This window comes from Rhinichthys klamathensis, unplaced genomic scaffold, assembly GCF_029890125.1.
Source record: "Rhinichthys klamathensis goyatoka isolate OS25496 unplaced genomic scaffold, OSU_Roscu_1.1 h1tg000388l_1, whole genome shotgun sequence".
Lineage (NCBI taxonomy): Eukaryota > Metazoa > Chordata > Actinopteri > Cypriniformes > Leuciscidae > Rhinichthys > Rhinichthys klamathensis.
The window spans coordinates 1-250,949 of record NW_026606892.1 but is presented as its reverse complement, the minus strand read 5'-3'; the positions used below and the strand labels follow the sequence as shown (position 1 = coordinate 250,949).

The window sequence follows — 250,949 nt, the reverse complement described above, 5'->3', positions numbered from 1 at the left end:
GTAAATGATACTCAAAAATTCCGTTCACATATGAAATTTACTTAAATTGGTCCTGTTTCCTTTACACATCACATCTCTCTTATTTAATCTCATCTCATCTTTTGGACATGGCAGGACATGGCACAAGAACTAAAGCTCTTTGAGAATAACACTGAAGATTTATTCTATCTTCTTCCAGCCTCTGATCTGCTGCTGAACAGGAAGGAGAGAAGAAGGCACAGCTTGAACAGGAACTTTGTGGGTGATTACCTGGGTATGGATGACCGGCCTGAGCTCAGGCAGTTTGTGGGCAAGAGGGAGAAGATTGATTTTGCAGACAAAGTCAATAAATTTGACAGGCGGTTTAAGGTGAGCATACCAAATTTAGCTACCCGAGTATCAGTGACTATTTTTAGCACATGACGTGTAGCATTTATATGTATGTATGGGTGTTTTTATCTGTTCAGAGCATCAAGAGAGACCTGATCCTCACCCCTAGATCTGTCTACCTGATTGGAAGAGAAAAGGTGAAGCAAGGGGCAGAGAAAGGGCTTGTGAAAGAGGTCCTGAAGCGCAAAGTTGACGTAGAGAAGATTTTGGCTGTTTCTTTCAGGTACGTCACCACACAAACTCAGTCAGTTCAATTAATGTAATGGCAAGCTACAACCAACCTTAGCACTCGAGGGAATCTGACACACACACAAGAATTGTATTTTATTCAGCCACAAGGAGCCAAAAGAGCTGCAGCTTCCCTCCCATAATGCCTTGGATAACCATCTGCTGAATTATAGGCGTAGAGACATCAAAGGTCCAGTTTAAATGTTAGAGCCTTCGTCTGCCCTGCGTTACTTAACACATGTTGAATCGAGAGGGTCTGGATATACAAAGCTTCAGTCTTTTAAAAAACATTTATAGTTTTTTTTAGTGTTCCCTGGAAATGATCAAACATTCAGAACTCTCTCAAAGAAACCTAAAGATCTTACAAATAAGGGCCAAGAAAGCGGTACCAGCAGCACCCCACAACCTTACATACTTTGCTTTTGTGAGTGGGGGGTTGTCAATAATGTGAACCAGGTGTTGCTTGGAAGGGAGAGTATACCTTGTAAAAAACTCATTAGAAAAGACTTAAGTTTATTGGGTGAAGCAGGGCATCTCTGCATGTGTCCCAGACACGAAAACTCCCAACAGCCCCCGTACCACTTGCGTTTTTTGTGACCCGACAACCTTTGTGTCTTTGGAAACCCCTAAAAGTGCCTCCCTCAACACGTGTTACCTGAACTGAAAGGCTGTGCTCATGTTGAATGATCGAACAAATGTGGATATTTCAGGTCTTGAAAAGACATTTGTCTCTCCTACAGCACAATGCAGGATGACTTCATGATCCTGCACGAGGACGAGTATGACAGCCTGCTGGAGTGTGTATTCAAGACTGAGTTCATCAGTTTACTGGCACGCAGATACGAAGAGAGAACGCAAAAGAAACTACCTCTCAAATTTAGCACCACGTAAGTTGAAATATCTTTCACATGGCATAGCAAAGGCATGACTTTTTAATGAATACAAATTAAACAGAATAATACAAGATACATTTTTTTAGTATCTGTATTTAAGTGTCCATATACTGTTTTGATTTTGAACAGTATGTCTGTTGTTTTTATAATTTATTTTATAATTTCATTTAATTTATTTGATCAACATTTGGTAAAAAATTTGGGGTCAGTAAGATTTGTTTTTATGTTTCTGAAAAAAGCCTCTTACGCTCACCAAGACTATTATTATTTGATCAAAAATACTGTAAAAACATTAATAATGTGAAATATTATTACAATTTAAAATATATATTTTTTATTTTTAAATGTAATTTATTCCTGTGATAGCAATGATTTTTTCAGAAATCATTCTAATTCTGATTTGGTGCTCAAGAAAAATGTATTATTATTATTATTATCATCAATGTTTTTGTGAAACATTTTATACTTTTTGTTTGTGATTATTTGATGAATAGAAAGTTCAAAAGAACAGCATTTATTTGAAACAGAAATCTTTTGCAACATTATAGAATCACTTTTGTCTTTGACACTTTTTTTGTCACTTTAATGCAATTTAATGCATCCTTAATCCATTTCTTGCTAAATATCTTACTGTCCTCAAACTTTTGAATGGTAATGTACATACCTAACAAATTTCTTTTTGTGAAATTATTTGTTATTATGTTTCAGTTGTCTTTATATTTTATTATATTGTTATATTTTCAAATAAATATTTTTTATATATATTTTTTTTAATAAATGGCAATTGCTTTTTATGATCTAATGCATGCAATGACATTCAAGCTTTTTATCCAGTTATGTTTTGCGGCCACTGTATGTTAATGATTGACCGTGATTTGGACCCGCAGGCTAGAAATGAAACTAAAGAAAGATGGATGGGGACCCTGGAATGCTGGAGGATCCAGACAGGTGCAGTTCATCCAAGGTCAAGGGGACGTAGCAGTGCTGCGACCCTCAAACAAAATGCTGCAGGTCAGCATTGGACCGGGTTTGTCCAAAAACTCACGTGAGTGCTGATGACTCGTATTGTGTTTTATTCACAATATCATTTAATATAATGTTATTTGTTATCCATGCAAGATCTCATACACACAAATTCAACCCTCATTCAGGTCCTACTAAGCAGGGCGTCACTCAAAGCCGCCCCAACACATCCAGGACACACCACCACACCCCAACACGAGTCGCACCTGGCCCTCCAGGTACGTTTTCCCATTCAACTAGTACTATTATCAACTATCCTAATCTTCCATTTGTTTTTGTCAGTAAGCATGTGTGTTTCCCGGCAGTTGCTCACCAAAATGGAGGGCTGAAGAATGCAAATCACACTGCCAATCAGAGGAACTCGCAACATCACAGCAATCAGAGGCCGACATCAGGAAACACGGCCCGTCCGTTCCTGCCTACTAATGTCAGTCAGCTCAAGGACAGAGGCAGCAGACAGGCACCCCAGCAACCCAACATGGATTTCCTCAAAGTACCAGACCAAGGGGCTGCAGGGTGAGAGGACACAGTACACACATTTCAAAATATATGGCTAACAACTATCTCATTACTGAAGATGGTTAACATTTATCTAATTGTTAGATGCATAGCTGAAGCTCATCTACCAGACATTATCCATGCAAACAAAATAGTGAGCTATGTTTGAATGTAACATGCATGTATCTCTTTACCGTAGCAGAAATCATCAACCATCTGGCAATGGAGGAATGTGAGTCTGAGCATGTGTGTAGTTTCTGTTAGGTGGCAGTGGTTGTGGTTCATTTGACTAGTGATAGATCAACACAAGAGATGCCCAACTTCAAATCCACCCTTGCATTCTTTCTCATTCTTGTTTTGGATTTCTGGTTCCTTACATTAAACTATCACATTTTATTGATTAAAATTTCATTTACAATACTGTTCAAAAGTTTGGAATTGGTAAGACTTCGGTAAGAAGTCACTTATGTTAACCAAGGCTGCCTTTATTTGATCAAAAATGCAGTACAAATAGTAATATTGTGAAATATTACTACACTTTTCTGTTTTAATATGTTTTAAAAAGTATTTAATTTCTGCAATGGCAAAGCTGAAGCTTCAGTGTCACATGAGCCTTCACAGATCATTCTAATATGCTGGTTTGGTGCTCAAAAAACATTGCTTATTATTATTAATGCTGAAATAAGTTAAGTTAAATTTTTTGGTGGAAATCCTGAGAAAAGAACAGGATATTTGAAATATAATTTCTTTGTAACATTACAGTCTTTACTGTAACTTTTGATCAATTTAATGCATCCTTTCTGAATAAAATAATTAATTTGTTATTTAAAAGTATTAACGCTAATTCACACCACACAAACAAACACCAACAAACAAGTTGGCCATTGGATTTAGAATTTTATGAAAAATAAACTGTCATGTTCACACTGCCCCTACAGACACCAACAAACGCTGATTGAACACGTTCAGTCGGGTGAAAACAAACCCCGACCAACCCCGACAGGGAAACGCACTGATCCGACAAAACCCAAGCATTTATCTGTGTGGTGTGAATTGTCCTTTACATCTGACAGACCCCAAACTTTTGAACAATAGTGCGTTACCGAATGGAGATCAGATTGTGAATAGCTAGTCATATGAAAGAGGATTTTCTTTCTTCTTTAACTTCAGCAAGGTTAAGGACTCTGGATTGGGCATTTTCTAAAAATTTCTCGGTTGTAGTCATGATGAGGGTCGACTCAGACACATCATGAAGACTGAAGGGCTAACAAATGGCCCTTCGTTGTAACAACTGAAAAAAAAAATCTTCTGAGGTGGAGGATCAACTGAATGAAGTCTATTTGGGAAATGTAGACTAGTTCAGACTGACAGTGCCACAATGGATAAATGTGAATCTGTCGCCACCTAGTAGGGAACACATGAACTAACACCACAAAATCAGACAGCTAACCCTCTCACAGCAGCTATCTGGTACTTCAAGATCCTAGTTGACTTCACACTTACCTTCACTTGTAGAAGCATGTTCCCATGGTTGCTGCAATGTTAGAAACGTCACCTGCAATTCCATCAGTTAATGTCGACTGTGTTTTTTTCCAAGGGCCCACAGACAGTCCACCAACAGGCCTTCTCCAGGAGGTGGTCGGCCCAAACCGGCCCCCAAGCCGAAGCCCCAAGTGCCTCAATGTAAAGCCCTTTATGCATACGACGCCCAAGACACAGATGAGCTCAGTTTCAATGCAGATGACATCATTGACATCATTAAGGAAGGTGAGAGCGTGCAAAATGCTTATTTATGAAAATGAAATTCTTAATGTTTCGTGAATCCAGTCCCTGTTTGTAAAGGTTTCATGAATATTGCTGGCATTTTACATATAGGGCCTTTCTGAATCTTTTTTTAAAGATACGTTGTGGGTCTTGTTTTTTTAGTGGCAAAATGTTGTCATTTTGATATTTATGCTTTATTTATTTGTCTAGACGCCTCTGGGTGGTGGACAGGGAGACTGAGAGGTAAACAAGGTCTTTTCCCAAACAACTATGTGACAAAGATCTAACCTCTTCTGCTGTTGATGAGGCGACCAGAACCTCAGCAAACTTGTTCCAAGAAGGATAAGGACAAAGAAAGGAGGGGAAATGGAGATAATGAAGGAACGAGCGAGGTGTGCTGCTGTGGCTGAACTCCTCATAAGCTTTGCGTTGTGTTGCCACGGACATTTGAGGCCATGCGGGCAGACGCCGACCGGACATGAAAGTTTTCTCCAGGGCGCTGAATACTGAGCTCTCCCTGTGAGCACTGATCAAAACTATTTATTGTATTTATATTACAGCATTCTACAGTTTATTTCTGATGTGGTTTGTTCATCTTTCATTGATATTTAAGGTGATCTTAATTCACTTAGAGATGAAGTAGCCATTTTATGTGGGAACAGGCTTTTTTATTTTGCTTTTGAAATGGATAGATTTTATATGTAAATTAAGGGGCTTGGCTTTAGAGTCACCTGCTGTTTGTGATTTATATATTTTTTTTCCAATCTCTTGAAGTCATGTCCGAATCAATGGTTTTAGTGGGAAATGTTTTGCTGCTAAGGAACGTTTTACCATGTTATTGCCTTTCATATTGTAGTTAAGAGAAACCCAAATGTTTAAACTGCACTACAGCTCTTGAAAACCATGGATTGTACTATGCTTTTGATGTTACGTTCATAATCTTATAACAATGCTGAATGTATCATTGTTCAAAAGATTCCAACAGTTTAAATTTAAACTGCAGTGGGATTTCCATGCATTATTTGGAAAACCCACACTCACCACATATGTCACTGTATAGATACGAAGCACTTTATGAGGACAATATCATATAAATGTACTGGTCAGGTCATCGACACCAATCGTCAAGGTGCTAGCCAGTGAAGAGATGAATCAGGGGCTGGATCTACTAAAATTTCTTAAAGGGATAGTTTGCCCAAAAATGAAAATTGTGTCATCTTTTACTCACCTTCAAGTTGTTCCAAACCTGTATGAATACATTTTTTGCTGAACACAAAATATGTTTTGAAGAATGTCAGTAACCATTGACTTCCATAGTATGTTTTTCCATACTATGGAAGTCGACTTCTCAAGATAAATTCTTAGATGTAAGAATGTACCCAAGATCAGTTCCCATATATTTTACTGAGAACATTTGTTTTTTTCTTAAGAATAAAGTGACAGATATTGGTGTTTGGTGTCTGTGTACTATCCTACTGATGCAACAAATACATTGGTAAATCTTTTTTACATTACATTCAGTAATTAGTTCAGACAAATCATTAGAAATGTTATTTCCATCTGAAACTTTATTTGCAGCATTTGTAGGATTTACATTGACAAACATTTTCAAGGACGAGAGTTCTGTTTAACAAAAGTATTTGGGAGATATACAATATAAAACTTTTGAAAAATGGGAGAAAAAGGATAATGTTTCATGAATACTATACAGCCCATGTAAATTGAAATGTAAAATGGAAGCAAATATTTAATTCTATTTTAGAGACACATTGTGGGCGAGTTCAATGGAACGATTAAGCAAGAGGCATAATTGATTTAATAAATGCCCACTGGATCAAAGACAATAGGTTTTGATCACTAACTGCATAACCCACAATTTTGTGCAGCACATCTGGAGCCAAACATTTTCACTAGCAAATGTACTTGGTACCAAGATTAATGGGACAACTGAAAACACACAACATTGTGTAGCTTAGTGTAATAGATCAACACCTCACCTAAATATTTCATGGCACAAATTTGTAAAATAGAATTATTCATGAATAAAAGATATTGCACAAGTGCAATATTCCTGACAGCAGTTGCATCATTTGCGTTTTGAGTCCGAACACATTCAACTTCAAGATTAACCTTTACCCCAATCCTATGACAGCATTAACAAGTCAGAAAATGGCATTAAATCTTTGGATTTTAATGATTTCAGCACCAATTTGCCCACTAAGAGGTAAAGCAAATATAGCTACAAACAGTTCATAAACTAAAACTCAATTTAAAAAAAAAAAAAAAAAAAAAAAAAAAAAAAGTAAAAAGTATAAACATTTATTAATACAGACAATCCAAAAGTATGTACATCGGTTTAAAAAGCAGCAGTCCATCTCTCAAAATGGCTGACACAAAATAAAGTGCAAGTGTTAGCGTTCATTCCCACATAAAAATCCTCAGGAGCTGGACAGCAGAGGAGCAGCCAGATCCTTCACAAGTGACGACTTCAACTGAGGAAGGAGGCTGATCTTCATGAGCCTACTGCTGGAGTATTTCTTTTTCACAGTCTGTAAGAGATGGACAACATCAGCCTAGAATTCAGTACGAGTAAACCCATGCTTTCGGACCTTTTTTGCAAGTCGCTTTGAATCAGAATCGGCCAAATGCATAAGTGTAAATGTAACATCTAATAGAAAAGTGCTTACCACATGCTTTGAGAGTCCTTCATTGACTGTAACCACATTTTTGGCAATATGCTGCATGATAGGCTTCAGGTGGGCCTCATCATAGGTGGAGTAGTGTTGTTGGGTTGGTGACTGGAGCAGCAGGGGAAAAGAAAATAATTTATAAAAGTGTGTGGGGGTGTGTATGGCAGAGAAGGAAAAAAGAAAAGGATTACCCATTTTTGGCCATCAAGCACAAGTTGAGAGAGGCACAGAGCAGCAGCTGCAGTCTCAGAAGGCTTATAGTGGACCATGTCATAGTCAAGTAGTGTCAGTTCAAGGAAATATTTTGCCAGCGTATGCTTCTCAGCATCCGCCTAGAAAGCAGTTTTAAAAATGGAAAGACTTAACATCTGAAGCTTAGGGGAAAAAAAATAAATGAAAAAAACCCTGCCAAACCACAGTGATTATAAAAACCTGTACTTGCATTGCCAGCCTTTGAAGCTCTCCGCAAAAAGTGCAAGGGCAGAGGACGTCCAAGTTCAAAGTTCAGCTCGCTGAGAATCAACATCTCCATCTCTCTGATCTGGGCTTTCGTAAAGGCATCGTCAGCGATGTAGGCAAAGTCCCCAACCAGCGGCACATACATTTCCTCATATTTACAAGCAACCAGCATTGCAGTAACCCCCACTAGCTGGAGCTTCTTACGGGTCACAGGCTGAACCTGAAAGGGAAAGAAAAAGGGGTTTAACAATTCCATACTTATGTAGATTTCAGATCATAAATAACATCTGTTACAAGGTTTTAAAATCAATTTAATTAAGTCATTCAGACATTAAATTCACCAAGTCATCACCCAGAAAGTATATCAGCATTTTACAGCGAACTCAGGTACGGCATTCAAGAAAACAACTGGCTGTAAAGGTCACCTGGAGAAAGCGATCAAGGACGGCCACAGTCATGTACAAGGTTTCCTGCAGGAGCTGAAATCTTGAGTGCACCTGAATCAGCCAGTCAACCAGGAGAGCACGCATTCGTCCATTGATATCATAACCACGCATATAACGGGGACGAACCGACTGCTGAACCTGCAATGAGAGCACAGAAGATGTAGGAGGAACGAAATGTGGAAAAGAAAAGTACTGTAAACAGACAAGCCGCATGTACCTCAAGGCTTTGCAGATACGCATAGATGTCCTTTACATATTCAGGACACAGCTGAGGCATGTCAGCATCCCCCTCGTCGATGTCTTCGACTGGAAAGAGGGTGTTGGAAAAGGCTTGACACAGTTCCTCTTCCTTCATGCTCACGTCAGCTTGAGCAGAGGGGGGCAACGCTGGGGCAGGCTGAGGGACATCATGCTGTACCTGGGCACGTTTGGGTTGCACAACAGCTGGCTGGACAGTCGGTTTAACAGAAAGCAAAGGTTGAACCTTCTGAAAAGAAAAGAACAAAGAGGAATGTGTGGCATCACGCTGTTGCTCAAACGCACAAGTTGCACAGTGGTAAATAGACACGCACCTTGGTCTGAACTGGTTTGTGGGAAAAGTTGGAAAGTTCGCCAAACACGGCCCTCCTTGCTGCACCGTTTCCAGGACCGCCTTTGCCACCGATAAAAATAGGGTTGTTTGCATTGCGCTGTATGGGGAAAGGAAGTAAGAACTAAAACCATGCTCATACAAGCTATTTCAACACGACTCTTAGCTATTTAACGTTAAGCTAACAAACATGAAGCTGCTTTGACGCTAGCAAGCCTTTTATCAGACAAATACAAACGCATATTTCTGCATTTAATACTCACCAATGCGTGCATTTCCATGACGAATAGGCTTTTCGAGAGGTCTTGCTTAAATGAAATGTAAAATAAATATTAAAACAGGCCGTTTAGCTTCGCTTAATGTTCCTTGTCCAACTCAAAACAAACCGTACAGCACAAAGGCCTTCTGGTGATTCAAATACTGCTCCGTGCTGTCTGATTGGCCAGTGCCTCACGGAATACTCGACTTCGATTGGTTGAAAAGGGAAGGGACGCTTTTCAATCATCCCTCATCATCTCCGGTTTCACATTTAGCTCTGTAAAACCGTAAAACACGACGTCGACAACATTGAACTGAACTCATTTAAAAGTTGTTCGACTGATTCCCTTAGTAATTGTTAGTTGAGTAGTCATGTAGTTAGTATGGTGTTGATAATAGTGTCTGCTGCTGATCAAGGACCTTTAATTTTTAAAGACGGGGCATTTTTTAAAATGAAATATTTTGAATATAAAGCCATTGCTTGCCACTGAATAAAGCAAAACAGTGAGTTTTGGGGATTTAAACCCGCATTCTGTTGCTGTGCGAATGTGGCCTTAGAAAACTCGTGCAAAATAAAATTGTAAGACTCCATGTCTGTTTATAATGAATATAGGGTTTTCTAGTTTTTTTGAGGGGTACAAATTGTGAGTAAATGTTATTTTTTAAATCCTCTTTCAATAACTCAAAAACTTATGGAAAAGCCATTGGGTCTTTGAATTGGAGACCAAAGGTTTAGAACCTCTGTAATAAAACACAATAAAAGCAACATTCATGCTTGTCATTCGTGTAATGAGGAAGCACACCTGAAATAGGGATTCGTTCATGAACAAATCGTGTAGTAATTCAATCATTCTTGTTCATTTCCATGTTCTGACCATAGACTGTAAAACAGCTTCTATTTTTTTTTTATAGTCTATGCTTCTGACCCTATGGTTCTGAATCATGTTTCCTTCACTTAACTCCATTTTGAATAAAGTGACTGCTGTACATGAGAATAAATAATATTAAAAGAGTTTTTTATCATAGAGGTCTTGAATCAGCCTGAAGGGGTTGTATTCGCTATAACAACCGCCTCGCTCTACATTATCCCACTTATTACATGGCTACCTACCAAATAAATCAATAATTTGACACAAAATATTGATTTAAAAAGGAGTTTATTGATTTAAAGGAGTTTATCCTCCAGAGTGAACAGAACTGTGTCCATGGCAACGCTCTGTTTTTCATGGCAACGGTGTGTTATCAAGAAATAATAACACAGACCGCGGCGCATTAATACAAGTGCATAACTCATTCTAAAATGTTGACTGTTGAGTGAGTTCAGAACAAACCAAAATATTGACTTGCCGCCACCTAGCGTAACTTGATGAGGGGCTCAAAAGATTCGAGACAATACACCATATTCGGTGGGTTGATAGGATAGGTTGATAGCGGTTGATAGTAGACTATGGGATTTTTTATTTTTTACATAAAACCATTCCCCATTTTGTGGGGGTTTGTCGCCTTTGACTTTCTCAAAAACAAACAAACAAACAAACATAATCGAAATTGGTACCTCGTAGACCAATCATTAAAAACGGTAATATTGCTTTTTACCAGAGAGTTGTGATTAAGGCCAATTCTGTGTTGTGTTGTTTCTATATTTTTATATTTAAATAACGAAAACCTCATAAAAACATACAAGCTTATTTTGCACCTTCAGTTTATGTGTAACGTAACGCTGACACATTCTGCCACTAGAGAGCATGAGGCTACCAACTCCCCAATACAACACAGTATCATATTGGTCAGCATTCATAAACTGCACTAAAATATCTGTATAACGTTAGATTCAAGAGTCGGTAGTCAACCACTACGATCATTAAGAGTTATTCACAATATATTATCATTTTCGGCAAGCCTTTAGGCGATGTTGTTGTCCCGGAGAGTCGTCAAGGATGCGAGAATGTCGTAAAATGTCGAAATGCTCGCTCGCGCGCGTGTGTGTGCGTAGCAGTAGGGCTGTTCACATACACACACATAGCAGCGCTCTAATGGACGCCGCGAATAGGCAGGAATGGGGACTCGCACCCGAGGGCAAACGGGGAGGAATTCGAAACATATATGCCCGCTAAATTAAATGTTCTCTCTGTACGATTAGCTCGCCGTGACGTTAAACGTGTGATACTGTAACTCGCGTGCGTATTCTCATACATTTAAAGCGTAATCGTCGAAATATCCGTCAGTTAGCGGGGAGGCTAAAGCGCTGGGCCTCTCTCTCTATCTCCCTCCCTCTCCGGGTTTATTTGACTGTCAGTTTCACACAAGCCTCTGCTGACGTTCACTCGCTTCCCTAATACTTTTCTACTTCTGTCGACGAAAATTGTACACTGGAAAAGGGGTTAAGTCCAAGAGGGATAGTTTTCCGACGTGTAAAGAGGTAAGTGTCTCTGTTTATAGTTGTTTTAATGGTAAATTTCAATTGGTATGAGCTATTGTTTGACTAACTGGAGAGGCTAATAGCCCGCCGCTAGCAGTTTCAGTAGAGAGTGTGTTTGTCCCAGCACATCCAGGCCCAATGGGCTACTGATACACAACATTATCTGTCACTTTTTGTTTAAACGTGTCTTAGATGTCTGTTTTAGGATGTGTTTTATAATCTGTATTGCTGTCACCTGATGTGTCGAAGGAAGTGAGAACAACAACATCAACATGCCATCGGTGCCTTTATTTTTCTGTTGTTTATCAAACCCTCGTTGCCTTTGTGTTATGATTTATTGAATTGTTATTGAATCGCCGTTGTTATTTGATTGGAAATGGAGAAGCTGGTTTCATCTGGTCATTTTGAGACGGAATTGGTCAGCAGCTCGTGTTTTCTTGAACAGCCAGCTGGATCAGATTCCAGTCTTTGCATTTACAATAACGTGTTTAATGTGCCCCCCTCTGGGAGCATGACATATGTGCTGTTGACTCCCATAAAGCAGTTACATCTGAAAAGAGATTATTAATGCCACCATGGCTCAAACTACTCCTCAGTGATTTGTTCAAAGAATCTTCTCTTTCACGGTGCACTTCCATAATCTGTTTTGAAAAACAAAAGCAAAAGCAAGATGCAGTGTTACTACTTTTGCTCCCAATTGCAGTAATCTTAATATTCCATACATACATGCAAATGCTATTCCTGTCATTTGTCTTAATGGCTCATTAAAATATAATATCTGCCTCTATAAACTAAGGATTCATTTGTATGTATTAATATATAATAAAGTGTTTCTGCTTTCCAACATAAGACATCATGCTTGGTGAAAGAACTAGTGTTTTCTTTAAGACCTGTTAATGTAATCTGTGGTTGATCTCTCAATATTTACTAATGTTCTTTTCCAGCTACATTTACATTTATTCATTTAGCAGACACACTTTAATCCAAAGCGACTAACCAATGAGAACAATAGAAGCAGTTAAACTAACAATAGGACAACAATATTGCAAGTGCTATGACCCTTCCCAGTTTAATCTAACGCAGTACGAGTACTTTTATTGTATAAAGATAATAGATATAGAATAGAAGATAAAATGTTAGTATTAATGGATCAAGTGTTGCTGAAAAAGATGCGTCTTCAGCCGTTTCTTGAAAATGGCCACGGACTCTGGTTGAGTTGGCAGGTCATTCCACCAGCAGGGAACAGACCAGAAAAAGGTCAGAGAAAGCGATTTTGTGCCTCTTTGAGATGGCACCACAAGACGGCGTTCACTTAGAGTGCAAGTTTCTGGATGCACATAAGTCAGAAGTAATGAGTTTAGGTAAAAGGGAGCAGAGCCAGTGGTTGTTCTGTTGGCGAAAGTCAGTGACTTGAATTTGATGCGAGCGGCAACTGGCAACCAGTGCAATTTTGTGAGGAGAGGATTGACATGCTCTCTTCGGCTTGTTAAAGACCACTCTGGCTGCAGCATTTTGGATCAGTTGTATAGGTTTGACAGTGCAAGCTGGAAGACCAGCCAGGAGAGCTTTACAATAGTCCAGTCTGGATAGAACAAGCGCTTGGACAAGGAGTTGTGTAGCATGCTCTGATAAGAAGGGCCTGATCCTCCTAATGTTGTACAAGGAAAATCTGCATGACCGGGCAGTTCTAGCAATGTGGTCTGTGAAGTTCAATTGATCATCAATTACAACTCCAAGGTAGTGTTGCACGGTGCACCGATACTTCAAAGGTATCGCGATTCTCAGAAATTAAAAACGTCACAATTCCTAAATTTATTCGTATCGATACTTTTATGAATGACCGCGTTCCAGATTTGTAAGAGACGTATTTCATGTTGGTGTGTGCAACGCACGCTTCCAGTGCCTCCCTATGGATGTCTGTGATTTTTCTCCTCACGCACGCAGCAAAGAAGCTGCAGCTGTCATGAGACAAACACTACAGCAAGATGGCTGCATGTGCGAGCAAAAGTGATACTGTGGCCGCCGGTCAGTAGTGGAGTGGCAATCCGGAGAGTCGGGACTTTTCCCGGTGGGCCGGTAGTGTTTCGAGGCCGCGAGGGCCGGTCTGATAGTTATACATTGCAAGTTCTTAGGAACACCATCCGGCGGCCTGGTGTGTGGCCGCTGCCCGCTGGTCAAACTGTGCAGAATAGAGAGTCTCCGCAATGGCGATAGATTGAAGCGCGCGTCCGAGTGAAGATGGTGCGCGAGCCGCAAAAGACACTGTATCCATGCTGATAGCAGCGACAAAGAGCGCTCCGCTTGATTTAAAAAACAACAGATTTTAGCGCTAGATCTCTTATTTAATAGTGAAGTAAATGAATGCTCTGCTAGTTAACTAGAGATGTTTTATTTATTTTTGTATTAGGTGTACAACTTTCCCCCCAACTTTCATACATAACATTAATAATTTGCAAGCTGCTAAAATGATCTATAGGCTATATGATTATAATCAGAGCATGTGCATGTTTGTCAGTGATTTAATTATATTAGGTTATTACAGCATTTAAAGAGCACAGACCTACGCAAAGGAGGTGCATGTGAAACGCCTTGTAAGAAATACTTTTCCTTTTCAGGAAAAGTATCGAAATCGCAATTCTTGACTTGGTATCGAAACAATAATTTTGGTATCGTGACAACACTACTCCAAGGTTCCTGCCTGACCTTGATGGATGACAAACCTAGCTGAATGGAGAAGTTGTGCTGTAGTGTTGGGTTGGCCGGGAGTCCGGGACTACAAGCAACTGTTTTCGCAAGGTTTAGTTGAAGGTGGTGGTCCTTCATCCAGCCAGAAATGTCTGTCAGGTAGGCTGAGATGCGAGCAGCAACCGTCGGATCATCAGGCTGGAATGAGAGGTAGAGTTGTGTCATCAGCATAGCTGTGATAGGAAAAGCCATGTTTCAGAATCACAGATCATAGTGATGTTATGTAGATGGAGAAGAGAAGTGGTCCAAGCACTGAGCCCTGAGGCACCCCAGTAGCTAGATGTTGGGTCTTAGACAACTCACCCCTCCACCCCCCGCCCAACCAAAGCGCACACAAATAGCCGCCTCTTGTGTGTCAGAGTTTCGCAGCTTATTATACATAAACATTAAAATACACACACAGTTATGTCAAAATGTCCATCTTGGCAAATATTTGCGTCGGTTATGTGAATGTGAACAACGTGTAACAGCATATTGTCTCCGTCCAGGTGTTAGTGACAGCAGCCTTTAAAACCTGCTACTGTCTACTATTGGCTGCCTGTATTAATACTTATAATCAAACAACAAAAGAAAAGCTTTAATAAGGATAAATCTATATTTAACTTATACAGTTATGACTATGCAGAGTTATTTTATATTTGATTTATGTGGTATTTTTACTTATACTACTGTTAGACCTAACTGAAAAAAATATACAGCATTGATTGATTCATTTGTAATATCTTTATTCTACTGTATTTATTTATGCTACTGCTTTGTGTTTATCCATTCTTGTTTTATTACTGACTATTGCAACAAATTACCTCATAAAAACACAAATACATTGAGTGAGCAAACATTTTGGTGAGAATTGTAATTTCTATTTTAAAAATATGTATAAAAATAAGTTAATGTTTAAGTATTATTGTTGTTGTTTTTTTACCGTGGTATTTACTTTGGTATCGAATATCCTGTACTTTTTTTTTTGTGAACATATTTTTATTTTGTTTTACAATACATGTACAATACAGGATTTTCATAAAAAGAAAGAAAACACACCCTCCCTACCCCAACAACAAGAGAGCCATAAAGGTATATTCACACCCATTAAAAAAATATATATATATTCAAAATAATAATAAAAAAATAAATATAAATATATATATCACATTATTAGGATTACTCAAGAGTCATTCCATTCTGTTCTAGAAAATGAAGGAGTCCCAGATCCTGTAAAATATGTGCTTTTTTTGTTTAAGTCATTGCTATACAAGACAATTCTTTGATCCATCCTGTACTTTTGGTGGTATTGTGACATCCTGATTTCACGCAAAACAAAACTCAAGTGCCAAATGCTAATGGCTATTATGGCATTGCCGGTTAATACGAGCCTGCACATTTTCAGGACTCACAATCGCATTCAGCGACAGTAAAAAAAAATGGTGATGTTCATATCATAACATCGGGAAGTTTTATCACAAATTTGCCTATTACTGAACTTACAATACAATACTATCATGAAAATTTAAGGCAAAATAGAGGAGAGGTATCTTTTTATCATTAGAACTTTATTATTATTAAAATATTATTATTATTATTATCGGGAGCTACAAATTTCCCCTCATCGCATTATATACATTATATTCAACATTTATATCTGAAATGATGATCATATAATCTGAAACGACGTGAGGGTGAGTAAATGATGACAGAATTTACATTTTTGGGTGAATTATACCATACAATAAGCAGAGCCTTGGATAAAACTAACTCTATATCGTGAATCATATAATTTACATCAACAATATCTCGATATGATGTATCGTTACACCCTTATCCAGTGTGGTTCATTCATTCAGCGCAGGTTTGTAGAGAAATGCAGTTGTGAGTCCTGTCAGTTCGGTTCTAAAGTGCGATTGTCACGCTAGTAAAAAAACAAAACGCTGTATAAACGCAACCATATTAGCCATTAGCCTCTGCTCTAGAGTTCTAGTGTAGAACATGACAGGGGATTAGGGATGAACATAAACAGTCTAATTGATTACATCAACGTATCGTTCCAGCCCTAAATTATCCATATAAAACTGTCATTTACAGACAAAGCATTATGAAATCGTTTGCTGCATGCTGTTAGATCCAATACAGTTGGCTGCTTCATCTTTCTACAAAAATTTCTTTGCAAACTCTATTACGCTGTGCCTCACTGACAAAACAAAATGCTCCAAACAAACATGCATTTCTCCAACGCGATCCGGGATGCCATTAAAATAAACCAACCACTTGTTTCTTATACTGGGATCCTTTTGAAGTCTCTAAATAAACGCAAACGTGCTTAAATTGAATGCGTCCCTTAAGCGACTGAATGTCAGTGGTTTATGGTGCGATGATTATAGGGCCCTATGATTTCCGCGATCACGGAATCGCGGACGGAATTACGGAATTGGCAAATTAACGCGGAATCTAGTGTTAACGCGGAATTTCGTGGAATTTTACATATTTGGATTGAAATTCTGTTTTTGTGTGGGAGAAGACCGTATGTCTGGTGAAAATGCAGACCGGGGGACCTCCCGTCATTTCAGCTCCAATGACGGCATCAAAACAATGAAGAGCAGCTCCCACGGCTCTGCTTTCCTCGGCGAAAAAGTTAAGAAACTCGACGCTATAAGCCCTCAGTACCGAGCCGAGCAGTTCGCACGTGACTTTTATGCAGTGTTTCCCACACATAGACTAATTCGCGGCCACAAAATCAACTCCGGCCGCCACATATTGCGTTTCGTTTATTTTTCATACGCTATTTAAATCACGCATCGTATTCTTTCCGTTGTATTTCCTTTCCCCGCTCTCCCTCCATCTCTCTCACTCACGCGTCTCTCTCACATACACACACACACACAAACACACCGCGTCTGCGCCTGACTGGACAAAAGCGAAGCAAACTCCGCGAGCGACACTGGGCGAGAGAGAGACAGAGTATGACTTTTATTTAAACTTTAAACTAATATAATTTATTTTACTGGACAGTTTAAAGCTCATAACCATATTTTGTTGTTACTTGAAGAGTTTAGTGTCATGTTGCATCATGCAGTATTTGTCCTGAAAAGGCTACTGAGTAAATGTCTATAATTTAAGGTCATTCCTATTTTATTTGTATACATTTTAACCATTAACTTTAAAAGCACACTCTTTTTATGACTAAAATAACAGTAAAGGGTAAAAAAAAATGAATTCCCAAAAATTAAAATGGAAAAAACGGAATTTGGGAAAAAATAAAACGGATTTCATAGGGCCCTATGATTAGGGTTGGGAATCGTAAGAAATTGTCCAATTCTAGTCAACGCCGCCGCTGCACACGGGAATTGTCACAGATCGCTCGAATAATAGCTTGACTCTGGCGCAAGTAGGCAGTTATAGCGTTGTAAAATGCAGAATTCACTTGTACAACAGCTGCTAGCAAAGATATACGCCATGACTGATGACACCCAATCATAGAGCCGAGCGTGAGCCTCTACTACTTCATCGTTTCTAAAGTTCTCCGTTTTGACCCGTCTACACTAAAACGCCCTCCGGAGATTCAAAACGAAAAACGGGTCGGCAGCGTTTCTAAACTTCTCCGTTTTTGCCGTTTTAGTGTGGACGGGAGGTGCAAACGTAGCAAAAGGTCTCCGTTTTTAAACGAAAACGCAGTAGTGTGGACGGGGCCTAAGTTTCATATACTTATATTGGCAACTGCTCTCTCTGGGTCAACGACAGCGCAAATAGATTTGAATGTTCCGGTGTGAAGTTTTTGTCATTTAGGAATAAAATCGCGTGGGTGTTTGAATCGAGATCGAGATCTTTTAAAGATTAATCGTGCAGCTCTACTGTCTTTATACTCTCTCTCTCTTTTCAGTGCATTCTTTACTATTTTAATATGAGGTGAGACGTCGCTATTAAAGTATAAGCTCCCAGCACTTCGCCCACACATCGCACCAAAACCGTTTTCGGAACCAAAATTTCGCACGGTTCTGGTATTTTTCAAAATCACTAACGGTTCTGGATAAGAACCGATTTTCGGTTCCCAACCCTAGCGATGATGTAAAACTATTCATCCATGTCTTGCTCTGGGTCATATGCAAATGCATTTACCAGTGTGACATCACAAATTCCGCAATATCTAAACAAGCTGTTTTTTGGAGCTTGATTAAATAAATGTTTGACGTCTTATACAGAAATGAACAACGAATCCTCTGTTTTTATATTTGTTGTTGTCTAAGATTTTATGTATTTTACTATATTTCATTATATTTTAGTTATGTTCCATTACAGTATCTAGGTATAGGGTTGTGCCACTGCAGATTAGTGTATTCAAAATTAATCTTTTTAGTTGAATGTGTTGCTAAAAAAATACAGTTAGCATAAACACCCCCAATTCATACTTGAAAAAGCAGAACATCAATGTCTTCGGTGACGGTACCATAGACAACTGCATAATATAATATCTGATGATAATTTATATATTATGTATAATATTTATATATTACTATTAATTGCGTATTGACTACAAAAACCTTCTTTCACCTTAACAGTCAGTTACTGTCTTTTTGTGCCTTTGAACCTTGATTTGTGTGGTGTATTTGTAGTGATATTTACAGTTATTCTCTTACGTTTGGGCTGTGTGTCATGCTATTGCTAATGGCGGAGCTTCTCAACATAGATATACACAGCGATCCCTGGGGAAGGAATTAAAACAGCCCCCTAAAATCCCCTATCTTCTGAAATCTGTATCCACCTTGGCGTCAAGAGGCACTGCCACAATATGGGGCCCTCTGGGGCCGCTTCATATGGAGGTGCTGTGGTGCACTTTGTTGCATGGCACAGCGGTACATCACAGGTTGACAGGATCAGCCTCAGAGGAGCCTGGGAGAGCAGTCTAGCTCAGGGACAACGGTGAACACAGTTTGAGCTCTTATTTCTTGATGGAGTGAAGAGTGAAAATTGTGCTAAGAAACGTAATAAATAATAATTTAATAAATCAGTTTAGTCATGCGATAGAAGCCCTACTTTTTATGTGGTGCAAGTCTGGGTTCCTCATCTTGTTTTATCTGAGTCTTGCAGTAACAATAATATTTACAGCAGGGATACATTTTAAAACCATTTTTTTGTGTTTTCTGATTATAAATAAAAATGTTTCTCAATGTTCCCCCTTTTTTATTATAAATTCACAGCTTTATAGGCATATGTTTTCTGAGGTTATAGACTATGGGTCTATGGGTTGTGAGAGGGTTTCTCTTGGTTTGCTTTTGTGAAACTGGATATTGCTCAATGTCAGTGGGTCATAATAAAAGTTAGTGGTCTTGATAGCATAACAATATTACTATAGTTACAGTAAAACATTTTGACTGGAGTTACTGGGCACTTGACTTCGTTTACTTTTATGAAAGACATTTTGTAGGGGATTTGTTCTTTTGAAATCTTTTTGGTTTTCACCTTTCTGATACAACAACAGTTTCTAATTTATATTAAACTGTAAACTGTTATGTTAAACTGCTTTCAGTGAGTTTGGGGCAAAATCTAGATGTTTCTTGAGCACCAAATCAGCATATTAATGATTTCTGAGGGAACATGTGACACTGAAGACATGAGTAATGATGCGGATTTCAGAGATAAATTACATTTTAAAATAGAAAACGGTTACTTATTTTACATAGTAATAATATTTCACAATATTACTGTTCTTGCTGTATTTTTATCAAATAAATGCAGCCTAAACTGCAAACGTTTTAATGGTAGTGTATACAGACCATTATTTATATATTCATTTATGATACCAATAATAACACAATGGTGTTAGTATTTCTACGATGTATCGAGATGCGGACGTGGACAATTGACCCTTCGCTAAGCCACGCCCGAAGACCGCCACTGGCCAATCGTGTCTTAGCAACCGTAACTAGGCGCGGGAGGTCTGGCAAGCTTTCGAGCGAGGAGCGTTGTGCGTAAGCGTATGGATTGTGCAAATCTGATACCCGGTATCCTAAAGTTTGGAATTGTTTTCCTTCCCGAAAAATCTAAAAGCCAAGGGGAGAAATAATGGGCGTGAATCAAGCAGTGTGGGAGACCCCGTTCACAACTATGTCGACAGGATAAACAAAAACACCTATTGCTTGGAAGTTGGAAATAATGACGGTTCTTTGTTCATAATGCATATATTTTAACGTAAAATAAGACGATTAAAGACAAGACGGAGGCTCACTGACATACTTTAAAAGCATTTTGTTAATCAACGGCCTACTACCCCTGACTGAGTATTGTTAACTTTACACTAACCCTAACTCCCGGTGTTAGTGTTATTCCACAAGATTTATGGATAAATCTGGATAAACTGTTTGATTTATAATTATTAGATTATTTTCACATTTCACTTACCCTGCTGTGCACGAACATAGCTGTTCCTCAATTTGTGTGTTTCCCATGTGAATGATCAGCGTATGAGGCGGTTGCTGTTTGGGCTGGGACTATAGGCTTTAGCTTAAATTTTTATGAAATTATTCTCTAATCGGTTGCATATTTTGTCGTGGATATATATCCCTCGAATGCATACTGCAGTCCCTTTTGTCTTGCTCTCTCAGATTTTCACATGTTCGCCAAAAAAATTACTAATTATCTCATTGGGAATGTCTGACACCGGTGCATACACACTGTAATAGACGTGCCAGGCGCGAAAGCTTGACAGGCGTAGCAACAGTAACTAGGGAGGGCGGGGCTTAGCGAAGGGTCAATTCTGCATCGATGCAGTAATATACCATAATTGATTATAGCCGTTATAGCCTACTGACGTTTCTCTGGCTTCATTTGCCGCATATGCGCTTCTCACTAGCGTAAAATGACGGAGGGAGGCAAAACACTAAAGCGAGTATTTAAACATTACAGCGTGTGCGTGCTTGCGACTCGCGAGTGTGTGTATCATGCATGCGAGCGTGTGCGCTGTTTTAACTTAGTACACTACTTGACAGTTTTGTGCGCTTTTAATATTTTACTAGTGTTTATTAGTTCCAAATGCTCAGCTTCTGTCATCTGCTGTGTTCAGACTTAGTTTTGTTTGATTACATTCAGGAAGTGTTCTTTCTTGAAGCAGATAAAATAAAAAGGGAGTTCATATATCTGACTACTTGCATTCATTGACGAAAATGTAGCCATGTGCAGTAATATAGCAACCCATCGTGATGTATTGTGATCGAATTGTTGACTTGATAATCGAAATTAATCGTGAGACCAGTGACGATTCACACCCCTAAATGGTGTATATAGTGATACATGAAAACAGTCTTATTCTATAGTCCTTTAATTGTAAGGGGCAGTACGTTTTGCAGGGCAATCCTTTCTTTGTAAGTTTTGTTTCTAATTTGTATGTTAGGTCGATGTGCTGTCCTAAAGCACACACAAACTGTGGTGATATTAACTCCTGAATGTTTCATCTTTAAATTGCTGAATAGAGGAGAGTAACTATTTGACACTGTTACCAGAGACAGAGAAGTTGACTCAAATAGAGAGACTATATGCCTTATGAAACAGATAGCTGCTTTCATAATTTACAGGTATAAGGGAACTCAGGGCCTTGCCGTGGCTTCTGTGAAGGCGTTTGGGGCATGGTGCCGAAATGTTAATTAGGAATGGCTGAAGAAATGTTAGCGCATAATGGGATTCTGGTGAATGGAAGAGTGATCAGAACACAGCGAGATTTTGATTAAAGAGGGAAAGATGGTTGTGAGATGAGAATAAAAGAGGTAATGAATAAAATGGCTGAATTGTTAGATTTTCATAATGAGAGGAGGTTCGAGGCTTTGTGGACGTTGGTAATGATTGTGAAAATTATGGGCAGTGATGGATAAATACCTATTATGCAAGCAAGCAGGAACCTAATTTGAGAGGGATTTAATTAGGTTGCTTCAGCCCAAATAACTGCATTATATAAGGATCAAGATGAAGAGGCTCTTCATATACACCTGTATTGAACACCATTTAATGCAAAACAACAAACAGCTGTCTGCTATTAGGCGTCACATTGTGTGAAAGATGTGGACTGCTCTTTTCCTATGCTATTATCATAAGAATAATGGAAAACTATAGGTGAGGGTGGGAAATAATGACCCCTAGCAGCATTATCCTGTGCATGGTAGATTTATGCGTTTAGTCTTTTGCAGGAGTTAAGTCGTTCCTGAAACGTGTACGGTTGCTCATTTCTGTCTATGGAGTGTAAGAGATGACCTTTCTTTAGTCACCATTTCCTTTCTTTTATTAGAGCGTGAACAAGAACTGCCTGGATAACAGCCAGAAATGGCTTCCAGGGTATCCGCGGGTCCTTAAAAAGTCTTAAAAAGTCTTAAATTAGATTTTAAAAATTTATGGCCTTAAAAAGTCTTAAAAAGTCTTATTTTGACTTATGAAAGGTCTTAAATTTTCAATGGCAATTTGAGTTAGACATATCTAAATGTTTTCCAAATTAAAACTTTCTAATTAGCGTACTTTTTTATTTACTATTCGTTCTTTGTGGATTTGCTCGTTCACGTGACATTTCGCGTCACATTCGCGCCAGCATTACGTCTGTCTCCTGCACGCGAAACAGCAGGAGAGGAGAAGAAAGCTGGTTAATTTCAGTTCAATTGTAAGTTCATTCTTTATGTGCGTAGTGGTGTGCGATGTGTATTGTCTATTATGATATTGTAATCATTGTTTTACTTTAACGTTAACTATGTACGAGGGCGCACTGCGAGCTGACATCGCATTTGTCTCTCATGCTTGCTTTCACTGCGTGATGTGTCAGTGCAGTTATAGGTATTTTCCCTAATAGACGTATAAAGTTTTTGTATTTTATATAATATATGTTGTTATCATACAATATTACATCAGCAAGAGGGCTGTTTTCCCGTGCACAATAGCAAATATGATATTTATTTTATATAATAGTTAAATTAACATTGTTACATTTTATAAACAATATTGTCAATATTGTTTGTTTTCCCTTTATTTCGCTGACGAGAATTTCAAAATGAAACCGTAGCAGAGTGTCAATGCAAAAGACAGCGATGATTTCTTGACTGAAATCCGCGTTTTGAACGAATCATTTTAACGATTCAATGAACAATCACTTGCAGTTCCTGAATGAATCAGCCGTTTGAACAAATCGTTTGAATGAATGACTCCCTGAGACAGTGACTTGCCGCCACCTACTGGCGGGTTTAGTTTCACATTTAAAGTACCCTGTAATTAAAATGTTACAATTAGAAATCAGTTCATATTTAAATATTGAATTAAGAATTGAAAGAATTGAATATATCATAGCTTTATTTATGCAATTGTAAATGGAGTATAAATATATTAATGCCAGTTCTGATGCTGCGATTAATGATTTAATATAACTGGTAACAGTGGTATTGTGTTATTATTCTAATATAATTTAATTTGAATGTTAGAATTTGACATAAAAGGTGATGCATACCTCTAAGTAAAAAAAAAAAAAAAAAAAGTCCATATATGGGTGAAAATGCCCCTGGAACTCAATTTAAGGTTGCAAATATTGCCCTTTAATAAAAAAATGTTAATTCCTTTCACTGCTGTGAACTGACCACTGCATAGAATATGAAAAATATGAATATCTTCGTGAGTCAGCTGTCAACAACAGGCCTAAACCAGCCATGGTACCAGTACACAAACACAATCAGTAAAATATCATCTAATTATCATCAACAAAACTTTGAAAATATTGAGACATTTTTTTTCAATATTGCGCACCCCTAATGTAAGGTATTAATTTTGATTTCTTCAGGTCTTAAAAAGGTCTTAAAAAGTCTTAAATTTGACTTTAAAAAGTGTGCAGATACCCTGGCTTCTAAAACAATGTTTAAGTCTAAGTCAGAGCTAGGTTTTGAATTGGAAACGTAGTGGACTGCTTGTTGTCCCATATGTACTTCTCTTGTTATGATGTAGGTAGCAGCCACGGCTCATCTGTAAGGGCAGGTGGGGCAGTGCCCCACCAAATATTCCTCCAAAACATAGACCTGCTCCAAATAAACTGAATCAATAATAAATTGTAAATGTGTTCAGAATTCTGAAACAAATATTTTTCGGATTTTCTAGACTATTTTAAGTTGTAAAGTGAGCAGGATGAATGAAAATTTAGCATATGGCTTCGCAGGCATGTATCATGATAGGAAGCAGGGCAGAGGGTGCCTGAGCCCTCCCCAGCTCTACAGCGCTCCACAATTTTCCAGTGTAAATCTGTGGTGGAAAATGGAACTGCAATGCACTCTAATTGACCGTTTGCAAAGACCCGCCCCCTTTAGTTACTTTTACTATGTCCGACAAGCCACGCCGCTCTCACGCCACACATTATCACGCAGTGAAAAATATTGCGGAGCAAAGAGGACACTGACAACATGCCGTCAGACAGGACATGGCAGGTTACTTTTCATATGAAACAGTCTCAACTTTCAAATTGTGTAATTAAAAAAAAAAAGGAATTTAAACAATAAATACCGTTTTGTGGCTTTTTAATGTCGCTGTAGCGCCTCTGTTAAAGCTGCTCGTGAACCCATCATCTCTTCCTTCTAGTTAATTTATAGCATCAAGTAAACATGAATAAACATCAGAAGAAATGTTGTTTCAACCACAGAAAGAAACACCGTTTTTCAAATTCAAATCCACTGACATTAATCTACTAACTCTCCTGACTGCTTGGTCGGACAAAATGGCGGATGGCTGAATATGATTGGTCAGATCGTTTGTCAATCAAATTTCCAGCGAAAGGGGAATTGAGCGCCATAATCTGCCCCACTTATTTTCTCGTTACCTTAAAGGGGTGCTTCAGAATTTTGGACATCGGGCCTCCTTTCCAAGTTAGCCTTAGTGTTATTTATCAGTGGAGACATGTTTCAAAAATTTTCATCCAGTCGTTCCAGTTGCATAGTTCGCCGGTGCTAGGCTAGCGCGAGTCAACGGTAACTGCTAGCCTGCCATTAAAAACAGTTTACTTTTACCCACTCCACAGTACACCAAAAGCAAATAAATTATAACGCCAGACTATCGATGTAAATGTCTGTTGAGAGAATAATGTTAAAAATCAAACCACTCTTGCATCTCAATGATCGCAATACATTTACAGGAACTAGTTTCTCAGCAGCGGCGGAATTTTACTTTGCTCCGGTTAGTAGTACTGTGCCGAAAAGTAAACACAGAACCGAAGCGCACTACAGTCGGGACTACCTGCACTACCTCTCTCTACCTCTCTCTCTCACTACCTCTCTCGGTTGCCTAGGTAACTACATGTCACTCCGCCGGTGCTGTAGACTGTGCTAATAAATACAGGGAACAAAGTATAACTATTGCAATGCAATGAAAGGGTAGTTTGATTTCTAACATTATTCTCTCAACAGACATTTACATCGATAGTCTGTCGTTATAATTTATGTTTATAAATTGTACTGTGTACTGTGGAGTGGGTAAAACTGTTTTTAATGGCAGGCTAGCATATACCGTTGACTCGCGCTAGCCTAGCACCGGCGAACTATGCAACTGGAATGACTGGATGAAAATTTTTGAAAACTGTCTCCACTGATAAATAACACTATGGCTAACTTGGAAATGAGGCCCGATGTCCAAAATTCTGAACCCCCCCATTTAAGTAAACTTTTCTCCAGAGTCAGACCAAGATGATATAAATCCGCTTTAGCTATTTCTATATTAGTCTGCATTAGGTCAGTAACTAGTTGTGTAACATGTGGAGTAGTGTATCAAATTAATGAAAGTATAAATCCTTCCATTTAAATGTGCTCGTGTGAGTAGTTCTGTTGTGTTTGTTTCATGTTTGAGAATAGACATTTTCTTTTCCTCACTGGAATTCCTCCACACCTTGTGATATTTTAAAAAAACATTTTGAGGCAAAGGCAATTCTAAATTCTGTGCCTGTCGTAATGTGTACTTAAAGCCTGGAGCGCCACCCTCAGGCTAAATTACACAACCTCTGCCAAAAGTGTTCTGCGTGTGTTCAACGATTACAATATAAAGCTTGCAAAATGTTTATAATAAACTGGCACTAAGACTCAGAATTCTGTCATCATTTACTCACCCTCAAGTTGTTTCAAACCTGTATGAGTTTCTTTCTTCTGCTGAACACAAAGGAAGATATTTTGAAGAACGATTGGAACCAAACAGTTGTTTGGCACCATTGACTTCCATAGTAGAAAAAAAATGCTATGGAAGTCAATGGTGCCAAAGTTCCAATGGTTCTTCAAAATATCTTCCTTTGTGTTCAGCAGGTTTCATACAGGTTTGCAACAACTTGAGGGTGAGTAAATGATGACAGAATTTTCATTTTTGGGTGGAGTATCCCTTTAACCTTTGAAATCCGAAACGGGGGGTGTTACTAAGTTATCACGTTATTTAACAACCACTTGCTTAACCAACACAAAATAGGTATTGTTTTAAAACTTAGAAGCTTGGATTTACTGTGAATATAAGGAATATGTACCTATAACAAGTAACCTAATAAAACCTAATTAAAACCTGTTCTAATAACCTCTTAACAAGTAGTTTTAAAATTTGCTGACATATTAGAAGTGCTCTATTTTCATAGTGTGAAAAAACAGCTGTTTTTCATGAAAATGTGATCTGTAAAATCATCGAATTTAACAGATATTGTCATATATCATTGAAAAGGTCTCAACAAGCAGAATACAAGCATATTTGTTTCAGTTAGACCGAACCATACCAAGTATTTGTATGAAAAAGTCCCGGCGACACGTGAAAACGGTATACATATGATGCTTTTGACCCACTTGTTTTTTTTGTTTTTTTTTTGTTTTTTTTTACTTCACAGAACAGTAAATCGTAGTAGATCACATATCTTTATTTAGAGCAGGTGCTCTTTTACGAGCCCAAACACAACGTAAGACAATGCGTAGATCACTGAGTGATATGACATGCTGCTTAGCTAAAGCTGTAGGACTTCTGGGATCCGACAGCGTCGCGATCATGACGCAGTGTTTTCCAACGTCATGTGGAAAACTGGATCTCTGGTGTGGGTGGGTGGGTGTAGTGGGAAGGGACAATTTGTACAGACCAATTAGACACTGTTTTACATCTGGACCACTGGTTTGGTTTCGCTCAGATCATTGACAGGTCTTGATTCATGCACCACAGCTGAAACAGTGCTGGAAGATCATCACTCATCAACCAGGGTCTTATTACTTGTTTAGCCGTTAGCACCTCAAAACTCTGGCCAATATCTAATTATTTTCATGTTATGGCAGATAACCAAGTGGCCATGGCCAATATTCAAATTCTATATTGTTTAGTAGTGTAAATCGTGTCAGTAAAATTTATTTTAAAGAGATTATTATTGTAAATTTGTAAGGGATGTATTAAATTGATCCATCCAATGTGACAAACTTTTACATTTACAAAGGGTTCTGTGTCAGAATACTGATTTTGGAATTGCTATTTATCAAAGAATCCTGAGAAAAATGCATCATGGTTTCCAAAAAATATTAAGCAGATCAAATGTTTTCAACATTGATAAATATAAGATATGTTTCTTGAGCACCAAATCAGCATATTAGAATCATTTCTTAAGAGTCATGTGACACTGAAGACTGGAGTAGACTGCTGAAAATTCAGCTTTGACATCAGAGAAAAAAATTACATTTCAAAATATATTAACAACATAGTAAACAGTTTAAGGGGCAGATTTACTAACAGCTTACGTCAGCGCTAACCCTCTTTTGGCATGAAAAAGTACTGTCAGGATTTACTAAAGAAAGACATGAAGTGAAAAATTAGTGCTGAAAAGGTGTAGGCCGTTATTTTTGCGGCTGACCTTATTGCATATGCATTTGAAGGAGTTCTTAAATTTGCGCGTTGTCTGTAGATCACATGCAGAACTTTCCACTCACATCTACGCTCTCTTACACTAATTTGCCCTGTTTAGTAAATCTGGCCCTAAATTTGTAATAATATTTGTTATATATCTATATATATATATGTTTGTGTATGTCTTGATTTAATAATTTGTTTGTCTTCTGGGGACAATATTCTCATTCTGTGCATATGTTTTATATTTTCCAGTTGTAGGATTGCTGGATCTCCAATGGAACCTTAGGATTCAGCGTATTGAGCCTTGGTGGCACTTCGTTGTGGGTTAGTCGCAATGAAGAGTGAGATTCCGTCTGATGCACGACGTAAGCAGGAGCCCCTGAAGGGGCCTCTGGCTAACCCCGAACCAATGGAGACAGCTAAGAGCTTCCCTGCTGAGATGGAGGTGATTGGCAAGGCAGGAAGTGATTTCCCTTCTCCGCTGTGTGCCGAGACCAGGCACCGGCCTTCACGAGATGCTGGAGGTCGCAGAGACTGTGACAGAGTCTTGTCGGGACGCAAAAAGCGCAAGAGCCAGCAGCCTGGGCCGTCGTATTGTTCTCTGAAGGAAGCGCCAGTGAGTGAGGCAGCCCTTACTCCGCCCCGCCACAGGCCCTTGCTGCTAGAGACACGTAGCGAGGACGAGAGGAACCCAGAGTCCTCATTGAGTGACTGTGCCTCTTCGCCCTCCTCCAGCCTTCGGTTTGGTGACTCGGACACTCTTAGCTCAGAGGAGGACGGCGGGCTGATGACAGTGAGGCAGCAGCTCAAGGCTCCTGGTTCGGCCTCCACCGGCAGTGCAGTGGGCGGCACGGCAGTAGGCATGAGGCCACTGCTCGCCCGGACTCGTGCCAGCAGGTCGCATAAATGGGCTCGACTTGAGCCAGAAAGCAATCATGTGAAACGTCCATGTCTCAGCTCACGCAGGCCGTTGCACAGAAAGCGGTTTGTAAAGGGTGGGGCGGGAGGCGGGGCCCAGCGGACTCCAAAGCAGAAGGAGCGATTACTGCTGCAGAGGAAGAAGCGAGAGGTGATCGCACGGAAGAAGTACGCCCTCTTGCACAGTACCAGCAGCTCCAGTGAGGAGCTGACCTCTGACTCCTCCTCCCCTTCCTCCACTGAGGCAGAGGATGAGCTGTACGTGGATGTTAGCAGCAGTAGCAGCCAAGCCAGCAATGCGGCTGTGGCCTCAGGTAAATCGCTTTTTACCTTAACCCTAACATCATTACAAACTGTTTTTAAAGGAAGTTGTAGGAAGGGCACAAAGAGCACATGGTTAGTTCATATTGTGACTGAATGAGAACATTGGCTTCTCTTCTTTTCCTGTTGAGTCTGAATATAATTTTTTGTATTTATTTAAAGAAACGCCTTTAGGTAAATACTTTTCATATTTACACAATTCACCACAGATCCACCACAGGTGTTTGGCAGGTGAACAGGTTGAAGCTGTGTAGTAAAACACTGCTGGAACACTGTATTGAACAATCAGCATCCAGGATTGAGATTTTTTCAATATATGAATAAATATAGTGAAAGTTTGGGGTCAGTAAGATTTCATCAAAGAATCTTAAAAAAAAAAAAGGTTTTCAACATTGATAATAATAAAATTGTTTCTTGAGCACTAAATCACCACATTAGAATGATTTCTACAGGATCTTGTGAAACTGAAGCAACTGAAAATTCAGCTTTGCCACCACAAGAATATATTACATTTTAAAATGGATTTTTGTTCAAATAAATGCAGCCTTGGTGAGCATAAGAGAGAATATTTGTATATTCTCTTTGCTTAAAGTTGATGTTTTATGAGGACTTTTTTTGTATGCTGTCTCTGAAAACACAAATGGCAGATCTATTTCCTTTTAATCTTTTGGATTCTACTTAGTTGTTCTTGATTGTATTGTTTTTATTCAAGTTGAGTTGTATATTGCTGATCTGAGCAAGTCTCGTTCCTTTAGTCGCACTTAAGATTGTGTGGCAACTGGCAAATTATATAAACACAGTGGGGGGAAAATAGCTACATTCTATAAAAAAAACATGTAAATAGTTAAAAATTTACTGTACTTATTTTCCCATTTTATCAGGCAAACATTTTGTTGTTTACTAATGAAAAAAATGAATGCGCTCTTGTTCACAAGTCTAGTTGTTTACTTTTATAGGCTAGTTCTTATAAAGCCATGGCTCTTTATTGGTCATTACTGTGCATATTTGAATGCAATTATTATGTTATGGCCATAACTTCTGTTTTTGAGGTATGGCTATAGAGGATAAAATGGAAAAGTGCATCAACAAGCTGTTCTGTGCTTGTTACATGCCGCAGAATGTTTGAGTTTCCTGTTGAGCAACAGCAAGTCTTCACCTAACACTCTGCCACTGCTCTCTCTACCGTACCAAGAAAGATTAGCTAAACCTTTCACATTCCTCTCACAGAGATCTAAACCACCCGATTGAACATACACACATCATACCCATAAAACCGCTAAAATGTGTTAAATATCTTCTGCAGCTAAGCATGCATCAGAGGAGAACATGCTATACATAACTAGTGGCCTAGTGCTTCCTCTCTCTCTCTCTCTCTCTCTCTCTCTCTCTCTCTCTCTCTCTCTCTCTCTCTCTCTCTCTCTCTCTCTCTCTCTCTCTCTCTCTCTCTCTCTCTCTCTCTCTCTCTCTCTCTCTCTCTCTCTCTCTCTCTCTCTCTCTCTCTCTCTCTCTCTCTCTCTCTCTCTCTCTCCTCACTCCTCCCCCATGCCAGTATGTTTACAGATGTACATGTGAGTGGTTTGCCACTCAAAAATACTCAATAAATACTGGTAGCAGTCTAAAAAGGCAGATAAATTGGTTGAGATGGATCCCTTATGGTTAGAAATATCTGGGGGTTTTAAAAGGCCTTCCAGGCCTGGATAAGACATAGAAGTTAGCCGAAATGTATTAATATTATATTTTATTATGTTGTTAATGATTGTAGATATTTCTAGTTATGCTTGGCTCCTAAGTATTTTGTTGACTAAAGCCCTATTCGCACTGGATTAGTATTATCTGAATTTCGTGTGGAGTATTCGCACAGGATAAGCGAAGCCTGTGATTTTTACTCGAATTTACGGACTTATCTCCCGGATATGTCAATAGGCTATTGCTTGGAAACTGTCTTGTCGTTATAGGTCTAGCTGTAATATATGATATAACATTTCAGAAGAATGTTCCTTACCGCATGCTGCTATACATGTCATTCATCTTCAACTAATCATTCTTTTTGTTTTTGCTCTTCTGATGGTTTTCTGCTTTCTCTTTCTGCAAATTGTATAGTTGTATGGTGTATAGCGATATGACCCAGCACCCAAAATACTATCAAAACACTCCAACGCAGCCTCCATTCTTCGCGAAATATGGATAAAAAAGCGCAAAGAAAACAAAAACCTTGAAAAAATTAAATTATATACGACCCCGCCAAATCACAGAGATGCCGATTCGCACGGGACTAATATTATCACAGGACCTCGGTGTTCGGCGAAATATGGTAGGTCATTTGCGGGGGAATTTTACTTTACAAATTACAGACTAGAGGTCGACCGATATGGGTTTTTTCAGGCCGATGCCGATCTTTTGAAATCCGGGTCGGCCGATGGCCGATTAATGCTGCCGATTTATTTTGGCCGATATGTGCTTGTTTTTAACCTCTATTTGAAAGATAAAATGTAACAGAAATAATAATTACTTAACATAGACAAAATTTCTCAAAAACATTTATTGAACACTTGAACAATGAACAATCTGCACTTGTAGACTTAAATTCAAAATGTATAATGTCAGTGCATTGTAAGTAATACAAGGCTAAAAACATTTCTATCCTCTTCCCAAAAACTGTCCTGAAACATGGGCTGTATTTTTGGTTTGTTTGTTTTGTTTGTTGACGGACAAAGCCAAATGAACATAACCTAATTATCACAAAAAGGGGAAAAAAAATTATTTAATATTTTTTTATATATAAGGTTTATTATATTTTATTTTATTTAACTTATAACAATAACGTATTTCACTAGTAAATTGCTGTTGAACGACAAAAACCACCAGATGGGAAAATGATATTTTACAAAAACTTTAAATGCCCACAACGCACCGTCCATCTGTTGTTCTTCAGACAACGGCATCCCGCTGTTGGACCTTTTAGTCTACAGTGAAATACAGTCACACTTTACACTGTTTGGCCAGCATTTTAACCATGTTTAATCCAGCTACTAACTAACGGTATGATCAAATTCGCTGCTGACTAGCGTCAGGTGCAGCAAAGCGATGTTTCTGTTATTCTAACGTGCGTTTTCTGAGCATCCAAGAGAAGCACTGGCATAACAGTAGCACCGAACTGAACCACAAAAATCCGTGTTGATATTCGGTGCGGTAGATAATAGGGCTGAAACGATTCATCGAGTTACTCGATTTACTCGATTACAAAAATGCCTCGAGGCAAAAACTCTGCCTCGAAGCCTCGTTAAATTCCTATGACGCGCACTATACGCGCAGGGATCTATACTATAGCGCGTGATACAATTTGAATTTAGTTGGCGCGATGGCGGGGAGTAAAGATGTCCATAAACGGCAGAGAATGTCAAAAGTTTGGGATCATTACATACTTAAAAAGGAAGAGAACAAGGTGCAATGTGTCTACTGCAAAGTAGACCTGGCATACCACAACAGTACGACTTCAATGATTCAGCATCTGAACCGAAAACATCCACTCCATGCTGTCTCACCAAGCGTCGCTGAAACAAGGTAACCTAATGGTGTTGTCACACGAACTCGAATAGAGCGTCAAATACGCGTCTATCGCGTCTAGTTAGACGCTTGAACATTCGCTCGAGTTCAAATTTTTCAACTTGCGCGGAAGACGTTCGCGGCAAACACGTAGCCCAATTCGAGTCATTCGCGACGCCCGGCGCGAATGATGCGTCTATTCGCGTCTTTGCTTTGACTTTGTATGTAATCTACTCGCGCAAATAATTAAATTTGCGTTCGGTGTGTGAATCACTTCACACCCACACACGCATGCACCCTCGTCTCTCTCACGCGCCAGTCAGATCAATTGCGGCAATGTATCACATATGCTTAAACTTTTATGTAGCCACGCAACAATAATTTCAGCATGCCTTCACTGTATACACCGGGACGTGATGGAGGAACAAGTATTGTATTGCAGTCTTTGCGAGACCTTGTTTGTATGTCACGTCTTCCAAATAGTTACAGACAACAACAAAAAATGAAATTCCCCAGCCTGCTTCTCCAAATCCACTCGTACTTTTTGGGAAGACATTTTAATCGGCTACCAAAGTAATTGAGCATAGAACATTGTTGGCACTTATACTAAATGGGTAAAAATTGCAATAAATAGGCTTAGTTTTGGAGCCAAATGTTGAAGTTGGAATAAATACCAGTTTTTTTTTTTGTTTTTTTGTTTTTTTTTTAAATAAAAGCCAAATGCTTGATAATTTTACAGCCACATCATTTTCGTTATGCATTATTTGTTTTGGTTGTTTAAAAACACAAACAATTTTTTTTATCCGATTACTCGATTAATCGATCGATTAAGTGCTAGATTAATCGATTACAAAAAGAATCGATAGCTGCAGCCCTAGTAGATAACGATCGTTAAGGTTCCAGTGGGCACCGGGTCTGTCTGTAGCTACCCGCTAGCAAAGCAAAGCCAGTCTGTCACTAGCCTATAGTGCGTTGGTCTCTTTTTTTATTAACGTTACTTATTTCTCTGCATTGAGTGACAACCCTCTCAAATATAAGCCACACAAACAGAACAAATAAAATTCTCAGATTCACTCTGTAATTGCAAAATTATTGCTTACTTATTGTGACATGATCGCAACTCTTCTACTGTGATAATGCAACTTCAACTACGATCCAAAGTAGCCGAATGTCATGTCGCTTATTCAGGTTTTTTCAGTAACATATCAAAAGTTTTTAATTAAATATAAAGGAGTTATAAGAATTGAATCCTTATCGTTTTCTCCAAAGCACTTAGTTAGCTCCTACCTTAGGCACTGTATGAGGTCTGCTCACTCGGCTGGAAAATGACTCAAGCGGCAGCGCGCGTCAAACACGTGTTCCACGACAACACTAGGCTGCCCACAGATGCGCCTGCCTAATAATCGGCTTGATATACTTGGATATTGGCCGATGCCGATTATGTAAAAAAATGCAAAAAATCGGCCGATTAATCGGTCGACCTCTATTACAGACATGGCCAATTCACACGTGATTAAGATCAGGCAACCTCCGCAATTATTACAATTAACTAGGTCACCAGGTAATACTTATGCCGTGCAAATAGTTTGTACTTTTTGATTACAATCTCTATAAAAGTATTTTTTTTAAATCCTTATTCAATAATCTCTTAAAATCTTGAGATCTTTAAGACATCAGAATATCAGTTTTCATGTTGTTTGAGTTGGCACACTAAACCTAATAAAGAGTTATCGGGTCAGAAAGCAGAGATTTTCTTTGGAAATGACTGAGTGGATGAGATCAGAGCATCTCTCCAGCACCCCAGAGGTTTCCATGGGTCATGTCTTACTGCTTGTTCTGCAGGAGGAAACCTGTTGTTACATCACTTCTAAGGGTGTAACAGTACACAACAATGACTATTCCATTTGTACATCAGTTTTGAAGTCACGATTCATTATGCTTTTGGTATAGCAGTGGGGAAAACAAAACTATCTCTTTCTTTTTTATATAAAATGCATGGGTAATGAGTTAGTTTGACTTTGAATCACTTAATAAAGCACGTGCCATGTTTAGGACAAATTTGATCAGAGCCCTTTTCCTGCAGCAGCTCTCTCTGTCGTCCTCTATTTTCTATTTTTTTTAGATGCGTTAGCAACAATGTGCATTAATATAAACGGTATTATAGTCTATCTGACAGGAAACGATAAAAAAAACGATTTAAAAAAGGAGCAGGTAACATTTTGTCAGCGCCTCTAGTAAATTACATGTTATTTTGTTTGTTAGTTTGTTTAGTTCAGAATCGTGGGAGAATTGCGACCTCTATTTGAAACAAAAAAAAATAATTCTTGAAAAAAAATAACAGAATCGTTCGGCTCTACGGCTAAACATGACATTATAACAAAGAACGCATTTATGATAGCACATTTCCACAGGATTGCAGAATTGTAACTATGAGTGGTAGATTACGTTTAAACATACTATATATGGCTGCGCGTTTACTGCTGTAAGTTGAAGTTATGTTTGGTAGCGTGATCAATTCTTGTGGGCAGCGTGGGGAACGGGGCAAGAGCCGAGGTGCTAAGCAGCAGCACTCTGTGGGAGAGCCGACCTTAACAACACACCCCAGAGGATGATGATGAATCTCCCGAGCCAAGAGCTTCTGCCTCAGTGCACAAACATGCCTAACACCGATAGTACAGCACAACAACCTTACAATGCTGAAGGAGAGTTGTTTGAACATATTGTATATTGTGCAATTGGTGCACATGCTGACTTGTCACAGTGCTCTTGAGAGAAGCAAAAGTTTGATTCTGACTCGTGTTTAAAAAAAAAAATTTAAATTAAAAAAATGATGGTGGAAGCAGGCGGATATAATGAACCTTAATTAAGTCTTTTTTCATCTTTTACTGTAAACTGTGTGTGGATCACGTCACTACAGTAATGGTTCAAATGTCTCTTTCATGCATTTCTGGATGTGATTTTCTGTAGAAAATCTAGCTTGAGTAGAAGTTGTTTGTCAGTCGCACTGAGACATGTACCAGCTATGTTTGTGAGCTTTATTTTGAAACACACCCTGGGCCTCTTGACACCAAATCCAGGCAGAGCTCGAGTTAAAGAAGGAATGAGAAGTTGAGCAGGAGAGCCAATCAGAAGAGCGATAAATGATTGTACTACAAAAGCCTGTGTCGGCACACTGCAAAGCACATCTTTGACTGACCTACATTTAGTTTCTCCGGCGCACACACAAGCACGCCTGCCTGAAGCATTGGTTGGCTCCACTGCTGCACCAAACCATCATCAATTAAACAGCTGTAGCTACTGAGGCTGATATTGCTTCTGCTCTAGATTAATGAGTGTCCTAGTGTTGCTTTCAGAAGACTTGGGGAGCTCAGATAACACTACAAAAGTACAGATCGAGGCAGAATATGACCACCAATCTCTTTGATGGTAGTGTGTATATGTGCTTCTCGTCAAAAACCTGCAGGGATTTTGCTAGATATATTTAGAAATATGCTAAATGTATATTGGTTATACTTCAAAAATAAACATTTTACCAGAGGAGCCTTTCACTGATTCTAGTTCTGGAGGTTTTTGTGACATCAAACATCATCTTATGTGAGGTTTAAAGATTTTCAGTGACCGCAATTTCCAAGCAATAAGATATGGGCATCACTTTATGCTGTGTTGGTAATATGTTGATTTTGTTTTTACTACCTGTATGAAGTTTGATGCTTTTGAGAGGATGGGCCAAAAATGACAACAGAGATAGACCGGCTACCAGTCAATTACTGCCTGATTGTTGCATGTAAAGTTTGCATTTGCAGTGCTTAACAACACCATTGATCAAAGGGCTCAGTCAATGCTTTGGCAAGATAACAAAGCTTTACTACATGGTAAAAACAAAGTTCAAAGTCCAACTTAAAGAAATTGTAAAAAGTGCACAAAACCTGTGTTTTGTTTGGGCAGTAATTGTGGCATCCGTGAAATGAGCAGATTGTGTATTATGGTCCAGTGTGTATTGTAGAGGCAAAATAAATAAGGATATTAACTAAGTAAATAGGGATTTTTGCGTAGGGCATCGAAATGGCCCTGCCTGCCCTGGAGTCAAAAAGTTTGAGAACCACTGCTTTAAGCATCATGACTTTCAAAAAGTGTATTCTTTTTTTATTATTTTTGTTTTCAAACACTGTCTTGCAGTCTTAGTTTTGCAATTCTCTTTGGTGATATTAGTAACTCCATGCTAAACAACTATGAATCATCCAATACAGATTTAGCATGTGCACTGCAGTAGCTAACTTGCATTGTTGCATCAAATTATTTCATTTATTTTTATTTTACATAAAAGCATTTTGAATTACCATTGTGCATGAAATGTGCTATATAAAGAAACTTGCCTTGGGTAAATGTATACTACTGGAAATAAAATGGGTAGTTTATTGATTGTTACATCTCTTCATCTTCCTGTTCAGTGTACATAATATTTGCTCTGTACAATTAGATTTAAGTGCACTGTTGCTTGAATGTTAGCATTAATGAGCTTATCCATGTTTTCTATTAGGTGTCCTGGATGAGGACGTGGTTGTGATCGAAGCGACTCCTGCACCTGCAGTGCCTGCCAGTGAGGAGATCAACGTCACCTCCACGGACAGTGAAGTGGAGATCGTAACTGTTGGAGATGCCTTCAGGTGAGATTTCTCAAGCCATTGCAGCTGGATTTGAGCAAGTACTGTAATATTTGCAGAGAACAGCTGTTAAACTTTTGGTGAAGCAGATATAAATATGTTCTTCATATGCCATTATTTGAAACTCATCTGAACTGCACTGAGGTTCATGGCTGTTTACAGTTCTCTGAAATCCCCAGTGAGGAGCTGTTGGTACCCCAGTCCAGATGGGAGGGCACATCTGGGTTTAGACATGAAGCTGGCAGTCTCCAGTGTTATGAAGGCATTCCACTAAGCTTCCAGCTGTTATTGTGTACTTTGAGGATGATCCCCATATCAGAGAGAACGCCCTCTCTTCTTTTCCTCTTTCTGTGTACAAAAATCAAACAAGGTTCTCTTAGTTCCCTGAATTTTTTTTTTGTCTTATGACATGCAGGATGTTCTCACATTCTTGTGAAAGGAGTTTAGTACACTGCCTCTGCTTGAGTGCTGTAATTTTCCATTGAATTCACAGAAGAGTAGAAACTTTGCTTGTAGATAAAAATTGTTTAATCTTGCTACATGGCGTATCCATTTAATAAACTCTAAAGCCTCTGGTATTTTGACTTGGTTTGCCCAAACTATGTCAGACGGAGCTCTCGGCATGCCTTCCCTTTGAAATCTGATAGCTCTAAACTCAAATTTTTTTTTTAACTGCGCCACCTCTTCCCATTGCTTGATTTGGTTTTGGTGTCCCACATCACTCCTAATTGTTATTGAGGCGTCTGTTCCTGAGCCGATAATCATTTCTTGATTCTATTACTTTTTTAACAGCTGCCAGAAATAGTACCGGACGCCACCACACGCCTGCCAGCAAAGTCATTCAGTCAAGCCTGTCGAATACAGAACTTTCGTCATTGTGGGCTGTGCGTTGGAGGTTGATCGTGGTGGTGTTTTCTTTTTCAGGGCCTGAATCGTTGAGACTTTAGAGTTGGATGAGTAATTCCTCAGGCTGTTTATTCACTGGTACATGTTTGCATGTTTTATCCCAAAGTTTTCACTAAAGTCCATAAACCTCTGTGACAGCATGAATGACAGACAGCAAACACAAGTTTTCACAATCAAGTCAAGCCTGGAGGAATGTTTATTTAACATGCATACAAACATACCGTAAGTCATTTTATGGTTGTAATGCGTGCTGGCCTTCTTAGTGGACGTTCAGGATGTGCTGGTTATAGGAAAGCAGGCGGGCCTGTCAGGGATTTACTGGCTGTGTTCAAAATAACATACTACTATAGAGTGCAACGGTGCCTGTCCACTTTTTCTGAGGCCTTTGTTCCGGAAGTTTTTTTCCCATAGGGATTTTTAAGTATTAAAAGGTTAGTCATCATGTGTTCTTTTTCCCATACTATTTTAAAATAATATTTAACAATCTTAAGTAAACAAAATTTGAATTTCTTTTGTATTTTAACGCTGCAGTCCTCAGTTTTCCCTCTTTGTCGCCATCTCTGTTCGAAATCTGCAATTGCAGTTATTTGCAGAATTATCAAATTATCAAGTTGTGCCTCAGCACGGCACAGAGCAGATGAATCCAATGTTTGAAGAGAATGTGTAGCTGTCAGTCACCGCGCCGGTGTGGATACTGGCATTCAGAATCACAGATTATTCTTTTTGGAGGTATGACCAACATAACAATCTTCACCGGAAAATGTCATCTGAACAAGTAACATCCACTTTTGTTCTTCTAATCAACTAAGGGGAAAAAATCATTGCAGTAAATCGCGCTGATTAAATCTAACAAACGCTTATCATATCATGTAAAACCGTGCAAATTGTACTTTGTTCTCAAATTGTTAATGTTCAACATCAGCATTGCGTGACTACATTTAAATTCCCTTCCGATATTTATCCTTGTTTCCGCATGGGTCCGGTTGCAGTCTCTTTTTTTCTGTAGCCACTCCGAAGTCTCCATTTAACAGCGGGTGAATCTGTTGTCACTGGTGATTGTCGTTTGAACCTTTCTGGATCCGCCATCAAATTGATAAGTTTAATTATATCAAGTGCTGTGAGAAAAAGGCTATAAATCTCCACCTCCAACATCCTCACACGCAATATAGCCTACTAGCCGAGACTCCTTCTTTATGTGTACAGATGTGACGTAATGACGCAAAGACATGCTCGAATTTCCTGCGGAAATCCACCAGTACCACGGGAATTAAAAACATTATTACAAGCTTTAAGACAAGCAGATCGTTTTGAACACTGGCTGGTTATGTATTTGCTCAATTTATTTTGGATAATTTTAACCCAAAAAAGCTACGGACTGCAGCTTTAAATTTTTCAATTCAAATTTTTCACAATCTGCTCAGTTACTAGGATTTTCATGCACAACCATTTCTAGGGTTTACAAAGAATGGTGTGAAAAGTGAAAAACATCCAGTATGCGGGAGTCCTGTGGGCGAAAATGCCTTGTTGATGCTAGAGGTCAGAGGAGAATGGGCCGACTGATTCAAGCTGATAGAAGAGGACATTTGACTGAAATATCCACTCGTTACAACCGAGGTATGCAGCAAAGCATTTGTGAAGCCACAACACGCACAACCTTGAGGCGGATGGGCTACAACAGCAGAAGACCCCACCGGGTACCACTCATCTCCACTACAAATAGGAAAAAGAGGCTACAATTTGCAAGAGCTCACCAAAATTGGACAGTTGAAGACTGGAAAAATGTTGCCTGGTCTGATGAGTCTCGATTTCTGTTGAGACATTCAGATGGTAGAGTCAGAATTTGGCGTAAACAGAATGAGAACATGGATCCATCATGCCTTGTTACCACTGTGCAGGCTGGTGGTGGTGGTGTAATGGTGTGGGGGATGTTTTCTTGGCACACTTTAGGCCCCTTAGTGCCAATTGGGCATCGTTTAAATGCTACGGCCTACCTGAGCATTGTTTTTGACCATGTCCATTCCGTTATGGCCACCATGTACCCATCCTCTGATGGCTGAGTTCACTGTACTAAAATGGCCCCCACAGTCACCAGATCTCAACCCCAATAGAGCATCTTTGGGATGTGGTGGAACGGGAGCTTCGTGCCCTAGATGTGCATCCCACAAATCTCCATCAACTGCAAGATGCTATCCTATCAATATGGGCCAACATTTCTAAATAATGCTTTCAGCACCTTTTTGAATCAATGCCACGTAGAGGGGGTCAAACACAGTATTAGTATGGTGTTCCTAATAATTCTTTAGGTGAGTGTGTGTATATACAGTCAGGTCCATAAATATTGGGACATCGACACAATTCTAATCTTTTTGGCTCTATACACCACCACAATGGATTTGAAATGAAACGAACAAGATGTGCTTTAACTGCAGACTTTCAGCTTTAATTTGAGGGTATTTACATCCAAATCAGGTGAACGGTGTAGGAATTACAACAGTTTGTATATGTGCCTCCCACTTTTTAAGGGACCAAAAGTAATGGGACAGATTAACAATCATAAATCAAACTTTCACTTTTTAATACTTGGTTGCAAATCCTTTGCAGTCAATTACAGCCTGAAGTCTGGAACGCATAGACATCACCAGACGCTGGGTTTCATCCCTGGTGATGCTCTGCCAGGCCTCTACTGCAACTGTCTTCAGTTCCTGCTTGTTCTTGGGGCATTTTCCCTTCAGTTTTGTCTTCAGCAAATGAAATGCATGCTCAATCGGATTCAGGTCAGGTGATTGACTTGGCCATTGCATAACATTCCATCTGTTGGGTCATTGTCCATCTGCACTGTGAAGCGCCGTCCAATGAGTTCTGAAGCATTTGGCTGAATATGAGCAGATAATATTGCCCGAAACACTTCAGAATTCATCCTGCTGCTTTTGTCAGCAGTCACATCATCAATAAATACAAGAGAACCAATTCCATTGGCAGCCATACATGCCCACGCCATGACACTATCACCACGCTTCACTGATGAGGTGATATGCTTTGGATCATGAGCAGTTCCTTTCCTTCTCCATACTCTTCTCTTCCCATCACTCTGGTACAAGTTGATCTTTGTCTCATCTGTCCATAGGATGTTGTTCCAGAACTGTGAAGGCTTTTTTAGATGTTGTTTGGCAAACTTTAATCTGGCTTTCCTGTTTTTGAGGCTCACCAATGGTTTACATCTTGTGGTGAACCCTCTTTATTCACTCTGGTGAAGTCTTCCCTTGATTGTTGACTTTGACACACAAACACCTACCTCCTGGAGAGTGTTCTTGATCTGGCCAACTGTTGTGAAGGGTGTTTTCTTCACCAGGGGAAGAATTCTTCGGTCATCCACCACAGTTGATTTCCGTGGCCTTCCGGGTCTTTTGGTGTTGCTGAGCTCACCGGTGCGTTCTTTATTTTTAAGAATGTTCCAAACAGTTGATTTGGCCACACCTAATATTTTTGCTATCTCTCTGATGGGTTTTTGTTTTTTTAGCCTAATGATTGCTTGCTTCACTGATAGTGACAGCTCTTTTAAGAACGCCAGAGGAGAACTGGCCCCGACTGAGCCTGGGATCTCCCAAGGTTTTTTTTTCTCCATTAGGTCATCTGATGGAGTTTTAGGACACCATCGGGTCACTTGGAGTTTTTCGGTTCCTTGCCACTGTTGCCTTTGGCTTGCTCAGTTGGGGATATTCAAATTAAATGACCCATCATACCACTGATCAGCTCAACCAAACTTGGATGTCTTTTTCCAGTAATAAACAAACACTGTTAAGTTGTTTTGATTGATACTGTGAAGCAACTTTGATACAATCTGTATTGTGAAAAGCGCTATATAAATATATTTGACTTGACTTGACTCTTTGGATCTCATATTGAGAGTTGACAACAACAGATTCCAAATGCAAATAGCACACTTGAAATGAACTCTGGACCTTTTATCTGCTCCTTGTAAATGGGATAATGAGGGAATAACACACACCTGGCTATGGAACAGCTGAGCAGCCAATTGTCCCATTACTTTTGGTCCCTTAAAAAGTGGGAGGCACGTATACAAACTGTTGTAATTCCTACACCGTTCACCTGATTTGGATGTAAATACCCTCAAATTAAAGTTGAAAGTCTGCAGTTAAAGCACACCTTGTTCGTTTCATTTCAAATCCATTGTGGTGGTGTATAGAGCCAAAAAGATTAGAATTGTGTCGATGTCCCAATATTTATGGACCTGACTGTATATATATTAGTGCTGCACGATTAATCGTATCGCAATCGTAATCGCAATGTCAAACCTATGCGATTATATAACGCAAAATGCCGCGATTTTATATGAAATAAACAAATTAGGGCTATTAATGCAGCATCTCTTCTTTTTTGTCATCCTTTGACTAGTGTTACATGATCCCGCTCTTCGTGCAAATGCCTTAAAACCATTTTGCACGACAAGAAGTCAAAAGAGAGCGCGCTGCCTGTGAATGTCCTGAATGTGACTCACAGAAAAACGCGCGCCAGTATAATGCGCATGGCCAGAATACAGTTCTCTTTCGAGCTTGAACGAACAATAACACACACAATTATGCCAAAATGTCGTTTTGTCGATTATCTTCATAACATAAGAACAGTCTTATGATGGACGAAAAGAGTTGCGCTTGTGAGAGAATGAGGCGCGTGTGAGATCCGCGTCTCGGCAACGGCTGCTCTTAAAGGGCCAGCAGCGAATAAAGCGTTCCGTCAGTAAAGTTAATCAAAGAACAAAGGGAACAGAAAATTACTCACTGCTCTTGACTAAAGAAGTTTTGTAGCTTTAGTAAGGATTAGTCTATATATAATTTATAATTCATGCAGCGCAGACTGTTTGATAACTTTATTCAATTTCTGTATATAAATCTGTATATAAATCCTCAATCCTACCTGTTAAGACAGGAAGGGCACAGGTAAATATGGCATTTATTATGGGTTTATGTGAGGATTGTTTGAAGTTCACTTAATTTAAAAGCTGTTATTTATTTTTTAAGCCTAATAAATATTTTAAAAGTTGATAGATTTCAATTGTATTGATGGAATCACTGTAATGTTGGATGGCTATAATTAACGTTTAAAATGTGGGGGGTGTCGTCATTTTTATCCAGACATCAGTGGTTTATTTATCATTATAGGTGTTATCAATCATTTAGTTGTTGTTGCTAGTTTGAGTTGAGAAATACACATTAATTAATACACAGAATGATCACTAATCTGTGTGTGCATTTTACTTTAGAACCAAAAGTTGACTCATGAAACCATTTGTTTATTATATCGCAATCGCATATCGCAATCGCAATATTGACCTCATTAATCGCAATATGACATTTTCCTTAAATCGTGCAGCCCTAATATATATATATATATATATATATATATATATATATATATATATAGAAAAAGCTCGCTCTGCTACGCACCATTATGAATGCACGTGCGGATGCGCGCATTTTACTCTCGTCTTTTAATTGGCGATTTAAAAGCCCCCGCCGGTGATACCAGTATTACCGGTGTTGTCACATGCCGATTAACCGGAGGGAAAATATCCTCACCGTCACATCCCTACCCAAAAGGTTGGTTCACTTAAGACATAACCACCAAGACTGACATTTTAAGATAATTATGTGTGTATTTGTCCTTTCAAGCGCAATGATCCTCGAAAGAGAACACAATTTGGTACTTGCGCGCTTACAGATGGCAAGCGTGTGCACAGAAATCCACAGAAAGTCTGACACCGGTCAGTATGCCAGTACCGAATTGAGTTCTCTTTTGCGGTATACTGTGCTGACATAACGTGAACCTGTGTCTTCCTGAAAACAATCCATTACAAGTTTAAAGTAGGTATATAAATTCAATTAGATAAATTTTTGTGAGACCTTTTAGTTTGTGTGATTTATTTTGCAGTGATATGACGAATTATGCAGGATTGCCCAAAAATTCGACATTTTGTTGCTTTTTGCGTTGTATTTAGCAATAGCGGAATCGCGAAAATCTGGAAGGACTGTTACATACTACTCTTTTCACATACAGTTTTTCGCCTACTATACAGTAGGGAAGTAGGCATATTCAGACACCGCAAATGTCAAAATAAAATCCTTCAGAGCATGTCATAAGTGATCTTTACCATAGATTTATCCTGCAGTGTACAGTGTATAAGTATGCGGTTAGCAGTATACTAGTATTCTATTCTGAACGTAACCAAAGTGTGAGAATCGTGTAACTACATTGGTTAAGTCACATGACAGGGATGCCAGTGCTCCCTCTGTCCCTACAGGTGATGTGTGTGGTTTTCATGCCCCGCCTGCCGGCCATGTGCTTGTGTTTGGGTGTTGAAGCGCATCCTGCCGGAGAACCTTGAGAAAGTCTGACTTGCCTGCTGATTTTACTGTCTAGGTATTAGGTTAGCCAATTATACAGTGAGCAGTTTTATTAATATATATATATATATATATATATATATATATATATATATATATATATATATATATATATATATATATATATATATATATATATATAAATTTTTTTTTTTTTTTTTTTTTTTTCTCTTGCAATTTTTTTTTTCTCTGCATCAGATTCAGTAAGATCAGCTCACTCATGTATTTTCCTAAAGGTCATGAGGACTATTATCTCTGATCAAACAGCACTGAAATCCAGCTGGAATCATGTGGTCGTGCCATTATATGGCTTTAGTGTGGAGAGTGAGCATGGGAGAGACAGATATTGTGCAGGAATGTAGGCTAGTGTGTTTGTGACTGAATGCTGATCGGCTGACTGTATATCTGCTGTGCACTGTGCTGTGGTTTGGATTGAACTTTAGTGAAGGGGGAGGGAGAGGCTTTACAGCTCAGGAAAACATCACGTGGCCAAGGTCAGAGGAAAATGGGGGTCTTTTGTGAGTGCACGTTTGACCAGGGTGAATGTGTAGTTTGTATTCACTCTTATCTGCACTTGTTGTTTGAGATATAATGCAAATTATCAAATGCATAATCATTTAGAAAAGATTTTTTAATTTACAATGAATTATTTTAATATGGCAGATTCTCTGATTGTTCTATGGGACAGCTTCTCACTTTATCTTCCCTTCTGCTATTATGTTTTTTTTTATTACACATTATATTAATGTGTAATATAAGTAAGTACTAAATTCACTTAGCATTTAAAATGATTTTAGTTTTAACAGTTTTATGTATTAATATGTTTGTTTTTTAAATGTTTTTTTAAAATGTATTTAGACAAAATCGTATAGAATTGTAATTGGCATCTACTAGGCATGACTAGATTCACAGGGGTTGTTCATAAAGTAGGGCCCTATGATTACCGCGATGTGGAAAACACGAAAGTAACTGCGGAATCCAGCTTTGGGACATACTATCACGTCATACAATTGCGTCTTTAACGGTTGCTCTCTGTCGCTTAGTTACACGCATTCTGTCACGCAAACTGGCCTGTCAATCATCTTGTCAAAGATAAAATCCTCCACATTTCATTTAATTATCCTACTGTATCGGAGAGAAATGCAGTATCACGTTGATCTGCAGTCTTTCATACAGAGAACTCTCCTCATATTAATGCATAATGATGCATTTAAACTAAAAGTTAATGGCCAAACGAATATTTATAAAAGTCCACATTGTTATTGCAGACGAAATATAACACGGATAACATTAAATTAAAAAAATTCTATCAGGTTAAACTTTGATTAGTCATTCAAACCTTTATCTAAACCTCTCACCATCGGCCGCGCATATCCGCCATGTTTTGTAGTTTTTTAACACTTTTTACTCGTGTTTGTAGTTCCTCCTCCAAAGCGCCATGGGTTGTGGGCAATATTAGCCTTTAGAGTGTGCACGGATCCACACTTTGAAAATCCACCGGAAATAGTAGATCATCCGGGGACTTCTGGCATTCTCTTTTCAACATACTATGCTTTGGGACCAGTGTTGGGAAAGTTCATTTTCTACATGAACTAGTTCAAAGTTCAGTTCACACATTTTAAAATGAACTAGTTCAGTTCATAGTTCATACTTCAAAAAATGAACTAGTTCATAGTTCTTTTTTTCCATATGTTGCTGCGAGCTTTTATTTTTATTATTATTGCCACAGCCCATATACAACCACAGACAGCAATTATTTTATCGACGGGCAAAGTTTGCACAGAAATGTAAGATTTTTCCCATCCTCACCGACCTTGTCATAAAACTCGTTTAAATGATCATATGACGCCTCCTCGCTCGCTGCTTTGTTGACTACATTTGACTACATCCTGCTTTTTGTTTTGATGATGCATGCGGCGGCCGCGGTGGGACACTGGTGGCTGGTGTTGCCAGATTGAGTTTTTTTCGCTACATATTAAGGCCTGTTTACTTATGTTTTAGCCGGGTTTTCGCCTGGAAGGCTCTATAGAAATCTGGCACCCTATTGAACGAAGTTAAACCAGATAATGTCTAATTGAAGAGAATTGGCACTGTCTGGTTACTTCCGGTTACTGGACTGGCTGCAGTAACACGTCTCTGTCCATGCGGGGGTGCTCGCAGGCGAGTGCAAAATGAATGGGAATCTATGGGGTTTCACCCCCAGAAATCCACTTTTCTCAGGATGTAATTTGGAAGTTGCATTCAAAAGGGAGGGCTAAGATAATACACTCAGCTGAAAATTGCATTTTTAAGATCACTTATCTGTTCTAAAAATCCATTCAAAAATATGACGTCACATAATAGCAGAATGCTAGCGTGTTCCGGCCAACAACGGCCTAACCTGTAAGAAATCGAAAGGACATAAGTACTCGTTCATTCGACTTTTGGCCTATAATCTATATTGAACTTGTGGAATCAACAATAAAATATATGTTGATTCAACGACAAGCAGGAGAAAGAGATACATTTAGCCGTTTAGCTCCATAGACTCCCATTCATTCTGCACTCGCCCGCGATCACCTCCAGTGGAATTCTAATGGAACTGCAACCAAGATGATACACAATGGGGCTAATAGGAAGTGCCAAGGCTCTCCGTTAGACGGGCTCTGGTTAAACTGAGAGAGCGTGCGTTCACAGACACCAGAATGAACGCGTTCACAGTAACGTTCATCAGGCAGTAATTCAGTACGTTCAGTTCACGTTCGCCCAAAATATGAACGAGTTCATGAACTATCGTTCATTGAACGCGTTCAGGCACAACACTGTTTGGGACACACTTAGGCTGCTTCCCAATTCACCTACATATACTACGCCCTAAAAGTATGTACTCTTTTTGTGAAGAAAAAGTACATACTTTTGAGTGTGTAGCAAAAGAGTAGGCAAGCTTGGGGACATACTACTTCGTCATCTTTAACGGACAGATCTGTCACGTGCATCCTGTCACCGTAAACTGCCCTGTCAATCATCTCGTCACAGTTAAAATCCTCCATTCAATCTAATATAATTTCTTACCATTTCGGAGAGAAATGTAGCACGTTCATCTGCCAGTCGTGGGTCTTTCATGCGGACGTAACATTCTCCTTTGCAATTTGAATGTAATGATGCATTTAAAAGTTGGCTAAACGTATCTTTACAAAAGTTCCCAATGCTGCTGCAGATGCAATAAAATGTAGCCAACATTGAATAAATAAATTTGTCTGGTTAGATACTGATAATTAATCACTCAAACCCCTTTATCTAAACCTCTCTACACAACTGCCGGACTCGCGCGTCCTCCATGTCTGTAGTTTTTTTTACGCTTTTTACTCATGTTTGTAGTAGGGGTGTGCACGAATATTCGAATTTTCGAATATTCGATCTGTAATTATTATTCGAAAAATAAAATACTATTCGAATTTTACTACGTTGCTTTGCTGGCAGCAAATGCAGTGAATCCATGATAAATCCCAAGCACTGTGGCGTTGTGGAGTGTGTTAACAAGTTGTGTGTATTTGATCACGTAATGTTGTTGTCTGCCTCGCGAAGTTTGTAATTACTTGAAAATGATCTTACTAAATGGAATTACTTTTGATCAAATTAATTAATTAATCTGAGTTATAATATCATCACCACAATGAGAAATCACATGAAATCCAATCAGTCGACTGAGGAAAGACAGCTGTCCATCACTGCATCATGACTGCAGGTAAGCGCAGCTGGACCCCACGTGATCCGAAATGATAACTTATCTAATAGCAAAATGATTTTGAGACATATACTTCCTTTAAGTTTCGTTGAGGGAGACAGGTTTAAGAACAGAAAACGCATCGTGCTGTTAGAAACTTAGATAACCGTTATCTTTGTGTCTCTGAAACGTCTGTCAGCAAAGCGCCTTTTCTCACTCGAGCATAAATTGCTGGCGGCGTGTGGATATTATTGTTTTTCTCAACATAAACGTCAAACAATATAAACCCGGTAATCATATGCTGACTCGAGTGTGTACGTTCTGTACGATATCTGGTGCAATCTGCTTTATTAGGCGTTTTTTTCCGTTCGCGCTGCTTGAGCATGCTTTTATTAATGCTTTTGTTTTTTATATTTTTTGTTTACACATAGGCCTACTGTTTAATGTTGTCAATTAAAAGAGAACTTTAACATATATTGTAAGCTTGTTGTGTATATTGCCTAATTGTAAGCTTGTTCAGAAATGGTGACAAAAACGTAAAATTAAACTTAAAGGGGTCATATAATGCCATTTTTGTACAAGTTAATATGAATGTTTAGGGTCTAAATGAAAACTTTGTAATATACTTTTATTAAAAATTCTCATTAGTGTTTTAAGAAAACACTAATTTTACCTGGTCAAAAACAGCTCTGTTTTCAGCATGCCATTTCAGTGCATATGCCTTTAAATGATCATGAGCTTCGCTCACTCCACCCCTCTGTTCTGCGGGCGTTTAGACACAACGCACGTGGAGTGTTGCCTTGACAACAGTTGAGGGTATATTTTGGAGAGAGAATGGCAGCGGGAGTCTCTGAGGACACATCTGTGCAACCGTATCAGTTTGAACCGGAGTCGCACCCGGAACAAGATGACGGCCGCTAAGAAGTTCGACAATTAGGGCTCGAACAGGACGTTTCTGAATGGTTGGTTAACATAATGTCACTTTTAACTATTTTTGTATGTACTGGCAGGGTCGAGTAGTGAGATACGAACGCTATGTGTTTACTGATGTATAGGTTAGTTCATTGACAGATTGACGTTACAACTAATGGTCATGAAAAACTTTTTTCGCGATTTGCAAAGATTAATATAAAGGTTAATAAAACTTTACACTTACTTCTTCTGGAGGTGCAGAGGGAACATAAATAGTTGCTATTGATTCTTTTTTTCAGGAGCAGCTTCTTAGCAAAACCAGCTCATACTGACCCTCGTTTATAAAGCAGTCTGCTGATAAATGATTCGCACAAACATGAAAGCATTGACGTTGTTCGTGGGGAATATTTCCTTCGAAAACAAAACTCTTCAGCGGTTTGGATTTATGAACATCAAAATGACAATAATGGCGGACTATGATGACGGCTCGCTTAGGGCGAGGGTGTGTTGAAACGCTGCTGTCAATCAACAATCGTGGGAGGGGCGTCCGTTTTATTGATGTCACAAAAACGAACGGCTCAATTTGAGGCAGGGGAAACCATATAAGGAGATTAAACCAAAAACACTGGATGCATTTTTATAATTATATGATGGTTGTGTACAGGCACTGCCAACACACATTTCAGTACAATCAACTTGTAAAAGTGCATGTACCATTATATGACCCCTTTAAAAAATAACGTCTTTTTCGTTAAACGTCATTTAAATAAACGAATATTCGTATATTCGATTTTTATGATCCCGAATATTCAAATGCAATATTTTTGAAAAATGCTCATCCCTAGTTTGTAGTTCTAACCGAATCCTCGTCCAACGCGCGATGGGTTGTGGGCAATATCAGCCGTTAGAGATTCTGACCGGATATAGTAGACCATCCGGGTATCTTTGGAACACTCATTTCAACATACTACGATTTGGGACGTACTAATTCTATTTTTTTTAATACTACTTAGGACGGATAATATGCGAATTGGGATGCAGCATTAGTTTAATCTCACGCACTGTTTAGGATGGATTGTATGCACATTGAGACGCAGGGAGAAACTCAAAGGTCTTCACGGCAACCCGTCAAAATAAAAGTTTGGGTTATCTTGAAGAAATTACGACATAATTATATTACTGTTGAACAGTAGAATTTAGCTATATCTCAATGCAATAATAATACTAACACTAATAATAATAACTTTATTTTTTAAGGAATAATCAAAAAATGTCTTCCATGTTTTAATTTTAACGTAAAGCTCTTTTGTGCAGCACTTTGCTTGACAAAAAAGGTATATTCATTTAATGATTAAAAGACTAATTCATGTTTTATGCCTTCATTTGATTGTCAGAAATATTAAAATACACAATTATTGATTCTTAAATCATTGATTCTTAAAATTTAATTAAACCATTAAAAAGGAATACAGAAATCTTATAACAGAAAACAGAATTTGGTAAACAAAATGGAATTTGGAAAAAATAAAACGGTCAAAACCATGTGGATGGATCTAGATGAACTAGTCAACCTTACAAATCAAATAGTCGGTTGGTGGATGACTAGTCGACCATCCATATCCATCTCTGTAAACTATTTTTAGAAGGCTTAGCTATTTAATATTATTTTTTTTCAGATAATCATAGTGTAGGGCAACAGGCTTCATTTTACTTTCTAGTATTTTTCTCTCTCTCTTACCCTCCTCACCCATAATCTTCTTTCTTGCTTTCCTTCTTCTGTTTTCCCCTGCCCTAGTCTAAACTCATGCCTATGGAAAGGATTTCCAGAAACTAGATGTGTGTTATGTAGCGAGAGTGGTCTCATTTAATCTTTCCCATCTCCCTGAGGTGCCTTGACTTGCAGCAGAATGCTGAGTCTGTTTCTCAGCTGGAGGAGGGGCTCTGGGTGTCTAAGGTCAGCTGGATGAGCAACGAAGCTCTTCCACTCAAAGATCCTTTGTTTATAGTGCATATGGAGAATGGCGAGGGAAACTATGAGTGTAAGAAATTGCATAGATTGACAGACTGTTAATTCCTGTTGGGTTGGGTGGAGCTCACAATATGCACAAGCAGCGGTGGCTATTTGTATGTTGTTTGCATTATGCATTTAAATAGGAAATTTGTATGTTTGCATTATGTATTTTAATTGTTGTTCTTGTTGTCATCGTCATCTTGTCAGCTGAAAATGTTTCTTTATCCCTGGAAAGCGAGATGCTATCCGATGGTTGTGCATGGTCACTTGCTTGGCTAGAAAGCAACTCCAACGACTCTTTCACCCCTCCCCCATCTCATCACAGCACATTGTCTTTAAATGCAGAAGCTTGCAAAACTCGGCAGACGTCTTCCCACACACACAGGCATCCTGAGGCATTTGACACATTTTGCATGGACTTCTGTCGTTTTGCATAAAGAAATGTCTGGCTGGCTATTAAGAAAGCCCAGTGAAGAAATGTCAAGACTCCCTTTCAAATTCTGCACAGGGCCCCTCATCTGACCTTTACGCCACCTTCAGGAACACGCTAGTGTTGATCCTGCCCACTGTAAGAGGGTAAGATGTACAGGAAGAATAATTCCGACAATACGTTTGCAAACAAGGCACTGTGGAGTGTGAACAAAGATCTAAAATTCCTCAAGTTCCAAAATAATCCTACCTCCCCCCTTCCCTATCAGTTCCTGTCGTCCTAACCATAGACTCAAAATGCCACGCTGGTGTAATTTACAAAATAATCCCAGACCTGCTTGTGGGTAATTAGAGGAAGGTCTCAGGTGATTTTTCTGGCTCAGCCTGTGATCCTGCCAATTAAAGAACAGTGTCACACACAGCCTCGGGTATTCCCAGCACCCATGCCTGATTTGACACTCTCAAAGCTTCCTCAAGAACTTGGGGCCTTGGGTATTTTGGGCATGATTTTATATATATATACATATATATATATATATATATATATATATATATATATATATATTAGTGCTGTCAAACGATTAAAATATTTAATCGCGATTAATCGCATTAATGTCATAGTTAACTCGCGATTAATCACAATTAATCGCACATTTTTATCTATTCTAAATGTCTCTTGATTTCTTTTTGTCCCATTTATTTTTTTTCTCATTTTATTGCTCTTATCAACATGGAAAAGTGGATCGGCTTGCTTTGTGCAAATGTTTTTTTATTGAAAACAACATTGGCATATACTGTGTTCAATTTCACACTAACATTCTCACTTGGAGCAAATAATCTCTCACACAATGTAACACTGTCCATCAATAAAAGGGTGAAAGAAATACTGACGATTGACGAGGGGGCGGAGAATTCGCATCAGCTGTGTGTGTGCGCTTGGCCATCAAGTGGTATTTCAGACTGGACGTGCTGCGATGATGATAGCTCAGTTCACAACGACAAAACACACAGATCACTTTGGTCTTGTCAATGGAACCATTTGGCAACTTTTTAAAAGTAAACTTTCCATTCAGAATCTTATTGGCATCCATTTCGGCGTCTCGCGCTCGTCATCCACTCAAAACGGCTCGCAAGCCCAAACAAGTGTGTGCGGCGTGCCTGTTATTTTGTTTCCGGTCTAGCTAGATCCGCTTGCGCTTTGGTCGACGAAGCAACAAAACGTCCTCGCGCAGCGCAAGCCATTAAAATGAATGGGTTTCATAGCGCAGCGCCGCGCATGCCGCATCCTGTTGCAAAACCATGTGAAAAAAACTACAAAGTTTGCTAGGCCAAAAAGACCGTTTATCGCGCGATAAAAAAATTAACGCCGTTAAAATGGGTTTGCGTTAACGCCGTTAATAACGCGTTTAACTGACAGCCCTAATATATACAAAGAATATATATATATGTGTGTAATTTTTATTTTTACAATTTTTCTTTCTTTACTATCGATAGTTCTGTATATGAAATATAGTTGGATGAGCCTTGTTCGAAGCCTCTGTAGAATAGCATGTATTTTAAAACACGTGACCCCACATAATGTTGACTAGAATGTCACGGGTTGCTATCTCTTAAAGTGCCCCTATTATGCTTTTTCAGATATTACCTTTCATGCAGTGTGTAATATAGCTGTGAATGTAAAGTTTCAAAGATCAAAATGCACAAAGTTATTGTCTCCCAAAAGAAAGAATCGATTCTGAACTGCCGAAACGAGTCGTCAGTAATTCCAGTCTTCCAGTAATTCCAGTATCTCCAGTAATTCCGTAACATGCATACGTACCAATGTAACAAATTTACATAATACCCAGCTGTGGTCTTCAATGGCTGCTTGTGAACAACGTTTACTTTGACCTAGTGTTGTCAAAAATATCGATATTTCGAAAAATATCGATACTGAAATATCTGAACGGTACCAATACTAATTTCCCCAAGTATCGATACTAGCCGAGCGGTCACTTTCACTTCTCTTCAAAGGCGCGTTGACAAACACCACACGTGACCCACTCGTTTCATTCGCTCTGGTTAAATAGCAAAAGTGAAGTGAATGGAAAGATTGCGAGGGTGGCGCCCCCGTGACCGGCTTTGGTTGATTGATAAAGAACACCGCAATCGGGCATGTCGGAGAATAGCGCGCACACGCATAAAAAACACACCGCGAGCAGGCATGTCGGAGAATACGCGGACACGCGCTTCACACTGTGAACGTGCTGCGGGCACCCAAAAGATTGTTTGACTATCAATAATCCCTAACATCACTCATTTTTTTAAATTATTTTATAGGTGAAAACAGACTTAAGGAACAGGCTCCAGGGGTACCATTTAGCAGCATATATGCTCAGCATCAGGGGTGTTTGTTGTTTGGACAGACCTGCCCCCACTGCTAAAAAAATCCTAAAAGAAACACTGTAACTCGGGGGAAAAACACGCGTGATGAAAAGTTGCGAGTCTATGGTCAACCTCCTCTAACTTGGCTACAGCCATTCAAAAGATAACATGGCAACTGCAGATGCAGGAGACCCATCGACAGAACTTGAACCTCCTCCTCTTTCATCGAAGTCGCAGATGTGTAAGTTTTTTGGATTTCCAATGAGTTATGTTGACAACGTTCGCGCTTCAAAAAAGCCACAGTTTACTTTGCAGGCATCCCAAGTCTCGCAGAAGTTCCGGGAGTCTCCCGCATATTTATAGCGGCTCTGATGCCTGCAAATTAGTTAAAATCTCCCGGAATCTAGAGTGAGCAAGCAAGAGCGCGCATGCGAGACAGAAAATACTGTGCTCCAAACTGTATAGCGCGCGCACGGCAGAGAGGGAGAGACCTTGCGTATGTGCCTCATGAAGCGCATGTAAGACAGAGCATCCTGATTGGGCTGTTTCGGCTTTAAAAAAAATAAATGTAAAAATCAAGAATCGAATCGAACTGTGACCTTAGAATCGAAAATTTAATCGAATCGAGGATTTGGCGAATCGTGACACCCCTACTTCGGATGTTTTCTGTAATAGTTTTTGCTCTGAATACTGATGCTGAGAATTCATCATTTAATCTGATCTGCTCCCCTAAATGTTTTTAAATCAGTAGCAAAATAACTTCTTTTTTTTTCTTTCTGTATTTTGTTGTATGCAGACAGTCAGTTATTTAATTGTGAAAATGTGAGATGACTAGCTCTGTCAGAACGTAAATATAGACATGCACACATTGAAGCCAGAAAAGGTGCTTACAAGCAGAAGAAAATTGGGGTAATGGGTGAAATCTATGTGTGCTGAATTGATTTTGCTTACACTGCTTATGTACTTTACCATATATAAAAATACTGTTTTGTGACCTATATATTGACGGTTTATTAAGCATAATCAGTGTAAGATTGTGCATGTAAACGGACTCACTGAGGTGTTCTCAAGGAAACTGAATATTCTGGAGTCACTCCCCTGGTCTCAAGAGAATCCCTCAGCCCTCCAAGCCTGTTGGTAATCATTTTGTTTTGATGTTTTAATGATGCAATCTGTGGTTAACAGGCTCACCAGTGTTGGGTTGGGAGGCAGGGGGCTTCCCTACTCTCCAGACACAGGGGCTTGGGGCCGCTAAATCCCAGACTGGAGAACAACTCTATTCCCAGACACACACTGCTTTGCGGCAACCAGGGCCGCTGCGCCCCTGCTATGGAATCAAATCCTCACAGAGGGGTAGAATTCCAAGAGTGATTACAGAATTCCAGAATAACTTATTTGGAATTTTGGAAAACCGCCATGTTGTTTAAACTCTTCAGAGGAAACTAAACTCTCCACACCATTTAACAGTAAAAAAAAAAAACCTCACTGCTAAACATCACAATTTTTATGTTATATACTGCATTACTAATTTTTACAATTCATGTGAGGTTCTGGTAACTCTCAAAGACTACAATATAAGCTTTTTGTCATCCGTATATTTAGATCTTTGATTAGTCTTTGACCGGAGCTGGTCGACCGGAGCTGGTCAGTTTTGTGCTCTGCGTGACCCAAATGGTGCATTCTTTTATTAAAAGTAAAAAATTAATTTAAAGCTGCCTTTGCTTAAATTCCTGTTGCTCAAAAAGTAGAGCACGGCACTAGCAACACCAGGGTCATGGTTTCGATTAGTTTGAAAAATCACACCCGGTTTCAAATACGGTTGCGGTTACTGAACATAATCTGAAGTTATGAACAAGCCTGTTTTTTATTTGTGAGAGAGCAGGATTAGCATTAAAGGATTAGTTCACCTCAAAATGAAAATTTCCTGAAAATGTATATACTTTTTAACCACAATTGTTCGTCTTGTGCTGGTCTGCGACGCGCCAGGGATTACGTCATCACGTTGGAAACGTCACACGTCATGTCATGTAAGTTATTTGTCTGTGTACTCCGGTTAAAGGCAGGGAAGGGCGAAAAATTCCATAATTTTTCTCCCGTTTTCTCCTCCAACTTCAAAATAGTCTGACATCTTTATTTTAATTTATTATTATTATTAAAAAAAAAATAATCGTGACGTTTCCAACGTGATGACGTAATCCCTGGCGGGTCGCAGACCAGCACAAGACGAACAATTGTGGTTAAAAAGTATATAAATGTTAAAAAAAAAATTCCGAAAATGGCCGATCGTTTCGCTAGATAAGACCCTATTCCTCAGCTGGGAACGTGCAGAGCCGTTTGAAGCACTTCAAAGCCCTTTGAAACTACATTGATTTGGACTTCAAAACGTTGGTTGCAATTGAAGTCCATTGTGTGGAGAAAAATCCTGAAATGTTTTCCTCAAACTTAATTTCTTTTCCACTGAAGAAAGAAAGACATGAACATCTTGGATGGCATTGGGGTGAGTAAATTATCAGGAAATTTTCATTTTGAGGTGAACTAATCCTTTAAGCAGAGTAAGTGGAAAAACGCAGCTGTCTTTGTGGTAGAATCGTGCGTGTCATGGTATTCAAATTAGTGCTGTAATACCTGTGATGTGACTAATGAAAGTTAATGACATCAGCCCTTGACAGAGGGCTTGCATTTCAGGGGCCTCATTTATAACCGTTGCGTACGCACAAAACAGCATCTGCACGCAAACTCTGACCCATGCGTACGAACGGTTTGATGAAGTAAAACCGTAAATCTTCATTATGAGTCCTAATCATAAATGCAGTGCATGTTCACAATAACAGTTTAAATAAATAAAAGAATGATTTAAACTGTTTTACTTCTGATATAAACATTTAGATTAAATATGTCATTCTCATTAATGGAGTTAAACACTTAAACTACATGAAATCATTACTGAGAAGTTACAACATTTTTTATATTCAATAAATAGAAATATTTGTTGTGGATGCAATGCTTTTGAACACTTTTCCTCTCGCATGCTGTGTTTTAATGTTTTAACTACAGAGATCATTTCTTATCATGATAATAGCAGATTGTCTTAGAAAATAGTTTTGTGCAAATAATGCACAACAAGGTCTATCTGTTTCCATGAAAAATATAAATAAATTAAAAATACTATTTGGCCAGTGGAAAAGATTGAGAAAAACTTTCTCTGAAATGTATTTTACACTATTTGATTTATTTATTCAAAAAACAAGGCAGGGATAGGCTACTAAATATTTTTTGTAATGTGACGGCACATCCGTATTTCATATTGTCCTAATGTCTTGTACCGTTAAACATGTTATCACGTGGATGAATAATCATATGCAAATATGCAGATGAGGATATGCATAGTAAAACTAGGCGTTGTTAGCTTCATATGGTTATTTCGGGGAGGAGACGCATTTGCACACAATCTTCTGCTTAACTGGGATTTATAAAGTGAATTCTGCGCCGGTTCTGGCGTACGCACGGTTTTATAAGTCTGAAGTTATTTTGTTTTGCGTACGCCATTTTTGGCTTTCGGGCGCACGTACACTTTTAGTCAGGATCCTACGCACAGTTTTATAAATGAGACCCCTGATCTTCCTGCACACAAGCCCCTCCCCTTTCCACTATGCACAAGCTCTTCCCCTCCCTTCACACGGTTTACACCAGGGAGCTCAGGCTTTCAGGAGTGGCCCTCGTCTGGATTCTTGCTCAAGCAAATTACATTTTTATTGATGCATTCTCCTCAAAGGTCTTGGATCATGTGGCAGGTTTAGCCTATTGTTTATCTGTTGATTGCATGGTTTGTGTCAGGTTATGGTGTGAAAGATTTTTTTTTTTCTGTGGATGACACCAGTCGTGGTTTTATGTATGTGTGAAATACGTGTATATTATGTTCTCATGAATCATCTTATAGGTTTAGTGTGTGTGTGTGTGAAGAGCTTTAGCTTTCATGTCAACTGGCTCTTATTTACGTTCCAGCTAATCAAGTTGCTGCTATAATGGCCTGTTGCAGCTCACTAGAAACAACAAAAGTCCACTCCTGCAGTACATTTGCTCTGTCCTCAAACAGTCGTTCACTTTTACCAGTCACATCACTGGTGGCTAGATTGAGTTTTGCCATTGTTTTTAAATTGTTAATATGGACTGTCCTCTTGTGTGTTGTGCAGGCCGCGTTCGGTAGGGAGCCATGGCAGGATGCACTGGGGGCCCAGCTGTTCCCAGAGCCGAGCTCAAGAGGGACGTGGCCGTCATCGTCTGTCCACAGTCATCCAGCCACTCAGACAGAGCGCTGGAGAGGTGGTGGACCTCACCGTGGACGAGGACGGTGAGGAGACCTTTTCTATTCATTTTCATGATATGCAGGCAATTAGAAAAATTTGATACAGTGGCCACTTAATACAAATTTGTTCCCATGACTTAATTGTTTAGGAATTTATTCCCTTGTTTTGGTAAATCGTGGACACATTATACTAATTTTTGTTTTAGTTTAGTTATTTTGTTGCCACTTTAATTAAATTCAGGGAACAAATTTGTGTAATGTGCTTTACTTAAAATGTGGGAATAAATTAATAATTGACTGAACGAATTCTTCATGACAACAATATCTTGTTTTTCCCCCCTGCATGTCAGGTGTGGAGTTCTGTATGAATCCACCAATATTAAAATTCTGGCTGATATGATAAACCGAGAATTGCAATGTTATGCCAATGTACTATATTAAACTGTTATTTTATCTAAAAAAGTAAAAAAATTAAACACTAAACACTAAAATCAGTTTTTTTAAGAATGCTACAGGTGAATATGCATCACAACATTATAATGTCCAAAATGAAAAATCTATATTTTGAGATTATATTTAACAGTGTTTTTTTATTAATTATTAGATTTTAAGTGAGTGCTATGTGATCTTAAAGGGACAATGTGTAGGAATTTCTCCCATCTAGCGGTGAAAATGTATTTTGCATTAAAACGAATTGTGCTCTCCAGCGCCTCGCTTTTTCAAATGCGCGTTGCATCTACGGTAGCCATTATGTACCAAAAAGCTATGACAGGATGTCTTCTAATGGCACTTCGTCGAGTGTTCCTTCGGGTGAACAGGTTTGTTATTTCAAACAAACAGCAACTTGACACAACGAACAAACGAATGTTACAGTATGAATTACTGACTGTGAAAAACATGAACAATTGTAATTAGTAGTTATGCCTTCTTTATTCGTTATATTTTCTGAAGTACGTGCATTGTTAGATATCATCATCAACTTTTAACTATAAATGTTCATCTGTCTATATAATAAAGTACACAACCAAACAATGAAAAAAAGCTTGTAATTAAGACTGTAACATTGACTTACCTGTCGACAAGAAAGCAGGACTTCAGCGTCTCTTTTGAAATCTTTCTCCTGCATTAGCTCTATCCACCTGGAAAAAGCTATCCCGACATTAACTCGTGTTTTTTGTAATCTCCGGTCACGTTTCCTTTTACGATCTATTTTGGACTTTTCTGGCGACGAGGATTTGCAATGCAGCTTTTTAAACTTGCCGGGGCAGTGACAAGCGCCTCTCACTGCTCTGCTCCTCCGCTTCTGCTGCTTTCAGTTACGTCACGCTGGCTCTGAACGAAAACGCGTTGGCCTAGTACTTTTTGTCCCTCTCTGCTATTATAGTTTTTCAAGATGGCGGAACTACATGGAAGCCTCCGTGGACCTACCCGTCCCATGTATATAAAGATAATAAATGCTTCGTTTACAAGGATAAGTCAGATAATTGGCAGAGGTATTTGTACACCATTGAGGACATATTTATGAATAAAAATATTGATTTTAAATAAAAAAAAATACATAAAGTACACTGTCCCTTTAAAGGAACTAAATGTAAAAAATAATGCACATGGTCATGTACAATTAATTATCCAATATAGACTGATATCGATAACTTAAACGCCTAATATTGGCAGATAACCAATATGGTACCAATGTATTGTGCATTCCTAATATTCTCCTTTGTGCCTTCTCTGTATCATTACCTCTCTCTTAGTTTGTGCTACTTCAGTCATTATACTATACAATTTAAAAGCTTTAGATATAGAAGAGTAAGAGTCTATGGATCCATGTGTTTTTCATGATCACTGGCTGCATCCAGCTTTGAAAACCACCATCCATTCAGATTATCACCAGAGGCAGTTGAAAGGAGAAAGCAACAGGAATATAATATCCTCTCATTTTAGAACATAAAAAGGCCTTTCGAATGTTGTTCTGGTCATGACCACTTCTCTTGTAAAATTCAAATGCTCTATATACTGTACATGAGCTGCAACTGCAACTTTTAAAACAGCAGGTATGCGTTGCGTAACCAAAACAAATAAAAACAATGTGCTGTCCACTTTTGCTGAGCTCTGAAATCAAGGGAGAGATTATTGTGCGTGTCAGCCATTTTTAAAAATGTAACAGGTTTGATGAGTATTTGATGAGCGACTCGGTGCTGTAGTGATGGTCTTCAGGTCTGTAGCATAAAGGAGGGAATGAGACTTGGATCACCCAGTTCAAAACTGCGTGGGTTTGGGAAATATTAGATGTCACATCTAATCTACTCATCTTTCACTGTGAGCGGTCCTCCCTCCCTCTCTGTTTCTCTGTGTGTGAGGGGGAGGAGGAAAGAATCTGGTAGATTCGGGTAGTGTTGTTCAGCGCTGTGGATTGCAGCTCGACTGTGTGTTTGGGCCCGTTCATAATGATTAATCTATATAGTTTCAGCTTGCATAGCAGCATAAATAGCCTCTGCAGCTGCACAGCATTCTCTCACAGACTGATGGACACCAAAAGCATCCCTTTTATTGTGTGTGTAATTGAGTTTAATTCTGATTTCATTTGCAGGCACCTTAATGAAGTCTGTCTGTTATGCAATCAGCCATCGGCTCCATAGACTCAGAGAGAACTACAATATGAACCAATTAAACTGCCATTCTGAATAAGGAAATACATCTTTGTAGTGTTATCTCATTAATCTGTGATATGCTCCCAAATCTCAAGGTTTGTCAAAGGAAAACTGGTTTACATTGTTTCGCTTGATTTACTGTCATAAAGTGTCTCTTTGTTTGTCTCTTTTTTTCCGGGGGTCTGTAGCTGGTGGGGTGGTAAAAGAGCAGGCCGAGATATGATTGCATTTGCATTTCTTTTGATGGAGTGAGAAATTAATTTGCAAGAAAAAGCAGATGGATTACTCGCAATGGAATGTTAATGAGTAACTATCCTCATGGGCCACTTCGTGAATAAAGTCTGTAAGTGTGAAAATGCACACGTACGCTGACACTGATGTTCTAGAGCTGGAGAAAACCATCTGTTCTCAGTTGCAAGGAAAACTCTTATTAAAACCCTTGTAATTATTATTAAAGGTGTACTTAAATGGGATTTTGGGTACTAGCTTAGTGAGAATTTGTCAAAAGTATGGAATCACAGATTTTACAATTCTGGCTGATACGTACTGATTATTAATTTTCTTTAATCATTTAAAATAAAACACACAAAAAACTGAAATCAGTCATTTTAAATGCTACATGCAAATTCAGGTACCTCCACATTATGCCATCAGAGGAATTATTTACATTTCAAAATATATTAAAATACAAAAACAGAATTTTATACTGTAATATTTCACAATATTACTGTATTTTTTATAAAAAAAATGCAGCCTTGGTGAGCATTAAAGATTTTTCAAGAACATTCTAAAAAATCTTACCAACCCCTAACTTTTTAATGGTTGTGAACATTTTGAGATTAGCTAAGGATGACAGCCTTATTAAATCATTTTAAATCATCATTTATTAAAAATGAACTTTAAGTGATTGTTTGATGACGACGACTGTAATCTGAAAGTAAAAATATGGGAAATAAACATAAACAATTAAATATCTATTACTGATCAATACCGATAAATAAAAATGTGTTTGTTTGTCTTTGTTTATGCTGTTCCATCTTCAGATCTCTCAGTCGTGCCAACCACTTCTAACAGCACACACCCACAGCTGGTCAGTTCTTCTTCCTCTTCCCATAATGCCTGTACCTCAGAATCGCCACAGGAGGGTCCTGGTCCCTCCAGTAGCTGCTCAGCGGCCGCCCCTGATAGCACACTGGCTGCTCAGAGCCACAGTGGAGTGCCAGGACCCAGCACCACCAACACCACTGCCAACGAAGGTAAACTATCAAGAAGCTGCTATCTAATAATTGACAGTGACATTGATTACTGGTATGTTTGAATTGATTTTTAATTCATGTGTTCTTTTGCTCCAATCAGATGACAGCAGAAGAAGCTTGTCGGGTGAGAACGGAGGTGTGGCGATGCCTAGGTTGCCCTCTTGTTGCCCCCAGCACTCCCCTTGCAGCGGGCCATCTTCAGGGCACCTCTCCCTGGGGCACACCCACTCAGGGTGCCTGCAGGGTGGGGCAACGCAACAATCCGGCCCCCCGCAATCTGGCTCCCAGCACTCCCACGGTCACCCGCACCACTTCCACCATCACCACCATGCCACCCCGGTCCCTTCTTCCTTAGCCTTCCCAGAGTCCAGCTGCCCTCTGGAAAGGCCCACTGCCATGCCTGCACCCTGTGGAGGGGTGAGCAGCAGCAACCAGTACCACGACCAGGTACCTTCATACCTGCATGTCAGCTTCTTGAGAACCTTGTATGTCAATGTAGGAGAAAGCGAGGATATTATAAGCTTCTGTAGCAGTTGATACCGGAACCCATAATTCTAGTTCTTAGTTCCTTGGCTTCTATGTTAATTGTGTGTGTGCATGAATTAAACTCTTTTTGCTTCATAAATTTAGGGGGAAAAATGTTTTGCTTCATAAATTGAGGGGGGAATAATCAATATAACAAGATGACTGTGCAAAGCATAATGTCCGTATTATTGACAAAACCCGTCTGTTTTTCATTTTACACATGGTTTTCATTTAACAGCATATATTTTTGTTTGGAATTATTTAAGATTCTTCCTTCATGAAATACTAAATCACCCTTCATGTTTTGACGATGAAAAGGCAAATGCACCTTTATGAAAAAGGTATTTTTCTGAAGCTGAGCTTTTCCACAGAGGAGTTTGTTTGAGGCCTTCCTCTCAGTCTTGTTGAATAATTCACACTGAACTAATTGTATTGGCTGCTGAATTCTATTATTTACCAGCATAGAGAAGTGTTGTGTGTGCATGAGTATGTTTAAGTTTTTGAGTGTCATTGTTTTTGTTGCTTTGCTTATGCCGTAACACTGTCTCAATGCATGCTTGGCTATCATGATGTTTAGCATGAAAAGAGCTTCTATGCTGAATGCATTCAGCGAAAGACTGTGGCCTTTGATGGGGGCACTGAGCAGTAATCGCCGTTAGCTAGTCATCAGATATGCGCAGACTGGAGGCGCTAGCGAAGCGAGGTTATGTCAGGCATGCTTTATACATCAAAGTGTGTAAAGGATTAGATTTGGGGTGAATACCCTCATTTCGAGAGAAATTTAATACTGTTTTGGTTTTTATCCATATCTATGTAATTTCTTTGGCTAGTGACATTTTTAAAAGATATGGACCTGATTTGTGCATTTGTATGTGTTATGTGGAAGATATTATTTTGAGATATGCAGCTCATATTTAGTGGTACTTGCTATTACGATTGCTAGTTCTTCAACAAACCCCTTAACCCTACATATTAAACTTTAGGTAGGTGAATGAGAGAATACAAAAAATGATAAGCGAGACAAATCTCATGTGATCTGAGCATCTACATGTCTGCTGCAGACTTAACTTTGCATACTTTAAAGGTGTTGTAAGAGATGTTAGTCATTCTGGAGCTTCTTAACTTTTTCCACAACCCTGTCCTTCAAAGATATTTCGGTACTGTTGTTGTAATCAGAGGTGGAGCAGAAGAGCAGTAGCACATCATTTCAGTGTTGTCAAAGTTGTGACAAGCAGGATAAACTGACAACTGCTTATGAAGCTAAATATTGTGCTTAACTTTAATAGTCCTTTTCAACTAACAGTCACATTGCAACCCATATATGACGTGTGTTATTTCCCAGGTAATATGGAGTGCAACCCTAATAAAATATCGCTTATAGCACATTTCAGTAAATTGTCAATTGTAGTGTTGTCATGTCAGACAGTAGTTTAGTTTATGTAAATAAAGAAGCAAATGCTGAACTCTTAACCATTTCAGGATTTGTCAGCTATCGTTTATTGTCCTCTAGTGCTATTTTATCAACATTTCATCAGAACAGCTAAAATAGCTGAAAACGATCAATATTTCCTTCAGTCTGGCACAAGCAGTTGGCAGCGCATCATGATTTCATATGGAGATAAAACAATGCCCCTGAAACTTAAATGACATAATATATAGTAAAATAAAAACAATCTGTAATAAAATATGCAAAGTCAAATCTGTAGCAGGTTGGCCACATGTTCAAATGTAAAATTCATCTCTTGACTTGCTTGTTTTTGCATCTACTATTAGTTTCTATTAAAAATCAGTTCTTGCAACCACCCTGAACACCCTTCGCAACCCCAAAGCAACACATTTGTATTTTCCTTCCGATTCAGTTTACCAGCCATACGCTTATGGGACAGATGTTTTTGTTCTAATGTATCACAGTTGTCACTGAATTAACTGCTGGTTTCTGTCTTCCCTCTCTGTCTCAGCAGACTCTGCCGGTGGATCTCAGTAGCAGTGCAGTGCGTAGCAGTGGATCCGGCAGCACAGGGTTCCACGGCACATCTGCCTTCGACCCCTGCTGTCCAGGCTCCGCCTCCCGGCCACCTGCTTTCGTTTCCCAGGCTGCACCTGGACCCAGCCAGCAGACTGTGGCCGACTCGTTCAGCTCAGCCATAGTGGCCCAGCCTCAGCCCCAACCTCCTCAGCTCTCTTCCTGCAGGCACTACATGCATCCCCCCTGTACGCACTTTTACCGTAATATTTTAATCATATCAATTCAATATTAATGATCCAATGCTGATTTAGGGGTGAAATGGTTCTGGTTTCATCTCCTGTATAACAGTTCTTCTGAAAACTAAAATTTGAATTATAATTTAAATTTATATATTTTATTAGACAGTAAAATGTATATATAATTTAAGTGTGCTGCATTTTGGTGAACCATATAGCTTAATGGATTTAAAAGTTTTACTTAATACATTTTACAATTATATTTAAAAAATAAAAATTACAGCATTCAGATAAATAATGGTTGATCACAGTGTTCAAATTTTTATTGTATTGACTGCAAATAATCTAATCGTTACACCCCTAATACCAATGTACCAAAGTATTTACCGAATCTATAGGAGACTGCAGGACAATGATACAACCTGGACGTGGAGAAATTCAAACCGTTGCACCCCAAATTTATTGGATGTTCTAAATAGAAGGCAATAAACTAAAAATCGATGGGAGATGATGCTTGTGTGTTTTGTTGTGTGTGTGTGAATGAGAATGTGAAGATTCTGCGATGCTGGCGCCTGTGCTTTATGGTAATTAGATGAAACACCTGATGTTTAATGTGTTAAGTGCTGCAGGTAGTGTGCCCAGCAGTCCCACTTAATTGCCGATTCTGCTCACAATAGCGTTGTGTGGAATATAAATGAGCGTGGCAGGGCTCCCTGGTGGGCCTGAATTTAGTGGAGTAATTGCCACTCACAGCTCACTGGAGCACCTGTTTGCACACTCTCTTGTTCTCTCTCTATATTTATCTCCTGTATCTCGCGGTCATTCTTTTTCTTTGTTTTTCCTTACTTTCTCCCTCATTCCCTTCTGTCTGTCAAATCCTTAGCAAACAGTACAGCTCGTTCGCTCCAGGGTAATCACACTTGCACAGGCCATATCCAGGCCATCGTGAAGTTCCCATGAAACTCTTCCATCCTCTTAATAGTTACCGTCAACACCGTTCATTATTTTTGATTTATTTTTTAACACAGACATTTATGCCATATTTGTATCATCCAGGAAGAAAAGAACAGGAAAAGGAGATTACGTTCTGCCATTTATACTAACGTTTATGCTTTTTCTCTACCAGATGGTCCTCTGCCACGCCCCCTGCACCACCAGTCCTCCTCCTCTTGTCCTCACTCCCACGGCAATGCCCCTCCCCCTCAACAGCCGCCTCCGCAGGGTGATTATGTCATCCCACACCCCGTCCTCCCCTTCCACACCCCCCTGCCTTCTCACGGGCCGGGCCACTCGGTGCCCCCTGCTCCTCCCCCCTCCCTGCCTGCCCACCATCTACCAGGCTCCAGTGCCCCTCTGTCTCAGCATCTTCCCCCTGAGCACCAGGCACTGCAGCACCTGCCCGTTCTGGGCCCAAACCCTGTCCAGAGGCTCCACCAGCACGACATACTGCAGAGGATGGAGGTTCAGAGACGCAGAATGATGCAGCACCCGACGTGAGTCGCTGTGTGATTCCTGTTTTGTGATATTTGTTTTACTTTATTTATTTATTTTACTCAATTGTTTCATTATGAAGCCGTTTTGTAGTGCACTATGGTTCAAAAGTTTGAGTTCAGCAAGATTTTTTAATATTTTTGTCTCTTCTGCACACCAAAGCTACATTTTATTTGATCAAAAATAAACCTATTTTCTACCTATTTTATTACATTTTAAATGCAATTTATTTATTCCCGTGATGGCAAAGATGAATTTCCAGCAATTTAGTGTTCACATAGTCACATGATCCTTCAGAAATCATTCTAATATGCTGATTTGGTGCTCAAGAAACATTTCTTAGTATTAATGTTGAAAACAGGTGTGCTGCTTAATATTTTTGTGGAACCAATGATGTGTTCTTTTGTTCAGGATTCTTGGATGAATAGAAAGTTAAAAGAGAACAGTGTTTATTTAAAATAGATAACTTTACTGTCACTTTTTATCAATTGAATGTGTCCTTACTGAATAAAAGTATTAATTTCTTTTAAAACCCCAAACTTTGAACGGTAGTTTACCATTACAGTTGATGTTTGTTTGTTTGTTTTTGTCATACCACCCACCTCTAATCTCAAAGCCTTGTGTAACTAAAATAATCTAAAACTTTAAATAAGGTGCTTTGCTAATGTCTTGCAAATGGTTTCCTGCTTTAGTCTTTTTATGTAACAAATTGTATTCCTCCTTCCTTAAGGCGAGCACATGAGAGACCCCCGCCACATCCCCATAGAATGCATCCTAACTACGGTCACGGGCATCACATTCACGTCCCACAAACTATGTCATCGCACCCTCGCCAGGCTGACCAGAGGACCACATGGTAGAGTATTTTAAAAAAGTAGAATGTTTCTCTGAATTAATGTTTCAGATGGTTTGGAGCCATTAGTTCCCTCAGGAGTTTCCAGGATTTATGATTAAAATAAGGTCTTTTTAAATTTTTACATTTTCTTATTATGTTTGAGATATGAAACAGGAACTTATGTTGTGGAACAACATAACTGAAAACAGCTTATTTAAAAACCCATTAGATATTCCTGAGGGAGTTAATGGTGAATAAGCTTTCCTGATTGGCCTTCAAATTGACATGACTGAATATCTCTGTAATATCATGATTAGGGCTGCACGATAGGCCTATATCGTTTTAGCAGCCGCGATAGTCACATCACAGGATGTACGATGTCAAGTATTGGGATCGTAGTTGATCTGGACCAAGCACCACAGCATCACTATATTGGATACGTTTATTCTGTATTAAAGTGACAGCAGCCCAATATTCCTGCTGCTGCTGTCTGTCATTAATGTTAATCAAACAACAATAGACAAAGAAAATATCACTTTTATAGCTTTAACAAAGATTAATTACATTTACTTTATAAATTGAAGACAATGCAGTGTAATTTTACACTTGATTATAACATATCTGTCACACTTACCCAAAAAAAACAAAGTACTGTTCATTTCATTTGTATCTTTGTTCTATTGTATTTATCTATGCTTCTAATGTTTATTAATTTCTATGCAGATTCACTCCCCTACAAAATCACCATAATCATTCTAGAATGATTAATTCTTTCCAAATAGAGCTATTCAAGTCATCTGGTGACATTTTATTTTCATATCGCTATGTATATTGCCGAAAAACAAAATATCTCAATGTTCGTTTTTTCCAATATCGTGCAGCCCTAACCATGATCTGTTAGTCATGATGTTGGTTTCAAACAATATATTGTTCACTGATTTAGCCTGCCGGTTGTTGGTCTTCTTGCCGTTTTAGGGAGCTGGGTATTGAAGCTGGTGTTACTGTAGCTCCCTACCCTTCAGGACACCTGCACCCGCATCTGCCTCACTATCACCCTCCACCCAGACTGCACCATTTCCCCATCCAGCTGATGGTGAGTCCTTACTCCCCTCCATCAGCTGAAATGTTTGCGTACATTAGCATGAATAAAAAGCCCTGATTTGCTCTCAGGTATGGCACAGATTAATGGCGGCAGCCTCAAGCCGTGTATCCGCAGCATCTGTTATTACAGGGGGATTTGTACGGGTGCATGAATTATGCATCACAAGTTATAATGGAAGCTCATTAGACATTTCAAGTGTGAAATTTGAATTTGATTTATTTGAAAGACTAAAATTACTTTTGAATCATATGGAGTGACATGCACGCACAGATGTGTGAAAAATTCCTTTCATTAATATCAGGGCCCAAATTGCAGGTGTTTTTTACAAAAATAGTTAGTGACCTTTCTGTCTGTTTTCCCATTAGGTGCCATCACTAATTTCATGTTTTTGTTTCCTTCAGCACACTGGCTCAATGCCTGAGGTGACATATCCACATATTCGCTACATCTCCTCCAGAATGACTTTTGGCCGCACATATGAGGTAAGATCTGGAACATGTACCAATATCATTGGTGATCTAAAGTTTCTTCCTTTCTAGAACAAACACATTCCTTGAAGAATGCGTAAGAAAAATAAAGTATTTGGTATATGTATGGTGTTCGTTTGTGTCCTGGTAAACCCTACATTATGCGGACAAAAATGTCCCCACAAAGATGGCAATATCCGAAATCCTTGTCCTTATGGGGACATTTTTTAGTCCCCATGAGGAAAACAGCTTCTAAATCATACTAAGTGTTGTTTTTTGAAAATGGGTAGGGTTAGTGTAAGGGGATAGAATATACAGTTTGTACAGTATAGAATCATTGTCAATGGAAAGTCTCCATAAAACATGAAAACATTGTGTGTGCGTGTTGCTGCTGTAGCTTTAAGAAACGCCCCCTTTCTGTGTAAAAAGCTCTGAGCGTTTTTTGGCTACGCCGTGAGTTTGAATCATTTTTAACTCGGCCATCCTTCAATAACAACCTTTTTGCACAGCCTGCATTACATTTTGATAGATTTACATCCACAATCCATTCTACATCGACTGTTAAAAATGAAGATAAAATTTAAAATAAACTCCCTTCTAAAAGTGGGATTCTTAAGTTAGAAATGTAGACCATCCGCTGCTACACACACAAGGTTCACAGACTTTCTCATTAGTGGGAATTGGTTATTGTTAGTTCTTAACCATAACACACCCTTAAACCAATACACTTACAAAAACACGCACTTACAAAAACTTTTCTTCTCTGTTTCTTCTCTAGCTTGCTTCCTAAATAAACATGGCATTGTATATTACGAATATTTTTGTCTCTTTGACAAATTGCTTTTGCTCTCTTGTAAGCTTTGGATAAAAGCATCTGCTGAATGCATAAATGTAGATGTTCCGATGTTTAACCTCACCGTGATGAAGAATTCCTCATGATGTGACCCGTTTAAAATCAGTAATGTAACCAGTAGTGTGTTTTAACAGGATCTGCTGCATTTAGAAGAGCGACTGGGGACTGTGAACCGAGGGGCCTCTCAGGGAACCATAGAGAGGTGCACCTACCCACACAAATACAAAAAGGTGAGAACACTTCCACTTACAAACATTAGTGTTTTATGTGAGGTGGTCAAAATAACGTCCCGTTTGGTGATAATGGACAGACAGTCTGCAAAAAGACTCGGAGGATATAATATAGGGGCTTCCTGTTAGACACACACACCCAAAAAAAAAAAAAACTCCACCAGGAGCCTAATATCAGACCTTTTGTGTCATCAGATGCATCACAAATCCTCACCCAGTCCTTTTATTTCCAAAAGCTGCATAGTGTAGACCTTTGAAATGTCACTGATATGTAGGAAAAGGTTCCATGGAGATGACAGAATGCATTACATTTCTGAATAACAGTAATCTAAAATCCTGCCGCCCTAATACAGAAGGTGGTGGAGAGAGACACTGAGGAACAGTTAGCACCTGAAGCATGGGCATCTGTTGGGAAAAATATGCACTCAACCTCAAACTCGGTGAGAAAAAATGTGAACAAATAGTTTGGGGAAACATGTTTTAGCTCACATATTGTGTAGATGTTAACGGGGGCAGGAATAGTAAAAAAAAATGGCGTAGTCAATCTAGTTGAGGAGCACATTGACAACAAATGTGTGCCTGTGTTTATTAAAAAAATGAAATGTGCCTTGTCTGAAGTTTAGGTTTTGTTTCTGCTTGACCTGTTGTTTATGATCAGCACACTGTTCATAACAAAAAAAGATGGTTGCTATATGTTTATGTAACATGTTATGCTGCTCTTTGTGGTTATTTTTTTTGTATCGCCAGCATTAACTGCAGCAATTATTAAAATAAAGCAATTAAAAACATTCATATAAACTATTTGCATATGTTTTTTGGGGAAAGAAGACACAGAAAGAGCTAATATGTGTGCTAGTGTTGCTCACCAGTTCATGAGAATTGGGGTGCAGTGATACTACTCATAATGGTTATGCTTTTTTTCCTCATGCACAGAGAAAGCTGCATGGTAAGCAAGAGGAAGAGGAGGAGGCAGAGGAAGACACGGAGGAGAAATGCACCATCTGTCTGTCTATACTGGAAGAAGGGGAGGATGTCAGGTAAACGCTTACAACAGTGGATTTGAGATTGTAGTATGCTTCACATGATTCTTGCTTTTTTTCTAAACAGTTGTAGAGAATGGGGCTCTTTACTCTTATGTAATTTATTAAATGATTTGTTTTATATGTGTGCGTACGTGTATTAGGGGTTGAACGACTTGAGATTTTTTAAAGTGGACATTTATGTGATGAAAGTCGAGTCAACGTCAACTAGTCGCTGAATGCGTTACTCATTGACGAACAAATAAGCCTGAACTTCGAGCTGAGACTCGAACACGGATTGCTCTTTTATGTGAATACGTTAGTGATTTCTTCTATATGAATACGTTAGTGAGAGAGCGTTTGCGTGTGAATTAATTCTACCTGGCAGCGTCTCTCTACTAATAGTGAAGTTATGGGTTTTAGTTACTAAGAAATATATGATTAAACTTTTCAGTTTCTACGCTATTTTATTGATAAATCACAGAACAGTTTTGACAATACAGCCCATGTATAGGTCATGACCAGCGACCAGAGGTGTAAAGTCCAGGTTCAGAAAGTAAAAGTCATTCAGCGTTTTGTTCCAATCACCTTTTTTTTTTAGTTTTTTTTTTTTCTCCCCTTTTACACTTGTCAAACCATGAATATAGCACAAGTAGCTGGCATGGTGCTAAATTATAAACAAACAAACATATTTTATTCTTTATTTTATTTATTTATCATTATCTCAGTCGATTACCATGAATACTTTCTTTCTCTCTTTATATTCTCTGCTGCCCTCTGGAGCTGTAACATATGAATTACTATGTGTTTGTTCTATTTTATAGTTGTCAATCCTTTTTTTTTCTTTTTTTTTTCAGCTAATATTAAAAGTCGATTTCATTGTATAGAATGTTATTTTTATAGTCATCTGATTATATTCATCCACCTATCTTTTTTTTCTTCTTTTTTTGCAGGCGCCTTCCATGTATGCATCTCTTCCATCAACTGTGTGTAGACCAATGGCTCCTCACTAACAAGAAATGCCCCATCTGCAGAGTGGACATCGAAGCTCAGTTATCTTCAGAGAGTTGATGCTATTTTTCTCGCAACCCTTTTGTTGGACATTTATTTGTTGTTTTCCTTTTCATTTTTGTCAGCAACGCATTCAACCAAAGATGGCATGAAATACCTGCGCAACTATGGGGAAAAAAGAAAAACAACAATCCACAAAAAAAAAAGCATCAAGCCTAGCGTGCCAGCTATCATGTAGTACCAGTACAGCTAGAAAAAACATCTTCATTAAGGGTTTTGAATTGTATTGTATTTATAAAGGGTTTATGTAGCTTTTGTTTTCATAAGTGTCATTGTATTTTATTTTTGCATGGTTCCTTGCAATGCATTTCTTTGCACATATAATGAAATAGGCCTCAGAAGGCCTAAGAACTTGCAGGCGAGGATTGCTGCTCTAGTAAAGAAGCATTTTTACATACCTGATGCCTTGCTTTACTGGAACAGAATGTCAACCTCCATTTTAAAACATTGCAGGACTCAATTTTATGATCAGTATATTGATTAGTTTTATGTTTTAGACAATGTGATCTATCTGAAATAGATTTTTTTAAGTGAATCAAGACATTCCTTAATTAGGAAACAAGATCATGGTTAAGAGATCAGCTGCTGTAACAGTGTTCACCCTCACGCCAATTCACTCTCAACACAGGAAACTGGGCTGGAGTCCATTCCGTTTCACTTCAGCTCATTAACAGTGCTAACTGAATTCAGGAAGCTGGTTTAACAAATGCTCCATGTACATTTAAGTTTTAATTTATATGCATTAGATCCTGAACTGATGGATTTGAAATGAATTCAGCTCCAGCCCTGATGAGAACCAACTGCACACTTCACCGCCATTCACACGGTTGCGTTCCATCAGTCCCCTCTCAGCACCTCAATCTGACGTCACATGTAACGCACTTCACCTAATGTATTTTCAAAGAGAAGAGAAAGAGAAAACAAATGAATGTCACCTCTCTGTATTCTGATTGTTGTTGTTTTTTTTATAGTATAATGAAGTTGGATTTTTGATTGGGCAATGGGGAAAGTGTCATTTCTCAGAGAAGCTCGATATGTTGACTAGGTTCTGTGAGGATTACAGGCCTGAAAAAACAGCCACCGCAAGTGTGAAGTGCTGGGAAATAGATTATTTATTATTTCATCAGGGTCTCCTAGCCTGCTTCATTTTTCTCTCTCAACAACCTAGAAACTGACTCTTGTTATCTGATTATTTCTTCACAAATATTATCATTAACATGCATTTGTTCAGAAACTGTGCAGCATTTTTATTATTTTTCTTCTTTTTTTTGCTGCTGTGAAATCCTAACACTAAATATTAATCTCAACTAGCTATCTTGCATATACTTGCACATGAGAGACAGACAGACGACGACAGGAGTTTTGTGAGAATGAGAGTGTGCTGAGGCCGTGTATTTCCACTCTGATTGCCGAGTTTCGAGGAAAAACTGTAATAATTTTGAATGGAGTGTTGGAATGCAGTACTTAATGGCAGGCGCCCATGCATTCATAGACTTAATGGCCCCAGGATGATATTCCATGGGATTTATATTAGTTTTAAAATAATGAAATTAATAAAGTTAGGTAACTCTTTTATGTGTCCGGTTTTGTGCCTCCTTGAATCCGACACCCTTTTAAAGAATTTAACCATGCGGACTAGTTTCCATCAATACCATGGTTATTTTATTCTCACTAAAATAAAGCAGTAAAGTTCGTATTGGGTACTATAGTCATTACCTCATTACAAATGTCTTGTATACTGTACAAATTTGTTTCAGATTCTCTTATTTACAGCAGTTAGGGGCAGTCGTGGCCTAATGGTTATAAAGGTTGCGGGATAATATAGGTGGGGCAGTGATTGAACAGATGAACAGCGTTCTCTTCTACCCTCGATACCCACGACTGAGGGGACAATTGCTGCCCAGATGTGTGTGTTCACTACTACTCACTGCTCCTAATGTGTGTGCACTATCTTGGAAGGGTGAAATGCAGAGGACAAATTAAGAGTATGGGTTACCATACTTGACCTTCTCGTCACTTTACAAATAAAAGGTACAACGCAATAACAATGGCAGCACTGGGACTGAGAAAAATGTTTATGGTAGACTGTACTACACAGCTTTGGACATATTGATAGTTGGTCACTATTATATAAAAAAAAAAATACAAATTGGGATATTAAACTTATTTTAGTAATATTTTATCTTATAAACCTGCTTGTTAAAAAATTAACCTTTAGTACTAGTCAAGAAAAAGTATATTGCGGCCTGGAATAAATGTAAAAATTCTTAAACTATTTTAAAAACTTGATATTTGTTTTAATAAATTGAACATTAATTATATTGTAGACATGTGCCGATAGGCTACGTAAAAATTATCATGCGCAATATTGTTATTGCAATTATTATTCGTGGCCACTTGAAAATACCGTGAATAATTCCTTATTACAAATTATTTCGATTTTTAGAATGCATTTTATGAATACTTTTCCATCAACGGCTTCAAATGTAACACTGGCTGTCTGCCTGACAACAGACATTTACATCGATAGTCTGGCGTTATAATTTATTTGCTTTTGGTGTACTGTGGAGTGGGTAAAACTGTTTTTAATGGCAGGCTAGCAGTAACCGTTGACTCGCGCTAGCCTAGCACTGGCGAACTATGCAACTGGAACGACTGGATGGAAATTTTTTAAATTTTCGAAAACTGTCTCCACTGATAAATAACTCTAAGGCTAACTTGGAAATGAGGCCCGATGTCCAAAATATATTCAGGGTACAGTAAGTGCATGAATTCGATGTGTTAAATTATTTATATGCGGCTCAAGAAGTTCGCAAAGATAAGATATTCCTTCCGCAGAAAATCTTTATCTTTCATACACTATCAGAAAAGGCAAGGGGATTTTGTCCGGCTAAAAACTCTTTCTCTACGATGTGCTCGTCTAACAATTTGCGCTGAGATGTCCACAGGATTTGAAAGAAAATGTAAAGCCATTGCAACAAACACTGGGAATTAGTTACGTCACCTATATGTTTCTTTGCTCACAGCTGATTGGTCAAACTTCAGTCTGAGATCTCGAATCCAGAACTTAACCTGCCCCGGAGCAGGTTAGCCGTGCAGCGTAAGATACCATGGCAACGAACACCGATTAAAGCCGAGCTACTTTCATAGTACCTAAAACCCAGGGTTGGCAGAAACTAAGCTGAAACATAGCTGGCTAGCCACCTAAACCGGCTTCATGGGCCCGTGATCTAACTTTTTCTTGGCTTTCTCTGCCACAACAATTGTGTTATACAAACACACAGTTACAGCAGCCAATGAAAATTTAATGTAAAATCTACAGGGACCAAGAGCCCAACTAAAGCAAACACTGATCACCACAATGGTGACACTTCAAATGAAACAAATATCTAAATATCTAATAATCTAAATATCTAAACTTCTGCTAATTCTCACTAAGATCATCTGACAGCAATAGTCAAAGTAATTCTGTCTAAATGAGACCATAAATGATGTTGAAAATATGTCCACAATGGCCACATTTGAACTAGTTTTTAACCTTGTACGAAGGTTCGATGAAAGTCTATCGGTTCAGTTAAGTCTGTATCAGTTACAGGGAAGCAATTCCATTGATTTGTTTGGACATTACTATTTCACATAGATTTTATCTGATTCAGTTGTGTTGTCACAACACAAGGAGCTTACATAGATTCAACAAATTCCATTAATGTTAATAAAAAATTATGTGCTTGTGTGGAACCACTGTCCATAATTAAATTGAGTAAGTTTAAAGAGTCATTCTTTTTGAGTGACAGGTTAAGTTAATTAAATGCAATACAATAGTGTTTTGGTGGTAAAAGAAATATATGTGTGTTACTTTAACAAAACATACTTGGGTAAAAATAACAGAGCCACAAAACCATTTTTTGAGTGTATTAAAGGAGCATGTGCTCTGCATGCAAGCACTGATGGATGCAAGACATGGGCTATGTTTGCAGTGTAACATTCTTGCTCATGTTCATGTCTCCTGCACTTCAAGAAATCTGTTAAATGATGTAGAACTTTATTCAGGAAATTCCTAATAAACTTTACTAAAGCAAGATGCATCTTTTAACCTGTTAAGCTGCAACCCCATTTTTGAAAAATCCCCAGATATAGCATACCCAAACTGAAACAGATACAGTTCATGAACCCTTTGTACTAAAAGCACAAGTAAGATCTCATTTGAAAGCTGACACCTGGAAGTTTATTGTAAATATAGAATTAATTATTGTCATAATGAAAAAAAATAGTTATAAATAACTTCAAAGTTTTGTAAAGTTATTATACATTTATTTTTATGAAACATCTTCATGAAAATAAAATTGAAGTTATCATTGTAGCAATCTATAAATGCACTGCAGCTAAAGCCACATGTCTAACCATGTTATATTTAAAATCTGAAGATGATAAGTCTAAAACTCTGTATTTAGTTCAATGTTTTTCAAGATCATGTCATATGACTTTATTTTGATTACTCTAAAATGCAAACTGGTGTTTATTGTCATCTTATAAGCATCTATTCAGTCTATTGCCTCTATTGTTTTGTGATGCAAAAACGAGCCCCATTCAGTCTCAGTCTCCCCTGCACATATTCACACCTCTCCAGTCTGGTTATTGCTCTAAATATGCTTTTCTTTTGTCTGCATTATAATCACTAACGACTAGCAATTCACACTGTTTCAATCGCTCATTTCTTTTATAAAAGTTCTCACTTCACAGTGAAACTGTATCAAATGCCCTTTTTGAAAAAAGAAACATTTCAGTAAGCATTCTTATTTAGAAAAAATCATAAAAATGACAGCGAAGTTAGGTAACGTTAGCAGCCTAGCAGGTGCACAGAGCTAGCTAGCATGTTAGCTTAGCACACCATCAATACACGACAATTTATGATATTAAAATCATGTTTTTACTCTAAACTTACTTTATAGTGCAAGTCGAGTGTTTTAAATAACTTTCTGTGATCTGATTTGGCTTCAGATAAAAAAATCTGATAGAAAATATATTATTTTATTGTATTCTGCACATTGTGAAAGTCTATATATCGATTAGCATTACATTATACATATAATCTATTATTATGAAAATACCTGACATGGCTCGAAGAACACAGGTAAATCAAATATCATTGCAATCATGTTTATTGTCTTCAAAACATCTTTATCTGCACTTTACAGCGATCTCTCTGATAGCTTTGTTGTGCCAGGACTTCCTGAATGTCACATGATTATGGCTCTTCTTCATGTGATCCATATATGGACTTTACTGAACAAACAGCGCCCTCAGACTGTCAGTATGAATTGAAAACACAGTACATCACAGTATACAGCGCTCATAATGATTACATCGACGCATTTGGGTATACATTCAATAAATATTATTCCTGTCTATAGAAATCTGATGTAAACCTATGAGAATCTATCAATATTTCTCCAAATCTGCACATGTTTGAGCTAAAAGCCCTGAGGGACGTTGTTTTGTCAAGCGCTGTCATGACGATCGCACGGGAGTTTTTTTCTGAATGAGAGCAGCTGACGCTCATAATTCATATTTAAGGTAACGACTCGTTTTTTAATTTCATAACTCCTGACACAAATTAAGACATAACTGTCACTATAAGTTTCTCAGAATACAATAGTGGTCAAATACTGAAACTTGAGTCTTATATCTTTTTAATTATGTATAGTTTGTCAAGTTAATAACATTAAATATGATAGTAACTTTGAACTATAAAAAAAAAAAAAAACGCTTCAGAGCGCCCACGCACTGGTGAAGCTTAACAGGTTGTAGAATGTAGAATGTAGAAAAAACAGATGCTTTATTCAAACAAACAGTTTAATAACTTTTTAATGTATCTAATTACAGTGAGTAACAAATCAAACGCAAATAAGCACGCAAAACAAAGGAACAGAGAAATAAGGTAGATGCACCATTGTTTGAAACATGCAAAACTAAAATGGGCGTTTACCAATCAGTGGCCAATTTCAAACTACAATAAATGTTTTTCAACCATTTTTCAACAGACTTGCTAAAATCATGAAGGCCCACCCCTAAACCAAGCCCCCAGTGGATTAGAGCAAATCGGGTAAAGCGGTTGAAAATGCCCACTAATTGAGAAACAGCCACTAGTGTTCTGCAGAGATACATCATGCCTGAATGATCTTGTGCTCATCAACTACAAATCACTGTTAGTTCAATGTCACTGTCTCCACCCATGTGTGCTGTTGTCTTTCATCAAAATGTCAATGCTGATCCAACACACTTTAAACATTGAAATGTCAATCTCAACCAAAATTTGACTCTTGTGTATAAGATTCTATACACGGCCTGGACCCTCCTTATTTATTGTTTTTTATTTGCAATCGCCCCGTAACTTCAGTAAAATCTACCAGAATAGCATCCATTTTTGATTGTAATATACCTTTCTGTCGTTCAAAATGTTTTTTTTTGTTGTTTTTTTCTACCCTGCCAGGGGACTGCAGATGTAAAATAGCCTATGGCTAACTCTGGTACAATGCATCAAATGGCAACATTTATGTTATAGATTGTACATGGTCCCTATAAATAAAATAAATAAAAAAATAAAAAATAAAAAAAACGATGGTTTGGATCAAAACTCAACATTGTATCAATGTCACCATGCTATCTGGGTTAGTCCCAGAGTCCCTGACTAAAATGCAAGTTTGAGCTGTTGTAATTGAAAGCAACTTGCACTGACTAATCTTAAAATATGTCAGTGTCATTGTTTTGTCTCAAGAGATGCACACCAGTGTTTTTTTAGGGCACGTTTATGGGTCATTCCTGGGATTCGGTAATATTTCAACTTGGATTTCTGTTTTTTTTAAACTACATATAAATAATTTTACCCCACATCATTAGGCACATATCAAACATCCAAAAAATCATATTTTCCCACCTCAGGCATTAAAGACATTCATTTCACTTTTTGTCAGATTTAAACATTTATTAAACTTTTATTCTCAACCCTAAAATGGACAAAATGGACTTGGTTTAAAAAGGATTTTACACAAAACTTGCTATAAAACAAACATGTAGCCTACCTACTGCTCATGTGTCCCTCATAACATTTTAATAACTACAAATGTAACATTTATGTAGTTTTCACATTTTTTTGGGACTGAAGTTAAAAATACACAAATTGTATGTCTGTGATCTCTTTATTTTTGTAATAAATATTTTAACTAAAACCACAATTGTATTGTGTTAGTCCTTAACATCTCAGGTGGTAATCAGCAAGAAATACTTTCATTTTCAATTGTCTTCCTATTTTTTCCCAAAATGTTAATGGACAAGGTTAAGAATAGTGTGATGGGGAGGGTTGTAGACTGTAACCGGTTTGAAGGGAGGCATTTTTTTCTTTCTCATATTGTGCCCTTCTTTCTGGATCAACATATCTGCATGCACAACAAAGTCTTTCTGCTACTGATGTGGCTGCCATTTCTGACATAGGATGCTCGTCAGTGTTTAAGTGGACACATTACATCAAATATTCTATTTATAACAAAATTATGAGTTGTCATGATTTTGGTAAACTATATCTTCACTGAAACCATGACTATTTTATATTTTTTTTAATGAAAAGTATCCATAAATTAAGTGAAAAACTCGACTCTGTCACAAGTTTTCAACCCCGAACCAATGAGAAATTTCCAGATATGTGACAGGGTCTGCTCCTCTAGTGTAGGAGAGTAGACCATTGGCAGCAATGAAATAAGTACATTGTATATAATTATGGATTAAAATAATAATTTTCCATATTAATTTTTATGTGAGGTTGAGTTGTTAAGCTTGACAGTACACACCCTTGACTATAATAGGCCTAAAAATATTACTAAAAAGTATGATACTGTTTACCATTTTATGCAACACTGTTAAAAAGACCTGAATGATGTCATTTCTGGTAAATTATGTCACATATGGCCGGGTGGAGTCTAAATTTTTAAAGGCGGAGAATAGTTGACGTGATGGGGTTGAGTTCAGATTGAGTTCAGAGGGACATCACTTTATAGTCTGTTTTTAGCATTTTTTAGAAAATATTTTTCACAAGAAAGTAACACAAATAAAATTTAAATAGGCCTACTTACAACATTGCAAAACATGTTTTGACACTGTGCACATTTTGTTAAGTATTTTCTAAGTAGGCCTACAAATTCAGTGAAGTAGGCTACCTCAGGGACATGACAAAATGCTTAGTGTACAATAGAAATAAGACATTATTTTATGAAAACAAAAATTATTTAAATGCAATAATTTTTTATTCATTATAATGGACATAGGCCTACCAAAGTAGGCCTACTGTGAAAAGCTTTTAATATTTCATTTTGGTGAACCACCACTTTAAAAAGTCTGGGGGACTGAAATATTACCGAATCCCAGGATTGACCATTATAAAAGCTACTTAAATGCCCTAGTTGAACTAAGGTCCAAATCCTGGCTTAATCTAAACCCTGTCTGTGAAACCGGGCCTTCATTTTTTTTTTACATAAACATCCCTTAAATATGCCATTATCTGACCGAGTTCTTCTGTGCTCTAAATCACTCAAATCATTTCGATAATCTCTGTTCAGTTTTTGCTAAATATTAACGTTAGTTGTTTTCATGCCTTTTGCGAGACACTGCAATTTTCAGTGACACTGTTGTAAACATAACTAAAACCTTACCGCCCGTAAAATATGTAACGTTAATAAAATCTTAGAGAAATGTGTCATTTTTATTATCATGATGACATGGATAGGAAATCGTCAACAAGGGGTATATGGTTGGATGTCCTGTGGTGCTCGTTGAGTGTGTCGCTGTCGCGCTCGCGCACACACACACAGATCCAGTTACACTGGTAAAATGGCGTCGGTGGCCATTTCAGCGGAGACTAAGAAGATTACAGATTTACGCGTTGTAGACCTGAAATCTGAACTCAAAAGACGAAATCTGGATATTACTGGGGTAAAAAATACACTCATCGCAAGACTGAAGCAGGTAATTTTAATTTAAATGTGTAAATTACGGTGACGTGTTGGCAAACGCTCGCGATCTAGCTTGATGGCTAGTGAGTTAGCATAACGCTAGCAATTTTTATTCCAAACATGTTTGTATTCCCAGCGTTTTTTAATGTCTTTACTAACAACACAAATGTAATGCCCGTATTTCGTTTGGGTGAAAACTTGAATTTGTGTGAAATATTTATTAGCATTTTTAGCAATGAATCTGTAAATTAAGGATGTATTAAGGAGGCTAAATTATATTAGCGAATGCTGCTGCACGCGCTCAGATCAGTTGCTTCAACTTTAAACAAATTCACCATCTCTATTTACAGTCTTTGTGTGAATTTATTTACAGTTGAAGTGTCAAATGTAATGTTGTGTGTAACAATATACATAAATATGTGTTACTGTAGATATAAATTAGTAAGGTTTGTGAGATGCAAAACAGCATAGCACCTGGTCGTTGTTTTATTATAGTTCATCGTGTAGAACTATTAGTTATGTGCAGTGTAACTTAGTCCAATTTTATTTAACCAAAAATTATGTATTTTGCTGCTCAAACCTTCTGCATGCCGTGTGTTTAAGACCCGGACCTTCATAATTCGCATTTTCACATCATTCTGCAACACAATTACAGTGTGATTAGAATGGTCGTTGACTAGAAATTCCCATTCTCAATGTTTGAAATTGAATGGTCTGGTATTTTTGTGTGCAGGCGATAGAGGATGAAGGTGGTGATCCAGACAGCATTGAGCTCACCATGTCAGCTGACACACCCACGAGAAAACATGGCAAATCTAAAGGTAAATCTTCACTATCTGAACTCAACTTCTTTAACTAACTTTAATAAGTTGATCAAATGGCTTTATTGCACATCCTCAGGAAAGAAGACAGACCTGGATGCTGATACCACCATGGAAGAGGAATCCTTGTCTAAGGTACGAAAAGTGTTGAAACTAATAAATTATTAATATATTGGTATGAATTTTGGGTACATTTTTATAAAAGCATTTATAATCTAAGATTAATGATTTAGCGTTTTGAACAAATCATTTGAGTCAAAGATTGTGACCAATTCATAAATAACTGCCTCATTCTTTAATGAATCGGCCGTTTGAATGAATGACTCAACTCACTCATTAAGACGTCACTTGCCGCCAGATACTGGCAGCTAAGTTTCATGTTTAAAAGTCAAATAATTTTTTACCCAACATAATATTTGTATATTCCAAAAATATTTTAAACATAAAAAAATAGAAAATAATAATATATCATAACATTATTTAATGCAGTTGTAACTTTTCAGTGTAAGTGATTTAATCTGATTGGTAATAGCCCGATAGTGTCTTAATATTCTAATTTAAATTATTGATAAAATTTAAGAATATGAAATGAAAGATGAAGCATACATTTGATAAGATTTGGAAAAATGCCTTTTAGAAAGGTAAAAAAAAAAAGCCCTCAGGGTAAATATCACAAATATGCAGATTTAACAGGATTGCATTGAGCACAGGGTTCCTGCGGGGTCTTAAAAAGTCTACAATTCAGACCTTTAAATTTAAGGTCTTAAAAACTGCCAGATTTTTATCTGAGGTCTTAAATTTCATTTAGTCTGGTCTAAAAAAGGTTTTACCCTCGTTCATTTCCAAAAACACTGGCCGCAGAAAGTTATTTTGGTGTGTTGTAGTTCTTTCTGGTAGGGCTGTCGCGGTGAAGTAATTTCCCTTGCGGTAATTTTGAGTGGCTCAGTAGCGCGATATGCGGTATTACCGCCATTTATTTATTTATATTTATTTGTTGCTATAAATACGTGTTATGACGTGGTCAGCATACACAAAAACAATGTAACCAATGTAACCGAAACTAAACAGCGTCTCTGCGCATTGAAAGACTGTCACTCAGCGCGCAGTTACATTGTTATGCCAACGGACTGTCTTTGAGTGAGTCATTACACCGTTCATTCAACGAAAATGTTCAAAAAAGCTAATTCCTTAAATGATAGATGTAATGAAACAAGGCGTTAATTATTATTTTTTAAAATTTGAGTTCCACTTTTCAAGGCTCAGGTGGCCAGCAATGCTTCACTTTTGGGCAAAGCTGAAGCAATGCTTCACTTAATAGAGACCAATGCGTGACTCGCTGCTTTCCCCCCACTGCTTCCTCGCGCTGTGTAATGCTGACCAGCGCTGACGCCATTCATGGTAAATAGCCTTACACGTTAAAAGGATGATACGACAAATATTTCGCTATCCTTGGAAACGGCAACCTTTTCACGAATATACAGGACTTGACTTCAAAGACAGACGCAGGTAATCGCACGCGCTCAGGCGATCTCATTCACTGTCTGTTTAGGCTTAAGTCCAAATCCACGAAGCCTCTGTACAAATCACCATGATAAACAGTCTTGTTATCATTATTAACTTATTTAACATTCAATACACATGGTACGAACTACGAAGGGTGGCCTTATGAAAAAAGAAAACGCGGTTGCTGCGGTTACTTGCATTCCTCTGCGGTTGGCCTGTCAGTAGCGCGGTATTGCAATATTGCGGTTATCGCGACAGCCCTACTTTCTGGGGGATTATTGGTGTTGGTACGTATGCGGTGATAAAACTACAAATCCCATGATAAATGCAATACCTGCCCGCAAAATACGTCTGCGTCTCCTCTGAGTTTTTTAAAGTTCGGCTACGTGTGGAAAATGGGTAAGTGTACTTTCAACGAGACATGGCTAGATCACAGCGATTTTCCGCTGTTGGTTACAAGCGGTACCCATCTCCAGGTACGAGGCTCGCTGTAGACTTTGCAAAAAAAAAATTAAACTAGGCACTCTGGGTGTGAAGGCGTTGGAGTCACACGCCAGAGCGGAGAAACGCAAGCTAGACGCAAAATGCCTTCAGCGGACTCGGCCAATTAGCCAGTTTTGTGCCTCACCCCTGCCGTCCCTACCGTCGGCCTTTCTCAATGCCTGGTCCCTCCGATCTCCAGCGCAATATCATCGCAGCTCCGTCGAACGACCTTCAGGGTACTTTTGGATCGACTGACACGTCGAAAGCCGATGTACTGCTTTGGATACTACACACGGTGACTAAACACCACTCATTTAACAGCAACAGTGAGATTAGCGATCTCTTCCAAGTGATGTTCCATGATTCAGTAATAAGTATCCAATGAAAAAACTACTCAAGTAGTTAGTTACTAGTTATTTCGGGTTATATGTATATAACATGATATTTAGATATTTTTATTATCATAATTAGGCTATCTTTGCAACAAAAACAGAAGAGACAAGCATTATTCCTGCCATCTGTAGCCCGAAAAAAACATTGCCTGTCCTTTGGTTTGTATAATAGTAACTTATACAACTACATTTGGATTATTAGAGAATGTCGAAATAAAGTGACTTTGCAGAGTTTTGCATTCAAGGGCATGTAAAGGGAACCATTGACAAAGAGAAGAAAGAGTTAAAACTCTTCACATGTGCTCGCGCTCATGACCGCTACTGAACATCTGAACACAAACAACGATCAAATGCTCATCAACAGATCATCTTCTGTCTGTTCTCCAAAATGTAATCGGATGTATATTTCTGCAAGCATGGCAAAGGCATTTTTCAAGTCGAGTTCGCACCCCACTGCGCAATACACACATTACCGCGGGATGGTGGGTGTTCATTTCATAAACTGTCGTCAATGGTAGCTTTTTTAATGTAGCTTATTAATGTATATGTCCAAAAAACGGATAAAGTCATACATTGTAGTGCTATCGTGGTGTAATTATCTGTTTGGTTGTAAAATGTATTACCTGAGTGTAGAGCTGGGCGATATAACGATAATTATCGCGATATTATTTTTCTCGATAAAACGATATCAAGAGTTCGATAAATGTTCGATAATGTTTATGCGCCAAAAGCGGAACGAAACTGAATATGCCGCTGTTCGCGCATAACTATTCTCCTCTATTGGTTCTTTATTTTTTTTAAACAGCAGACTTAATATTTATCCGTCTCTGGTCATGATTTGGAGACGATGAGCATGAACCGTTTTGCCGTGCTGCTTATATTGATCACGCTGTAAAACCCCGCGCCCAAATCGTCCATGGATGAGAGTCTGAAACAAGCACTGGTGCGACGTTGTACTGGTGAGTGAAATGAGAATTTTTTAATAACGGAACACTCATTTATATTCACTTTATTCAACAGGAAGAACAGCTCGTTCCGTGCGTCATACGTCATTACGCTATTTCAACGTCATTGCACATGCGCAGTCCTTTTAGTTTTGGTTTTCAATCCGATCAAATGTTTACATGTTCTCTCGATCGGATTACAAAAGGAGTAAACCACCCCTTTCAATCCGATCGAAATTTCAATCGGATCGAGCTCAATCGGATCGATTAAGGTGTTTACATGAAGGTTTTTTAGTCCGATTGAGCCGTCAATCCGATTATAAGTGTCCATGTAAACGCAGCTAGTGATTTAAACCAGTTTAAAGGCAGATGAAACAGCTCTGACAAACAGGAGAGACACTGTGTGCAACGATACAATCAGAATCTGAATTGAAATCCATTTACCATGGATTTACTGTAACGTTAGCCTAGTAATATTAACTGCACCATGAAATGTGGGATATACATATTGAATTGTATGATATTATTAATGTAGACAATGTATTAAATGACTAATGGAATATAGTTACAGTATTTAATAATGTATTTAGGCTACCGTTTTTTACCGGAAGACGAAGGCTTCAGCGAGGTGCTTGAGGTCGCTGAGCCCCGCTATGAATGAATGCCCCGTTAAGTCATTAAAAAGATATAAGACTCAAGTTTCAGTATTTGACCACTATTGTATTCTGAGAAACTTATAGTGACAGTTATGTCTTAATTTGTGTCAGGAGTTATGTAATAAAAAAATTAGTCGATACCTTTAATATGAATTATGAGCGTCAGCCGCTCCCATTCAGAAAAAAACCTCCTGTGCTGTCGTCATGACAGCGCTTGACTATGGAAGCAAATAAGAGACATAACTATTTGAAATTTAACAGCCACTGAATACTTAGTTTTGAAATATTTTATTTTGAAAAACATTTATCTGAATTTATTTCCTCTGAATTCACCCCATTGAAATTATTTTACTTTGGAAACCATGTATCTGAATTGATTTGTTTATTTGTTTTGATTAAAAACCTGAATATCGATTTTAATATTTTTCAATGCTCACAAATTCAGATACAAAAAAAAAAATCAACTTACAGAATTTCAGATAAAATAGATTCAGGTTGATCAAATTAGACTGCTTAAATTCAGATCTCAAATTCAACTGCTCAAATTCAGATCTCAAATTCGACTGCTCAAATTCAGATCTCAAATTCGACTGCTCAAATTTTTCTGTCTTTGGTTATATGTTATTATAAGGAGGCAGCCTCTCGCAATGCAAAGTCAATGGAGACGGTTGGATTTTTTCGCCCCGCTTTGGGCGTGGCTTAAATACGCTCTGTCTCTACACAGGCTCAGCTGTTTTTCCTATCATGGGTAGCCCGGATGTTACCATGTGAATATTTAACTTGAATTTTTCGATCTGAATTTGAGCAGTCGAATTTGAGATCTGAATTTGAGATCTGAATTTAAGCAGTCGAATTTGATCAACCTGAATCTATTTTATCTGAAATTCTGTAAGTTGATTTTTTTTTTATCTGAATTTGTGAGCATTGAAAAATATTAAAATCGAAATTCAAGTTTTTAAACAAAACAAATAAACAAATAAATTCAGATACATGGTTTCCAAAGTAAAATAATTTCAATGGGGTGAATTCAGAGCAAATAAATTCAGATTAAGGTTTTTCAAAATAAAATATTTCAAAACTTAAGTATTCAGTGGCTGTTAAATTTCAAATAGTTATGTCTCTTATTTGCTTCCATACTTGACAAAACAACGTCCCTTGAGCTTTTAGCTCAAAAATGTGCAGATTTGGAGAAATATTGATAGATTCTCATAGGTTTACATCAGATTTCTATAGACAGGAATAATATTTATTGAATTTATGCCCAAATGAGTCGATGTAATCATTGAGCGCTGGATACTCTGATGTACTGTGTTTTCAATCCATACCAGCAGCCTGAGGGCGCCCTATGCACAGTATAGTCCATATATGGAGCACATTAAGAAGAGCCATAATCATGTGACATTCCAGGAAGTCCCTGACACAAACAAAGCTTTCAGAGATCGCTGTAACATGCAGATAAAGAAGTTTTGAAGACAATAAACATGATTGAAATGATATTTGATTTACCTGTGTTCTTCGAGATATTGTACAACAGTTCAAAACTTTAAAGTACGGTAGTAGGCCTTAAATGGCCAATGTTCACAGAATACAGGGACTTGGTCTCAAATGAGTTAGATGTTTATTGAGAATACTCAGGGTTTGCTTATTCACAGTGATTTCAGGACACACTTGTATCCTTTATAAAAAATTATTTTTATATAAATATTTATTTTTTCTTCTGAAAATCTGATGACATATTTTGCACACAGGTAAAGGTGCCCAATATCAGTCATTTCTGAAAATAAATAATAAAAAAAAGTGTTTTCTATACAGAGATATCGGCCATAACAGCAATATTAATATCGGTATCGGCCACGATTTTCACATTGGTGCATCACTAAAAAATACTCAGGTAAATGTAACGAAGTAAATGTACTTCGTTACTACCCACATCTGTGGGCAAGTGATGTAACTGGTGAATTAGAGAGGGCAAAAGTGAGTGGGTCTTGTCCCACCCACATACATTGGTTTCCGACGCCCATGGGAAAATTAGAATGTTATGTTTTTAGTGATATAATAGTTTTCAATGTTTTGGCAGATGGCCATCTAATGAACTGATATACATAATATACTGATATACTTTTTTGTTTGTTTGTCTTATTAGTTATTGATTAGTAAGTATCAATGAACAATTTCCCCAAATTCTTTAGAACTTTCTAAAATTCTTATATCAGTTTTTGTTTTATTTTCAGGAGACTGAGGAAGAGGAATCCGAAAAAGGTATGTCTGGTCACTCATTAGGGTGGAGATGTAACTCTTGTTTTTCAGGTTTCAGAAGGTTGGACTTCTCTTGCTTCCTTTTTCTTTTGCTGTTTTTCAATCTCAACGTTCTAGCCGTGGGTCTTGCAACAATTCAGACATTAAAACGTTCCATCTGGACCATGTGCTGCATCAAAGGACAGATAACGCTTCACCATTTGTGTTAACATCAGTGAAACTCCTAATCTCATCATCTAATTTGTTCAAGAGCACATTACCCTGCCACCACATTTCATCAGCAAGAGGAAGCCTTTCACCCACTCAGAGAGTTTCCTCTGTTCAGAACACCACCAAAGGTTCAGCAGGATGCCTCTTTCTTTCTGTTGAGTCTGGACTACCTCCTGAAATGGAGACGGCAACAGGCTGAGTGCCTTTGACTGGTCAGAACATATGTTAACCTCGTTCACCAAAGTCTTGACACTTCTTTCTGACTGCAATATAGCCCACATGGCTTAAGGGGACATCAACATCACTGCTTGTGCTTTGAACTCAAGACTGGACATAGCTCAGTGGACACCCATTTTTAGCCGTGTTACTGGACAGAATGCTGTGAACAAGGCCAGATTTCTCTAACGGATCAGAGAAGATTTGCCACCCTGTTTTTGATTCGCCTTCATCAGCTGTAAACTGAGATGGACAGTCAGCGGAAACGTTTGAAAGAAGACCCTCGATGTGACCACAAGAAGCTTCGTGACATCTGGCAGGAGGACTTGCGTTATGGTATAGATATGCAATTCCACTCTGACTGAATGCATGTCTGTAAAGCAGAGAAGTGTCAACATCACCCAGTTGTGGAACCTTCAAAATGTGGACCAAGATAGATTGTCATTGGCGCTTATATTCAACGTTGCGAGAAGATTGTTCAACCTCTTCGTTGTTCTCTAAGGAATGTGTTTTATGTATAGCTGTGGTTTCCCCACCCTCGATGACCACTAACACTAAACTTGCTCTTTGTTGTACTTTCTAGGTCACGTAGCACAGAGATTTGAATGTTAAACAATGTGTTTTTTGCCATGTTTTATGCTTGTTAAATCCCTCAGATGTAACTGATACTGATGATGCTACTCGTGACAATTCTAAAACCTTCTCCTGTGAAGACGGCCTTGGAGAGCCTGAGGCTGAGGCAGGAGTGGAGCCTGATCTTGAGGCTGAAGCAGATGTGGAACCTGAGCCCGATCCTGATGTGGAGATTGAGGCCGAGAGAGAAGCTGAGCCTGAAGTCCCAGCGATGGAGGCCATGGAGAGCGAACCTGCTCCTGAACCCGTAAAAGAAGTTGAGGATGACAATATATCTGTCACCATCCAGGCCGAAGATGCCATCACACTGGATGTGGATGGCGACGACCTCCTGGAAACAGGTAAACATGTGAAACTTCCAGATTCTGAGGCAGACAAGGGCTGCGAAGAGCCTGAGACCACTGCTGAGATGAGGCAGGAGACAGATTCATTGACTGAAGCGATAGATGGCCGCAAGGATGGTAAGAGAGATGATGGGCTGAAGTCTGACGCCGCCAAGAAAGACAACAGAGAGGCCTCGAAGAAAGGAGAAACGGGAGACAAGGAAAAGGATTCTGGGAAGAAAGGCCCCTCTTCAACTGGGGCGACAGGTCAAGCAAAGAGGTTTGTCTTTCTATGTCAGTTCTTTAAGATACTACTACCAAGTTCCAGCTCAATAAGAACTCAGCATTGTGGGTAGCCGCAAGAATTTTTTCATAACAAGTTGTTCATTGTACCTAATCCCTGCCTTTGGTTTGCTCTTTTGGTTTGGTTTGCCATTTTTTCGAGTTTGGTAATTGGAATTAAACGAGGAGCAGAAAACACGTCTGTTACGCACACATTTCCAGCACTTGCTTTTCCAGTCCCTACTTATGGGTTAAAAAAAAGAGCAATAGTTCCAGTGATGTCAGAGGGGTTTGTCAGTCCAGTGAAGTGATTCTCTCTGAAGTTGAACACCCTCCTGAGGATGTCATTGGTCAAGGGAATAAATTGGCAGAAAACCTGACCCACCTTGCTCCTGTGGAAAAGCAAGAGAAAGAAGCCTTATTGGAGTTTTGTCCGAGTGCAAGACTTGCCTATGGGGATTTTTTTGTTCTTTTCCTTTTTCTGTAATGCACCAAACATTTGTATAACCTTTGTTGTTCATTTGGAGATGTACCTCGGTGCCCACAGTCGTCTCTCATGCTTTGGTACTCATTTAAGTATTTTTCTCTTCTTGTTGCTGTCATAATATTCACATTTTAGCTCTTCAAAGGACAGAGATGGAAAGACTACGAAAGATGATAAAGGTATGACTTTATTTCCTAAATATTTTTGCATTTTGGAATTTCAGCCTTATATTCAAATTATGTATACAACAGCTGGCCTATATGATAAAACATCAGTATTAGCCTGTTCTGTTTTTGAGGATCAGTACAAATCTGCCTGATACAATTTGAAGTTTAATTATTGGGAAAGTTAAGCTGCTCTGATGCTCAAGTTGTCATTAAAGTAGCGGCATGTCTTGTTCTGTCTTCAGGAAGTGGCAGCAGCAGCACCAGCTCTACTCGCAATCTGTGGGTGAGCGGCCTGTCGTCCAATACCAAAGCAGCTGATCTTAAGAACCTCTTTGGCAAATATGGAAAGGTAACGGCTCTTTGTATGTTATACATTAGCACCAGCTTCAAATTAACGTGCTTGTGATGTTGTGAGGGGTTGTAAAAAACTAATTTTTTAAATTTACAATTTTTTTTTTTAACATTGTTTCAAAATAGGTTTTTAGTGCCAAAGTGGTCACCAATGCTCGTAGCCCAGGAGCCAAATGTTATGGACTAGTTACCATGTCATCCAGTGCAGAAGTGGCCAGGTGCATCTCTCACCTGGACCGCACAGAACTCCATGGACAACAGATATGTGTGGATAGGGTAAGAACTTCACCACTGTGGGATACTCAACTTACTTAAGGGATTTCAAAGGATTTACATTACTGCAGTCAAACATCATCAATTGTGTTTGCTTTTGTGAAAAAACAAGGGGTATTTCATACTTAATCTCTGATCTCGTGGTATCATCCTCATAGGTAAAAACTGACCCGTTCAAAAAGGACTTCTCAAAGAAAGAGGGAGAAGAGAAGACAAGTTCCAGTAAAATTTCTGGAGAAAAGCGCACTCTAACTGGAGCAAAAACCTCCAACAAGTAAGAGTTTATGCAATTTGAATCTCTTTCCATTCTATTAAGGGGAGGAGTGTTTCATTGGTTATACACTGGTTATACTTTCCTTCCTTGTTTTAATAGGACTCCAGTTTCATCTAAGAAGGAGGAGAAGAAATCAGACAAACCCTCTGAGAAGGACAGCAAAGAAGCAAAAAAACAGGACCCCAAAGGCAACAAATCTGATGCACCATCTTTCAATTCAGGAGCCGACGTAGCAAAGAAAGATGATAAGAAACATGGACGTATGTTATAGTTTGGTTATATTCACTTACTGAGAAAGTTTAAGAACTTAAAAAGACTTTCTAGTTGTGTTTTAAATATCTGTATCCATCCCTTCCTATCCACAGGAAAGAGTCCAGGTAATATGGTTCTCGACCATATTAAAGGAGAGCAACACTTCAATAAATCTCGACCTCCTTTCAGAAGGGGTGGAAGGTTTGAGAAGGTACTGCAGACATCCTCCGTATGAACTGTATTATCATGAAAGAGGTAGAAGTTATCTGATTGTGTATTTCTTTGCAGCCTGGTCCACCCAACATGATGAACCGACGTCCCAGATGGTTCATACCACCTGAGGAGGTTGGTCAACTCCTTTATTCTGAGACGACATAACCAACGTAAACACGATCTGAATTATTAAGACTAAATACACTCTAGTATTTTCTTTTGAGAGTATTTTGTTCATACTTGCAGATGGAGATGATGAAGAAAGGACGGCCCATGCTTAACAAAGGTGGAAACAAAGACATCCTGCCATTTGAGAAGATGAAGGAACAGCGCATGCGTGAGCGCATGGTCAGGGTGGAACGCGTTCGCAGGGCTATGGAACTGCGTAGGTAGGTGTGCGTTCTTTTACGTTCACACACAAAACAGTAAAGTGCTTGAGCTGCAGTCTGTAATGCTGTTTTGGTGTGATATCCAGACGGCGCGAGGTAGCAGAGCGAGAGCGCCGGGAAAGGGAGCGTATCCGCATTATGCGCGAGCGTGAAGAAAGGGAGAACCTAATGAGAGAGCGCCAACGACTGGAGGTGGAAAGACAGAAACTCGAACGCGAGCGCATGGAGAGAGAGAGACTAGAACGGGAGCGGATCCGTATAGAGCAGGTACAACCACGAAATACTTGCCCGTGGAAACTCAAAGCAGAGATTCTGTCTTTACGTTGATGTTCCAAAAACGTATGTGTGTGCAGGAGCGACGCAAGGAAGCAGAGCGTTTGGCTCGTGAACGTGAGGAACTGAGACGGCAGCAGGAGCAGTTGCGTTTCGAGCAGGAGAAACGAAACAACTTAAAGAGGGGACGTGATGTTGACCAGAGGTGTGCAAACAATACTGTTGGATATTAATTCTTGGGGTCCAGTGATCTCTGGTTCAATATGGTTAAGTTTTTCCATCTCTGTATGTGCAGGAGGGAAGACCCATACTGGAATAGTGGTAAAAAGATGCAAACGCAGCCAGAGGGCCGGATCGGTCAAGCTGGAGACTACAATAGCCGACAACAGAATCGTTTTAATGATTTCAACCCCAGAGACCGGAACCGATACCCACAGACATCAGCCGGGCAATCCAACAACTTTGATAGGTAAGCAATCACAAAAACAAAAGTAGGAAGAAGAGACTGATTTTCCACAGACACTTTCATTCCAATGAGTAAACCTACCAAATTTCCGGATTGCCTCAAGTTGCGAATGAACGGCAACCGTTGAATATTTTTTTTTTTTCTTGGCAGACGCAACCGCTTTGACAATGAACCTGATTCAAAGAAAAATCGCCCTGCTCCGCGCAGAGAAAGTTCAGGGTTCGACCGCTATCCAAAAGACTTCGAAACCGTGCGAAGAGCAGAGCCTCCACCTCGCACAGAGCTGCGAGACAGCGATCGTCGAGAGATCCGTGACCGTGATGAGCGTAGGCAGGTGTCCATGCCTGATCGACCAGCTGGAGGCAGAGCGCCACCTCCTGCCATTGCTCACTCTCGCACCCCCAGAGACGGCAGCCACGCTGGCTGGAAGACTGATGGGGGAATGAATACGAAGCAAGGAGATGTCAGGTACAGATGAGCTTCTGTTTGTGCTCCCTATGCTCTATGGTTGGGAATTGAAATTTGGTTCTTATTCAGTACCTATTCAGTAATCGAATGATTTTCACGACAAATGGTTACATTACCTGTTCTTCTGCTTTGTTCCATCAATGTGGACAAAACAGTACTAATTTTTTTTTTATTAAGGGGAGATATTTACAATTGATTACTATTGATTATTTGGTAACACTTTACAGTAAGGTTTCATTAGTTAACATGAACTAAGAATGAACAATACTTCTACACCATTTATTAATCTTAATTTCAACATTTATTAATACATTCTTAACACCAAAAGTTGTATTTGTTAACTTTAGGTAATGCACTGTTAACAAACAATGAACAACAGTATTTATTTTTAACTAAGATTGACAAATGTATTGATCATGTAATAATTAACATGGACTAACAATGAACTAATGTTAACAAATGAGACCTTTTTGTAAAAGTGTTACCGATTATTTTGACCATTTATAATGAAAATTATAAATCGCATGAAATCACAATATCTCATCCATTTACCTCCAACATATTTTTTGTCAATAAGACGAACAATTATTTCTGTTACTTTTAAAAACACATTATTGTTATCAAATACAGAAGTAGCTGTAAATGATGCACACAATGTCAGGAAAGAATCATCCCTTTGCTAGAATACATTTTAAATGCACTATGGGGCATTTTTGCCCTTACATAAAAAAAAAAAGATTTTTGTTCCTTTGATTGGCATGAAGAAAAAAAAAAACAAATATATAGCCACCAGCCTCATTTATAGAAGCACGTAATAGTGGATTTAATCCTAAATTTCATCTCGGGGCGGCAGTGGCTCAGCGGGTCATGCAGGTTGTCTACAAACCGGAAGGTTGGTGGTTCCATCCCCAATTCCACCTGACCAAGTGTCGAGGTGTCCATGAGCAGGACACCTAACCCCAGATACTCCCGACGAGCTGGATGGTGCCTTGCATGGCTGACTCCGCCGTCGGTGTATGAATGAGTGAGTGAATGGGTGAATGTGAGGCAATATGTAAAGCGCTTTGGTGGCCATGGGTCTGTTGAAAGCGCTATATAAATGCAGTCCGTTTACCATTTACCATATCTGGCATCAAATGTGAGGAACAAATCGATATTTAAGGCGAGACACTACAGGTGAATAGGGTAATTTTTTTTTTAACTAGCAGATATCACCACGAAACTTTCCCAGTTGATTACCTACATTAAGATGAGAAAAAAATGTATTACAAGTTTTCTGTAATTTAATGTTTAAATATGCAAATTAGGCATTATCTAATTAAATACTCGCTAATTTGCATATATATATATATATATATATATATATATAAAAAAAATATGAAATCTGAGTATTGGATAAAGCCAGGTTCAAAATTCTTTTTTCATTGTGTTCACATATTAGGCCCTGTTTACACGAAAACGATTCCGGGTGAAAACGTAATAATATTTTATCGGATGTGCCTTTCGTTTACACGGCGACGGCGTTTTTGGGGCTTAAAAAAGCAAAAAAGTGAAACCACCCTCCAAAGTGGAAATCTTAAAAACGCTCCACCGTCGCGTTTCCGTCTAAACGGGTAAAAACGCAAATCTGCTCATGGCGGCTCTCGTCGCGTACGCATTTACGTCACAGGCATGAACCAGTACAGGAAAATAACAACCAACATGTCGGATTATTTCCATACGTCGGACCTTCAAGTTGCCCTAGCAGCTCTGATAAACGTCCAAGAGTCTTCAATTTCGCGCTACTAGGGAGAGAAGTAGAAGGAAGGTTGTACGCAGGCGCACGGACTTGTTGTTGTTGTGTGGCAGTGCTTCACATTGCCACCTAGCCGCCTGGAGTGCATACTACATCGCATTTCTAACACTTTTGCGTCTCCATATGCACGCAGATTTCCCCCCCATAACGCTCGTCTAAACGCAGAATAAAAAGTGAAAACGAAACGCCACTTTTGCGTTTTCTCTTCAGATCGTTTCCGTGTAAACATGGCCTTAGATGGGGGGGAAAAAATTACAGAGGGATTTATGGATATCTACTTTTGTTATCCTGTAAATCAGAATATACTGTCAATAGCCTTAAATGATTTTCACCATGTTTTTTGGAATAAAATGTTATATAAATCAGGCTAGGAATAATATATTTACAAATCCCTCTGTAAATGTCTTCATAATATAACTAGGTACAAGACTGTAAAGTTTGGTGTATATAGGTGCTACTGCAGTGGAGATTTTGGACTTGGAGTATGAGAGAAAAGTCATTTTGAGAAAACAGGCTTTAAAGTCCCCATGAATTCAAAATTGACCATACTTACTTTGTTTGCCTAAATTGATCGTTTTGTGGTGAACAATTCATCCATGCAAGTCAATCCACACAAAAATTTTTTTTGGCTTCGTAATCTTTAATCAAAATCTGAAATTTCCCCTCCCCTCTGCGTTGGAGGACCTTGCCTGATGACGTAGGTTTCACGGTTTGGGCGTCTTCTTAACATCCGTAATCACGCCCCTCCAACTGACAGTAGACAGGCTGAATGAAAACACCTACTTTTCTAGATCCAATCAGGTGCTAGTTGGGAAAAAAGCCACGCCCACCATTTTGCCTCATTAGTATTCCGTTTCTCTCGGAAATACGTCGCAACACTGGAGAAAAGTCGTTTGCAACTTCCGGTTCACGGGGACTTTAAAGATGTAACATCAGCCAATGAGATTGCGCATTTAGAGTTAAACCCCCCCTTTTACTTTCACGATTGGTTGCTGATAAAAAGGAAATGACCATATTTGGATCCGACAGCATTGTACAGGAGAGAGAGAGCTTTCTAACGGTGCAGACAGCGATCGCGGAGCAGCATGATGATTTAGAACGCCAACTTTTGATGAATTTATGAGAAATCTACAGACGCAAACAGACAAAGTGTAGTAAAATAAAGACCTAAATGTGTATTTATGACTTTTTTTCACCACAAATGTGAAAGAAGACATGTTATTGAAGACAAATATCCCAAAATATCAAAATTGACCAGTAAAAAAAAAAAAAACTATGTTTTTGCCTGCCGTGTCTCGCCTTAAAGGCAGAAACATGAAAAAGTCCTATTGCTTACGCCAACTGAAGAACATGCGTTCAAACTCCGCTCGTATACCAGTAATTATAATAATCCAACATCGATTAAGGAAAATCTTTTGTGCATATGGATGACTTGTACATAATTCATAGGAACATTTCAGAAACTGTTGTATGAACATTTAGGATCATATTAATGGTCCTATAAATGAGGCCCAATGTCTTTCATTAAAAACAACAACTCTCAAATCAGTCTTGAACTCACAAGATATCAAATATCTCACTGAATAAACACGATCACAGACTGATATTTCTGGCTTGGCGTTCATTGAGCTGCTGGTAACCAGTGATTGCTGCTTACTATTACAGAGCCGTGCGAATGCGTCCAGAACGTCCTGGCAGAGAAGGTCCTGGTCCTGCCATAAGAGGGGTGTCCACAGCCAGCCGTGGCAGAACCAGCTTCAACAGTCGAGACGGAGGCAGACCTGTGGTTATGGGAGAGCAGGTGAAGTGCATGCCTCTGACACTTAGATTTGCAGGCCTCCAGCAAAAGGATGACTAAATAACCTCCATTTTACTACAGCAGCACTTTGGCAGTGGCAGGCAGGTGGTGGTGGAGCGGCATGGACGCGATCAGGGCCCCAGGAAAGACTGGCACGGGGCAGCAGGATCACAAAGCGGAGGATTCACAGATAACCGTCGAATGGGGGACAATAGGCCTGGCATGATGGCACCACACTCCAGGTTTGTTTTGATCTAGAGTGCATATTTCAATCTGTTGTCTTTTCTATTTATACCAGATCTAGCCAGCTTATTTTGAATTAACAACAGGTGAAGAAGAATGTTGACACTGCATGCATACTGATTGTGTTTCTTTCTGCAGTCATTCCTCCACCGGTATCAACAGAATTGTGCAGATCACAAATGTTCCCATGGCCGGTGGCAGCGGAGGATTCAAGCCCTTTAAAGGAAGGTTCTAGCATCCGACTCTTCACAGCAAATAAATATAAATACTTTTTTTGTTCCCTTTTTTTATTTTGAACTTCTGATGTTTTTAATTGGCTTAATTTATAGCCGCGAGATTATTGTAAAGATCCACATTGATTTAGTTTTTTGTAAAAGGCTTTACATGTAGGTTTTTCTTTCCTGAACTGTACTCTGGTGATCTGTAAACAACCTTTGTGCACATACATGTTTTCCTGACATACTATACTGTAGGTGCTTATTTCTTAACGTGTTTGTTTAGATGACCATAACTTCCTGTTCCAGACTCTCTCATTTGCTTTGGGCAGACTACTGTGTGTAGCACTGGACACATCTGTAATTCCGTTAACATTTCAATGTGATCCTTTTTTTTGGTTAATGATTATTCAAGTTCATATTAAATTATATGGATTATGACGTTTTGTGCAGTTTGATTCTGTAAGTGTGCAGCCATACTTGCCTCAGTTGAGTCTGTGGAAGGAAGACTTGAGCAAATCTGAAGTGGAAGACTGTAAATGACAATCGGAAGAATCACACAGACTCACTGACCAGATTTCCTTTAATCAGATGTATTGTCCCTCATCTAAGGCATTTGTTACAGAAAAATTGTCCATCTACTTTTAGACACTGTTGGGCTACATAAATGTTTTTGGTCTTTAATGAACCTTACCCACAACTGGGAAGGTTGACCCTTGTAATATCCACATTTTCTTTTGTCCTTTTTCTTTTTGCTAAGTTAAAATCTTTTGTGTAAATATACGTATAAACACGTATAAAGGATATAAAATAGAAATTGTAATGGGACTGTTCCTTAAAATGATTTAGGAGTACATGTTGTATTCAGCTGTTAAACATGCATCACAACTGCCTTTCCATTATGGACTGACCCAGTAAAATTGAAACTTCAAGACAAATGCACCAAGAGAATCCTTTCCAGTTCCCATCATTTGCAGAAAGCATGTAATGTGTGGCATTTCAGTGTCAGTGAAGTTCAGAAAATAATCATCCTCCCTGGTCATTAGTAATGCCCTGTTTCAACTCAATCAGTAGCCCTCTCTTCAATTGCAGATTTCTTTTCCATATCCCTAGATGGAACTAAGATATGAAACATCAAATTATATTCATGAGAAGTCTTGCAAACCCTTGCTATCTGGAAACGGGGCAAGGAAAATAAAATCTAAGTGGCAGCATTTAGAGTGGAACTGAACCATTAGCAAGATCCTTATGTTCAGTCCTTAATATAGCTCCATAAATATAAGCCTTATTGCAAAACATGGTATTTACTGGGTGTTATGAAACAGGTTCAGCTGTAACCACACAAAATCTGGTGATTGTGTATAAAAAGAGGTATATTTCTCATCTAGTGCATTCAATGTAACAGTGCATAAATAACTAAAATGGTCTATGACCTATAACGGTGTTTCAAAGGGTGCTGCACACCAATGGCCAACTTAGCAGACAAGGCCTTGGAATATTTACTGATATTATTTGGGGGTCAAAAATAGATTTAGCTAAACATATTAGACAGTTTCAAGCCATTTTCCATCTATTTTCTATTTGAAATGAGCTCATTTTTAATTTATAGAGCTTACACCCACAAACTCCACCACTCATCCCCCCTCTATAAATATGACATTTGAGTATTTATCCCACTAACATCTTGTGACATTTCACACATCTGCAATTAGCAAGATCATTTTAGAAGCAAATGGTTAAAGCTGAAGCACATTACAAATGAATAAAGTTATTGGCAAACAATACAAACGACATAAGCTAATGCACAGTGGGTACATATAATATGTGCTAGAGAAGTCTGTTGCACGTTGTCCTTAATCACTCCTTTATCAGACACGCCACTGATCAAAAGCACCCTGGAATGTCCATATTTAACCTGACCTGCAAGTATAACAGTTGAGTAAGTATTTGACTTTCACAAATGAACTGGATCAGAACTGAGCGTCAGCTTATAATAATGATAAAGTTTGTTGTCGGTTAAAATGGATGACTTACCAGTTACAGATATATAATATCTCATTTCATCCCAATAACCTAAGTACAAACCTTTTAAGACAATTCTCTCCCAAATCTATCGTAACTAGCTTGCGCTTTCCTACCGAATGACACCAGTCGCAGAGATGACAGAAGTTTGCTGACATTTATGAATTTAAATATAGTTCTTGAAATGTGAAATGATACCGTTGAATGCCATTACCTTCTGGGGGAACAATAAAAACATAAAAAAAAACAGATTAACACAGACTGTGTTGTGCACTTTCTGGCTAAACACAATATTAGTATGCCAGCTAATTCACCTCGGGTAACAACAACTTCAAAAATAGTCATGGTTTGTCTTAAAAGCCCAATTCCTCGAGTTGAAATGGTAGTTACAGCTATACGTTTTAAAGGGCCGTTCATACCAGGGACGATAACTATAACAATACAGTTTTAACAAGTGTTCTGATTCTATGAGAATAGGGAAGTCCACACTACAGCTATAATGACACAGAGGAACGATATCGCTGGAATCACTTTCAGAACGATTACGTTTTCCAGCTGATGAATAAAAAATAAATTAAATAAATGTAACAGCTAATCAGAATGCACTCGGCTTTAAATCCGCTAATGTAGTTATCGTTATAGTATCATTCTTGGTGTGAAATGACCTCAACAAAGGGGACTATTTCAAATCAAACCCCGTGTCGTACATTAGTTTGAATCTATATCCGTTACCAAGCAAGCTAAAACACCTCAAACTGTTTGCAAGACACTCATGGATATGTTCCTTCTGTGAAGGCCTGTGCGGTTTTCTGTCTATGGTAAGCTCTACAGATTGTCTCAGTCTTGTACCTATTTGTGTCAGTATAAAAGATCCTGTAAATATTGTAAGGCTTTTTATATACAGAGAGTATTGGCCGCTGAGGGACCAAACGTCAAAGGAACAGCTCCAGCCCACGACTAGCATCAACAGATTCTACTAGTGCTCCCATGTAACCACTGGGCAACCGTCTGTTCTACGACTACACCATCACAAGCTTGTCTACATGCAGGATTTGTTCATTCGTACATTGCCAGAGCAGAACAACAGGGAAAACAGCCCAACGTTAGCGTTTCTCTGAGTCTGAGGCTCAGCGCAATGCTCAGCTCAAGGCATATAGCTGGAATGTTTGGATTGAAAAGACTTAGTCTCTCAGGAGGCAGCACTGGAACAGGATGGGCTTGAGTCATCCTTTCCTACCTTACATCCATATAGCATATGTATGAGTATGTACAGTGTACATGAAAGAGTCTGAAAATTATAGTTGTAGTTAGTGATAGACCGATATATGTCGGTCAGCTCGATTATTTGGCCAATGTTCAGCCATTTTTCGGCATTGGGTGATAACACTGGCCGATTAACAGAAGTGTTAAATCTCCTCTTGTTATTTCTATCAGGAATCAGCCAACCTGCTCTCCAGATTTCAGTTTCAACATCAGCCCAATATTGTTCGACCACTAGTTGGAGGAAATCCCAAACCATTGAGATAAAACAAGATTTCCTTAACCATTCGGTATTTGGGCAATAATGTTGTTCATTCAACAATGCCAGGTTTCATGGACAATGATCCTACTCAATTACTTGTTTTATAAGGCAAATATGAACCAGACTTTTGGCTGAAATGTAAAAGGGGTGGAGCGAAGCAAAAAAAAAAATGGCCATGTATTTTTATATAACCTAATGACTTTGATATTTTAAAACTATGTACATTAATAGTAGTGTCAGCTGTTCACTGAAATTAACAGTGTCAATGTCCTATTGGCAAAATCAGACACATCTATGTCTAAATAGCCAAATTAAATTTCAACTGCTTAAAACGGAAAACCTTTTTAAATGCATCAGTTTCATCAGGATTACGCTCTCTAAAATGGAGGTGACTCCTACAATATCAACATTGTTCAATTTGGCATCAAACTGCCAGGCAAAGAACTATGGTGGCCTACATCAAGCGACTTGTTGGCTTGCTACCTGCTCATGTGAACGGCCTTTCGTTAAAAGATCTCAGATATCCTTCAGTCAAACAACAGAAACTGACCAACACAACAAATCTACATATGCATATATATATATATACATATATACGGGTAAATCGGTATAAAATAGCTTATAAACAACAGCTATAACAGAAATCCCCCCCAAAAATGCTTTTGTATAATGAAAAAAGTGGTGCCATGTTTTTTTTCTTCTTGTTTTTGGGGTGGGGTGGGTTTTTTTTTTGCCTAGTGCTGTGTACATTACCTTGTTTTACTTAAAAAAAAAAAAATAAAAAAATTCCACCCTCCCTGGTGACCCCACACAAATATAGTGCACTGCAGTGGTTTTCCTGCTGAGAACATTTGGCCAGCTCTACGAAAGATGTAGTGATAGTCCTTGTAGTGACACCCCCCTCTGCTTGTCTGCATCTTCAGAACACAGAGGGTTAAAGTCAGGCACAAGTGGCTTGAGAATGGCAAGTCCGTCACGCTTCATCTCCGTTGCTCGTTCTCTCTCCACCTCACGCTGGGAGATGTGTTGCAGAGCCACTGGAATTAAACTGCTGCCCGTTCGCGCTCCACGTAGTCCACTGCTGTTACAACAAGATGCATTTGTCTTTGTCCTTGGCTTCCTTCTTGGGTTTGCGTTCCCCCGTCGAGGGCTGTTTTCCTGGGCTCGGAGAAGCCGTGGCTCCCCCTGCTGAGGCTCCAGCAGCTGCCGCTCGATCCACCTGGTCAGCACCCGCTGCTGGCTGTTGTTCCTGCAGACAGGAGAAGAACAAATTAACCTCTTATTTGAACTCTTTCAAACTGGCATTAAATGAACATTCACCCTATCTTATTGTGAACGATTCATCCATGCGTACATTTCATTTTTGACCTTTTTGACCTATAATATTTCATAAAAATGTCATAATTCAATCTTCTGGTGAAATGACAGTCTTCTCTCTACTGTCGTTTGCAAGCTTGTTTAAATGCATTAGTGCCCATCCACTTTTAAAAACAATGGAGAATTATTCAGTGAAAGTTTGTTTACATACAAATATTTGTATGTATAGACTAAAGACACTATATTACAAAATATGATATATATATATATATATATATATATATATATACATATAGTCAAACTAAAAATTATTCAGACACCAAATATAATTTTTTTTTTTTTTTTACTAGTGGGTTGTAGGACACTATAGTTAATTTATGTAAGTGAGAATAGCAAAATAAAGTAAACTGTGACATTATACCCCAAAATTCTTCATACAGTGGACTACCAGTAAAATGTATTCAAATTTGGGACACTTTGACCTGACCATGTTTTACCTAAGTGTTTTTTCTTTCATTGCTAAGGTGACCTTTTTACACCACAGACTGAACAAAATTAAGCATTGCTTGGTAATTGGTTGACCTAAATTGGTATTATCTAAATGTGTACTTAAATTTAACAGCTGACAGCAATTCAACTTAAAGGTGCTCTAAGCGATGTCACGCGTTTTTTAGGTCAAAACTTTTTTTGTCACATACAGCAAACATCTCCTCACTATCCGCTAGCTGTCTGTCCCCTGAACACACTGTAAAAAAACGCGGCCTCTGCAGACACCCCAGGCTCCACAAACGGCAACAAAAACAAACTGGGCTTACCCGCACCATGAAACATAACAAACTGTTCCAGCCAATGACCGACAAGAAGGGTTTGGGGGGTTAGTGTGCGGATGAGGAGGAGGGAGGGTCTAGCTAGCCTCCGTTTTGTTTTACAATAGTTCGAACGTCAACAAGAAGTGACGTCACCCAGGATCGCTTAGAGAACCTTTAATTCATTTGTGAGACAGTCTAACAGAAGGATGGCCAAAACCAGTGAAATATCAACTGATTAGATAACTCTGAGTTCTTGTCATATTTTATTACCATTTTCTAAACTATAGCGAATAAACTGTGATAATGTGAGAAATGTTGAAGGTGTCTGAATAAATTTTGGTTTGACTGTGTATGTATATATATATATATATATATATATTGAAGTTTATTAGGGTAACTCACCTGTGCCTGTGCAGCTTCTGCCGCTTCTGCCTGCGCCTGTTCCTGCTCCTGATAGTACTGTGACGCTCTGCGGTCCTCCTCCTCTTGCAGCTTCTTGGCCAGCTCTAGATCACTGATGCCTTCTGGGATCTGTTCCCAACCCAGGTCTGAGGCCTGCTGCTCCTGCTGCAGAGACAGCGCCATCAGGTAGTCCTACACATACAGAGGGGGAAAACTTACATTGTGTCATCATCTACTCAGTCCTCGTGTTGTACAAAACCCATATGATTGTTTTTCCATGACCCAAATTGAGTTATTTGGCAGATTGTCCAGGCTGAACAAGTGGATGATGACAGTGTTGTATAATGAATGTACCAGAATTTATGGTGTAGAAGGCAATAATATATAGATATTATTAACGGTAACATTCAAAAGTGTAACATTAGAATTGTCTTCAGTCACTTTTGATCAATTTAATTCATCCTTTCTGAATTGAAGTATTCATTTATTTAAAAACATAATCCTACTGACCCCACATTTTTTGAACATAGTGTATTTTTCATATATTTATACTACTAGTTGCCTTTAGTGCAGCCTGAACACTCTGCTAAATAACTCCTTTTGGGTTCCACAAAATAAAAATCATACGCCTTTGGAACATAATGAGCGCGAGTAAACAAATTTGTGGGTAAACGATTACTCTCTGTGTAGAGCACTATAATACAGCTTAGCCTGAATCCTTACATTAGTAATGAGCTTACATAATATTTCACGCTCATTACATTATGCATATCCTGAGAGTTAGCCCATGACCATTTAGTTTACTAAACTAAAAACCAATTAGTTTGCTGACTGACTGACCAAATGTTTAGAGCACGGTGATCTCCAAGCCCTTTACTCAAATAGACACTTCATTATTAAACAGCCAATACAACAGCAGAAGAAAGAAAGGGAAAGAAGGAATATGTGTTACGTGAGGCACTTTGGTCCGGTCATCAGGCATTAAAGGCTCCCAAAGGCACAGAGGGAGGGTTACACAGAGCTGGAGGGAGGATTTGGGAGCTTTTAACATCAATAATTGAGGAGCTTTCCAGCGGGCAATGGAGCAGAATTGGTGCTAGAGGACAGCAGTGCACTACTCTCTCACAGAGCCTGGCTGCGTCTCAGCATTCACGGCTCACTGTAACATTAGTCTCCAGAGCTTGCCTTTATCTGAGGGTCACTGTGGCTTTGCACAATCATGAAATCTCTTAGTCACCCCATTTGGTACACACACAGGATATTTCCTGAGTGATTACTTTAATACCACAAATAAAATATCAGGAACTGAAATGTTTAAATGGGTTCTTGATGTCCAGAAGCATAGGAAATATTTAAAAGCTTTGAGGATTGGATCTTTAAAAAGTAATTATTAAAAGTAATTAATGCTTTTCATAAGACAAGTACCTGGAAATGACCCAGAACATTTGATCATGTGTTGAAAAGTTTTGGGACAAGTAACCACCTGAATTCCCAACTCGCTCTATCTAATATCTGCTTAATGGCATCAAGGCAGCAGTGTTTGTGATAATTCACTGTAATTTATAGCATTTATAGTTGCTAGTAATTATTTTTAAACAGTGTCATTTTTAGGAAACAAAATCAATTGTATAATGTTGTTGTCGAACAGATTAGGAGTGACAACCTCATTTAGTTAAAGTTTGTAGTCGGTAAGATTTTAAAAAAATTTTTTTGAAAGCTCACCAAACCTCTCTTATGCTTAACAAAGCTGCATCTATTTGATAAAAAAAAAAAAAATACAGAGAGAAAAGATATGTGACCCTACCCAGCCTGTGAAAACCCAGCTAATGTCATTTTTTTGTGATTCACTGTTTTCTACATAAAATCATCCTACATAATGTAAAGAACATTCTGTGAAAATATAACCTTGATATCTTTAATATTGACTGTGTCAAATATTTGCTGAATTTCGGGCTCAGAAAATTATTGTGAAATATCATTATAATTAAAGATAACTTTTCTATTTTAACAGAAAAGCAAAGCTGAATGTTCAGCATCATTACTCCAGTCTTCAATGTCACATGACCCTTCAGAAATCATTCTAATATGCTGATTTGCTGCTCAAGAAACATTTTTTAATATTGTCAATGTTGAACATGGTTGTATTGCTTTATATTTTGTAAAAAAAAAATGTGATACATTTTTTTTTTCAGGATTCTTTGATGAATATAGAAAGTTCAAAAGAACAGCATTTATTTGTAACCTGTGTAATCTTTTCAAACAATGAATGTAAAGGTCTTTAGTCCGTGTGTCCACCAAAGTTGAGCACTCGCCGAGAGTTGAAGAATGTTCAACTTTGGGAAAAACGCAGCGCTCATCACTGTCACTTATTACCCAGCCGTCCAATCACAGTGGAGGAGGGGCGGGACAAATACAACACCAACCAACCACCACATCCTGCTTATACATATATTGGCCTTATACATATATTGGCCATATATTGGGATATTCCGTATCATAGCAAGCAAAGAGACTCAAATGAAAAAAAAGCTTTGGTGGACAGGCGGCCTTACTGTTACTTTTGATCAATTTAATGTGTCCTTGCTAAAGAAAACTATTTATTTCTTAATAAAACTAATAATTTATTAATAATATATGACTGAAATTACACTCACAACTTCATCAACCCCAGTGAACTGTGTGACATCCCACTGTATGAGCTTTCTCATAGTGGCGTCATGCAAATGTTCCCTGAGAAACAATTACAGTACAGTGTTTATGACTGAACAACACTCAGCACTCCTAAGGAGTGATTAGTCCTGACCTGATCGATCTGGTCCTGCTGACCACGGTACACCGTTTCCGGGTCAGAGGGCGGCCTCAGATGAAACTCTGAGTCGCAGAAGTTCCCATCTCCATCAACATTATGCAGACTTTCCCAAACCACCTTCTCCTCAGTGAGAAACCCCTGATCTGTCACTAGCAAGTACAGCTGGGCCTGAGGAACACAGAGAGAGCATTTATAAAAAACACTTCAGCGGCCTAAAACACTCTCGTCCATCAATCTTTCAGCGCACACACAGACAGAGCAGCAGTGGTGTCAAGTTCTGAAGTGTGTACATGAGGATCATGGAGGAGTTTAATCTGTTGGCGAAGTGTATCCTGCTGTTTCAGAACAACTCCACTTCCTCCAGATAAAAGACAGAGGCTCTACAGTCTCCATGATAAGACAGATGGGGGTTATGTAGAGTCAACATCCAAAACAATTCAAATTCTCTGTGACTCTCACATTCAGTTTAGCCCTGAATTAGTGATATGTATATATTTAAATAAAATATTAATTAAAACAAACTATAAAAGTGAACAAATATAAACAAAAACGAAATAGAAATATATATGTTTGTATTTTCAATGAATTCTGGATGGTTTGATTCATTTAGAATTAATCTCCCGAACCTAACTTTTGATCAAAGGTATATTCTGTATAAAAATCCTGTTGATGTTGCTGAAAAATATATGCCAGTAGTTACAATTTTACTGCTAATTATAGCAGAAATAGCAAATTATGAGTGCATTTCACTGTCAAAAAGTATTACAGTTTGATTTGTAGTAGTGCATTTGATGGATCAAACATTAAACAGACTAATAAGATGTTTCTGATGTATTGTTGTGTTTTTAACATATGCAGATGGTATAATTTGTGGTATGTCATATGTGATGAAAATAAAAACTATTAATAACCTAATGCAACTTTACAAACAAGTATTCAAAAAAACTAAAATAAAAAAAACCTAAATAATTTGTCTGCATATCAGCTTACTTGCATGTGATTATGTGCAGACCTTGACCTTTCAAAGATGCCAAATCGTGGTAATTTGGTATCACATATTTATAGTCTTCACAGTAGCAGTTTAAATTTCTGTTGTTAGCCACTGGGGGGCACCAACATACTCTCTATAGACGATTTCATTTACTTATATGAGTGCTTATTCACAGCAGCACAGAGCCATCTTTCAGCATCCATCATCTCAAAACGCTGCAGAAGTAACACTTAAATGTAAACACCTTAAATTTGGTCATAGTGCTGAAGTGATTGTTCCTGAAGAAGACACACAGTTCTCCCTCCTGTACGGTAGAGGTGAGTTCGCACAGGCCATGGTATGTTAGCTGAGTCGCTGTGCTGTTCAGAAACTGCTCTGCCACAAATCCTGGAAAATAAAGAGGCAGTGTGAGACCTCTCTGACACACACAATACAATACAATTTTATGAATGTGAAATCTTGATCTCCACCCTAGCTCTCCTTGGCACATTACAATATCTGATTCGTAAACAAGCCTGATCGTTTCACATAATCAGTCGATTCAGTTCGCAAAATAGTTTTGAATGATTTGTTCACGAACCAGACTGATTTCACTGACTCAATGATCCGGTCGATCACGATCCATGATGATTGTCAGTGAATAACAACTTCTATTTTGGTCTGCTTTTCACACAAAGCCTTCGGAACACTTGGAATAATGTGTATGAGTCACATGGACTAATTTTAGGATACTTTTATGCTACTATATTTTGAAGTCTCAACCTCAATTCATTGTAACTTCAAATTTCTCCAGACAAAAGCAAGTAAGGTTTGAAACAACAGGATGAATGAATGAAGAAAAAAAAATCATGATTGAGTGAACTACTCCTTTAAACACACTCGCTGAAACTATATAATGCGCAAAAATAACACAGCCTGACAGATACAGACTCACGTATGCTTGTACAGGGATAGAGTGTAAGTGGCAGAGGCAGAAAATCAACTGGAGAGAAAAGGGCCATATCAGTGCAGCAACAGAGAACAGACAAGGTGCATTCTGATAAATACACCCTTACAGAAAGAGTGAGAAAAGATGGCGAGGATGAAATATTTAGACACAAACACACTAAGAAAAGTAGAGAGGGTTTCAGACAGCTTAAAACTAAAAGGAAGAAGGGTGCTTAAATGACATTCGAATAGTTGTTTATTTGAATGATGCAAACACTATTCAGGACATAGAGAAATGTATCCAAGACATTAATACATCCAAATGCATGACACCAGTCATAAGGGGAAATGCAACGGATGAGCACTTGCCTTCTGTAAGAAGAGGCCTGGATGAATGTGTGAAAGGAGGAGAAGACAGATAAAAGCAGTGAATACCCACCTTCCCCCGCCAGCTCGCTGCTGTCTGACTGCTTACAGCTGATTATCTTCTCCACCAACTGGTTATAACTACAGTTCCCCACTGCCTTCACTATATCAGCCATCTACAGAGAGCCATAAAAAAGAGAGACAACATGCCGGTCAAAATATTAGCATGAATGTTAACGTTCCACATAGGTGATTTTTTTTTATAAGGGCTATCAATTTAATGTGTTCATTTAATCAATCAATTTAATCTGTACATAATGTACCTGCAAACCGCAGCACGTTTTTAACAGCTGAAATGTTTTTAACTCGACACGCCGTTGTGAAACCATGATGCTCCGGGCGCAATGCGTAAAAAAACCCATTGGCTGACAAACTCAACTGAATAGATTGTTTTTGTAGCCCATTGATGAGCTTATGTCCAATGATATGGAACTAAAACCAACCATATATTGATTTTAAAGTTTTTTTTAGTGAAGTCTACTAAATAATTGTATCTGTTTGTCAGAAAGAAAATGTAAATGTGTATCTTAATTTGAGGGGTTTTCTTAGCAAGTACTAATATGTGCAATTATTTGCAATTAATCGGATAAATAAGCATTTATTATATTTATAAATCATTTAAATTTTTACCATTTTGTAATTCATTATTTATTGATTGACAGTCCTTTTTATTGATTTTTTACTAAAGCTGCTTATGCACTGCATATAATGCATTTGTGAATCTGAACATATGACTACTGTAGAATGAGATTCTGAAATTAAAGCCCACATGCAGACCTGTGGGTCGACCAGCCATCCGTGGTAGAGTGGGATATCCAGCAGGTCGAAGACGATGCACTCGGGTGTGTACTCGAATACCCGCACATCTGTGAACTTAACGTTTACATCCAGACCTGTCTGCAGTTTATGCAGCACCGCCATAGCATCACTCATATTCTAGAGATTAGAGAAAGAGACAGAGCGAGCAAAGGAATTATAAAGGCAAATACAAAAACAATGAGGGAATAGTAACTTTACTTTTTTTCAAACACAACAAATGCATGCATTTCTGTTAAATGGCACACCCAATTAATTGTCTCACTACCCGGAGCAGGAAAAATCTCATAACTCTAGACTAGCGACTAAAGAGCTCAAAACACCCAGAGTTCACCTCCTTTACTTCCGGTCATTTTGATCATAATGACCCTCCAATGACTCTCAAACACAAGCCACAGCAAAACTGCAGTTCAACAGTTCAAGTGTGAAGTTGAACGTGTGTGCGTGTGTTCGGCATTTTATATTACGTTCCAGATCCTATGATAATAATAATAATCTGTCCAGCTCTCCTCTAACTTTTAAGGACTCACAGTATGACCATCTGTTATGCTGATTGGTCACAGCACACAAAATGAGTTTGTGTGGACAGTTGTTGGGAATGGGATTAGAGCTTGTAACACAACCATGTATCAACCACTTGATACATCAAACCCCATGAATCCCTAGAAACCAGAGAGATTATCTTTGCCCTTCTGTCTCTTCTGTCATTTCCTGGTTTTACAAGGGGTGTCCTTGCACTTTCACTTAATTCAGTCCCATTCACTGGAATTCTGGATTTGATTTTAAAAGTTCCAGTTCTGGAAGCTGACTGGTCAACAGCATTCAGTTCTTATCTAAGTATTATTAATATTAGTAATTATACACATTTTAAATGTGCTTTTATTTTTATATGATCAGTTATCTTTTTTTTCTAATTTTGTTATTGTGCCTTTGTCATTTTTATATTTCTATTCATCTTTATTTTTATTTGAGTTTTAGGTTTAGTCATTTTAGTAGCTCAACATTGCCATGGCAACATTTCTAATTTTCATTTAAGTTTTCATCAAATATTTATATTTTATTTCAACTTCAATCGAAAACAATTTTTAATAGGCCTAGTTTTAGTTAACAAGAACACTGACAACGTTCCAGCTGTGCTAAAAGAATTCTAATAGAAATCTGTGTACCCGTTTTATAAAAGCTATAAGGCAGTTAAGACCATCCTAACTTGTGAACAGTCAAAGGGGTTGCTAACAAAAAGCCTGTATCTGTGACTTAATTTATGATAGAAGTTTTTCAGATTAAGCCATTTATGAGATCCCAAATTCATTTTCACTTTGAATACGTTCACGCGGTCAGTGTTTGGGATCCACACATGTATAAATACTAAAAGGTGTGACTCTCATTGTCTTGTACACAGACAGGATCAGAACAAATACTGAGGTCAATCCTATTCTAGCGATAATCTTGATTAATGCCTATAACGATAGTGACAGATAATGATCATTAAAATGAAGACTTTTTGTTATATGTCTTCAATGATTAAATTCTAAACTGAATTTCAGGCAACTCACGCTACTTTCATCCTCTCAGAACATATCAAGAGAACAAATTTGGTTTTGACTACTTGAAAATTTCAAGTAGTCATTTCCGATCTAGACAGCAGTCCATCTTTGTCATACCCGAACTGTATTTAGCACTCGGAACGAGACCAAACCTGACAACCATATTCTGACACCGAGTGAGCACAGCCTTCATCTCACCTTGACTCCGATCAGAATAGCACAGGTCATCATCTCGCAGCTCAATACTAAAGTATGATGTTTCCAAACCAACACTAGACACCTTTAGAGAACTGCTAAGTCATGAGTCCCAGCTCTCCTGGAAAACGAGCCAGGATGAATCAGTGTGGCACAGGCTGACCCGATGGCCAGTGGGTGGATGAGAGCATGTAGAACTGGCACCGGGGTCAGATGAGCGTTAACAGATTAGCCAAGACCTATCCACCCACAGCTCCCATTCAGTCCGGTTGAGCCCAGTAACGCTTCCAACCCCCACCCACGCCCAGCCTGTGTGTGGCCCGGCTCTGTCCCCGTGCCCCTGCCAGCGTTTCTGATCCACTCCACTGCCCTGACCCACTTTTCCAATATTCACTGAGAAGGCTACACAAGCTTTAATACAATCAAAACATCTATTAGACTGAAAAACGGCTGATAAACACAGTCAAACCTGAGTGATGTTAATACATGCACTGTTTGCACAGGCTAAACACACACAGATAGCAGACAGGCCCATTAAAGTTCTTCCGGACCTTTTGTGTGTGTGTGTGTGTGTGTGTGTGTCCCTCACTCTCTCTTACTGCCAAAAAGCGCTTCACTAACTGTCAACACACACACAGAGCCTGGCCAAAGACTGTCAGCTGACCTACAGTGTAGAGAAACAGCATTATTCAAGCATGAATGAAGCTCAGTTAAACTCTAAACGATAAGTACATTATAAAAACCAAAACTAGATCAAAACACAGGCACAAAGCAAAATCTCCTTTAGACAGCAGAAGAAGAGCAGTAAAGGAGCATGAATCCAGTCAGCCTCCACCTACTCCAATAAACAAGAACACACACTCGGGAACATCAGACACATTGTTGTCTTAATCCTCACATCCTCAAACTCGCATACAAAATAGACTCGGCTTTGAACTGCTTGGAAGTGAGATATTTTAAAATGAATATATTATAAATGGCAATTAAAAGAGACTCACATTAGCACTATTATATTATAAACTATTTAATAAACTATTAACATACTGGGGGAATATCAAAAAGACTGTCAAGAACCTGATGTTAGGGTCATAATTTATGGGAAAAATTAGAATATATATATATATATATATATATATATATATATATATATATATATATATGTAATAAATTACCTTTCAAAAGTTTGGGGTCAGTAAGATTACTTTGTTTTTGAAAGAAGTCTCTAATTAAGGCTCAATTTATGTAATGAGAAATACAGTAAGAAATGTATATTGTGAAATAATATTAAACTTTAAAATAACTGTTTTAATATGTTTTAAAAAGTGTGTAAAACCCCTTATATGGCAAAGCTGAATTTTCAGCATCATTACTCCAGTCTTCAGTGTCACATCTTCAGTGTCACATGATCCTTCAGAAATCATCCTAATATGCTGATTTGGTGCTCAAAAAACATTTCTTATTATTAGCAATGTTGAAAACAGTTGTACAGCTTAATATTTTTGTGGAAACCATGGCACATTTTTTCAGGATTCTTTGATGAATAGAAAGATTTATTTGAAATAGAAATCAGTTGCACTTGCAACAATACAATTCCTCTACTGACACGTTTGATCAATTTAATGCATCCATGCTCTATAAAAGTATTAATTTATTTTAAAAAATGAAATAAAAACTTTTGATTGGTGTGGTTACAGCCTCTAACTAGCCTTAACTGGCAATCTTACCATAACTGACCTGAATAGATTCTAGAATATAGACAGATTCTACAATAGATTATTATTATTGTAGTATAATAACTAATTGGCATTCTAACCTAAATTCGAGGTCGTGATAAAATGGAGTCAGATAAAAGCTTAATTGGAATCAAATTACTCCACGCGGAAAATACAGTAACACACCTTTTTTCCAAACTGTCGTTGGACCGATTGGGCGGGCCTTACAGTAATGAAAATCATAATCTATAAAAAAATAATTCTCCAGTATTTCTTTATTGCATTATGGCAATTAGAATTAGACTCACATTTTTGGTAATGATAATTGGGGGTAAATCAGTATTTGCTAAATATGATTTTTTCCCTTTTGATTTGGGGGTGAAATATGACTTGTTCGTTTTTGACAGGCTTTGTGGTATAATAAATATTATAAACAATCTAATAAAGAGAAAGCCCAGAACATGCATCCCATACCAGCCACGTGTGAAGAGAAATGAGCCATCTCTCTCTTAACCCAATCTCCTTACATACCAAACGCTGTACAGCAAACAGCTCTATAAAAGGTTCATACTCTCTCAATGCAACACAATGATGATATTTACTCCTGCCATTATATAAACAGTTGGATCCAGACAGGAATGGACCATTCTTTCACAATTCCTTTAATTCAATGGTGATTCCATGCATATTTCCTGCTGGGATGGATGGGTGTTGATCTAGATGACTAACACAGCTTGTTTCCTAAAAGTACTGTAATGCCACAGAGAATAAGTGGCTGTTTAATGACAGAGAACCAAGCCATGCTCTCTACAAGAACAAAAGGATGTTTTGAGAAGAGATGCAAGAATGTGAGAAATATATCTTTCTGTCTAAGTGTCTACATGTTTCTTGGCTAATGTTTTCTCCTCTGTCAGAGCCTTAGGCCTCACCTTTCACTCCTCGTTCTGAGTGTTAGCACTGCACCACCACACAAACACACTATGTATGTAAACAGACTGGCAATCTTCGATAGACTTCTTTTCTGTGAGTCACGAGCAAAACTGCTGTTTCTGTTACCTGTTCGTAGTTCAACCGCTGAGCCTCTGAGATCTCTTTTGGCTTGGCTTCAAGGATATAGTCTCCTGTTGTGATGGAGTGAAAGCAAGAAAGAAAAAGAAAGGGAGGGTTAGAGAAAAAAACATTTGAGAGACAGCACAATTATGGAAAACACATGCTCACAGGAGACACCACTCTCCTCTTCACCCTGTTGCAATTAACAAACTGTCTACATACGGCAATAAACCAAAAGCAGTAGATATTTACAACCCCAGCCTTTCTGTATTTACAGCTTTAGTGTGAATGTCTGCCAATACTGTGGCAAGACAGTGATTGGAGCCTACCGGTTTTAGTGGATGGGCCTACAAGGTCAAACTAGCATGTCACAAAGTTTGTTTACATGTGCATTTGTACGTTTTTGTGTTGTTGAGCTACAACAATCACCTGTCTGTTCAATATATATATACACATTACGCAATGCATAATCAAAAATTACAAATATACATCAAATTACATATTAAAATGTATGTACAGTATATACAAATAGACTAGAGGCTAACTGAAATCTGTTTAATGTGTATATACAGGTGGGGCAATGCTGAGCGAGCAACAATCGCATTATGTAGGTCTGTTAGTCCGACTTCACAAAAACCAAACTACTATGATTTCAATCAGACTAGAGCTGTTACATGACACTGTAAAAAGACTTGATTTAATCAGACTGAAATACAACTTAAAGTGCATGTAAACATACTCGGAGGTGGTCAAAGATGCAAATATCTCATTTGTAGTGTAAACGTAGGTGTAGTGCAGTTACCTTAGTGAAATTTCAGCAAAATTTCCACTGTCCATTGTCAATAATGTAGTGATATGAAGCACAGCTCATACAGAAGTCTCTTTCAAACCAAACAGCTTTCTATTGGTCAACAAGGCGAACTTGTGAGACAAATTTGAACCCAGTGTGAAACCTTTCGTCCTTAAGTTCCTATTGAAATGACTGGATTTCACAGAACAATGGTAAATGCGGCTGTACCAATGTTTTCTTATTTGTGAATGACTGCCTATTCATGTAACACATGATTGTACCAAAACAGTTTTAAAACACTGCTTGCTAGATACACTTTAAACAACTGTTACTGTCCGATCAGACCGATCCAAAACTATGGTATGAAAATGTATGTTAATACCACCAGGTGCAAACAGGGAGTGAGATTGTCAAGGAAGTAATGTACAGTAATGTAGTGACGTATTGTCAATGTACACTTTCTTTTCTTTTCTCTTATATTCTATATCTATTTAAAAAAAAGTATAATGCGTTAGATAAACTGGGAAGGGTCACAGCACTTGCATATTGTTGTCCTATTGTTAGTTTAATTGCTTTTATTGTATTTACTTAAGTTAAACAAAATGTCTTGTTTGTATATGTATAGTCTATGTATAGAGATTTGTTGTGTAGTATTGTCTTTTTTAATGTTTTTTTTTCTTTGCAACTTTTTGGCCGCCTATCTTGGCCAGGACTCCCTGGGAGAAGAGTTACAGTAACTCAATGGGACTATTCCTGGTTAAATAAAGGTTAAATAAAATAAAATAAAATAAAATACAATAAAAATTCGCGCTAAGGCTTAGTGCGGTTTTCAAATTGCAAAAGTGGTGATTTAATTAAAAAAAATATGCGCTGCCTATTTCAGAGTGAAGCTTGGTTCAATGTTCTTCCACATGAGCAGCTCATTATCCGCAGGTGTTTGAAAATTAAGAAATGATCACTGTAGTAATATTTCTTATTTTCATTTATTATTAATAATTATTCTTTTTCCCCAAATGGTGTAGTGGTACAAGGCCTGGGAGAAAAACAAGTGGTACAAACTGACCTCAAAACAAGTAGTTTCAGAATTCAACTCAACATTTAGTTTGACCTCTATGCAAGTTTTATCATTGTCCTCCTTTTATTGTCTTGTCCGAACTAACTCTCCTGCAGATCAGTGAAGGGGGCTGGAACAGAGAGAGAGGGCAGCCATGGCTGCTGGCATACTGGCATACATGAGAAGAACTGACCCTGGGTTTTGCTCTAATACAGGAGCACCTGTCATCTGACTGTCTCATTAACATTCTGAACACACATACAGCTCTAGGTACAGGAGCACCGCTCGGCTGTACTGACCATTAAATCAAGGCCAAATCACTGCAAATTCCTTTCCAGAGCAGTCTATTGCTATCGATTCCCACATACTTGTCACCTTTCAAAGCTTTCCAGTGACTTATCATTGTACTAATAATTCAGCGACACCGAATTATATGGTTGCACCTGCCATAGTTCAAAACAAACAAGTTCAAAATGCCAGAGGAAGCCTAGATGTTTCTGCTCTGACAAAGCACGAACGTGTGAGAGAGAAGCGTGAAGCTCGGCTGTTTTATTTTCGTCCCACTCCCTCAGACTCCAGCTTCCTCTGATCAGTGCCAAGAATGCGGCCCAGCACAGGCAGGTTCATTTGGGCTACTTTCGCTTAGCAAAAACACTTCGTTCCAACTCCCGCCTCTTCATTTCTCTCTCAGTTCATCTCCAGCTGATCTCTTCCTCAGTCAATTTCTTTGTCTCTCCCATACCAGGCCTCTCCTTTAATCAGAACCCATTAAAAAGCTTCTGCTGCTACTCACACTGCTTTACAAACTTCTTTACTGCTCTCATTCACTTTATAACATCAAGCTGTAAAGGGATAGTTCAGCCAAAATGAGGATTTTGTCATTGTGGTCTCATATGGCTCCAAACCCGCATGGCTTTATGTCTTCTGTGGAACACAAAAAGAGAATTGTACTTGCTGCATTTTTTCATGATAATAGCCAGCATGGAGATGAGACTTTTTAACATAAAAATGTACCATCATATATCATAAAAGTGGTCCATAAGATGGCGTGCGGCATATTCTAGGTCTTTTGAAGATTGTGTGAGTAACAGACTGATATTTAAATCTTTATATACTTGATAACTCTCAAAACTCTCATGAACAAGTTACAGCCAATTTCTGCCAAATAACTTTTTTGGGGTCTAATTGTCACACAAATGTAACATAAAAAAAGACAAGTATGCACAAGAATATGCCAACTTTTATGGTGATTTTGCATTCGTTTTTTGAAGCTGGAAAGCCTCAGTCTGTTTTCACAGTAGTTTCACAGAGCGACCAAGTGAATTCTTAAAAAAATTCTTCGTGTGTGTTCCACAAATATATAAAGTGTTACAGGTTTGGAATAATATCAAGCTGAGTAAATGACATAGGCCTAATTTTCATTTTTGACAACAGGGACAATAATGAGACAAAACAAAGCTTCCCCAAGTCTTACATTTTCACACTGCAATTGTCTTTTTTTAATTGTTGGAATGATGAACAATTTATTCAGGCAACCAAAAACATATAACGACAAAAATCAGTCATCAAGGGTTTGGCCAAATTGTTTTGATGCTAATAAAATAAATTACACTTCTGTATCAATTCAATGCATTGAACATTGATCAAGCCAGTTTAGTGTAAAAAAAACTTGGGTTACTTGGGAAACATACTAGATGCTCAGAAAATGACCAGTAACTGAAGTGCATGCTTTAATCAAATCAGTTAAGACTGCGCAGTTGACAGGGTTTGTTCATGGGCCACTGACTTTGCCTGGAAATAAAACACTAACAGTGCTGTAAAGTACAGCAGAGGAGAGTGTGATAGATGCTGTCTAATGGAGTTAAACAGCTTACTGCACCTAGGGAAGAGAAAAGCAATTTACAGATGCCTGTGTAGCTAACCATGGATGTCTCATAGAGCATAAGTGAGTATGCTTCTGAATAAATGCAGCTCTAAGCTATGATGGGAGTACCTCAAAAGGAACATTCAGAAGGTCAAACATTCAACAGCAAATGTAAAAAAGTGCCCAGCTGGCACACTCTCCATCTGACACGTTTTGTATCTAGGGGATTTCCGTTTCTGTGTCAGGCATGCTTTAAATGACATGGATGTGTGTGCTTATCAACAGCTCAGCAATATGAGGAATACTTTAGAGTGGTCTCTAGACAGACAGCTGGGAATGGGGTGTGTATGGCCTCAAGCATGTTCAATGAAGTCAAGTTTTCCAAGCTGCAAAACTGACCCTGACCAGCTTCAGGGGGTAGTATTTCTCATTTCTGAAGCTGTTGTACCCTTGTCACTAGTGTCTTATTATGATGACACATTATGCTCTCCTATTTTATTGCAAGTTCAGTCAAGAATGGGGAATTATTAGAAGAAACGATTATTATATACACATTACATATAATACAAAAAAACCCCATTTAAAATTAAATAACATTATTAGGCTTTCTAAACTTAACTTGGACATTTTGTGTCTCTTTAACCACAGCGTCTGCCATACAAACACATATGCTTAATAAATACTCTTATTCTTGCATACAAAAGTTTGTCAAGTTTTATAACTGAAAATATACTCCAGTGACCACACCTATGTAAGCAATGACATTTTGAGACCACATCCTCTGCGGTCACAACCACAGCACTTTATGAGGGTGAGCAAGGCACAAGCTGGCAAAGTTCATAAAGTCTAGACTTTCCAGCAAGATTTCAAACGAAGCACAATCTGAATCCAGTAAAGATCACCCTGATTAAGGCTCATTAGCCGCAACGCGTCGGTATGCGGTTACTTGAAAACTGTTTTTAATTGCCTAAGCCATAATGAAATAAAGATTTTTTATATACATTTACTTTAACTCTGTTAAGTGCCTTGATTTGTTTTTATGAGTCGCATTTTCCCTAGATCCAAAGAGCACCTGGATACGGATTTTTATACCCCGTGCCACGCTTTTTTGCACTCCTTGGGGCTCACAAAGCTATTTTAGACCGGTCTATAGTGTTAGACAATTCTAAAATTTGCTCATAGACTAGTCTAATGCAAGTTAGACTGTTTCACAAAAATAAAGACTGACTTAATTTAGACCAAAACAATTAGACACCTTACCCCCAGGCTAACTTAGGTCTAAGACTCGGTTGGCAATGGCAACCAGAAGTAACAATCAGTTACATTACAAACAGCCGAAAGAAAAGGGAAAATGGCCCTTACCATATATATTCATCACCATTTCAGTGGTGTCTTTAAGTTTCTCTTGGGGTCCTCCTCCCGTTTTTGGATATTTCCTCTTAAATTTTTCTTTTTTGGCATCTTGTACTATGTTTTTGTATCTTTTCTGTACGTCTTTAACGCTCCGCTCAATGGTCGGATTAACGCTGTTAACTGTCGTAGCAATCTTTTTCCAAATTAAACATTTCATTCTCCGCTAAATTTCCCAAGTAAAATGTCCTTGTAACTGTTATACTCCTCCAACAAACACATATTTTCCGCTGGGGTAAACTGCACTGAGCGGTTGAATGCGCTTACTCGATCCCCCATGTTTTTTGTTTTGAAAAGTGCCTTATTTTACCCAGAATGCATTGCAGTGTAGTCCTACTTAAGATAGTCAGAGTCTTAAGTGCTTTGTGCAACGGTCTGATTTAGATGTCTATCAGAAGTCTGACTATCTACTATATCTAAGCCGTAGTCAAAGTCTATCTTTGTGAAACCGGCCCCTTGTCTTCTGAATCCAGTAAAGATTGTGCATTTTATAAATTGCTTGTGATGTTCCGCTTTGGATACAAGTATCTGTTAAATGACTAAATGTGTTTGTAAAGGTCTTTAAGGAGTGCTAAGAGAAACCACTGAACATACATCGACCTCTGAACAACACCTACAGAGCTGATATCTAGATTCATCTCATACTTGGCATTTCTGGAGTGTGTGAGGCCAAATAAAACTTTTTTTCCTTAACAATCTGCTTTTACATTCCATCACTGATATTTAGGACTAGTGGACAAGATGCTTTTAAACTATTAAAAACTTTTTTTTAAACAAGTAATAAAAAAGCTAATGCAATGCGAGAAACTGAGGTCCAAGCAACTGTCTCACTGCAGTAACGCAACACTTCTGTGTCCCAGGTCAACATGCCACAGTGGAAATAGGGATCTGGATTCTGTGACGTTACAAGAGGACGAGCCCTTGGGTATTTCCCTGATCTGGTGCTGTCCATCAGACATATCACATTTTCTGGTTCTCCGATGTTTATAAGGCTGTTTATCGAACGCACAACAGAGTATAATTTGATTTACAGACTAACTTTATGAATGGAAAAGCTCAGATTTTCTTGAAGAGGTACATGCAGAAAATAACCATATGTTGAAATTACATTACACAATCCTATAATTAGGATGACATCCCTAGCCTTTGCATGATTCCTACTATAATTTGGTGTCCTATAGTGGATAAATTTACATTTTTGGGAACAAACTAGCAATTAGTGACATGAAGCTGCAGAAAGAAGTAGACAGAAAGACTTGAGCCTAGCTTTCCCATTATAGTGTTGTCAGTGAGCCCACCATACTTTGCATCACTCTCAACATCTTTTTTTTATTAGCTCTTCAAATGAAATAAAACCTTAAACATCTTTCTTCTACTGAACCCTCCATTGCATAGATACTGTGTCAACAAGACCACATAAAGAGTCCACATTTATAATGCATATGAAATGCTTGCTTACCCAGATATTCCATCAGCTGCTCTGCCGTTATTATCTCCATCATTGGTGGCAGCTTGACCTGTGCCAAAAAACCCCAGAGAGAAATCATTTTAAAAGCAGTTTAAATGACAAATTGCTCATGGTCATATACAAGACCTCTTATCCTTCAACAATTATGCTATGTAACACACATACAAAGGGGTTACTAATGGTGTTGAAATGGACTGCTGTATCAGCATAAATGCACTATGAGAAGATTGAAGGAAATAAAATAGGCATCATCTTAAAAACAGCCTGAAAGTGGCTATCATCTCCATAAGAAGCCAGTAGCTTTTAAGCAGTCACAGCTGAAAAACATAGTGCCTCCTTTTTCAAGATGAAAGACTGAGCACTGAAATAGCGCCTCGTGTGCCTGCCAACTCACTGTCAAAGCCAATAATTAAATGTCATCTTTATAATGCAAATGAGTCCAGGGCTGAAAGCCAGAAGTTACTGGTGTGTCTGTCTGTTTAGGATGTAACCATGATACTGGTATGCGCCGTCTACAAATAAAGGGGATGATATTTAAAAATCTGGAGATAGAGAGACAAATCTGAAGATGAAAACAGAATCCAAACAGAATTACAAGTCAATCTCAATGAACTACTTTTCAAATGCTATTGCAAAAAAAAAAAATCATGTCTCCACATTTTTACAATTTGTTTAGTCAAATATGGACTATAGTTTAGCCTAATAAGTCACCATTTATTAACAATTAATGAAATGTAAAAAACATAAAATCAGCGGTGTTCACATTTAGTTCCCAATGGACCCTTTTCACAGACTGTGATGATACGTTTCCACATTTATCAACATCAACGTGAATATTTTAAATTTTTTCAGTTAACGCTATACTTTGTGTTATATACCATATATGTTATATGGCAGTAAATTACAAAAAGGAAAAAAAGAATGAACACTGCTGAGAGGGTATTTAATACAATGGCAGAGGGAGTGACAGCAAAGATCACATCATTTTCTCTACAAACTGCTGCGATCAATCTCTCTATATTCTTTCCATTTTTTGGAAAGTCGTGGAAACGCCAAAATATATTTTTTTTCTTTTGCTATTTGAGCAAATGGATATAGAAGAGTAATATTTGCTGTCATCTCCCATTCACCACTATAGAAGTTTACGCAATTATGACAACTTCCGCTTCTGAGAAAATCAGAAATGTGAAAAGGGTCCATATAGTACTTGTGGTTTTTATATGGACTTTATATTGACACCTAAAGGTGTGAATGCATGAAGTTTCTTGCATTGTAGTTTGTTTTATTACTCAGTCAAGCAACTTAGATATTTTTTTGTACCCATTCTGTTTGACTTTCTAAATCACACGCATACTGTCCTATACCATCACTAAATAAAGTAAGTATATATTATCAATTTATATTATTTATTAGTAAATTTGTAAACCGCATAACACAGTGGGTCAAGAGATGTCAACATGGCAGCTCCCATGAGAGGGCGACCCGCACTGTGCAGAATAAAACATCGTCTAGAAGACAAACGTGATAGGTTAACCTCTGTGAGTTAGTGTTCCTCATTTTAATCAAGTATATTTTGAATAAGCAAATAATTTATGAATGTGCCTTTATTTAATGCCAGTGACAACTGGTGTACTGGTACTGGTGCTTAGGCTACTAAGTAGAAAACATAATCCAATAAAATGTTTTAAAGGATAATTAGAACACCGGGTAAAACACAGCAACTGCACATCTATAACTTGGCTGGCAGTGTGACCTGTCAAACGAGCAGAATCTCATCTTATTTACCTTCCATGACAATAGCAGGACATTCATAATAGCCAGCAGCGGGCACGGCCCGTTCTCATTCTGTGTGATGATAGGCGTGTTCTCCTCATTCCACTTTATCCACTTGATGTGGTACAACGACTGACCGGTCACCCTGTCTTTAAGACAGGGGATTTTCGTTCCCTCGGCCCCGTATTCACTCTGAATAGCCAAAGCTAGTCCCTTGTCCTCCAGTCCTTCACTGTTGAGGTCTGAACTCGGACAGGAGTTCAGATTGGAGAAGGACTCTAGTGAATCAAAGCTGCGGGACTCTCCTGCGATGCTGGGCTCACTCCCACTCGGAGGACCCTCAGAAACGGTGTGATCGTTTGAATTCGAGTTTGCAGGTTTTGCTTTGTCTGGACACAAATAAGTAGGTTTGGCCAGCTTCGTCGTTTCTTGTGTCCCTCCATCCAAACCGCCCGCTTGCACGTTATTGATGTCAGATTGCTCTCCCGTGAGGTTGTTTACTAACTTTGAGGTGCCACCCTCTTTATTCCCAGCAACGGCCATCAACGGTTCGTATCCCATTCCGTTGCTCAGCTGATCCGCTGCATCGGGCGACAGTTTCTCTGGTAAAACGCTCGGTTGTGCGCTCTTGCTTACTGTCTCAGCAGCATCTGATGTCTGTGTGCAGGGTGTAGCATTAGCACCGCTAGCACTTGCACAAGTACTCAAAGTCTCTCTCTTCTCGCAGACATCTTTCATTCCGCCGACTGTTTTGACATCTGCGGGTTCTGCGCGGATAGCGGTGCACAGGACACTTCCTCCAGCGTCTCGATGAGGGTTTGCATTCTTCTCCATTTCGCTGAACGCACCAACGACAACCTTTAACTATATGGCAAGCTCCAGTCTCAGCTCCGACGACGCCATGACATCTCCACCTCTGACGTCATCCCTTCATGGACACTTATTTACCGACTATACACAAACACTGATTGTATGTGTCATTTTACTAGCAGCTTAAAGGTATAGTCCCCGTCATGTTGTTCCAGACCTGTATTACTTTTTTATTTCGCTTAGCTCAACAGGAGATGTTTGGCAAAATGTTAGACTGACAGCCTTAGGCAATGAAAGTGAATGGCTGTCATCTCCTTTGGTGTTCCAAATAAATAATGACACAATTTTAATTTTAACTCTTATTTTAACAGATATAACCTCTGAATGAATACAAAACAACATGATCAATTTTATATCGGTTATACAACCCAAAATCCAGAAAACTTGGGACATTTTGTTTGTAAAATGCAATAAAATCAAGAATCTGTGATTTGTTAATTATCTTTAATCTTTATTTAAATGACAAAAAATATTTTCAAAGTTTTCACTCACCAACCTAGGTGTATTTTGCAAATATATCTATTTTTTATGGCTGCAACACACTCCAAACAAGCTGGGACAGATGCAAAATAAAAGTGAAAAGCTTATTATCCAAGTTAAACTCTTGAAACGGTCCACAATAAGTAGGTGAATTGGTAATAAGTGAGGGTATCGTGATTGAGTGTAAAAGGAGCATCTCAGTCTTTGCAACCAAATATGGGTCATAATGGCTCATCACTTTGTGCCAAATATCATGAGAGAATTCTCAAACAGTTTAAAAATCACATTTCTTAATGCAAGATTGCAAAGATTTAAGTCTTTCACCTTCTACCATACATAATATTGTAAAAAGATTCAGAGAATCCAGAGAAATCTCAGTGCATGTAGGGCAAGGCAAGAACTCTTAAAAGAGCCCTCAGATGGCATTGCATGAGAAACTTTCATACTCTGTTAAATACAGACATGGGCTCGGGAGTACTTTGAAAAACCATTGTCACTTAACAGTCTGCTGCTGCATCAAGGAGTGCCACATCATGAATCTCTGTTACAAAAAGATAAATCTATACATCAGTTTTATGCAAAGATGCCGACAAGTTCTCTAGGCCCGAGCTCATCTCAGATTATCCAAGACACAGTGGAAATCTGTGCTGCGGTCAGATTTCAGCTTGTTTTGGGGAAAAACGGACATGGAGTTCTCAGTTCCACAGACAAAAGGGACCATCCAGATTTCATCAGCGACAGGTGCAAAAGCAAACATCTGTCATGGGGGTACATCAGTGCAAACGGTATGGGTGACTTGCATATGTGTGAAGGAAACATTGACTTGGATGCGTATATTGGGATTGTACAGAGACATTTAACTCAATTCCCAAACATTTTATTCCCAAAGTTTAACTAAAAGGAATGGTGATGTGACACAGTGGTAAACATGCCTCTCTCCTAACTTTTTGGAGTGTGTTACAACCTTCAAAATAAAAATAAAAAGTTTATATTTACAAAATACACTTAAGAAAACTTTGAAAATCTTTTTTTGTACTTTTGTTAGTTAAATAAAAGTTAAAAACAATTAACAAATCACAGATTCTTGATTTTATTGCATTTTTCAAAATAATAATAATTAATAATAATAAATTTGGGGTTGTAAGTTAGTGTACTTATTTTTTTTATTACTCCAAAATTCAAGGTTTCAAAAGAAAAACAAAAAAAGAATAATGTGTTTTTAGAGCCCAACTTCGTCGGCAGCCCTTTATGAATTTCCTCTAATGTACCATTATGTAAAGTCTCTGCCTTGTTAGCCCACTTTTTGTTCTTTTATTTTGTTAGTTTGTTTTGTTGTTATTTATTTGTGCGTACCATTTATTTTGTAGACTACATTATGTTAAAAACATTATCAAATAACCCTATAAAAAAAATAATGTGTAGATTGTTTTTTTGTTTTTCCTGATAACTGTCACGCAAAGTTAATCTGATGGATTAATGTAATCTTTCGTGGATTTAGAATTTCTCCTCACCACATATATATATCGTGGTCACGTGTGAAAGATTGCACGTCTGTGTTTTTCATGGAAATTTGATGTGACATCACGCAGTATCAACATCAAACCCATCTAGAAATGGTTCAATCCACCGCACGATGGCAACGTTGAGCTAGATATTGTTTCCAAATAATCATTCTTCGCACCTTCCACCCACGTGGACAAATTTGTCCCCAGAAGTTGAGTTAAATCGTATAAAACCTCAATTTAGGGACGTTCTGGTGTAAAATGAAGTGTAGGCTATGTATATTTGCGCACACACACACACACACACACACACACACACACACACACACACACACACACACACACACACACTCAAACGTTTAGGGATTGGGTCAGTCAAGTCAAGTCACCTTTATTTATAACGCTTTTTACAACAGGCCTACTGATTGCATCAAAGCAGCTTGACAGTGATAACATGAAAATAATACAACAAAGTTTGTTTCTAGAAGACAATTGCGTCCTCGTCCATCTGAAGTAAGGCAGATCAATAATATAAGGCAGATCAATAATAATAGGTCAGTCTATTTATAATTAGCTGTGCATAAAACAGAAGTCTTTGGAATACATGCATTCAGATCAAGGCGCTTAGCTGTGGCTAAATAAAATACAAGATGCTAATTGTTTCTTGGTTTTCAGATTCAGTGCAAAGTAAAGGAAGAAAACTCTATGGCATGGCCAATCCACTCGTTTTTAATTATTTATTTAGGCTATTAACATACAAACTATACCAAAATGTTTACATACAAACAGTCGGTAAAAGTTTTAGCATAAGGATCTCAAAGAACCACAACTAATGTTAATTATAGTTTCAAATGGCTGTCACTCTCCTCCAATATAATTTATTCTATTATGTTCTACAAAGTCTCAGTACAAAAGTGTTCATCTAGACATCCTTTCATGTCCTCGAGTGGGCGTGGTTTACGCTCTGCCTGCGCCTGACGTCAGGCCGTTAGAGACAAGCTCGGAGCCGAGGCCGCACAGCAGCAGCATCCGTCACACATACACAAACACTCACCGAGGGCGACTGCGCCTTTAAGACGCGCAAAACTAACAATCAAACCAGCCTCGGTGTCAATGTGCGAGCGATGAATTTACTCGATATGGTTTTGTTCAAACTCTTGATGTTGTTATACTGCTTAAGCGACACCAGAGGTAAGTGTGTTTTGCTTTAGTTCTGGAAAAAGTGACGGTTAATCGGATTGTGCTTTAGCTGAAGTGAGCTATATGGGAGGGGTGAGCATAGAGAGACTGAGCGTGAGTGCGGAAGTGAAACTAAACACTAAAAATAGGCAACTTTTACAGTAAAACACGTGGAATTTCAGGTTTATAAGCATACCAGCATTTTATATAAGACAGTGTGGTGAAGAGTTTTCAAAACGACTTTTATTGGGATATTTTAGAAGAATGGCAATAAATGTCCTAGCTAGCTGTCTGTCAATGGGAACCCTGTTAGCTAACTTGACGAATGCATTCATTCACATTAGAGTAATCAGAATTGAGACAGATGATGAATTCGTTCAGTTTATACGTTTCTGTTCTGTTTGCCTTCTTGGTTTGTTATTTCAGAAGTGCATTGTCGAGTGCGCAATGTTTGTCAGAAAAAAACACGAGTGCGAAATGAAAGACTCTAACGTTACACACCTTTCCTGTAATCATTTTCACTCAAGAGACGAGGTCACCTCCGTGCTGGTACTTGTCTAGTTCACTTGTGTTTTACAAACGTATGTGTGAGATTTTACGAGAATTTAAGGAACAAAATCTATCAAAAAAGTAAAAAAAAATTATAATAAATAATTAAACCATTGACAACCTTTACGTTCTACAGTGTATTAAGTTCACGATTAGAGTTTGGGTTGGGATTAGTCTGTACTAGTATCTAACTATAATAAACATTGTTTACCAACAATAGAACAATCTGTTGTAAGTATCCCTTTAGCTAGCTGGATAAACATGGCCGTGTGTGGTCAGACAACAGAGCTGTTGCAGACTCTTCAAAGAATGAATTTCACCACACGTTTCCATAAGGTGAAGTTCAGATTTCTGCTGAAACATACCGTGCCCTTGCTGTCAGACAGGAAATGATGACATTAGATGAGTGCTAGTGAATGTTATCTCTGTGTTTCCTCCTATTTTAGTTGTCTGCCACTTCTTCACAACCAGGCTTTCTAGGGCTGCTAAAGATAAGTGAAGAAGTGTGTTTAAAAGATTAATTCACTCCAGAATTAAAATGTCCTGATTATTTATTTACCCCCATGTCATCCAAGATGTTCAAGTCTTTCTTTCTCCAGTCAAACGATATTTAGGTGTTTGAGGAAAACATTCCAGGAATTTTCTCCATATAGTGTACTTTCAGGGACCAACGGGTCGAAAGGTCGCTCGTGACATAGGCGGAAGTGGGAAAGTGGGAAAAACTCCATCTCATTTTCTCCTCCAACTTCAAAATTGTCATATCGTTGTTTTACCTTTTTTTGTAAAGGGCGTTTGACTTAGTCTTTGGAAACACTGGGTCGCAATTTAGACCTTCAACCTGTTGGTCCCCTTTGAAGTCCACTATATGGAGAAAAATCCTGGAATGTTTTCCTCAAAAACCTTAATTTCTTTTCGATTGAAGAAAGGAAGACATGAACATCTTGGATGACATGGGGGTGAGTAAATTATCAGGAAATTTTTATTCTGGAGTGAACTAATCTTTTAAGTGGATCTAGTAATTGCATGTAGCAATGGCCTGATTTATCAGGATGGATTGCTGTGCATTCCTTTATTAGTCAGCTCTCTTGGCAGTTTTGTTTTGTTATAGGATCTGTTTTGGTTCAACTGAGTTTGTTGCTATGGGATTTTATGTTTTCTAATGTATATGCTGTTCATTTAGTTCTTTTTTGACTGGGCTAAAGAAATACACTTCTGCAATATTCCCCTTTGTTGTCACTAACTGCCTAGATCCCGGTGGTGTCACATGCTCCGTGATCTTTGAAATATGCAGTTTTCATCTCCCATGAAAAATGTTTATTCATGTATGTGGAAAAAAGGAAAGCTTCATTCTCAAGTGTATTTTCAAGCCATTTTAGATGAATCATAAAAAAAGTTTAATTAACCACATCACTGTGTATAAAGGTAGGGTAGGGTAGGCAATTTCTTTTATAGGCTAAACAATTTTTGTTATACTGGTTGAAACTCTTCACATCCTGATAGCAATCAATAATAGAAGTGGTCTAAATATTAAAACATGTACACTTCTGTGGAAGTCTGCTTATGTTCTGTGCTTTGAGACAGGAGGTAATTTAACACCGTCTCTCATGACGCTTTCCAGGAGGCGTGGCTTTGGGTAGCACTGAAGGGAGGGTGGGATCTCATGCTTTCAAAGCTAGCTTGCTATTGCTAGCCTTTCCGAAGTTGCCTACCCTTCCTTTTAGATGTTTAGTATCAATTTTAATATTGCTCTTTGTTGCTTTTGTTAGCCAGCTGTGAAAACAATTGCATAAAAAGCTTTGCTGACATCCCTTTTGGCTCAGATATCAACTCAAACATGTTATTGTGTGCCTGCAACATCAACAACATTAATGAGCTGTTTTCTATCAGCATTTTGAGTTTTTCTTTTACATACAGTGAAGGTAACAAATATGATTGGGGTCAGTATGTAGTGTCATCTGTTTGAGATTAATGGTGTCTGTGTGTACTGAGGCAAGTGGATGAATATTACACCATCCAGTGATGAAATGGCTTGTTGAGCAACTTGAATAAACTGCGCATAACACAAACGGTTTTGTAGGCCAGCTTCCAATGTTATGTGATTTTTTTTTTGGTTGTTTTCATGTGGTTAGCTAGGTTCTTCTCCAACTTGTTAGATGGATCATCCCAAAAAGATGTCTTTCTGTATGATGTGCCCAGGGTCTAGCATTAGAAGTCATTAGTGAAAATTGGCTTATGCAGGTAAATAAAATTTCACCTGATTCTGTTTTTGTTGTAAGTGATTGGAGTGCTAAAAGCAATTTCTTTCTACCACAGGGAAAAATTTACGGTTTGGTTTTTATATCTATAGGTTACCTAAAGCTTTCCCCAGAACTCAGTGTGGCTGCAGTGCACATATATGGAAAATTCCTCACATTTAACCACAAAAATATGAAGTGCAAACTCTTAATGTGCTTGTAACAGATGCACTGCAAGAATGTAAGGCGACAGGATATTTTTGGCAATAATCCAGTGGACAAAACGGTGGAAAAATTCCATTGACTTGCAGACAGATATGAATATCATGTTTCATTTCTGGCAAAAAATAAATAAATAATAATAATACTTCTGGAATTTGGACAGGTGCTTAACAAAAGATATTGTTAAGGCTTTATCAGAGGAACAGAACACAGGTTTACAGAGGAAACAGGTTCCTCGCCAGTGGCAGACGACAATGGCCTTTCATGTAATAACGGATAAGCTTTTGAATGGAGCATTGAAATTGAAGAAAAAATGTGAATTAGTGTTTGAGGGTTAGAGGGTTTATTTAGAATTCAGATTATTTAATTTTATTTTTCAGATTAGTTTTAAGGAACACCACACGTTAAGTTTATTTAAAGTATGGTACATTTGTGGATTATTTTATCTAAAGCTCTGAAGTTGTTTTGCTTATACTTTTGCAAAATTAGCAAATTGCACATCTGCATTTTTATATTTTGTACGTTTAACTTTGGTGCTATTTTTACCAAAGGCTGGGTATGAGTAATGATATGAATAATTGAAAGCAGAGTTGACTGATAACCCTCCTCTCTCCGACCAGTGCAATCAGCACTATATTTTTAAAGAGTTGCTTTATTTTATAAGATATTTTTTATTTAGAAATTATTTAGTCATTTTTGGTTTGGAGATGTGTGTCATGGGAATGTGGTCATCATGTAAATTTACGTCACCAGTAAACTGCATAGTGCCTTGAAAATATGAATCAAAGCAGCAGAGGGTAACTGCCAGGCCCCTCTAGGCCCTCAGAGATGGCCTAAACTATTGTAAAAAATAATACTTGCAATACAAACTTTTAAGTAAAAAGTAAAAACTTTTTAAATAAAAAGTCATCAGTTCTAATTTTATAATTGGAATTCATAAAGTGACAATAAACATCTAAATCTTTACGAGGAAAAAATCTGCCTATTCAGTTGTTGTGTAGATGCCCATTTTCTCCATATTAGACTTTTTCCACCTAATGTTTTTTCAGTTCTGTGATTGGTGGTCCAGCTGTGAAATTACAAAGAACCAAGCCATAGCAAATCAATGTGAGACTAATTTCAAATGACAGGAAAAGTGACAAATCATATCGTCCCTCTAAATGGGTTTCAATCGCTGTAGGGAACACAATAAAACATCTTTTTTTTTATGATGAAATAGCTAGTGCTATTCGTAATGTTAGTGAGAAGGACATCGTTGCTAATTTATTATCCACACTGTTTTTGTGGATAGAGAGCAATTTGGTGCAGAAAGCCAAAGATTTTGAAAGCATTTAACTCAAGTAATGACGATAATTAGCGATACCCCAGGATGACAGCATCAACCAAGAAGCTAAAGCTTTTCTGCTGGAAATGTTTGCTGTTTGGGTAAGTTATTTGAAATCTTAATAGGTCACGAGCCAACCAAATTTATTCTAGCCGCCGCTGCTACTGTTTTTATACAGAATGTTACCCTTTATTTGAGAAATTATCTGTAAATTTACCAACTCCTCTACCATAATGCAGATTTGCTGTAATTCTCCATAAGTAAATCTTTTCCCAAATCATAAGATTATTATGGTCTGTTACATCCATTTCAAGTATCATCGAGTTCTGTTTATCACAGACCTTACTCATAAATTGAAAAACTCCATTATAAAACCCTATAGGAAAATCTCGAGAAAACCAGTGGCGAATTAATCTTCCGGGTTTTGACGTCATCCCTACACCACTCTGAGCTGTGTTCTCCCCTCTGTTCTGGCAGAAGAGGAGCAAACACACATACACACTGGCTCATGGATGCCTGCCCACAATGATGTGATGAACTTCACCTTATTTTATCTAAACTCATGTTTTCACAGAAAGTCGATCCTTTGTTTGTGAACCGCATGTTTGCGTTTTGAGATAACAAGCCAAAATGACACACCCACTAGAGATGATAACTTAATTTAATATCACTTCCTTTCAGGCTGCATGGGTGTCTCCCCAAACCTTCACAGTCAGCAGATTATGCCCATTACTCATAATTGTTTGATATTTTCATTATTTACTTGGTAAAGGGATTCCAAGAGGCATTACCAACTAGAGAAGTTTTTGATCCGTAGATGTTCTCTATTGTGACATCTGGTGTTCGTAGCATCAATAAATTGTATACCCAAAGTATATGACAGTTCCATCCTCTACAAAATGATACTCTCCCAATGTCGGTGGTTATGAACTTGAAGCGTTGTTCAGTAGACCAAATGCATTTTTAAGATATGGAATGCCGTTTGCAATACAAGTTAATTACAAAAATAATAGCCATGTTTTATTCTGTTTTTAGCTGTCAAAAGACCAAAGTATACACTTTCTTTTGTCTTTTTTTGCCCCTTATTTGATTAGTGTAGTTTATTTGCTTTCGTATTGAGGGGACCAAAGCAGCAATGAGTCATTAACCCTTTGATGCACAACATGGGTCTAAATAGACCCGACTGAGTTTTAATTTTCTTTATCTTTGCAAGAAATTAATTTCATCATTCAGTGTTCCAGGTATTCCTCAATTAACTTGTTTTTGATCATCACAAATCCTTATTTTTATTTTTACTTTCTTACTTTTTGAATAAAAATAGTTTTTGTATCACAACCCTTCTAATGCGCAACATGGGTCTAAAAAGACCCGTATTCATTTCCTATGTTATTTCAGTGATGGCTGAGTGTTTCTTTGCTGAATCTTTAAAATATATGTATTTTATCATTTGTTATTCCAGGTATTCATTAAATATCTTGTTTTTGATTTCCACAAATCATTATGTTTATGTTTCCTTTCTTACTTTATAAACAAACAGAGTTTTTGTATTTCTACATCAATTTTACATACATGGGTCTAAAATGACCCGTATTCATTTCCTATGTTATTTCAGTCATGGCTGAGTGTTTCTTTGCTGAATCTTTAAAATATATGCATTTTATCATTTGTTATTCCAGATATTCATTAAATATTGATATTTATGTTTTCTTTCTTACTTTATATACAAACAGAGTTTTTGTATTTCTACATACATTTTACATACATGGGTCAAAAATGACCCATATAGAAACCTTTGATATTTGCACATATTTGCAAGTAGGAACATATTTACTGCATAAATACTATTACTATGGTATTATTACATAATACTATTCACCTGCCACACATTTCACAACTCAACACTGCTGCTTTTGTATATTTGATGCAAGTCTTATTTTATTTTAACCACAGAAAATATTTGATATTTTGTAAAAGATAACTGGACATAATATTTGAATATTAGGCTATGGTTACTTGACCATGAAATCCTAGTGAGAAATTACTTGTGAGAAAGAGAAACATATCCAATACTATTAGCTAGCTAGCTGTCGACATATTCTATTCTAGCTAGCTAATGTTAGCTACACTAAAAAAAGATGGGTTTTTAAAGGGGAACTCAGCAACTCTAGCTATTTCTTCGCTGATTTTCACTTTTGTTGTCGCATGTTTTCTCAACGAGCAAACACATACAGCTGTGGGACGTATATTTCACAACAATGTTGTAAAAAAACTCACTTGCGGCCCCTCCTCCCCCTTTCTACCGCTGCTCATGTGCATTTGTTATTATCGGAGCCGGCCAACTTTATCGTGTGGAGCTATACCGAGGTGGGTAATACATCATACACATTGAGGGCGGCGTGTGTGTTTATGTCGAATTGCCATAAAGCATTTTGTGTTTCTCGCTCGTTCTCGCTTCTCACAAGACTTCCTGTTTCCAACTTACTGGGACGTTAGTCCCCATGTTGCAAGGTTGGTTTTCCGCCTAGGAATGTTGGGGGGAGCAGGGAAAGTCACCATTTTCACCAGAACAATTATTAAACCATCCAAATGATTTCTAAACGGTTTCATTAAGTTGAAATAGTTGCCAAATGCCCCTTTAAAGCTTATTTACATGTAATAGGCCTAAAAGTTCTATTAAGAACCGTATAGTCTTGAATAAGCCATTATGCTGAAATGGTTCAATGTGTTAAGAGTTTAGGGTCCTTTTTTCCCCGCCTTTTGATTTTAAAATCTGTAACTGTCAAAGCCACCTGAAATAACATAGGAAATGAATACAGTCATTTTAGACCCGTGTATGTAAAATTGATGTAGAAATACAAAAACTGTGTTTGTTTATAAAGTAAGAAAGAAAACATAAACATAATGATTTGTGGAAATCAAAAACAAAAATATTTAATGAATACCTGGAATAACAAATGATAAAATACATATATTTTCAAGATTCAGCAAAGAAACACTCAGCCATGATTGAAATAACATAGGAAATGAATACGGGTCATTTTAGACCCGTGTATGTAAAATTGATGTAGAAAAAAACTGTGTTTGTTTATAAAGTAAGAAAGAAAACATAAACATAATGATTTGTGGAAATCAAAAACAAAGATATTTAATGAATACCTGGAATAACAAATGATAAAATACATATATTTTAAAGATTCAGCAAAGAAACACTCAGCCATGATTGAAATAACATAGGAAATGAATACGGGTCATTTTAGACCCGTGTATGTAAAATTGATGTAGAAATACAAAAACTGTGTTTGTTTATAAAGTAAGAAAGGAAACATAAACATAATGATTTGTGGAAATCAAAAACAAGATATTTAATCAATACCTGGAATAACAAATGATAAAATACATATATTTTAAAGATTCAGCAAAGAAACATTCAGCCATGACTGAAATAACATAAGAAAATGAATACGGGTCTTTTTAGACCCATGTTGCGCATTAGAAGGGGTATCCATAGCTTGCGCATCAAAGGGTTAAGAGAGTCATTTTGACACTCTTACACTAAGAATATTCTGATGATCAACAAACAGGATGTGTAATAATAAGCCAATACAGTCAATTTACTGTATCATACAGCACAAGATAATATTTGAGCACAATGAGAACCTAAAAAAACGGCATGTGGCTAAGTAGAGTGTGCTTTAATTGATGTTTTTCAGAAATATTTACTAAGACCCAGTGAAATGTGGGTCGTGTTTTTGCATTTAAAACATTGAGACCATGAGTGGAAAAAATGGAAGGACATTTTAAGTTAAACTTAATTTAAGTTAAGTTTTTAAAACACTGTGCCATGAGCAAGACGCTGAAAAAGACACAAAAGACAAGCTCGATGGTCAAATATATAATATCGTAAATGTAGATCAGTGTAATACAAAACCACTCAGATTCATAGTCTTTCAGTTGCTGCAACTCAGTACAGAGTTATTCCATTCTGTTTGGCTTCATTTCTGTTGTTGCAGGCTGCAAACCTCAAAGCTGTGCATAACCAGCAGGAAATGAAATATGGTACTGATATCAGCACAGCTGTTTACCTGCAGTCTTGTGCCTGCAGCCAAATAGTTGAGCTGATATTCAAAACAACAGCACTCCTGCTTATGTTGGATTGCTTAAATATATAAATATGAGAGATATTTTTGTGTGCATCTTATTGTATCATATTTTGGCAATTTGGCATTATATTGACCATTGGCCATAAGAGATCTGGATTGGCATCAGCCATTTAAAAACCCGCCGACCACTAATGTGAAGTATTCAAATAAATACAGTGCTAATGTTAAATACAAAATAATATTTTTAAATAATCTCTTTTGTAAAGGACTTTTCATGTTTTTCCAGAGTCATAAACTTTATTGCACTATGAATATGTAACCTCTGATAAAGTGTTTTCCAGCAGATGTTGCTAAATATACACTACCGTTCAAAAGTTTGGGGTCGGTACGATTTTAAATACTTTTAAAAGAATTCTCTTCTGCTAACCATGGCTGCGCTTATTTCATTAAAAATACAACAAAAATCAGTTATAGTATTAAATATTATTCCAGTGTAAATCAGCTGTTTTCTGTGTAAATATATAGTAAAGTGTAATTTATTTATTCCTGTGATCAAAGCTGAATTTTCAGCATCACCAGTGTCAGTGTCTTCAGTGTCAAATGATCCTTCACAAATCAGTATAATATGAGGATTTGATGCTCAAGAAACATTTATTATTATTATCAATGTTGAAACTGTTGTTGGTCTGTCAGTTGTACTTTTTTTTTTTTTTTTTTTTTTTTTTTTTTTTTTTTTGGACTCTTTGATGAATAGGAAGTTCAAAAGAACAGCATTTGTTTGAAATAGAATCTTTTGTAACATTATAAATGTCTTTACTGTCCTTGATAAATAAAAGTATTGATTTCTTTCCTCCAAAAAATAAAAATAAAATTCTCACTGACCCCAAACTTTTGAACGGTAGTGTATATCTCTTTACAGTATTTTCTTCCTGTTTAAGAAGATGATTGGCATTTGTCTGTCTATAAATAGTGATACATATATAATCCGATTACTGTTCCTCTTACCAATTTCACTCTGAGCGATGTTAACAAACAGATGGGTTAGCTTCTCTTCTCTCGCCCTGCCCTGTGCCCTAATGATAAGACCCAGTCTGGTATTCACACGTCATACCTTTATAGTATTTTTGACTTTTTAAAAACTATTTTCCAGGACTGTTTGAGTTCTGCACCGTAAAGATAGGTCAGATAGACCTTTAATTGTGTTCCTGGGACAAATTGCCAGTCCCTTTTTGCCACAGTATCACTTTCAGCCAGCTCAAGCCTTTTGTGAAGTGGAGTTTATTTGGCTGCTGAGTTCCCAGGCTCACTTACTTGAAAATAAGTGTTGTTTTTTCCCCCTAAGTTGACAGAAATGAAAAGGAGAGCATCTTTCCAGTGGTTCGGTTCAGCTCCTCCTAAACATGCATTAAGTGTAGTCCAGATCTTGGCATGAGAAGAAACAATGCATATGCTATTAAACACCCACCATCGAATGCCCATAGCTCTGGCAAAACAAAAGCTGATTTGTGTCAAATCTTCTGACTTGCCTGTCTGACCAGTAGTAACTGTAATTCTTTTTGTGCTTTGAATAACTAAGTCTGGGTTTGCATTTTGTCATTTGTAGTGTGGTGTCTCCACAGAGCCTTACCTATAACCTCTTAAATGGCGTTGACTGTAGGAACATCATGAGTGTAAAGGTCACTGCCCTCACACAGACTCTATGAATCATGAGCCAAGCTGTTTCCACTTCCTTTAATTTTCTGTCCTGTGTACCACCCAGTTCAACTTCATGCTTCAGTGTTTAAGTATACAAATTTAATTTAAGTGACATGTACTGATTGTATTCTTGATGGAATGTTTCATCCTGCATTCATCTTGTGTCCTAGCCTGGGAAAACCCAGACAACTTCCGGCAAATTTAGATTTGCTCTGAAAGTTAGTCTGGCAAAGAGCTCATTGAAACCCATTTCCAGTCCGCAGAAATCACGGCACCAATCAGAAACGTTGGGGCGGGCTTTACACGATGACGACAGCACAGCGACGGTGAAGCAGATTTTGTACATTTACAAAGATGGATGCCGCCGTGGAACTATGTGTGACGGTTATAGTTGAACACCGTCATTAGAACTCTATAAAACCATGTTATTAAAATATATTTTTCACAAACATTTATCATAGAGAATGTTTAAATACTAATATCAGCTTACAAGGGAAACGGAGGCGGAGTTAGTGGTGCGATCGGAGGCTGCTACTGCTGGAGATGATTCGGGAGAGGTCTGTCCCCCTTTACCGGTCAGAGCGCGCACTGACACGGAGTAAAGCCTTGTTTAACTCGACTTGTCCGCACGAGCGCGAAGGTGCGCGGGGCAAAAATGACGCGTTCGGTGCGGAAGACCGGCAAGACCCCATTTCGCTTGCCTGTGTGCACAGGTTTTTTGTAACAGCGCGCGCGGCGCAGCATCCGAGGATGAACGACTTCAAGCCGAATCTGCCCGAGCCGTACGTCTCACAGCACCGGCACCCAGTTTGCGCGTCTAAATTGCAAAGTTTTTTTTTATTAAGGTTTTGTTTACGGTGTATGATTTATTTAATGGAAAGCACATTCACTTCCAGTTGTCTTGCTGTTAATTTTAAATAAACGTAGAGCAAGTAGCTAATCAGTGTCAGCAAGTTGTTCTATTCACCTTATTTTCCACGACAACAAGGGTGACGCCATTACGTTCGTTTTGTCATCTTACTTCCGGCTGAGAGGGACTTCAACTTCCGGCTGAAAGGACCTACGCTAGTTTCTAGACGTAATTCTATATTTGTAACGGTAAAATATGTAATGTATTATATGCTCAGTTAGGGGCTGCCATAACAATTGAATTAAGAGGATAGAAAAAAAACGGTGTTACGAACACAATGTAAAGCGATCGGAATGTTGTGGTGTACTACGATTTACACCCACCACCACCTAAAGACGAGGAGCACCTGAGGCCATGGCGGAAGGCGATAAGCTTGAAGTGCCCACCCAAGCGCTCTTAAGTGTGTTCGTTTGTACCATTTTATGGACGGGAAGCCGACTGACGAACACCCTTTTAGCCCGAGTAAAGGCTCGGCTACGATGTTCTGGTAAAGATCATCGCCGGGTGCTGAACAGGTTGTCAGATTCAGGTAAGCTAACTTGCATAACTGTTGTTACCTAACTTACCTATCTATGTGCTTGTTAGCCTAACGTTAGATTCGTGAAGTCCGTTCTATGAATACATTTAAGATTAGTAACGAGCCGTTAACAAAATACAACGAATCTTGCATGATTACCATTGGCCACCTATAACAGTCATATTTCTTATATTTCGTTTACTTTGTGATATGGACCTAAGGGTCTGAAGTAAAGAATGAATGAATGAATATTCACGATAGTACAATATATTATGGTACATTACAGCCTTACAATAGCTCACATTCTTCCTGTAAGGAGGCCAGCTAGCTCTCATCTCTCTTTCAGATATTGATCTACGTAGAGATTGTGTGTATACTGTCTCGTTTTTAATGCATCTCTCTTTTTCACACTGTTCTAAGTATGAATGCCATCATAAATTAATTCTCATGATCTATGTTAAGTAACTGTTACTAATGTAAAAATGTTTATGGTTATATTATTTCCTTAGATCATCAATGAGCGTCAGTGTTGCAGTGGACAACTGTGAGGAGGATCACAGCCACATGCCCCAGACCTGTGATGCAGAAACACAATGGGAGGATCCATCTGTCTCTGACCACAACTATGCTACAATATCTCAACTCAACCTGAAGCCACCTACATTTGAAATGGGAACACAATGCGTTGAGCCAGTGCTATAGTACATAACTCTGCTGAGAAACGACCACCTTTGTCAGCGGGTCGACATTGGATGCATTCCATTCAGTAGCCGAGCACCTCACCAGTTCATACACCAACAGCTTTCAGCTACACACTTGAGATCAGCTCCTAATGAAGCTGCGTCTTAATTTATTGCAGGGTGATCTTGCTGTAAGGTTTGGTGTTTCTCAGTCCATTGTAAGCAAGGTGATTTCGCGTTGGCTTGACATCATGGAGGAGAAGTGTTTCCAAACACAACATGTAGGGCTGCACAATATATCTAAATATAACAAATGAATATATTGCAATATGCATAACTTTTTTAGCTTTAATAAGAATCAGTGTATATATATATATATATATTTAATTCATACAGTGAAAACTAAGCAGTGTTTTATTTTTACATTTGATTATTCAGTTTCTGTTGTTAAATAGACCTAATGTAGGATAACCTGAACCCCTTAACCCCGTGGTTTACACTGATGTTAAAATAACACTTCTTATGCTACAGTAAAACACTGCTGTTCACTTTCACAAGTTGAAGGGATGTTTTCTTGTCACAAAAAAATTTGAAACACGTATGTAGGTTATATAAGTTTAAATCTAAATTAAGTTAATTTTATCAATTTTAAGCACAATCGTATCGAATATCGCATTGTTTAATGAGTAATCAAATTTTTTCTTCAATATCGTGCACTTAATAACTTCGTCCAGGCGATGAAGTAATGGCAGACAGAGGCTTCACCATTACCGATCTCCTCTATGAAAGGAAGGTGAAACTTGTCCTTCCTGTAAACTTTTACAATGTGCCCATATTTTACCTGTTATGAAGTTATTTTTATAAACCTTTACAATGTGACCAGATTTTACCTGTTATGAAGTTATTTTTATAAACCTTTACAATGTGACTAGATTTTACCTGTTATGAAGTTATTTTTATAAACTTTTACAATGTGACCAGATTTGACCTGTTATGAAGTTATTTTTATAAACCTTTACAATGTGACCAGATTTTACCTGTTATGAAGTTATTTTTATAAACCTTTACAATGTGACCAGATTTCACCTGTCAGTCATTTATTATTAAACCATATGTGAGCTCTGTAGATTCCCTTTAAAACTTAAATGAATTAAGTCTTCTAGTTAGAAGGAATAAGTCACGTCAAGTTTGCAAATGAATACCATCTTGGTTTATTACTTAAGACATTTAAATGGTGAAATGTATCTACATGAAGGTCAGTAGAAGGTGTCTCTAGCTTCCTGAAAACATCAAACACTTCTTACAACTGATTTTATACAACTTATTTAATCATTTATATTTAACCAATTACCTCATCTCCTATCCTTAACTAAATATTCTCATTCCTTCTTATTTACACATAATTTGTTATTGCTGCTCCATCAACTCCTAACAGGACGAAGTAGTTAAATATGTCCACATAGGTTAACTGTTACCTCTGGCCACGTTAACAATGACGATGGATGAGACAATGTGAGACCAACTGATCGTCCTATGAAGTTTTCTCCGTGCTCCCAGTTTAAAACATTTATGGTATTAACGTTATTTGACATTTTGCTAAAGTTTTGGCTAGCTAAAAAACAATCTTCTAACAACTGAAATAGCTACCGGATGTGCCGTGCCAGTTTAGCGGAAGTCGGATGACAAAATGCGGAAGCGCGAAGTATTAAAAGTGGGCGGGGCGGAATAAGGTGAATAACAGACGAACCAACGTCGCTCTGCATATGTCATCTTCTTCATCGCTCTGATTGGTTGTAGGTCTATCCAATTGCGCCCAGATGCATTTGAGCTACGTCCGTTGGTGACGCCCCTTTGGAAATGATTTGTCTATGAAGCTTTGCCAGACCCTAACTCAGTTACAACTGAGAATGGTCTGGTTTTAACCAGGCTACTTGTGTCCTTGATTTTAAATTTGTTCAGTGTTGGTGACAATATGAAATTCACATAAGCTGATGATGTTCTAAAATAGTTCACTTTTTTTATTGTGTTGGCTGGGCTGAGAAATAGTCTTCATGCATCAGTCAGCATTGTGTTCAAGATTGGTGGTACATTCAAAATGAAAACTCAAAGCTCATGGCTCGTTTCCACTGAGCGGTACGGTACGGTACAGTTCGGTACGGTACGCAATTATTTGCGTTCCCACTGTCAAAAGTTGTGAATGGTACCAAAAAGCCGAACCGTACCGTACCACTTTTTGGGTACCCTTCCGTTGGGGTACCTAGCACAGTGGTACGGTACTAAAAGGTGGAGCTAGACTCACTGCAGAACGTTGATTGGTTGACAGAGTATCGTCACTTGCGCGTGCTACAAGGGCATTAGAAGCGCCATTTTTTTAATATACAGTTGACATATTATGCTACTGTTATTTTGTCACGAAATGTAGTTTTAAGAGTTTTTCAGGCGAGAATGTAGTTTTTTAAAGCTCAAATCTGTGGTTTATTTATAGGTTTATGATAATTTGACTGAGATCCATTCCAAGCAATCACCGGGCGCTCGGCGCTCAAGTACCCCGCCTGGAACAGCCTTTCCTCGGCTAGTCGTTCTGATGTTTGCCGCTGACTCTGAGGTCTCTGTAGTGGTTAAACATGAGATATAATTCGTCTTGTATAGACCTAACAGGCGATCTTTGGTCTCGTGAATCTATAATTCGTTCCCTGGCCAATAGTTTTGGCAGAAGGCTAAGTGAAGTTTCATATATTTGAGCGCTGAATTTGTATATTTGACTGAATTGTTTGCTTTATGTTATTAAAGCTTTACTGTATAGCTTTTTGTACCTTTTACTTATACTTTTATAATGGCTATTATTGATAAAACTGAAATTTAACAAAAAGAGATAGGGTTGAGTTTTGTCATTTTTTAAATTTTATTACAAGACCATCTGTAATGTTGTTTATTGCAACATTTGTACCAATGCACATATTGCCTGGAATATGTTTAATATTTTTACATTTAAACGAAAAGAGGCACAGGGTTGTGTTTTATATTTAGTTTTGTTATAAATATAGGCTACATACATGCAGTGAATATAATCAATAGGCTATGCGTTGCCTGAACCACATTTGTGTGCTTATAATGTTTAAAATGTATTTAAATGAAATCGAAAAGAAGCAGAGTGGTGTTTTATGACGCATTTCGTTTTATTGTTGCCTAAAATGTCCATACAGAGATAACCGGAGTAGCAGAGCGAGCTGAGTGGCGCTTTCAAGAACGCGCTGTTCCATTAGCAGAATTACTGGACTCGCGTCCTCGGGAGTCATTCTCCTGAGTCGGACTTTGCGTAGGCTACTTGGTATTGAGAAACGCCTAATGCCGGCGCTTGTTTCTTGTGACAAACATGCAGAGAAGCAAGATCAAGATCTGCAGTATGTCATCCATAGCTGTTTAGTATGTCGCTTTCTTCTTCGCGCGAAAATGACGTTGATTGCTTCTTTCCGGTGTTCTGACGATTCATGCTACCCATCGAGATTTGCTACTTACTGGTTATGCGCATGTGCAGACTCAGTTTTTTTTTAACAAAAGGTAAATTTTTTATGTGTTATAAAGTAATTTCCCTTTTAAAAATGCCAACTACCATATGAATATTTGTACGGTCAGTCAGCTGAACAAGAATAACTGAAAGTTTCAGTTACTAAGGAAAGGTGTGCTTTAACAAGTCAAAGATGAATATTTGAAGATAATTTTTACTTTTCACACCGTTTTAAAAATAAAAACAGTAGTCTACAGTATACAGTAGCTACTCATAACTTAGAATTGTGTTATAATTGTATTTCATTTAATATTAATCGACATTCTGTGATCGATTCGCGCTACGGTAGCATTTTTCGACAAGGCAGCACAAATCGTCAGAACACCGGCAAACACCAAGATACTGTTGGCAGTGGAAACGCTAGCCGGATCATGGTTTACCGACCCGAACCGTACTGTACCGTACCGCTCAGTGGAAACAAGCCATTAGTGACCTTTCTATAGGTGCAAACAATGGAGTGGAAACTTGTTTGCGTTTAATCTTTTTTTTTTGTCTGTTGCAAAACTTGAGTAGAGACGAACAGACGTTTTCATTATTCACATTTTGTGTTTTTGAATGTTATAGAATTAGGACTTGAACATAGACAGTCTTTTGCCCCAAACGGGTGCAAAGTGGGTGCTAATATTTACTTTTTTCATTACAATAAGTGTACATTCCTATTCAAAATTTTGGGATCAGTATTTCATATATATTATCGGCAGCATTACTGATACAGATACAGTACATCGATTAAAAGTGAGAGTAAAGATTTTGACTGCAAAATATTTCTATTTCAAATGTTCTTTTGAACGTTTTTTTCATCAAAGAATCCTGAAAAAATGCATCATGGTTTCCAGAAAAATATTAAGCAGCACAACTGTTTTCAACATTGATTAGAATAAGAAGTGTTTTTGAGCACCATATTAGCATGATTTCTGTAAGATCATGTGACACTGAAGCCTAAAGTAATTTTGCTGAAAATTCACCTTTGCCAAAACCAACCCCAAACGTTGAACAGTATGTGCTGCCTGTGTTATGGGGACTTTACTATGCAGAATCTATGATGTTGTTGGTCCATGTGTAAGATTTCTTATGATCATTTTACGACTTATTTGATCATTTAAAGGAATCATTTGCATTGTAGATTTAGACCAAATTCTCCCTGATGGATGATAGGGCGGGTTTATATTATGGAGGCAGTAACAACTGAAAATACATTTGCTTGTTTGCAAAAGTTTTGAGAATTTCTGGATGTCAAATGAGAGTGGCTCAGTTTAACAAAACAGAGTTCAACTGATTATAGATGTGGTGGCTGCTATAAAAGATGTGTAATCACAGGCTGTCAGTGTAGTCTAGTAGTGTGGTTTAGTTTTGTCACATTTCTGGAATTTCAAACTTGGATACGATACCTTGAAAAATATAAATTTCCGATACCACTGGGAAAACTACCATAGATATTTTTTATCAATCTTTTTTTTTTATATATATATATATATATTTTTAATAATTTTGTTGCAATAGCTTTCACACAGCATAGGGAGGCTTTATTTGAAACTTTAAATTTACAAAAAAGACAAGTAAACAGTCAGTAATAAAATAACAGATAAACAAATGGCAAACGATGGCATTATATACAGTAGAGTAGAGTCAAATGAAATAAACATGGCTATAAGTTTTTCAGGTGGGTCTAACAGTATTTAGGTAAGAAGAACTACAGAAATTAAAGTAATCAAATGTAATGTGACACCGGATAGTCTTTATTGTAAAAATTTAATGCAGATTAATGCTTACAATTAAATTTACAAAAGTTTTTCAGTCAAGCGCAGTCGATCTTTTGTTCTTAGATTAACATAATTGACAGCAGCGGGTTTATTAGGCTGCTGTCACTTTAAGAACTTATGCACAGATCCAAAACTGTTACACAACATGCGTTTTCAACTATTTACATTCCAAAACTGACTCTGTTTACCTGAATACTCGCCAAGATGGGCATTTTGATGTAATTTTGTGTGCATTTGACCGTTTAAGCGCCATAAACCACGAAAAAGAACTAAATTTGGTAATGTTTGAGAGGCGACTTTGTGTGCGCCACTTTTATAGATCAGTGGTACGCACGTTTTTGGTGTGAGGCGAGCACAAAACCTGCAGGATTGAGAAAATTAACAATTTACTGTAACAACACTATTTCATTCCATCGGAGTGAGTGAGAGGAGGCGAGTGTCGAGTTTCAATTTTTTGTCGGAGAGAAGAGAGAGTGAAAACGCGCAGCTGGCATTGATACTGCGTAAACAAGTAGCTATCGGAATCTTTTCAGATATTTCTATATCGATATTTTTGACAACAATATTGTGGCTATAGAATATAAAATCTACTGTCAACTTTCCATTTGCTGCTCACTGTTATTTTCACTGAACTTTTTCAACAGCAATGTTGTTCAGGCCTTCTACTAGTCTCATCCAGTGGTGTCGTGCGTTCTGACAGCTCTGCGGTTATCTTTGTGTGGGAATCCGCCGCTTTTGTCCTCACATGTGGGGTAATTTAGGCAGAAATGAGGCAGCTATTGTTTGTGCTTGTACAAAAGTGCTCAGTGTCCGCCCTCCTTTCACAGAGTTATGCCTTTCTCTCTGTGTCTGTGCATTTCTCATTTACCCTGAAACATGTTGTCTATAAATCTATAAATTCTGTCTGTTCGGGCCTATTCTGGGAATGCCTGTGCTCTTAATATAGTGCTGATAACCAATTATCATGACTTTGTCACTGCAGCAGAATTGATTTAAATTAAAAACTTTTGTTGTCAACCTAGATGCTTTGTTTTTTTACATGCTTTACCCACTTCTCTGGTCTCTTCCTCCTCTAGAGCCTGTCATATGAACAACCAGCCAATAATAATACTAATTTTACTCTGAGATCATATTTCGTGCTGTACGTTTGTTGTTTGTTGTTGTCGAAGACAATGCAACATACATACCTAAGTACTTATACTCAGCCCATTTAACTAATTTTACCTAGTGTAAAAACTTTTGAAGTGTTGCTTTGAGTCTGAAATTGGACCTTTTGGTTCTGATGAATCATAATTTCCCTATCATTACACCTTTATTCCTCTCAGCAAAGGTTCACTGGCTGACTTTAGTTCTAGGCTACAGGGCTATGGATGAGCGAGCAAATTACTTGTTATTTCTTTTCTTTTTTTAAAGCAAAGTGCCAAGTTGCTATAGTAACAAGGCGAAAAGGAGTAGTTGTCTATTAGTCCATAGATATAAATGTCCTTGTCTCTCAAGACACATAATTTGACAGTGTTCTTCTTTTTCTTTTTAACTTCTAAAGTTTGTGAGCTGCCTTCATACAAGTCATTATAGGCTGACTGCAGCTTAAAAAAACTTCAAGGGTCTCTTTGAGGATTCAAACTAATGCTATGCTTCATGTCTTTTCACGCTTTGACTAGGGGTGGGCGATATACCTGTAGAAACGATTAACCGGTAAAAATTTGTCAACCGGTAGAGATTTTGGAGTCTTCTCTATCGCGGTTACGCTCTCGTGGCGTTGCTGTGCTGCGCCGCCACGAAAGCTTATGCATGCGTTTTTAACCATTGCGGTTTAAAAACAAGTATTTTTAAACTGTTGAAGCACATTAAGCAATGAAAGAGAACTCAGAGAACTCAATTTGCTATATGCGCATGCTGTCCTAGAGACTTTATAATATATATATATATATATATATATATATATATATATTATTTTTTTATGCGCAGCTTGTCAGTGAAGCACAGCTCTATGATCAGTAGTAAATGCTGCTTCATCTGAAATCACTGCGAGTTTGAGTCGCTTCTAATGTGAAAAAGCAACACGCATCAAACATCTTTCCAAAAATGAGAGGCATTTATGAACCTCTTGTCCAACAAAAGACAACATTTAATAAAATGTTTTACTCCAAACTCAATTCATAATGTCAGTTGAGTGTTTGAAAACATCCTTCTGTGAGATGATGTGGCTTCTTACACAGAATAAGGCACACAACATATTATTTCATAGTATTCTATAATAATAATAATAATAATTTGTTACGTTTATATTGTGTTGTTCTGGGTACTCAAAGCGCTTTACATATGGAAGGGGGGAATCTCCTCAACCACCACCAATGTGCAGCATCCACCTGGATGATGTGACGGCAGCCATATTGCGCCAGAACGCCCACCACACACCAGCTTATTGGTGGAGAGGAGACCGTGATGAAGCCAATCATTATATATGGGGATAATTAGGAGGCCATGATGATGGACAGAGACCAATGGGCAAATTTGGCCAGGATGCCAGGGTTAAACCCCTACTCCTCTTTTCTTTTCTTTTTTTTCAAGGACATCCTGGGATTTTTAATTGAGCCAGTTGCCAAGCTCTTAAGTAGCTCCAAACTGTTTAGTTGTAAGTCTGTGACATGCCACTCAGAGATCATGGTTGAAAAAAAAACACAAAAAAAGAAAAGAAATCGTGGTTGGCTTGTGGTAAGAAATGTGGTCAAATATGACAGAAGCTCAATGATGAGCTGTTTAAAGGTCAGTTCCAGTAAATAACGTCACAGAGTTTTAACAGCACTATTTTTTTGGTGCTGATGTTTGAATGCCTGTAATATGGAAACAAAACTGAAAGCTGTTGCATTTGTGAAAGCAGATGTTGTACATTGACGGGAATGTAATCTACAAATTGTACTGTGATATAGCAATTTCTAGGGTGAACATAGCTAATTATTCAAAAGGAAGTTATAGTTCATATAGCATCTCCGTCTATCTATAGAACTTACTCTCAAAGTTCAATCCTAAGTCCCAAGTGACTTTGGTAATAGACACAAAATATCTAATATTTTCACAGTGAACTGTGTAAACCATATTTAGCTCTCAGGTTTGATAACCGTGCCAACTTACTAAACCATGAAGGTATGAAGGTAACCATGAAGGTAACCATTGACAGAAGTCATCTTATCAAGCAGTTCAATGTTCCTTTATTTTAACCTGCATGGAGAGTGTGGTAGATAGAGGAGAGTTGGGGAGGTGGAGCACTAATGTGTGTGGAATTGGAATGAGTCTCACTCACTCACTCACTCACTCACTCACTCACTCACTCACTCACTCACTCACTCACTCACTCACTCACTCACTCACTCACTCACTCACTCACTCACTCACTCACTCACTCACTCACTCACTCACTCACTCACTCACTCACTCACTCACTCACTCACTCACTCACTCACTCACTCACTCACTCTATCAGGTCAGGTGTTTCTGAACTTCTGTCAAACCTCATTCATCAGAAGCTGAAAAGAAGCTTTTTGCTGAAGAAAGCTATATTTTTATTTGTTGTTCCATTGGAAAGACACTGATGATATTTCACTCAGATTGACACTTTGGTTGATGGCAGTCTGCCATGCAGAAATGATTGCTTTAGCTTCTAAAGTGTCTCAGCATTTTACCAGTGTGAAGTTTTCTGTGATGTTTTTCGGAGAGTTGTGCTCATGTGAAACTTGAATAAACTTGAACAATGTTAAATGCAAAACGCGTTTTTCCATTCCACTGCACTACTTAATGAAACGAAAGCTGCTGCTCTCCGTATGTTTTTCTGTCGTCTCCGGGCGTGTTCATATGTAAATTGCTCGTAGCTTATTTTGTCCATTGAAAGATCTGAAAAAGTGAAATTTTTCACATTGTCAATACAATGTATTGTATTGTGCTTCACTTGTGTGAAGCACCGCTCACACAAGTCAATTTACTTTACTAGGCCAATTGCTGTTTTTGTTGTACAGAAGCATAAATGGGTTCTGGCAGTCTCCAGACATGACCAGTCTGCACAGGGGAGGTAAAGTTTGATTCAAAACAGGAAAGGTTGGTTCTCTCTCTGTGGGTTGTGTTTACTGATGGAAAGCCAGTGTCAAAGTTCTTCCTCTGAAAACACATCAACCAGAGGTCTTATTAGTCATATTACCTTATAGCGTGATTATAAATTGCGTCAAGATATCATCATGTCAAGATTTCAGGGCTGTGAGTGTGAAGGAAAGGGACCAGAAATACTTTTCATGAAATGAAAAGTGTGGACTGCTGTGGGTAATTTACTTGTGCAACTGTTGTTGCAGCAGATACTATAGTGCCGTGACAGAGTAAACGCTCCCTGCTAAGGTCAGGCTATTCTTAGCATAAATGCTACTGTGCCAGGAAGTCACTTTTTGAGTCTAAGGAAGGATGGGAGGAAAAAACATGAATACTGTACTTTCCTACAATAGAAGTGCAAAATATAGTGTCCTCGTGTACATTATGACATTTTTAACATGTTAAAAAAGTTATTTTTTCTCTTTCTCTGTTTTCTGTTCCTCTTATCAATTTATTTTATGACAGTATAAGGCCAACTTCACACATGCCACACATTTTAGTGCCCATATTTACACGTTGCAGTATTCATACTGCATATGTTTAGCCTATTTTGCTGTGTGTTTTATGAAATTAAAATGTTATATTTACATTTTAAATGTCTACATGCTTCTGTATTATACATTCATACTTTTATTTTAAAATAATTTAAAATATGATTTATGATGTATGTTTTCACACAAATAAAAGTTTAGTTTTGTTTACCAACATTTTTTTTTTACAAAGAAAATTTATGTAAAAAAACGGCTGAGAATTACTACACGGTTATTATAATCATACAGGAAGCTCCAAGGCAGAATTAAATTCATTACCACTTTTGCTGGACAATGACCACATTCATGGCCAGATATTACTGACTGGTTTGTAGTTTATCACTTTGTTTCATGTTTGGCCAGTTCCCAGAGACAAATTTATAATTTGCAGCTGTTATTTAAAGGATAAATTCAGTGTGGTAAACTGAAAACTGTTTTTTTTTTTAGTCTTTGGCCCTACATGGTGCCCCCTCCCTGATGTGTTTCCTTTGGGCACGTGCCCTGTAGCCATCTGCTTAAAACAGCCTTGATAGAGCCGCAGATGTATTACACAGCAGAAACTCTGTTTGAAAGTTCAATGCCCTGCCGTTGCTGCTGTAATACTAATTTGCTTACATGCTGCAGACACAGAACGTGTGAAACGGGCCTAAGCCTTGTAATTTACGGATAATGAGTCCTCATGTTGCAGCTCAAAGTGTAATTCCAACCGTCACAGAGGTTTATTCCCACTCTGTCACCACAGTTTGCCTGTTAACCTTCTGCGCCAAGTCTTGTGTTCAATAACAGTTAGTTTGATCACAATATGGACCTAATTTGTCAATTTTCTTTCTTTCCCTCCCTTCTTTTATTCCACAGGTCAATATGAGAAATCCCTGAGCAAGTTCATTCGACATTACGAAGGCCTGACCTACGACACAGACGTCTTGCACAGCAAGCATCAGAGGGCTAAGAGAGCTCTGTCTCACCAGGACCAGTTCCTCCACCTGGACTTCCATGCTCACGGCAGGTCAGCCACACTGGTGTTACTCTTCCTGCTCGTCTGTTTTTTTTTCTTTTCTGGAGAACTGAATGTTCTGGTTTAATAATCTCCCTCAGAGCATTTATGAGCTTCCCAGTCTTTTTATCTTTTGGACTGACATTGGATTGTTCTACTTGAGGTTACACTTTTCACAGAGAATGGTAGAGACCCTCGGTGACTCAGCGCTCCAGGCAATGCGGCAACAAATTGATTAGGCATTTCGGGGTCTAGAAAACTGCCCGCTGACAGAAAGCTTTGCATTTCTGTGGTGTGTGAGCATGTCTTTATGCGTTGCCTCAGGTGTAATTATGTGGCACCATTCGCACCATCCAAGAACAGAGCAGTGTAGTAATATGCCCTGTCAGCATTAGGGATGGGACGATTACCGGTTTCACGATAAACCACGATAAAATGTCCTGGCGGTTAGTATTATCGTTTAAAATTTAATTATCATAAAAACCGTGTTTGATTATCGTGATTTTGAAAACTCGCGGTAAATCCTGTCCAGCCAGAATCAGTCTGACGCAGGCGCGACGCGAGCAGGCGCGCAGATGCAATGTTGTTTTTTTGCGCGAGAAGACATGGCGGAAGGCAGTGACAGCGCACGGGAGATTTTTCAGCCATCCAAGAGGACAAAATCGGAGGTATGGTCGTATTTTGGCTATTACAAGAGTCCCAAGGGCAATTTAATCGAGGATGGGCACCCTGTCTGCAAATCTTGCAAGAGGAAAGTCGCTGCAAAAGGGGGAAACACGTCAAATCTGCTAAGTCATCTAACGTTACGTGACAACCACCCACTGAGTTAATTTTTTACCTTAATACCACAACTAACTTGGGCAAATAATTAGACAAAAAATTTATTGGAGATGAATTATTTCATTATCTCACTTGTAATTATTGCAAAGCTTCCGCGAAGAGAAAAGTTTTACAGCAAGTGGATTTGAGCCAAGACGAACGAACATATTCAAACTATTAAGGGTGACATTTAAGGGATAATGTATTGTATTCATTCATAGTAAACTTATTACAGTTTTATTTTTTATTTTTTACCACAGAAATAATTTCAGGGACGTGAAATATTGAATTGTGATTAACTTAATGTTTTTAAATCTTGCCGGTTTATAAATCCATTATACAAGTTACAGTGTCCAAATCAATCGTAAAGTAAATGTGATCACTTCAACAATATTTTAGTAGTATTAATACTAAATTACTCTGATTTAATTTTCAATACAATCAAAACTGAGACATACACATTTGAATGAAACCAGAGATTGCGTCCACGGTGATCCGAGACATGGATGTGCGCTGTGTAGTGCGTTGCTATTTACAACAGTCATTATAAGTATTCCAGTAGTTTAGTCACCCTGACCCAACCAACATATTTTGTTCATTTAAAGTGTGTGTGCGTGCGTGCGTGTGAGTGTGTGTGAGAGAGAGAAAGCGATTTATTATTTATTAATAATAATAATATTCAGTCATACACACATCCATAAGTGTTATTATCATTATTAATGATAGGGTTTAATGACGGGTTTATTAAAACCTGCACTACCTCTCACTCTCAGGGCTCTATGTTAATGTTAATATAATGTTTATGCTTAAAAAAGTGCATATAGCTGCTAGCCTGCTAATTGTATTTTTTGTTTGTTGATTTTCAAATGTTTTCAGGGTGAGCATCAGTTCTTTTTGAACATTTCCATCTCATTTTAACAAAACCGTGATAATATTGATAATCGTGATTACTTTGGTCACTATAATCGTGATATGAAATTTTCATACCGTCCCATCCCTAGTCAGCATTTACACAAGAAGTGGTTTGCACCGTTTTGATGTCAGGTTTTGTCTTAACGTGACTGGCACTGTCTTCCCTTACAGGTTTATGACATAATATCTCACTAGTAAATGAACAGTTCATAGCTCACTTTAGTAAGTTTAATACAGCTGCCAGCTTTTCCCTCTACATTCCCCTCTATATTTAATCTACAGATTTCATCTGACACAACCTATTTTTGTAGTCTTTATTTCAGTACAAGGATTTTAGCGAGATTCATTTTTCAGTCTCTGATGGAGTAGAGAGACTGATGAAATTGCAGTGGGTTTTCATGAAAGCAATATTGCAGATTCAATACAAGTTAACCTCTGCAGCATTCGTTGCGTTATGTTGATTACTACAGAATATAATAACTCGTACCTCAGATTGGATAAAAATTATTAAACGTGTACAGGCTTTCCCCATAAAAGCCTTTGGTGCCTATTTAAAAGCAGCAATGTAAAGCTTGTATTTTTGTTTACGCACTTGTATGAATTATTCATTTGAAAAATAACTTGAACTGTAGAGTTTCTTTCAGTCCAAAGGGCTGCTCAAACTGAAAGCAATTTGCAGCAGCAAAGTGAAAGGACATTATTCATTTTTAAAAAGAGTTGCGTTTTTCGATGACACAAGCAAAAGAGACCGTTGGCAAAGAAACGAAGTTGAGCAGCACTCAACTTAGTGCAAATGAGCAATGAAACAATAATTGTAACATTTATTTATGGCGTTTTAAACATGTCCCCATAAGCTTCCATTGATTGCGTACATTACGTTACTGTGAATTTTGTAACAACATTCTACAGATGCCTTTTCAACAGAGCTTGAGTTTATTTTTTATTTTTAAATAGATTAATTTAACCAATATTTCACTGAATACTTTTGACTAAGTCTTTTGAGAACCATCAATGACATACAAGCCAATCTCGGTATAGTATGAATGAGCAAATAAATGAATAGCCTAGTTTTATTAGCCTACGCTGTTGGGACTTGTAAAAGGCTGTGATGCCACTAGGGTTGTAACGGTTGTATACTGAGAATTTCACAGTCTTAGAAAATATCACGGTTTCATGGTGTAGTAAGTGTACAGTATTAAACAAGTTAACACATTATTATTATTATTATCATCAGCTACAATGACTGTTAAATGAATTAAAACAGGTTTTTAGGTTGAATAAACGCTTTTTATTAACAAACCATATGTTAAACCATAATTTATTAACCTTTTTTAGAATAATAATCTTTTTTTTTTTTTTAATCAGAAGTTCAGGTTTGTCTTTAAATTTTTCTGGATTCTGTGTAGAATTAATTAATTTTGTCAGCTATTTTATTTATTTATTCTTAGTCTTAGTCCTGTGTCAAATGTACTTTTAAGTTTTATGCATTATTTTACCTCATCTACTTTCCTGGGGCCGTATTCACAAAGAATTTTATCTTACCACTAGGAGTACTCCTAAATTGCACTAAAATATTTTAGCTAGGAGTTTTCTCACAACGTCTTTCAGACCTACTCTTAGTAAGGAAAAATGACAACTCCTAAACTAAGAGTGAGTCTTCGTTGCTATGGATGACGTCAATTCTCATGCACAAGCTTCCTCGCAATGATCATGGTGATTGGTTGTTAGATGACAGGGCCATCATGCGGAACATAACACAGACGCAACAAATCATGGAATTACGACAGCTAAATATGTCTGTGTCCTACACAAAATAATAATAGTAATGTCATCGAAATGCATATCATGTTTGTGCATGCCCCAGTGAAGTGTAATTCTAAAAAGGCAGAGAGAGAGAGAAAAAAAAGTCGTGAATTAAATTAAATCAAGGTAGCCTAATAGCCTACCCTAATGAAAACAGCCACTTGCCTAATAATGAAAAACGACACTTGCATTAACACATTAATTGACATCCTATTAGCCTAAATAGACTAAGGAAATGTTGCTCCTATTGAAGTAGCCTAATGTTATAGTTGAATGACGGTGGATTATGGACTCGCCAAAACGGAAAAGAAAGCCCAACTGGACGCAGGATCAGTTAAGGCCAATTTATACTTCTGCGTCGAGTGTACGCCGTAGTGTACGGCGTAGGCTACGCACGTAGGCAACGCCGTCATGAGCATTTATACTTCTGCGTTTAGGTCTGCGTTGCTCTGCAGTACAGCGCCGAAACGCTAGTTGGCGGCGGAGGGTTTTAATGTTCCACTGTGTTTAGATTCCTCGCGGCAAGAAGAAGAAGATTCCTCGCGGCTGTTTTGAGTTTAGGTTACTACAAGCAATGGCGACTGAAAGAGAGCAGATCATCTTGGAGTTGGAGCTTATCGAGGTGGAAAAGGTAAATTTTTAGTTTTTTTAACAGTTTCGCTGTACTTAGAATTTAAAAATGGCGGGCGGTGCAGAAGAACACGCCGGAAATGCATAAGAGGAAACGCGATGCTACCAAGCCGACCAATCACAGATCTTGCGGTCCGCGTCGTCGCGACGTGTAGTTACATTTTTGAGGAGGTGCGCGTCAGGTTACGGCGAAGGGTACGGCGTATGGTACGCGTCTGTGCGTATGCTACGGGCCCTTACATAGTCAACGCATCGGTACGCATACGCGTGCGCAAGGCTACACATCGCTACGCTTCGGCCCCCATTATGCGTCGATGCGTAGCCAAATGTGTCATCCTAGTTTTTGATACGCGACGCGCCGATGCACGCAATACTATGCGTTGTCGGTGGGGGCGACATTGCAAGTAATGTACATAAAAAGGTATATTATTATGTTTACAGAAGAAGAAGATTTGAATACAATGGCGGGCGAAGGGGAAAAGTTATGCGAGCTTGTTCGTATACATCCTTTGTTGCCGCCGATGTAAAATCAGCAATATGCACTCCTCTTCAGTTGCCATTTTGATCTGAATATTACGTGACCCGACTCTAGACTCTACTACCCCCTGCTGCGCGATCGGTGTATTGCATTTCACGCATCGCCGGTGACGCTTGTGTACTATGAAAAGGAGCGCGTAGCTCGCATCGCTCGCGTTGCTTGCTCGCGTTGCTCGCGTTGACTATGTAACGGCCCTACGCCGTAACTACTGCGCGCACCCGACGCAGAAGTATAAATTGGCCTTTATGGTGTGTTCACACCAAACGCGAATAGAGCATCAAATACGCGTCTATCGCGTCTAGTTCAAATTTTTCAACTTGCGTGGAAGACATTCGCGGCAAACGCATCGTCCAATTCGCGTCATTCGCAACGCCCGGCGCGAATGATGCGTCTATTCCTATGGTCTATTCGCGTCTTTGCATTGACTTTGTATGTAATCTACTCGCGCAAATAATTAAATTCGCGTTCGGTGTGAACACACCATTACTGCTGCTGGCTCAGTTGGTGCTGAAAAAAAAAAAAAGATAAATGGGAAATTCGGCACTGGGATATCAAGCAAAACACATGGGAGAGGATTTGTTTGCAGATCAATGCAGCATTCCCGCTTGTGTCGCGGACCCCGGACGACTGCGAGAGGCGGTGGTATGCGCTACAATCCTTTGTGAATAGGTCTTAGTGAGTTGGAGTCCTCTCGACTTCTTTTAAGCTGTCCCAGACTTAGGTGCTACTTTTAGGGCTAAAATGCTTCGTGAATTACTCTTAGTGAAAAAAATTAGGAGTCATAAAGTTAGGAGTGACACGCCCATTATTTTTAGGAGTTGCTCCTAAATTCGCCAGTTAGGAGCTACTTTTAGCCTTAAAATTCTTTGTGAATACGGCCCCAGATTTATTATAGGCTATTTTTTTTAGCCTATTTATCATATAAATGAACACATTGTCTAACACATGTCGTGTGTTTTCACATCATCGGCAGCGCTTCCTCAGTAGAGAGAGCGCGTGCGCATGGTTGCCAGATTGCAAAGATTAATAAAAAAACCTGGCAGAAAAGAAAATGTATAATTTTAAGAAAAAAGTTCTGATTGGAGTATTTATGCTTGTGACATCCAAGCATGAAAGCTGGTAGTAGAGTCTTGTATAGCAGTCTGTAGTATTTTGTCTGCTCTTTTTTTTTCCCCAACAAAAAAAGGAAAGTTTTTATTTTTTTTTAACTACATTTTAGTCTTTTTGTCTATGGTATTGCATGTTAATATAGTCACAGTTATTGTTTAAAGACCTTGGTGTCATCTTTTTTGGAGTGGGATAGAGATAATAGCCTCTGTCTCTGACATTTTTTTTTTTTTTGTGTGTGCTGTACGTTTGTGAGTGGAGCACGAGTCTAAGCAGTCAAGTGGAAAGAAATTGCATTTGCACAGGTGAGGTTCTCCATCTATTTATTTTTTCCCCAATGCTGCTGATAAGCAAAAGTGCACGATATGATAATCGTACATGTTCATTCTGTGATATACCAGTATACCGCTACAACCCTAAATGCCACTGCACAAATCAGTTTTGCCGCCTTTTATCTTTATTTCAGCAGTGGTGTTCCTTTCTAAACCTTTTTATATAAACAAGAGCCAGAGGACTGGGAGATCTGAGCTTGCTAAGCCCAATGACATAATCTTACCTACAAAGAGAGTGAGACAGATCTGTCCGTGTGTTCCTGTGAGTGAGTGAGTGCTGAAAGCTTGTTTACAAGTTCCCTCATCTTGAGCATTTGGTTTTACTTGTTCTGCACGGTGATCTTTTCTGTGCTTTGGAAACATTTATCAGGATGATACAGTAAATCTGTTTTCATGAATGCATGAAGATAAAAAAGTGAGCATAGACCAAAAATTACTGTTCAAGTACAGATTACTGTACTGTACAAACTACAAACGCTTCCTTCTGCATGTACACTCACCGGCCACTTTATTAGGTACACCTGTCCAACTGCTCGTTAACACTTAATTTCTAAGCAGCCAATCACATGGCGGCAACTCAGTGCATTTAGGCATGTAGACATGGTCAAGACAATCTCCTGCAGTTCAAACCGAGCATCAGTATGGGGAAGAAAGGTGATTTGAGTGACTTTGAACGTGGCATGATTGTTGGTGCCAGAAGGGCTGGTCTGAGTATTTCAGAAACTGCTAATCTACTGGGATTTTCACGCACAACCATCTCTAGGGTTTACAGAGAATGGTCCGAAAAAGAAAAAACATCCAGTGAGCGGCAGTTCTGTGGGCGGAAATGCCTTGTTGATGCCAGAGGTCAGAGGAGAATGGCCAGACTGGTTCGAGCTGATAGAAGGGCAACAGTGACTGAAATAACCACTCGTTACAACCGAGGTATGCAGCAAAGCATTTGTGAAGCCACAACACGCACAACCTTGAGGCGGATGGGCTACAACAGCAGAAGACTCCACCGGGTACCACTCATCTCCACTACAAATAGGAAAAAGAGGCTACAATTTGCAAGAGCTCACCAAAATTGAACAGTTGAAGACTGGAAAAATGTTGCCTGGTCTGATGAGTCTCGATTTCTGTTGAGACATTCAGATGTTAGAGTCAGAATTTGGCGTAAACAGAATGAGGACATGGAACCATCATGCCTTGTTACCACTGTGCAGGCTGGTGGTGGTGGTGTAATGGTGTGGGGGATGTTTTCCTGGCACACTTTAGGCCCCTTAGTGCCAATTGGGCATCGTTTAAATGCCACGGCCTACCTGAGCATTGTTTCTGACCATGTCCATCCCTTTATGGCCACCATGTACCCATCCTCTGATGGCTACTTCCACCATGTCACAAAGCTCTAATCATTTCAAATTGGTTTCTTGAACATGACAATGAGTTCACTGTACTAAAATGGCCTCCACAGTCACCAGATCTCAACCCAATAGAGCATCTTTGGGATGTGGTGGAACGGGAGATTCGCATCATGGATGTGCAGCCAACAAATCTGCGGCAACTGTGTGATGCCATCATGTCAATATGGACCAAACTCTCTGAGGAATGCTTCCAGCACCTTGTTGAATCTATGCCACGAAGAATTGAGGCAGTTCTGAAGGCAAAAGGGGGTCCAACCCGTTACTAGCATGGGGTACCTAATAAAGTGGCCGGTGAGTGTACATGTGCACAAGCACCCGTCTATTCCTTTGTGTCGTGACAAAGGCACCAAAACTCACACACAAGTCCACATAACCATCTGCTTTCTTCCTGCCTGCATGTATGTGATTGTGTTCAGCGGCCTAAAAATAACGCATTTTCACTCTCTCTCCCTCTCTGTGTAATTACATGAAGTGAGACTCAAGGAAGAGAACATCTAACAAAGTTATGTTATCAGTGAGGGAGGATGCTATGACCAATCTATATTAAATAGTCAGTAGCTATGTTTCCATCCAAAGTTGCGAATTTAACTTGTGCGCAAAATTGGAATGTCGCATTAAACATTTGCGAATAAAACACAGTTTCTATCCAGTGAGCCGAAGAGAACAAAATCGTCATTTTCTGTTAAACTGGCACTAAATATTACAGAAATGGAAATTGCTGCAGTAGCCACTGTATATAATAATTTCATATCTAATAAATTACTTGCTCCTCAGAGTGCACAGATGAAACTCAATAGTTATCTTGCTTTCAGAGGCTGATGCCTGTTCTATTGGAAAACAGTTGTGTAAGACAGTTCTGGGAGGTAATTATACTGAACCACTTTAATAACAGACTTTGCTCAGGCATTTCAGGACAACCCAAACCACATTTCAGGTGCTCTGAGATCGAGATCGGTCCACTGGTTAGTCTAGTTATGGCGTCCCATTGCAGAGTCACATGTCTTATTTGATGCGCATTGAGGAATTTATTCGGTAAATGTGTTTACATCATAGTTTTCTTATCGATATAAAGTTTATCCGACTCATGCGCATTTAGTCATTTCCATTCAGCGTTTTTCTATGCGATATCCCAAAATGAGCATAAAAATAGGTGGATGGCTAGTGTGGACCTCAGAAAAAGTGGATGGCGCTAAATAAATACAAGTGAAAACAGGGTCCAAACATTGTGCTATCCAATTACTCAAAGCATATTTAGTGATAGTCAGAAATGCTTGTTGCGACTACATCATATATGTAGTGCAAAGACTCACCTGAGACGCATAAATACCTGGTTCAAACAGCTATCTGTCTCATCTGGATCACCATAGATGGAGATTAATACTAGGTGTAAAGGGCCCTTGTTTGCATGAGCTCCAAGGGCTCCTTTCTCCCTTCAGACTTCAAAGGTCTCTTGAAGCCATTGTACTTAAACATGATGAAGGCCGTCCATTGTGAAGTGGGTTCTGGGAGGCCAAAGTGTGAGTCAAGTTGATGTTTAGGAACTCAGGAGTGTGGTACAGCATATGAAGTGGCCATTTGTCACATTTGATGGAGTGTTTTTCTTTAAATACATTATTAATGAATCAGCCTCATTCTTTTTTAATTGAATTATGTAATAAGGTGAAAGTGCTCATTGAATGACTGCATATATATATTCATTTGTCTGTAAAGTGCTACTTGAGAATGTGTGGTAACTTAAAAGGAAAATAGACTCAATAATTTGAAGATGTTTTACTGTTCTTCTAAGAAGATTCATCATCCGAGGGTGGAAAATCTCTGGAATTGATTAAACCTCGTTAATGAGCAGACAGAAGTCATTAAATGTAAATAAGTTGCCATTAGATCAGTCGCCTTCATTTCACCAGACATATTAATGGAATAGTTCACCCAAAAAGGAAAATTCTGTCATTTACTCACCTCAAGTTTTTCCAAACCTGTATGAATTTCTTTCTTCTGCTGAACACATGGGTAATCAAACAGTGGAAGGGCCCCATTGATGGAAAGTATTTAATGGAAAGCATTTTTTTTTTTTTTGTAATAACATTTCATAATACTGTTTTCACTTTATTTTTGATCCAATAAATGCAGCCATGGTGAGCACAAGAGACTTCTTTCAAAAACATTTTTCAAAAAATCTTACTGACCCCAAACTATTAAACGGTACTGGACATCATGTATCAACCAATATTAATAACCCGCATGATACCAATATATCGTTGATCCCTAAATTATTTATAAAAAATATACAAGGATCAGGTGATATACACAACTTTAAGGAGGGTTTTGTTCAATAGGTACTATTCTCTCTGGCCCAAATTGTCCTCTGTCCCATCTCTTGATGAAAAGAGCCAGTGTGCTTTGTTTGACTGCAGGATAGTTTGCATATGACAAGCCTTAGTGTTTTCTGTTATCACTGAATGGGGTTTTGTTTTGTTCCTGACATTAACTCAACTGTATGTTCAGACACATGTGGTGGCTGTGGCTTAAGACAGTTGTCCATGGCTAAAAGCAGTGTATTGATTGAAATGAAGCAGTGCAGGAAAATGAGTGTGTGTGTGGTGCGCATTTGGTGTGTTTTGCCTATTGGGATTAGCGGTTTAAGCCCCAGTGGAGCATCATGCCAGAGGAGGAACAGAATGAGCCCTGGAGCTAATCTCTCCAAGGTGAGTCCACTCTCCTCCGCAGAAGCAGAGAAGCTTGCAAGTGAATGAATATTTAACAATGCAAGAGATTCATGGGGGGTCATAGCATACACATGACCTTATGACTTGAGCCTAGTCAGCGCTAGTCTTGTGACTTAATACTGATATGCACATCGCGTACCAGATCAGTCTGGCACCTCTTATCACTTCTCTCACTAAAAAAAAAGAAAAGATAGCCAATCTCTGTACTGCTCCTGCAATGCCACTGGATCTCACACACGTGACTTGAAGTGATGTCAGAGTGTGCAGTGTATTAACATTACATTACAGTGTGTTAGCAGTCACTTTCCAAACCAAGGTGACTTGGAGTGCATCATCTATATGGCGCAGTCCATCTGGAACAACACAGACTCAAGTGTCTAGCTCAAGGGCACAATGGCTACAGGATCCCAGTTTTTCTCCTCTGTCATGAATGAGGGTTTGGATTGGAACCTTATGATGATCACAGCTGCCCATATATTAACTTCCCCAAGCCCTTTTATTATTGGCGAGGCTTTGGAAGACAAAAATCACAAGCTCTCAGTTACTAAACAAATTCTCCAACTAAACAAAGCTGAACTGAGAGCTTGTGATTTAATCTATTGGGAAGTAACTGTATACATCTGCGTCAAAATAGCAGGAAGGTAGAGGAGGATTGTTTGTCATTTGTGTTGACTGTTTTCAGCATATCAGCTCGCATCAGTCCTATGGGAATCCTCCTGTGATTTGCTGTTTTGGGTTGTTTGGTCCTTTGTAGTGTACAGTGATTACTTTGATTGTTAAATACATACAAAATACACAAGATTTTTGTTAAGGCTTTTATTCAGACTGGACTGTTAAAGTCTCCTAAACGTTGATAAGAATCCTCACTCTTAATTGCTACCAGCTCTTTAGATCTTCTATAGTAGTGTAGCGTGGTGTAGTTTCGAGATGCAAAGTGAAAATTAGACAATGGATCACACTTATTATGCTTTTCCAGCAGAAACCATAGAAGAATCATTACCTGTAAAGTTGAAGAAGTGGAAAGTAGCTGAAGCCAGAAAACAAAGACTGACAGAGACAAAAAAGTATTTTAAACTGAGTGTAAAAAGTTGTGATGCCCAAGTTTGTTCTTTTTTGATGGACATGTAAGGGAATTAATTATTGTGTAGACTGCTCTCTAAAATTCACAGTGCAATTTACAGAAAACTCAGAGATGATCATGCTGATCCACGTTGATAGATGGTAGTGCAACGTCTAACACCATTGCAGTATCGGTTAAAGGGGTCATATAATGCCATTTTTGTACAAGCTAATATGATTCTTTAGGGTCTAAATTAAAAGTTTGTAATATACTTTAATTAAAAATTCTCATTAGTATTGTAAGAAAACACTTATTTTACCTGGTCAAAAACAGCTCTGTTTTCAGCGCGCCGTTTCAGTGCATATGACTTTAAATGATCATGAGCTTTGCTGACTCCGCCTCTCTGTTCTATGCGTACACGTTTGTAACACAATACCATAACGTGTTGTTCATTATAAACGTGGGATTATGAATTATATGGAGAACGTCGTACATAGAAAACATGCAGTAATGTACCCTGAGTGTAAACCTTAGACTCATTCATCGTGAAGCGATTTGCAAAGATATAAATATTAATATAAAGTTTAATAAAACGTTACACTCACTTCAGTTGTTCTAGAGGTTCAGCAGGAACACGAATAGCTGGTACCGATCCTTTATTCAGGAGCAGCTGCTTAGCAAAACCAGCTTTATACTGATCCTCGTTTATAAAGCAGTCTGCTGAGAAATGATTCGCGCAAACATGAAAGCATTGACGTTGCTCGTGGGGAATATTCCCTTCGAAAACAAACTCAACCACTGCGTCTTCAGCGGTTCGGATTTAGGAACATTAAAATGACTGCTGTGTTCTTTATTACACCCAAGAACAGAACACCACAATCGCTTAGACGCCATTCTGCTCATAGACAGTGCTCCAGCATATCAACAATGACCGCGCCGGTCCGCGCAGACTATGATTGACAGCTCTCACGAGCGAGGGCGGGTCTGTGTTGAAACGCGCCTATCAATCAACAATCGCGGGAGGGGCTTCCGAGCGTGTGACGTCACACGGTCGAACGGCTCGATTTGAGGCAGGGGAAAACATATAAGGAGATTAAAACAAAACCACTGGATGGATTTTTATCATTATATGATGGTTGTGTACAGACACTGCCAACAGACATTTCAGTACAATCAACTTGAAAAAGTGCATGTACCATTATATGACCCCTTTAAGTACATGGAAAACAGTGTTGCTAATGCTAGTTAAAAACTATTGAAAGGCCCATTTAAACTTTTTTTTATATATATATATATATATAAAACATTAATAACACTATTAAATGTAATCTTCAAAAAATGTCAAAATGAATATCTATTTTTCATACTTTACATTATAATGTTTTGGTGCCATTTAAAATGGCTGATTTTACTTTGCTGTTTTTTATTAATTTGTTTACACAATATTATTTTAATAACTATAACATGAAAATAAATATTGGCTTATTGGTATCTGCCAGATTTTAATATCTAGACTGCATGAGGAGAATGTGTTTAAAGAGCATATTGCAGGTAAAAAAAAAATCTAAATTAATATATAACCTTGTATGAAAATACCATATGAAAAGTTAATGCAGGATTTAAAATGTTTTAAAACGACATAAGGGCACTAATTTAGTAGATAAAGTGAGCGTTTCTTGGACTGCTCGTAAAAACGGCTTTTTTTTCAAAATCGCGTCATTTTACGTCACGCTAGGGAGCCTCAGCCTCGGCTCAGTGGAGAGTAGGCTGGTATTCAGTGAGAGCGGCCGTGAGTCAGTGTGTTTTCGGTAGTTTTTGTATTTTAATTTATCATCGTCATGGTAAATTATTGTTTGTGGAGGTTGCAAAAACTCCGGCCTGTCAGGACATCGAGTCCACAGGTTTCCATAACAAGAAAAGGGACGGTGTTGCTGTATATCTTTCGTGCCTGGTGCGGTTTGTGCAGGTGAAGAGACGGGATTTCTCTTCCGCATCGGCTTCGAGAAACGCGGTCGTGTGTAGCGTTCACTTCAGATCGGATGATTATCATCCCGGCGATATGATGGAGTTCAAAATGGGATGCCGAAGCAAGAATATTGATCGTCGTATACTGTACCAATGGCATGAAATAGTGTGATATAGGTAGTCATGCCCTAAATAGAGGCAACTTGTAATTGAAAAACAAAATTACTCAGGTTGTTTAAATATTCAAATCTTTTATTTTCTATTTATGTTATAACCCAGGTGAAAAATATGTATTAAAAATGTACTTGGGTATGTTTTTTGTACAATAGAAATATACTCAAGTATAGTTTTTATACATTTAATAGTATAAATCTACCCTAAAAATACGAATGTCTGCTGGCCTGATGGTAATAATCTGTACAATATTGTGAGCACAGTGTATATCGTTAGCGAACGTGTATATCTATAAGCACGTCTCTCACCAAGACACCTGTCCTGTTCTCCACTGGTTCTCACACCACAACTCATGGTGTCTCTGACCGTTCTGTCTGACATTAGTCCTGGCCTGTCCCTGCTCTCTTGGCAGCATAGCAGGCTCATAATTGTATGGCTGTGGTCCGTCATACGAGTAAGTACTTCCTCAGCGTCCGAAATGTCATTGCGATCCATTGTTTTCCTGTTGTTTGAATCAACCGCTCTCCCGCCCGTTATGTCACGCCCGCCACGCCCATTTTCAGACGCGGAAGTACAATTTTCTCACAAAAACGACTCCAGAAGCTTCTGTAGCGTATTTATAAGTATATTTTAAATAAAATCTAGTTCCTACATTATTTTTCTATACATTGACTCGTTGGGTCCTCTAACCTGCAATATGCCCTTTAATGTTTCAATATAATAGAATAAAAAAATACCACAACTTTCATAATTTTATTGTTTTTGGTAAATATAGGTTCTGAAAATAAATCCCACCATTCTCAAAAGGGGAAGTGGTATAACAGAAAGTGATTCAGACTTTGCTATGCAGACAGAGAGGGCGTTGAGAGATTATAAACACCCTCAGTGTATATTAGCCTGGAATTTTATTGTTTACACCCAGCCATGATCACTGTGAAATTCCCAATCCGTCCTCTCCACCGACTGCATTAATATGCCAGTCAGCAGGCACAGGATGAACCAGCACAATTAAATGATTGTGTTTGTGTTTGTGTGAGAGATTTATTTATCGAGTGCCTGATGTGATGTTTCGTTCTCTCCCAAATGCTGATGCTGCACTTCTGCCAGCGTGTCACTCATTGCTTTTCTAGCATAGTCTGTGGAGACAGTCTTTCTACTGATGGACTTGCTCTAATCACTGCAGGTGTTTTTTAGAGGGCAGCTTTTTCAGCTTAATAATATTTGTTATCCGATATACCTCTGATATCTGTTAATCTCCATCACCTCTTTCTCTCTCCGTTCAATAACTTGTTCATGTAGGTGGAATTGCTAAGAGTTTTGTTTGTCTCTGAGAAGGTCAGAGAGAATTACCTCTGCCATTTGGCTCCGGCCTCCAGCTCTCAGAGGTAGCAAGCTGGACTTCAGATGCCCTCCTCAATAACGTGAATGAAATCACTTGTTTGTGTAAGAATTCAGTGATATATGCAGTATCACTTCACTGCAGGATCTTAGCCAGCCCCGCTTTCCCACAGAGGTATCGTATAAGTCATGTCAAGTCACCTTTATATATACCGCTTTATAATACAGATTGTTTCAAAGCAGCTTTACAGTAATAAACAGAAAAATAATGTTCAGTGATGCAAACAGAATCCAATTCTGCTGTAAAGCATGCAGCTCTAAAAAGAAAATAATGTTGTTTTTCAGCTGACGTCAGTTCTATGTTGATTCAGTTCTGTTCAATAGCTGTGAAAAGTTAATCAATTATGGAAGGAGAAAACAGTGAAACAGTGATGCCATGGTCTAGCTCAGTTCTCATCCAGTGTCAGTGCAGTCAAATCAATAATATTGCTGAATATAGCCTATATGGTGTATTCTTTGTGGGAACTTAATATGTGGCCTTTTTGCACAATCATGGTCAAAATAACACCATGTTTTGTTGCTGTGATTAAAAGAAGACAGAAGAATGCATGCACTTAAATGCACACTTTCAAACATGTATTTATCACAAAAAAAAAATCATGCTTAAGTGTAGAGTGCTTGATGTTTCAATTAGAAACTCATTTGCATTTTATTACAATAGTTTTTCTTTATAAGGCAAATTTAGCTTATGCTAGTGATTGCTTAAAAAATGATTTAATTTCTATGTATTCCATGTTAAAATGTGGTTAACATACTGTATACAGAATTTTTTTTTAGTCTGACTTCCTTAAAGCCTTTGTGCTTCTGTTCATAAGATTTTTTTCCCCTTACTTCAATTACACCACATGTTTGCATGACATGTATAAGCTGGAATTACATTGGCTTATGAAATTTTAAATGAAAATTGTCCCCTGAAGCAAGAGGATTGTAATTTAAAAGCTTTAAAGATAATTATTAAACAGTATGATGCTCCCTGAGTTAATCGTCATGATTAGGAAAAATAATGATTTATCGTTATTTGCACATTATATAAAATATTATGTAGAGGATTATAGACAACTTAAAATTTAAATAAGCTTTGTTAAAGCTGCAGTCCGTAGCTTTTTTGGGGTTAAAAATGATCCAAAATACATATTTGAGAAAATACATAACCAGCCAGTGTTCAAAACTCTCTGCTTGCCTTAGCTCGATTCAAAGCGGCTTGTATTAATGTTTTTAATTCCAGTGGTACTGGTGGATTTCCGCGGGAGATTCGAGCATGTCTTTGGGTCATTACGTCACATCTGTACACATAAAGAAGGAGTCTCGGCTAGTAGGCTATATTGCGAGTGAGGATGCTGGAGGTGGAGATTTATAGCCTTTTCTCACAGCACTTGATATAATTAAACTTTTCAATTTGATGGCGGATCCAGAAAGGTTCAAACGACAATCACCAGTGACAAAAGATTCACCCGCTGTAAAATGCAAAAGACTTCGTTCGGTCTTCGGAGTGGCTACAGAAAACAAGAGACTGCAACCGGCCCATGCGAAAAACAAGGATACATATCGGAAGGACATTACATGTAGTCACGCAATGCTGACGTTGTTAACATTAACAATTTGAGAACAAAGTATAATTTGCACGGTTTTGCGTGATATGATAACTTATAAACGATTGTTAGATTTAATCAGCGCGATTTACTGCAATGTCAGAACCAGAACAAAGGTGGATGTTTCTTCGTTGTTCAGATGACATATTCCGATGAAAATTTTTATGTTGGTCATACTTCCAAAAACAATAATCTGTGATTCTGAATGCCAGTATCCACATCAGCGCGGTGATTGACAGCTGCACAGTCTCCTCAAACACTGTGTTCATCCGCGCTGTGCCGTGTCGAGGGTGTCGAAGTACAACTCACGTAGAGTTGATAATTCCGCGAATGACTGCAATTGCAGATTTCGAACAGAGATGGCGACAAAGAGGAAAAACGCCGGACTGCAGCTTTAAGGCTCGTACACACCGGGACGAATATCGGCGCGCGTTATTCGTCAGCGTTTTTCAACGCGTTTTTTGTGTTCACACCCAAGCGATTTTCGCTGACATTGAGCCGAGCGCTCAAGCCAAGCGCATGGCGCTTAATATAAAACAGAAATATATCAGTCCTATTTTGTAGTCGCTGTCGCGTTTGTCATATAGTTCTTTGTTCCGACACCAACAAGACCAGCAGCTCTACATTCATCTTGCCCTGCATCTTCCGCCAGTGTAGACCATAAGCGTCACATTCGCGGCATTATTACGTCTCTCTCCTGCACACGAAACAGGAGGAGAGGATCAAACCAAAAAAACGAACCCGAGGCGTTTTTAAAAAAATGACGCTTTTACGCGTGGCGTTTTTCGCGTCGGTGTGCACACTCACATAGGCGCCCTTTGTTTAGTCATGAGGCGTTAAACGTCGGCGAATATCTCGCGTGAAATTCGTCCCGGTGTGAACAGGCCTTTAAGCAAAAATATAAATAAATGATAAATTACTCAGAAATATTAGAAAAAATACTTTTTTATAGGACAGATTCAATGCAGCCAAAGAACCACCAAAACAACCTACCGAGATGAGCTGGAAAGACTTAAAAAGTGACTTTTTTTCTGCAGGTGGAGACATTTAAATGTATAACAATCTAAAGTTGTTGTCATGGTCTATTGAACTAGTTGGGGTGCTAAAAGAGATCCCATTTCAGGAGTGCAATTCTACCATCCTCTTTGCAAATTAGAAAATATTTGGAATGTTCTTGAATATTATTTTGATACTATTCCCGTTTTCTTTTGTATGTTGATTTGTTTCTTTGTATTAATGATTTATTTGACATGATTTTGTTTTGTCTTGAAATGTATGTGTATATGGTGAATGGTGCTTAGATAAGTCAGGCTAACTGATTTCTTTTCAGCTGGCAGGTCACATTTCGAATAGATTTTCAACCATAGTGACACTGAAGACTATTCACCGTAATCTGTGTTAGGTCCACTAAGAAACTGCCTTTTATTCACATGTCTTTCCGTGCATGACAGGCTTTTTTGGAATGTTTGTGATTGAGGAAGAGGTTTTAGTTCTTGTCGTTGCCATGCCCAATCTAGTTTTGTAAAATTGTTGGAATTATTTGTTGCTGAAACCAGATTAAATCAAATCTTATTGTGGAACTGAAAGTACAATTCTAGTCAAACGCGACTAGAACTTTAAAAGGGCACCGATTTATTATGACAGTATATATAGCATTACATAGACTCCTTCACTGTGGCAGTGCTCTTGAACTTTGCAACGGTTTAATTTTGAGTGTGATGGTTTTTTTTTGTACCCATCTCATCCACTCCTGCTGTTTCCCAGTGCAAATAAAAACTGTCTGGTATGTCAGTATGAATGAGCGCAGAGGCATTAGATTTGATTGGATTATATATTGAAAATGACTGAGCATTTTAAAATCACTCAATTTCTTTTTCCTTTGAAATATAATTGCAGAAGTGGTCATGATACCAGGCTTTTATAACTCTAAGTCATGTTTTTGTAGCCATGAGGTATTGCGTGTCTATGTATGATAAATAATAAACATGCTATTTCTTTTGCTTAAAACAGGCAAGGCAGGGTCACATGTGCTTCATGTGATGCATATCTCCCCTCTCACTCCCTCATGTGAGCTCAGAGAACAGAGAGATTAGGAAAAGTTGAGAATGAACACAGACTCTCCTTACATTTCTCCTGAAATTCCTGAAGAATGAGTGTTGAGCATGTGATCAAAATAAGATCCCCTTTGTCTGTGAGAAGTCTTATTTTTCGTCTCTCACTGTGATCTTCAGGTTTTTTTAATTTTAATTTTTCAGTGCAATGCCCTGCAGATGTCCTGCCACACAAAAACTTGTTCACATTTTTGAAGGATTTCATCTGCTGTCCATGATCACAGTAAAGGGACCTGAAGCACAGAGGTGACTGAAATAATAAAGAAAGTGCTGTGAGATCAGAGGAGGGTTACATAAGGATCTGGTCTTCTGACCAGATGCGAGAAGAGGCTGTCGCTTTTTGGGTCTTTTATTTATGGTTTTAAACAGTAGGCTACATGTTGTTTTTTGTTGTAAAGAGGTTGAACTTATTTCTTTTCTAGTTTATTAAAACTGACATTTCATTAGTATTTTATATAGGGAATGAGTGTGTGTGGTTGTGCTGTTTTTCTGGAGGGAGTTTTGTGAAAAAAAAAAAAGGTTGAAATAACATTTTGTAAAGCTGACTTCTATTTAATATACAGAGCCTAAATTTGGTCAGACTAAGCATTTACCTGTTTTATTAGAGTATTTCAGAGCTTGTGCCAAACATTATAATGTGAAAACACTGTCACTCGATTACCTAAAAATTTGAGTTAGTCTTTGGCTGTGACACACCAAGCCGACGTCAGAGAACTTGCGGCGATAAAAGCCGACTGTGTTGTCGCCTCGCATCGACTGCGTCTGGGCCAAAAATTTGCGCATTAACACACCAAGAGGACTACAGGTAACTGCCAACTAGCATGTGCATTCTGCACCTGCATGTAAGGAAATAACGGTTTATTTCAGCAGGTATTAATCAATGTATTTGTCATTCAAAAAGGGAAACCAAAACTACTGCAGATACACAGACCGTAAAACAAAGCAGCGCTTGCTTACTATTTTTAATATCAATCACGCTGATTACTTGCTTCATTCCAGGCGGCTCATGTTGTTATGAAAATATTAGCATATTAGAATGCTCAGGTAAGATGACGTAAAATTAGAACATCCTTCAGTCTGTGGCGTCTCGACTTTGCATGCTTTCATCACTTTCGCTTTTATTCTCATTTTATTCTCGATTTCTCAACGTCGGCCCCTATGCTAATTCAACATGCTGAATTGGGCGAACTCCCATCGACGTGAAACCGACTAGTCTACATGTGGAACAAACTGCAAAAACTAGCCCAACAGATGGTCACCGATGGCACAGTGTGTCATGGCCTTAATAGTTTTTAACAATTTTTTTTTAGATGGATTAAATTAGAATGTTGAGTGTCGAGACTTGGACAGTTGTTGTTGTTGTGTCTAAAATAACTCTTAAACAACAGTGTGTGAGGATGCTCTGGGTGGCTTAAAAGAGCCCAGCCTTAGGTCTCTGAAATTCATGTTCATATACTGTATAATATGCGGTCGGTAATATTTTGAATGTTTTTGAAAGTGTAGAATTTTCCCCAAGGCTGCATTTATTTGATAAAAAATACAGTAAAAACAGCAATGTTTCCTGTAATGGCAAAGCTGAGCTTTCAGCAGCCATTACTCAGCCTTTAGTGTTACATGATGTGGTGTTCAAGAAAAATTTCTAGTGCTGTCAGATCGATAATCGCATTTAACATAAAAGTTTGTTTACACACATATATATATATATATATATATATATATATATATATATATATAAAATGTGTGTGTATTCAGTGTATACAGACACACACACACACACACACACACAGACATATATATATGATGTATATAAATTTAATAATATATACACCACACATATGTAAACAATATTTTTAGGTTAGATCAGAGACAATTTATATAGAGACATGCCACTTCCTCAATCCTCAATACAACTATATAGGGAAAACCTGTAATGCCAAAGATGGCGGTTGTATGCACATGCCCCGCCCCTCCCGCTGGTAAGCCAATTGTCTGCTTTTAACAGTCAAGCCGGGAAACATGTAAGCGTATCGTCTGGTTCCACTGACGCATGCGCACAATTGAGGTTTGCGACAGCGGAGACGAGAACCCTTGCGCATGCGTAGTAAACGTATAACCTGTGGGGAAAAAGGCCTTTTAAACCTTATTTTGGGGCAAAGTCATCAAACTTTTTCAGCGATTTTTATCATATTTTACTGCTGTTTCTATACAAGCAGTTTTTATGTCCTGGTGACCAGTGAAAGTGCAGTTCTGACTCTCTGCCCATTCATTTAGAGAGGAGCCTGGTCTTGTTAGTCCGAAATAGCTGCCCGGAGGCGTTGCCAAGATGGCGGCTGAGTGGCATGACTTGCCTAAAAGGACTTTGTTTAGATGCAATTATTCATGATTAATTGATTTGACAGCACTAGTTATTTTCCAATGTTGAAAACTTTGCTTTTTTTGTAGAAATCCTGATATATTTTTTTTCCAGGATTCTTTGATGAATAGAAAGTTCAAATGAACAGCATTTATTTGAAATAGAAATCTTTTGACCCTCCTTCAATGCAAGCCAAAATGATTTATTTGCCAGTTTTATCGTCAAGATCAGTCACTACTTAGAAAAGCAATAGCACAATTTAAAGTTCATGTCTGTAGTTGCTACAAGATGAGTTTCAATAGCAATACTGAAGTTTTCCACTTCATTAGCACTGCTAATGATTCTCTCTCTCCTAACAAACACACTTCATCTTGTCAGTGATCTCTACAGTTCAAATATGTCCTTTGTGTAGTGGTATGTGCTATACAGGAGATGTTGACTCATCACCAGATGTTTTTTTTTATGAGGTTTTGTACTGAAAAGTTCTTAGAAAACTTTCCTGTCCATCCATCAGATGGTTAAAAGCGCTTGCACCGAATCTCTGCGGCTGTGTTCTGATGTTCTTATTCATCTATACCTCAGCCACTGTCACTGTGTCCTCTCTCTGTACTGGAACTCCTGCTCCAATGGCTTGTCCCTGATGTTTATGTCCTTTTGCTCTAAATTGGGTTTGGAGTGAGGTGCTCCTCTAGGGCATTCTGCAAGGAAACTACTAATCTCACTGACTTCGGATTGCATCTGATAATGAAGGACAATACCGTGGCATGGACGGTACATCATAACTATATAGTGCACAATCAGCATTGTGATTATTTATGCTCCTGCTGGGGGAGGTGGTAATTGGAGAACAATGTCCAATAAGACGGTTGATTGGATTAAAAGGTTGCTTTTTACAATATTGGTTAGAGCGAAGTACACAAGCATATAATAGTTTAATAAGGACTTTCATTAAGACGTAATACTCCAAGAGCACTAGAAGATGGGCAAGCAAATAAACATCTCAATGGCTTTTCCTCTGTTTTATAAATCATTTTATAAAATCCCAAATGCACTTTTTAAAAGTTTAGTGGTTTTTTATTATATTTTAAAATGTAGTTTATTCCTGAGATGCCGAAGCTGAATTTTAGTAGCTGTTGCTCTAGTCTTCAGCATGATCCTTCATCTGAAAATCATTCTAATATTCTGCTTTGGTGCTCAAAATTTTTTATTATTATAATCGGTGTTGAGTAATCATAGTTGTGCTGCTTTGTGGAAACCGTGATACTCTTTTCAGTCTTTTGCAAATCTTTTGTATAAGAACTGTTGAATAAAAGTATTAAGTTATCTTCAGTAGTTTTTTTCTTGCTTTTGGTTGTCTCTCTGGGGATTGTAAAGCACTATTCTTCGTCAGGCTACTTCAGAATGATTCAAATTTTTGATAAATGGTAAATGCATTTATATAGCGCTTTCACAGACAAATGGCCACCAAAGCGCTTTACATATTGCCTCACATTCACCCATTCACTCACTCATTCATACACCGACGGCGGTGTCAGCCATGCAAGGCGCCGTCCGGCTCGTCGGGAGTATCTGGGGTTAGGTGTCCTGCTCATGGACACCTCGACACTTGGTCAGGTGGAACCGGGGATTGAACCACCAACCCTCTGGTTTGTAGACAACCTACATGAACCACTGAGCCACTGCCACCCCAAGTGCTGTACAATGAACATTTTAATTGAGTAGAATTGGACCAAATTATAGAATTACATTTATATTCTAGGAATCCAATTTCTCACCTGTACTTTGCTCTTGCCCGCAGTGGTGCAGTCTGCAATTAATTCTGTTGTATTGATTCTATGTGGCACGTAGCATTGAACACAGACAGACTGGCAAGGAAAGTTGATTCAGACTGCCATGCACTGCAGGATCAATGGCTTCTCTGGCGTCTGACAATTCATTCCCCATTTTCTTGGTTTTTGTTTACTCGTAGAGCAAGCATCCATGTCTATAGCCCTCCAGCACCCAGATGGGCCGATCTGTGTCTCAGTAATGAGTCCTTGGAATGGAGTGTGATAAAAATAGGTAGCTTTAAAGAGGGAGAGAAGGACAGGAAGAAAAAAAAGCAAATGAGGCAAAGTCCAGCTCAGAAGCCAGAGCCCTGATTTCTGCTGTGATTCACTAAACTCTCTCGAGGTTTCCTTATCTTTCTAGCCGTGTGAATTTTGCTCATTTTCCTGCAGATAAATCACTGCAGAGTTGTCCATTGCATCGTCCGTGTTTTTTCTACATTTTGTGTCATTGTCATCAATCATGTTATGGCATCAAGTAAAATGAAGTAAAAAATTGTGTTGTTATATCAATTTTTATTTTAATGTATTAGTTTGTTGTTGTTTCAACTAATGTATTATAATTTTTGTGTTGTTTAATTTATTATTAATAATAATAATAATAAATTATTGATTTGCTTGTATTTATTTATTTTTTATTTAATGAATACTATTATTATTATTATTTAAGATTTGGTTTGCTTGTGATAGGAATAGTATTGTTTGTGAGTGGTGATTTTTAGAGTTTACAAGTATCCTGTTCCTTCCTCTGTCTCTGTTGTTTTTGTAAAGGTGAGGTGTTTCATTCAGGACAGGTAGAGCCCAGATCAAGTCAATGAGTCAGGCAGTTTTGTAATATATAGATGTCCTTCACATTTGCGCTTACCTCCTCTGTCCTGACCCAATCCAGCTGACATTTTTCAAGTGTCATCTTTAACTAGCTTAATGCTTTATTCTTCCCTCACTCTCTCTCTTTCTCATTGGCTTGCTCTTTAAAGGCTTTTTCATTCTCAGTTCCTATCATATCTTACACACTCAACATTCCTTACTGTTTTTTTTTCCGCCTCCATCTCCCGTCTGTCATAGCGCACTCTAGTCAAGCGTTCATTTATCGCTGTAGTAAACAAAGGAAGTATCATGTACTCCGTAATTATCCTGTTCCCTTATCACTTTGTCCTCATATGTAGTTGCCGTTTATGCTAGTTGGTGTCATCTCTATGCACCAGAAATCCACTTATATTCAGATGAAGGGGCTGAGTTGGTGGATGTCATTAATTTCAGATGCATTACTGTAAACGTAATTAAAAGTGTTGAGTGCTGGGTAATTACATAGCACATGCTGGTTGGAGTAAATTGGGTCTGGTTGGGATTGGGTGGGATATTCCCGGAACTGCCTTTTCCGGTGAAAGTGATGCTGTCAGGGGACAAATTATCATAGTGGGAACCCAGATGGCTCCCTTTGGCTTTTTGGATGTTCACGCAAAGGAGTTTGCTGGGCGCTCGACAACTGCAAGAGAAATGCGATGATTCACTATGGAGCTAATGAAGGCTTGCTGGTGCTCAGCTGATGAGGGGGCTGTCTTTTCTGGCTCTGAGGTCGAGTGCTATCAGAGTCTAATGATGTGTTGGTGGTGGGACCCATTAAAACCACGATCAGCCGTCTGCTGGGATATTAGGGATGAATGAAATGAATTGTGGAACTTTAACACCCCTATCTTTCTCTTACCCACAAATATCAAATATTTTTGTTGAGTGCACATCCTTTTCAGTCTGCATATGTGTTTGTATTTTCATGTGTGTTTAGATTTGCTGAGTATGAGATTTTCTGATTGCTTGTATTAATGGCTGCTAGTAACAGACATCCCAGATGTTCCCATCCTGTCATCACATGAGGATAAATATAGCCCTCTGCAGTAGTGATAAATGGAAATGCGGCTAATTTGTTTGAGGAGCAAAAGTGGTGACCAAGGTGCTCTGTAATCTGTACTGTCTCGTAGCGTTGGGTTAGAGTCCACCTTAGTCGAGTCCGAGTCAAATACAAGTCTTTAACCAATCAAGTCCTAGTCAAGTCCAAAAGGTCCGGGTCGAGTCTGAGTCCAACTAAACCATACTGTATTTCATTAAATCAATATCTTTTTATTAACCAACTTATAAAATGTCAATTTTAAATGTAACAAAAGCAAACCTCTATTGAATCTTGCTGTTTTGATTTTTGATTTCACATAATCTCATCATAAATATTATCCTGCTCAGCAAACTTAAAGTTATATAATGGAAGTTATGGCCGACTTTATTTTTTGTATTTTGACATTTCTGTATTTGTGACAATGCAGTACTGACCCGATCTGGCCAGTGACAATTATGTCAACTGTCCCGAGCATATTTCACTGAATCCCTGAACTCGAACATTTTTCAAGTCCCAAACGCTTGATTCTGAGTCAAGTAAAAATGCATCAGAGTCCGTGACAAGTCCGAGTCTGCAAAAAGTTGTACCCTAGTCCGTGTTTGAGAAACTGTCTCATCCACAAAGTATCTCAGAGGAATTTCGTTTTTCTGGTTCCAGTTCTAAATCCTCTTACCATAATGGTTTTGTTTATGCTTTCCAAATGATGGGAATTTTGTTAACAAGTAAATTATTAATACAAATAAATTAACTTTTACTGAAGAGTCACCATAAATGCAATTTAATAATGTTACTATTTTATGTAATGTATTTCAGCACAGTGTTCTGTATCAGTGGCAAACAATGCACTCATGAGAACAGTTAATGGACCCAAATATCATTGGAAAAGGAAATGAAAACTCTGCGCCTCCTGACACTATTGCTATGCAAGCTGTACTTTTATTTTAATTTTTTACTTTTTTTATTTTATTTTCTTATTATCAGTGCATTTTAGTTGAGCATGCACTCTCTTCCATATCTTATGAATAGATACAAAACATTACAAATTGGGCATAAGACAATTAGCCTTACTGCTGAGAACATTTGGACATGATAATGATAATTTTTAGCTTGATGGTAATAGAAATCACCACTATTTATAAAGACTAGCACTGGTTTGAAATGGATAGCAGAGACTCTGAATGGCTCCACTGGGGGAAAATGTTGAGCTGTGCGTGTGTGTGTGTGTGTGTGTGGAAGTGTTTGGTTGGGGTTTGAGCGTTTTCCCACCCTTGAGGGTTGAATAAGATGGTGGATGTTGTTTGTGATAACATACTGACTGAGGTTCTCTGAAGACAAGCTCCCACATTGTTCTGCCATTGTAACTAGATGATTGATATCTAATCAGTGATTTAAAGATTGACTGAATAGTACAATGAGCTGGATTCATTGAGCATCAGTGCAATAATATGAAATCAGCCGTATCTGATTTTGTTGATACCTACATAAATGATTGAACTTTGCACTGTTGTGCAAAATAACTTGTGAAAACTTTGTCAGTGAGTCAGGATGGACTTCCTGCGTTACTTCCTTTTGTCTAAACGTAACATTTCACCAGGTCTCGCAAGAAGGATCATGTAATACACTCATTCCTTGAATCTCTGCTACTTTGTCCCCAAAAAATGTTGGTATTGTTACCTGTCAGTGCTCGTTCTGAGGTATGCGTGTCTTTTGTGTGTTAAAGCATGGGTTAGTGACAATATATGAATGGTATGAACATGTACTGTATGTTCTATGGTACTACTAATGTCCTTCTGTGCTAGATAATCTGTTCCGCAGGCTGTTAGGTTTACTGTCATATGCAAGTTTGCCACATTAACAAGTTCAATTAGAATCAGTGTGTCACAAAAATCAGTGTGTTATTCTGTCCTTATTTACTCACTCTAATGTCTAAACCCATATGACTTTTTTTTCTGTATTCTTTTATATCTCTATGGTGATTTTTTTTGTACCTTTTTGAAGCTTGGAATCCTCAATCATTCATTGTAATTTCATTGAAAAGGGGGATTACTATGTTGTGGGGACCAGATGTCCGCACAAAAATAATAATACCAGTAATTTTTAAACTATGGCGGACTTTTTTTGTGTGTGTTTTTCTTTAGCTTATAAATCATACAGAATGATGTTTTTTGAGAATGTAAAAATGCAGAACGTTTTCTGTGATGGGTAGGTTTAGGAGAAGGGTTAGGGTTAGGGAACAGAATATACAATTTGTATTTTATTAAAATCATTTTGTCTATGGAAAATGCCCCCATTAAACATGGAAACCCAACGTGTGTGTCTGTGTGTGTGTACTTGACCATATTTTGGGGACAAATTATTCCCCATGAAATGAGCAATAAAATGTCCTTTTGGAGAGATCCTGAAAGAATTATAAAAAAACCCAAAAGAAAGTAATTAAAAAGAAGAAAAAGAATTACCTGTACATAGAAACAGTAGATGTCTATGCTATGTCCTCATTTAGATGGCTGAGCAAACGTGTGTGTGTGTGTGTGTGTGTGTGCATGTGTACTTGTGAAGGGTAGTTTTAATTAGAGAGTTTTGAGAATGGCCTGACCTCCTCCACCTGCCTATTCTACCTCCAGGACTCTCTGTCCTTTAGTTTCCTCTCCCTTTTTGCCTCGTACTCCTCTTCATCTCTCTCTGTTTCTCTCACATTGTTGTTCTCCCTTTCCTCATGTCACTATTGGTGTATGTTAGCAGTGCGTTTCACCCACACAAAGGCCAAACCCAGGGAGGAGCACAGAGATGTTTTACGCAGGACTAGGAGTGTTTACTACAGGGACGGGGCTCCACCCCTTGGTTTTTTTAATCTTCCTGTTCCTGTACTGAGCCTTTTATGATATTCAGCTTTGTTTTTATTTGATCAATACCTTGTGTTGTTTTGCACATTATGGTAATATCTTCTCTCTAGCTAACATTATTAAAATCTCCCCTGATGAGGCACATCTTGACCACATCTCTTGTCTGGTGGCTACTTTATGTCCCTAATGTATTAGAGACAAAAGCTTCACACACAGACACATGCACACGCATCCATACCGGGGCTCAGCTGCACCACTGAAGCATGGTTGACGCCTGATCTCGTTTATCCTGAGGGAATCCAGGATGTCAGTGATGGTGGTCAAGGCCATTTCAGCAGAGCATTTCTCTCTGTCAACAAAACAAATGACTGATGTAATCTGCACACAAATTACTCTGCAGAAAGCTCTGCGGGTATCAATAGACTTGTAATGCCATATACATTCTCCAACCCTTTTTTGTTTATTAAAAATTAATGGGTGAGCAATTTATTTGGCTGATAGGTGTCAGAGGCAAACCTTTATTTTGACCATTTTTTATTTTTTATTTTTTTTTGACATATTATTTTATCTTAATCTTTATTAAGAGCATTTAGCATAACAATTCATTTAGCTTTTTTTAATATGATATTCTAATATTGATCTAGTAGTGGGTATAACTGCAGTGGGCATCAAGTGCCCCTTTCGCACCGGGTAGTTCTAGGAACTAGCCACCAGGGTGGTTCCCCGAGAACTAAATGTTCCCCTAGGGTCATTTCCTGGTTGAATTCGCACCACCAGTATAGGAACTCTGAAGTGACGTAAGCCGCACTTGTAGTGACTTTTATTTTGACACTGCGGTGGATGTTTATTTTGAGAACGCCAGAGCCTGAGCAGTGAGCACACAATTCTCACATTCTCCATCTTCATCGGTTTACGATCTGTTTAACAATCCTGTCTAATACGTTATTAGAACTGTTATAGCCTACAAGGATATAAACAGTATATGAAAAAGTATTTACGTTTGCCATGTGGTTGATGCCCAGTGTTGCTAGCTGAGCAGAAATACATAATCATGTTTCGCTTGGTGCCCTCAAACTTGCGTTGGATTTTCTCATTCACGTAAAGGTTGAGGTCCATCTACCACTGTTTTCCATGTTTGTAGAGTTAGTTCGTGGACTAAATGTATAGGCTATAATCTGTGTGTAAGACTGGAAAAAAACTGGTTGAAGAGATAGACCTGACCACTGGTCTATGAGACGAAGGTGAACGTTCAACAAATTTGAATACATAAATAAACACATATAAAATAGAAAGTAAGTAGTTTGTCAAAAAAAGTGCCAAGCTACGTCTTTGTTATTGTTTTGAATAAGTAACCTCTAGTGGTGAAACTTTCACACTGTGCTTTTAAACAAAGAAAGACCATATATGAAAAAGTATATATTATAGCGTTTGTCTTTCTAATAAAAGTATGGATGATTTGATAGTTGTTTTTGCTGTTATGAGAAGTGAAGTATTTTAAATCCATTTCACAGATCCAAAGATTTCCAGTGCAGAAAATAGGTCAGCAGATTCTTTCTGGGTCTTATTGTGGGGTTACCCAGTGACTTGTTTTCTTCTCATTAATCCACCATGTATTCAACTAGACATCCAGTCCACAGTACACTCCATTACATATTCTTACATGTCAGAATGTCACGAGTTAATAACCCAAATGACTCATTTTGAATCACTGTGAGTCATTCACCAGCACCTAGTGTTTTTTGGAGAATCCTAATGACCTAACAGGAAATGGAATAATCTGAAGGGAAGATATTATTTGATTATAAATGCTAGTAAATGAGGAAAAAATAATTTTGGCATTGAGAAATGCTGGTTTCCTTATTCCTCCCTTATCTCAGTTTCAGTAATGCTCTGCATTCTAATTCTAGGCTCAGACTGTTTGTAATTTGGTGTTCAGCATCTCAAATATTGTGTGTCTTGTACGTATCCACCTCTGTTGGGAGTGGGACACATTGTGTACATTCATGGGCAACTTCACAGTCCATTAATCTTGTTTTCTTTTTCTGTCTCCTTACATCAGGCATTTTAACCTTCGGATGAAGAGGGACACCTCTCTCTTCTCTCCCGATCTGAAGGTGGAAGTTTCTGGAGAAGAGAGACCCTACGACACCTCTCACATTTACACTGGAGAAATTTATGGTGAGCATGGAACCTTTTCACCACTATCTCATACACACACTTGCACATGTGTCCACCTCAACACATGCTCTAGACTGTTGCCACGGAAACGTTGCCTCCATCTATTGTATGTGTACAGTGTTTTTGAAGATATATAGTGATTTTGCGCAGCTCATGTGAGGAAGAGAGTAATTAAAAAAGAGAGGAGATTGTGAGAGAATCTTCTTTTATAAAACTACTTTTTTGGTAGTTTATGATTTAGAAAAAAAAAGAACACCCATGATTAATTATTATTTGAAACATCCGATATAGTGATATGTTGCTGTCAGAGAAAAAAGAAAAAAGATGAACTATTTTTGGAATAAAAAAAAAAACCCTAATTATTTCTGACTAAAATCACTGACTGGAAAGAATACACTCAAAATTCCTGCATACAATTATATTATATATTATTATCAATGTTTAAAACAATTGGCTGCTTAATGGTTCTGTGGATTAAGCCATTTTACCATTAAGCCATTTTATCAGGATTCTTTGATGAATAGAAAGATCAAAAGAACAGCGATTATTTGAAATGTATCTTTTGTAACATTATACATGTATTTACTGTCACAGTGTCACTTTTGATCAAATTAATCCATCCTTTCTGAATAGAAGTATTAATCTTTAAAAAAAACACATGTTTTCCAGGACTGGAAAATTTATCATCAATTTTCCAGGTTTTTTAAGGTTTTCTAATATGTGTGGGAACCCTGTTATTACATAATAGTCTGCTAGGAGCAATTTTAAATAATTGTCTGATTCTTACACTACCATTCAAAAGTTTTTGGACGGTACTTTTTATTTTTTTAAGATTAATACTTCTATTCAGAAAGGATGGATTAATTTGATCAAAAGTGACACTGTAATAACCAAACAGGTTGTGAACGTATCCCTATGCCTTAAAAAAAAAAAGTACCGTCCATTTCGCGCGCGATATTCGCCGACATTTAACGCCTCGTGATTAAACAAAGGGCGCCAATGTGAGTGTGCACACCGACGCGAAAAACGCCACGCGTAAAAGCGTCATTTTTTTAAAAACGCTTTGGGTTCGTTTTTTTGGGTTTGACGCGCCGCGTCAAAAACTATCCGACCAATGAGATTGGTGCTTTTACTCACGTGTCTGGAGCTTCTGAAGTTACAGTAAAACACAACTTGGGGGCGCTCAAACACAAAACGGTCTTGCCGAGCACACATACGCAATGGCAAAGAAGATATACGCCAAGTAGCGTCTACACTGCCGAGGAGAAATAAGACGAGGAAGATGCAAGGCAAGATGAATGTAGAGCTGCTGGTCTCGTTGGTGTCGGAACAAGAACTATGACAAACGCGACAGCGACTACAACATAGGACTATTTCTGTTTTACATTAAGCGCCATCTAATGTCAGGGAATGAATTGGCATGTTCACTTGGCTCATCGTCAGCGAAAATCGCTTGGGTGTGAACACAAAAAACGCGTTGAAAAACGCTGGCGAATAACGCGCGCCGATATTCGTCCCGGTGTGTACGAGCCTTAAGAATCAGACAATTATTTAAAATTTCTCCTAGCAGACTATTATGTAATAACAGGATTCCCACACATATTAGAAAACCTTAAAAAACCTGGAAAATTGATTATACATTTTCCAGTCCTGGAAAACATGTGGACATTTTTCTGAAAAAAAACACGAACCTAAAGGCATAGGGATACGTTCACAACCTGGTCGGCTTTTATGACGTAGCCTATATTTCGAGACTGAACTTACCGAACATCCAAAACACTCGTGAAGAGCTTACAAAATGTGTAAAGGAGTCAAAACAGTGGCGGGAATCCCTCCGTCTCACACATAAATATCTGCTGCAAGGAGATGCAGTACTGATGCCTGTAACAAACATCATGACTATGATGGGGGTGGAAAACAGGAATGCGTGAGCATTCTGTCCTTTTTAGGGTCTCATCTTCCTGTTTTTGGTTCTTTTACATGTCTTTGGTCCGTTGCATTCATATTTCATTCGAACCGCACCAGGGTTCGAATGGCAGCGTTCACACTTATTCAAATGTACCCCACTAATAGAGCAATCACACCAGGGTTCGTTTTAATCGATCCAAACATGCCAAGTGTGAACACACCCTTAAAGAAAATGTAAAATGTCCTGGAAAATCTTGTTGTCCTGGAAAATAATTTTTTAACAAAGAGTTTATCATTGCCCCCAAACAATTAGCACTCAGCTGCAGAAATTTCTCTGTTCAGTCTGACTGCTCTGATTGGATTTCGCATGGTTTATGCGACTTTCTCACTCCACGTAAAACGTAAATTTCAGGCGTTGTTCTAGGAAACATCGCTGCAGAAGCAAGGTTGTGTTGTTACAAGTGTCGGGCGGGCAGAAATATATAGTATATTTCTGACATTTATGATCTGCGTTTTATTGTTAAGGTTGTAAGGGGTATATAGAGTCAGGCTCTTTCTTCGTTTGGTTTGTAAAAGTTGAAAGTGAAGGTGTGCCCTGTCATAGAGCAGAACCTCTGATGCACACATCCTGCAATGATGATATTTGGCCACTGCACTCCTCATTTATCTCTCATGTAACTCGCTGACCAAATCATCTGTCACAATATTAATGCCTAGATTCCTAGAATTGTATTAATTTTATCAAAAGACACTGCTTGAAATTATTTGATGTAAAACAGTCTTTTTCTCAGTCCTAAATATCTAAGACAAAATTACTCCGCTAGGACACAGTTTATATAATTGGCTGGTTCTTATGTTAGATTATGTAACTTTCTACTGTCTGCTGTCATTGTTGATTTTAATGCCATCAATGCACATATTTTTGAGTTTTGAGCATTTTAGTAGAGTCTGTGTTTTCAGACCTAATCTTCTGCATAAGTAAATGAAATGTCATGTTCGGTTACTCTTCATTTTTGCATGATCATTTCTGAGGCTTCTGAGTTGACACCAGGACCTTACATTAGAGAATGCCTCATCACCTTATTCTCATTATGTACCTTGTAATGGACTTTGAAGCCGGTGAGCCATTGAACCTGATTGATGATGGGTACAGCTTGCGATATACACGCATTAGTGAGATCTGAGAATTGCCTATGTACTTTAAATGACGGACAGACTGCCTACTGGAGGATGAAAGCGACTTTCCATTTTCTCTGATCAGGCATCCTTATCTCATTGTCTCTGAGCTTCTCCCCTGACCCTAGTTCTGACACATCCTTTCAGCCTCTGATTTGCTCTGAACGGATTCATGTAATTTCCTGCTCACCACAGGATGTTTCATAATAACTGATATTGAGTATTGCCAGGAGATGACGTTCATGTGATCTGTTGATAAGGATGAGTGGAGGACTTCAGGCCTGAGGAAGTGAATGTGGTTGAGGATTGCTCTGAACTGGTTCTTTATTGGAGGTGATGAATAAACACTAACAAATAATGCTATCGCTAGGGATGGGACGGTATGAAAATTTCATATCACGATTATAGTGACCAAAGTTATCACGATTATCAATATTATCACGGTTTTGTTAAAATGAGATGGAAATGTTCAAAAAGAACTGATGCTCACCCTGAAAACATTTGAAAATCAACAAACAAAAAATACAATTAGCAGTAATATGCACTTTTTTAAGCATCAACATTATATTAACATTAACATGGAGCCCTGAGAGTGAGAGGTATAAGTTTTCCTAGTGCAGGTTTTAATTAACCCATCATTAAACCCTATCATTAATAATGATAATAACACTTATGGATGTGTGTGACTGAATATTATTATTATCAACAAGTGATTAATAAATAATAAATCACTTTCTCTCTCTCTCTCTCTCTCTCTCTCACACACACGCACGCACACACACACACTTTAAATGAACAAAATATGTTGGTTGGGTCAGGGTGACTAAACTACTGGCATACTTATAATGACTGTTGTAAATAGCAACGCACTACACAGCGCACATCCATGTCTCGGATCACCGCGGACGCAATCTCTGGATTCATTCAAATGTGTATGTCTTGCGTCTCAGTTTTGATTGTATTGAAAATTAAATCAGAGTAATTTAGTATTAATACTACTACAATATTGTTGAAGTGATCACATTTACTTTACGATTGATTTGGACACTGTAAATTGTATAATGGATTTATAAATCGGTAAGATTTAAAAACATTAAGTTAATCACAATTCAATATTTCATGTCCCTGAAATTATTTCTGTGGTAAAAAATAAAACTGTAATAAGTTTACTATGAATGAATACAATACATTATCCCTTAAATGTCACCCTTAATAGTTTGAATATGTTCGTTCGTCTTGGCTCAAATCCACTTGCTGTAAAACTTTTCTCTTCGCGGAAGCTTTGCAATAATTACAAGTGAGATAATGAAATAATTCATCTCCAATAAATTTTTTGTCTAATTATTTGCCCAAGTTAGTTGTGGTATTAAGGTAAAAATTAACTCAGTGGGCGGTTGTCACGTAACGTTAGATGACTTAGCAGATTTTACGTGTTTCCCCCTTTTGCAGCGACTTTCCTCTTGCAAGATTTGCAGACAGGGTGCCCATCCTCGATTAAATTGCCCTCGGGACTCTTGTAATAGCCAAAATACGACCATACCTCCGATTTTGTCCTCTTGGATGGCTGAAAAATCTCCCGTGCGCTGTCTCACTGCCTTCCGCCATGTCTTCTCGCGCAAAAAAACAACATTGCATCTGCGCGCCTGCTCGCGCTTGCGTCAGACTGATTCTGGCTGGACAGGATTTACCGCGAGTTTTCAAAATCACGATAATCAAACACGGTTTTTATGATAATTAAATTTTAAACGATAATACTAACCGCCAGGACATTTTATCGTGGTTTATCGTGAAACCGGTAATTGTCCCATCCCTAGCTATCGCTCACCTTTAAAACACAATCGATTTTTGAACACACCACAGATGGAGAATGACAATCCACAAGTTTAGTTGTCAGATCAACTTTTTACTGACAGTTTAAGGATGAAAACTGCTGAACATTTTTTGGGAACACTTTATTTTGATGGTCCCTTTTGAACATTCTGTTAACTATAAGTAACTTTGCAACTACCGTACATGTCAACTAACTCTCATTAGACTATTGGTGTACTGTCTGCTTAAAGCAGCACTAAGTAGGAATTCCGTTTTTGTCAAACAGCCTGTTCAGTAGGATGGACGCTGTAACGAGTAGAAATAAGGTATGGCCCCTTTAAGAGCTGCGCGCACCCTGTTTAACTGTCGGCAGGCTGTATTGTATGTGCGCCACGAACACCACATGTATACGGCGCCGGGTTATTTCTGTTTGATGCTCATTTTATCAGAATTTTATCAGATCTGTTTTTTGCCGTAAAGCAATTCGTTACCTCGCGAGACCTGATATCACACGATACTTCCTAACACTGAGGCCCGCCGGCCCAAAGTTGCAAGGGTGGTTTTGCGGGGTGTTGCAAGGGTGGTTTTGCACCAGGGGGGTGCGAGACGACCACCATTCAACACGAAATCAGTAATATAAACATTACAATGACTCTAAAGCTGTTCGGTTAAGGTAAAAAAGTTACTTAGTTCACCTTTAATATCTCTTTATTGTGATGGTCCTCCAACAGACAATCTACTGACTATAAGTAACTTTGCAACTACATGTCAACTTATTTTAACCCTAACCCTACCAGTCTGCTAATACTCTACTAATACTCTAATGAGAGTTAGTAGACATGTAGGTGCAATGTTACTTATAGACAACAGAATGTGTTAAAGGGACCACCAAAATAAAGTGAAACCAATTTTTTCATTGACATTTTTTTTATTTGTTTTTTTTTTTTTTTGCCAGCAGTAGTGAAGACAAGATGCCATTGCATTGACTATATTTTAATCGATTTTATTTAAAATTTACTGTTGATGAAAATATACCCAAAGAAAATGAAAACTGCAAGATATTAACAACATGACTACATTTAAGGACATTTTTGTCAAAATCAAAAACTATGACAAAAACATTTCCATCTCTTCTAGCATTCTGAGTCTTTCTCAATAAGGCTTGAAATGAAAGAATCCTTAAATGGATAGTTCACCCTAAAATGAAAACCTAGTCATTTACTCACCCTGGTGTTGGTGAGCTTTGACATGAAATACAACCCATGTACCTTCTTCTCTGAGGTGAATATATCCGTTGTGTTTGTCATTCCGTCATTCTGACTGTCATCAGACGAACGGATTTCCAGGCTGGTTATATTTGACTCAGTGAAGAAAGTACACGCATACTTTTTTTGGGACTTCTAGGCATTGTATTTTGTTCAAAGTTTGTTTTTATTGATTTTTACAATATACATCACATTCACAATCCCCCACCCCTCACCATCCAATTTAAGAATGACGCCCATACTATCCATTAATTCAAAATGGAATTGTAAGAACCAAGCATGCATACAATATTTACAAACATGCTAACAAACATAAACCTCCAACCAAATACATAAAAAAAAAAAAAAAAAAAAGGGAAATAAATAAAAAAAAAAAAAAAAAAAAAAACAATAGTAGTGGCATTATTCAAACAGACTTATCAACATAATCAAGAAAAGAACGCCACATCTTAAAAAATTGTTTTTCCGATCCTCTTAGTGAATACCTAATTTTTTCCAGGCAGAGACAGGACATCATATCTCTAATCCATTGAGTATGAGTGGGTGGCAAGGGATCTTTCCACTTTAATAATATTGCTCTACGTGCAAGTAGGGAAGAGAAAGCAAGGACTTTACACATTGATGCTGACAACCATACGTCCTCTGGGGCAACTCCAAATAATGCCACCAGAGGTTCTGGCTCTAATCTATGCTGAAGAACCACAGAAAGGGTGTGAAATATCGATCGCCAGTAAAGCTCTAATTTGGGGCATGTCCAGAACAAGTGAGTTAACGTTCCCTCGGTACATTGACATCTATTGCACATAGGGCTAGTACCAGGAAACATTTGAGCTAGTTTAACTTTGGATATATGAGCTCTGTGTACAACTTTAAACTGTATAAGTGAATGCCGAGCACACATTGACGATGAGTGGACCTGTTTAAGGACACAGTTCCAGGTGTCTTCGGAGAGTGGTCTGTCAAGGTCTTCCTCCCAGGCTCTCTTAATGTTATCCAGGGATGAAGATGCCAGATTGATCATTAAATTGTAAATAGTAGCAATTGAGCCCTTGGCCAATGTATTACATGAAAGGAACCTATCCAAAGGATTTTCGGAGGGCATCGCTGGGAAGTCTGGTATTAGTGACTTAACGTAATGTCATACTTGCAAGACTCTAAAGAAATCTGACTTGGTAAGACCAAAACGTGATACCAATTGCTCAAAGGAAGCAAATACATTATCCAAAAATAAGTCTTTGAAACATTTTATCCCCTTTTGAGACAAACTCTTGAATGAACCATCCTGCATTGAGGGTGGAAAAAAATGATTACGGAACACAGGGCTAAGAAGAGAGGGGTCCCTAAAACCAAATGACTTCCTGAATTGGATCCAAATCCTCAACGAGTGTTTCACCACTGGGCAATCGGCCGGAATATAAGAGGTAGACTGTAGTTTAGATGCAAGAAGTGCTGGAAGGGAAATTTGCTTATAAGCATTTATTTCCATGTCCACCCAGGACGGTCTATTGGGCAAAAGGTGATAATGCCACCAATAAAGTGTATTTCGTATGTTAGCCGCCCAGTAGTAAAACTTAAAATTGGGTAAGGACATACCACCATTGCATCTAGGCCTCTGAAGGTATGCTTTGCGTAAGCGAGGGTGCTTACCATTCCAAATAAAAGAAGAGATAACAGAGTCCAAAGACTTAAAAAAAGACAGGGGAATAAATAAAGGTCAACACTGAAAGAGATAAAGAAATTTAGGAAGCACCACCATTTTAATAGAATTAATGCGCCCAATGAGAGAAATCTTTATAGGGGACCATTTAGAGAGATCTTTCTTAATCCGTTGGAGAAGCATGCCAAAATTATGTTTAAAAAGATGCTTATGATGGCGAGTGATACAGACCCCAAGATAAGTGAACTTATTGTGGTATGTTTGAATACTGTAGTTGTGTAACTACCTCGTTAATTGGGAAAAATTCACTCTTGTGCAGATTAAGCCTATAACCAGAAAACCGACCAAAATTCTCAAGCAAAGATAGAGCTGCGGGTAAAGAAGTTTGTGGATTTGACATAAAAAGCAGTAGATCGTCTGCATATAGAGTTACCTTATGGACGGTCTCACCACGGGTAATTCCAGTGATCTGCTGACTCTGGCGTAAGGCGATTGCTAAAGGCTCAATAGCTAGAGCAAATAGTAGTGGGCTTAGCGGACAGCCCTGTCGAGTTCCGCGGTGCAAGTTAAATGGCCTAGAGTGCAGACCATTGGTTAGGACTACTGCAGAGGGGGTACTATAAAGTAATTTAATCCAAGAGAGAAAGATCGGGCCAAATCCAAATTTTTCCAAAACTAAAAAAAGGTACTCCCACTCAACCCTGTCAAACGCCTTCTCTGCATCTAAAGAAACAACACATTCTGGGATGGCCTGGTTCTGAGAGTATACCACATTGAGTAAGCGGCGGATATTAAAAAATGATTGATGATTCTTTATGAACCCTGTTTGATCAGGAAAGACGATAGTGGGGAGGACATCTTCAAGTCTAGAAGCAAGCACCTTCGCTAAAATTTTAACGTCGCAGTTGAGCAAAGAAATTGGCCTATAAGACGCACAGTCTAAGGGGTCTTTATCCTTTTTGAGTAATAAAGAGATACAGGCTTGATTTAACGTTGGGGGAAGAGTCCCAGTCTTAAGAGACTCAGAAAAAACAGATGTCAAAAAAGGAACGAGTTGTACTGAAATTTTTTTATAGAATTCTGACGGAAAGCCGTCAGGTCCTGGGGTTTTGCCAGATTGTAGAGAAGAGATAGCAGCCGCCACTTCCTCCTGAGTAATCGGCAATTCTAAAAGGTTACGAACATCCAAGGATAAAGTGGGGAAATTTAGTCAGCCGAGAAAATCTTCGATATCCCCCTGCGAAGAGGAGTCAGATGTATACAAAGTAGAATAAAAATGTCTAAACTTGTCATTAATAGTATTTGGATCAGTTGTGACCTCCCCGTTATCTAGACGAAGACCATTTATAGTTTGTTTTGCACGTAGCCCTCTCAGCTGATTAGCTAAAACTTTCCCGGATTTTTCCCCACTTTCATAAAAAACACTCCTAGTTCTTCTCAGAAGGCCCTCTATCTCATTTGTTGAAAGCAAGTCGAGCTCTGATTTAAGTTTAAGACGTTTCTTATACAGATCTGGCGTGGGAGACATAGCATATTGTTCATCTAACTTTGAAATATCATTAGCGAGTAAGATTTGTTTTTCTTTAGAGAGCTTCCTTTTATTAGCACCATATGAAATAATTTGGCCTCTAATATATGCCTTAAGGGCCTCCCACACTGTTGAATCTGAAATGTCCACTGATTTATTAACGCTTAGAAAAAAAGGAATTTGGTCAGCAACAAAGGAACCAAAATTATCATCTGCCAAGAGTGAAGTATTGAAACGCCAGTTCCTCCTAGGGGAAGGCAAATTCAGAAAGGTCAAATCAAGAGTAAGAGGAGCATGGTCCGATATAATAATACTTTGATATGCACAAGACTGAACTCTAGAAATTAAATCGTTATCCAGAATAAAGTAATCAATCCGGGAATAAGAGTGATGAACATTTGAAAAAAAAGAATATTCTCTTTTTCGGGGGTACAAGCGCCGCCAAACATCCGATATACCATATTCAGAAAAATAGTTATTTAGAAAAATGGAGGATTTGTTTGCCGTGCATGGTCTAGATGACGAACGGTCCAGTACTGGGTCAAGGCAACAGTTAAAGTCTCCCCCAAGTATAAGAGAATGCGAATTTAGATCAGGGATAAGAGAGAGAGTATGTTTAAAAAAACTGACATCAAAATTAGGGGCATAAAAGTTAGCTAAAGTTACATTCTTATTGCATAGTGTGCCTACAACAATTATATACCGGCCATTCTCATCTGATATAATATCATTTGGTACAAAGGGTACATTCTTATTAATCAAAATAGCCACACCTCTTGCCCTTGCCTGGAAAGAAGAGTGAAAGATCTGACCCTTCCAACCACGATTGAGGTGATTGTGATCCGTAATGCGTAAATGGGTTTCTTGCAAGAAGGCAACCTCTGTTTTGAGCTGTCGAAGATGAGCAAGAACTCTGTTTCTCTTAACCGGTTGGTTCAAGCCCTTGACGTTCCAACTCAGAAATCTCAACTCTCTACCCAAAAGAATACCTATCAGAAGCCTGTGATCGGAGAGTGAAAATAAAAGAATTACAAAAAGTAAAATAACATAACATCAACAAAAGAACAACAAACATAAAAGTCATGAAGTCAGCATGACGCCATCCCATACAAAAACCCAACCCAGCCACATAATCAACCCACCCCTCAAAGAACATTACAATGACAGCAAAACTACCCACAAGAACTAAGTGTTCTGAACACTTCCTTATTTCGCCTTACCTTATATAATCCTCAGTCCCTTAAAGCAAAGTATCCTCATTATACAACATATAGATAACATTACCGTATCAAATAGTATGTTTAATATACGAGCAGACCAATGGCATAACTATAATTGGTTCACGAAGTATGAATACTTAAACATTCGACCAATATAATGAGCACATGGCAAGCCAAAATAAATGACACTGTAAAAAAAAATAAAAAAAATATCCCCTAGTAAACAAAAATAGCAATCAATCTCTTGCAAAAAGTATTTGTGATTAAACCAAAGAATAAACGAGATACATCATACAACAAACCTAGTTCAACAGTAGTATCAGCTCAAATACAACAGCACCAATCATTCATTAAAGACGTAAAAAATGTCCCCATGATGTAAATCACTTCCAATGAACAGTAAACCGTTTATATAATGTCAGAGAGTTTAGGATAAACTAACGTAGTTAAGTCAGTGTTGTACAACGGGCTCCTTCGTGACACAAATAGTATATAACGTTATAAGCCCACCGCTCAAGTTGAACGACCGTCATCATAACGCTAAGAGGCGCTACGGTGAGCCGTCAAAAATTCCTTGGCCTCATCCACCGATGCAAGCATCTTTTGCTCACCTTCCTTAGTTAGGATCCTCAGCCTTGCGGGGAAAAGAAGGGATGGCTTAAATCCAAGATTATAAAGCTCTGCCATTACCCCACGATATTGAGCGCGCTGTTCCAGAACTTCCGGACTGTAGTCATCGTAGATGGCGATCGGGTTGCCACGGTATTGCAAGGATCCTCTTCTTTTACGGGCCTCTCGTATCACCGCCTCCTTGGTCTGATACCGATGAAAACGGACTATTACCGCTCTCGGCCTCCCTCCCTGCTTCGTCTTAGCGATCAGAGCCCGATGTGCCCTATCAAGTTCAGGAGGAGACGGCAAAATCTGCTCGCCCATAATTTCGGACAGCATCTCGGAAAAGAACACTGTGGGCCGCGGACCTTCGACGGATTCCGGTAAGCCAATGATCCTGACATTATTACGCCGACTACGGCCCTCCAGGTCTGCTGTTTTGGCCTTAAGTTTAGCGTAGTTCTCAGTCAAATCGGCACATACCGCTTCCAAGGAGTGAATTCGCTCGCTGAGGAGGTCTGCGTTGGATTCCAGTGATGTTATTCGTGGCCCATGGTCCGACACTGCGGCCTGGACGAGGTCAAGTTTTGCCTCTAAGGATGTCAAAGCGGTTTTGAAATCGGAGGAGAGAGCGGCTCTGTGGTCTTCCAATAGGCTAGTCAAGGCTGACATGCTAACCTCGCCATGAGCCCCGGGCACGTCGTCTTTTACGTTAACTGTGTCTTTCTTCGCATGTTTGGTTGATTTAGATGCCATTTTCTGCTTCCGTATTTATTAAACTTATCTCTTTAAATTCTAAAAAAAATTAAATCGGTAGAGGATTATAAACTGATAAAATAGAAGAACTGTACAGGGAGCACGAGGTAGACGCGTCTACTCCATTCGCGTCCAGAACCGGAAGTCTAGGCATTGTATTTTAATGTCACCTTTTTGTTAATCTTACTTTTCTGGGCGACATGGAGTGAACTGCGGCCCGAGTCTCATGAAGACACGTGTCCTGCAGCCATGCAGCGAAGCCCCAACGGCCAAGGTTAAGAATATCGTTAAGGAATACATTAAAACGTTTGTTTTGTTAACCAAGCCCTGTCGTATACTCCCAGAACACTTAGAATATGTACAGCACTTGTCACATGGAATCATTCTGTGATACTTTTGCATCTTTTTAAAAAAAGCTTGATGCTGGTTGCCATTCACTGGCATTATGTGGACGAGCATGAGCGAGGAAGGAAAATTCTCCTTTTGTGGTCCATAAAAGAAAGAAAGGCATACTACATTAGAACAACACCAGGGTTAGTAATTTATGGCTTAATTTTCATTTTTTGGGTGAACTATCCCTTTAAACTCACTCTCACAAATGTCCATATTTCACCTTTCTCAACTTTACTCTAACCCTCTTGCGCTCTCTCTCACCCTTTGTTATCCATTAGCACTCTTTGTGCTCTCTAAAGGATAAACATCACTTGGTGCTTAATCTTGTAACCTCTATAATATTCACAGAAAAGAGTTTGAAGTAGGCTGGGATGGTGCAAATTCTCTGTGGAATGACGATGACATTGGCATTAACATTCGTTCTCTCATTAGCATTTCTTTCTTTTTTGCACTCGTCTTTTTTTACTCTGAAGTGGATGTCATCTCTACCCCAGTCCTACTCATTAGCCACCAGAGTACTTCTAGTCAAATTCAGTCCATTTATTATTAGGATTGACTTCATAAGTATGTTGTGCCAATATTTGTTTTTTTCTGTTGCTTGTTTTATGTTCTTGAGTGTCTTCATGCTTCACCTCATCAGCTTCCTGTTGTTTTAATCTGTAAACGTGAGAACAGAAGGTCAGGGAGGGATGGAGGAGAGCAGTTTAATGTTACACAGGGCGAAAGAGTGAACCACCTCTTGTGTTATTATCAGTTTTAGGGATGAATAGTTCAAGAGCTTTTAGAGCTTGTTCCATTCTGAAGAAAGAAACCAGATTGCACGTGGTTCTTCTTTGCCTGAGAAACAGACAAAACACACCACCGCTTTCCCACAGCCTTTTAACTGTGATAGCAGAGAGCTCCTGATAAAATCCTGGTAACCGTTTTATTATGTTTTTTTAAAGCACTTATGGTGCTTGTAAGATCCCAATGCTTGCGAAACGTTCAAAGCTTCTCTTTCATTTGTCTTGTTTAAAGTGGACCATCATTTGAAACGAGCAAAAATGGTCTGAGATTTTGATACCCTAACATGTCTAGAACATTATGGACAACAGCTCCTTTTGTTGGTCTGTTCTTTGGTTTCTATATTTTGTTATTTAAGAGTTCATGTACACACAAGTAGAACTTGGCAGTCTGTTTGAAGTTGAAGCAGAATTTTCCAGGATGTGCTGTCGGTGTAGGAAGCTCAACTCCCCTGTTTGTTACTGTGCTGCTCCTCAAATTTTGATGTAGTTAACTTCCACTGTTCCTCGATTGTAAAATAATTTCCCCAGTTCCTCACTACCAAAAAATGTCTGACTGTTAACCCATTTAAAAACTGTATACTGGTTCTGTTTTATGTTTTACCTTGTTTTATACTGGATGTAGTGTGATTTGTGATTGTTACTTTTGCTTATCAACAGTACTTTTGAATGTATTTTAGTTATATGTCTCATTGTTAGATATATTGTGATATTTAGGTGGTGTTATTGTTCTATTTTTTTATCTGTAATTGGGAGGTTTGCGCTATCTCAATCTTTGCATAGGTTTCTACAGGAATGTGTATATATAGTTAATATGTTCACATTGGTTGTTAAAGTTATATTTATTACATCTATATATACATGAAAAATATACCTATAAATGTTGCAAAATAGCTGCATAGTATGTTTTGTAAAAATGGTAAATATTTCTACTGTAGTTACCTCTGGAACAAACTAAAGCACTAATGGGTTAATGCAGTAATTCTTAAAATAAGAACTTTAAAATGTTGTACCAATGTTCTACTGTATCCCTTTGTTCTTGTTTCTGGCCTCCTTATTACTCATTTTTGTTGTTGTGTCCTCATTTGTTAGTCACTTTGATTAAAAGCATTTTCTAAATGATTTAGTGTAAATGTTGATATCCACATGCCTACTGTTGTGGAACAGCTCTAGATGAAGTCCTAAAGTCTGTAGATGAACGGGTCTGCTTTGATTGTCAGAGACAGTAGCCGGGTTGCTGAGCTCATTACCGTTCTAAAGGTCAAGAGCTTAGTTGCGTTATGTGCATGGTGTGTTTATAATAGAGGAGATGAATCACTGGATCATAATATGGAAGCATCTCTTTATACATTTCCCTCCATCATATTTCACGACATGCCCTCTGTCTAATAGCATAGAGAGAGAGCTGTATCTGTGCCCTGAATAACTTTACAATTGCCTTTGGTCTTTAACCTTTAGTCTGTTTTTATCTTGCAGGTGAGAAGGGCACTCTAACCCATGGCTCTATCGTGGATGGGAAGTTTGAGGGTTTCATTAAGAGCCATCATGGCACATACTACGTAGAACCCTCAGAGAGATACCTCAAAGACCAGAATGTGCCCTACCACTCAGTCATCTACCATGAGGATGACATCGGTAAGAAAATATTAGCATTAGAGTCACCTATGTCATATCCTTAATAATCTACTATTTCATACTGTGCATTTTACTGTGCATGTGTCCAGTTTACTGATCAGATTTATGTCTGTAGTTATAGTTTCTATGGATGCTTTAGATTATATAGATGTAATTAGCTAACAAACTTGTTTTATACACTACACTACTGTTGAAAGGTTTGGGGTTGGTAAGGTTTTTTTTATTGTTTTTGAAAGAAGTCTAATGAAATATTATTGCCATTTAAAATAATAAAATGTAAGTTATTCCTGTGATGACAAAGCTGAATTTTCAGCATCATTACTCCAATCTTCAGTGTCACATGATCCTTCAGAAATAATTATAATATGCTGATTTGGTGATCATAAAACATTTCTTATTATTTTCAATGTTGAAAACAGTTGTGCTGCTTAATAATTTTGTGGAAACCATGATACGTTTTTTTTCTCAGGATTCTTTTAATAAAAAGGGCAAAAAGAACAGCTTTCTTTTGAAAAATATTTTTTTTATGTCACTTTCGATAAATTTAATGCATCCTCTCTGAATAAACATTCATTTCTTTAAAAAACAACAAATCTTACTGACCCTAACCTTTTGAATGGTAGTGTACATAAATAAAAGTAGTTTGACACTAACCAGTTCCTGAACTCAGCTTTAGATGCTGTAAATGTAAATAAACTGCTTTTAGCATAATCAAGTTTACACACAGTTAAAGATCCATATCATGTTTGCTTTTGTTTGGAAATGATAATGAATGTGTCTGAGTGGGTCTGTCTCCAATCACTGATGTTCTGAGACTCTCTTGAGTGTGATGAGATCTGTTAAAATGGCTGGAACATGGGATTGGTTTCAAATTGCATGTTTTGATTGCTTTTGGAGGGAAAAGTGCCGTTAATGTTGGTATTACAGCACATATAATGGTCATTATAATCTTTTGAAAAGGTGTTTTGGATCATGAGAATGAAATTGAGTGAATTAGTGTAATATAAAGCATTGGCACACAAATAAACCAGTTAGGACACAGCAAAAGGCAGTGAGCTTCCCCTTCTCCTCTTAAAGGTGCAGTGTGTAAATTTTACTGGCATCTAATGGTAAGTTATGGTGGCCGACAGGAAAAGATATCGTCTGAGACAGCAGAGAGTAGCCAGTTAAGCAATGAGGTTTCTTTACAAAGATACATTTAAGAAATTAGGTTTACTTAATTATTCAATAAATCGATGTTATTGTGAATATTATTGTTACTTGTTCATCATTGTGTTTGTGTTTTATTCGCTGACTTTAGCTAGCTTCTTTGCACGAAGAACAACATAGGGACGAAGCGCGTATGTCCGTTTAGGGCTACTGTAGAAACATGTCGGCGCATTTCAATGTAAGGGGACCCGCGGTGCATGTAGAAATGGCTCATTCTAAGGTAATAAAAACGTAACGGTTCATCAAGTAAAGTCTTTATACACCACTTTAAAACATAGTAATGTATATGATATACCCTCCTAAAATATTATACAATGCACCTTTAAGGCATAGAAAAAGGTCAAAGGCAACAAACTTGAGGATTCTAGTGTGCTGTAGGCCAGTGTTTCCCAACCTTTTTTTAAATTATTTTTTGCCTTGGCATAAGTAAAAACCGTACACCACTAAGCACTAAAATATAACAAAATTGCACAAACATGCATTGCTTCAAATGGCATATTTAAACTGGATATTATATTAAAAGTAGTACTCACATTAATGTGAAACTTGAGGTAGGAACACAGTAAGGTAATATAAGAAACTATGATGTTGGTGATAAAAAACTAAAAGATTTTACATAATACCAGGCGGAAACCTCGTATTTTTTAAATAATTGAACACCGTGTCGTCAAAGTTGGTATTGTGGTTTTATATGTGGTCAGACACTTGCATGTGTCATCACTGGAATAGCTGCATCTGAGGCACTAAGTGCATCGCATAACTTTTTCATTAAAGTTTATTGTAGTTACCTATATGCGCGTTCACTTTTTCTCAGTTGAATATATTTGGCCAAAATATCATGATATAAAAGATGAAGCGCTATGCAGAGGATATTTGAAACTGAATATTTGCTTCAACTAGATGGCAAATATCTGTAATAGATTTATTATTTGAAATTTGATAATTTTCCACGCCACACCTGACACCCTGTCACGGTAGTGTGCCACTGCACAGGTGTTGGGAAACACTACTAGACTTTACTGTGTTTTGTCTCACTCTCTCTGTTGCATTCTGTCAGTTACTCACCCTCTCAATCAAACATAGTGGTGCACTTTTCCTGCTTGTCAGGCTGATAAAGCCTCTTAAATACTAGCATATGTTAATACTGTTAAAATATCCTCAAACACAAAGTACAAGTACAAAGAGGTGAAACATTACATCACAGCCCTGTCAAAGATTAGCTGCTTGTAAACGGGTATGCTTTCTCTTAATACACACCGCTGTCCAAAAGTTTGGGGTCAGTAAGACACTTTTATTTATTATTATTTGGAAAGAAATTAATTCTAAGGAAAATATATTTCAGTTTCCACAAAAATATTAATCAGTACAACTATTTAACTTATAAAAGGGAATGTTTTTTGAGCAGCAAATCAGCATATTAGAATGATTTCTGAAGGGTCATGTGACACTGGAGGACTGGAGTAAAGGCTCCTGAAAATATATTAAAATTGAAAACAGTTTTAACATTTTATATTGTAATAATATTTCACAATATTATAGATTTTACTGTATTTTTAATAAATTAAATGAGCATAAGGGCATAAGAAACTGTAATATATATGGTCCTGGTCAAGACAATCTCCTGAACTCCAAACTGAATGTCAGAATTGGAAAGAAAGGTGATTTAAGCAATTTTGAGCGTGGCATGGTTGTTGGTGCCAGACGGGCCGGTCTGAGTATTTCACAATCTGCTCAGTTACTGGGATTTTCACGCACAACCATTTCTAGGGTTTACAATGAATGGTGTGAAAAGGGAAAAACATCCAGTATGCGGCAGTCCTGTGGGCGAAGATGCCTTGTTGATGCTAGAGGTCAGAGGAGAATGGGACGACTGATTCAAGCTGATAGAAGAGCAACTTTGACTGAAATAACCACTCGTTACAACCGAGGTATGCAGCAAAGCATTTGTGAAGCCACAACACGCACAACCTTGAGGCGGATGGGCTACAACAGCAGAACACCCCACCGTGTACCACTCATCTCCAATACAAATAGGAAAAAGAGGCTACAATTTGCAAGAGCTCACCAAAATTGGACAGTTAAAGACTGGAAAAATGTTGCCTGGTCTGACAAGTCTCGATTTCTGTTGAGACATTCAGATGGTAGAGTCAGAATTTGGGGTAAACAGAATGAGAACATGGATCCATCATGCCTTGTTACCACTGTGCAGGCTGGTGGTGGTGGTGTAATGGTGTGGGGGATGTTTTCTTGGCACACTTTAGAACCCTTAGTGCCGATTGGGCATCGTTTAAATGCCACGGCCTACCTGAGCATTGTTTCTGACCATGTACCCATCCTCTGATGGCTACTTCCAGCAGGATAATGCACCATGTCACAAAGCTCGAATCATTTCAAATTGTTTTCTTGAACATGACAATGAGTTCACTGTACTAAAATGGCCCCCACAGTCACCAGATCTCAACCCAATAGAGCATCTTTGGGATGTGGTGAAACGGGAGCTTTGTGCCCTGGAAGTGCATCCCACAAATCTCCCATCAACTGCAAGATGCTATCCTATCAATATGGGCCAACATTTCTAAAGAATGCTTACAGCACCTTGTTGAATCAATGCCACGTAGAATTAAGGCAGTTCTGAAGGCGAAAGGGGGTCAAACACAGTATTAGTATGGTGTTCCTAATAATCCTTTAGGTGAGTGTATATAAAAAGACCAACTTTTGAACAGTAGTGTACACTTGTAAAGTGGATTATTCTGGTGCTGGATGCTAATTGGCAGGGTTCCTACGCAGTTTGGAAAAGTATGGAATTTGATTTGAGTAATTTCCAGGTCTGGAAAAGTATGGAAAAAAGAAAGCAGAGTATGGAAAAATATTGACCCTATTTTGTTTTCTAAAATAGAAAATTAAGAATTTAATGAAAATAAATGTATCATACAAGAAGTGTGTTTTCATGGCAGCTATTTAGTGATTGTCAAAAAAGACTGAATGAATTCTTTTTCATTATGCAAAAATGCAGTTTATAAGTGTTTTGGGTTTCTTCTCCTGATATTCTTAGCATTCTTACAGAGCCACTAAAAGGATCTTTGCAAAAATACAAAAATATGCAGACTTTCGTGTGCGCATGAGAAACCATTAAACTTAGCATAGACAATGTACACTGAGCCACCTATTGCACCATTAGCCCATTTCACTGTGTGGTTTCTTGGCCGCCATAGAGTATGTGTTAAAGCAGACCTAAGGCCTTGAAATAGGATAATGTAGCCTACTGCCCCAATGAAAGCCACATTTTTTTTAATCAAGGTCTCTTTTATTTTTCAGATATAACAAACAAAGGAAATACAATTCACACATGAAATAGTCAAATCTAGATCCTGTCCATACAAACAAACCACCCAACTCCCCAGTGCCCCACACCCACAAGTACTGGACCCCCAGCAAATTTCCATACATCCCGGCAGATTCATACATGTATTATTAAAATATCTAGGTAAATAAAAGAAAAAGACAACATAAATAAATAATAATAACAATAATAATTAAAGAAAAAAATAAATAAATAAAAAGGGGGTACAAACAAATGCACAAACCAACCGATGAGAGAAAAAAGAAAAAAAAGGTATGCACACACAATTGGGTTACATATATATGTTAGTAGCTGCCATGCCTTCTACAAAGGAAATAAATGGCTGCCAGAAAGCCAAATTTTGACCACTTTTATTTTAAGCACCCGTTTTTATTTACCCTTGAACTTGGCAAATAGGACAATGCACACAGCCATATTGTGCCATCAGCCCATTTAGTGTCATGGTTTCTCTGCCGCCACAAAGGATGCATTAAATTGAACATTAGGCCTTAATATTAGAGGTACTACCCCAAGGAAAGTCAAATTTTGAGCAAATAGGCCTAGATTTCTATTAATTCATGTGCATATTTGCTCTCTTTTTCTTCATAGATTAGGTTATAGTATATAAAACTAGAAATTGTAAGCATGCAAAAAAATTCCCGTGCGCATGTAAATGGTTTCTCGAGGGCATGCAAAAGTCTGTATATATACACTACTGTGCAAAAGTCTTAGGCACTTTAGTATTTTCACCCCCCAAAAATAGTTTTAAGCCAGTTATATATTTTGCTGTAGTGTGTCAGCTTACCTTCCCAAACATTAATTTTGCCATTAATGGTAATAATCCAGTGAGATATATATATATATATATATATATATTGCACAAGGAGTGACAAGAGCTGGTATGATCTGATCTCTCCATAATCGAGCCTGTCTGTGATTACATGAAGAAACAGAAAAAAGTAAATCCAGAAGAACTGCAGCAATGTCTCCAAGATGCTTGAAACCTTCCTGCAAAGCTACAGTAATGTGAGACGTTTTAGGCACTTGTGTAAAAATGCTGTAAAGTGAGGATGCTTTCCAAAATAATGTCATAAATAGATTTTATTTATCAATTAGCTTCTATAAACTGAATCAAATCAATATTTGGTGTGACCACCCTTTGCGTTGAAGACCACCCTTGCAAATGAAGAAAAAGAGAGCAAATCACTCGCTCCTACGAGTCTACATCCCTACCAGAAGCCTACGATCGGTCAATGAGCGACGGCTTGTGGTACCATCACAGAGAGCCACAAAATCACTCTCCAGAACATTCTCATTCACGGTACCATGCTGGTGGAATCATCTGCCCACCCTCATCCGGAATGCAGAATCCCTGACAGCGTTCAAAAGACAACTGAAATCTCTTCCGTGAGCACTTCACATAAAAAAAAAAAAAAACCTTTCTTTCGTTTTCCTTTAAATCCTCGCTTGTCTGGCTTATGCTACTCTGAGCAATGTCTGAACTTTGTATTTTGAGCACTTTTTGCGTTGTTTTTGCCTCTTCACGATGACTCGCTTGGTTTAGTCCTCAGTTGTAAGTCGCTTTGGCTAAATGACTAAATGTAAAAATGTAAATGTTTAAAACAGCTGTTGTCCAGGTACACTTGCACATAGCTTTTCAGGAAGATTTCTTCAAGAGTCTTGGAGACGTTGCAACAGTTCTTCTGGATTTAGTAGTTCTTTCTGTTTCTTCATGTAATCCCAGATGGACTCGATTATGGTGAGATCAGATCTCCGTGTGGAGCATACTGGCTGTTGTCAGACTCCTTATGCATATACAAATCTCACTGGATTATTACAATGGAAAAATAAATGTTTGGAAATGTAAACTGATATTTCCTACTGACACTACAGCAAAAGATATAAATAACTGTCTTAAAACCATTTTTTGGGGGTTAAAAAATACTAATTTTGCTTTGGAGATCTCCTACAACAAACGCCTTCATTTTCTCATAATATACATTGTACATCACCACATTTTTCAATGATTCTCAAACGAATTGTCCGATGATTCAGTCTCTTTAAATCCCTCCTTTCCACGAGCCTGCTCTGCTCTGATTGGCTAGACGGCCTAGTCCGGTGTGATTGGTCTACTGCTTACAGCGCTTGTCGGAAGCTAAACATCCTTAACTGAAGTTCAGCTCCGGAGGCTTCCTCAGTCTTCAGCGATTGTACACTGTAAAGACAGTAACTATGACGTAGATTTTACCATATCAATCTGAGCGCGAGTTCGATAATGAACAGTCCCTCCAGAAAAACGCAATTATGCGATCACATGATTTAGTGCATAATCAGCCAAAGTCCGCATATTCATGCGGGGGCCGCATTTTTTTCCAAATACGCCGCACTTTCGCCGCATAAATTGCCGATTTCCGTGCAAAATATGCGGGGCTTGCATGATTTCATAATCCTTGCATTTTCGTTGCAAAAGTCACATATATATTAGCAGAAAGTTGAAAAATGTTGCATTTGCTTCACACAAGAGCAGCCATTTCCCCCTGTTGCCATGGGAACGTTATGAAGTGACGTAATTACGCGACGTGAACATCATCGAAAAGCTGTAAAACAGGAGCACACTATTTTTTTATATTTAATTTATTCATTTTTACAGAAGTTGTAGCATATTCCTTTTGTAAAGCTACATAACTTGTTTGACTCATCAATGTTTTGTAAGTTTGATGTGTTTATTAAGGTCTTGTAACGCGTTGTGTCGGGAAGGAAAATAGGGATAGCTCACAGCTGAAGTTATTGCAGAGGCCAGACAGACTCACGGAGGCGATTGGCATCTCACAACTCGCACTTTATTCCCAAATCGAACTCGTATAACTGTCTGTCACACGTTCTACCGTCCACATCGTTACTTAATAAACAAAATAAGATAAAAGAAGTAGCATCAAACAGAAATTACCCGCACACATAGGGTGTTCGAGGCGCATGGCACATACAATATATAATACTGCAGGCAGTTCAACAGGGAGCGCGCAGCTCTTAAAGGGGCCACACCTTATTTCCACTCGTTACAGTCTGAAATAAAACAAGATGAGAAATTAAATATTCCCAGCACTTTCTGTGATGTATGCTTGCTTATCATAGAAAGTAATAAGATATGACTCTTTACATTAAGGTAGTAGCCTAGTGAGAACAGGGTGTTGGGGGAATCACTTTTCTTTTCTCTTTCATCAAACCGCAGTTTTTGCAAGTTCCCACAGTTTTTGCAAGTTCCCGCAGTGCGCAGTTTTTGCAAGTTCCCGCAATTTCATCGCATAAAACTGCATAAATATCCCGCATATTCCATCGCATTTTTAAAAAAAACGGCCGCATAATCAAGGATTTTTGCACGCAACAATCACAAAAAAACTCTGCGTTTTTCTGGAAGGACTGAATGAAACTTGTGAACTAGTTGAATGAACTAGTTATTCAACCTGAATCTCCATCGCAAGGACGACTCGAGCAGGACTCAGTGTTTCTCAGTGATACGCTAATCAGTTTGAGGAACATTATGAGATGTTGCAGCTGTATTTCCTCACCATCACCATTAACAAATGTATGTTCATCAAACATAATATTTTTCTAATTTATTGTGGTGCACGTGTGAACTGTATCATTAACTGTATTAATAATAGTGCATACGTTAGCCGAATAACTGATGTAACATTAACGTGAGTTAGCCGGTTAGCCAGAGAACTACACAATATAGTTGTGGGCGTTAGGCAAATGTGTTACCCAGTGACGTGTAGCCGTCACGGAAGTAAGATTCGAATTCCTGACGACTTGTTTAGGCGGTTCAGAGTCGATTCCTTCTTTTGAGAAACAATAACTTTATTTAACGGGTGCTCTTTCGTCTTCATAACTTTGCAGATAGCTACATTACATGAAAGGGAATATCCGAAAAAGCATAATAGGGGCACTTTAAATATGGTCTGAAAATCTACAGAGAGGTTTGGAAATTTGAGTCTGGAAATTTTGAAATGGAAAATGTGTTGGAACCCTTAATTGGTCAATATAGCTTTCCTAAATATATAGGAAACAAGGAAAGTAGCTTTCTCTGATTTATAAAGTATAGTGTTAACATCATGTGGAAGTGCAAAAGGAAATTGAGCGTCTTTTCCACACAGCTGTGTCATACTGTGAAGTAATGAAGTGCTCAGTATCAATATCGGTTCTAGGAAAAACAGGATGACTAACTCTAGCTTATGCATATACACCATTGTAGCTGCGGTTAAACAGTCAGATGACTGGAAGCATTGTGAAGACAGACTCAACTCACTCCAGCTTGCATGTTGAGTGTGCACAATAAGTGAAATCACTAAAGAGAGCTAATGTATTATTACTGCAAAAATGGATGAGGTCAGTTTGGGACAGTGAGTTTGTATCTATGGGAGGCAAAGAGAAAGAGTTAATTGTGGATGACAGTGGTCTATTGAAGCACAAGGACAAAGGTCAGAAGGAGGGTAGCTGGAGAGGGGAGTGAACTCTGGATCACTCACTGGCTCATGCCAGGCTCAGAAATGTGGGTGTGTTTCTCCTTCTGAAACATACACTTACAGGAAAACCTCACTGACATTAAATGATAAAATCAGCAATTGTGAACAATGTAATTGACCATATTTAGGCTCAGTTTCAATCATTTTCTCTAAAAAAGGAAGGCCTAGAATTATTTATTCTCTCATTGGGCTGTTATTCCTAATCTCTGCCTTTAGGGTAATGATTCTCACTTGAGTAATTTAATGCTTAAGCAAAGCTTTAGTCAAACTCCTGGAGGCTGATGAGAAAAGAGAACTTACAGTATCACAAATATATATCCCAGTTTGAAAAATCATGAAATTTATCATTTCTTCTACATGCATTAATTACAGTGAATGCATCTACTGAACTTTATTGATGTGGATTAATGGACAACTTACATAAAGGGTTGGGTTTTGGGCTGGCAAAATTCTTATCAATTTGTTATTTGCCTCTAACCATTTATCTCATCCCCATGATGCCCACTCGCATTGGGTTGTTCCAGGACCAGTAAAAGCGTGCGTCATACAGGTTTGGTCCACCATAATGGAGTTTTCTGAGAATTTCAGCTGGTATTATTTCATATTAATAAGCTCAATCTTCACAGTATGGGTTGTTAATACTGAAACTGTATTGCCACTTGAAGCATGGCATAACTTGCCACAACCACAGTTTTCAACTAAAAACGTAAAACATTTTTATGCGTTTTGGCCGTTCATTTACACGACAACAGCGTTTTGGGTGCCAGCGTTTTAGGTACACAGTCTCCGTGTAAACAACAAAATGCGAATCTCTGAAAACGATGACGTCATGCACAGTATTACTTGTTCAATTTATAGTGTTTCATCGCCATCTAATGGCCTGGCAGCAGAAAACAGCGCTTTTAGTCGTTTTCGTGGATCCCTGTGAATGGGGATCATTTTGACAATGGGTGTCGTCTGTATGTGGAAAACTCAAAGGACAAACTTCTCAGTTTTAAGCATATCGTTGTTGTGTAAATGTACCCTTAGTCTTGTGTTTCTGAGTGGTTGTTTGTCAGTTTTAAAACGTGTTGTTTTCTGACTCAGAACAAATGTGTCAGTAGTACATTAATAATTTCCACTCAAACAATCCACATTTTTTATTGTTCACACTTTCTCAAGAGTAAAAAATGAATCTGGGATTTCAGCTAATAGCTTGCCATGCTTCCATTTCAATTATTTGGATATTGATCTCATCTCAGAAGATAGATTTCTATTCTCTCAAGACACGTGTCATTTTCTTTTGCACTTGTTTCCTCTAGACAGATGTCTCTCTTGTTCTGCCCAACAAAGATTTGCATTTGAATGGGGTTGCATTCAGTGTGGGACAATAAAAAGCTCAAAGAGAAGAAATGGAGTTGTTATGATCAGAGGTCAGAGTGTCAGTCTTTCCCTAACATCCTCCAAGACACCTGCAAAGGACCACATACAGTCCATATTTTCTCCTCCCTCACATTAAAGAGCACGTTTGGATGATTCATTGTCGGTACATGCTAACATTATTCCACCACATCCACTTCATGCATGAAGAAAATTTTGCTAAAGTTCTCTCAGGAGATTGATATATGTTTTTAGTTGAGCTCTCTCACATCGAAACCTCAGTATCTTCACACTTCCTGTAAACATTTCGGCCTGTGACCCCTCCAGGCACGGATAAGCTAATGCAGCAATTCCACGCAACCACCTTCATCAAGATATCATGCACATGATGCTGAATTGTAAAGATTATTAAGAGAGTTACTCATGTGGGATCCTCAGTGTCTATGTGTGGTTATTGTTCTCTGTGGAGTTCTCATAGACACTCTGCTGTCTCATTAGACCAACTCTCTTTTTTCACTTAGAGTGTCTGGCTGTCCTGGAACTGTGAAACCATCAGAATAAACCTGTCATGGGTAATTAGACTGATGTGTCAGAGCTGTACACATGTGCACTGGTTATGGTCTATCGTGTTATTTTTTACAGTCTGTACTTCTCTAATCTGTGAGTTGGGTAGATACTCCACTGGTCTTCGGTCAAAGACAAGCTGATATTTGTCAGAATGACACCCATGCCAAATTTTAGGGCAGTGACTATACCTTGCTGTACTGACAGCATTTTATATTTTGATATGAATGTGATTAATATCCAAAGGTGCTCAACATACTGGTCACATCATCATAAAAAATGTGTGTGTGTGTGTGCCAGATCACTTTGGTTGAATGGAGGGGAGCAAATGCTTTTCTATTATGGATGCTGGCAGGATTTCAATTTAGACTTTCCATTTAAAAATATACAATATCTATAGAAGACACTTGATTTATACTCTCATTTTCATCACTGCTGTTGTTTGATTATTGCAAGCAGTGAAAGTGGGGTCCAGAAACAACTTTCTGTCAAAAATAATACTTGCCATTCATACTTGCGGTTTTAAATTTAATATTGGTAATATTTTAATATGGTAATGAATTAACAACGGATTTGTTAGATGATTTATATATGGTTTCCATATGTACATGTATACTACTGTTCCAAAGTTTGGGGTCAGTAAATTTTTTTTTTAACAAATTGATTATTGTATGCATTAAATTAATCAGAAATACCAGTAAAGAATCCTGAAAGAATTATATATGGGATAGGATATTTGATTTGTGACAAACCGCACAGGTGTTTGCTCAGCCATCAAATGTAGCCATCAAGAAGTAATAGCATTAATGAAAGAAACTGTCAGTGCTGTGTTAAATGCTGTAAATAGTAATCCAGTGCAGTTAATATAAGAATATTTTTGGACTCTGCAGCCTCAAAAAGGCAGAGACCTCAATATCGGTAACACTTTGTGCTTTTCCCATTACACAATAACAGGAATAGGTGTATTCCTTAGGTGTAGTGTGTGATAGTACTTTGTGCAGTTTCTTCGCTGAGAAGCTTCCCTCAGGATAAATGTCTAGTTTTGACTCAGTGTCTTTTCAGTTGTGTATCATATTCTGATGTGGAATATTGAGGTTTAAAATGGATAAAAATTTATAAAAAAGGAAAATTAAGTCTAGATAAAAGGGTATTAATGAAATGAAAACTTCAGTGAAGTAAAGGTGAAGTGCAGCAGCATGCTGCTTAATTAGAGACTGGACATGTTAACAATATAGTTTTGAAATGCACAAGCATTGTGTTGCATTGGTTTTCAAGCAGCTCTTGATTTTTCTCTTCCCAGATTACCCTCACAAGTATGGATCAGAAGGTGGCTGTGCAGATCACTCTGTATTTGAGAGGATGAAGAAATACCAGGCATCTGCAGTGGAGGAGCCCACCCAGGTCAGCTCCAACAGCCCTTTATACAGCTCAGCTGAACACCACTGATATCACCAACTAGCACCACGATCTTGCAAATAAACAGAAACCATATCACACAGGGAGATCTGGAACATTTCTCTTTCCCATGATTCTGAAGTTTAGATTTCAATTTGATACCTGGCCAGAATACACCAGAGAAAGATTAAATTCTGATTTGAAATAGATGATTCACTATATCTATGTACTCAAAAATGTATTGTCTTATGTGTCCTGCTGTTTTCCCTGCAGCAGACAAACCGCGTTATTGACGAAGAGATGGCTGATGGGCCGGTGATCCTGAGGAAACGTCGTGCAGTACAGCCAGAGAAAAATACCTGTCAGCTCTTCATCCAGACAGACCACCTCTTTTTCAAATACTATGGCACCAGGGAGGCTGTGATCGCACAGGTACACCTTAAGCACAAACAGGTATCTTTATGGCAAGTGGTGCCTGCTGTGTTTTATATTGCACATTTATAGGGTTGTTCTTTTGGGTTATGCAGATTTCCAGTCACGTGAAGGCCATTGACTCCATCTATCAAAGCACGGATTTTCAGGGCATCCGCAATATCAGCTTCATGGTGAAGAGAATCAAGGTTAGTGTGTTTCTCTCTTCACTGTTATCTTTTTTTTCTCTGATATGTGGTCTGATTTTTTTTTTTTTTTTTTTTTTTTTTAGATGTGGTGCACTCTATTATGTGAATGTCATTTCCTTTTGGAACTGTAATATGGATTGAGACAGTTTTGTAATTATTTTAAGAATGTCAAGCCCAGTTCTTGACATATTTAATCTAATGTGAACTTTAAACAGCATATTCTTATTATTATCCATCATGATTACCTGGTTAGAATACAACTTACATCTTGACCGACTGGCTCAAGATGTTACAGTTGTACAGAGGGGTTACAGATCTCACTCAGTATTGACCAGATGTCAATAAAAGCTTGTCAGCCCATATACTGCAGCTCTTCGAAGACTTCTCCTTTTAGTCCCAGGCAACTGCTCTGCAATTGACTCTTTGGCTGCTTAAGGGGCCGTTCACACAGAAACAGTTATGGACAAAAGTAGGTGTTTTGAGACACAAAAGCAAAAATGTATTTGACAGTGTTTTGGCGCAGCATTCTTGTATGACCATCTAACATGGTTACAATAGACAGAGAGAGACACAAATGAGGACACAAAATGTTACATCCATCCTGGATCTCATGTAGATTGTACCCATCTGTTGTATTAAACTGAAGTCTGTTTGTGTTTCTATTTTAGATCAACACTACCAGTGATGAGTCGGATCGCTCCAACCCTTTCCGATTTGCCAACATCGGTGTTGAGAAATTTCTAGAGCTCAACTCGGAGCAGAATCACGATGACTACTGCCTAGCCTACGTCTTCACAGATAGAGACTTTGATGATGGAGTCCTGGGTCTGGCCTGGGTTGGGGCTCCTTCAGGTATGATCAGAGATACACATACAGGGTCTCCCTGATTTATAGCCTAAGAGGTTTTCTGTGTGTGTGAGTGGCCTAGTGTCTGCTAATCTGAAATTAAATCAGCATGCAGAGAGAGACGAGGCAGGGTTGAAGACCTGCGAATCAGACATGATGTTGATGTGGGACTGGCCATGTTGTCTCTATTAACCTCAGTACACGGCCTGACGATAAAATTATCAGTGAAAGTCCTCACACTGTGTGTGTACACATGTTTACTTTGCTATACATTGGGGGTCTAATTGTCCCCAGAATTAGCTAAATGTGTCCTTTTAGGGCTGGGGTTAGGATCAGTCTGTAGTAATTATATTTAGATTAATATAGACATAGTACAAGTCTAAAATATGTCTTTATTTAGTTTAAATGCCATTTAAGCACACTAATTTTGATCAGACTTTATTTTACTTTATTTTTTAGTAGGTATCTTAACTGCATTATTCTCAAGATAAAGAGGCATTGAAACAAGGGCAGAGCGGCATCCAAGCTTTGCATACAGAATAGGTCCATAAAGCTAAACACAACTTGCCTTTAAGCTCTGCTTGATGAAAACCCTATTATTGTTTTTCACATATTTGCCTTTCTTTAACACAGACATGCACACCTTGAAAGTGAGAGATTCTTTTCATCACCTTTTATGTGTGTTTGTTTCTATTAATGTATTCATGTTGCTAGGGAGGTGTGCATCTCTCTCACCTCTTTGGCTTTTCAGTTCAGTTTTTTTTGCCTGCTGCACAGACACTCATTAATAGACAAATACACAGCTTGTTGCATAAACGCATAGTGTCTGGTTATTTTTTATTTTATTTTTTTAAAGTTTTGTATTGATTTTTGTTGTCTTTTTTAAATGATTCAGTGTCTTGAAGACTTGAGGACTGAATGCTTATACATATTTCAGTTTTTAGTTCACGATACAGATAGCCTGGCGTCGTCATACTCAGATTCTAGTCAGAATATGAGTCTGATACTGCTCCATTGGGCTGTGATTATGGGGCGTGTTTTAACCGAACCAGGAAAGAAAATGCCTCTGCACTCAATTGGATTGACCTACAACTAATCAGACGTATGTTGAATCCCGTAGGAAGGACGGCAAAAACATCTTTCCGATCGACAAATGCCTTGATCGCGGTTCTCTGTTCCTCTTTTAAAATCAATGCACTGTCGTTATCTTCTATAACAGACGCGGAAGGGGTGGAACGGTACACAGAAGTCACGGTTCGGTTCATGCCTCAGTTTGGGGGGCTGGATTAAAGGAAAATTAATTTCTTAAGCCTTGTATTTTTTAAATAAGTTGTATTAATAAAGTAAAGGCATAGAACCAGTTTATTTGTAGTGCATTGACAATAGTTTTATATAGTTTGTTTATTAATTCAATTAATAAAAAGACAAAAAGACCTTGATATGTTTGGTAATTGTACCTGAATGAATTTAAAATGAATTTGCTATATTTCAGAGCAATATTTGTTTTCCTTAATTTTAATTAACACTAACTTTAGGCTATTCTCATCTGAATTATAAATAATTTATTTCTGTATAAAATAATACTACCATTAAAAAACACATTTGATTTTCTTTTTTAATCAATGTATGTGTAACTTAAAAATAAACAGATTTAGTGCTCTGTTTGAGGACAAGAAATGAAAACCAATGCAATATGATGAATGTCCAAAAGATGGCACCGACAGGTTGGATAAATACGGTAGATAAGATAACATCTGTCATGACTCATGAATGTTTTTCTGGTCAAACGGAAAATATATATAGTTCTGATTTTTTTCCCCTCCCGTTTATCTACAGCTCAGATCTAGAATTCTGAAGTGAAATAAAGTATCGATGTAATTTTTTTATGAATTAACCAGAGCAAGAGAGGGAGCCAGAGAGAGAGCACACGCGCAAGTGAGTAACCTAATATTGAAGCTTGTTGGTTTAATTAATTGTAACTGACTCCGAAGTTTTCCCAAACTTGCGATCTTGATTGGCGGGTCCTCTAAAGCCCCGTTCACACTACACGTGACCAAGCGACGCGATACCATTCATTTCAATGGTGAGCGGGCGACTTCCGGCGACACGCGCGACAGCGACCGTTGGCGACTAGATGGGGCGTGTCTGGCGACGCGACAAAGTTGAGAAATTTTTAACTTTATACAAATGAAGAGTGATTTTCGCGAGCCACAAACAATAGGAGTGGAGCGCACGTGATCCTTCTCCTCAGCCCCTGGGCCTGCAGTGATGGATGAAAAATTGATCCTTGCGGTTAGCAATTTTCCAGTTTTATTTGATATGTAGTGGGAACGCCCACTAGCCAGCGACTGGCGACTTGCAGCGACAAAGTCGCGTGTAGTGTGAACGGGGCTTTAGGCAGCCATTCCCAAACTGTGGTCCGCGGACCACTAGTGGTCTGTGAGGGTACTGCAGGTGGTCCGTGGACAGGCAAAATAAAATATAAAATAATATTTTTTTACCTTCATTTTACCAGGAAATTCCCATAAAAAAATAAAAAGTAAAAAGAATATGTAGGCCTCTATTGATATAAAATTTAATTGTGTTATTACTAAAATAGGCTAGTGGCGTTTGGCCGTGACGTTCAAGTTTAGTGCCGTTAGAACCACAACATGGATCGGTGGATAGCAACAGGTTCTCTGAAGAGAAAAGAGGCAGAGGCAAATATGTTCTCATTATCACATCACACACATAGCCTTTATAGCCAGTTTATATGAAACAAAATGTTTATAAATGGAATGAATAAGGCCTGTTCTTATTTTAATTTCCAGTTAGTTTCTTGATCTCGCGTTTCTGAAATGTTTTGCGGAGGTGCGGATTAATTCAGGTAGGACTGTGTGTAGACATATTTTATTATGTGTATTATGAAGTGGTCCGTGAAAATTCTTGATTACAAATAGTGGTCCACACACACAAAAAATGTGAAAACCCCTGCTCTAAGGCTCCGTTCACACCGCATGTCTTAATGCTCAATTCTGATTTTGTGCTCAGATCCGATTTTTGGTTTGGCTTTTCACATTACATTGTAAAATGTGGCCTATATCGGATTCCAGTGTGAACTGTTTGCATGTTTCAAACTAACCCGCATGCGCAAAAGAACAATAACAATACCCGCGTTTCCACTGCCGGGCCAGGGCTAACAGCGAGCCGAGCCAGTGGCCTCGGGCCTCGGGCCTCGGGCCTCAAGTCAAGTCAAGTCATCTTCATTTATATAGCGCTTTTAACAATGGATTGTTTCAAAGCAGCTTTACAGAGATAAACATATAATTTAAGGTAACAGATTGTTTTGGCGTTATAGCGGTTCTTGAATAATGTTACTTCCAGCTAAAGTTAACTTTGATTGATTCACCTCCGTCGAAGTGATCAGACTTTAAACGCGAACCTGTGATTAACGCTGACGGCGTTCACATGCTCATTCAGAATTCTATAGTTATGTGCTTTTTAAAATATGTGCGCAGGTTTGTAATTCATACAACCCAGCCTAAACAAACTACTTTTCTTGCCTATAAATTTTTATACAGAATTTTGTTTTATCTCAAGCACCGGGCTTGCGTTTCCACTGCCGGGCCAGTAGCCCCGCAGCGCTACCCTAAACCCCGCCCCTAACACGCCTTTCAACAACCCAACCCATTTCAGCGGGTATTATGAATTTATTTATTTTTTTAAGTTAGGAAGATAGCATGTATAATAACTCACCGGCCGTGGCTGCAGCCTGCAATAGTGTCCAGATTGTCTCGCGAGTCGCCACTAACAGAGGGACGGTGACCCAGCACACCGTCCGTCAAGTCGAACCATGGAATTTGGAAAGTTCCTTCTCTGAGCTCCGCTTTGTCCATTGTGCGTTTGAATCGCCTTGTACAATACTGCGCCCGCAACTTTTTTTTTTTTCTGAACTTGAAGCGTTGCTCGCTGAATGCTTAGCTTAGAAAGTTCAGCATCGATGTATTTTATAACGTCTTCGTTTCTTCACACGCCGTCAAATTGACGTTGTACCCTTTCTTCTGCCCAAATGCTCAGAAGAGCTTTGGTATCTTCGACAGACCAGTACAGGCGATTCACCATTTCGAGCAGCGATTATTTTGCGCGATATAAAAAAGTGAAATGTGCATCTTGCTTCAGATCATAACGTTCCATAACACCGATAAACTCCGCCTTTTACCTTGACCACGCCTCTAGCCCGAGCTGGCCCGCTTTGGCCCAAGGTATTCGACGGGCCAGAAATCCAGAGCCAGGTTACCAGTGCACTGGATCAGATCGTAGATAGACTGTGTACATTTTTTAATGATGAGCCCGATCTTATGAAAGTGCGTATCTATACCAGGAATTAAATTTAATGTGCCATTTATACGCCTTGATTTGTTTTTGCGTTTATATGATACGCATTTTTCGCATGCATACGCACTTTATTGCGTGTATACGCACGCACTCCACACCCCTAATCCTAACCAAGGGATTTACAGTGTGTTAAAAAAGTTATAACTATAGTAGTGTAACTCACCGGCGCATAATTGTGACAAATGTCGATGTAGATTGACGTAAAAGTCGCATCAAATGCACCTTGGTTGTTCACACTGCGGACGCATTGAAAAGAATCAGATCTGGGTCTAATTCAGGACCACATATAGCCTGGGTTTCCCAATGCTGCCTTTGCGCAGCGGGATTTTATTCACGCTGCTCAATGAGACGTGGTCTGACGTTAGCCAGGCTAGACCACATATGTACCGTATGTGGTCTAAATCTGATTTGAAAAAATCAGATCTGGGCAAGATTTGAGTGTTCACACTATCTCTGAAGAAGTCTGACCTGGTCACTTGACCCCAAAAAAATTTGGGTCACTTTTGCCTGCAGTGTGAACGGGGCCTAACGGTAGGGATCCACTTTTGCGATAAGACTGTCGCATGGTGTCGCGACGCCTCCCCACATTTGTACTTTGATGGGCATTCCTCAAGTTTATCAAGTTTTTTGTAGTAGGACGTCTAGGACAAATGGGACCCGCGAGAGACTTCCCCCGTCTCCATGTGCTCTACTTCTATTGGATAGATGCGTCACGTTCAACGGATTCATTTTGAATAAAGATGGGCATCGGCCAGCTTTTCGACGCGCAGCATTTTTCCAAATGAAGCGCCGCTTTCCCGGAATGCTTTGCGGGCGCGTTAAAGTCGCGTGACGTCACCCATAGGAATAGAGCGCGGCGCAACAGAACTACTGTAGAAGTATGATTCAACTTTTGCCGCTGCGCTCTGTGACGATTACCAGCGCGGCGAATAGAAACGGGACATCCAAACAAGCACGGAAATCAAAATGGATGAACGGCTAGTACTGTGTGTGTCGGAATTTCCTGAGCTGTACGGTACAAGTTTGAGGTCGTATAGGGACATCGTCAGAAAAGAGGAACAACAATCAAAATAACTAACGTTATACGTCAGTATAATATAGATCTCCCGCTTAAAGTTTTTGAAAACTCCGCCTACTTTGCTCTGGCATAGCGCAGCGCAAATCACGTTGTATCTGAAGAGCAACGCTGAACCCAGCGGCCAGCGCCGCGCATTCCGCGTCCTGTGTGAAAGGCCCATAAGGCGGGGCTACAGATTATGTGTCCCTAAAGAACCCGCGTATCTAACAGTAGTTCCGCATTACATTAATTAATTTGCACGCGAGTTTTAATTATTTTATACCATGTATTCTCCGTGTAAATTCATGCACCGAACCGTGACGCCCGTACCGTTTTGGTTCAATACGAATACATGATGTACCGTTCCACCCCTAGAATCTACACATCTCAATTCTCCAGCGGCAGCCACCTTTGTTGTAAACGAATTCAACCCAAGCGCTCTTTGGTGACGTGGATTACGTTTCTGGTGATCATCTGTCCGTCATCGTATAAAGCCCGCCCTGACAATTTGATTGGTCCGAACAGCTCTGGTTCAAGCATAGTTGCTCCACAACGGATCAAGTCCAGACCGAACTTCCCGACCTCAAATGTTGTGGGCGGGGCTAAGTTCGGCTGGCATCCAGGCTACGATACAGATATTTTTAAGCATAAAACTAGCTCATTATGTACATAATGAATTTTGAGTGTTACTTTGTTATTCTCTGGGATATTTAATTTTCAATGTAATATAAGGTCTGTAATTCAACAAAAAGGGATAATGAAGTCTTTAATTGAGTCTTTGCACTTAGAGTAACAAGCTTTCTACATTTACACTTTAATGCTGTTTTTGAGGGGAAGCACACACATAAACACACTCATACTCACAAAAATCCTGTCAATCAATACAGGTAAATTAGCATTGTTAAAGTCTGCTGCTTTGATCCCTCTCTGACTAATCTCCAGGGACAACAGCAATTGCTGTCTTGCTGAACCACTCAGCTGTGTGAACAAACTAACTAATCAGCGAACATGTTTGTGTGCATGTGTGTTTTTATCGTTATGCAGGGAACATAACAGAAAATTAATTCACACAGGCTTGTGGTTTGATGCGGTTTTGGGCTAATAATGTATTTTTATAGCTGTATTTGTTTAGTAAATGCAGTCATTATAAACGGCTTGAGATGCTAAGTTTCAAATATGTGACTCTTGGGTTAAAGATTCTCAATGTTAGATGTGTAGCCCACCTAGCATGTGAATTACTACACTTCACTACTTCAGCCAGTACACTTTTTCTTTAGTCAAATTTAAACAGAAGGTGTGTGGGAGTAGTGCCACACAGAACATTTTTACAGGTATTAGTGTTGTGATGGCAGAGTGCCACGTCTTTGCCCTCTGTCTATGTGTACGCTACGCTGGTCGTTTGTATACAGCCACAGTGAGATCACTTCATTTCTACACTTCTCAGTGTTGACAGATTAATCAAGTTTGAACACCAAACAATATTTTGCTAACATTAAATTAGGATAGAAGTTTGACTTTGAAAAATTAACACTTTAATTATATTCACTTGAACGACTGCAGGTCTTGGGATGCTTGTATAAAGGATTTATTATTTCATGTTTATGAGTAGAGCAATATTGTATACAATATTGTTTTGTTTTTTAATGGCTCTTTTAATTCCTTAATTAATTCACCACTTAATAATGAGGAGGATACTGATATCATCATTTATCATAATTTTTTATAAATATTTTATATTTTTATTTATTTAATTTATCACTTCATTTAAATTTTATTTAATTAATGCCTCTCTTATGTGTGGTTTCAGGCAGCTCTGGTGGGATCTGTGAGAAGAATAAACAGTACTCTGATGGGAAGAAGAAGTCTCTGAACACCGGCATCATCACAGTGCAAAACTACGCTTCACATGTTCCCCCTAAAGTCTCCCACATCACCTTCGCTCATGAGGTCGGACATAACTTCGGCTCTCCGGTGAGTCCTTCTCACTACATGTGCAGCATCCTAGATCGCTAAGCAGTAGACTACACACCTTTATGAACAAATTAATCTTATCCTCTGATGCTTTAAGAATTTAGCACAGATTACAGTACTGCCTTTGAGGCCTTTAAACTGTCAGATTGATCTAGCCAGACTTTTAAAATATCCTGACCTAGTTTTTGCTCAGTCCTCTGTAACTTGTTTCAGTTTAAAAGCAATTGCCAAGAACTGGCCCATGGCCCACTGAAAAATAGTGTTGGATTTACACAGTCTAGTTTTGTATTATAGCTGCAGGTCAATTAAGATGTTTCTTGCTTACCAAATACATATATTTCAGCTGCGAGGAGAATATTTTTAGAATAATGATATTTAGTTTTTCTCACACTCAACTTGAGAAAAACGTTTTCTCACGTTGAGAAACAGAGAATGTGTTTCTCAGAAAGTTCAGAGAATGTGTTTTTTACAGAGAATGTGAGGGATGTATACCACCAATGTGCAGTATCTACCTGAATGAAGCAATAGAAAACTATCCCTGCTGGGAACATTTTTAAACCAACCTAAGCTGGTTTTTACTATAGCTGATCTCCCTGTCTGGTCAGACAGCCTAGCTAAACATCAGCATGGCCAGCCTTAGAACCCAATCAGACCAGCTGAAGACTAGATTGGCCAGGCTCCTTAAACCAGCTTAGGACCAGCAAACCAGCTTTATGCTGATTTAAGCGGGTTTTCAGCATGATTAGGATGCCAACCTGTGTACATGGGGAATATTACAATGCCAAAATTGGAGAATTTGACGTTCTAATGATGAAAGAATTACAAGCATACTCTTTTCAAGGAGCACCCTGAGAATTTTTAATGACCACAGAGAACAAAGACCTTATTTCAGCATATTTTTTTTACAGTATTGTGTCCTATCCCTATCCCCATCATGTTGCAATAGACCTGGACAGATTGCGGGGTGAGCACCCCCTGCTGGCCGTAGTAACACTTCCAAAAGCAACCTTAGTATTTCTTGTTCATTCTGGTAATGACCAGGTTTCCAATTCCAACCCTTCTTAGCTTCAGTGGTTAACCAGGCAAGCACTGCAGGGATAGTGAATATTTTAAGTGTGTTTGTATGCTTGTTGCTGATTTATACTTCCCTTTCTTTCTCTGTCTTCCAGCATGACTCAGGAAGTGATTGCACTCCAGGAGAAGCTAAAGCTCAGGACCAGAAAGAAAGAGGCAACTACATCATGTATGCCAGAGCCACATCAGGAGACAAGTTCAACAACAACAAGTTCTCCATCTGCAGCATTCGCAACATCAGCCAGGTGCTGGATAAGAAGAGATTCACCTGCTTTGTTGGTGAGATTTTATCCTCCAACAAGAAAATGGCACATGATAGTGTTTAAGGCTCAGGGCTGGTAACCAGGAGCGATTCATGAGATATTACGGCGATGGACTCAAATGAGGCACTTAACCTGAGATTGCTCCAGGAGGATCGTCACTGTAATGAGCTCATGGTCCCTTTCTGTAGCAACGTTGCATCAAAGTCGCAAAAAAACTAATTCCACCAGACCTAATCATGCGGCAATGATAAAACAATACAGACTTTTCATTTTCCTGTCTCCCTTTCTCATTTTCTTACTGTCTGTTCTTTTCCAGAATCTGGACAGCCCATCTGTGGTAATGGAATGGTTGAGGCTAATGAACAGTGTGACTGTGGCTATAGTGATCAATGCAAGGACACGTGCTGTTATGATGCCAATGAGAAAGATGAGCTGAAGTGTAGACTGAAGCCAAAAGCTCTATGCAGGTGCGTGAGAACCTTAACAGTTTTCTCTAACCAGTGTTGTTGTTCTTATTTTAAACTAAAACTATTACAAATTGTTTTTTGTTTATTGAAATAAAGCTGAAATAATATAAATATTCGATGAAAGGATTTAAATTTTAAACTGAAATGAACAAGTTTAAGTACTAAAATTACTAAAACTCTAACTGAAATAAGAAAAAATAAAGCTAAATATAACAAATGACAAAACTAAAATTAAAATGAAACCTGAAAAAAAATACAAGCTAATTCATAATATTAATACATACTATAATAGTATATAAATGATACTAAAATAACACTGGCTTTAACATCATAACATATGTCCATTATAGTCTTATATCCGTTTTTGCTTAACAGAAGTTCTATACACGGTAGTTTATCTGAAATGTCTTTTTTGCAATACCTTAAGGTTGCATTACCTATACCGTATCATTAGCAGTAATTTGTAATTAAGTTAACACATTTTTCATTAAGTGCAATAAAGTATTAGTCATTTTTCAAAACTTTTCTCTTGCAGTCCCAGTCAGGGTCCATGCTGCACAAAGGAGTGCACCTTTAAGAGCAAAGATGTGAATTGTAGGGAAGAATCTGAGTGTGCTCTTAAGGGCATGTGCAATGGAAACACCGCCCAATGCCCCACCTCAACTCCTAAAGAAAACTTGACATCCTGCCACTCAAATACCCAAGTCTGCATTAATGGGGTAGGTGCTGCATCATGACCTGTGTGTTCGTTTTGCACAGTGCCTATTGAATGTTTTCACCCCCTTGGACTTTAATATTTTCTTGGTATTAAAGAATATTTTTATGATAGAATAGAATAGAATGAGGCATTTATATAGCGCTTTCATATGTACTACTGTACACCCAAAGCGCTTTACAATCATATCAGGGGATCTCTCCTCAACCACCACCAGTGTGAAGCATCCACTTGGATGATGCGACGGCAGCCACAGTACAATGGCGCCAGTGCGCTCACCACACACCAGCTATAGGTGGAGAGGAGAGAGAGTGATAGAGCCAATTCAGTGGATGGGGATTATTAGGAGGCCATGATTGGCAAGGGCCAATGAGTGGAATGTGGCCAGGACACCGGGGTTACACCCCTAGTCTTTACGAGAAATGCCATGGGATTTTTAATGACCACCGAGAGTCAGGACCTCGGTTTAACGTCTCATCCGAAGGACGGAAGGATGTTAGCACAAATGAAATCCTGTGTTTTAGTGCTAATACACATGAAACCTTCCAAACATTTAATATTACTTACAGTCTCTATATGTGTGCATTTGTGTGTGTAATATGTGTCTTTGTTTTGAGGACATTTTGTCAGAATTTCTTCCTCTTTTAGGGTTGCTCTGGCTCTATCTGTCAGAGGCATCATCTAGAAGTTTGCACTTGTGTCACTGAGGAGGGGAAAGACGAGACAGAGCTGTGTCATGTGTGCTGTATGGAGAAGGGTGAGAAATGCATGCCATCACTGACAGCTTTCTAAAAAATGCAGTCCAGACCCCAGCAATCATTAATTAACATTAAAGTAATTGCACATATTCTCTCTTTTTGTCTTTGTAGGTCAGCCCAACACTTGCAGCAGCACTAGCTCAGAGAGATGGGCTAAGTTCTTTGATAAAAAAGTCATCACGTTACAGCCTGGCTCTCCTTGTAATGACTTCAGAGGCTACTGTGATGTCTTTATGAGGTGCAGGCTGGTGGATGCTGATGGCCCTCTGGCAAGGCTTAAGAAGGCCATCTTTAACCCTGAGCTTTACACGAGCATTGCACAGTGGATAGTGGCAAGTGTCTCAAATATGTAATCCCTAAATAATGGTTCCCTGCATTTGTGGGTTTAATCGCTATAAACGGCATAAGAAGTGATATTTCGCAGACCAGTATTATTTGTCTCTTTCAGTGTTAATCTCATGTTGAATATTTGTGTTTCAGGAGCACTGGTGGGCGGTTCTCTTAATGGGCATTGCTCTCATCATGCTGATGGCTGGATTTATCAAGATCTGCAGTGTGCACACACCTAGCAGCAACCCTAAATTGCCCCCACCCAAACCACTGCCAGGTAATATACCCTAAATGACCCCTTTCTAAATCACTGCCATATACCCCAAATTACCTCAGACTTTCCCCTACTAAACCACAACCAGGAATATGTCCCAGATGGCCACAAACTACAGCCATTCACCAATTCCCATTTCATGCACATCAGTGGATGGAGTGGTGATCTGTGTATAAGAGGGTTATAACTCAAAATCTGTATGTGTGGTCAACCAGATAAAATACAGGACTGTGCATGAAAGGGTCAAAACATCTTTCACAGATTGTTTCACTCTTTTAAAATGCCCCTATTAGGCTTTTTCCGATATTACTTTTCATGTAGTATGTAATTTAGCTGTTTGTGAATGTAAAAGGTTTGCAAAGTTTCAAAGATCAAAGTGCGGGATAAATGGAGTTATTGTCTCCCAAAAGAAAGAACCGATTCTGAACGGCCTGAAAAGAGTCGTCAGTAATTCCAGTGTTTCTTCCTTCTTGATCTCATGTAGGTTTGTAACAAATTTGCATAATTCCAGCCTATGGTCTTTGGCTGCTTGCGAATAACGTCTACTTTGACCCACCGTCACTGTAATGCAAATCCACTTGTCATGCACTTCCAAAGGATGAGGACTCGTATTGAAACGGTAGAACCGACGCTATCGTAACTGTTTATATCACTGTGTATACAAGTGCTGAGGAAGCTGAAATTCAAATATGGTAATGGTCGTTTAGTTTCCAACACGCACTGTAAGCGGTAGGTCAATCATAACAGTCTGGGCAATCTGAGAAGAGTAGGTATTCAGAAAGGCGGGTTTAGAGAGATAGAGTACTTTATCAAACCGTTCGACATTGTGAGAAAATAAGTGATGCTGCAATGTATACTATGAGAAAATTAAAGTGTTTTTTGACCTTGGATGCATGTCAACCTATTGTAGGCGACCTCCAAAATAAAATTAGGAGCCTTTAAAATAACATAAATAGCGGCACTTAAAAAAAAGCTTATCTATATACTACTGTACACCTAAATGTTGACATAATTCACTTTTAGCAGATACATGCATTTAAAATTCAGTCTTTCTCTTCCAAGAAAAAGAGATCAGAACAGATTTTTCTCCAATTAAATGCTCTCTACAATGAGAATGTCCCTCCCCTTATACCACCTGCAACCAACTTTTCAGTTAATAGCAGTTAGCAATAGTTAATAGTGTCTCACCAGAAGTGCTTAAAATGACCTCTCTCTGATCCTCTACCAAGTACTTCAGCTGAACGCATAGCCTTTCAAAGTATTTCATAATGTGCGCGAACAGGCGCTCAACACAAGTATACTAGAAAGTTTCATCCTTGTCCAGTGTCTGCGCTATTTCTTCCATTCTTCCAGACGTTATGACCAATAAAAATGTCTTTGTACTTTCTTAATCAAGCCTTCGTCAACACTGCCATCTGTTGTCATTGTCGTCTTCAGTAGTTTGTTGTTTCGTCTCAACCGTTTCTTTACTGCTGTAAAACAATGCAAAAACTTGTAAAAAAACAAGGCACATAGCCACATACTATGCTGATGTTGAAATGTACGTCATGTGCACTGTATGTATGCATAAAACACTAAGTACACTTTGAGCTTTAATCCAGACTACAACCTTAAAAGATCACACAAACAAACAAAACTCCCACGTCCAATCTTTAATAGAAAAACTACTCAAATGAACCATTTAAAGTACAGAATTATTGCAGAAGACTTGTGTTTAAAGATCAGTATAAAAAGACAAATAACTCCAAATATTTGTAGTCTACCCCAGTCAGAAAAACACATTTAAGGTTTATTATAGTGGTGGACTATATAGTGGTAGAAGCCACATTCGGCCAGGTCATATCACCAGTGTTTAAGAATTCCAAAATCCCAGCTTAACCCCTGCACGTAGAGTGATTAATCATACCTTTGTGTGTTATTCTCTAGGCACACTGAGGAGAAATAGACCCAACCAGCAAGCTGCACAGACCCAACCACAGCGCCAGCCACAGCGCCAACGCAACCAGAGAGAGAACTACCAGATGGGCCAGATGCGCCACTGAATCGCCCTCCTCATTGCCTTGGTTCTTCCTAGTGCCTACAGTGGGAAACACTTCACTCCAAAGAGTAACCTGAATCAATCAATGAGCCCCAACAACAAACTAAGAAACTGGGAAAAATAAAATGGACTTCAAAGTTAAAAGAAACTTAAGAAAACAACCGTTTTAAAGAGTAAGAAACCACCGCTCTGGGAGCCAGCAAAGCTTTCGTTGCGTAGCTCAGAGAAAAAAATCAGAAACTAGTGATGAGCAAGAGGACAGAATCAATGATTTTTGTTCTCTTTTTTCTGCTTTTCCTTTTCTTTCTCACGTTATTAAAACCATTGTTCTCTCCACTAAAGTTTCCCCCCTTTTTGCCTTTTTATCTTTTTTTATCATCATTTTTTGGAATTGCCACCCTCCTGTGGAGATGAGCATGATGGGAAGTCACAGATTTTTCTGCCAATCATTGCTGGCTGAGAGAGACTCCTAAAGACACTCCTTTTCCAATGTGTAATTAAGATGTTTTTAAAATGCAAGCAAAGGACTAAAAAGCTTATATTTCTGAAGCTTTCTCATTTTTTTCCTGCGTGCAATTGTACAGAAATCACAAAATACATTGGTTTTTTTTTTTTTTTTTTAGTCGTGTCATTTTCATTCTTTTGGATAGTTATAATTAAGGATGTTTTAATAGACACTCAGGATATAATAGGAAATAACAGCACAGAGAGTTTCTATTGGTGGAAGGCCTTTTACCAGATTCACTTTGCTGAAAGCGACGTATGCATTTGTGCAAAGCACTTTCACCTGGTTGAGTTTCTTTTTTTCCTCCAGCTGATAACCACTAAAGAACTGCAGATCTTCCTTCCATGTTTGCGAGGGAGTTAATGAGAGGGAGGATGGTTAAAAAGATTGTAATTGTCCTGATCTGTGAGAGTCACTGTTATTTTATGTTCATCCAGTAACACAATGATCCTTCTGAGACCCAGTGAATGATATTGTTCACAGAAGACAGACTTAAAAATAAAAGCACAACATCGGGAAAGGTTTTTTTTCTTCTTTTTAATATACATACAATACAAGGTTTTTGTTTTGCAATAAGATGTAGGAAACAGGAAAGTATGGACAGTTGCACAAATGAGTGAATCTAAGTGGTGTGCATTAGTGAAAGAATGAGATCGAGATGATAGAAGCAAGCTGTGGAGCCTTTAGAGTGTTTTTACACACCAATCAATATGTATACAAAGAAACTTTTAGCAATTTTCAGTCATTACCTCTATTATAGCCGAATAAGAAAAGATCCAGACTTGCAGCCTATATAATCAATACATATGCCTTGTGTTGCCTATATAGGGTATCTAAACCAGCCCATGCTAATTATTTTCAACAATAACCCACTTTTTTTTCTTCTTTTTTTTTATTCCTTCCATTCTCTGTAATTGTGCTTTTGATTTTCTTTTGTGTGTGACTCGTTTGCAAAGGCGGAGGGTTAGAAATAATTCATGAATTACAAATGTCTTTTTCAAAGTTTCTTTCTTCTTTTTTGTATTTCAACAGACCAGGAATATTTTATCTTCTGTTTGTTTGCTGAATGGGATCCTATTAGTGTGACTGAGAGTCCAATGTTTCTAAAGTCTGTCTTTTCAAATAACCTTGCTACCTTTAAGGGCATGCATTTAAAATATGGATGATTTGCTTGTTTCTTGAAGATAAAACTTCCTGGCTATCAGTCCTCCTTTAGATCTAAATCATCATCTCATTTCTGTATGTCTCTTTAAATGTTGATGGGAAAGGGGTTTTTAGTGAGCTTGACTTAACTGCTCTGACTGTAATTGGCTTCAAAGTAATAAATAATTTCTGTGATATCCTGTGGTAAAGGGGTTTGGTTGAATTTGTAAGGGGATTTGACTTAGAATTTTTTTATTTTTAAATAATTTTTTGCTTGTCTTGCTTTAAGTTTATAGGTAATGTGCACTGATATGTAAGCATGGTGTGTGGACAGAATATGAAAAACAAGATGGAGAAAATGTCTAATACTACTGTTTGATTTTAATGTCCGCTGTGTTTTATACAGTTTCTTTTCTTTCTTTCTTTTTTTTTTTTTTGTTGCTTTACTTGTAGGTTTTTTTTCTCTTCTCTTTGCGCTCACTTTTGAAAATTTTTACTAAGTACTTTGCAAAAAGTATTGTGCGACATGTAATTTTTGAAGTACTTGAAATGCATTAATAAAATAGCCTTGATCAAAAGCTTCTTATCTGGTAATATATATCCATGTGGTGAAGTAAATAGTATTAATTGCCTGTATGTTCTGCGAATCTACACTAGTTCTAGTTTTTTTTAAATCGGGTTGTTGCATATAAAAATATATTTCAAAAGAACAGCTGATGGAGTCTTCAACAAGCATCATCCATTCATGTTAAATTTGATCAGTCCAATCGTCACACTTTTTATCATAAACTGAAAGTTTTGTTGTCAGCTCCCACTCTCATGCTCTCAACTCACACAATACCATAAAATGAAAAATAAATCACTTGCTCTCAAGTTGTTGCAGTTTACAAAAGATGTATATCCAGTCTACTTTTTACTTAATCCAAGGATGGACTGGCTAGAAATTGTATTCCAAATGAAAATAAAATTAAATCGAGTTAAAAAAAAAACTAATATGGCGAAATATTTCAGGATGTGTGATAACTAGAAGAAAGCGTCTATATTGTTGTGCCAAATGACTTGAAAGTGGTCCAGTCACACATCTTCCCAATGTTAGGTCAGGATTTGAACCGAGGTAACTTTTCACTTTAAATAAACAGCTGTAGTGTGGTCATGTTTCATCTCGCACCAAAATAAACGATGCACCTGATGTTACCTTCCTATTTTACTCGTGTTATGAGGGGATTTTATGAACAATTCAGACGACTGAAAATGCATTGAACACATGTACACCACATACGTCAACACTTTTTTACAGGCTGTTCTACATTGAAGTTATCTACACCACACAAATGCACAGATGATGATTGCCTGAAGGTTGAATCAGATCTCACAACGAATTTAGTTGCTGCAGAAATTAATGGCCTTCAGATATCCTTAAAAGAATTCCTGACTTTTATAAATTATATGAAGTGGGAAAATGTTCACTCTGGTTTGGGGAGACTGATACGAGTCAGTCACTCATCCTAATGGAGGTAAAATAATGACATAAAGAATCGCAGGCCGGGTAAGATTTGTGAAAGAGTACATAAGATTGCAAACGTAAAATAACTTTGCATGCGCAAGGGAAGATTTGTAAAGGTGTAAATCGCCCTTCTTCAAGTGTAAGAAAAAAAAAATTGCAGCATTTAACTGTTATTCGTAAGTGTAAATGTAATTCATGTATTTTGAAGCTGCAGCTTCATGCTAACGCAAAATAAATAAGATCTGTATTCTTCAGACTTTCATTTTTCCGCGCTTACACTTTTGGCACGGTGTTTGCGCACAAATGCAGCCAAAAGCATCGCAGGCCTGTGAACAGCAATCTGCAAGCGAAAACAACAGAGGCAGGAACTGCAAAACAGATGAATTGCGTAAAATTACACAAAGTTTGATTTTACGCAATTCATCTGTTTTGCAAAAACTTTCTTCAGTTAAACAAAGACAAAACTGAAGTCAATGCGTTTGGAAACAAAGATGAAGTTCCCGAAATAACCTGATCTGTACAGTTGCGTCTCTCTTTTTTACCTGCGCTTCCAGTTTTGGCACGATTCTCTCTGAGTTTTGCAAGCGCAAAGAGGAGGGCGGGTCCACCTTCATCATGTAGCCAATCAAATGAACTTCTCGCTGACGCTTGATTTACTCTGATCTGATTGGTTCAATAAACACGCCAGTCGCCAGAACACATCTTTATCTTTATTTGGCTCAGAAATGTTTTCATTGCCGAAATGGTAGGCTACTTTTAATGCACACATGTTAAATAAATAAACGAACAAATATATAGGCAAGGCAAGTTTATTTATATAGCACATTTCGTACACAATGGTAATTTAAAGTGCTTTACATAGAAGAAATTAAAATAATCAAAACAAATAAGAATAATTAAAACAGTTTAGAATAAAAAATAAAGTACAGTAAAAACAGTCGGACGAACAGTGGCACAGTGCTCATTCAGTAAATGCATAGCTAAACTGATGATTATGAGTCTGGATTTGAATGTGACTACTGTAGGAGCACATCTGATCTCCTCTGGAAGCTGGTTCCAGCTGCGGCTGGCATAATAGCTAAAAGCAGACTCTCCATGCTAAGAGTGAATCCTTGGTATTTCTTTCTGATGTGATCCTAATGATCTGAGTGATCTGTTAGGTTTATATTCAGTGAGCATATCTGCAGTATATTGAGGTCCTAACCCATTGAATGATTTATATAGGCCTACCAATAATAATACTTTAAAATCAATCCTAAATGTAACTGGGAGCCAGTGTAAAGACCTAAGGACTGGTGTGATATGTTCACATTTTCTGGTTCTGCTCAGAATCCTAGCAGCAGCGTTCTGTATGAGCTGCAACTGTCTTATGGTCTTTTTAGGAAGGCCAGTGAGGAGTCCATTACAATAATCCACCCTGCTGGTGATAAAAGCATGCACAAGTTTCTCTAAGTCTTGACTGTAAACAAAGCATCTAATTCTTGCAATATTTTTCAGATGATAGTATGCTGATTTAGTTATTGCTTTGACATGACTACTGAAACTAAGGTCTGACTAGAGACACACCAAGATTCCTGACTTGATTTTTAGTTGTTAGACCCCTAGTGTCAAGGTATGCATTCACCTTGAGAACTTCATATTTGTTTCCAAACGCAATGACTTCAGTTTTGTCTTTGTTTAACTGACGAAAGTTTTGGCACATCCAACTGTTTACTTCATCAATGCATTGGCACAGGGAGTCAATGGGGCTGTAGTCATTAGGCGATAGGGCTAAGTAGAGCTGTGTGTCGTCTGCATAGCTGTGTTAAGCAATTTGGTTCTTTCTCATTATTTGGCTCATTGGGAGCATATACATGTTGAACAGGAGTGGCGCAAGAATTGAGCCTTGAGGGACTCCGCAAGTCATGGATGTCCACTCAGACTTATGGTCTCCTATACTCACATAATAACCTCTCCCTTCTAAGTATGACCTGAACCATTTTAGGACTATCCCAGAAAGCCCCACCCAGTTTTCCAGCCTGTCAAGAAGTATGTCGTGATCGACAATGTCAAATGCAGCACTGAGGTCGAGTAGTACCAGTACTGATAATAGCCTGTATCAGTATTTAAGCGAATATCGTTTATTATCGTTATGAGCGCTGTCTCTGTGCTGTGCCTGTGATGCTATCGGAAACCAGATTGAAAATAGTCAAAGTATCCATTCAAGCTTAAGAATTTGTTCACCTGACTGGAAACAACTTTTTCAATGATCTTGCCTATGAAAGGAAGATTTGAGATCGGTCTATAGTTGCTTAAGATGGTCTTATCCAGATTGCTCTTTTTCAGGAGGGGCTTGACAACTGCAGTTTTCAGTCTCTCTGGGAGTTTCAGGAAAACTCCCAGAGAGAAGTGAGGCATTCACCACTTCTAGGAGAGAACCTGAATGGCAGGTTGATCTCCTAATTTATTTTACGCTTGCAATCTTATGTACTCTTTCACAAATCCTGCGCAATGACATTCTTTATGTCATTATTTTTATCCCATAAAATGAAAGTGTGTGTGTGTGTGTGTTCAAGTGCGACAAAAGTCCTAAGGTCTTGGACACCTCGGATGAACACTCAATAAATAAATAAAAATGTAAAATGAGTAAAATAAAGTAGGCCTAGCCCAATTTGAACGAAACAGGCTATATCAACAGTAAAATAGAGAAAGAGCGCGTGCTATGCTTTTCCAGCCAATAAAAACGCTCTTTGTTAGTCGACATTTTAGAGAGGGATTTTGGACCGAGGTGTGATAGAAGTTAGCATGAGAGATATGTCTGATACACGCGTATACATGTTTAATGTCAAACTTCCTTATACACGTTGCTACTCTTTAAACATAAAAATACAAGTTAAAACATTAATATTATATTACAGGAAATCCAGTTCCCCCCGTCCCATAAGTCCTGATGTGAACACACGGGATCGCATGTGTGAGGTGAGTTTCTTTAGCCGTGCTTCATCAGTCTCCGCTTCTTTTCACAGCGCACGAACACCTTCTCCTGCGACGGCTCGATATACATGCCGTCATCTGTCTGTGCGCAAAACGAAGTTCTGAAGAGAAAGAGGACTGTTATGATGAGCTTCAGTTACGTTAGCTTCGTTGTTTTGATTTATTCAAAAAAAGCACTATTCAAACACTAGAGGTCGCTAAAGTAACTACCGGTAAACATGAAATAGAAGCTTGCAAATGTTTTAAAAACCTGGTAGGCTATACTGGGGCATTAAAATGTTAGATCATTAAATGCTGAATCCAAGCTTTTAATCTCTATAGTAGCCTAAGCATCGTGAATATGAATATGAATACAGAATATGTGAGCGTGCAGTTTATCACTTGTCAATCTAACAGTGATCTGCTTTTAACACACTCACCATCTGTGTTACTGTTGGCTAAGTGTTATCTCCTCTACACTTACTTCCTCTGGGTCTCTCCAGATTTCACTGCGATCTTCCCCACTGTGAGCTGTGGTCCTCTGCTACCTTTGCCCCAAGGTATCATGGTCTTAACTGTGCTCCACATGTTTGCCCACACAGGGCTTCCCTCCCAGGTGAAGCGCATTATCATCAGGTCACCTATATCAGTATCCAGAGTGATGAGGAACGTAAAGGTCTTGTTACCTGAAATCTCCTCAACTCTGAAAAAGATGGAGGAACAATTAAGGAGAGTGATTGTTTCATTCAGTTTTTGGATTCCTCTTATAAACAAGCTCACTCAGTCACTGTATATTAGCCTGCATGAGAGTCGCTGTGTGTGCACGCTCTTGTTCGAGATGCTATTTTAGTCCATTGCATTTCTGTTCTCTGTTTCATGTTCCCAGCACACATGTGTTTCACTCATCCATGTGAAATGAGTTATTCTGATGAGTGCTCTCTGTATGCTATGAAGACTAAATTGAGCAGATCCCCGTGAAGCGGAGCACGTTACTTTGAGCTTTTACAGCCCAGAACATGAAACATTAATGATGTTTTTCATCCCAGATGTCATTATTCAGTCTTTCATTAAGGGATCTTTAGCTTACTGTTAATTTGGGAGCTTCTGCCACTGTCACATTAATTTGAGCTCTTACTTTATGAAACAACAATAGTTATAAACTGTACTTGTGAATTTAATGATATTATTTATTTGTTCATCATAATATTCTTGTATTTATCACTCCACTAAAGGGATTCTTTTTTCATATAGGCTATATTTTGGTCAATAGCAAAGGGCTTTTTTGAGTTGAAACCTCAAATGCATCCATATGGTGAGAAAGTCATTACAAAGCTCATTAAATTGATGCTCACTAACAATTTACTGAGATGATATTTTAATATTCAGCTGTTCACAGCAATGTAAATTGCACACTTACAGTGTTATGGGTAAATTTTCACTTTCTCCTAGTGCCCCGGTTAGAGAGACTGTGAGGGTGGGGTCGATCTTATCAATTTGGTTGATGAACTGGATCCTGAACTGATAGTGGAACACTGATGGGGAAGGAAAGTGATGGTAGATTAGCACTGATCATATTTTTCCAAAAACAACTGGAAAACAATTAAACACAATAAATTATAAACATCAATTGCTCGAAAATCCTTTTTTAAATCAGTAACTGTTTTTTGTTTTTCAGTAAAATGGCTAAACATCCTTAAAAAAAGAACAACTTAACTTTGGGGAGAATTGCATAAGACTTAACAAGATAATACTTATTTTTGAGAGAAATATTGTTCTATAAATAGTTTTCGTGTGTGATTAAATATAATAAAACATTTTGCATTTGAAATAATTTGTAAAATGTATTGGGGAGAGCAGTTTAACAGTTAGAGACCATCTTTTTTACATAACAGTAGAAAGTGACTGTTACACTGTTTTGTTAAGTGTGATGGCTCACTCACATTTGTATGGCATGTGTGAACGGGTTTTGAGGAACAATCTCTTGCTTGTGTCACTGCGAACTTTCTTGATGTCATAACCCAAAGTGTTACAGCGGTTCTTTCGGCAGTCCAGACAGTAGCCCTTATCGAAGGCCGTGTTGTCGCTGCACTTGTAGGCCATAATCTGCTTGTCTTTGTTCAACAGGGAGTCAATGAAGAGATGCACAGCGCGCTCATGGGCACACTTCACTGTCTGCTCAAATCCTGAAGTTAGATGGACATAACATGAGACTTTTGCGCTAATAAACAGTAATTAATCATAGATCCACTCAGACTTTCTATCATTCTCGGTTGTGTGTGTGATCTGCTGAGTCTAGATTTAATACAGTGCATTGTGGTGCGTTAGCGGTGATGCAAATACTCTGGTGCATTGTGATGGTAGAAACTTTAGTTCAAAAGTTTAGGGTCTGTATAAGATTTTTATAGATTTTAGAAATTTTATTTAGCAAGAATGCATTAAATTGATCAAAAATGGCTGTGAACACATTCGTAATGCTACGAAAGATTTTATTTTTCAAATAAATGCTGTTCTCTTGAACCTTCTATTCATCAAAGAATCTACAAAATATTAAGTGTTTTCGTCATTGATAAGAAATGTTTCTTGAGCAGAAAATCAGTTTATTAATGGTAAATGGACTGCATTTTATATAGCGCTTTCAACAGACCCATGGCCACCAAAGCGCTTTACATATATCCAGCTCGTCGGGAGTAGCTGGGGTTAGGTATCTTGCTCATGGACACCTCGACACTTGGTCAGGTGGCATAGACATATACACTAGACGTCACTTTGGTGGTTCTAAGCATGGGTCAAAACCGCCGCCATCTTGGAACAGGGGTCTTGTCATAGGAAGTAGCTATAACGCTGCTATCTCTGCCTTTACTTCTAATTAATTGATGGTGGCGGACTTTTGTGGTGTGTATGATGTTCACACGAATGAAATCTGAACTAGGAAGAATGTTAAAAAAAAAAAAAAAAAATTGCAATTTTTCTGGAATCAATGATAAAAACATGTCTGACCGTGGGAACGAACCCAAAAAAAACGAGAAAATCGCATTCATGATGATTTATGGTGATTTTATTTCCGTTAGACCTTTGTCAACATTGACGCTGATGCATTAAAGTGGAGGGGCTCCCCTGTTCCAAGATGGCGGCTCTATTGACGCATTCGTTCTAATGAACTGCCGTAGCCAAGGCGACATCTAGTGTATTTGTCTATGGTCAGGTGGAACCGGGGATTGAACCACCAACCTTCCGGTTTGTAGACAACCTGCATGAACCATTGAGCCACTGCCGCCCCAATTCGAATTATTAGAATGATTTCTGAAGGATCATGTGACTCTGAAGACTGGAGTAATAATTCTGAAAATTCAGCTTTTTCATCACAGGAAAAAATTACATTTTAAAATAGTCATTTTAAACTTAATAATATTTTCACAATATTTCTGTTTTTACTGTATTTTTGATCAAATAAATGCAGGTTGGGTTAGCATAAGAGACTTCTTTAAAAAAAACTTTGATCCCAATAAATTTTGAAAGGAAATGTGTAATGTACGGTTACTTTTTACAGTTACAGTTGTCCCTCCCTTGTCCATTAGTGCAGCGTCCAGCGTACATGTCAGAGTCATGGACTCATCAGTTTGTAGTTGTTAAAATGATGGATTTCAGGCCTGTGTTTCTGCTTCAGTTTTCCCATATAGGGATATTTAATTGCCTGGAGGCATATCTCAGTATGAGAGCAGAACCTAAGAGGGATTTGGTATAATTAAGTTGTGAGGATGACAGCTGCTTTTATGTGTTTATGCCTTTCATCTGGAAAGCTGTCTGTAGTACTTAGCCATGCTCACAGTGTCATTAATGGGATGTTTTGAATGTATCTCATCCTAATCTGACATTCATTTGAGGATGAACCTGCCCCTTTCTCTCTCTGTCCAGCCATTCATCCATCTATCCATCCAGGCATCTCACCCATAATCCCGTACTGGGCTAAATGTGCATAAATGTTTTGCACGTGCAGCTGGCACCCTGGTTGAAATATTCCTCCATTGGGGTAGAAGTCCAAGTGGGCAACAGGCTGTTTGATGCCCACACTGAGTCCCATGCGCTGTTGGGTAAATGTATGGATTGCATCCACAAACCTAGCATCCTCAGGTGAGAGTCTGTCAGTATGAGACATTCCCTCAAACAATGGACCTGCAGGATCCAAACCTAAACACAAACAAGACAAACTTTAAATATATTACCATTAACCAGGAAATAAAGTGTTTGCTGAGAATAAGGATCTTAGATTTCAAGTCTTTTTTGTTTATATGTATTAACACCATTTATTGGTTGTTTAGACTGACAATAATATCTCACCAGTAATTCTTCCCAAGGTTTTCCCAGACACAGCTAGGTTACTTCCAGCAAATCCAGATATATGAGCGCCAAGGCTGTAGCCAATCAAGTGCACTTTTCCCAAAGGAAATTGTTTGAAATCCTGTTACGGATACTCACAGATTAATGTCAAGTAGTAAACGTGTTTTCAAGAATGCTTGCGGTTGGTAAACGAAGCTGTGTACAGTATTGTATAAAAGATTAGGGTCAGTTTTTTTTAAAGAAATGAATTCTTTTTAATTAATTCTAGATCAAAAGTGACAGTAAAGATTTCTATTTCAAAGAAGTGCTGTTCTTTTGAACATTCTATTAACGGTTTCCACAACAATATTAAGCAACACAACTGTTTTCAACAAATGTAATACCGGTACTTAGAAATACTTCTTGAGCACCAAATCAGCATATTATAATTATTTCTGAAGGATCATGAGACTGGAGTAATGATGCTGAAAATTACACTTTAAAATATATTAAAATGTTCAAATCTGTTATTATTTTCAATTAAGATAATATTTCACAGTATTACTGTTTTTACGGTATTTTTGAATAATCAGTAGTTTTAAATAATTAGCATTGGGGAACATAAGAGATCTTAATAAAAAAACATTTTAAAAAAACTCACCGACCCCAAACGTTTGAACGGTAGTGAATATATACCCTTCTGCCTAAACATACTGAAAGTCCTTCAGTTTCATGATGTAAGGATGGTTGTATGTATTCCTTGTTAAGTTTCAGCCATAACTGTAAAGACATTTGTATTCCCAAACTAACCTCTAGCCACCTCAGCAGATGGGCAATGTCCTGTCCCACTATGCGTGTGTTCTGAGCTGCTATAGGATAGTGCTGGTGTGCCAGATTCAGCCAGTCTGTTATCACCACATTGATGCTTCCCTCTGAGCTCTTTAGTGCTGATGCCAGCCTGGAAATCCAGTTCTCCATCATTCCGTCCACCTATGGCACAGGGAGGAGGAGTTGATTTTTAATGAACTGCTGCTCTCCAGTTTTGTTTCTAAGTGAATTTTGTATCAGACGTTAAATAACTGCTGTTTGCAATGGATGCCAAGGTCTTTGTGACCTTTGGTACATTTGAACAATTGATCTGTTTTTCTATTAAATCAATGAACTCAACATACCGACCAGCCATGAATGATGATAGCCAGAGGATGGCTGCTATTGAAACCACAAGCGTCCAGTGTGCGAGGCTGGAAGAGCTCAACTGTGCACATGTTATCTATGTATTCCCCATCCGTGTAAAGCCTGAAGACTGATTTAGGTTCATAGAGCATCTTCATTCTCTCTCCAGGCTCAGTGTCTGTTAGGATGGTCATACACAAACTGAAAGTCTCAGACAGTTCATCACTGTGGTGGCCATTTTGTAAAAGGATAAACATCATTAGTTTGTACAATAGTTCTGGAATATTTATATTTGTGCATAAACAGCTATGCAATAACCTTGCATTAAATGATGTTACAAGTGAAAATTAGAGTTAAGCATGTTTAGTTCCCATAGTTCCAGGTGAACTTTGAGCTTGAGTCAAGGCAAAAAAAAAAAAAAATGTTTACCCACCACACTCTTGCTGATTAAATGAGCATGTTGGATATGACGGTAACACTTTAATAATGTCTTATTTGTTAACATTAGTTAATGTATTGACTAACATGAACTAACCATGAGCAATACATTTGTTACTGTATTTGTTCATCTTTGTTAAAGTTAGTTAATAAAAATACAGCTGTTCATTGTTCGTTACTTAACAAATACAACACTTGATTTTAATAATGTATTAGTAAATATTGAAATTAATAAAAAATGCTGTAGAAGTGCAGTTCATTATTAGTTCATGTTCACTAAAACTAATGTTAACTTATGAAACCTTATTGTAAAGTGTTACTGATTTGACACATTTGTATGAAATGTCAGAGCATCCACCAAAAAAAACCCCACTGCATTAAAATATGCACTATTTACACAGCTAATATTGAAGTGACACTTCTAATGAAGTTTCAACTTCACATTCTTATTCAGCTTAATTTTCAGTGATGCAGATTTTGCATATGAAAAATGTGCTTGTTCAGCCAGGCCAATGTGCAAAAGTCAAGATATTTATGTTTTTCTTTCAGTATTGAGCCTTTTCAGCTTTGATTTGCAAACAGTCTAGGAAATTATTTCTCTGTGTGATTTCATACGTTGTTTTTTTAGATATACTACAAGCTTTTATCCCTTTAGATCAGTAGGGATTAAATCAGACATAGTATAATTGATGCTGACTATCACTACAAATCCAATCCTCCTTGATATTTTACTTTTTTCCAAAGAGCATCAGTTGCACATTGTGTGCCACTTACTTTGTTCTGCAGAACAAAAAAGATGATATTTTGAGGAAAGTTTCAACTGTTTTTGTCCATGCAATCCAAGTGAATGTGGTCCAAAACATCATTGGACTAACATAAATCATTATATGTATAAAAAGCATCTTATTTTAATGCTCTGTAGAAATGGGAATGTCATACAGGTCTGGAACAACATGAGGGTGAGTGAATGACAGAATTTTCATTTTTAAGGAGAACTATAGAACTATAAGCATAATTCACCCTCACCTGCTCTGTTACCCCGAAATTTCCTTCCATCGGTCAGTTGAACTTGTGAGATGATCAGACAGAAGGACACGATTTTAATAAGAGTCTTCATGTTCAGGCCACTTCAGGAGCCCACACAGATAATCCAAATATTTTGTGCCTCTCTTTTTCTCAGGCAAGAAAGGAGAGCACTGAGGCAGGTGATAGTCCATTAAAACGGTCTGAGCCTGAGCGAGGGGAGGGATCAGTAAATATTCAAATGGAACTGAGCCCAGAGGAAAAGTTACTCTGTTTGACCTTTCGTAGTTTGCAGCCAAATGTTAGCCTGATTGGCTGCATGTTGTTGCACAAGAAGCTATGCCCCGATTGGTGAAAAAGTCTTGTCAGAAACGGTTCAAAAAGGCACATGCTGATAACATGACTACTCAAATACCATGTCTCTAAACATCATTCAGAAAAGAGGGATGTACAGTGATAATTTAACTCACTGGTAATTTGTACTTTTGCCAGTTTAACAATCTCCTGACTATAAGTAACGTTGCAAGGACATCAACTTATAGTACTGTTACCCTAACCTATAACAGTCTACTAATAGGCCTACTCTAATGAGAGTTAGTGTCGTCCGTCCATCCATCCATCCATCCATCAGCTAATGTTTTAGTTTTATGCACATCTGCAAAGATGCTGTTATTCACTGTTATAGAATCTGAGGGCATTTGAGTAAACTGGACAGAGGTCATCATTCACCTAGTTGCTTTCAGGATATCAGTCAAGACTGGTGCACATTAAAATGCCAATAGTCTTCCCAAGCATAATGATGTTGTTGATGATTTCCTAAATTATAATCAACTTTACATTTATTTCTCTCTCGTGTGCAGCATGTTGCTATTGTTGTTTCATAGAATGGTTGGCTGATGAACATGCTACAATCTGATTAGCAGAAACAGAGGGCATATGTATATGCATAAATTCAGTGGACTCAGATGGCTGATGGTGATGGTTAGATAATGATAATGATTAAATCAGGTCAGATACAGTTGTTTATTTCATCTCTTACTATTTAACTTAACTATAGCAGCATGTGGTTTATCCGCTTATACTGGATATGCTGAGTTGAACTGCTGTTTCTCTAAGCAAATTAATTCACAAATGTAACATTTGCATATTTGCGAAGGCCATTATCTAAGAAGGTAAATTAAATTAGTTTAGATGTGTCTCTTAGGGAAGGACTAAACGGACTGTGATGCAATACTGTAGAATACAGACACCTCATTCACAGGAAAACAGACATGAGTTATGTATAACAGTATGTTTATTTTATGTCAGGTCTACATTAGCAGAATGACAGTGCATGTCTAACATTTTGAATGTGGTAATTATTCTCAAAATGTTTCATGTATGAGAGAGTAAAAAAAAAAAAATCTGACACTGAAATTGAAATAACACAATAAAAGACAAAAATATATAATTTAATTTCTTTGAATTGTACAAACAACTGCTATTAATTCAAGTGCCAAGAAATAAATTACTAAGTTAATTTTTAAAAAGAGAAAAAACGTATCAAACATATTTTTTTCCCCATAAACAATAGCTACAAAATACCTACTAAAGCTTCAACTGATACATTACAAATATCATATTAAGCTTTGCCTGAAATGTGAACATGTCTGAATGTGGTATTATACACAATACTGCTCCTTTCTCCTTCCTTCTAAAACTTATTTTCTTCTACATTTAACACTGTAGCATAAATACACATTTATTTCTTCTTAAGCTTATATTTAATAGTTCATCACAGGTTTGTTTTTAGCATGCATTGCAACATTTATCCTGTTACCTCATGCATGTTACCTTATCAGCAGTTATGCATGCAGTTAGTTCATATGTACTGATTCGTCCGGACTTTTCATCTTTGAGTAAACAGAGTGGACAGTAAAGTACCCTCTTCCTTCGTTTTAGTGAGAGAAAAACATGTATCTGCTGTTATAGGGTTGTCAGATCTCTGTGAAAGTTAAGAAGAAGAAGACAAATAGTAGTAGGATTGGACAAAGGAATGAAGGACATTATAGATACAACAATCCTTGAGTAGTTCAACTCTCTCGCTGAGTCTGTACAAATTGCTGAGAAACCAGTTGGAAATCATGATTATCTCAATGCAATGCACCTGCAATCTTTTACTGGCAGTGGTGTGACACTTGTTGATGGTGAAGAAACTGCGGATGCTTTCCATAAAATACCTGATTGTTTCTATTTGTTCCATGTTGATGTTGCTCTTTGAACATTCTCTATAGTTCTACTTCTGTTAAAAACATGAAAATAACTAGAATTATGCATAATTAACACTTGCTGTCTTTCATAGCTGCTTGGTTTAATGAGTGTACTTTGGCAAAAGACTCAGCAAAGAGATCTTGAGGAAAAGACAGAGAAGAAAAGAGAGTTTCTTGCTTGATGTCTATATGGTGAAGGAAAAGATACCATACTTTCCCTCTCTTTTCAGTTGACGGTGTTTAATTCATATTTGTCTTTGACGCTGTTGTCATCTTCAAGGTACTTCTCAGGTTCAGGATGGTGCAGCTCAATCATTAAGAAGTAGATCACTGCCCCAACCACACCTCCCACCATCGGCCCGACCACTGGAACCCACCACCAGCCATTTCCAGCACTGGACACACACACAACGCACAGGTGAGAATAGAGTCAGGGCTGGGCAAAATTCTGAATGTAAGAATTTTCAAAGAAAAATATTCATTAGAATTTTACATGCAGTATGTTGAGCCAGAGTTTGAACTGGAATGACAGGAAGATGATTTTTTTAGGGCATCAAGGCTGCATTTATTTAATCCAAAATACAGTAAAAACAGTAATATTGTAAAATATTATGAACAAATTTAATAACCGTTTTCTTTTTTAATATATTTTAAAATGTAATGTCCTGTGATGGCAAAACTGAATTTTCAGCATCATTACTCCAGTCTTCAGTGTCACATGATCCTTCATAAATCATTCTAATATGATGATTCGGTGCTCAAAAAACATTTCTTTCATTATCAATGTTGAAAGAAAGTTGTGCTGCATAATATGATACATTTTTTTATTATCCTTTGATGAATAGAAAAGCATTCATTTGAAATAGAAATATTTCATAACATTATAAATGTCTACTTATCATCAATTTAATGCATTCTTGTTGAATTAAAGAATGAATTTAATACCCAAAACTTTTGAATGGTAGTGTATACACACACATATTAGTACAAACACAGTTTTGAAGCAGAATGGTCTGAGAAAATGTCTAGTATCATTTGTTTGCAGATGCCACTTGGTTTGATATTTTGCATTTAATGCAATTTTATTCAGACATAAATAAGTAACCAAATATTGTACAAATTATTTTTGTGGCCACTGTCTATAAATTAAATGCAAATTTTTAGTGCTGGACAACGATTAAACATTTTAATCCCGATTAATCGCATGAATTTATTGCATTGTTACGCACAAGAGTGAATAATGAATTCTAAAGTAGTGTATTGCGCACTTTTGATTTAAATGTACTGCTATATACACAAAAGTGCAATAACATGTGGTTTGCAAAAACTTTAAACAAATAAGGTGCTTTATATTCCCTTTACACATGCAGTAGCAATAAAATATGTATTGTAAATCTCAACTTAAACATTAATGTAATCAAATCAAATATTAAAACAAAGCTGCCACTGCCAGGGCATTACCTTTTATCTAGCTTGTTAAAACGAGTCCAGTTTTCTTGTTTTTTTTTTCTGAACAGGTATCAACCGGTACTATCTTTTATCCGGGAGCAGCAGAACAGTCTATAGTCAGAGGTCATGACCACTACTACAGATATAAGTCGACCAACGTTACTTCTCTGATAGTAGCTTAGCTTAGGTTTGGTCATAACATGGTTTCCCACGTACAAGTAAGATTACATTAACCAGATGTAAAGCCCAATTTATACTTCTGCGTCGAACTCAAGCCCCGTTCACACTACAAGCGACTTTGTCGCTGCATGTCGCCAGTGGCTGGCGATGAGGTCGCTAGTGGGAGTTCCCACTACTGGTTGCCTTTATGAATGACATCCAATGATGTGGAGAAGGATCACACGCGCTCCGCTCCTATTGGTTGTCGCTCCCGAAAGTCGCTCCTCATTTGCATAAAGTTAAACAGATCTCAACTTTGTCGCGTCGCCAGACACGCCCCATCCGGTCGCCAACGGTCGCCGGAAATCGCCAGCTCCCCATTGAAATGAATGGTATCGCGTCGCTTGGTCGCGTGTAGTGTGAACGGGGCTTCACGCCGTAGCTACGTACCTGCTGTGTGTAGCGCGCGCGTACCCTGACGTGCACCTCTCCAAAAATGTAACAATGCGTCAATTCTACGCGTACCGCAAGCGCTGTGATTGCTAGAACCGCTCCCTGCGTTTCACATGCATGTTCCCTCTGCATGTGTAATTGCGCGTCAAGGGGGACAACGACGCAGAAGTATAAATAAAAACCAACGCGTAGTCTATAGCGTATGAGGCTCCGGCGTAGGTCCGACGCAGAATTATAAATCAGCCTAGAGTGTGGTGAAGTGGTCGAGCACAGGTGCAACGACAAGCGGACGCGTTCCTGTGAAACTGTTGCGGTCATGCTCGCCTCACGCACGCGCCCGCGCCCTCGTGCAGCACAAATCATTGGAAGAGAGACTGATCCTCGGCTCGGTGTTTGTTATGGCGCGTTCCAGGCAACCTGTAACCTGTGTTTTTCCAACTCGTAACTGGGAGTACATCGTTCCAGGCAACCTGTAACCCGTGTTTTTCCAACCTTATACCCGTGAAAGTGCACTGGAACGGCAGTCAAACCCGTGACTTCCCATCCGTGAACTAGATCGATGTACTCCCAGTTACGAGTTGGAAAAACACGGGTTACGGGTTGCCTGGAACGCGGCATGAGTATCCACAATCTAAATAGTTATCAGGACGTCATCAACAGAAGGGAATTCACATGGCAGAGCATCTCCGCTAAACTAAACGCAGGTCTATCAGGTAAAGTTATGTATAATTTTAATTTAAGTTAAAAAGTCTTCAGCTGCGTAGCGCACAGAAGCCGTTGCCATGGTTACTATCCATAGAGCGCCGGTCATTCACTCGTGGGGCGCTGTCTCCCTTTCTGTTCACCTGAGAGAACCTGCCAAAGCCTCTCCACTGCTTGTTTGGGTGGGTTATTTGCTGGCTGACCAACATCCCACCCCTCCTGTGATCCATGGTTTGACTGTAGGCCTATGTGTATTCAGAGCCAGTGAGCAACGGAGTTTCAAAATAATAATAATAACAAAAAAAACTGCGTTAACGTGCGATAAAAAAATTGTCGGCATTAGGCTAATTAGCCTAATAAATGCGTTAACGCGATAATAACGCGTTAACTAGCCCAGCCCTAAGATTTATATTGGTGTCATTTTGCATATTGGTGATTCATATCTTCTAATGTTTAAAATATGAATGGGATAAAACATTATTTGGGACGTACCTGTATGCATTTCTTTGAATTTCATTCCATTTTAATTCTACACCAGTTGTGAATTACAGGTTAAAGTAGACTTGATTAGGAATGTGCCTGTACATTACTGGTGTATCTGAAGTGTTGTTCTGTGGTCAGACTGATGGATGATGTCAACACTGTTTTGGTGTCTAGTCTTGCTGCACAGACACTAATGCATTCATTGTAATCTGTGCTTAGTGTGTCACTCCAGTGCTCCCTGTCTGCAGCACTCTTTCCCTCCCTCAATCCCTTGATCCTTTTATAGGCTACTGAGAAAACAAATGCTCTGTGTCCTTCAACCTGCTCTACAAACAAGTTGGCAAAGGTATCTGTAAACAAAGGTATAGCCACTGCATACAGACACTTTGCTGAACTGAATTTATGCAACGCTCATGCACAATATAGTGTTTAAAAATGTACATGCTTGTTTGTTGCAATTATGACACCAGAGCCATTTGCACATAATCTGTCTTCGAGTTGGAAGACAAATTAAGCAGACAGATCAAGCACTTCCTCACGTAGTCAACTGATATGTGATTAGCTTTCCGTGGACGTCACACTGTTTGTAGTTGTAATGGGCTGAATAACAAAATATACAGAAATATTTGAATCAGACTAATCAGTAAATTTCAAGAGAGTTGCATGAATGAGTTAAGGGCTATAGCGTTTTGAAGACTTTTCACTTCTGAAATTTGTGATTGTAAACACAGCAGTTTTCTGTTTATCCACCTCTATTGCATATGCAATTATTTTATACAACACTTCTTCATTCTTTACTCAATCCTGTGCATAAAATCAGACTCTTTTTTGCTGTTGAAGAGCAGCAACAGAAACTCTCTCTCTCTCTCTCTCTCTCTCTCTCTCTCTCTCTCTCTCTCTCTCTCTCTCTCTCTCTCTCTCTCTCTCTCTCTCTCTCTCTCTCTCTCTCTCTCTCTCTCTCTCTCTCTCTCTCTCTCTCTCTCTCTCTCTCTCTCTCTCTCTCTCTCTCTGTGACAATGACCTACATAACTATGATTGCTAAAAGCAGAGTTATAGTGAAAGACGATAACATTTTTTTCCCTTTAATAGGAAAAGTTAGAGGAATAAAATGCGTCCTGTCTTTGGTTGTGCCACTCTGAATATTTATGCAAGGAGACTGCCTCACGTACATTTTTAAAATTGCTTCAATATGCAGGAGATACACGAGTGCATTAAAAAATTCATTTGCTCTGTCAGAAGAATGGTGATAGGCCTTTGCACTTAAAGTCTATTTGGAGTTTCTAAAGGTACGTTGGTGGGAGGTGTGCCTCTGTTTCTCACATGCTGAATCTTGTTTCACAGGGTAACACTTCTAGGTGTATTGTGTTTTAGTACACACCCATATACAAACTTCTCTATTATATGTATAATTAATAATACATAAGGGAGGAAGTGGAAAATCCAACCAAACGATTACAAAAAGAGTATGTAGATGCAGCAAAGGTTTTCTGTACCTGAACACTTCTAAGCCCCATCCTGCTACAGCAGTGAAAAGCCGTGGTCCCAAGTCTCTGGCAGGGTTGATCGGATAGCCGCAGTTCAGCGCCATGGACACTCCGATAGCCAGGATACTCAGACCAATAACCAGAGGCTCCATCCCTTTAGGTGCCCCGATATTCTTCTTATCTACTATGGCTAAAATACAGAGGACCAGGGCACCTGTGCCGATCACCTGTGTAAACAGAGACTAATGATCAGCAGAACATTCTCTCATGGAAGCCTGTTTTATCTCAAAGGAAAAACTAAAAAAGTAATAGTGAGATAAATTTAAAAAAAAAAATAAAGTTTAAAAAGTTATAAAGTTTAAAGTATCATTTAGGTTGTTTTTTTTAATTAGTTTTTTGGTAAAACGTTCTCCACCAGTTATTTCTATGCTTATGATTGATTTTTACTGTCCCTTCCTTTTAACTCAAATAATTCAAACCACAAGCTTTAACACCATTTGACTGTATAATAACCAGTGAAATCTGATAGTTTGAATAATGAATTACTGTGTTACACTCACCTGATCAACAAATCCATTTAACAATGAGAGATCTTCACGTGGATATGAAGCAAAGATGCCTGCTGTGGCATTTTGACCAGTAACACGCAGATGTCCATCAGAGAAATTGGCAAAGGCACCTATGAACGAGAATTTTTGTAAGGTGTTTTATGCTGAAAAATGCAAATGCAAAAGAGTTGCTGCAAAGGATAGATTTTAACATCCATCAACTTTTCATTTCAACTATACTATTTTAGAAATTAATTAATAGGAAGTAATTTGACGACTGTTAAATCTAATGTCTAATCTAAATCTTTAAAAGGTCAAAACAAGCCAGATCATTTAGTTTGAGTTGTGTGTGTCTAATATAGGCCTATGGATGTATGTAAGTATACTTTAGCAGACTGCCATAGAAGAGGAGTCAATAACAGAAGCAATAACATAGAAGTGCACTGAAAACTTACCATAGTATAGACCATAGACAGCACAAGACCCGCAAAGGCACCAAGGAATTGAGCTGCCACGTAGACAGGAAATTTCTTTATTGGGAGTTTCCCCACGACAACCATAGCCAGAGAAACCGCTGGGTTCACATGTCCACCTGCAATAAGATGCAGTAATTGAGAGACTCCAAACCTTTGATGACAGCAAATTATTTGTATTGGTTCTAGTGGTCCACTATTTTATGGTGATTTTGTATTGATTGAGGTTTGTATAAAAGCATTATTGTCTAATACAATCAAAGGGATACACTGTGTCATTCATTTCAAACTCAGTTATTTGTTTTCTCTCACTGCTATATGCTCTCACTTTCAGAGAGTTCCTCATAAACACTGTCAACAAAAACTAGTCGAGGAAGTCAATGGGAATTGGGTCTGACATAATCTGGCTGAGTGTTCTGACATCACAGCAGGGCTTAGGAGTAACTCTGCTTTGACACAAGAGCGCTCAGGCCTGTAGAACTGTCTGTGACCCCACCGTACACACCGCTTAAGCTCTCATGCCAGCAAAACGGAATGGAAAACACTGGCCTTCCTGAACCACGTAAGCTTGAACTGATTTCTCAATCGATTGGTAGCTGATTAAATGTAAAAACGCAGTGATTTAGGACCTTGTCTGGTTTTTTCATTTTTCTTGATTTCAGTTTTGGCCCATTATATTCATTAAGGAGGAATCCAATATTGTTGTTTGGGTCTTTTGAACTTCATCACATTGAAGAGAGCAGAATCTAAAAAGCAACATTACATATTACACATTACATATTACATTATTTTTGTAAACCAGAATTAAAAAAAATTCATTCACAAGAATTATTACATTACAGAAATATATTTCCATTATGTAGAGTCAGTTTAAAGGCTTAATAATGATGGGCCAGTGCCTACACCTGACTTCACCGTGGGACATATGCTCCAGAAAAGCTCATTAGTTCAATACTGTAGTCATCATCACAGCGTGTAAGATTATCACATTCACAGTCATGTGGGCTGCTGGGCAAACCAACTTATTCATGCACAAATGCACACTTTAAACTGCAGAACTCGGGCTATATTTAACATTGCATGCATATAGATTTATTATATATTGCTCACTGTACACAGTGAGAAGCGAGAACGCTGGCAGCATATGATGAGGAACAGATCTGAAGCTCATGACTTGTCCCCCCTGATAATTCAGTTGCATGCATCACCAAAATCACACATGCACAATTGCACAATTCTAGAAGCCACAACTGACGGATAAACCACACGGTCTTATGCCCCTCAACATATCTCCTCTGCACAACCCGACCTGCAACACAACCCTTTCCTCAAGGCAACATCATTGTCCTTTTATTAAAGTTTTCTTTTTTATTGTTGTTGTTATTAATAATAATAATAATTACAAATTAATACTAATAATAATAGCATTTTTTCTTTGTGGCTTTCCTTGATGTCATCTTCTGTGTGTAATTGCAATAAAAACAATATTTCTTAAATGAAATGTAAACCTTAATAAAAGGACAATGAATAATAATAATAATACTTATTATTATGAAATAAAATATTAAATGTTTATAAAAAATTTAATATGTATTAAAAATGCTAACATGAATAGGATAATTTATTATTATTGTTATATTTATTATCCAATGTTATTATTTTATGTAGGCCTAATAATTGTTTTTTTAAGATAACCACTTTAACTGTTCACAATGCTGGTGTGTGTTTACCATACTGCGACGTAACTCACTTGCTTAAATACCATAGTACGATGAAGAATTCAACTAGCTAGACTGTTTCCCGAAACCGTATTGTTGCAAATTTGTCGTTCAACCAAGTTAAGTTGGTTAATGATGTCACGCAGGCTGGTGGAGTAATAACTTCTTTTAACTAATTCTTTTGAGTTCAATTAATGCTGTTCGAATGAATGGCAGATTTTTTACTATGAATTAAGGACATCGCATCTGAGGACTAATTCTCATTGTCATTCTCAGTTATTCCAAAGCGCTGGAATAATCTACCTCTACATCTTAGACTGGCTCCTTCTTTCGGTTATTTTGAACAAAACCTGAAATTACATTTACTTGAATTGGCATTTGGTTCAGTAGGCTAATTGGCAAGAGGCTCTTAACAGATGTTGTTAGTCATTTTTGTTTGAAAGTACATTTTATTTGTGTAATTTTACTGTGTGATTGTACAGCACATTGGTCAACATTATGTTGTTTTAATTGTGTTTATAAATAAATAAACAAACAAAAATGTTGCTTTATTTCCCAGAATCAATCATAGACTCACTAGAGATTGGAACACAGTTGTATTTCTACTTTTTAATGTCAAATAACTCAAATCTCTTGACAAACTAAAAGATGTAAATGACATTTGTATATATTCTAAATAAAAGATAGAGATTGTACTGAATGCCAGCTTGCTTTATTTTGCTCAAGATAAGGGCTTCGCTTTGGCTCAATTCTCAAATGAGACTTTTTTTCTCTCAAAACAAAAGTTTAGCTCTCTGAAAGATTAGTTTCTTGTTCACATCAGACTTGAATTTGGAATGCAATAGGAATCACAATCTTATCAATCATCCAATCAAGTTTGAAACTATATATACCGGTATATATGACAGCACAATCACCACCATTATTGAACATGGAGGAACATCACAACCCTGAACAGCAGCAGCTATCAGTACTGTATAAATACATTTGTATTTTTGTAAAATGTTTTACATTTAAACTGAAATTCTTTTCACGGAAGAGCAATAGACGGATATATAAGAAGATATGCAATGTCTGTATGTGTTAGTTAGAGAGAGACATAATAGTGTTCTAAAAATGAACAAGCAACTGAAAATTTTAAGTTTACATGTAACACATTTCTGCAAAAATAATATGAACTGTATAAATACAAATGTTCATTTTCTTTTTGTGTACTACAGTATTGACTTTCCCCAGTCAATTATTACCTACTCTCAGAATCTGTATTTACACAGACAAAACTGATATTCTTGACATGTATAGCATAGAAAGCAGTTAGTGTCAATAATAAAGTAAGGGAAAAAATGAAATTTGTATAACATGGTGAAAAACCATGGTGAAAAAAAAAACCATCTAAACATTCTGACCAGTGTGCATCACCAATGACACTTTTTTTTTTCTTTTTCTTTTTGCCATTGGCCAATTTATTGACACAATAACTAAGTTTTGAAGCATGAATTAAATGTTTTGGGTGAGTTACTACATTTTGCAGACATGCAATAGAGTTGTGATGTCCAGCAAACGGTTGTGACAATTGCACTTACAGTTTCACAAGTTCACAGTTACAAAAAAAATGAGCCAGATAGAGAATATGTATTTGGCGTGCTGTCTGAGGAGAGGGCTCCGGGCTCAGTATTTGGCCCAAACCCAGAGTACACCCCCCGTATTCCTGGCTGTGGTAGGAACCAGCCAAGAGTGAGGAGTCGGGGTGGTGGAGGGATGGTGAGAAACTGTCGAGGAACGTAGGTGAGTCGACTGTGTATACTGTATATAGGTCTCCTCTCATGCTGATAGGATAGAGATGATAATTGCTGATGACATGTTGATTGGATAGATCATTTGAACGTGCTCCTCCCGAATACTTTGTTAATGAAACATCCTTTAGAGAATGTTTTGAAAAAAGCCAAAGCGTTGAGAAAAACTGTAAGTTCGCATGTCATGCAAACAAGAAAATGTGCTAACCACAGGTCAAGAGCTGTAGTTTCGGGAAACACGGACTCGTTTAACTATGCTGATAACGACGGGACATGCGACCATAGTTGGTCAACAATGCTTTTGGGAAACACACCCCTGGTAAAACTGCGACTCTGTGACAGACATTCTCACATGAACTGTGCTAAGTTGTTACTGTGACACTAATGAGAACATATGGGCCAGGGTGAGGCATCCTGTAACATCTAGAGGTCCTTTCTGTGTGCACTCAGATTCAGGAGGTATGGGTGCCAGAGAGTAAAAGAATAAGGGAAATATCTCCCGAAGGCTTTGGAGAGAGAGAGTGGTTTGCATCTCAAGATCTCTTGTGGGTTTCTTCTACATACAATATATGAATGCACAACACACGAAACATAGGACATGCTTTCTGCAAGTCTAGATTTATGCTACTACTCATTCGAAAATGAGATTATCTGGAGTCTATTCACCTGAGAGCAGTGAGGTTAGTCTAAGTGGATCAGTGTAGTCAATTATTGCCAATACTGTTTTGCCACTTTGTCTTATCGCGTAAATGTGCTCTTATGTATGTTTTTTGTTGTTGTTGTTGTTGCTTCTCATTTAAAGGAAATGATAAAACAAATTCCTGGAATCCTCATTATTGTAACACATTATAATAAAAGCTTCACCTCACCATAATCCTTGAGGAATTCACTTAATGAAGGGCCAGGCATACGTTTCCAATCTGGTATATCAAACCGACACACGCCTCTACTTGACACTAAGCCTTATGCAAGTTTTAAGAACATGTATTGAGCCATCATTTTCTCCTCCCCCTGTCTATCACTACAGTGTATTTTTGAGGGGAGAAACCGAGCGCCTCAAATACAATAAGCACAAGGTTTTCCTCCTCTATTATGTCGTTCATTAATCCTAAAATTTGTATGGAAGCACAAGATCTCTTATGCACTGAAGCAAATCCAACCCTTCACTCTCTTTCTCTTTGGGGTCAAAGGTCAAGATGGAATACTCAGCATGGGGCCATATTTGATCCAGCTGTCTAAGGCTTAGTACAGCATGAAATTATTTTTCTACCTCACAAGCCATTTTACTCCTTTGACCAGGTTTACAGTAGGTTTTAATAGAATAAACAGACATAAACTTGCCAAAACGGAGGAATAAAATTGAGCCGTATATGTGGTATCGGTTATAGTATGGATATTGTAGTGCTGCATATGGCGAATAGGTGAGTACATCCATAGACAGTAAAAGAAATGGACAGAGCGATCTCATTGGAACTCAGTTGAGACAGTTGAAGCCCACTTTTAGCGATTTTTGAGAACTTCCGTTCCTGACGCGCAGACTCAGACCGACTCAAACTAAGCTTGATGACGTGAGCAACCTGTCTGACAGACGTTAATCTTCTAGTAGCTGTGCGTGAAAACTGCCAACGTTAATCTTGCAGAGACGGGGAACTTGAGCAAAGAGTTCTTTGGCGTGAGTGAGCAGGAGTAAGAATTCCGTTGCTTTTATGGACTCATTATCTATGGGCTTCTCCCTTGACGGGACGTCCCCCCGATTGCCTGCGAGCTTCTCCTCCTGTCTGTACGGTACTTCTGTACAGCGCGACTTCGGTTATGACGCAATCGTTAGCCTATTTTTACTAAATCTGTTTCTACGGGGCCATAGTAACATAGAAGGTAATGGAGCCCTTTATACATTGTCGTGTTTCTTTAGAAATAAATAATGGACAAATGGAGTCTTTAAACGCCTCAGATGTAAAGTTATTCGCTGTCAAAGTGACGCAAAAATGAATGGGAGTCAATGGAAATGCTAACGCAAGTGAAGTTCTGCTACAACATGGCGGCACCCGGCCGGCTTCAACTTCCGGTCGATGGATTACCCCCTTGAGTACATCGCATGTTTGTTGAGCATGATCAAAGATCACAAACAACTGTGTGAAAAACAGCCCTGATGGATAGCTAAATATGACCTTTGAAATGAAAAGATGCTTTGAACTCGCTGTCCCAGTGCCTTTTCTCAATCAACTGAACATGTATATTTGAATAATTTCAACAATTGAATCGCAAAGTTCCATTAAATTTGTGTTTTATTTTTTGATAGCAGACTATTTTGGTAACTGACTGTAAGGTGAATTGAAGTTTATGCAGTACGTTATCTTCTATACTTCTCTATTCGCCAGTGTGACGAGTTACCTGACACGCCTCCTGCCATGTACACAGCCAGCATCACCCCTAGAGTAAAGCCAAAGTGGATGGTGAGATCTTCTCCATGTGTGCCTCTGCTCAGGACCTTTTGGGCCACTGAACCACAAACCGAACAGCTGTAAACAGGAAATGGGCAGAGAGAAGACAATTTAGGAAGACAATTAGTGGAAAAAGCTACCGCCATGCAGATAGGAAAAGCACTCTCTTGTTTGTGGAGCACTTATTCAAAACTAATTAGTATAGCAGCTTGTTCAAAAGCTCAGTCCATTATGGTCAGGGGCCGCACCCTAAAGCAACTAAATCTGTCATGTTGAATCAAAATCTTTTCACTTAATTAACACCAGTAGAACACAATGTAGAAAAAGTCTGTGTATTTCATGTTTTAAAATCTAAATTTAAAAAATATATATATATTATAAGTAAAATAAGATGTATCATATTAGTCATCAAAGCATCAGGTAGTCAATTTTGTAGTAAAATGTATTTCTCTTTAAAGTAATACTGCATGGGGCATGTTGTTAGTCTATATGGGATAAGTTGTCAAACCTGACATGACAAAAATTTCAACAGTTAAACAATTATGAAACACAAACACACACAGTTCACAAAACTGCAAAATGTACAAGTACAATACGAACAAATAAATTATAACATTTATTAAACATGACAGTTTGTCACAGCATCTTTCAGACTTTATGAAAAATACATTTGTCCTGAGAATAGTTCAACTTTACAGTAACAAAAAAACAGCTTTATAATATATAGCAATAATAATATCCTATTATTATTGGAACTTTATTTTGGGGAACAGAATTGCCAAAAATTTGTTGACACTAATTGTCAACTTTTAAAGGGTTTTGAACGAGGTGCTTAAAAACTAACATATAAAACCACTGCCAGAGAAAATGAGTGTTTGTAATTGGACTTTTTTACACCAAATCCTTATACAGTAGTTACTGAAATCAAGTCATTGACAACTTAAACCATATCTAATTAAATAGCCATTATAATTGATCAATAAGAAGCATAAAATAAGAAGACACTAAATGCTAGTTTACATCACTCAAGGGTGTTGCATTTAATGCAATGCATTTAGTCTAAAATGTTATGGTTACAAAAGCTGCTATAACCATACTAATATGTGGTTTATAAGATGTTAAGAGCTTCCTTTAAATTGAAAGAATATCAACCTCAACACCCCTATACGACAAGAATGAAATAAGTTGACAGACTGATTTATATTAAACTAAAAAATGGACACAAAACATTTCATTACACTTGAAACATTCATTATAATTCTGATGCATTTACTGTACATCAAACTGTGTTGTTAATCTCAGTTTACAAGTTCTGAAGTTCTGACAGGCAAAAGACTTACTATTAATACGAATGTCCCCAGTAATTCTGCCAGAAACTCTCTTATGATGTCCCGCCTCAACATGCATTTGCCCTCAAATTTTCTCATGTTTTCGGAGCTCATAGTTTCCCCGCCAGTGAGATGTGATGTCCGGACAGACAGTTGAAGAGCTGAGCCCGCTGGAGTTTGAGTGTCTTAGGCTTTAACCTTCCCCGCCCCTCCTGCTGCTACTTAGATGTCATTAAACACACTGACATGACAGGTTGGTGGTTCCTCTTTGCTCTCACTCTATCCATCCTCTTCGTGCTGAGACAAATACGAGTTCGATCAAGAAAATATCATTACGTAGCTTATTTGTTCAACTATCGTTTGCGAACTTTTGCCGAAGAGACGATCGAGTCTCTGAGAAATCAGTAGACACGTTTCAATTAATCTTGTTTACGAGGTGTAAAAAAGGTAATAAAAAAAATCACACATTTATAGATTTTTAATTATAATTATTAACAGAAGTTAACCGAAGCTAATAGGTTACACTACATTTCAGTTCAATAAAGTGACGCCTGATTTTTTTCTGTCTGAAAAAAAACCCAGTATAATTTATATTTATATATATATATATATATATAAATGCAATTCATTTTTTTTTTTCATTAATACATTTACTGTTTTTGTTGAGCTTTAACAAAAAAGTGTAAAAAGGACCGAAAAAAAATGATGCAATATTTATTGCTTTCTTTTGATGTTGACAGCAATAGGCCAATGTATTTACAAGCAATCGTATATATTTTTTAAATTATCATCATCATCATTTATTTGTCAATGACCTACGGCACATAGGCCTATGTGAACTGAAAAACACATGCACAAAAAACAACACTAGGTAGGCCTATTTGTTTTAATTTAGTCTCTAAATACAACATATCAGTGTTTTGCATAGCCTTATTCATTGGATTTCTTATTCTTGTAAGTTCTTCTCATTCAGAGAAGCATCACAGCACAGCTTCAACTTGTAATGCATATATTTGTCCACCGGGTGGAGCTGTTTGACAAAGTAAAAACAAAGAGGGCCAGAGTTCGGCGGTGGCGTCCCATGGCTGTGGTGTGAATCAGAAGAAGCGATAGGATGGTAGCGGTATGTTTTGT

The 250,949-nt window shown here is 38.2% G+C and overlaps 8 protein-coding genes and 1 long non-coding RNA gene across 14 annotated transcripts; 5 read left to right on the top strand and 4 right to left on the bottom strand.

Annotated features, from left to right (window-relative positions):
• The first annotated feature begins 117 nt into the window (after positions 1 to 117).
• myo1ea (myosin IEa) lies at positions 118 to 5,962 on the top strand. The gene is made up of 9 exons (XM_056234112.1): positions 118 to 348; positions 447 to 592; positions 1,338 to 1,484; positions 2,378 to 2,535; positions 2,642 to 2,731; positions 2,819 to 3,029; positions 3,211 to 3,243; positions 4,609 to 4,778; positions 4,986 to 5,962. Exons 1-9 carry the CDS (start codon positions 118 to 120, stop codon positions 5,060 to 5,062), a joined length of 1,263 nt encoding a protein of 420 aa, XP_056090087.1. The 3' UTR covers positions 5,063 to 5,962.
• A 1,116-nt stretch (positions 5,963 to 7,078) lies between these two features.
• On the bottom strand, positions 7,079 to 9,339 carry ccnb2 (cyclin B2). Its single transcript, XM_056234111.1, has 8 exons — positions 9,223 to 9,339; positions 8,943 to 9,059; positions 8,588 to 8,857; positions 8,350 to 8,508; positions 7,908 to 8,144; positions 7,657 to 7,797; positions 7,463 to 7,573; positions 7,079 to 7,324 (listed from the first exon to the last, which is right to left on the bottom strand). The coding sequence occupies exons 1-8, from the start codon at positions 9,238 to 9,240 to the stop codon at positions 7,214 to 7,216; spliced, it is 1,164 nt and encodes a 387-aa protein (XP_056090086.1). The 5' UTR covers positions 9,241 to 9,339; the 3' UTR covers positions 7,079 to 7,213.
• A 1,879-nt stretch (positions 9,340 to 11,218) lies between these two features.
• rnf111 (ring finger protein 111) lies at positions 11,219 to 73,969 on the top strand. Of its 4 annotated transcripts, none has more exons than XM_056234115.1 (15): positions 11,219 to 11,636; positions 28,458 to 29,437; positions 37,525 to 37,651; positions 58,583 to 58,740; positions 62,390 to 62,602; positions 62,703 to 63,049; positions 65,089 to 65,338; positions 66,456 to 66,822; positions 67,551 to 67,676; positions 68,631 to 68,748; positions 69,159 to 69,239; positions 70,212 to 70,307; positions 70,661 to 70,747; positions 71,241 to 71,344; positions 72,280 to 73,969. In XM_056234115.1, exons 2-15 carry the CDS (start codon positions 28,540 to 28,542, stop codon positions 72,395 to 72,397), a joined length of 3,090 nt encoding a protein of 1,029 aa, XP_056090090.1. In that variant the 5' UTR covers positions 11,219 to 11,636; positions 28,458 to 28,539; the 3' UTR covers positions 72,398 to 73,969. The 4 variants fall into 4 exon arrangements, with proteins under 4 accessions (XP_056090090.1, XP_056090089.1, XP_056090092.1 ...); XM_056234114.1 differs by having other exon boundaries at positions 65,086 to 65,338; XM_056234117.1 differs by lacking the exon at positions 70,661 to 70,747.
• A 7,269-nt stretch (positions 73,970 to 81,238) lies between these two features.
• sltm (SAFB-like, transcription modulator) lies at positions 81,239 to 98,013 on the top strand. Of its 2 annotated transcripts, none has more exons than XM_056234123.1 (20): positions 81,239 to 81,409; positions 82,130 to 82,217; positions 82,297 to 82,352; positions 88,427 to 88,454; positions 89,534 to 90,113; positions 90,735 to 90,778; positions 91,009 to 91,115; positions 91,244 to 91,393; positions 91,549 to 91,664; positions 91,764 to 91,924; positions 92,030 to 92,127; positions 92,205 to 92,261; positions 92,376 to 92,518; positions 92,605 to 92,785; positions 92,872 to 92,996; positions 93,087 to 93,260; positions 93,408 to 93,725; positions 97,186 to 97,321; positions 97,403 to 97,560; positions 97,700 to 98,013. In XM_056234123.1, exons 1-20 carry the CDS (start codon positions 81,275 to 81,277, stop codon positions 97,794 to 97,796), a joined length of 2,952 nt encoding a protein of 983 aa, XP_056090098.1. In that variant the 5' UTR covers positions 81,239 to 81,274; the 3' UTR covers positions 97,797 to 98,013. The 2 variants fall into 2 exon arrangements, with proteins under 2 accessions (XP_056090098.1, XP_056090097.1); XM_056234122.1 differs by having other exon boundaries at positions 81,240 to 81,409; positions 97,400 to 97,560.
• Positions 98,014 to 101,648: 3,635 nt separating this feature from the next.
• mindy2 (MINDY lysine 48 deubiquitinase 2) lies at positions 101,649 to 123,511 on the bottom strand. Its single transcript, XM_056234110.1, has 9 exons — positions 122,690 to 123,511; positions 120,896 to 120,953; positions 114,325 to 114,389; positions 109,779 to 109,937; positions 109,015 to 109,117; positions 107,893 to 108,035; positions 106,652 to 106,825; positions 103,849 to 104,040; positions 101,649 to 102,569 (listed from the first exon to the last, which is right to left on the bottom strand). Exons 1-9 carry the CDS (start codon positions 123,509 to 123,511, stop codon positions 102,405 to 102,407), a joined length of 1,881 nt encoding a protein of 626 aa, XP_056090085.1. The 3' UTR covers positions 101,649 to 102,404.
• A 3,019-nt stretch (positions 123,512 to 126,530) lies between these two features.
• adam10a (ADAM metallopeptidase domain 10a) lies at positions 126,531 to 222,660 on the top strand. Of its 2 annotated transcripts, none has more exons than XM_056234119.1 (16): positions 126,531 to 126,720; positions 149,781 to 149,931; positions 179,447 to 179,565; positions 194,148 to 194,306; positions 206,602 to 206,702; positions 206,973 to 207,128; positions 207,224 to 207,316; positions 207,985 to 208,168; positions 215,401 to 215,564; positions 216,734 to 216,917; positions 217,218 to 217,368; positions 217,904 to 218,087; positions 218,732 to 218,840; positions 218,953 to 219,173; positions 219,322 to 219,448; positions 221,372 to 222,660. In XM_056234119.1, the coding sequence occupies exons 1-16, from the start codon at positions 126,654 to 126,656 to the stop codon at positions 221,485 to 221,487; spliced, it is 2,286 nt and encodes a 761-aa protein (XP_056090094.1). In that variant the 5' UTR covers positions 126,531 to 126,653; the 3' UTR covers positions 221,488 to 222,660. The 2 variants fall into 2 exon arrangements, with proteins under 2 accessions (XP_056090094.1, XP_056090093.1); XM_056234118.1 differs by having other exon boundaries at positions 206,970 to 207,128.
• On the top strand, positions 201,164 to 201,759 carry LOC130069933 (uncharacterized). The gene is made up of 2 exons (XR_008803817.1): positions 201,164 to 201,434; positions 201,651 to 201,759. It is a non-coding gene; the product is annotated as an uncharacterized LOC130069933 (long non-coding RNA).
• A 4,798-nt stretch (positions 222,661 to 227,458) lies between the features above and the next one.
• On the bottom strand, positions 227,459 to 234,752 carry lipca (lipase, hepatic a). The gene is made up of 9 exons (XM_056234121.1): positions 234,539 to 234,752; positions 233,074 to 233,252; positions 232,712 to 232,891; positions 231,923 to 232,043; positions 231,533 to 231,772; positions 229,528 to 229,770; positions 229,005 to 229,119; positions 228,072 to 228,290; positions 227,459 to 227,709 (listed from the first exon to the last, which is right to left on the bottom strand). The coding sequence occupies exons 1-9, from the start codon at positions 234,627 to 234,629 to the stop codon at positions 227,604 to 227,606; spliced, it is 1,494 nt and encodes a 497-aa protein (XP_056090096.1). The 5' UTR covers positions 234,630 to 234,752; the 3' UTR covers positions 227,459 to 227,603.
• Positions 234,753 to 236,186: 1,434 nt separating this feature from the next.
• aqp9b (aquaporin 9b) lies at positions 236,187 to 250,091 on the bottom strand. Its single transcript, XM_056234113.1, is given in 8 exon segments — positions 236,187 to 237,179; positions 241,524 to 241,741; positions 242,075 to 242,193; positions 242,518 to 242,544; positions 242,547 to 242,654; positions 248,438 to 248,555; positions 248,557 to 248,565; positions 249,828 to 250,091. Coding segments are annotated over 8 exon segments (870 nt in total). The 5' UTR covers positions 249,930 to 250,091; the 3' UTR covers positions 236,187 to 237,010.
• Between the last annotated feature and the right edge of the window lie 858 nt (positions 250,092 to 250,949).

Coding starts and splice junctions, on each gene's coding strand:
- myo1ea (XM_056234112.1), top strand. CDS start 118: ATGGCACAAGAACTAAAGCTCTTTGAGAATAACACTGAAGATTTATTC. Junction 1,485..2,377: donor CCTCTCAAATTTAGCACCAC/GTAAGTTGAAAT, acceptor TTGGACCCGCAG/GCTAGAAATGAAACTAAAGA. Junction 3,244..4,608: donor CCATCTGGCAATGGAGGAAT/GTGAGTCTGAGC, acceptor TTTTTTTCCAAG/GGCCCACAGACAGTCCACCA.
- ccnb2 (XM_056234111.1), bottom strand. Junction 8,145..8,349: donor TCCTTGATCGCTTTCTCCAG/GTGACCTTTACA, acceptor TTTCCCTTTCAG/GTTCAGCCTGTGACCCGTAA. Junction 7,798..7,907: donor GAGCTTCAAAGGCTGGCAAT/GCAAGTACAGGT, acceptor ACTGCTTTCTAG/GCGGATGCTGAGAAGCATAC.
- rnf111 (XM_056234114.1), top strand. CDS start 28,540: ATGAAGAGTGAGATTCCGTCTGATGCACGACGTAAGCAGGAGCCCCTG. Junction 67,677..68,630: donor GCTGACCAGAGGACCACATG/GTAGAGTATTTT, acceptor TTGCCGTTTTAG/GGAGCTGGGTATTGAAGCTG. Junction 71,345..72,279: donor GAAGAAGGGGAGGATGTCAG/GTAAACGCTTAC, acceptor CTTTTTTTGCAG/GCGCCTTCCATGTATGCATC.
- sltm (XM_056234122.1), top strand. CDS start 81,275: ATGGCGTCGGTGGCCATTTCAGCGGAGACTAAGAAGATTACAGATTTA. Junction 90,779..91,008: donor GACTACGAAAGATGATAAAG/GTATGACTTTAT, acceptor TTCTGTCTTCAG/GAAGTGGCAGCAGCAGCACC. Junction 91,116..91,243: donor TCTTTGGCAAATATGGAAAG/GTAACGGCTCTT, acceptor GTTTCAAAATAG/GTTTTTAGTGCCAAAGTGGT.
- mindy2 (XM_056234110.1), bottom strand. CDS start 123,511: ATGGAGAAGAATGCAAACCCTCATCGAGACGCTGGAGGAAGTGTCCTG. Junction 109,938..114,324: donor AGCGGTTGAACTACGAACAG/GTAACAGAAACA, acceptor TCTAATCTCTAG/AATATGAGTGATGCTATGGC. Junction 104,041..106,651: donor AGCAGGACCAGATCGATCAG/GTCAGGACTAAT, acceptor CTGTATGTGTAG/GACTACCTGATGGCGCTGTC.
- adam10a (XM_056234118.1), top strand. CDS start 126,654: ATGAATTTACTCGATATGGTTTTGTTCAAACTCTTGATGTTGTTATAC. Junction 194,307..206,601: donor CTACCATGAGGATGACATCG/GTAAGAAAATAT, acceptor TTCTCTTCCCAG/ATTACCCTCACAAGTATGGA. Junction 218,088..218,731: donor CCCAAGTCTGCATTAATGGG/GTAGGTGCTGCA, acceptor TTCCTCTTTTAG/GGTTGCTCTGGCTCTATCTG.
- lipca (XM_056234121.1), bottom strand. CDS start 234,629: ATGAAGACTCTTATTAAAATCGTGTCCTTCTGTCTGATCATCTCACAA. Junction 232,044..232,711: donor ATCTGCTGAGGTGGCTAGAG/GTTAGTTTGGGA, acceptor TATCCGTAACAG/GATTTCAAACAATTTCCTTT. Junction 229,771..231,532: donor AGCCCAGTACGGGATTATGG/GTGAGATGCCTG, acceptor ATCTAACTTCAG/GATTTGAGCAGACAGTGAAG.